General features: G+C 39.8%; 1 protein-coding gene and 1 long non-coding RNA gene across 3 annotated transcripts; both read right to left on the minus strand.

Annotated features, from left to right (window-relative positions):
* Positions 1 to 19,079: 19,079 nt before the first annotated feature.
* LOC308355872 lies at positions 19,080 to 32,760 on the minus strand. The gene is made up of 8 exons (XR_013968023.1): positions 32,520 to 32,760; positions 31,711 to 31,892; positions 30,741 to 30,862; positions 28,698 to 28,769; positions 26,567 to 26,655; positions 24,721 to 24,885; positions 24,222 to 24,295; positions 19,080 to 19,268 (listed from the first exon to the last, which is right to left on the minus strand). It is a non-coding gene; the product is annotated as an uncharacterized lncRNA (long non-coding RNA).
* A 21,649-nt stretch (positions 32,761 to 54,409) lies between these two features.
* Positions 54,410 to 219,454, minus strand: PLA2G4A (phospholipase A2 group IVA). 2 transcript variants are annotated; one of them, XM_080824658.1, is made up of 19 exons: positions 219,347 to 219,454; positions 219,175 to 219,255; positions 183,822 to 183,923; positions 168,377 to 168,458; positions 144,893 to 145,041; positions 144,122 to 144,235; positions 131,576 to 131,613; positions 126,830 to 126,971; positions 112,849 to 112,985; positions 104,694 to 104,916; positions 103,831 to 103,945; positions 97,425 to 97,562; positions 97,246 to 97,338; positions 92,922 to 92,993; positions 85,595 to 85,837; positions 77,169 to 77,353; positions 65,497 to 65,692; positions 63,833 to 63,990; positions 54,410 to 55,011 (listed from the first exon to the last, which is right to left on the minus strand). In XM_080824658.1, exons 3-19 carry the CDS (start codon positions 183,852 to 183,854, stop codon positions 54,880 to 54,882), a joined length of 2,250 nt encoding a protein of 749 aa, XP_080680784.1. In that variant the 5' UTR covers positions 183,855 to 183,923; positions 219,175 to 219,255; positions 219,347 to 219,454; the 3' UTR covers positions 54,410 to 54,879. The 2 variants fall into 2 exon arrangements, with proteins under 2 accessions (XP_080680784.1, XP_080680785.1); XM_080824659.1 differs by lacking the exons at positions 219,175 to 219,255; positions 219,347 to 219,454 and adding an exon at positions 209,237 to 209,331.
* Between the last annotated feature and the right edge of the window lie 68,904 nt (positions 219,455 to 288,358).

Raw genomic sequence — 288,358 nt, forward strand, 5'->3', positions numbered from 1 at the left:
CCTTACAAGGTGTCCATGTTCTTCTAAAGTCTGGATAAGGTGTCCATGGATCTGTTCGTTTTCTAGTAAGTACTGATTAAACAGTGTAAATTGGGAATGCAGTAAATAACCAATTTTGGCCTATTTATATTTAAAGATAAAATTGCCCATTCTGTATATTCAACAGCTCCTTAAATACTAAATCATGATAAAATACTAAATCACAAAATAAATCAGAAATTAAATTGAACTTATTTCAATAGTCTGCTAAATGTCCAATGCTTAACTCAATTCAGTAAGATATGATATGGTTGTCTTGCTATATATGCTGGATTATAATATCAACAGAAAATGAGTAGTTCAGGCCAATCTTTATCCTCTAAGTCAGTGTCTATTGACGATGTTGTTCAGGGTCCTCATTGATTCTTGGGAAGATTGAAGTGGAGGTTTCTACTTTTTCAGCTTTCCTAAGTATTTGGTTTCTCCCTTGCTTGAAGACTTTGCAGGGATTAGATGGTGCGGATAGAAAGAGTGGAGTGGAGAGGTTGGGTTTAGGTGATGCTGACAGTGTTGGTGATGCTGATGAGTCTTCAGTTGTAAGAAGGTGACCAGGATGATGGCCCATGGAGGGAGCAGAGGATGTCACAGACAGTGACATTGTATTGGACCAGAGAGTAGCAGTCTAACTTGGAACAGTGGCACAGCTCCTAATGCCAGAGATATCCCTGTGAAAGGGGGATCCATAGCTGCAATGAGTATTTTATCTAATAGTGAGCAGTTGGTGAAACAATATGGCCAGAGGCAGCATGCTGCCCTAACCATTTAATAATTTTTAGAGGATTAAAGATACATACTGGATTCATGCCAGTAAAATAAAGATTGTATCCTGTAAATTTTTAATTCTTCCTTTTCTTGCCAGTCAAGGAAATCTACAGTCATAGTGGTCATTACTGGCAATCTTTCCCCAAGCAAGATCACCTTACATCATGCTTAGCTAAACATTTGGTATCTGGTGTTGATACAGTAAAAGATGATGTTCTCTGTGCCTGAAATTTTTATAGAGACATCGTGTTATTTTCTGTGACTTGAGGTAATAAGGCTTTTCCTTCAGACACCCACTAGGTTTTATTAGCAGCAGGTGCTATAATTTCCCCAAGATTTTTAATATATATGTACATACATCATATTTATTAATACTTTTAATTTAGATTCTGGGTTGTTGTTAGTGCTGATGCTTATCTCTGTGTCATCTGCAGTTTGAATTCAATAGGAGTTTCCCCACCCTTTCTATATTTATGGTAGAGATCTTATGGCCTCCCAGACAGCTTTATTCCAAGCTTTGATATCTAGATTATTAGTAAGCAACCTAAGCTTTTGTTGAGCAAGCCATTACACTTTTCAGTGAATCCAGGGGCAGTTGGGTTATAGGTTAAGTGGAAATTCCATATTATTCCTTGTTTCTTAGTACATTCTTGTATTTGATTTCCTGTGAAGTGTATGCCCTGAACTGATTTTTATGATGGTTGGGGTATCCTAGCCAGCATCCAGGTTTCTAATTTTCTGGTAGTGGACTTTTTTTTTTTTTTTTATAATTCTCTTTGCTGCAAGGATAGGTTACTCTTATTTCTGACCATGTCCCTACAATGGTGTACGCATCTAGTTTATTCTTGGATATATGCAAGTGTCCTACATAATCAATTTGTATAATTTGGGAGGGTCTTTGACTTTATCTGGACTATTCATTCATGACCTACAAACTTTGAACTTTTTGCAATTCCCACATTTAATTTGAATTTGGAGGGTTTTGGTAGTTTATGTGTGGTTTTTTTTTTTTTTTCTCTAACCATGTTCTGCAGCCATGTTTGCAGCATGACCTGCTTGGTGATGTGCCCATGCAATGATCCTATCAACTGGCATGTCTGTGGGTTGAAGTTGTATGTTGCATTGCCTTTCTTGTATATATGTGGTTACATTTTGTGTTGATTTCCTCCTTAGCAATGAATCATTCTCCATTTAAATTTTAGGAATCTTTGCGTCCTTAGTTTTCCGTGTCTACCTAGTTACTTCAGCATTGTCCTTTTGGTGTGCAGAGACATGTGTGATGAATATGGCAATGTCAGCCAGTGCTGTATTCTGCCACATGTCCTTCCCCTCTATCTTCTTATTTCCCATTTTCTAGTCATTTCCCCAACATGTTCCTGACCAAAGAACTGTTCCATTAGCTACTGTCCATTAGTCTGAGAAAAGATAATACCTCATTCTGATTTTCATTACCAGATTTTCATTAACCTTCAATTACTTATTTTATGACTATTTGGTCAGCAGATTGTGCTGATTTTTCTGAGCCTGATTCTACCAGGGTTAGATCATCATTAGTTATCAAGGCCACGAACTGCCAGATCATTCAGATGGTGTCATGGAGGTGATCTATTTATAAACCATGTGTTGTTGAGTTCCACAGGCCAGGGTGCTCCTGATTGCCCAACTGCTTGAACTTGGATGGGCTCACCCCTTCAAAATTCTGGCACCATCATTGGCTTTGCTGAGATAACCTCAGTTCATGCTGAGGGCTGACCCTCCATCCATATGTCCTGCTCAGAAGTATACTGTTCTCACATGAAGGGTTTATGGTCAGGAATAGTTACTCTGTTTGTCAGGGGTCTGCTTTACCCATTCCAGAATAGGTTGTTGAAATTTAAGTTAACTGGTGTATTTTCTGTGAGTGGCTCTGTATTTTGTAGGGCCTCACAGAGGGCCTAAGTGAGTATTTCGATTGGTTGGTATATGTTCTCAGATTTCTTAGTCCAAAATGCAGTTGGGTAACACTTTGGGTCCTGCGGTGGTTTAGTCCACAGTGACTATGTTGTAACCTCTTGTGAGTACAGGCACTCTATATTTGGAGTCTTCGTTAACTGATGCCAATATATTAAGAAGTCCTGACAGCGTTTTTCAAATAGGCTGCCTCTTGAATCTGTTCATCTAATTTCCCTACTCTTCCTAGTTATTTCTTAATTGTGTCTCTTTTCTTCTTAGGTTTTTAAAAGACTTTATTGTTGCAAACACTTTGATATCAGTGGAGCTAGACAAGGGGGAACACTGAGCTGAAATTTTTTTTCAGTTTTCTTTGTGAACACATTTTTTAAAAATTGAACTTTATTTTTTCAGTGTTCCAAGATTCATTGTTTATGTGCCACACCCAGTGCTCCATGCAATACATGCCCTCCTTAATACCCAGCACCAGGCTCTCCCAAACCCCCATCTCCCTCCCCTCCAAAACCCTCAGTTTGTTTCTCAGAGTCCACAGTCTCTCATGGTTTATCTCCCCCTCTGATTTCCCCCAACTCACTTCTCCTCTCCTTCTCCCAGTGTCCTGTGTGTTATTCCTTATGCTCCACAAGTAAGTGAAACCATATGATTATTGACTCTCTCTGCTTGACTTATTTCACTCAGCATAATCTCCTCCAGGCCCGTCCATGTTGATATAAAAGTTGGGTATTCATCCTTTCTGATGGAGGCATAATACTCCATTGTATATACAGACCATATCTTCTTTATGCATTACTCTGTTGAAGGGCATCTTGGCTCTTTCCAGTTTGGTGACTATGGCCATTGCTGCTATGAACATTGGGGTGCATATGGGTTGCCTCTTTGTTTTGTTGATTGTTTCCTTTGCTGTGCAGAAGCTTCTGACTTTGATGAAGTCCCAAAAGTTTATTTTCACTTTTGTTTCCTTTGCCTTTGGAGACATGTCTTGAAGTTGCTGTGGCCTATGTCAAAGAGGTTACTGCCTATGTTCTCCTCTAAGATTTTGATAGACTCCTGCCTCATGTTGAGATCTTTTATCCATTTTGAGTTTAACTTTGTGTATGGTGTAAGAGAATGGTCGAGTTTCATTCATCTATACATAGCTGTCCAGTTTTCCCAGCACCATTAATTGAAGAGACTGTCTTTTTTCCACTGGATATTTTTTCCTGCTTTGTCAAAGATTAGTTGACCATAGAGTTGCAGGCCCATATCTGGGCTCTCTACTCTGTTCCACTGTTCTATATGTCTGCTTTTGTGCCAGTAGCATGCTGTCTTAGTGATCACAGCTTTGTAGTAAAGCTTGAAATCAGGCAATGTGATGCCCCCAGTTCTGTTTTTCTTTTTCAACATTTCCTTAGCAATTCGGGGTCTCTTCTGGTTCCATACAAATTTTAGGATTGTTTGTTTCAGCACTTTGAAAACTGCTGGTGGAATTTTGATCAGGATGGCATTGAAAGTATAGATTGCTCTAGGCAGTATAGACATTTTAACAATGTTTATTCTTCTGATCCATGAGCATGGAATCTTTTCCATCTTTTTGTGTCTTCTTCAATTTCTTTCATGAGTGTTCTGTAGTTTTTCAAGTACAGATTCTTTACCTCTTTGGTTGGGTTTATTCCCAGATATCTTATGGTTCTTGGTGGTATAGTAAATGGAATTGATTCTCTAATTTCCCTTTCTATATTTTCATTGTTCGTGTATAAGAAAGCAACTGATTTCTGTCCATTGATTTTGTATCCTGCCTTGTTGCTGAATTGCTGTATGAGTTCTAGTAGTTTGGGGGTGGAGTCTTTTGAGTTTTCCGCATAAAGTATCAATGTCATCTGCGAAGAGAGAGAGTTTGACGTCTTCTTTGCCAATTTGAATACATTTTATTTCTTTTTGTTGTCTGACGGGTGTTGCTAGGACTTCTAGTACTATGTTGAACAAGTGGTGACTGGGCATCCTTGTCGTGTTCCTGATCTCAGAGGGAAGGCTGTTAGCTTTTCCCCATTGAGAATGATACTCGCTGTGGGTTTTTCATAAATAGATTTTATGAAGTTGAGGAGTGTTCTCTCTATCCATATACTTTGAAAGCATTTTAATCAGAAATGGATGCTGTATCTTGTCAAATGTTTCTTCTGCATCAATTGAGAGGACCATGTGGTTCTTCTCTCTTCTCTTATGGGTTTGTTCTATCACATTGATTTGTGAATGTTGAACCACCCTTGCATCCCAGGGATAAATCCCACCTGGTCATGGTGGATAATATTTTTAATATACTGTTGGATCCTATTAGCTAGGATCTTGTTGAGAATCTTGGCATCCATATTCATCTGTGATGTTGGCCTGAAATTCTCCTTTTTGATGGGGTCTTTGCCTGGTTTGGGGATTAGGGTAATGCTGGCTTCATAGAAAGAGTCTGAAAGTTTTCCTTCTGTTTCTATCTTTTGAAACAGCGTCAAGAGACTAGGTATTATTTCTTCTTTGAATGTTTGGTAGAATTTTCCAGGGAATCCATCAGGTCCAGGGCTCTTGTTTTTTGGGAGATTTTTGATCACTGCTTCAATCTTGTTACTAGATATCAGTCTATTCAGGTTGTCAATTTCTTCCTGATTCAATTTTGGAAGTTTATAGTTTTCCAGGAATGCATCCATTTCATCTAGGTTGCTTAACTTATTGGCATATAACTATTGATAATAATTTCTGTTGATTGTTTCTATTTCCTTGGTGTTAGTTGTGACCTCTCCCCTTTCATTCATAATTGTATTAATTTGGGCCTTCTCTCTTTTCTTTTGGATTAGTTTGGCCAGTGGTTTATCGATCTTATTGTTTCACAGAACCAGCTTCTGGTTTCGTTGATGTGTTCTACTCTATCTCTAGTTTCTATCTCATTGATCTCTCCTCTAATCTTGATTCTTTCCCTTCTTGTGCATGGGGTTGGCTTAATTTGTTGTTAATTTTCCAGGTCTTTAAGGTGTAAAGGTGTAAAGGTGTAAAGAGAGCTAGTGTATTCTGAATTTTTCAATTTTTTGAGTGAGGCTTGGATGGCTATGTATTTACCCCTTAGAACTGTCTTTGCCATATTCCATAGGTTTTGGACCAATGTGTTTTCATTCTCATTGGTTTCCATGAATTGTTTAAGTTCTTCTTTGATTTCCTGGTGGATCCGAACATTCTTAAGCAGGGTGGTCTTTAGCTTCCAAGTGTTTGAATTCCTTCCAAACTTCTTCTTGTGGTTGAGTTCCAGTTTCAAATCATTGTGGTCTGAGAATATGCAGGGAATAATCTCAATCTTTTGGTATTGGTTGAGCCCTGATTTGTGACCCAGTATGTGGTCTGTTCTGAAGAAGGTTCCATGTGTGCTTGAGAAGAATGAGTATTCTGTTGTTTTAGGGTGGAATGTTCTGTATATGTCTGTGAGGTCCATCCGGTTCAATGTGTCATTCAAAGCTCTTGATTCTTTATTGATATTCTGCTTGGATGATCTATTACTGAGAGTGGCATATTAAGATCCCCTACTATTAATATATTCATATCAATATGACTCTATTTTGATTAACAGTTCGTTTACGTAGTTGGCTGCTCCCATACTGGGGGCATAAATATTTACAGTTATTAGAACTTCTTGGTGGATAGACACTTTAAGAATGATGTAGTGTCCTTCTTTATCTCTGACTACAGTCTCTAGTTTAAAATCTAATTTATCTGATTTGAGAATTGCTACCCCAGCTTTCTTTTGAGACCTGTTGTCATGAAAGATGCTTCTCCATCCCTTCACTTTCAGTCTGGATGTATCCTTAGGTTCAAAATGGGTCTCTTGTAGACAACATATGGATGGGTCCTGTCGTTTTAGCCAATCTGCAACCCTGTGTCATCTTATGGGCGCATTTAGGCCATTCACATTAAGAGTGATTATTGAAAGATACGTTTTTATTGACATCATGTTGCCTGTGAAGTCCTTGTTTCTATAGATTGTCTCTTTAAATTTCTGTTGTATGTCACTCTTGGGTTCTTTCTTCTTTTATAGAACACCCCCCCCCACCGCCTTTAATATTTCTTGTAGTGCCAGCTTGGTGGTCACATACTCTTTTAAACCTTGCCAGTCTTGGAAGTTCTTTATTTCTCCACCTATTTTGAATGTCAACCTTGCTGGATAAAGTATTCTTGGCTTCATGTTCTTCTCATTTAGTGCCCTGAATATGTCTTGCCAGCCCTTTCTGGCTTGCCAGGTTTCTGTGGACAGATCTAATGTTATTCTGATGGACCTTCCTCTGTATGTAAGGAATATCTTCCCCTTAGGTGCCCTCAGAAGCTCTTGTCTAAAATTATGAATTTTGAGTTTCACAATTACGTGTCTTGAGATCTTTCTAGATTCGTTGATCTTGGTGGGTGTTCTTTCTGCCTCCAGGACACGAATACTTGTTCCGTTCCTCAGATTGGGAAAATTTTCATCCAGAATTTGTTCAACTTTATCTTCTAGTCTTCTTTTTCCACCCCCTCAGGGATCCTGATAATTCTGATGTTGGAATGTTTCATGGCTTCATTTATTTACCTAATTCTTTTTTCATGGCTTCTAAGCTATTTGTTCCATGCCTCCTCCTGATCCTTTTTTTTCTGTCAGTTTGTCCTCTAGATTACTAATTCTATCTTCTGCCTTGGTTACTCTAGCTGTTAGAGTATTTAGATTAGGTTGGATCTCATTGATAGCATTTTTAACTTCTGCCAGGTCAGCTCTCACTTCTGCTTTTAGAGATTCTATATTGTCACTAATAGTTTCCTCCAACCTAGTCATTGCCTGGATAATTGTTACCCTGAATTCCCTTTCCAACATACTGTTTATGTCCATATCCAATAGTTTTGATGCAGAGGGCAGTCTCTGAATTTTTCCCTCTGTTGGGTGTTCCTCCTCCTAGTCATTTTGGTGAGAGGTGGTTGAGGGGATGTGTAGCTGAATATATCAACTGTCATCTAGGTAAGGTGCACCCTGTAATGTTTTGGAGCAATCAGAAGTCACCACCAAAAAGAAAGAAAAAAAGAGAGAGAAAGAGAAAAAAAAAGAAAACCCAGCCAGAATAAGCCCCCAAAGTAAGATTTATAAGGTATATAAACAAATACGGACAAACAAAAAGACCGACAAAAGTAAATGACAAGGAAAAAAAAAACAAAAACCAAAAACAAACCAGCCAAAATGAACCCCAGGGACAAGATTTATATAATGCCAGAACAAAAACAAATACACAAAAACACTGACAGAACAAAAAGATGGGAGGGTGGTTATAAGTCCTAGATGTGGGCAAAGTAGGTTATGTTGGTTCTTCCTGGGTGTATCTTGATACCTTTGTTAAAGGACTTAACTTTCCAGAGATAAAGGGACATTAAAACTGGTTTATATATATGGGTAGTGTTAAGTAGGGAAAAAGGATTACTTTGAAGCTTATAGCTATATGTATATTTAAAAATAGAAAAGAAAAAGAAAAACACAAATATATGTTTGAAAAAAGTTCAAGTTAAAAGGTTTTAATGGAATATGTTGTATTAAACCTCTAGTTGTAATGGTAAGTAGGTTAAAATAATTAAAAGAACAAGAATCGTGAGATCGAATTAAAAAAAAGTTTTATCTGTGAAATATACAGATTTTAGGGCAATACCAGGAGTTTAATATATTGTTTTCCCCTGATGTTGGGGTTTTACAGTTTTATGGGGACCCTGTGGTAGTTGTCCTCTTGTTCTTTTGGCTTGGCTTCTGGGGGAGGGTCCTGCTGTGTTGTTTTTCAGTCATTCTTCCTTGGGTTGAGTTGTCCTGCCCCCTATCAAGGGGCTGGGCTCTGTGGAAACCCGTTTTACAGGCTTTTGCTCTCTGGAGCTTTTTATTCTTTGGCGGCTTTTTGTGGCTTTTCTGGGGTTTAGTGGAAAGCAAACTGCACCCAGACCTCCATCTCAGAGAGAAGCCTCAGTCTGCTCCCCTCTGGGTGGTCCATAACACACAGACCCCCCCCCCCTGTGCAAACTCTGCTGCACAGCACAACCTCCCACAGGTGGTGAGTGCCCCCAGCCACCTTCTCAGTGGTCACCTGAGACACCTGCTAGTTTCTGCACTCCCGTGCCACTAAAATGGCAAGCAATATTGGTCCAGGGAGCCCGCTTCTGGTGGCTGCCTTTGCCGGGACTGCTGTCTGGGGTCCAGGCCCAGGCAGGGTGAGCTCAGACCCCATAGTCATGCAGGTCACAGAAGGCTGCTGCTGCTGCCACCAAGGGATCCCGACCAGAGATCACACTGGGTTCTCTCAGGCACTGGCTGGGAGCGTCCAGACCCTCAGCTGGTGGCAGAAGGCTGTGGACCTAAAGAGCACTGGGTGGCACCCACAGCAAGTTCTCTCAGGTTCGGGGGAGGGGGAAGTATGCTCACAGCCCGTGGTCATGCAGGGTGCTCAGAGCACAGGAGGTTGTGGACCTAGAGAGTGCCGGGTGCCCACACCAGACTCTCTCACGTGCGGGTAGGAGAGTGCCTAGGCCAACCATGGTGCAAGCAACGGAAAGTCAGGGGCTCAGGGACCACGGAGGCTCTGCTGTGATCTCTTTGGCATAGGTGGCCACTGGTGGTGGCTGTCCTGGGTCCGTGGGCTTAGGCCTGTGCCCATGACCACCTGATTCCACTAGTTACCCCTTAAGCTCTTCTGCTCTTTTTGAGTGCTTTTAACCAGACTCCAAGTTAATGCTGGTCCCCAACCTCAGGGCACTTCTGTATCAGGGTATTCATTTCCAGTGGGTCACTTCTGGCGGCTCCCTCCCCCTTCTGCTTATCCTCCAATATCAGTCCAAGAGTACCCACTCCACTTTACCTGTCCACTGATGTCTTCTGCCCCGGTAGAGATCCAGAAGTATATAAGATCTCAGGTTGATTTCATGGGTGCTCAGAGTGTTCTGGTAGATATTTAGCTCACTTTAGGGGACTGGTTGAAACAGGGTCTCCTACTTCTTCACTATCTTGCCCCTCCCCCCTTAATGGTGTCTTAATAGGATCCCCATATGTGGTATGTGCTCTTCCCAATATCTAAACAGTGCTATCAGTTTCTGAGTTGCTGCTTTTATGGGTTGCAATGTGGCTTGTTTATGATTAGATCTGGTATTTTTCTCCTTTCAGAGGACCAACTTAAGCCTAGAAATTTTTCTGTAGTGTAGGGTTCTTGGTCATTATTTAGGTCAGTTGTCCATCCTCTGAGCGTAAGGAACTTATTTAACTCTATTGAAACCTTAGTCTACTCTTCCAAATTATCACCACAAATATGTCATCAATATACAAAATGCTAATTTGGGTATATGTGGTGTTTTTCATGTAAGTCCTAGATGTCTTGTGTTAGATGGTTGTGGGCTATTACTGAGCTGGTGAGATATCCTTGTGGTAACCCAGAAACTAATATTTTCTGCCTTCCTATGTGAATATAGTCATGAGTTGGCTCTCCTCATCAATCGGAACAGCAAAGACTATGTCAGATAAATCTATCACCAGGTAATCAGTTCTGGGTCCAGTGGTGATATTGTTTGTTAGCGCCTGTGTTCAGGAGTGCTCCCTCGATTTGGGGAGAGTGTTAGTTTAGATTCCTATAATGTTCTGTAAATCTGTATGACCTATCTGGCTTTTAATAGGCCAGACTGGGTTGGTATATGGTGAAATAGTAGGGGTTGGTGCTACCTAAACAAAGATCTCTGTAAAATAGTATTAATTTCTCCAAATGCTATAAGGTGTTGATTCAATTTAGCCTCAATGGTGACAGCTCCAAGTTGTACAATCTCTGCTCCTTGAAGACCATGTTTTGGCTGTCTTTGGACCATAAATCTAATAGCCATTGGGTTTCTGTGTCCATTTAAATTTGTTGGAATTCTAATTTTTATCATTTCTTGTCTGGTATAAGCTTGTTCTTCAGTGAATCTGATTGGTTCTATATTCTCATTTGTTATGGTTTTCTATGTTTTTTGTCTGTCTTTTGGCCCTAGTTTCTGGTTATAGTTACCAGGGTCAAAAGCATGAAAATAATCTTCATCCTGGCATGTGGATTGGTGCCCTTGGAAGCAATGGGTTTTGGGTTTCTTCCTACTCTGGAGATGACCTTTTGTGCAGGTACTTCTCCTTTCTGCCTGTCAGCATCCATGTTACTTCACACTCCTAATAAGGGTATTGAGATGTTTTCCTTAGTTGCTCTTTTTTTTTTTTTTAAGATTTTTTATATATTCATTTGACAGACAGATCACAAAGGACGCGGAGTGTCAGGCAGAGAGAGAGAGGAAAGCAGGCTCCTTGCTGAGCAGAGAGCCCGATGCGGAGCTCGATCCCAGGACCCCGAGATCATGACCTGCACCGAAGGGAGAGGCTTAACACACTGAGGCACCCAGGAGCCCCTGCTCTTTTTAATAGAATATAATTCACTGAGTTGTGTGATCAGGCCAACATCTGGAGATTCTTTAATTTTAAGTTCTGTCTTGACAAAGTCTTCAGTAGGTCTCCAGTGATCCTCAGAAATGAATATATAATCAATTCTACCCCTAAATCACCTCATAGGTAATTTTGGTAAGGTCATTGAATGAGTCCTATGAATTACTCTCCTGTTGTTCACCCCTGTGTTTTAAATGTTTTATTGTAGAACTTTTGCAAATAGTGCATGTGTGGGGCATACAGGTCACAGTAGCCAGGCACTTATTACAGGGAACATTCCAGTAGAAGCCTGGTGATGGGAGCACTACAAGTCATCTGCCTAATTCCAAGCCCTCATCTACACAAATGTGCATATTCACACCAAAGAAGCACTGGAGAAAACTGGACTGACTGACCAAGGTAATGGCAGGCAGACCAGCTGGTGCAGCCTCTAATAAGGGACGTCTGGGAGCTTCCATTGCTGAACTCCAGAATTCATCAGAAAGCCAGCCAAATGTAGACTGATGTCCCTAATTTAAAGATGATGCCTCAGAAATATTGTCAGAGATTGACTTCCACTTCCCAAGAGGTGATACAGATGGATGGGGACCAGCTGAAGTTCCACAGACCTTGGGGCCTCTGGCTTCCCAGGGCTGCTGACAGGTGCACATGATGCATGCATGGCCTGTGTAGGACACAATAGCTAGGGATCTGGAAGAGGACAAATGTCACGAGGGTCCAAGTTTCAACAGCAGGATCTTGGGGACCTGTGACATCTGCGAAATCTAAGCCTTAATCTACATAAATATGTATATTTTTCCTAAAGGCAAATCTGGAGGAATCTGAACTGCCTGCCTTGCTAAGCAGGCTGGTCAGGGCAACTTTCATTAAGAGATACCTGAGAGCACTGATTACTGGTTTAGAAGAAATTTTTTCCCCTACCTTTCAATATTCTGCTAAATGATCTAAGAATTAAATTGACATGAGACAGAGTAACAGGAGAAAAAAACCCTGAAGCTTTATTATGTGTATATAGATGCCTGAGGATGAAATTGAGACTCAAAGAATGACCAGGTTATGCAACTTTTTTATCCAAAAAACATAAAATATGTGAGTAATTGACAGGAAAAATAAAACTTATGTTCTGGAGCTTAATTAGTAAAGAATTCTAAATAACATTTGGGCTGGTGTGGTAAGTTAGTAAAAGTAACAAAGTTTAATAATACAGCCTTTTGACTCTGAATTCCTTAGTTCTGATGATTAGGATATCTCTGCCTGGTACAGGGAGGGTACCTCTCACGTGGGAGATTTATTTCGTGCTGTCTGGAGATAAAGGAGTGTCAGAGTGTCCATACAGTAGCCTCTCTTAGTAACTTTAATTCAAATTAATCAGTATGCCAAAGGGGCACATTTTGGGGGGTAGCCTGCCTTTAATGCCTATGGTTCCCTCTTTTCAAAATTCCCTAGAAGTTTTGCATACTAAAATTGGTTCTTGTTGAACCAGTCCCTTAGTCCTGACAAGAGGTCAGTTCAGTTAAACTCAATTCAGGAGGCAATGTCCAGGTGTTTCCCCAAAGTTAGGCCTATGGTTCAAGTAATCAATAATAAGTAATCTTATTAAATAAGAGACATTTCAATGGAAATAAAATAAAACAATGGTTAATGATTGGAGCACATTATAAACCAGATCCCAAGTTCTGAGGCTAGCCAGTTGAGGAGATTTCCAGATGTCAGGATCAAAGTATTTTTTTAAAATTATCTTTATTAACATATAAAGTACTATTTGCCCCAGGGGTACAGGTCTGTGAATCATCAGACTTACACATTTCACAGCACTCACCATAGTACATACCCTCCCCAATGTCCATAACCCAACCACCTATCCCTACTCCCCACCCCCTAGCAACCCTCAGGTTGTTTTGTGAAATTAAGAGTCTCATGGTTTGTCTCCCTCAGTATCAAAGTATTTTTATACGGAATGAAGGCAGGCAATGGCGTATCTCTTTCAAATATGACATTCCAGTCAAAGCCTTGGTTATATAACCAATATTACCAATTGTGTCCTGTCACAAAGAGAATAGATTCTAATTGAACATGCAAATAAATGTATTATCCTGAAATAAATAAAAATTTATATTATCTGGAGTTTGAGTTTAGAGGGATCAGGTAGGGAGAAAGATAAATGTTTCCATCCTGCTTACAAAGGTATGATTTACCAGATTAGTGTAAGTCATAATTAGCTTAAGAGGAAAGATTTACTTCTATTCAAGAAGCAAAAGATTAAAGATCCAGCAATATTTCAAGGAAAAGTCATAAAGTATAATCATCCTCCTCAGTTTGTGCAGTCCTGTGTAGTTGATTTTGATGTTAGCAGTTGTATGAAGCCATCAGTTTCTTCTTTAGAGGTCTATAACTCCTTACACAGTCCAGTAGCATGATCTTAAGGGTGCTACCTATTACCTGTATTATATAGTACTTGTCAGAATCTTTCCCCTGAATCTCCTTGAGAAAGAGGTTATTCAATTTGTTGACATATAATTTTTTATAGTAGTCTCTTACAATCCTTCGTATCTCTCTGGTGTTGGCTATTACTACTCTTTCATTCTAGATTTAATTTTTTTTTCCCACTTGATGAGTCTGGCTAAAGGTTTATCAATTTCGTCTTTTCAAAGAACCAGCTGTTGCTTTCATTCATCTTCTTAAAATTGTTTTTATAGTCCTATTGCATTTATTTTTACTCTAACCTTTATATTGCCTTCCTCCCACCAACCTTGGATTTGCTTGTTCTTTGACTAGTTCCTTTAGGTAAAGGTTACATTGTTTATTTGGGATTTTTCTAATTTCTTGAGGTAGGACTATATCATTATAAACTGCTCTTAAAATTGCTTTTGCCATGCCCCAAAGTTTTTGGACTGTTTTCATTTTCATTTGTCTCCATGTGTTCTTTTAATTTCCCCTTTGATTTTTCAGTGACCCATTGTTTAGTAGTACATTGTTTAGCTTTCACATGCTTTTTTTGTGTGTGATTGATTTCTAGTTTTATATATTGTGGTTGGAAAAGATGTATGATATGACTTCAGTCTTCTTAAATTTATTGAGAGTTTTTTGGTGGCCTAATATGTGATCTATCCTGAAGAATGTTCCATGTGCATTTGAGAAGAATGTGTATTCTGTTGTTTTGGATGAAATGTTCTATATGTCTCTTAAATCAATCTGGTCTAATGTGTCATTCAAAAACACTGTTTCCTTGTTGATTTTTTTCTTCTTTTTCTTAAATTAACATATAATGTATTATTTGTTTCAGGGGTACAGGTCTGTGATTCATCAGCCTTACACAATTCACAGCACTCACTATAGCACATACCCTCCCCAGTGTCCATCACCACAGCACTCCAACCCACTCATTCCCCTCCCCTCCAGCAACCCTCAGTTTGTTTCCTATGATTAGGAGTCTCTTATGGTTTGTCTGCCTCTCTGGTTTCATCTTGTTTCATTTCCCCCTCCCTTTCCCTATGATCCTCTGTCTTGTTTCTCAAATTCCTCATATTAGTGAGATCATATGATAAGTGTCTTTCTCTGATTGACTTATTTCACTTAGAAAATACCCTCTAGGTCCATCCATGTTGTTCCAAATAGCAAGATTTTTCTTTTTTTTGATGGGTTCATAATATTCCATTGTATATATATTACCAGATCTTCTTTATCCATTCATCTTTTGATGGACATTAGGCTCTTTCCATGGTTTGGCTATTATGGATATTGCTGCTATAAGCATTTGGGTGCACGTGTCCCTTTGGATCACTACATTTGTATCTTTAGGGTAAATACCCAGTAGTGTGATTGTTGGGTCATAGGGTAGCTCTATTTTCAACATTTGAGGAACCTTCATACTGTTTTCCACAGTGGCTGCACCAGCTTGCAATCCCACTAACAGTGTAGGAGGGTTCCCCTTTCTCCGCATCCTTGCCAACACCTGTTGTTTCCTGACTGGTTCATTTTAGCCATTCTGACTGGTGTGAGGTGGTATCTCATTGTGGTTTTGATTTGGATTTCCCTGATGCTGAGTAACGTGGAGCACTTTTTCATGTGTCTGTTGGCCATCTGGATGTCTTCTTTGGAGAAATGTCTGTTGATGTCTTCTGCCCATTTCTTGATTGGATTATTTGTTCTTTGGGTGTTGAGTTTGATAAGCTCTTTATAGATTTTGGATACTAGCCCTTTATCTGATATGTCGTTTGCAAATATCTTCTCCCATTCTGTCAGTTGTCTTTTGGTTTTGTTAACTGTTTTCTTTGCTGTGCAAAAGCTTTTGATCTTGATGAAGTCCCAGTAGTTCATTTTTGCCTTTGCTTCCCTTGCCTTTGGCGATGTTTCTAGGAAGAAGTTGCTGTGGCTGAGGTTGAAGAGGTTGCTGCCTGTGTCTTCCCTGAGTGTTTTGATTCCTATCTCACATTGAGGTCTTTCATCTATTTTGAGTCTATTTTTGTGCTATGTAAGGAAATGGTCCAGTTTCATTCTTCTACATGTGACTGTCCAATCTTCCCAACACCATTTGTTGAAAAGATTCTCTTTTCTCCACTGGGCATTCTTTCCATTCATTCATTCTTTCCTGAGAGCTCAGGGGCCCTCTCTTCAGTGAGCCCTCAGAGAAGAGCAGTCCGTTACTCCTGTCTCCCTGGTCTCTGTCCACACTCCAAGCTCACCCAGCCTGTGACTGAGCATTTCTATCTCTGGCACATAGCTCTGTTTAGAGAGATTTTTGCAGCATGCTCCTGTGCCACTCATCCCAGTGGAGGAAGCAGGGGCGGGGGTGGGGGGAAGTCTCCCCGGATCGGCCACTTGTGGGGTCCCTGCTCAAAGAGCAATGGTCCAACTGTGCTGGGGATCACAGTTTATGGCAACCCTGAGCTAAGAGCCCATTCCTTGATTCCATCTTTGCAGCTGGCTTCCCTGCTCTGGTACCTGGGAGCTCTGCCACACTCAGGCACCCCCAGTCTTTTGGTGACCCTGAGGGTCCTAAGACCACACTGACCCAGCAAGGATTCCACCCACCCCGCCCCCAGCTTAGCCACTGGAGCAATGTCCCTTCATGGAGGAGACTTCTAAAAGTTCTGACTTTGTGCTTTGCTGCCCTCACTTGTCAGTAGCCAGCTGATGAAAGCTCCCTCCTCCCATGGTCCATCTTCCTGTAAATCACCTCAGATTCACTTCTTTGCACACCCAACCTTCCAGAAAGTGGTCGCTTTTCTGTTCATAGAATTGCTGCTATTCTTTTCTTCAATCTCCTGTTGAGTTTGTAGGTGTTTAGAATGCTTTGAAAACTATCTAGCTGAATTCCTGGGACCAGATGAAATTTAGGTTTCCTACTCCTCTGCCGTCTTGCTCCTCCCTCCTTATTGATTTCTGCCTGGACAGTCTATCCATTGATGTAAGTGGGCTGTTAAAGTCCCCTAGTGTTATTGTATGACTACCAATTTCTCCCTTTAGGTCTGTTAGTATTTACTATATGTATTTAGTATTCCAATGTTGGGTGCCTATTTATAATTATTATACTTTCTTGTTGGATAGATCCTTTATCATTATGTAATGTTTTCTTTGTCTCTTCTTATAGCCTTTGTTTTAAAGTCTATTTTGTCTGGTATAAGTATCGCTACCCTGGATTTTTCCCCCTTGCTTTCATTTGCAAGAAATATTTTTCCATCCTTTTACTTTCAGTTTGCACATGTCTTAGGTCTGAAGTGAGTCTCTTGTAGACACGAGATGGGTGGGTCATGTGTTTTTATCTTTCTACCATCGTATGAGTTTTGAGTTGACTATTTAGACTATTTACATTTAAAGTCATTATTGATAGTATGTACCTATTGTCATTGTATTGTTTCCTGGTTGTTTTTTGTAGATCTTTATTCCTTTCTCTTATTGCTCTTTCCTTGTGATTGATTTGTTTCTGTAGTGTTATGTTTGGCTTTCTCAATATTTTTTGTGTATCAATTACAGGTTTGGGGTTTGTGGTTACTGTGAGGTTTATATATAACATCCTAAGTTTATAGTAACCTCTATTAAACTGATGGTCACTTAAGTGTGAACACATTCTAAAAACTTTTTTTACTCTTCCTCCATGTTTTATGTATATGTTGTCATATTTTACATCTTTTTACTCAGATTTTTCTTCTAATTACAGTCTTGTCTTTTCTACCTTAAGAACTCCTTTAATTTTTGCTTGCCTGGGAAACTGTTTATCCATTTCTGAGTGATAACACTGCTAAGTATTCTTGGTTGTAGATTTTCTTTTTTCTGTTCTTTGACTATATCAAGCCACTCCATTGTGGCCTGCAAAGTTTCCCCTGAAAACAATCAGGTGATATCTTTATGAGGTTTCCCTTGTACATAACCTTTTGCTTCTCACTGCTTGTAAAATTCTCTTTAACCTTGGGTTTGTTTGTTTTTTTTTTAACTAGGCAAAGAACTCTATTAACTTTGTTTCAAACTTTATTCCCTGCAAAGAATGACTTGTGTATAAGTAAAAACTGAAAAGAGCTGTAGTGTCCAAGAAGTTTGGACTTTAAAAATATTAGAGATCTAGACTGTATCAGATCCATGAACAAACATTTAAAAAGCAGTCATAATATAAAATAGCAGCTCCCAGTAACTTCAGGTTTTGCCTTCTTCAGAAGTTGACTCAGTTCAGTTTGCTTTATTCTTGGAAACTTCATCAAAAATCTCTGTAAGGTCTGGACTTTCATCATCATCATCCTTCCTGGTAGTAAGTGATACTTTTCCATCCACAGATTGTGTGGGCAGAGCTTCAGCCAGTCTTCTTCAAGGAGTTAGACTGTCTGCACCAAGTTGGTTTCAGATACTGGTTAGCATTTCTGTCAGCTGCTTTGTCTTAGCATGGCCTCTAAGTGTTTGCTGCCGGGATGCCTGAACTTCAGGGTTGTTAAAGTGGATCGCTGTCCTTGGGTTGTGAACATATTCACATTTCAGTACCAGAAATATTGTTTGCTCCAACTTCTTTAAGGAGAACTGAAATTTTTTATCATCTGCTGTAGCCAGTCTATGAACTACCTTCTTTCAGTGAGCAGTTTTTTTCCCCCTCCCATCAATGTGCATGTGTGCTTGCAATTTAGCAAGTTTCCACTGTTTCTTCAAGTTTCCCCAAGTTTCTTCCATCTTGAGGTGGAAATGGGGTCCCTCGGGGGACTAGGCAGGATTGGTGCTCAGGAGGTCTCAGGTAGACCAGCTGAGATTAGGTGCACACATGAGGATGCAAGATAGCCTAACTGTTGACATTTTAATTACTATGTGTCTTGGCGTGGGCCCTTTTGGGTTTATCTTGTTTGGATCTCTATTCTTCCTCAACCTGGATGTGTTTCCTTCTTCAAATTGGGGAAGTTTTCAGCTATTATTTCTCCAAATACATTTTCTGCCTGTTTTTTTCCCCTCTCCTTCTGGGGCTATTATAATGCAAATATTTGTTCACTTGATGCTGTCCAAGAGATTCTTTATCTATCCTCATTTTAAAAATTCTATTTTTTTAAAAAAGATTTTATTTATTTATTTGACAGACAGAGATCACAAGTAGGCAGAGAGGCAGGGAGAGCAGGGGTGGGGAGGGAGCAGGCCCCCTGCTGATCAGAAAGTCTGCCATGGGGCTCTATCCCAGGACTCTGAGATCATGACCTGAGCTGAAGGCAGAGGCTTAACACACTGAGCCACGCAGGTGCCCTAAAAAATTCTATTTTCTTTTCACTGTTCAGCTTAGGAGTTTTCATTACCCTGTCTTCAGATCACTAATCCATTCTTCTGCATCTGCTAAAGTGTTGTTGATTCCCGTTAGAATATTTTTATTTCAGTTACTGTATTCTTCAACTCTGATTAATTCCTTTATATTTTCCATCTTTTTGTTGAAGCTCTTACTCAGTACTTCCATTCGTTTCTCCAGTCCAGTGGACATCTTTTGATCATTACTTTAATGCCTTATAGGCATGTTGCTTTTCCCCATTTCATTTAGTTTTATTTCTGAGGTTTTGTCTTGTTCTTTCATTTGGAGCACATTCCTCTGTCTCTTCATTTTGCTTCACTTTCTGTTTTGCTTCTGTGAATTAGATGGAACAGGTACTTCTCTTAAACTTGAGAAAGTGGTCTTATGTATGGTCAACTTCTATGTAGACTGTGTGTGCCTGGTGACTTTGGCTGGAACTATGGCTGGTGGGTCCCAGGGAACACCATTCTGAACCTGCCTTGGTGGGATGGCCACAGCTGAAGTGGGCATGGGCTTGGTGGTCCTGGGGTTCTCTGTGCAGAGGGTGCCCTGATGGGGCAGGTGGAGCAGAGGCGAGCATAAGCTGGGAGGTCCCAGAGTGCTGGGCACTAGGGGAGCCCTATAAGCCAACTGGAGCCAAAGTGGTATGGTCTTGGAGTGCTCTGGAATGCTTTGCATCTGTGCCACCTTGGTGTGATGGGTGGAGCTGTAGTAAACACTACCGGGGGTGTTTGGTTGTGTGTGACACTGGGGCCCCTTAGTGAGATGACTGGGGCTGGTGTGGGCTCAGGGCTGAAGGCTCAGTGAGGTGGTAGGCCAGCCAGGGCACCTGGACCCTGTACTCCCGTCCTTGTTGTCAAGATGGAGGGGGAACATACACTAGGGCTGGGCAGCCCCTCTGACCCAGGGAGAGTTCAGCAGCTCTCCAACCATTTAGTAGGGTTCTAGAACTAGTTCCTTTGTATTCTAGTTGCTCTTCTAAATGGAGCCTTTTTTTCTATGTTCCAGGGTACCTTGGGCTGATGTGGCAGGCCAGGTATGCCTCCCAGACCCTTGCTCTCCTCTATGCTGTCAAGGTAGAAGAGGAACATAAAGTGTGGTACTTGCCAGCCCCTCTGGCCCAGACTTCTAGCAGCTCTCTTTCCATTTGGCTGAGTTCTAAGACTAGATCTTCTATATTCTAGTTGTTCTTTTAAATCACAGCTTTTTGCCAGTACTCCCGGGGATCCAGGGCTGGTATGTGGTTAGGGCCCAGCGCTCACTGAAGTAGCAGGCCAGCTATGGCCCTGGACCCTTGCATTATCAAGGTAGATGTGGGAATGTATATCATGGTGCTTGACAGCCTGTCATCCCAGAGAGTTCCAGCAGATCCCTCACCGTTTGGCAGGGTTCCGGGGCTTGTTCCTTTATATTGTAGTTGATCTTTTAAACTAAGCCTCCCGCCATCCTGTGCCCCAGGGCAAAGAGATCTGCTCCTAGTCCCTTGGTATTATTCTTCCCTGCTGCAATTACTAGCATCAAGGTGGGACTGCCTTTCATGTGGTGTCTGCCATTCTTTCAATCTAGCTGTTGAGTCAGCCCTCAGTTCTTCTTCAGGAAGAACTAATCTATAAATAGGTGTAGATTTGGTGTGTCTATGGAGGAGGTGAGTTCAGGGTCATCTTACAACAGCATTCTTAAACCAGAGCCTGTCCCAGCTTGCTTTTGATATTAAATTCATTTAGATATTAAATTCATTTAAATAAATTCATTTTAATCTTAACTAGCTTGGCTACATGTTAAAATTAAGATTCCCTTTTCACAATTTTTTTGTAAGTTTCCTGTTTTATGTTCAGATTTGTCCCAAGTTTTTCCTTTTTTAAATAACTAGCCTCGTGTTAGGACAAGATTAGTTTTTTTCTCCAACCAAAAATACATTCCCATTCCTCATACCTTCTTCTACCAAAAGCACACATACTACTTTTCTTATATATGGAGATGTTTCCCTTATTATTTTTTAGGTTTAACCACATAAATTAATTAAATGTCTAACCCTTAGAAATTTAACTTCTGGCAAAATCCAGATAGCAAGCAATTGTGAATCTCTTATGCCAGCATTCTTTATACATTCATACAAATTTATGAATATATTTATGAAATATATTTTATGAATATATTTCTAGAAACATGTGCTTCTTAATACAACCTTTCAATAAAGCATAAAAAGTATTTCATAACAGATCCAAATGAATCTTTAGCGCCTTTGTGATAAGGAAGCCAAAACTAGGTAAACCTATATTCAGTAATTAATATTTTCTTATTTAGAAATGATCTAGATATCCAATGAATTAATTCATCACTTAAAAAAACCTTATAGTTTCAGGTTACCAAGAACATTGGGAAACTATTGAAACTTAAGTTTTTAACTTATTTACACCTAATTCAATTTACTTGTTCTTAAGAATTATATTTAGATCATCCACAAAAACTTCATGAGCTATCAGACAAAATCAGCCATTCTCCTAAGCAATTGTTTTTATAATATGAATTTAAATTTTAGTAACTAAGCAGAGAAGTTTTCATTCTAAATCTGATAACTATAAGACAGGTTTACTTTAACTCAAAAACCTTAAATTACTTTTAATACCATATGTTTTCCCAGATCATGAACTTGAAATTTATTTGGATTAAGTTTGTATTTTAGTTTTGAGAGTTGTGAATACTAAATTTATATAAATGCTTGATTTTCTTTAAGCCAATTAAATAGAACTTTTACAGATTTTGGCAACAAAAACATATCTCTAAGTGACATACACACACATACATCTAGCCAAACATCTCATAGCTTCGGTTTTAAAACAATATAAAACTCACTAGTTTATGAATAGTCATTGGAATAAGTTAAGTTTACTCAGATGATTCAAGTCTTTTACTATTTTTGGAGAGGACTTTTAAGATTTGTGTTTGTCCCTGGAAGTAATCTTAAGGAAACTGTGGTCTAGAGTTTGGGCAAGACACTAACTGTATCTTGTATTTTTAACAAGGCCGCTTCCCGCACTCCCCCCGCCTTTCAGGTGGTTCTGGGCTGTGTTCACACCTCAAAGATGCAATGAAATTTCTACAAGGGAGAGGGAAGGAATCTGTGTTTTCTCAAGTACAGATCAATTTCATTTCAATATCCTGATCTTTTATAATATCTATAAGCATTTTGAGAGGAATGGGTCACATTTGGGGATTGGTAAAGATAGGTGGGTTTTGACCTTTTTTTCTAGATCTGCATTTCCAGTTTTGTAGGGATTTGCAAGGCAGAAAAAATGGATTACAACCTCTCAAGGGACTAATCTGCCTTTCTAACTTCTTTATATAAAGGAGATATAAGATTTATGCCTTTGTAAAGTCTATTTAAAGCATTTTAAGTACACATTTCAGCCTTGGCTTCTATCAGCCTCCAGATATTGGCCTTTGGCTGATCATTTGTAAGAGGGCTTAGGAGGAATTTGGTCAACTCTTTCTCTGTTAGGGGCGTGTTGTGAATGGTCACAAACCTTCTGATTTTTCTCTAAATCTGGTAAGATCTTCTGAAAGTGCAGGTAAAAGATCTGCTTTCCAGGGGACATGAATTTCTTTTTAGTGGGGCGTCTAGAATATATCTGCAAAGGACATTGCATAGGAATGCCTGAAGCTGGCAGAGCCTGATTACAGAGCCCTGAGAAGTAGGAGGAATTTTGAGGACCACCTTCTGTAAAATTCACTTTCTGGCTTTCAGCATTTACTTGAGTAACCTGTATACCTTGGCGTAAAGATTAGACCAGAGTGCTCTCTGTAGATCTTGTAGGAAAAGGCAGTTGGAGGCCAGATTTTGAAAAGGGGAATTTATATTGACTGTAGATATTAAGACAAAAAAACAGACATTAGACTTATTAAAGGAGTCCTTAAGGCCAGCCATTCCACAAAGATTCTTTTTTTCTTTAAAGCATCCATCATCTGGCCATTGATGACTAGGATCTTATTAATCTTAATAGTGATTCAAACCCATAAACACTTTTTTAATGGAAAGACTGAGGCAACTTTCCAGTCTTAGTTGACCCACATTATTAAACATTTTATTCCCCAAAATAGTATAAGAAAGCAAAGGCCTTCACTGCACAAGCAGTAAAAATGATGTAGTCAAGATAGTGTCTCTGGTCTCCTGTGAAAATATGAGACCTCTCCAGTCACAGACCTGCTAGTCTATGACACTGAACAGGCACTACTGGAAGGGTACATTCCAGCACTAACAGAAAAGTCAACAAAAGTTGAGATGAAAGATGTGCTTTATGGGGAAACTCTGCTGAGAGCTGGAATGACCAGAAAAAGAATGCTTCTTGTAATTGCGTGTCTTCAAACCTCAACCTATTTGGCCACCAAGGTACACTCAGATAAGTGCATTCTCTGACTGGTGGAAACCAGAGAGGATTCCCACTAGTCACAAAGCCAAGTTCTCAACACTATAACACAAGACAAAAGGAAAATCTTCACAGATTTTTTTTTTTTTTCCATAGAGGACCCACAGCAAAGTTGGTCTAGATACTAATGTGATGAGAACTATGAATTCACCAGCCTGTAAGGCTGGCTGGAACAGCAGACTTATAAGGGCCTGTACCTGCATTATTTCTGTATGGTAATTCCTTTTTATGAAACAAACAAAAAAAAAAGTTATTCCATCTTTGGGAGGAGATGCATTATTCAAACCAAGAGTAGTCCATCAAATTTACAAAAGTGGCTAAGCCCAAGGAACTAGTTGCACAAATATTTTCTTCTGCTGATCTAAATTTAGAAAGAGAAAAAGCACTCCCCCACAATTCTTGCTCCATTCGATGCTGTAGGCAGAGAGCCAGGAGACTGATGGGGTAGATTCTTACCTTCTGCTAGCTGTTTGTCAGATGAGCTGGGATGTCAGCTACTGCAGCCTCAAAGTAAATAGTGTCCAGCTTGGAAAATTATCCTGCCCTATGCCAACTGTTGGGGAGCAAAACTTTTTTCTCTATCTTCTAGGGGGCTGGAGAGTTCCATTGACATGAGAAGATTCACAGGAGAAAAAAAAATCAAATTATGTGTGCATAGAGCCCCAATATTAAAATTAAGACCCAAAGAAATGACTAAGGCATGTGGTTTTTTAAAAGTGCTTTAGACACTAATATAAGTCTGTGAGGATTGGACAGGACAAACGAAACTTATGTTCAAGAGCTTCAATTAGTAAAGATTTGGGCTGGGGTAATAAATTAGTAAAACGGTTTGTTTATGCAGGCTTTTTTAGCCCTAAATTACCTGTTTTTGAGGATTAGGATGTCTCTCTTCCTCCTGGTTCAGGGAGGGTATCTTTCACACAGGAGATTTATTCACTGTTTTCAAGAAACAAAGGAAGTTCACTGGGCATTCTTTAGGTAACTTTAATTCAAAATAATATGCCACTGTGGAAACGTTTTGGGTGGCCTCCTCTGAGTCTTACACTGATAAACCTTGGGACTCCAGCAGGTAGCCAGACCAAATGGAGACTATTGCCAGTTTAATGCTGCTGTCTCTGAAAAATTTTCAGGGGGAGGGCTCCCTCTGTTCTGAAGGACATGTAGATAGTCTGGGATGACCAGTACTACACATCCCTGAAGGCCCTAGGCTGCCCAAGGCTTGCACTGCACATATATGGGCCACAGAGGTTAGGGTAGCCAGGGACCTGTTTAAAGGCAAGCATCTATCGGGAGAGGCTGGGTCACAGGAATGGGCTGTAGGACGGTAGCAGGCATCTGCCTAATCGCAAGCTCTAACCTACCTGAATGTGTGTTTTCCTCTTGAAGGTGGAGCCGGAGGGAACTGAACTGCCTTGGCAAGGTGTGGACTGGCTGACTGTTGGGGTATCCTCCAATAAGAGACACCCCTAGGAGTTTTCATTACTGAGTTTGTTCTGGAAGGTCAGTCTCCTTTCTTTCAATGGTGCCTTTAGGGGGAATATGAACATTTGTGTAGGTTAGGGCTTAGAATTAGGCAGATGTCATGGATCCCCAAGAGCCCACTCTTGAGATCTGAACTCTCCCAACAATACCCAGTTTCAGGTTCCTGGCTACTCTGACCTGCATGGCTGGTGCTTGCTGGTATGCAGACCATTCGCCCACGAAGGGTAGCTAGGGCCCTCCCGACCTGTGGAACCGAGGCCAGTTCCCAACCACTTACATAGCCTGGAGGGAAAAGGGTAAAAAAGGGCAAAGGGAACCCACACTCTTAAACTGGTAACAGTTTTATACTATATTAACCCAATATGGCCTGTTAAATAGACAGATCATAGCAATTTACAATAGAGGATATGCATCTAAACACACACTCTCCCCAAATTGAGGCAGCACTCTCAGATATAGGTGCTCCCCTAAATGATATCACCCTTGGATCTGGAACTGATTACCTGGTGATAGATTTATCTGACATGTTCTTTACTATTGTAATTGAGGAAGAGAGCCAACCCATGACTGCATTCACATGGGAAGGCACACAATACAGGTTTACTAGTGCACCACAAAGATACCTTAACAGCTCAGTGATAGCCCAGAACCACCTAACACAAGACATTCAGGCCTTCGATGAAAACACAACACACATCAACCAGCATTTTCCATGTGAATGACATCCTTATATGAAAGAACAGAAAGGGTCAAAAATAGTTAACTGAATTCCATCCTCCTGAGAATGGTCATTAATCTAAGTAATGTCCAAGGACCCCATAGTTCAGTAAAATTTATAGGCATGATTGGTCTTCCAAAGGCAGAGAAATATCAGACCCAGTCATTAGGAGCATAGATGGCTTACCAGCCAACTGAAAGGCTCCCTGGGTGATCTATGAGGCCCTACAAAATACAGAGCCATAAACAGAAAATAAACCAATTAAACGTCAACACCTTATTCTGGAATGGGTAAAATGCTCCCGGCAGAGGGAAGCTATTCCTTAACATGGAAATGGTCTATTTCTCGGTGGAACAAATGGATGGAGGATAAACCTACTGCATGGATTGAGGTAGTCTCAGAGAAGCCAGCAGTGGTGCCAGAATTTTCAAAGGGTGAGCCCATCCAAGCTCAAACAGTTGGGAAATCAGAAGCACCCTGGTTTATGGCTTAACAACACAGGTCTATAAATAGATCACCTCCATGACACCGTCTGAATTATGTTGGCAGTCGTGGCCTTGAGGACTCATGGTCTAATCCTGACAAAAATCAAGCTCAGAGAATCAGCACAATAGGCTAAACAGAGTCCTAACAAAGGACTGAATAATCTGTTAATGAAAATCAGAATGTGGTCTATTTTTTCTCAGACAAATGAGCAGTAGCTCATAGAACAGCTTTGGTCAGGAACATGTTGAGGAAATGACTGGAAAATGAGAAGAACATATGGGGGAAGGACATATGGCAGAATATATGGCACAGGCTGACATCTCCATATTCATCACACATCTCTGCACATCAAAAGGACAATGCTGAAGTACACTAATTTAGTAACCAGGTAGACAAATTCACTAAGGAAAACTAAAGAGGCAAAGATTCCTAAAATTTAAACGGGGAGTGATTCATTGCTAAGGAGGAAACTAGCGCAAAATAGAACCACACCTATACAAGAGGGGCAACGCAACATATACCTTGAACCCACAGACATGCCAGTTGGTAGGATCATTGCATGGGCACATCACCAAGCAGGTCCTGCTGTACACATGGCTGCAGAACTCGGCTAGAGAAAAGAAACATGTATGTATACACCTACCAAACATCTCCAATTTCGGATTAAGAAATGTAAGAAATGCCAAATGTTTAAAGCTTATAGGTCATGAATGAATATACTCCAATAAAGAGTATATTAAAATAATAAAAATAAAATAATTGAAAAAATAATAAATTAAAAAATAGGACTCTTCCAAATTATGCAAGTTGATTAGATAAAACCCTTACCTACCTCAGAGAATAAACTATGTGCCTACACAACTGTAGGCTCAGGGTCAGGAATAGGACTACCCAGTCCTTGTAGGAAAAATGATCAAAAACCCACCGTCAGAGCATTAGGCACCTAGATTGCTGGCTATGGTATACTAACCATTATAAAATTAGATCAGGGTACCCAGTTCATACGAAAGCTAACATAAAAAATATGCTAAGGAAAAAGGGATAATGTGGAACTTCTATTTACCCTACAACCCAACTGCTTCTGGGTTCATGGAAAGGTGTAATGCTTGCTCAAGAAAAAGCTTAGGTTGCTTCCTAACAATAATCTAGATATCAAAGCTTGGACTACATCAAAATATCTAAATCCTAGATATGGAAAGGCTGGAAAAACTCCTATTGGATTCACATTTCAGGCACTCACAGAAGTAATCATTAGCACTAACAGCAGTCCAGAGTAGATGTTAAAAGGAAAGGCATTAACTTAAAAAATAATGATACATACAGTTTGGGGAAATTATAGCACCTGTCACTAATAAAACTTACTGGGTAACTGAAGGAAAAAGCATATTACATCCAGTTAAAATAGATGCATTTATAAAAGTATCAGGCATGAACTCCGACTTCCGTTGTATCAACACTAGATGCCTAATATTTAGTCTAGCTTGATTTAGAGCTAATATGCTTAGGGAAATATTGTCAATAATGTCCACAATAACTAAAGATATCTTAGAACAACAAGAAAGAAATATTTATAGGACACTATCTTTATTTCGCAGGCATGAATCTGCTATGCATATTTGACCCTGCCAAGATTAGTAAACTGGTCAGTCCAGTACGGTGCCTGCTGGCTCTTCTGGCTTGCCTGTTGCTCACTGTTGGACACCATACTCTCTGCAGCTATGGGTACTCGTGACAGCTTCAGCAACAGCAGCTGTGCCATCATTCCAAAGTGCAATGCCACCTTCTGATCCAGGTATAATTCCACTGTCTGTGACATCCTCTACTTTCTCTATCCCGGTCACCTTCTTGCACCTGAGGACTCAACAGCATCGTCAACATCACCAGTGTGTCCTAGCCCAACTCTCGCCACACTCTTCACTATCTGCACCATCTATTCCCTGGGAAACCTTCAACCAGTGGAGAAACCAAACACGGAGGGAAGCTGAAGAGGTAGAAACCTCCACTTCAATCTCTGCAAGACGTAATGCGGATCCCGAACAACATGCCCAACAGACACTGACTTGGGAGGTGATGACTGGTCTGTACTACTAAATGGCTCTTGGCAGTAGAGCCCAGCATACATATCAAGACATCTAGGTACTGGCTTTTTCCCTGTTATTTTATTGAATTGGACATGTGACTAATTCCTGATTTACTTTATAATCGAACACTTTGTTAAAAAAAAGCTGAATACACAGAAAACACAGAATGGGCAATTATATCTTTAAATAGGCAAAATATGGTTCTTTACTATACTTCTGACTTACACTATTGAATCCATAATGATCTATTAGGAAATGAATAGATCCATGGACTCTATGCCCAGACCTTAAAAGAACAGGGACACCTTGCAAGAGGTAAAGAGGACTCAGAATACATCAGACTTCTAGCTCATACCACAGATTCCTACCCTAAGAATATGGGAACCTTTTTTAGTAAAACTTTTCCTGGTTATATTGGAACCTGCAATAGTAGCCAATACCTTGACATTTAGTATACCTGACCTTCAATTCAGATATAGATCTCCAAACTGTGCTTAGTTTTATCCACCTTCATCGGTGCCCAATTTATAACTTAAACCAAACTTATACCAAAAGGAAGGAAAAAACTTACCATTCACGTTACACTGGTAGGAGTTCCATTGGAGGAACAATGGCAGCCACTTTTTTGGAATTCCAAATTGACCTAATAAATTAAAAAAATTGAAACCAAACAACTTCAGTTTAACACACATGCAGTAACAGCTTTGTCATCATTAGTTATATTGATAGATATACTAGGCAATGTAAATGAATTTCACACTGAAGGAAACAGAGCAGTAGAAATCTGACATAAAGCACTTGGATAAAACACTAAAAATAATGAAATAGTAAGAAAGGATTTTAAAGATGCTTCCCTAAAATAGCAGGTTGTTAATGTTGCAGTTAAGATTTGGTTGATGTGGGGAATACTCTTAGAACAGCTATAATCTGAGGGCAACACTGGTCATCTGAGATAACACACAACTAGAAGTCAAGTAGATACCACACATCCTAATGGCTGTGATTCCTCCGGCAGCTGTAACATGAATATTGGCACTTAAAGGAGGAAATAGGACATGGGTTACCAAACTTTTGAGGTTCTGTAATATCAAAAGGGAGAGTCGAGGCCACAGAAAGTCCCCTTATGATAGAAGGAAAGCCTTGATGATGAGTTCTTGAGGATGAATTGTTGAACAGAACCAAAATACCTTTATTCCCACTAGACTGTGGATGTGGCCATACCTATGGTACAGGTACCCATGACTATAGCCCTGATGCCTCCTCAACCAGGAGGAAGCTGGATTAGAATATTTGCTCTCAGCCTAAGCTACTGGAATCAAGGGAAAATCAAGGAACACAACACGATGGAACGTGTAAAACAAGGTAGTGAATCTGACCATAGACGATACAACAAGTGGGTTGTGGTCAATGGAAGATAAAGGAACTCTGAAAATAACCAGAGAAATATTTCACATTGAACCTCCTAAAATCTCATAAATGCAAATTCTATATTAGAAAACGTAAGGCACACTTGAAAGATGAGACTAATAAAGTCAAAGTAACTTGTCAGGAATTGAAAAGAGAACAGAAACACACATTCCCTAAAATAAGATTGCTTTGAATTCTCATGTTACGGCAACTGGCATGCACTTGATAGGGTTTTATGCAAGCTTGCACCCCCTGAAGCTTTAAAAAAGTGATCTTGAAACATGTTTGTCAAGAAGATTAAACAGAATGTTTAACAGAATGTTTGTGATTAAGATCGTAAGTGATGTAGAATCACAAGGTGGAAGATTTTTGTGAACTAAGATCTGCACTGGGCATTAAGCCCTTAGTGGGGAAGATCTGAAAATCGCAGGGTGGATATTATGTATTGGTTTAAAGGATTTCAAATCCACTTGTTTGTGGCAAAGACAAAAAGTTGGTTAAAGTTGTTCGGACACAAGAATGAAGTAAGCTGTGTTGGTTGTCCTCTCATCTGTTCTCACCCCTAAGAACTCTGTAGCTCAGCGCAGAAGGGGCCCTGCTGGGGGCTTGTTAATTAAAAAAAAAAAAAAAAAAACCAGAAACAAAAACCTACAAAGCAGCAACTGTGCAAGGGGCCATCAGGCTGTAAATAAGAGTTTCTGAGGATGAGGAGAGCGTGCTCCGTCCGCGCAAGGCTCCATTTCTCCCATCTGAAATAGCTCTCTGAAGGCCAGGGGCTAATTAGCTCCTGCCTGGTAAAGGCAACTCCTTGACCTACAGTGGCAAGAGCTACGCAGTCACCTCTTGACGACGGTCATCGTGTCTGTCTACACCGGCACTGTCACTCCTTAGCAACGTGCTCTAGCAACGGGAGACTCGCACTCTTGCATTGACCGTAGGACCTGGAATTAGGTTGCCAGTTACTGCCACCAGCCTGCTCCTGTGTCCTGGTCTTGCCTGTTATTGTCCTGTTCCAGGTCTCTGGCTACGCTGACCTCCGATGCTAGAACCCTACCACCTGCTCTTGGCCCGCTGGGGCCGTCCAGGCCTGTGAATCTAGGGTCCCTCTCTAAGCGCCTGCATTGCCTCAATGGTGGAGGAAGCCTGCTCTCCCAAAATCGCTCTGAGGGGACCACTGCAATGAGTGATAGTCTCCACGGGTACTTACTGTTCGGGAGGAGCCTGGGCTTCTGCAGGACTCAAGACTCCTCGGTGTCCCTTTGAGGGGATGCTTGGGCCAGCCTGCCCAATCCGGCCATGGGAAAGCAGCTCGGATTCCTGTGGCTCTACCTTCAGGGGAAATACAGGCATTTGTATAGGTTAAGGCTTGGAAGGAGGCAGATGCCAGGTACCCCCAGTACCCCCACCGGCCCCCACCCAGCCTGTGTCCTTGCCTGCCATTGCCGTGTTCCAGGTCCCTGGCTACCCTGACCTCTCGTGGTGGTCACGAGCAGTCAGAATCCTGCCAACTGCCCTTGGCCAGCGGGGGCCCTCCAGGCCTGTGGATCTTGGGTCCATCTCCAGCCTTGCAGGACGCTGGCCTGTTCCAGGTCCCGGACTGTCCTGACCTGCACCTCCCACGCAGGTGCTGTTTGCACCTTGTCAGCCAGCCGTCGGCAGAGAGCGTTGACCGGCCTAGGCACTCAGTCCACGCCCATCCTGAAAATTCTTAGGATGGAGAGCGCTTTCTCCCTGAATATCTTGTTTAGGCAGCAGCTCTTTCACTGTTGACAAACTGTCCCCATTTGTAGTGGCTGCCTGATGAGGTCGAGAACTTCACTAGCAGTCAAGGTTCCCACGTGTTTGTTCCCGAAGGGTGCCCTGGCCATGCCGCCTTGCCCCACCCTGGCAAGACAGTCCAGTTACTCCTAGTTTGCCGTTGGGGGAGTAACGCCCGTTTTGTGTGGAGGAAGACTTCAGACGAGGCAGGTGCCACGTTACCTCAACAGAGCACTTCTGGGACTCCGCCTCCGATGTTGCTCTGTTCCAGTTTGCTGCCAACCCTGTTCCGCACGGCCTGCGCCTGGGCAGTACCTACCACCCAGAAGCCAGCCTTGTGCAGACCTGGTGCTCCAAGCCCGTGGAGCTCCAACCAGACACAAACCACCTGCAAAGCCTCCAGCACGGAGGGACCTCACCTTCCAAAAATCAATCTGAGCGGACAGCTCCAAACGGACAATGGTGGCTCCGTATGCAGACTTGCTATCTGGTGGGTCCAGGACTTCTCCAGGAAACAGGACTCAGGCATTTCCTAATGGAGGACACTCTGTCTTGTTTGCTTTTCCTTAGAAAAGCAGTTGTAAACTTACACCACTTCTTCCTTCGGGGGGAACAGTCCACAAAGGGTGAGAAGGCCTTGCCATTAGGCTGATGTTTTATACACAGAAGAGCCCACTCCTGTGCCCCTCCCTCTCCTGATATTTGCTGTTCTAGGTCCCTAACTACTGCACTTGCATGGCTCATATATACATCACACATATCACACATATGTCACACATATCACCCATTCAGCTGCTCTGGGGCAGCTGGGGCCCTCTAACCTATGGAGATAGGGCCCACCCCCACACCTGCACTGCCTCAAGGACAGAGGGAGCCCAATCCCCAAAATGGCTCTGAGTCATTGGCTGAAGGAGCAACAGTTCAGCCCCATCTAGAATGACTACCTGATGGGGTCCCAAGTTTCTGCTGCAACTGAGGCCCTCACAGGTCTCTTGATGGGGGATACCCCAGCCAGCCTGCCTGGCCAAGCCCTCACAAGGCCGTCCAGAATCCTCCAGCATTATCTTCAGAGGGAATATGTACATTTGTGTAGGTTAGGACTTGGAATTAAGCAGATGCCATGAACTCCCCAAGAGCCTATTCCCATGACCAAGCATCTCCCAATACTTGCTCTGTTTCAGGTCTCTACCTAGCCTGACCTATATGGCTATGCATACTCAGTACCCACCTAGTTTGCAGCCATGGGCAGCCGTCACCCTCCAGGCTGGTAGACAAACACCTGCATAGATGTCAGGCTCAAAGCATCTTCAGAGAGAGAGCAGGCAATGACACTCGGCCAGATTTTTCTTGTTTATAGTTTGACTGTCTCTGGTGATCTTCTGGAGTGGCCCATAGACCAGAAGGCATGAAGGCTGTCTATATACGAGCTGTTGTGGTGACTTTCTTGAAGTTTACATGAAGTCATTCATATCCAGTTTGCAGAACTTCAAGAAAAAAGGAAGTTTTAGGTTTTTAGTGATTCCAAGTCAAAAGGATGGGAGAAAATTAGAAATGTTATTTTGGAGACCTGTAACCAGACTATGGAGGAAACTAGAATTTGGAACCTAGTCCAGTTTACAGGTAGGAAACAAAACCTCAGGGACAAAAGAACCATAATGTAATACCCACAAAGCTGTGTTACTGAGACATAATTTTTCTCTCCGAAGTCACCCTATTTTCAGAGATAGACAGATAAAGACTCATTTGTAAAATAAGTTTAGATTTAGCAAACTTGATCTGATTATTTATAAAAAATGCAGCAGGAACAGCAACTTATCATACATGCTTTTTTAAATCTTTGCTGGAACTTTTCATAAGGAAAGTTCAGATTACACTTTTAACAGCCTTTCGAGACTAAGATACCAAATACCCGGCATCAGTCTTTACCTGAAATAACTATAGATTTGGGTTACTTCCTCTCTTCATGGTCCCCAAGATTTCCTGACAAGCAAAATATCTTATACCTGCCAGGAAATGGCCTTCTTTACTTACCTTGTAAGGCTTCTGGGATCCCTGCAAACAAGATATTAGGCTGTTTTTCCAGGGGCTTTATTTAACTCCATAAAGGCAGTCTTAGCATTCTGGTCCTATCTGGGTCCATCCATGTTTCTCTTAAATATGACATTCCAGTCAAAGTTTTGGTAATATAACCAGTGTTTCCAACTGTGTCCTGCTGTAAGGAGAACAGATTCTTATTGAATGTATGCAAATAAATATATGGCCGTGGAAATTTAAGAATACTTGCTTAGTGCTTCTGAATTCTGGAGCAATCAGGTAGGGAGAAAAAGAGGTTTCAATTCTGCTTACAAATGGGTAATTTACCAAACTACTGTAAATTAGTTAGCTGAAAAAAAGTTTTCTTAAATCTGGAAAAATAAAACATTTAAAAAAATCAATAATGTTTCAAACAAAAAAGTCTTAAGAATTAGAATCATCCTCTTCCGTTTATTTCATCCTAAGTAATTCTTGTTTTGTTTGATCCTGTTCTTTCTGTTAATTCTGGAAATTTTTACCCACTTCAGTTTTGTGACCTTCAAGTTATGACAAACCTGTATTCTTGAGTCTTTTTCATGAATCTTTTTGAAGATGAGGCATTGCTGTAGGAATACTTTTGTAAAAGCATCCAAGTAACATCTAACTGTCTATAAATGTTGAAAGACTTAGTAACGGCCATGGTTAAAGATCTGACTCAAGTTCATTACAGTGCATTTCACAAGGAAATTCGGTTACTTCTATTACACAAACAGAAGATAATTTGGTAATTAGAATTACGGGAAGTAATACACCAGGACTCATCCGTGGAATTTAAGAAACAAAACAGAGGATCATAGGGAAAGGGAGGAAAAAAATAAAATAAGACAAAATTAGAGAGGGAGACAAGCCGTAAGAGACTCTTAACCATAGGAAACAAACTGAGGGTTGCTGGAGGGGAAGTGGGTGGGGGATGGGGTAACTGGGTGATGGACATTAGGGCACTTGATGTAGTGAGCACTGGGTGTTAGGACACTGATGAATCACTAAACTTACTTCTGAAACTAATAATTTACTATATGTTAATGCATTGAATTTAAATAAAAATATATATGAAAGAAAAAATAAAAATCAAAAAATATATACATATATATGTACACACATATGTATGTATATATACATGCATGCGCACGGGCACGTGCGTGCGCGCGCGCACACACACACACACATATATATATAGAAAAAAAATAATGCACCACGATATACCAGATTCTTAGGAGTTTTATACACTTTTCAGAATTCATATTTCGACAACATATATTTACACAAAACAATCAAAGAAGGTTTAGCATCACTTATTTGACAATGCTCCCCATGTAATTTAACATATACAACAAACCTAATTAGTTTTATATCTTTCTTTTACGCGGAGAACAAATTCTTTCAGTTGTTACAGGGACCCTTAAGAAAGCCTCAAATTTAGTTTATTGTCAAAAAACTTCATTTTGGAATTTGATTTAGGGAAGTTTGTCAAAAAATATCAAAAGGTTCAGACACTTGATTAAATCATTCCACAGATTACGAAACATTACTTATTTCACCAAAGTGACAACAAAAGATTTCAAAGGCAAGTGCAGAAGTTTACACAGTTGTGAGCAAAACTCAGGTCTTGTAATATTATGAGGGCTCAGTTTTCTTAAGTAATCAAAGACCTGATAGTAAGGATATCATGAAACACAAGAGATGATTTTGATAAAACATAAAATTTCTGTTTCCTGGGCAGATAATTTAAAAAGGTAAACAAACAAAAGAAACCTTTTGCAATCCTTTATCAAGAGCAGACCGATAATTTAACAAGATTATTCTTTTAACAAAGAGTAAACCCAGTTTTTATTTTGCACCAGTGTGCTTTTGATATTAAAACTCATTTACTGGGGCACCTGGGTGGCTTAGTAGGTTAAGCACTGAACTCTTTTTTTTTTTTTAAAGATTTTTTTAATTTATTTATTCGACAGACAGAGATCACAAGTAGGCAGAGAGGCAGGCAGAGAGAGAGGAGAAGGCAGGCTCTCCACGGAGCGGAGAGCCCGATGCGGGCCCGATCCCAGGACCCTGGGATCATGACCTGAGCCGAAGGCAGAGGCTTTAACCCACTGAGCCACCCAGGCGCCCCAGCACTGAACTCTTGATTAAAGTTTAGATCATGATCTCAGGTCGTGGGATTGAGGTTCCATACTCAGTGCAGAGTCTGCTTATCCTTCTCCCACTGCCCCTCTTTTGCTCCCTCTCTAATAAATAAATCTTTAAATGAAAATAAAAATAAAACTCATTTACTTAGATTTATTCCAATCTTTGCCAGTCCTGACCACCCATAAAATTCCTTTGCTAAGATTCCTTTTCTATAACTCTTTTACAACTTTCTTTTTTAAACCTAGATTGTCTCGGGGCGCCTGGGTGGCTCAGTGGGTTAAGCCTCTGCCTTCGGCTCGGGTCGTGATCCCAGGGTCCTGGGATCGAGCCCCGCATCGGGCTCTCTGCTCAGCGGGGAGCCTGCTTCCCCCTCTTTCTCTGCCTGCCTCTCTGCCTACTTGTGATCTCTCTCTCTGTGTCAAATAAATAAATAAAATCTTTTTTTTTTTTTTTTAATATTTTTATTTATTTGACAGACAGAGATCACAAGTAGGCAGAGAGGCAGGCAGAGAGAGAGGAGGAAGCAGGTTCCCCGCTGAGCAGAGAGCCCGATGCGGGGCTCGATCCCAGGACCCTGGGATCATGACCTGAGCCAAAGGCAGAGGCTTTAACCCACTGAGCCACCCAGGCGCCCCTAAATAAATAAAATCTTAAAAAAAAAAAAAACCTAGATTGTCTCATATTTTCCCTCTTTTCTAACCTCTTTGTTTTCCCCTCAATAAAAATGTTTTTCTGTTCCCCATACCTTCTTTTACTGAAAATATATATATATCCTACTTTCCTTGCATATGGAAGTGTTTTCCTTATTTCTAGTAGATTTAACAACATATATTAACTGGAATTCTTGGGTGCCTGGGTGGCTCAGTTGCTTAAGCATCCGCTTTGGCTCAGGTCATGATCCCAGGGTCCTGGGAGGGAGCTCTGCATCGGGCTCCCTGCTCAGCGGGGGATTCTGCTTCTCCATCTGCCCCTCCTCCCCTCTCATGCACACACATGCTTATGTGCTCGCTCGCTCTCCCTCCCTCTCTCGCAAAAATAAATAAAATCTTTAAAAACATAATTGGGATTCTTAACTGGTAGAAACTTTGATTTTCAGTGAAATCTAAGTGGTAAGCAGTTGTGAACTGTTATGCCAGCATTTTTTTTTGATTGGCAAATTTATGAATACATGTTATAATTTCTAGAATTGTTTGCCTTTATAGTACAATCTTTTAATAAAACATGTTTCAACAGACCCACATTTTAGCTTTAGTTTCTCTGTAGTAGGAAAACCAAAAGTAGATAAATCTATATTCAATAATTAATGTTTCATTATTTTATTCAAAAAGTATCTATATATTCAATGAATTTAACTTAAGTCATCACTTAGCAAAACTTTAAAGTTTTAGGTTATTAAAAATGATTTTGCACCTATTCTTAGGTACACATACCATAAAATATAGTTGTTGCTAAAATGATTATCTACAAACTCTTATTCCACTTACATCTATCTAAAACATTTGCTCCCATGTCCACAATAGCCAAACTATGGGAAGAGCCCAGATGTCCATCTACAGATGAATGGATAAAGAAGATGTGGTATATATACACAATGGAATACTATGCAGCCATCAAAAGACATGAAATCTTGCCATTTGTGACAACAGGGATGGAACTAGAGGGTATTATGCTTAGCGAAATAAGTCAATCAGAGAAAGACAATTGTCATATGATCTCCTTGATATGAGGAAGTTGAGAGGCAACGTGGGGGGTTTGCGGGGTAGGAAAAGAATAAATGAAACAAGATGGGATCAGGAGGGAGACAAACCATAAGAGACTCTTAATGTTACAAAACAAACTGAGGAGGGCTGGGGGGAGAGGGGTTGGGAGAGGGTGGTGGGGTTATGGACATTGGGGAGGGTATGTGCTATGGTGAGTGCTGTGAAGTGTGTAAACCTGGCGATTCACAGACCTGTAGCCCTGGGGCTAGTAATACATTATATGTTAAAAAAATTAAAAATAAAATATTTCTATTAAAAAAAGATGTGGTGTATAAGTGTGTGTGTATGTATATGTATGTATACATAATATATATATTTATGTATATGTAACATATGTAATACATATATATTTATATATATACTGGAATATTACTCAGCCATCAAAAATGAAATCTTGCCATTGGTAAGGACGTGGAAGAACTAGATGGTATTATCCCAAGTGAAATAAGTCAATCAGAGAAAGACAATTATCATATGATTTCACTCATATGTGGAATTTTAGGAAAAATACAGAGGATCATAGGGGAAGGGAGAGAAAAAATAAGAGAAGGAGACAAACCGTAAGAAGGAAACAAACTGTTGCTGGAGGGGAGTGGTTGGGGGGTGGGGTAATGGGGTGATGGACATTAAGGAAGGTATGGGATGTAATAAGCACTGGGCGTTCTGTAAGACTGATGAGTCGCTGAACTCCACCTCTGAAACTAATAATATGCTGCATGTTAATTAACTGAATTTAAATAAATTAACAATAAGTTTTTCAATAGTGGTATAAATAAGTAAATAAATAAAACATTTGCTCCCATCAGTTATGTTTAGATCATCCGTGAAAACTTCGGAACAAGATAACAGATTAAACAAATCAGTTATCATTCTGTTGCTTTTGCTGACAACTTCTGTAACAGGGATAACATGAAGTTATTTGATTAGTAAACCCGGGTAGGATAAAAGTATTATATTTAACGCTGATAACTCTAAAGATGTGTTTATTTCAATTAAACAAATAACCTTAAATTAGCCTTAATACCAATTATTTTCCAGATCATATAAATCTGAAATTCATTTGGATTAAGTTTCTATTTTATTTTGGAGAATTTCTATGAATACCAGATTTATGCACGCACTTAATTTTCTTTAAGCCAATTAAATAGAGCTCTTTTACAAACAAATTCTGGCAAGACTATCTGGAGGCAGAAAAATACCTTATCTCTAATACACAGACATGCAAATACATAGAGACAAACACAGACATCTTATAGCTTCCTGTTTTAAAACAATATAAGACTCACTAGTTTATAAATAACAGAATAAATTAAGTTTACTTGCTCAGATGGCTTAAGTCTTTTACTATCTACGGAGAAGACTTTGAAGATTTGTATCTGTCCCTAGAAATAATCTTAAGGAGGCTATGCTACAGTTTGGGCACACTCAGAGGCCTTTTAGCAGTTTGTTTTTTAAAAAGGTCTCTCTCTTTTTTTTTTTCCCCTTCGGTCTCAGTTTGACTGTGGGCTGTGTTAATAGTTCAAAGACATGCTAAGATTTATAAAATTAAGGGAAAGAGAAAGAATTCAAGTTTACTCTGTAAATCATGTAGGAGAAGGGAAGTTAAAATCAGCAAATGGTGCCAGACTGGGAGAAGGGGATTTTACACTGGAGGTGGACATTAATTTTTGTCTTATATCTAATTTCTGTTCTTTCATGTTGTCACGGGAGTCCCTAAGTGTAGCATTTCTATTAGTAAAGGAATTGTTATGGGGAAAGAATGCAGGCAGAGGCCCTATCAGCCTGCGGTTCAAGCCAGCCTCACAGGCTCGTGTCTGCGACATGATTCTTGCCAAGCCGGCATCCATTTAGACAAACTTTGCTATGGGTCTCCTATGTAAAAACCGGATGAAATGTTACTTTCCTCATTTAGTAGCCTTTCTATTAACAAGACAATTGAGTCCACTCTCTGAAGAATTTCCTTTTTGTTTCAAATTTGGCCAATTTAAAGGACCCATCATTTAGCCATTGGCAAATGCAACCTGATTAAGGAAAAGGCCTTCATCACGCAGGTGGTAAGGTGGGGAGAACAGTATTTCTAGTTGCCCATGAAAATATGAGATGCTTCTAGTCACAGACCTGCTAATCTGTGACACCAGGCAGGCACTCCTGCAATGAGACTTTTCTAGCACTAACAAGCAATGAAGGTTAAGATGACTAAGGTCCCCGAGGCACTGGGACCTCTCATAACAAACCCCCTCTGGGAGCTGGCAGGTCTGGGCAGAGAGAGGCAGCTAGTAAGGGCACAGGTTGCAACCCCAGTCTATCTGCCCAAGTTGCACGCAGGTAAGTTTACCCTGCAGGTTGTGAAGGCCAAAAAATATTCTTCCTGGTAATAAAGCCAAACTCTTAGGACACAGAACAAAATTAAAGGAAAACCTCATCCAGATTTTACATAGAGGACCCCTGGCAAAGTTTGTTTAAACAGACGCTAGTCTGAGGAGAACCTTGAACCCGTCAGTCTGTGAGGCTGGTTGGAACAGCAGGCGAATGAGGTCTATGTCTGCGTTCTTTCCCCACGGTAATTCCTTTTTATGACAAATGACACAAAAGACAAACACTGACCACCTCTGGGAAGAAATGAATCATTCAAAGGAAGAGTACTTTACCAAATTTACGAAAGTTGCCAAGCCCAAGGAACTAGTTCCACGGATATTTTTCTCCTGATGATCTAAATTTGGAGAGAGAAAAAGGACTCTTCCCACGCTTGCTCCATTAGCTTCTACAGGCAGGGAGCTGGCAGGGGTAGGAGTGGGGGTGTTGGCTGACATAATAAGGATTCCTACCTTCTGCTGGCTTTTGTCAGATGTCCCAGGGTCTCTCAGCTGCAGCAGTGTCCAGCCAGGGAAGTTTTCCTTGCCAACTACAGCAAATTTTGGAGAGAAAAAATATTTCCCTACATTTCAAGGTTCTTCCAGCTGGTCTAAGAATTAAATTGATATGAGACAGGTTAACAGAAGAAAAAACAAAGTTCAATTAACTGGGGCCAGAGGCCCACTATTAAAACTGAAAGCCAAAGAAATGACAAAAATAAGCAGCCTCTGTACTTTTTAGACAAAGAAATCAGAAATCCGTGAAGAATTGACTGTAGAGACGAAGTAGAATTGACAATAGAAAGGCAGTAAGAAAACTAATGTTTGGGAGCTTTAATCAGTATGGAATTCTACACAGAATTTGGGCTGGTTTAGTAAATTAGTAAAACTTACAAGGTTTTTGGGGGTGCCTGGGTGGCTCAGTCAGTTAAGCATCCAACTCTTGATTTTATCTCAGGTCATGATCTCAGGGTTGTGAGATCAAACCTTGCATCAGGCAGGCATTCAGTGAAGAGTCTGCTTGAGATTCTCCCTCAGCCCCTCCCCCCACTCACTCTTTCTCAAATAAATCTTTAAAAAAAGTAACAAGGTCTATATATATATATTATACACCTATAATACGTATGTATGTTTATACACACACACACACACATAAGCTTCTTCGGCTTTGAATTACTTGTCTGCTGAGGAATGCCATCAAAAAGAATGACTGCTGGGATGCCTGGGTATCTCAGTTAAGTGTCTGTCTTCAACTCAAGTTGTGATCCCAGGGTTCTGGGATCAAGTCCCACATCAGGCTCCCAGCTCAGCAGGGAGCCTGCTTCTCCCTCTGTTTGCCACTCCCCCTGAACAAGCTTGCACTCTCTCGCTCTATCTCCTTGACAAATAAATAAATAAAATCTTAAAAAAAAAAAAAAAACAAACCTAAAAAAAAAAAGAAAAAAGACAGGACCACTGATTGACCTATGAGCTGAACTGGGCTCTTGGAGGCCTCTTATCCTTAGAATGTCCGGTTCCACTTGCCTTTCCCATTCCCAGAGGCTGCTCTAAGAACAGAGCCCTGAGATAGTGATGTGTTGAGTACACCGGCACTGTATATGTGACTTAACTCAATTAAGGCCTCTTTATAAGCTTTTAAGATTTGGTGGGCAAGTGTCAGGATCCTTTCCTCTTGCAGCTACCCAAGATAAGCCTTATATGTAAGAGTTCTTTGCTTATTAAAACTGCCACCTACCTACCGGGAGTGGGCTGCCTCTTTCTTTGGTCTCTCTCTATCCTCTGTATGGGAGCTGGTTTCAAAATTATACCTGGAAAGTTCTCAGGAAGGCTACAAGCCAACACTCTCTCTGATGATAAAGATGTCTCTTTACTTCCAGGCTACAAGGAGGGTACCATTGGCAGGGGTGATTTATTTCCTGCTTTCAGGAGGCAAAGAGAAATCTGGGCGTCCTTCTCGCACTGGCTGTTCCTTAAGTCCTTAATTCAAAATAATAAGTACGCCAAAGTGGCATAATTTGGGGCATCCTACTCCTGGTCCCTACATGCAGGTTTGCATAGGTTAGGGGTTGGAAAAAAGCTGATGCCCTGGTCCCCCAAGAAATGACTCAGGAGACCTAGATTCTCCAGACATGACCCAGTTCAGGTCCCTGATTTCCCAGACCTGCTAGAGGTCACACGTGGGCAGTGTGCACCCCATCACCCACCCATGATTGCCTCCATACTCGGGTGCTATGGAGCTCAGAGGAATCCCCAAAAAAACGCATAGGCTCCAGTGCCGACAGAGAGCCCAATCCCCTTCCTCCCCAAACCACTGTGAAGTAACACTTTAGACGTGCAACAATCCGTTCCCGTGTGGACGGGCTTCTCGCCGGGGTCCTGAGTTTACCAGTAATCAAGGCTCCCCAATGTCTATTAGCAACGAATATGCGGACCAGCTCCCTGGATCCATCCCTGGCAACACAGTCCAGCCTCCTCTAGCTCTGCCTTCAGGGGGGAGATGCACATTTATAGAGACTAACATTTGGAATTAGGCAGATGACAGGTACTCCCAAGAGTCCCTTCCTGTGACCCATCCTTGCCCAACATTGTCCTGTTACAGGTGCCCGGCTTTCCGGACCTGTGAGGCTCGCGCATGTGCACTGAAAACCTGCACGCTGTCCTTTAGAAGATGGGCCCTGCTACCCTTAAAGGGTCTGACCACCAGCCCCAACCACCTGCATAAACTCCAGCAGGGAGAAAGCCCGAATCCTAAACTCCTCTGAGGCAGCAGCTGCAAATGGGCAGCACTCCCCATGTGGACTTGCTGATTATTGGGTTTGGGGATTCTCCAGGAAGCAGGACTCCCAGGTGTCTCCTCACGGAGGATACCCCTTTCCTGCCCACTTGGCCTCTCCCTGGCAAGGCAAGTGAAAAGCCTCCAGCTCTCTCTTTAGGGGGAATATTCCACAATGTGTAGTTTGGCCTTGCCACTTGGCTGGCACTGTGTACCCCCGAGAGTCCACTCCTAAGAACAAGCCTCTGGTGACACGTGCCCTGTTTTGGGCCCCGGCTGGCCTGACCTGGGCAGTCTGCATAAGCCATACGTATTCTGTCAGTTGCCCTTGACAGCCAGAGCCCTACAGGCCTGCGCAGCTGGGGCCAAAACAGTACCACCTTGCCTTAAGGGTAGAGAGTACCCACCGTCCCCTCCCCCCAAATTGCTGAGGCATCAGCTGAAGTTGGTGACAGTCTCTCTTGTCTGCTGGGGTCCCAGACTTCAGCAGTGATCAAGGCTCCCTGTGAAATTCTGGCCAGGCCCCAAACACCTGCACAGTCTCAGGTGTGGAGGGATCACACCTTCTGAATATAGGTCTGAACCAATAGCTGCGAGTGGGTGACTGTCTGTGTTTATGTGATCTCCTGGGATTCTCTAGGAACCAGAACTCCCCAGTGTCTCCAAGTGAAGGATACCCTGTCCTACAAAACCGGCCCCTCCCAGGAAGGCAACTAAAAAACATCCAGCTCTGCCCTTGGTGGGACATTTTCCACAGTGAGCGGGAGGTACTGTCCACTGGGCTGACGTCTTGTATCCCCACAGTCCCCTCCTATGACCCAGCCTTGCCTGGTGTTGCCCTATTCCATGTCCCTGACTACCCTGACTTGTGCGACCCACGCACCAGGAGTCCACTCACCCCTGGACTTCCCGGGCCCTCCAGGTTCGTCGAGCTCAGGTCATTCCCAAATGCCCTGCTAGCCTCCAGGGTAGAGAGAACCCACCCTTCAAAAATCGGACTATGGCCCCACCTTAAACCGACAACTGTTCAGTCTCCTTTGTGGCTGCCTGATGGGCTTTCCCCATTTTCCAACAATCAAGGCTCATAGGTATGTCTATGGGACAGTCTCCTAACTATTCCAAGTCGCCCAGCCCTGGCAAGGCGGTCTGGATTCCTCCAGATCTGCCTTTGGGGGAGCATGTGCATTTGTGTAGAGGCTTAGGGCTTGAAATCAGGCAGATGCTTTTGTATCCCAAATGGGTTGCTCTCAGGACACAGGGTCTCCAGACACTTGCCCGGTTCCAGGTCCCTGTGTGTCTTGCAAGTGTAGAGTATGCAGCCTGTTGGCCCTCGGAAGGAGGCCCGGGTCCTCGGGGCTTACGGAGTTCTTGCCTGTTTCCAACCATCTGTAGCGCCTCTTGAGTTGGCGGAATTCCACTCCTGAAAATCTTTCCGAGGTGGCGCTTGAATGTCTCCCAGGCGTCTCTTACTGGAGGTTACCCAGACCATCCTGACCTGCCCCACCCTGGTAAGGCAGTCCAGATTCTTCCAGCTCTATCTTCAGGGGGAATAGGTTTCTTTGTGTACGTGAAAGCTTGGAATTCAGCGAAATAGCCTTCTCCCGTGAACCAGTCTTGTCGGACATTGACCTGTTGTAGGACCCGGGATTCCCTGCTCTGCTCCATCCACGCACCTGCAGTCCCCACCTCTTAACAGGTCTCGGGCAGGAAGGGCCAACCAAGGCCTGTGAAGCTCTGGCAGGACCCCAACCCACTGAATGGCCTCAGGGTTTAGAGAGTCCACACCCTGGAAATATCCTGGAGCCTTGATTTCAAACTGGAATTTTTGGTCTCCGGTTGGATAGTCCAATGGTATCCTGGGCTCCTCCAGCAATAAAGGCTTCCAGATGTCTCCTATTGGAGGGTGTCCCGTGTAGGACCCTCAGGGGGAGTATGAGCTTTCTCGAGGGTGAGGGTTAGGCAGATGCCTTGCGCCCCCAACAGCTCACTGTTGTGACCAGGCTTCTCCTCTTTCCCTGTTACAGGTCCCCAGCTTCGCTGACATGTGTGGCACACGTGTGCCCAAGAGGCACCCATCAGTCGGCCTCAGGCAGCCAGAGCCCTCCAGGCCTGAGGAGCTTGGGCCTGTCCCCAGTCACCTGCATAGCTTTCTGGGCATGTGGAGCCCCCTCCAAAAATGTTTGAGGAGGCAGCTTTAAACAGGCAATAGCACAAATTTAAAACTGGCTGCCTGATGGGGCCGCCTTGGTTTCTACAGATGAGAAGGCCCTCAGGTGTGTCTTATTTCGGGTCCCCTGGCCAGTCTGCTGGGCTGCTTCCTTCAGGGGTTAAGACAAACATTTGTGTAGGAGAAGGCAGATGCCAGGGACCCCAACTGGCTTGCTTCTGTGACCCAGCCTCTACCAGCAGCTGCCCTCTCCCAGCCCCGGGCTCCCCTGACTCGCGCAGTGGGCACATGCCCAGGTTGTACCCCTTCCGCCCTCCAAGGGCAGCCAGGGCCCTCTGGGTCCGTGGGCTTGGTGTCAGTCCCAGTCACCCACATAGCCTCCATCACAACAGAGGCCCCGGCCTCCACCCCAAATCTTTGTGTGGTGGCTGCTTTAAACTGGCAGCAATCCAGTCCCTATTTGGACCAGCTGCACAAGGAGCGGGGAAGGGGGGGTGTGTCCCAGACTTACCAGCAATCTAGGTTCCCAGATGTCTCAGTGTGGGATATCCCAGCAGCCTTGTGGTCTTGTCTTGGCCAGGCAGGCCGTACACCTCCAGCGTCACCTTCAGGGGGAAGAGACGCATTTGTGCGGAATAGGGCTAGAGCTAGGCAGATGCCTTATACCCCCTTGTCAGCCTGCTCCTAGCACCAGGCTTCTCCAGACACCTCACCTGCAAAGGACCCCTAGCTCACCTGACCCGTGCAGCACACGCACGCGTAAGTAGGCACCGGCCGCCAGCCTTGGGCGGGGCCTGTGGAGTTAACTATCCTGGCACCAAACACCTGCATAGGCTTTTGGGTTTATGGAGCCCACCCCTGAAAATCTTGCTGAAGAAGTAGCTTTAAAAGGGTGATAGTCCAAATGTGGGCTGGCTTAACGATGGGGTCTCTCGCTTCTACAGAGTTCCAGGCTCCTACGAAGGTCTTATGGGGGGGGCGGTGGGGGAGGCGGATTCCCCAGACAGTCTGCTGGGCCAGTCGATAGCAGGGCAGTGTGATTTCCTCTGGCTCTGCCTTCAGAGGCGATATGTGCATTTTTGTAGGATGAGGCTTGGAATGAGGTAGATGCCAACGTACCCTAAACAGCTTGCTCCTGCGAGCAGGCGTCTCCCTACCGGGGTCTTCCAGAGATCCCGGCCACCCTCACCCGCGCGGCCTGCACATGCGCATTCCTCACTTTGTCTGCCAGCTTTGGCCTGCAGGGGGCACTCCAGGCTCGCGTAGCTGGGACGGACACCCAACCTCAAAGTAATCGAGGAGGAGGGAACTCACACCGGAGAACTATTTTGAGGCTCCATTTGAAGCAAGATTGTCGGTCCCTACCCAGACTGACTGCCTGATGGGGTTCTGGGCTTACCAGTAATCAAGTGTCCCACGTGTTTCTCAGTGAAGGATACCTTGTCAGCCCATCAGACCCCGTCCAGGCCAGGCAGTGCAGACTCCTGCAGATCTATCTTGGGAAGAACACACGCGTTTGTATAGGTTGGGGCTTGGAACTGGGCAGACACCTTGTATTCACAACCGCCCGCTCTCTTTAGACACTTGCCCTATTTTAGGTTCCTGGCGACACTGACCTGCGTGGCTGGAGATGCAAAGCACAGACCTCATCAGCCAGCCAAGGGAGCTGGGTAGTCCCGAACCATCTCCGTAGCCTCCCGGGCGAAGGGAGCGCACCCTAGAATTCTTGCTGTGGGGGCAGCTTTACATGGAGGGTAATCAGTGCACACACGGACTGGCTGCCTGATGGGTCCCCAACTTCTCCAGCGATTGAAGCTCCAAGGTTCGTCTCATTGGAGCATACCCCAGCCAGCGGGCCTGGCGGGTTCCTCCATCTCTGCTTCCGGGGAGATAAGCGTACTGGTGTGGGTTGGGGCTGGGAAGGAGGCAGAGGCCGGGCGCTTCAGCAGCCCGCTCCCGTGCCCCAGCTTCTCACTGTGGCTGCTGTTGCAGCCTTCCCGACTTGCCTGACAGGGTCCTACCATGGCATCCAGAGAGCCTTTATGAGAGGCTGTCCCGCCCAGTCTGCCTGACCACCCGTCGCCAAGCCATCTGGCGTTCTTGAGCCCTGGCGTCAAGGAACATGGGCATGTGTGTAGATTAGGGCTTGGAATTGGGCATACGGTCCCGCTCCTGTGACCAAGCCCTTGCTCTGGCCTCCTTGACCCAGTCCCTGGCGACCCTGGGCTGCTTCGCCTATGCATGGGCAGCATGGATCCCTCTCCCAGGCCTGGGATGTCCTGTGCCAGGTCTCAACTCCCTGCAGAGTCTGAAAGGTGGAGGGATTTCTCCCTCCGCCCCCCAAGTAGCTCTATGAGGATGCAGCTGCATACAGGGGCAGAGAGTCCCCATATGGAGTTGCTGCCTGAGGGGGTCCCAGGATTCGCTGCCAACCAGCACTCCCAGGTGTCTCTTATTAGAGCTTTTAGGCCATCCTTCCCAGCTCCCCCCTGGCAAGGCAGAGTCAACTGGAGCTCTGCCTTCAGGGGGAATAGCCCCTAATTAGCAGGTTGGGACTTGCAGTGAGGTATAGGTCTTATCCCCTAAGAGCTGCTCCTCTGAATGGCTCTCTGCAGACCTAGGCCCCGTTCCAGATCTCTGGCTACGCCTAAGGGCAGTCCATACCTCTTTAGGCGCCTCGGGCAGCATGGCCCCTCCCGGCCCGAGTACCCAGGCCCGGACTCAACCACCTACAGTGCACCTAGAGTTGAGGGACTCACAGCGGGAAGATTACTCTGAGGCAGCGTCTCAGACTGGGTGACAGGAGGCCCCATTTGGACTTGCTGCATTATGGGTACCAGGTTTCCTCCAGGAACCAGGGCTCCCAGGTGTCTCTCACTGCCCTTTCCCCCTTGTTCCACCAAATGAGGCTTAAATGCCAATATGTGCGTGTTCAGAATGATAAGGTCTTTTGTGTAGACACTGAGAGATGCCAGTTCTCCCCACCACCACCACACACACCCCGCAAGAGCCATGATCCTGACAAAGTCTGCTAGGCTTCCTCATTCATACCCTCCACATACTTCGAGTATACCAGGGAAACACATGGAAGCTAGAATCTCCTATTTTTCTGCCCAAGTCATGTCACTAACTTAAAACACTCTTTCAAACTTTACTTAGAAAGAATTATTACCAATCGTGTGCCAGGTCCGTTTCTGGGAGCATAGGGAGTATACTGCAGTCAAAGCTATAATTATGGTATAATGCAAACGATGATGAATGAACTCCTCCGACTCAAGAAGTGAGGAAGGTACATAACAGAGCAGGTGAGCTTTCTAGGACTCCCAAGGAGGAGTTGTTTTTTAGTCAATAGGACAGGCATGAGGAAGGCCTTGCTGATGGAGTGACCAGTAGATAGAAAGGCAGGGAGTTGTGAACTAGAATAATGCGGACTGGGGGGCTGAATGTAGATTGCAGGAATGATAGGAGTGTGATGGGAGAGGAGAGGGGGAAGTAAGGCTAAATATGTAGGTAGAAACCAGACAGCCCCAAGCTCTAGGTGTCTTTTTAGTGTTTTGACTACATTCTGGGTTGCATGGGGAAGCACTGAACAATTTTCAATGGGAGAAGGACAATCACATTTGCATTTGCATTTTTAAAGGAGGCTCTGAAATTAGTAGGAGGGCTGGATTAGGGGATGATGAAACTGGCTTGTGAGACTTGTGAGGATGTGGAGACTCTGGCCTCCTGTGCTCTAGCCATCTGAGAGCATTCTAATGTAGACTTTCCCTTTTATTTTTCTAGGGGTGTTTTTATTTACTATAAGTATATGATTATTATTATTAACCTTATTCTACTAGGATTTCCTGGACCGATTAATGTTATCACTGTTTTCCTTGATGCTTTACAGTGTTCAGCGTTGCACTTTGCCTAGGCATAACATACATGCTCATACCTAAACCACAAATTAAGCGAGTGCTTAGCTGATGAAAATCAGAAACTCGGCCCAAGATGGGTTTGCTGTTTCTTTGGTGGAAACATAGAACATAATACTGTTCTAGGGGCACGGTGGTGGGAGCAGAGGGGGCGGTGCCTAACAGCAAAGGGGAGAGGCTTCACTGAAAACAAGATTGCCACTGGGTCTAGGAGAAAAATCCAGAAGAAAAAAGTTACCCAAAGGAATCGTTAATGAGAAAAATGCAATTCATGATCAGAGCGTGAGAAAGCACCTCTGAAGGTCAGGTAGAACAGGGTAAAACCTGGCTAAAAGTTGGGAAACCAGGCTAAAAGTTGGTGTGGCTGTGGGTGTGAAGAGCCTCGTAAGCCACGCTACTTTTAGCTTCTTTTTCAATAGTATTTTAAATATCGAGTTGTTACATTTACCATCTGCATTCTATCTTCACTCAGCATAATGGGGAGGAATAGAGGAAATGAGCTCAGGCTAAAACATTAAAGAAAGGGATTGTTATTAAAGTTGCTATATTAGGAGGTATAGACAATAACGTACATAATGCATTTCAGCACATGGTAGTGGTTAGAACTCCGCCTAAAATCTCTCTCTCCAGCCAGTTACCTGGTGTAAAATTTTAGCATCTAGATTTCTTTTCACAGATGAATAAGCATCCTAATTAAAAGGCAAACAAGCTACAGAATTATATACAGAATTATATACTCTGCATTGGAAAGCACTACCAAGACTGCCCCCCACGACATACCTAGCAAGTAAAACTCTTGAATTCACATGCTGTGAATAGGTAACTGGTGAGAAGGAATTTATTCACATCAGTAATTTTATTCCATTTTTTGGAAAGATATAATTGACAGAAACTCTTTCTTCTTTGCAGCTGCACAGCATTAAATTTCTCTCCCACAAGAAACCCCGTGGTGGTTTTCAACTCCTACACCACTTCTTATCAGCTGGGTATGACTGATCCAGGGTCGTACCCAGCAGGAATCTCAAAATTCCTCCAGATTCATCAGGAAGAAGGATGGGTTCAATGGCTATGCCTGTTAGGTATTCTGGAAGGGAGAGGGGGCAACGTACTGGATTTTGTATTTTTGTTCCAAACGGAGATTACTGGAAGCCAATAGCTTTAAACAGCTCTGCCACCTGTGTGTTAAGTGGTTCCTAAATAAACACCTATAACATGGAAAAATCTGAATACATGTCTTATCAGTGGGTTCAGGACATGGTTTCTAACCACCCCCTCCCTCTGAAGTCATCCTTGGATATTCTAGATATTGTCTACCCTAAAACTTTGATGTTGTATTTCTCCTATTTCTCCTTTTCTACTGTGCTATTGGTTTATTGGATTTCAGCACAGGGTTCTCCATTTCCATTAAATTTCATCTGATTAAAGTTGTTGCAATGTATAAAAAAGTTTACTTGTCAAAATAATCTAAGGATTTAGGGTTTCATAAACTTAATACAAGTCAGGGGATTGATGTCAAAACAAACCCTAAAGTGGTATTAAAATCTAATGAGGGAGAAGCGCCTGGGTGGTGTAATTGGTTAAGCCACTGACTGTTGGTTTCAGCTCAGGTCATGATCTCAGGGCCCTGGGATCAAGCCCTGCACTGAGCTCTGTGCTTAGCATGGAGTCCGCTTGGGATTCTCTCTCCCCTCTCCCTCTGCCCCCGTACCTTGCACACTCGCTCTCTCTCCCTCCCTCTCTCAAATAAAATCTTTTTTTTAAGAAAGATTTTATTTGAGAGAGAGAGCACACGAGAGAGTCAGAGTGCAAGCAGGGAAATGGCAGAGGGAGAAGCAGGCTCCCCGCTGAGCAGGCTCGATCCCAGGACCCCAAGATCATAACCCGAGCTGATGGCAGACCTTAACTGACTCAGCCACCTAGGTGCCCCATAAATAAATAAATCTTTAAAAAAAATGTATTGAGGGATACAGAATCCACAAAGAGGTATTAAACTTATTCCAGTAGAGAAATCACTTGTCTCCTAAGTCCTATTTGAAATTCAACTTATCTTTTAAGAATTCATCTACATGCCAATTCTTGAAATTTTCCTCAATTACCCCATTATCCCACTTCAACCGAATCATCCTCACCGCAATTTGTATATACATAATTTTTGGCATTTTACAGGTGTTATTTTCTTTCTTACTAGTTTGTAAACTTGTAAAAGCAATCCAGTCTTATGCATTTTGGTATCTACCTTAGGTCAGGTTCTCTAGAGAGAGACTGAGAGGAAGGTTCTTGTGTAAGTGATGTGTTGCAGGAGTACTCTTAGATGAACAACAGAGAAGCTAAACCAAAAAAGGGGGGTTAACTATAGTCTTACCTCAGCCTGATCCTGAGAACTTCGGGCAGGAAAACAGTCAGAGAATCAGCCCATCCTGAGGCGAGGCAGCCTTTTGTAGCCCTACATCAGTTAGTCAACTGGTTGCAGCCTTTCTCCAGGCGGAAGTCCTAACAGAGCAAGCGCATCCCCTCAGCCGAAGGCAAATCTGAGAAGGCTGCAAGCTATGGGCTTGTAGAAGCCAATACTCATAGCCACTGGGGGATGGGTGCCCCAAACAGGCAAAGGGGATCTGGGCCACCACCAACAGTGACCACAGTGGTCAGTTTCTCTGCAGAATCAAGCATGGCATCTTACACATACCGGGACACAATAAATGTTTATCGATGTGCACTGTTTATAAAGTGTTCAACCAAAAGAACGACTTTTCTATTCAACAAAATTTTCTTATTGGTAACTGCTTATTTAGCTCTTCTGTTTTCCCAGCCGATGATGGCACTGACTGGATTTGTCATTTGGTATTAATGTAATGGGAGGAATAAAAAAAATTATTAGGACATCATAAAACTCTATTCCTTAAAATATTCAGTGGAAACAATTTTGTAGAATTCTTAAGCCTATGATTTACTTCTTTGGCTTTTATTCAATACAGAGAAGTAGAATTTGCTTTCATCAGCTGTAAGAAGAGTTAAAAGAAGAAAATGTGGATATGAAAAGGGAGCCACTCATGTAGACCTCTTTGTTTTGTTTTTGTTTTTGTTTTTAAAGAATTTATTTATTTATTTGCGAGAAGGTGAGTGAGAGAAAGAGCAGGAACTGGGGTGGGGAGAAGGGCAGAGGGAGAGGAAGAAGCAGACTCTGCTGAGCAGGGAGCTGGATGTGGGATGGATCCCAGGACCCTGGATCATGAACTGAGCCGAAGGCAGATGCTTAACTGAGCCACCCAGGCGCCCCAACATGTAAACTTCTTTAATTATTTGCGAATCTTCTGAGATCCTATTGCCAAAGCTTTAGGTAATTTTAACTCTTTGAAACAGTGTCAAGATTATAGAAAAGTTGCAGGTAGAATTTGAAAATTTTTTTTTCGAACCATTTCAAAGTATGTTGCCAACATAATGTCTTTTTACCCTGAATATTTTAATGTGTAGTTACTAAAAAAATAATGATAATCTGCTAATAACCTCAATATAACAATTAAAACCAGGATATGAACACTGAAACATCACTATGATCAACAAGGCCAGCACTATCTTGATACCAAACCAGAAAAGAACACTACTAACACTACTCGAAAAGAAAACTGCAGGCCAATATCCTGAAGAATATAAATGCAAAAATGCTCAATAAAATACTAGCAAGCTGCACTTAGCATCACATGCAAAGGATCGTTCACCATGATCAAGTGGAATTTATCCATGGAAAGCAAGGATGTTTGAATATATGCACATCAATCAATGTGATATGTCACATTAACAGAAGGAAAGAAAAGAATCATATGATCGTCTGGATAGATGCAGAAAGCATTTAACAAACTGAATGCCCATTCATGATAAAAACTCCTAACAAATTAGGCATAGAAGGAACATTTATCAACATAATAAAGGCTATCTATGACAAACCCACAGCTAACATACTCAATGGTAAAAGGTTGAAAGCTTTTCCTCTAAGATCAGGAACAAGACAAATGGGTCTACTCTTACCACTGTTATTCAACATACTACTAGAAGTTTTAGCTAGAGCAATCAGGCAAGGAAAAGAAATAAAAGGTATCAGAACTGGAAAGGAAAAAGTAAAACTGTCTCTCTTTGCAGATGACATGATTTTATAAACAGAAAATCCTCGAGACTCAACCAAAAAAAAAAAAAAAAAGAAAAGAAAAGAAAAGAAAAAGGCTCTAATCAATGAATTCCACTGCTGTATACAAAATAAAGTTTCAGAATACAAAATTGACATACAAAAATCAGTAGTATTTCTATACATTAACAACAAATTTTCTTAAAAAAAAAAGAAATTGATCCCATTTACAGTAGTATCAAAAACAATAAAATACTTAGAAATAAAACTGAGGTGAAAAACCTCTACTCTGAAAACTACAAGATATTGATGAAAAAAATCAAAAATAGAAATAAATAGAAAGGTATTCTGTCAATACTACCAAAATCTACCATCAGTAGATTCAACGCAATCCCTATCAAGACTCCAGAAGTAGAAAACACACTCCTAAAATTTATTTGGAACCACAAAAGACTCCAAATAGCCAAAGAAATCCAAAGAACAAAGCAGGAGACATCACGCTTCCTGATTTCAAGCTATCCTATAAAGCTATAGTCATCAATACAGTACAGTACTGGTATAAAAACTGACAAATAGACCAATGGAACAGAATTGAGAGCCCAGAAATAAACCCAAACATAGACCATCAACTAAAATTTCACAAGGCCACGAATACTCAAAGGAGAAAGGACAGTCTCTTCCATAAATGGTGCTAAGATGATTGGATATTCATTCTTCTTTCTTTGAATTACCTTTCTTTAAACTCTCTATTCATTTGTCTTTTTTCCTCTCACCTTTTATTCATATTTACACCTATGAGGAAAGACAACAAACACCACTAAAGAAGGGAACCCTTGAAAGCTCATTCTTTCCTTGGTTGATTTATGCATTCAACAAATTAGTGCCCACCACAGGCCATCAGACGTGCTGCAGGATCTGGGGATGTAGCAGTGGACAAAGTGACAAAAAGACCTGCCCTCAAGGACCTTACATTTGAGTGGAGGTGACCAACAATAAACAGGATGAGTAAGTTTCCTTACTGTATTAGTTTCTCCTTATGTTTACACCAACCCTGAACCTTCGCTGTTCAGTGGTGATTGAAACCACAGTCATACAGTACAGACTGTCCCTAAGACACGTCTTGTAGATACAGCCCTTGCTACTCTTCTGGATTTTTCTCTGACGTCAACTGCTCTCTGGTGGACAAACAGTCCAACATATTCTCAAAGTAAAATGTTAAACTAGAAGAGGTTACATTTTTTTCCCCTCTACTTGCTGAATAGAGATATAGTATTTGTTCAAGAAATGATACGTGCGTGGCTCAGTTGTTAAGTGTCTGCCTTTGGCTCAGGTCGTGATCCCAGGGTCCTGGAACTGAGCCCCACATCAGATTCCCTGCTCCAAGGGAAGCCTGCATCTCCCTCCTTTTCCCTGCTTTGTTCCCTTTCTCACTGTCTCTCTGTCAAAAAATAAGCAAAATCTTTTTTAAAAAAATGATACATGCTTTCTCCTTTGAGAAAAATAACCATGATTTAAAATGACAAGTTTCACATTACCATTTAGGATTAACAATTTTTTTAAAAAGATTTTATTTATTTATTTGACAGAGAGAGAGAGAGAGAGGGAACACAAGCAGGGGGAATAGGAGTGGGAGAAGCAGGCTCCCCGCCGAGCAGGGAGCCCAATGCGGGACTCGATCCCAGGACCCTGAGATCATGACCTGAGCGGAAGGCAGACGCTTAATGCCTGAGCCACCCAGGTGCCCTAGGATTAACAATTTTTGTGTTTGAAAGCCATGAGTCTGAGAATCTTTTGTAGCTACAATGCAATACTCCATTCAAAATAAACAAACTCAATTATCTCATGCTAATTGCATATGGATGTATTTATTTCATATATGTATATATGTGTATATAAATAAAAAATAGTGTTGTCTCATGGTATGAATAAATCCAGTCAGTGAATAACATTTTTACACAATGCAAAGTCGTACTTATTGAGACTTAACTGTTAAATATTCTAAAAAGAATTTTTTTTTTTAAAAAAGAGGACACATAGTTGGTGAGGAATATCTAAAATTACAGTATATGTCCCTACATTTGCATCAGGAAATCTATACCGACAGAAAATGTAGCTGAGTATATTTTTACATAATCACATCATCTCTCAACCTAACAAATTTATAACAGTATTATTCTCATGCAGTTAAATAACTGCAACTTTGAGTACCAGCCAGTCTCTTGTGATCTGTACTATGCTTTTAAATCCAGTTGTAATGGAATTTCAAACCACCTCAGCATCAGAAATTGCTGCACTTCTCACTGCACAAACTATGCTACAGGTTTGCTTAGAAACTCTTTGTTGAAAAATCGTCTTGCTTCCACATTACTAAGGGAAACAGAGCAGCGAGACGGATTCTGTCTTCTGTATTCAATGCTTTCAATTATGGCATTCTTTATCACCTGCAAATAGAGGGAACAGATGTATAATTAGTATTGCTCTAAACTCATGTAAACATTTGTTTGGTCAAAACAAAATCTAATTGATCTTTTTATTATAGTTTCTTTTTGAAATAGAGAAATCTCTTGAGTCATGCATGTGTATATGTAAATCCAACATCCCTCCATATACTCTTGTTAAGCTCCAATCCAGATGGTCTTCCTCCTCCAGCCAGAGAAAGAGCTATTCTGGGAATGTTCTGGATTTTGTGCTGATAAAATTGGAAATAAATTGTGTGTAACCTGGTAAATTTATATTTATTCTGGTTTTGAATGGGGGAGGTGATAAGAGGGAAGAAATAAGTTACTACTAAATGTAGAATTTATGTTCTTTACAGTTAGTGGACAAGCAGAAATGAGGGACCACAGGGGAGTAGAAGACTTTCTTTAAGCCTAATGAGAAAAGAAGGTGTTGCTGACGAATTGCCTTGCTTTCTCAGCTAAACAAACAGTTATAAAACATGGATGTTCTCTATCTAGAAAATACCACACTTTGTGATTTTATTGATGATGACTTTCTTATTCAGACTAATTTTCATATATGCTCAAATTAATGGTGACTACAACCTCTAAGAATTGCTATTCCAATTATATCCTCTTCTGGTGTGACGTCAACCTAGTTAAGCACTTCTGGAAAGAAGGCAAGATTTGGAAATTGGTTGAAGTGGTTGTTGCAAAACAATGGAAAGAGGGTGCCTGGGTGGCTCAGTGGGTTAAGCCTCTGCCTTCGGCTTAGTTCATGATCTCGGGGTCCTGGGATCAAGCCCCGCATCGGGCTCTCTGCTCCACAGGGAGCCTGCTTCTCCGTCTCTCTCTCTGCCTGCCTCTCTGCCTACTTGTGATCTCTCTCTGTCAAATAAATAAATAAAATCTTAAAAAAAAAATAACAACAATGGAACGAGCTTTGAAGAGAGGCCTGTATATTAATCTTGGCTCTGTTGCTGATTTGGAACGCTTTCAAAATCACAAAGTCTCCATTCCCTAGGACACGACTATAGGATTTCATCTTAATCAATGAGCTAGAAGTTTGAGAGCACAGAAGAAAATCACAGGGACTATTTTACAATTCCCTTTATTCTCTACCCTAGGGATTGTTAAATGACATTAAGGTACTATCCACATGTGTTTCAGCCCTCTGCCATACTTGGCAAGCCTGAGCAGCTTAGGACCCAAGGCCCCCTCACATCCAGATCTACAGTGGCTCACTTGGCCCTGGAGATGGGTAGAGTGGTTTTCCCTGTCCACATCTAGTGTCACCAGGCAAGCCAGGTTCAATGCCAGGAGGAGAGAGATTCATGACCTGGGTGGTGCTAATATGCAACTAATATTCTCTGACTTTATGTTGGACCCGATGGGCAGGCCCATCTATTTCCCTAATGGTAACTTTAAACAACAAACAGTTATATTCTGGAAAGAGGGATTTATAACAGAAATGTGACACCTCTTTGCTTTATGATTTTTAAATTATATATAGAGAATAAATATAATAAAACATAGTATCATATATGTATGTATTTATAACTGTCTTATGGGCTCAAATGTTAGGGAGTCTTTTAAGTAAGGCAGGTATATGGTGAGCCCCTTTTTCCCATGAGTAAGGGAAACATAATGAATTCTATGGTGACATAAGAGGCTTCAGACCTATGAAGGAGACCTTGACCAAGAACCTCCAGGCATAATCAGTTCTTGGCTATGTGAGATCAAGGGGAATTAGCTGAAATCCTTGAACTTGTTTTGTCTTCTTTAAAGTGGGAATAATAATACTAGTCTTGTTTTTTGTGGGGATTGGAGACCCTTTATATGAAGTACTTTGTACAACACCCAGCACCTAGGAAACGTTCCATAACTAGCATCTATTTATTGTTCTTATTTTCAAACTGACCATATGTATGGAAATGCAGGAGCTTTACTATGGATATGAGGCTATAAAGTTTACTAGAAATAAACACACAACATATATCCAATTATGGACTTACTATACGGTAAAAGTCAGGAAATCAATCCTGCTATCAAATGTGTTCTACTACAATTTTTTTAAAAGATTTTTTTTAGTTGTTTTAAAAATTATTTTGATTAACATATAATGAAATATTTGCCCCAGGTGTACAGGTTTTTTTTTTTTTTTTTAAAGATTTTATTTACTTATTTGAGAGAGAAAGCGAGTGACCTAGTGAGCAGGGCTTGATCCCAGGACCCTGGGATCATGACCTGAGTTGAAGGCAGATGCTTAACCTACTGAGCCACGGAAGTGCCCTCCAACCCCACTGCATCTTCTTTTAATAATCTCCCTGCTTTCTAGATACTATGTCGGCAAGTTTTCAGTTAGTTTCTCCTTCACCATACCAACCCAAGACACAGGAACCCTCATTGCAGAGAAATACCCAAGTCAAATAAAAATCAACTCTTCACTTTCTAAATATCTAAAAAGCTTTAAAATATATAAACACACATACACGGGGAAATTATATTAATAACAACTGCTACCAATTTCTTTATAATGAATTAATAAGCACAAAAAAACTCAGCAATACCAATACCATGAACTAGTAGATTTCTCGTAGGTGGACCTTGGCAGGTGTTTCTAGTAAACACGCCATTATTATGAAGGAAATGAAACATTTGTATTTATTAACTGAAAAAAAAAAAAAAAAACCCGCAAATCGTATGCAATTAGAATGTGCAAGTTGAACCACTAGGTGGCACATTAACACTGTGAAAACTTTGCCCCGATTTTTCCAATTGCTGCAGAACATAGCCATTGGTTGTGATTTATTAATTCTATAATATGAACAGAAGAGGCTACCCCGAGTCCCACATCAGTGCTAAACCCAAACCTCCCAGCATGATACATGGTACAGTTCCATGTATCCAAAGAAGAAATATTCCATCTTTGAATCTTCCTATTTTTAAATAATATTAGGTGTAATCTTCAATAGTGTTTATATCCAATTTCCTCTTTCATTCCCCCCTGAAATTCATTGAGATTCTAAATCCTTCCCTTCTGTGGTACCCTACAACAGCCCTCCTCTCTCACATCTCTCCAACCCTCTTGCCCCTCCGCCCCCCACCCCCACGTCATCCTTCACGGGTGCCCTTCCATAGCCTCCTAACTGTTGGTCCAGGCTCTTTCAATCTACCGCGAGAAAGGCAGAGAAGAAGAAAAGGAAACATGCAAAATGTGATCGTCTCCCAAAAGGGAACAAATTTAGAGACATGAGATGGATTAGAAGCAGCCAACTGGCAAATACTGAGTTCCCACAACAGAAAATTAAAAATGACCCCAACGAGGAAGTTATCACATATTTTGAAAGAGAAATAAAAATTACAGATACAAAAGAATACAAGAAGATATTCCAGTCTAAATTGCTACAAATCTGCCAGCTAATGTCTGCCTTTCCCATAAAAACATAAGTGTCGGGGCGCCTGGGTGGCTCAGTGGGTGAGGCCTCTGCCTTCAGCTCAGGTCATGATCTCAGGGTCCTGGGACTGAGTCCCGCACTGGGCTCTCTGCTCAGCAGGGAGCTTACTTCTTCCTCTCTGCCTGCCTCTCTGCCTGCCTGTGATCTCTGTCTGTCAAATGAATAAATTTTAAAAATCTTCAAAAAAAAAAAAAAAACCAAAACCCCAAACCAAAAAAACTTAAGTGTCATGAAAGCAGCCTTATTAGTCTTGTCAGTTTTGATCGCAGCACTCTCAGTAGATCGTGGCATGTGTAGGAAGCATCTGGGAACTAGTCTGGCTGGAAAGGAGACTGTGTTTGGAAAATAGGAGGAAATAAGACTGCCTGAGAAACAGATGGTTCAAAAGTGGGAAAGAGTGAGGGAAAAACCAGCAACCCCATCTTGGCTCCCCACATGACTGTGTGATGACCTCCATTACCCTTGACTCAGTTTCTTCACCTATAAATAAAGACACATACCTCAGAGGCTAGTTTTGAGTGTTAAACAGTTGAGGAGAAAATATCTAGCTTATGTTAAACACTCAAAACTTTTTTTTGTTTTCTTTTTCTCATGAGTGTATCCTTAGTTACTAAAACAGTGCCTGACACAGGAGATACTCAATACATACGTGTCTAATTAATGAATAAGTAAGATGGAAAGAGATTATAGGCAGCATTAACGATAGATGAATTTGGGCCTCACATATTAGGCCATGATATAGAATAAGCTTCTAGATTACTTTTAAAAGATAAAAACTTTAACTCGTACCTAAATGCTATTATGAGATGAAATATCAATAAATTAAGAATTAAGTACCAGTACTTCTGGATATATACTTTTCCTCATTTATTTATTAATTAATTTATTTTTTGAGAGGAAAAGAGAGTGCAAGCAGGGGTGGGGGAAGGGCTGAGGGAGAGGAAGAGAGAGAACATAAGCAGGCTCCATGCCCAGCGTGGGGCTCACCTGGAGCTCACCGTGGGGCTCCAGCTCACGACCCTGAGATCACGACCTGATCCAAAATCAAGAGCTGGATCCTTAACTGACTGAGACACCCAGGCACCCCACTTTTCCTTATTTTAGTTAGCATCTAGTATTTAACACTTCATAGAAAATATTTGAGAAGGAATTTTAAAAGCTCATTATTATGTACCATTGGCATATATTGAATAAACTGACACATAACCTGTTCTTAGAATATGCCTACTGATTTAATAAATTGAATGAGTGGGACTGCCTCACAGGACATTTTCCTGTGAGCGCTGCATCAACAAGGTCCTGGGAAAGGAGCTCTCAGAGCCACATTCTCTCCAGAGCAAGCTGGTGGTTTATGAGGAGAGCATGTAGCAACTCTCCGTGCCCAGGCATACACGGCGTAGAGTCTACGTGGTCAGAAATCCTGCCTCCAACTCACAGACCTGCATCCTGGCTACCCCTTCTCCCTATCACCTCGAACTCTTCAACATTTTCAGCCAATAAGTCAATGGCATTTTAAAAATCATTCACGAGAATTTTATTGCATATTTCTTTTAGGGGCCAGGCATTGTGATGAGTGTTTCTGGAGGAAACAAGAGGTAAATAAGGCCAGTTATTATTATTATTATTATTATCATTATTTTTAAAGATTTTATTTATTTATTTGACAGACAGAGATCACAACTAGGCAGAGAGGCAGGCAGAGAGAGAGGGGGAAGCAGGTTCCCTGCAGAGCAGAGAGCCCGATGGGGGGCTTGATCCCAGGACCCTGAGATCATGACCTGAGCCGAAGGCAGAGGCTTTAACCCACTAAGCCACCCAGGCGCCCCGGCCAGTTATTATTTTTAAAGGGTTTCAAATTTATAAGTCAAAGCAGAAGACAATATGAACACTGATAATAATTGTTACCATTATCATAGTAGCTGCTTCAATTTGCTGAGTATGTCTTACATGCCAAGCCCTTAAATTATATTATTTTACTTAATCCTCACCCTGGTCTTGTAAGATATGCGATCACCGTTTCCCCTTACAAAAGAGGAAAGGAAAATTTGGAAAAGTTAGCCAAAGTGTCCACGGTCACTCAGCCAAGAGGGAGGAAGCAAGGATTTGAACACCCAATTTGGTCTGACTCCAAAGCCTCTGCATTTCCCGCATACCACATGTCTATTGGTGTAAGTCACTCTATGTTTCTATGTTAAGTTTTTTAAAACACTCATACACAAACCAGCATCACTCCCCCACCACCACCGCCATTAAATACTGCCATTGTAAAGGGCTGAGGCAATGGTCAGTGAGAAGGAATTTGGGAGGACTGAGTAAGTGCGGAAACCTGATGCTGACGAGAAACCCAGGCTGCTCTCAGGACGGGAGCAGAAACAGAGTGAAAGTTCTCTAAAGATGAATGAGGATTTTGGGTCAGCCAAGCAGGCCAGCTAGGATCTCTGGGGACAATAAAGCAACAGAAGCACACAGCTGTGGGAGACAGGGTGGCCTTTTCAGAATAAAACATTGAGCCAGAATGTTAATTGAAGATGAAAATTTGCCTTAAGCCACAAACGTGAAAACCGTCTTCTCTGGAGTTGGCGGTGGGGATCTGCATTAGAAGAATTTATAAGGAAGATGTGGTCCATATACACTATGGAGTATTATGCCTCCATCAGAAAGGACGAATACCCAACTTTTGTAGCAACATGGACAGGACTGGAAGAGATTATGCTGAGTGAAATAAGTCAAACAGAGAAAGTCAAGTATCATATGATTTCACTTATTGGTGGAGCATAACAAATAATATAGAGGACAGGGGTAGATGGAGAGGAGAAGGGAGTTGAGGGAAATTGGAAGGGGAGGTGAACCATGAGAGACTATGGACTCTGAAAAACAACCTGAGGGTTTTGAAGGGGCAGGGGGTGGGAGGTTGGGGGAACCAGGTGGTGGGTATTGGGGAGGGCACGGATTGCATGGAACACTGGGTGTGGTGAAAAAACAATGAATACGGTTACGCTGAAAATAAATAAAAAATTTAATTAAAAAAAAAAAAAAGAAGAATTTATATTCCCCGGGTTCGCAGTCTACAAGCCGTGGCAAGTGATTACATTAGCTGCCTTGCTGAGGTGTGAATTAGTAAGCTACTCTATTGAAATGGTGTGGGAATGAGTGATTTAGCTAATGACTGAGCCTAATGAGCTCTTCAGCATTTTACCCTGGCAGTTTTGTTGGTCTTTTATCACTTATCAAGAAGCTTTTGATTCTGATAAATTATGTTTTCTTGGTTAAAAGTGAGGGTTTGGGGAGGGTCATCAAAAAAGAGACAAAATGTCAGTGAACACTGCAATTCCTACCTGGGTATGAAATGTACACTCATGCAGACACACACACACACATATGAATCACTTGAACACAAGTCTCAATGGTCATGTAATCTAAGAGCAAGCTTACATTCATTCATGCCACCTCCAGCCCCCAAAATTTACTGCCTCGACTGCTATTACCTGTACAGACTTGTCTATATTATTAATTCTGGGCATTTGCAAAGGTCTTGGGGTGTATCCATCCTGGTATAGGGAATAGACACACATAGGTAAGTTTCCCATTTATCGAGCGGCTTCTGACTGTTCATACATCACCCGATGATTCATTCTTGCTGTCATGACAGGTGCTGTTACACCTGTCTCAGAGATGAGGCAACTGAGGCCCAGAAAGTCTAAATAGCTTATTCCAAGTCATGCAGGTGGTCCACCTGAGATCTAAATGAGATATAAAGCCCATGACCTGACCTTGCTTCTACACGCTATGCCAGAGAATTTCTTGGATGCAATCAAATCTTGCTTTATTAATTAATGTTTGATGAGTGAGTTATTTTGGAATTCAGTCTGTTTTTGCTTGAGCTTTTACTTTTTCCTCTATGTGTCAAACAAACTACTTTGAAGAATATATAAATAGAATTATATCATTCTTTATAGCAAACAGCTTAGCGGGCTTTATATAAACCAGAACTGAAAAAACGAGAAAAATGTAGTTGTTTAAGTTACAGATACAGATATCTATCCACTCACACTCATCTATAATATACACAGATATGTACATATACAGATATATATATACATATAATATATGTATCCTTTTATTTTTCCAAGTCCAAGAGGATATTTATATATCCCTACAGTCTATTTTTTTTTCCATTTGAGGACAACTGATCAAGTTTAGTACATTTCATCCCAAGGAATACATTGTTTTGAGTCTGTTAGTTTCATACTAGAAATAGGATTTTTCTGATATTACCCCTTATTTCTCTTTTGACAACATGGGCTTTTATAAAACACAAATCTCTATCTTGAGAATGTCTGTTCACTCCCTATAAATCATAGATTAAAATACTGATTTTCTCTTAATATTCTTTAAAATTTCAGCATAGCATATGGATTCCAGATGACCACTGATTGAAGATAAAAGAAAAAAGAAAAAATATATTTAGAAAACTAATCCCATATACACAGACCCCTCATCCATATATTACGCTTTCTTTGGCCCCATTTGTAAAGTATCAAAAAGACTGGCAAATCAGATACAACATGTTTCCCTTTCCAATTAATTTCTTTTTCTTTTACTCTTTTTTTTTTTTTAATGTGCAAAATTCAGCTAGGCTCATGAACTTGGGCTTTCACAATGGATAATAATTTGTCAGACACTGAGATTTGGAACTACAAGCCAACATGATTCCTGTTACACACACAACAGTGTTCTTAAATGGTGAGTTAGAGATTACAGAATTTCACACAGTCATGGAATCTTAGTAGCAGATATAGTGGGGTTAGGGATGACCTAAGTGAAGAGATGACTTGTTTCTGAAGTTCCTAATGCAAAGTGTACTTGTTATCTCATGGGCTAAAAATGGGAAGGCTGCTACTTTTGGCAACATTCCCAAGACCTACAAAAATAAAGGCATTTAAAAGCATGAGTATATCTATGAAAACTTGTGATATTTTAGCAGATTAACTACACTTCTGGTTACACTCATTTTCCTACTCTTATATTTCCTTTTTATCACCTTTCTTCCTACTCATAACTTATTTTTATCATATGATGAATACATCAGATACCTTGGGAAAGAAGCTGAGTATTAACCAATCCTTCAATCAAATAATCATACAAAATATGGGCTCTGCCAATTTAGGGAGATTACTTTTTCTTATTTGTGACTTTTACAGTGTTCTTCTGGAGAGTAATAAAATAATGTACAAAAATAAAATGGTATGATTTGGGTGGTATCGATCATAAATCTTATTTTTATTTTTAATGAATTAAAAAGGTATTGCTATGTTCATGTGGTATGGAAGTATGTGACATTGTCAGTGATCACAGGAAATACTTACATCAATGTTGTTCAGGGTATTGAAGTGCATGAGATCATGCAGCCTTTTGAATGCTTGATTTGGATATTGAAAGTTGAAGGTCGAAAATGGTGATTCAGGGTCATCAAAAATATCAAAATCCGCTATCTCTTTCTCTTCTTTAGTTTCTCTTGGAACACCTAAATATGAAAAGAGTCTCAAATGGTGTGATTTTGAAAACAGCAAAATATCTCTAAAACCCAAGGAAGAAAACATACAAATAGCTGTAAACATAACATAGAGAGCCCCCACTGGGGTCATGGGATCTGTAGTAAAGACCATTATGCTCCCAGCCGTATTGTCTGGGTTGGGATATCCAGGTGTTCTACCTGGGAAACTTCCAATGGCCCGCATCTGCATCTTTCTACCCCATCCTGCAACGGGGGGGCCTGTTTTGCTAGCAGCAGGATATAAATTCTGATAAATAACACTGCCCCCCAGGCAGCAGTCAACCAAAGACTCTAGGAAGTTAGGATATAAATACCCCGGTTCCCTTGCCTTTTGTGGTATGAATAGGAAGGATGATTCTAGAACATAGTTTCTATTCCATTTCCTAGGCTTTTTCAACAGGATCAAATGCACCTCATGGTAGTTGGCTTACTAACACATCTTTTGTTGTCTACCTTCCTTTATCACTTCCCTACATCCTTAGTAACATTCCCGAGGTCCACTCAAATAAACAGTCTGCACTTGAATTCTTTTCCTAGAATCTGCTTCTGGGGGAATCCAAACCAAAACATTATCTAACTGTGCTCATGCCACAGGAATCCCCTATGCAGTCTCTCCTTGAGAATTAATAGAAAATTAGATAGAAAATTGATAGAAAATTCTCTAGGTTTCAAGTACTCTACTGTTCAGTAACTAAAAATGCCCACCAATTCTTCCTTCTCTTGTTTTGAAGTATGACTTGTAATAACCTCCCTTCTCTGTCTTCCATCACCACCTGGAAGATCCCTTTCTTCTCCATCGTCCCATGTCAAATCTGCCATAACTATCTTTCATATCTTTCCTGTCATAACTGCACTTTCTGGTCCAAGGATAATATGATTTTTAGGCCTTGAGTATCCTGCCCATCAATCTCTAGATCTCCTTTTGTAAATCAGTATTTTCCAGGATATAGAAGAATCTATAGACTCTGGATGTAATAAAGCAGGACAACCATGCCTTGAACATGATTCTCTTTTTCTGTGAAACATAACGAAACAATCTGAAATGACTATCTATGCTGTATTGTTGGATTATATTAATCTTGTGGTCACTTAAAGTTCCCAGAGTTTTTGCATGATTTGTTCTGAAATAAGGGCTCCCTTGCAAGGGTAATTTTCAAAATATTTAATAATCCCTATGTCAAGGGTGCCAATTAATCAGAAGTAACATCAGCCCAGGTTTTGAGTAAAGTCCTAGAGATTTTTATTGAGCCAGTTGTTGACGAATCAGTTTCTGAATTATGAAGAACGCCGGGAATCTTGGAGTGAGAAAGAGGGAAAGTACCTGAGGTCTCAGGATAGTAGCTATTTATCAAGGTAAGGGAAACATTCAGAATTGTAGTAGGTAGTACAGCAAGTGCCACTATAAACCCACTTAATATCAGTCTTGCTCCTTTACCAGATCTCTACTTTACAGAATATAATTTATTCCCCACGTACCTGGAGCCTTGTACTTTCTGAAGTTGATGTTGGCCAGAACAAAGTGGATGATAGTTGGGCAATCTTTCTCCATATCAGGATTCTTGGGTTTAAAGACATAGCATTCCTTCAGACCTTCTCGATCAAACACTTGAGGATCAATCTTTGGAAAGGGGAGCTTGTTCATTCTGGCCCACTTTTCTGCAAGCAGAAGTTCCTATGGAGGAGAGGTAAAGAAGCATTTGGGAATTTTCAGTTTTCATTTATTCATTGGGTCTGGCCATCATTCCATATTCATTAGGTATTAACTGTGTGCCAGCAATGAGCTCCTTGCTAAAATGAATAATGACCCTGTTCTCAAGAAGCTCATTAATCTGAAAAAAAAAGTCACAAAAGCACTCTATAAACAAACTCATTATTATGTTAGTTCTTGGCATAGAGCTCACTCCATAGAAGGCATGTGAAAATTTACTGATGAATTGAACTGAATGTAATTATAGTGATGTAATTGTTACAGAAAAAAAAAATTAGGGCTCTGGTTATTTTATAAGCCATGTGAACATTTTTTAACCCTTCCGAGTCAAAGAATGATGAAACAAAATAAGGAACACCCTGGTACTGAATTTTCACCTGTACCTTCTCAACACAACCAATTGAAAGTAGTAAATTTTATGTATACAAATATATTTGAATTACTTTGAATCAGCTTTTTTTCTTTTTCTGGTTCTGTTTATGAAAAGAATTTAACTTCTAGACTCAGAATGTTCTATGTGTAGTGACCAAGAATGGGCCAGACAGGGAAACCAAAGAGTTTAGTTAATGGGCGTGGCAGATGGTGTGATGGTTTCCACCTAGTAGCTTCCTTCTGGTAGGAGAATTATATATCCCCATGAAAGGACACCTAGACAGAATGACAGCAGTTCATCCATAGCTGCTGACATGAAACATGACCAAGAAATACACACATTTGTTGTTGGCCACTGAGATTTTAGGTTTCTACATCAAGGCTGACAAATGTAGTGGGTAAGCATACATACGTACTATTAGATTTAAACAAGAAAGCATAAATCAATATGGAGAGATGCCATAAATACAGCTCATTTATATTTATATACAGCTTAAGGGGTAGTAGGAAAAATAAGAAGCAGACTCTCAGTGGTAAAAGAGCAGACTCGGGGGGAGGTGCTGATTGCCTGAGTTCAAATGTAAGCTGTGGGACCAGAGGCATGTTTCCTGATGCCTCCACACTCAATAGCCTCAACTATAAAATGAGTATGATAATAATAATGTGTATCTCATGATTGCCATTAGAATAAAATAATGTCCGTACAGTATTTAGAATGGTGCTGGACACCTATCATTTCTATACAGAAGTTTGACAAATAAATGTCAATGAAGAGAGGAAAAGAGGTGGAAGGGGAAAAGTAAGGAAAGAAAAGGAAAAAGAAAGAGAGACAGGTACAGAGAAATTCCCATAGCGATGAGGTTTTAGGGAAATGATCATTACGATCTTAAGTTATTTTAACTACTCTTTGTCATCACATCTATCTATTCAGTGATAACCGTTAGCTGCAAATCAAAGCTCCAATGCTAAGAGGTGGGGACATCACCATGAGTGAAACTCTTGTCATTATGGAATTTATAAGCCTGGTGAGTGAGAAACAATCATCAATTAACTCCTTTGCTTAAAACTGTAGTAAATGCTATGAAAAAAGTATTCACCATGAGATTTGCAGTATATGTGGACTCTTTCCTCCGAGTGTACATTAATTCATTCTACAATTATTACTGAACACCTGCTATATTCTAGGCATAACTTGGCTGTCTTTGAATCCTGGACGATCATAAACCAATGGGAAAGATAAATAATAGATTTCATCGTCCAGTATGATAGAGGCAGAGGATGCGAGGGATGGCTTCATGCCTGGGCTGTGGAGTCTGAAAGGCCCACCTCAAACACAGACATTTTGATTTACTAGCTGGGTGGTCTGAGACACACTGTGTAGCCACCACAAGTCAACAGGGAAAAAATTATTTTGTAGTGTGTATGTAGTGATATTCCCCTAACGGCACCATGGGAATCATAAGAACCAACCAATCAACCAAACAGGGACCAGGCTGTTCACTATCCCTGAAATAGTATGCTCCCAACCCCATTTCACCTATAATCCACCTGTTTCTTATTTCTCAGCAACTCGTTTTCTATCACTGCATGGGAAGTTAATACCACTATCTTCCTCAGGATTGCTATGGGGATTAAATGAGATAATGTATTTTTTAAAACTCAGTAATTTATATTTAACAATATTATTTATATTTTAAATACTTATATTTAAACAGCACCTTAAATTTATAGAAAAATATACATTGAACTTTCACTGTTCTTGATGCTTCTGGAATGTTGTGAATTTTACGTTGATCAACTCTCAGTGCCATTTACAATAAAAATCTGGGAGGACAAAGGATTTAATGTATATTAAAGCAGTTGTTGCATAAGCTAGTAGGAAAAATATATTTTACTAAATATATTTTATTATATAGTACTGTATTTATATATAGTCTAGTTTGAAATTTGAGGAATTTTAAGGAGCTTTTATCACTAGCTCCTTTTTTACTTCCTGTTCAGTTGAATTATTCAGCTTATTTCTTGTCTGGTACTTTCACAATTTTTCAATCAAGATTATTCAACACCAAAATAAAACCAAAAGTTCGTACTGTGGATCAATTGCGTGAGAATGAGACAAAAAAAGAGCTTTCTAGTGTTTACAAACATGACTCAGGATGACTAACCATGTGTGGATGTGTGGGGAAAGAGGAAAAGGGAACTTCGTGAGGTAAAAGACCAAGCTATTTTTAGGTAGATATCTCATGCAGGAATCAGGAAGCCATCGAAACTTTCCCTTTCCTGATATGATCCTTCTGTGGAAAACGTTAAAAACTGATGACTGTAGAGACGGTGATTACGGGATGGAAAAACTACCTCCTTCCTAATGTCTCATTTCTGTTTGTAAAGACTGAGAAACAATGACCCAGACTATGACTAGAGCAGATGAGTTTGAAAGGGGTATTTTGGAAGAATGCCATGAGCAAGAACACGGCTGCTTTGTAAGTTATGGCGATATGCCTATCGTAAGCGTCCATTTTGGTTGCTGGACACCTCAGATACTTCAGACTTCCATAAACTAATTCATGGTAAATTTATACAGTACTAAAATGATTTTCTGTGGAGATAAAAATTTGATAGTACCCTTCAAAGTGATTAATTTATAAGATGTATTCATTTTTGAGTACTAAGACACTGTGAAGGATAAGAAAAGCAGTCTAAATGACACAGAAATATATTCAAACTATTGCGTGAGTGGCATATATATGCCATTTTATTTATTTTTATATATGGATAAATATATATTATATGTATTTTTAAATATATAAATATTTATATTATATATATTTATATATAATAAATTAGATTTTTTCAGGAGGAAATGAGCTTTTTCTCTGCACACACCTAGGGTATGTGCTTTCTATGATGTTTCTCAATATTTACAGTCTATTTTTGGATTGGGGAAGAGGTATAAGGATAAATATGCATGTGAATATGTAAATAAATTGAATCTTAAAAAAATGAAGCAAGTAATAGAAGATACAATGGACAGAAACTACAATTAAGAATTCAGTATTTTGTGGGTATGGTCATTATCACTGCCAATAAAAAGCATGCTGGTATTAGGATCTAAGAACTTTATAATGCAACAGGAGTGAAAATAATTTGGCATATTTAATAATAATAATGGGATTTACATAGCACCTTATAGTTCCTGTTACTTCTTAGTAACTAAGATGTTACTATACCTTCACCAAAGTATGTAGAGAATGTAATCTTGGGTATATCTACTCATCACAAGGCATCTTACCCTTAATGTCCAATAAGGTATAGTGGTTTCAGTGGGGGCCCTCCAAAAGAGAAGTCCATGTTCTTACCCCCCTACCCAGCGCCAGGACATATGAATGTGACCTTATTTGGAAGAGGGGTTTTTGCAAATGTAATTAAGCTGAGGGTCTGAGGATGAGATCATCATGGGTAATCTGAGTGGGCCATAAACCCAATGACAAATATCCTCATAAGAAGACACACACAGGGGCGCCAGGGTGGCTCAGTGGGTTAAGCCTCTGCCTTCAGCTCAGGTCATGATCTCAGGTCCTGGGATCGAGCCCTGAATCGGGCTCTCTGCTCAGTGGGGAGCCTCCTTCCTCCTCTCTCTCTACCTGCCTCTCTGCCTACTTTTGATCTGTCAAATAAATAAATAAAATCTTAAAAAAAAAAAAGAAGAAGAAGACACACAGAGAGGAGAGCCTTTCGGAGCTGTGTCCAGGCTGACACTGGAGTTATGCAGCCATAAGCCAAGGAAAGCCTGGATCTGCCAGACTCTGGAAAAGGCAAGGACAAATTCTCCTGCAGAGCCTTTGCAGGGAGGGTGACCCAGAGGAAACCTTGATTTCAATTTCTGGCCTCCAGAACTGTGAAAGAATACATTCTGCTGTTTTAAGCACCCGTTTGTGGTAATTTGTGAAGGCAGCCCCCAGAAACTAATATTTGAGGTAAATCTGTAAATGCTACATTGAGCAAACAAGCAGTTCCCTTTATCAGCCATGGTGGATCCATGCCCGGAAAGCTAACACGGACCTTTCCGCCATGATGGGGCAGCGACCCAAAACACAAGTCAGAAGTAAATCGTATTGCAGACGCTCTAACACAAGGATCAGGCCATAATGTTCACAAATCAATCAGGTTCGTGTGGGAAAATACAATTCTTTTTCTGTTCTCTCTCTGTGTGTGTGTGTGTGTGTGTGAGAGAGAGAGAGAGAGAGAGAGAGTTTGGTGGAATTTTGGCCTTAAGTGAAAAACAGGAAGATGAAGTCAATTTAGGTACATTACTTCCATCATTTGTGATGACTAGCTCATCTCCAATTTTTCCTTCCTTCCCTCCTCCTCTTTGCCTTCCCTCATTGTCTCCTTCTCTTCTTTTCTCCTTCCTTCTTTCATTTTTTAAGAAAATGAACCCATTGTTCTGCTCATTAAACATTTAATAGAGCACTGAAAAACTGAGTTAGATTTATGTTCAATACATGGCAACCTAATATAAAATAACATTACTTATAGCATAACTCTAATCTAGTACTCTCCATAAAGTTTAGTAAAGCCAAAAAAAAAAAAAAAAGAAACTCTAATGGTAAACTGTGAAAAGTACTATACTCCTTGCTGGTTCCTCACTAGAGCCGAAGCTTTCTTAAAAAAAAAAAAATTTTTTTTTTTTCTAAAATCAGTCTGTTTCTTTTGCAGACTTGAATAGGAAGACCCTGCTTATTTTCATGACCAACATTAAAGATAAATGCTGTTAGAATTCTCCTTGGATGGACCCTAATGGTGAAATAAATTTGCGTGGCATATATCTAAGCTATCAAAGGGTTAACAAAAAGAAACTTAACAAAATGAAACATAGAGCTGCTCTTCTTAAATCGATTACTAAGAATATTGTTTAGAATCATGAGGCTCTTTATATCCAGATGTGCTCACAAATCTAAAAAAACCCCCAAAACAAACAAAACAAAAGCCTCCCTCCAGTATTACTGATAGTGACGTCATCAGTTTCCAAGGCCAGTTACAACAGAGATATTAAAAACTGTGATTGCTGCTATCAAAAGCCGTGATATCTATCATTCATATTTCCCTGACAAAATATGAGACTTAATATTCTTATGAAATGCTTTTATCAGTAATTGTGAAATAAAGTGTATGGTTTTAATTTTTGGTCCAACATTTTTGCTCTGCTCTTTTTAATACAAATGGCATTCGTATTTCTCAAAAACAGAAAATTATTCACTATTTAATCAACTTAATAAAATCCCGTTATTATACTGGAGCTTCCCCCCTCCTCTCAAAAACCTTCCTGTAGATTCCTCATCAACTTTTAAATGTTTTATCTAAAATAAGTATCCTAAAAACAATAAAAAATAAAATAAATGTCCTATTTCAGCATTAATAATGGAGTGTCTTTATCTATTTAAAAATTATATTTGGGGGGCACTGGGCAGCTCAGTCGGTTAAGTGCCCGACTCTTGATTTCAGCTCAGGTGATAATCTCAGGGTTGTGAGATTGAGCCCCGCGTCAGGTCTGTGCTGGGCGTGGAACCTGCTTAAAAATCTCTCTCTCTCTTTCCCTTTCCCTCTGCCCCTCACCCCTTCCTCTCTCTAAAAAAAATTATATTTGGGTAATCTTTCAGATCCATAAAGAAATACATATTTTATAATGACAGTCATAACACTCATTAGTTAAAAAAATCATTTTCAACATTCCAAGTGAGCCTGAAAAATTCATTTTGTTCACTTGGGACCTTCTGAGGTTCATTTTTGGGGGGGAAAAGTGATATATAATATATTGCAATTTCCTTTATATCAAGTCTCTGAAAATACAATTCACTATGCCAGAGTAATGGGTTTTATGTGATACTAAACCAGTAATAAAAGGAAATATATACATATGGGGGAGAAGCGTGAGATGAAAGGAACTGACTAAATAATTCTAAAGCACATCTATGCGACTGCACAGCTGGAAATGTCTACAGAATTTGTAACTCTCTATATATGGAGTGACTCCAGACTCTAAGATGGTAAAAACATAGTAAAGTTATAGTTATTAAAATACAGTGTGGTATTGAGAAAAGAATTGTCAGATCGTCAGATGAACCAATGGAATACAACAGATTAAACACAAAACAGATCTAGGCATTCTACACTAATAACATAGTAATGCGATAAAGGAAGCATCACAAATAATGTTTAAAAATGTCTTTTTAAATGTTTACTTTTTAATGTTTAAAAAGTATTATTACACACCTAATGTATTGAAAAACATTGAATTAGAATATTTTAAAATATCATAAAAAGAAAAGTATCAATCTGCATGGGACTGATCTTGTTAAATAGGAATTTCAAGAGTAAAACCAGTGAAAGAAGTTGACTACATAAATACTAAAAATGTTAAAATCATCAGAAATAAAAATCGCAATACAAATGACTCATTAGATCATATTTGCAAAAATAAGACAAACTTTAATATCCTTAAGATATAAAATAATACTTCTTCATGAATAGCAGCAATACAAATAATCCAATTAAAAATAGTTTAAAAACATGAATATACAATAACCATGACAAACTATTTACTATCACAAGCAAAGGGAAAAAATTGAAGCAAAATGTTTTTCTCTTTCTGTTATATTGTGAATATTTTAACTTTAAAAAAATATATTTTATTTATTTACTTGAGAGAGAGAGAGAACGCACAAGTCAGGGGTTGAGGGCAGAAGGAGAGGGAGAAGCAGGCTCCCTGCTTTGACATGGGGCTCGATCACAGGACCCTGGAATCATGATCTGAGCCAAAGGCAGATAGATGCTTAACTGACTGAGCCACCCATGTGCCCCAACCTAAGCAATTAATAAAAAGTGTGCAACTGCACAGTCATAGGGTAGCTATTTTTAATTTCTTAAGGAATCTCCACACTGTTTACCAAAGTGGCTGCACCAACTTGCATTCCCACCAACAGTGGGTTCCCCTTTCTCCACATCTTCTCCAACATATGTTGCTTACTGTCTTGTTAATTTTGTCCATTCTATCTGGTGTAAGGTGGTATCTCAATGTGGTTTTGACTTCAATCTCCCTGATGGCTAATGATGATGAACATTTTTTCATGTGTCTGTTAGCCATTTGTATGTCTTCTTTGGAGAAATGTTTGTATCAAAATGGACAGGACTGGAAGAGATTATGCTGAGTGAAATAAGTCAAGCAGAGAGAGTCAATTAACATATGGTTTCACTTACTTGTGGAGCATAAGGAATAACATGGAGGACATTAGGAGAAGGAAAGGAAAAGTGAATTGGGGGAAATCAGAGGGGGAGACGAAGCACAAGAGACCGTGGACTCTGAGAAACAAACTGAGGGTTTTGGAGGGGCGGGAGGTAGGGGGAGAAACAAACTGAGGGTTTTGGAGGGGCGGGAGGTAGGGGGAATGGGTGAGTCTGGTGGTGGGTATTAAGGAGGGTACGTATTGCCTGGAGCACTGTGTGTGGTGCATAAACAATGAATCTTGGAACACCGAAAAAATCAAATAAAATTTTTAAAAAGTGTGATTAAAATTCACGTGCATGGATAATCACTAGAGAGAAAGTGACAAGATAGCAATAATCTGAAAGTTGAAAACAGAACATTGTTAAAAAATTCTTCCATATTCACATATAGAGATACCACACTATGTTTATAATTATGTTTAAAAAATATTTAATGGGGCGCCTGGGTGGCTCAGTTGTTGGGCATCTGCCTTTGGCCTGGGTCATGATCCTGGGGTCCTGGGATCAAGCCCCGCGTGGGGCTCCCTCCTCAGTGGGAAGCCTGCCTCTCCTTCTGTCCCTCCCCCAGCTTGTGTTCCCTCTCTCGCTGTCTGTCTCTCTGTCAAATAAATAAATAAATAAAATCTTTAAAAAAATATTTAACAACATAGGAAAATGCTCACAATATAATTTTAAGAAGAAAGAAGCAGAATGCAAAGGAATATGATCCTGATACACACACACACACACACACACACACACAGAAGAAAGACTAAAGGAAAATGATAAAATAGCAGCTATTGTTTATGAATAACAGAAATGATACATATTCCAAATTTCCAAACTTTTTACAGTAATTATATATTCTTTTTAATTAGAAATAATCAATCAAAGTCCATTTTAAAACTACAACAAAGTACAATGCTTCTTTTAGAGGTACAAAGTGATATCCTCAAACCTTTCCAGTATTAACTCATGAGGTAGTAGAGCTGTGATTCATGTATAGAATGATGGCTTTGACATTTTACACTCCCATTGGTGAAATGAATAATACAGTGTCTTCCACCTCCAGAACTAGCTTCTAAGCTATCATCTTAGAGTCATCCATTGGAACTCACCTCCCCAATGCTGCTCATGGGTCATCAAATCCAGCTCATGGCTTTCTTAGTTGCCTGTGCTATACAGTACTTCATTATTCTATATCTGGATTATAATAAATCCCTCTTTTAAAAATTTTTTTAAAATTTTTCTTAAAATTCAGGACTTGAATTCATGACCCAGAAATCAGAATCTGAACTGAGATGAAGAGTCGGATGCTGAACTGACTGAGTCACCCAGGTGCCCCGTGGTAAATCCCTCTTAATTTTAATCTTTTGCTCTCCATTCTCCAATTCGTCCCACTTTCCACTGTGGGATTAATCACCCTATAATTCTAATTTCATGAAGTTGTTTGTCAGCTGCAAACTCTTCACTGATTTTCTATTTCCCATCATCCAGCCCTAAAGCCCTCCTAATGGGAGCTTAATATTTATCACTTCTGATCAGATCACTCCATCTCCCCAGATGGTGTCACTACCATCCCTGTGCCATTTTTGTCCTGTTCTATTTATTTCCCTGCTCACCTACTCCCAGACACACCGATCTATTGTTATGGATCTCCCATAACACACATGCTTATATAAAACCAAGTAACTATTTAACAGTAAGTTGCTCATTTTCCTTCCAAATGACTCTTGTGTATAAGTCTTTCCCCCAAGAAAGCTAAAATGTTCTGGCAATCAAGAACCATGGTTTATCATTAAATGTTGCACAGAGCACACAGCACGGAAAAAAAATACATGTACAATGTGTTCAAAGGAGGCAGTTTGTAAAGGGGAAAGATCATTAGATTGTCCTTGTGGAGCCTTGAAGTCTGGTCCAGCTTGCTCACTTCTTAACTAGCACTTTCCTAGGTAGGTCCTGGGCTATGTCCTGTTCACCCATTATCTTATTTAATTTGTTCATATGATGAAATTTCTCATCTCACCAACCCTTGTTTTCTTGTCAGAATACCAGTAACTGCCTAAAAAAATATCAAATGTGAAAGTATTTTTTAAAAATGAGACTGTATATATTAAAGAGCTGTTATGATAGCTACTATTAGTCTTGAGAGCAGTTTCATCATACTATAATGGGAAGGAAAGCAGATGTCAGAGGACCTGGGTTATCACTGACTTCCTGGTTGACCTGGGTTATCACTGACTTCCTGGTTGACCTGGTTATCACTGACTCTTTCTGGCTGACCTGGGTTATCACTGACTCTTCCTGGTTGGGAGATAGTAACTCCATCACTCTCACAGCATTTCATTCATTCACTCACAAAAAAATGACGCATTCACACTTTGGCCAGCACTTATAATACAATTAGAACCAAATGATTAAAACAAAACATACATTCAAAATAGTGTTCCAGTTGCCAAGGAGTTCACTATATATATAATATGTATATATTATGTATATGTATATGTATGTATATTATGTATATATAATATATATATAATATGTAACAGATACACCATGAAAATTGCCATATTTAGAAGAATCTACTAAGTCCTTCGTACTGAAACTCTATCTGCAAAGGTCAAGAAAGATAATGTCTGAGAGGTGTCTAAAGAAAGTTTGAGGTTTCCAGGTGGAGGGAACAGTAACATTCATGAGCTTGAGAGAGGCCACAGTGCTGCTAAGGAACTTATGTTGCCTGTTCAGAATTTTTTCTCATTTCTTCAGAGGCAGACTTTTATTCTCCCCAGGATCCTGGCTCCATTGCCTCCACCCTCTCACTCTCAAAAGATAACAATGAATTCTAGTTTCTACAGGAGTTAGAAGTCATCAGATGAGTACTTTCTTAACTTCCCCTCTCCATGCCTAACAGTGACTTTCCATCACAACCATCATCTTCCTCTTCCCCTCTTGCCCCAATATCATCGTTTCTATATTACTCTCCGCCTGTATTTTTGTATCTCCTTTGCACTCCTCACCCATGCACCCTTCCAGGGGCTATGACCCTACGATACATGCCATCTTTCCATTTTCCAACATCTTCATTAAGACCTCCCAGCCATTAGCATTTAATCACATTCAAGTCTCTTCCATTAACAACCCACCTCTCCATATACACAGTTTTCCTGTTCCCCACCTCTTGCACATACAGCGCATGGCCTTCTTCCCTGAATAGTTTACAGGATTATCTCCATTTTCTTTTCTTCCATTCCTCCTTCAAGTCACTGCAGTACCATTTCCACCCTCCCAATGTCATTGAAACTGCCTTTGTCCAGTTCACCAAAGACTTCCTTGTTAAATACCTTCAACTGATCCTCACAACACTGAACACTTCCTTGATTTTCATTATTTTCCCCTGATAATTGCTGTCAAATCTTCAAAATAGTATTTTATGTCATCTTCTCCAAGTACAACTCCCCATGCATGGTTTTAATTATCTTTTACGTGCTAACATCCAAATCTCAGCCCAATTTCCTTGAACTTCAGATACGTTGCAAAATTCTTATTCTGCTTAAGACTGTGAACTTTAATGTGGGCCATGGGAAATCATTTACAAGTTTTCTCTTTTTCTTTTTTTCTCCTTTTCTTTTTACAAGTTTCTTTAAGAAGGGAAGTAATTGAATCACATCTGTGTTTTTAAAAAATGATTCACAGTTATGTAGAAAAATAGCCTCAAGGGATAAGAAATTGGAGGAAAGAGGACCAAAGTATCTACAAGGCATTCAAAAGAACATGCTAGATAATGGAATGCTATATAAATTCTCTTTACCTTGAATGGAGGACTAGAGTCACTTGGTCGTGCAGAAAAGTCGAAGGAGATAATAAGATCAACTCCCCTCTGAGGTCTCAGGATCAAGGGGTATGGCAGGTTAAACGTGAGGCCACTGTCCACAACATGAATCTTTTTACTTTTGACATCCAGAGGCTCATATATTTGCTCAAATTCGTCAGGATCTTTAAAAAGGAAAGAAACAAAAGAATGAATTAAGTGACCATTTAACATCATTTAGAACATAAAAATATTTTTAATGTCAATTTGTGAACACAATTTCATATAGTTAGGCCCTCAGGGGAGTTAGACAGAACTGGGCATGCGTCCTTCCTGCTTCAGCAACTGTAAATGAATTATTGTCTTTAACTCAGAGTTTCCACTTTCAGGATAAAGATCAAATAAGGGTGCTGTGAGGATGAAGTGGGACAATGCATGGAAAGTACTTACTCAGGCCCTGGCATTAACTTGAAGCTGTGATCATGATTCCTTTAACACTATTACTTCACTTTACCTAGATCTTCACTGGCTTAAAAACATTCCCTCAGACATGATCTTGTTTTAAGTCATAACACACATGTGAGGTAGATGCTATCTACAAACAAAGGATGAAATAAATTCATCTCTATGGTGACAGAACAGGGGAGTGGCGAAGTCTGAATGGATCCCTTACTGCATCTCCCAAGGTGACAGGAGTCCAAGGAAATAATCCAGTCAATACATTCAGCAGACATGTATTTTCGGCTATGATTTGGGCTCTATTCTAGATGCCGAACAAGATGCAAACTCCACTCTGACAGAGCACATGACTAATAAATCAGTGAACAAATAGCTAGTTCAGACAGTATTAAACACATTGCAGAAAATGACAGAGGGTCATATACAAGGAGTAACTTCAGTTGGATAATCAGTAGAGACCTCTTTGAGAAGAAGACCTTGAGCTGAGACCATAATATTAGTAATACAGAACTGGCCAACCAAAGATATAGGGGGATATTTTTTTCCAAGAAGGGGAAAGAGCCAGAGCAAAGGCCCTGAGGCAGAATCAGACTTGGTATGTCTGAGGAACAGCAAGAAGCCCAGTGTGGCTACAGTATTGGAGGAGAGTAGAATAAGGTGACAATGGGATCTGGAAGAAAGCAGGGTCTAGAAGTCATTTGTTTTAATTGAAAATGGCAGCATGCTTCTCTTCACGTTTATGTGTGGTGCTCCTCATTCACTTCCCAGGAAAAAGAGATGTGACCAGAATTGAACTGATAGAGCTGAATGAAATGATATGCAACCCTCACACATGTTCCGTTAAGAAGAAGGCTGGAAAGTTCAAGAAGAGAGTGAAGATGTTCATACTAGACATGTGTTATGATCTCATGTCATTTCCATTTGGTAAGCCTTTTCACAGAGGCACTAGTAAAAATTAGAGGGTAAGACTGAACTGTGTTTATAAAATTCCCTATACAAGGTAGTTAACACCTGTTTTCCAGGAAAATGGTCAGCACATGGTGGGAACCCACTGTGTGTTAGTTTCCTCCATAAATTTCTAAATAAGAAATTTAGAAATCTTGTTTAGATTTTTAAATCTAAATAGCTCAGAGTTTAGTGTTACAGTTCTTAGGTTCAAGTTTCTGTGATGGATAGAAATTTAGACTCTTGGCTGGTAGCAAGAGTCTGGCTATAATTCTCTCACAGTGAATTTTATTACGTTTAAGAGCAAGGGATCCCAAAGAAAGGCAAATCTTTAAATTCTTCCTGTCCCATTAAACCCACAATCATTCTCATCATTAAAATATGAAACACACCAATGGAATAATTAGGCTTGATGTTTATTCAGTGTGAACCGAAACGGTTCTAAATTCAATCTAGGCTTAGTTACTTAAGAAAATGTTATTATCCTTTAAGTTTTACAGTTAACAGGGAAACATGTGTTTTTTTCCTCTTCTGTTTATTAAAATTTCTCACCCCTAGAATACTGAATAACAAGTGAATGTTATAAACATATACCAGTGTGTTTAAGAATGAAGAGGAAAAAAGTTTACAGCTGAGGTGATTTGTACTACCCAGAACTGGTAAATGAGAAAAGGTGTGAATGAATGGTCTTAAAAAAACAAATATGCTAAAAAAAAAAAAAAAAGTATGGGCGAGTGGTTTAGACAAGAATAAGGTCATACATTTGAATGTATGGCTGAATGGAAAAGTAGGCCAAGTTAAAAAAAATAAAAGTCTTGCCATATCTGAGGTGAATGTGTAGGCCAACAAGGAGAGAAAAGAGAAATTATTTGGTAAATAATTATCTCCAGGTTAATTCTCCTTTCTTATTAAGTGTGTGTGGATTGTAATGAGAAAGTACTTTGCTACCAGCCAAATTTCTATAATTTCTATCCAACACATAAACTTGAACCTAGGAACTATAACACTGAAAAAATATATATAGTCTCAAACATGATTTTAGTATTTACTCCTCTGAAATGTTTATTGTTTAAAAATTACATATGTAGGGACGCCTGGGTGGCTCAGTGGGTTAAAGCCTCTGCCTTCGGCTTGGGTCATGATTCCAGGGTCCTGGGATCGAGCCCTGCATCAGGCTCTCTGCTCAGTGTGGAGACTGCTTCCTTCTCTCTCTCTGCCTACCTCTCTGCCTACTTGTGATCTCCGTCTGTCAAATAAATAAATAAAATCTTTTAAAAAAATTACATATGTAAAAATATTTTAAAAATACAAGATTACATATGTAAACTTTTTAAAGGTAAACAATTGTGGGTCTTTGTCTTTTATGAGTTTTTAAATATTTGACTAAGAAGCTGGATATTGATTACTTGGGTACTTTTATTTCTCCTAAAAGCAGCTTTATTTATTTTGAGTGTCTCTCGTGTATTAGAAATTTCATAGATGAGATTTAGTATCCTTCTAAGACTCTTACAAAAGAGGTATGATTAGTGTCATTTGAAGGATAAGGAAGCTAAGACCCAAGAGGTCCAGTTTTGCACAGTGAGAGTCAGGATTCCAAGCCAGGCCCAGGTCTAAACTGTCTGCACTGTGTGTCACACGGTTATTTCAGCAACCGCTGGGGCCATAGAACTGAAAAGGTTTAAAATGGCTAACTTAAGAAGCAGCGATTACAGTGTAGGGAAGCTAACTACACATGCAGCTGTCCATCATTAAAACCACATTAACACGGGTCTTTAATCACAAGTAAACACAAATGTATTAAAAACACATTAGTGGCAATATTTTTTTTTTTACAATGCAGTGATTTTCCCTAATATAATGAAGTATAATGACAGTTCACAAATATTTTTCTTTGGCATCCTAGAGTGAGTGCTTTTTTTGAATTTTAGCTAAAAGATTTGCCAAAATAGACCATTTCTCTCATATTCTGTTTGCTATGCTCCTTCTTGTCATGAAACTGATCGTCTCCTTTTCTCCTCTTTTATATCCAAGATGACATCTAAGAGACAAATCATGACATCGCCAATTCCCAGCTCTGGTGCGTAGCTAAACACCATGGTTCCACCCTTCTAAAATAACTGACAGGAAGGAGTGTTTCTTCACTGTGTTGCAAACAACAGTTTTGCAAGATATTAACAGATGTTCTGTACACAAAATAAGAATGTCATGAATAGGTTTCAGAAGTAGACGATCAACAGCTTAAAGTAACGCCCAGTGATATTGTGTGTTTCCTCGTCTCACTATGCCTGGGCTAACTCCTCTTTCTAATGTAGATGCTACTTAAAAAAAAAAAATGCTGCTTCAATCTTCACAAGAAGTCTGTAAGATAGGTACCACCGTTATTTCTATTTTGTAAGTAAACTTGGAGTAAATAGCGAGGACTGTTGCAACCTCTCTGTCCTACGGTTCCAGGTTCCATCGGGACCAGGGGTGTTGGTTTTTAGTTTGGCTCTCCTTTTCTATCATTGTTAACTGAGGTTTATGCCAAGTAACTGCTCAAGACTGTCCTGCTAATAAATGTCCCAGCCAGGATTCTAAAGTATGCCAGGCTGCTTTTCAAGTACTATCTTGAGGCACCGTGAGCAGGGCTGCTTAAATTCATTAGTGTATCCCACTGCATTGTGAAGAAGGGGATGGAGTTAGTTCTTCCAAATTTATTTGAACTTGACCCTGACTTATTGTATGACATCTACTAGAATGTCCGAGACAGTCTGATGAATCCCACTATGGGAATATCCTCCCACAGTTTAAAGCATACATGGTTTCTAAACCTGTAAATGAATTAATCAGGTTCTTTGTTAGGTATGGAACATGCTGTGTTTTATAATTATGTACCATTTCCTTAAAAGCAGTTCAGCTATGGATATTTGCAATGGTCATTTTTAAAAAAAATTTATTTATTTATTTGAAAAAGAGAGAGAGAGAGAACAAGCAGAGGGAGCAGGAGAGGGAGAACAGATTCCCTGCTCAGCAAGGAGCCCGATGCGGGGCTCAACCTGGGACCCTGGGATCACGACAGCCAGAGGCAGAGGCTTAACTGACTGAGCAACCCAGATGCCCCTACAATGGTCATTTTATAAATACCTCACACAGATTCAATTTACAATGTACAAAAACGTTTGGATGCTTGCGTATTGAACTCTGGCCTAAATTAACACATGCCTCAATTTTTTATTCCAGATGGTATGTGTCACAGTGAGTAACATAAACACAAGAGTAAACAGGAAAGAAGCCACATAAATAATGGACAGCTTCTCCGAAATTAAGTTTCTAAAGGTATACAACAATTCTGAAGTAAACAAATAAGAGGAATTCCCTTATCTTATTATTTCTCTTATTTTCAAAAGATTGTCTACAAGGTGAAGTAATAGACACAAAAATGGCACCATTTTTTTTCTCATCTTAGGTTGAGAGATTGTTTTAATTCTAAGATACTCAAATTTTAATCTGTACAAACAAAATCATCATAGGGTAAACTAAAATGTAAGATTTTCCTAATATAATATCTGGATAAGATAAAAATCTCTATTTCTTTATTGTGTGGTGGGAGTACAAAAATGAGCGAAATAACCTTAACGTTCTAATTAAATTATGGTATTTTTAACTGTATAATAAGTAGAGTTTTTTAAAAATGATTATTTATTTATTTGAGAAAGAGAGAGAGAGAGAGTATGAGTGGGGGGAAGGGCAGGAGGAGAGGCAGAGAAGCAGACTCCCCGCTGATCACAGAACCTGATGCAGGGCTCGACCCCACAGCCTTGAGATCATGACCTGGCTCAACTGACTGAGTCATCCAGGTGCCCCTGTATAATAAACAGAAGTTTTAATGAAGACTTTATGAACCAAGATGATTACATATTATTATAAATTTTTTAACTTTAAGCTCCACACACAGGGTTAGTCTAAAACTTAGAAATGATCAGGAGATAGACAGGGTATACCTTCATGAGGACCTGCCTGAGAGAGCACTAATCAATTTAGTAAATCCAGTCTAAGTTACAGTCATTTCAAACAATGTTAGTCTGTAAATTATAAATCTGAATGAATTCATGATTGACCTGACTAGACTCTTGATTAGCATCTATATGCCATACACATTTTTTTTTCCAACTGAATATATACAGAGTGAGTGAAATAGAATTTTTAGGAGATACAACATTAAGAAATAACATTTTATTTTATTTTATTTTTTCTTTTTTTTTTTTAAGAATTTTTTTTTTTTTATTTGACACAGAGAGAGAGGTCACAAGTAGGCAGAGAGAGAGGGGGAAGCAGGCTCCCCGCCGAGCAGAGAGCCCGATGTGGGGCTCGATCCCAGGACCCTGGGATCATGACCTGAGCCGAAGGCAGAGGCTTTAACCCACTGAGCCACCCAGGTGCCCCACATTTTATTTTATTTTTAATTGAAAACAATTTTAAGTTAACACATTCCAAAATAGGTCAACAAAAGAATAAACATTCTTTCAATGTAATATCGTATTTTGAGATGATAAAATTTTCTACTTCCTCCTTTTACTTATGAGAAGTGTTCATAAGCCTTCTTTCAAAGGGTACCCAATAAAGAAAGGAGTCAGACCAGGTGACATGGAACTATATTCTCCAAGCATCATGGAGGGGAGAAGTGAGGAACATGTCCTCACTGATCCACAGTTCCATCAGAATCGGGGTTGCTGGGTGTCAGTTTTACTCTACATTTCCATTATTCTTAACTAAAATATATAAATCCTTCCATGAATCAAAACTTCAAGGAAAGGTCAGAAATTGATTTCATTTTTTATGAGGGCTAGAATTACGTGTGTACTGTGGATGACTGGATCCTTCATACCAAACGCATGGCAAGTCCTCTGTAAATACTCTGTGAATGTACGAACAGATGAAAGAAGGAAGATGAAAATGAAGTACACTTTGAAAATAGGTGCAAATAATGAAAAGACATTTCTTTAGGTTGCCAAATTTATCTACTACAAATACAAGATGCTATTAAATTGGAATTTCAGACACATAACAAATAATGGTTTAGTACAGGTAGGTCCCAAATGTTGCAAGGGCCACAGTTACACTACATACACACACATATATATGGTTTGGAATTCAAATTTAAGTAGGCCTGTTGTATTTGATCTAGCAAGCCGAACACCTCTCAGTCTGCATAAAATATTGCAAAACCACCAGGGAGTTGTTAAAATGCGGAGTGCAGGATGCAAGGGGTACAAACCACAGGAGCTATTCTGGGTAATTCTATCAAAGTCCTAACATAAAACAGATGTAATATAGTACACAGAAAGGAAACTTCCATTTGACATCAGCAAAACAATGACTAACAAAAATGGGGCTGGGGGGAAGGGAGCCTAGCAGAAAGGAAAAGCTTCTGAGCAACACTGAGGTCTGTGACCCCATTCTAGCTCAGCGGAGAACTGTAGGCAATGAGAATGACTTTCTTTGATCTCTCTTTTCTTTAGAGTAAAATGACTATAAAGATTCCTGCTAGTTCTAAATGACCTCTGAGATGATTGTTTTAATGGCCGTCATCATTCATCCATAAAGCCTAAGTTTCTAAGGAAGACACAATTAATGGGTATCATAATGGCAATAAGCATAATCCCGAGCCATAAGACAAATGAGGTCACTGATGAATGGGCAAGGGTTTTTTTTTTTTTTTTTTAAATTGTGGATGAATTTTAAAATAGATATTGAGTCTATCACGAATAGACTTCTATCATCGTTAATATGAAAGGGTGTAGATTGCAGGTATATAATCATACCATAGCTTACATCCTAGACTTTGATGCCATAAACGTCATGCAAAGTATAGTGAGTTTCTATTTCTCTTGTTTAAACAACACGGGAAACCTTTGCTTTTTGCAATGTCCCTTAAGCTCAAGCAATAAATGGAAATAGCACTACCAGAAACACCACCAAACCTGAAGCCATGTCCTAATTTTCACAAATATTTTATAGGCATGATGCTTAACCAAAGAGCAGAAGAAAGGGTTTTGGAAAAATCCCACTTAACGTTTCCAAAGCATCCTGTTGATGCCCTTCAGCAGAAATGACTGAGAAACAACATCCAGGCAGTTAACAGAAAAATGTTCGTATGACGAAGGAGGAACATTTTACATGACAGGATCGTTATAAGAAAGATTATCATGTATTGATTAGTCACAAAGGCAAATGAAACTTCTAATCTGAAACATGCATGGAACTGAAGAATGAAGGGAATATTCCTTGGAATCTGACAAAGTCACAAACACGACAGTGAGGTTCTTACCAGCTGGCCTTAAGAAAGTTACCTAACATTTCTGAGAACCAGAGGGACAGGCCCAGGAGCTTCATGGACAGAGACCGGTGAAGTAAACTCCACTCGGAACCTTGGGTAGCAGGCACTCCCCCGCTGGGGCACACAGCTGGGCTAAGGACCACGTGAACCAGAATCCCATACGTGCCAGTTTTGCTGAGACCTGCCCTTTGCCAAGGAAAAACACCCACAGGAGATTCAAAAGAGGAAATGAGACAGAGGCTACATTTCTGCCATTTCCACTGCCAAGCATGGTTGTGGGGGCGTTTGTGGGGGTGATTCTGAAGTGTTTTTGGAATCATTCCTGGAAGCTCAGCCTGGAGCTTGCTCTTCCAAGCCTTGGAACAACTTTGTAAACACCTAATTCTCTACTTTAAACCCCTCTCAGTTAAACAAGGGAGACGGCTTCCTGTTTTCTGAGTGAACCTTGTCCAATACAGAGAGGATCTAAGGTCCCTCCTCAGTGTGTCAGTGAAAATTTCGATGCTGACATAACTATGCCATTTCCTGTCCAACGAATGTTTTTCTTCCAAAATAGAACAGTACTTTGGAGTAATTTCGAATTAAACAGATGTTGCTGTAAGTGAATATGAATGGAGAGATACTGACAATAATCCAAAGGCTTCTCCCTAGAAAGGAATAAAGATCTCCTCAATTAGCTTCCATGGATTATGTTTTGTGTGCTTACCTGCTACAGCTGTATCCAATTCATCTTCATCCAAGGATTCCTGTGTCATGAAGTCTTTCAGAGGGGACATTGGATACGATGTATTGAGATTCAAGCCCAACATGAAGTTGTGCACTTTCCCAGCACGTCCTTCTCTGGTGTTGAATAAAGTTGAATCACTCACCAAAGCCATTATCATACGATGGACCCAACTTGCTTGATTATCATTGTGATATTCCCTTTTAGCATCTTCATTTTCAGTGCCTAAGGAAAAAGAACTGGAACATTATACAGATTCCCAAGTCCATTTAAAAATAAAAACCAAAAAACATAAAACAAAAAAACTTCAAATAAATACCCAGTAGTATAATTGTGGGTCGTAGGGTAGTTCTATTTTTTAACTTTTTGAGGAAACTCCGTGAGTGGCTGCACCAGCTTGCATTCCCACCAACAGTGTAGGAGAGTCCCCTTTCTCCACATCCTCGCCAACACCTGTCGTTTCCTGACTGGTTAATTTTAGCCATTCTGACCAGCGTGATGTATCTCATCGTGTTTTGATTTGTATTTCCCTGATGCCAAGTGATGTTGAGCATTTTTTTCATGTGTCTGTTAGCCATTCGAAGGGCACAGGCACCCCAATGTTTAGAGCAGCAACGTCCACAATAGCCAAACTATGGAAAAAGACCAGATGTCCATCGACAGATGAATGGATATGTATAGAATGGAATGTTACTCAGCCATCAGAAAGAATGAAATCTTGCCATTTGTAATGGCATGGTTGAAACTAGAGCACATTATGCTAAGTGAAATAAGTCAGAGAAAGACAAATATCATATGATTTCACTCACATGTGGAATTTTAGAAACAAAAAGATGAACATAGGGGAAGGGAAGGAAAAATAAGATAAAAACAGAGAGGGAGACAAACCATAAGAGACTCTTAACTCTAGCAAACAAACTGAGGGTTGCTGGAGCGGTGGTGGGTTGGGGGATGGGGTAACTGGATGATGGACATTAAGAACGGCACGTGATGTAATGAGCACTGAGTGTGATGTGCAACGGATGAATCATGAAATTCTATCCCTGAAATTAATAATATACTATATGTTAACTAAATTGAATTTAAATAAACATTAAAATAAATCTTTGGCAACTGAATGCTAAGATTAATAGTGAAGCTCTATGGCTTTGGATTCAACAAACATTTATTTGTCTAAATTAGTACAGCAAATATTTCAGTTAATCATTTTTGTTCCTAAGATGTTCTTAATTTACTCTTTACCTATAGTCAGTCTATAGGTTGTGTTCTTGACATGTTACTTGGTCTATTCTTACATTTCCAGGCAAACTTCTACTTTTCCCTTTCTGTCTTTCTCTAGGCCTTTTCTTCCTTTTCTCTGGCTACACACACACACACACACACACACACACACACACACACGGAAATTCCACCTAGCTAATCCTCTCCTCTCCATTACTCAGTTTCCTCCCCTATCCTGTTTAGTAAACATCCAGAAATCACGCAAACGGAGACAGACAACTGAAGGATTCAACACACGTATCTGCTGCTCAGTAAACACTCTGTGAACAGTCATTTCATCCTTGCTTATGAAGTCAGGAATTTAAAACCATGTAATTTAAACATATGCTTTCAACATGTCTTAAAATTCAGCAATCTTCCAGAAGAGGCAGTTTTAAATGACTTTTCCCTTAAAACCTGTGCCCGTATCCCCACTGCTGGGAAGCCGCCCTGTGTCGCCGTTTAGAACACTGGTTTCAGAGTCAGACTGTCTGGATTTCAATTCTCTCTCCTCCGCCTACTAGTTTCGGTAACTCTTCTCCGCCTTCGTTTCCTCATCAGGACACCTCGCAGTACTGGTGTGAAGGTGAACTGAGATAGTCCATTCATGTACCTCTCTTAGGAAAACGCCTGGCCTGTCACTGATTCGTTAGAAACGCGGGCTAGTAGTAGAGATAGTGGTGGCAGTGGCCTCATTTGCTTCTGCAGTACTCATTCATAATCCAAGTCGAGGAATGCTGTATGGTGGAGGATAATTTCACCTGCCAGCATCCCTCTTTCAGATTTCTGGGAACTCCGTATAAATAGACACGCATATATAAAACTGCATTTGTGGGGCACCTGGGTGGCTCAGTGGGTTAAAGCCTCTGCCTTCGGCTCAGGTCATGATCCCGGAGTCCTGGGATCGAGGCCCACATCGGGTTCTCTGCTCAGCAGGGAGCCTGCTTCTTCCTCTCTCTCTGCCTGCCTCTCTGCCTACTTGTGATCTCTATCTGTCAAGAAAATAAATAAAATCTTTAAAAAAAACCAAAAAAACTGCATTTGTGTGTATTTGAGAAAAAAGAAAGTCTATGTTCAAATTTCATAATTTCTAATACGTGTTAACTAGACATACATAAAATCATAAGAAATACTGATTTTTTTAATCTTAAAAAAAATCTTAAGATTGGCTTAACTGAGCTGAGTAAATGAACAGATCTTTCAGTAGCTGATTCAGAGGACTACATACTCACAAAAAAATACATATGTATTTTTCTACTCCCACACTTCTCTAAAGCCAAATATGACAAAGAAAATCTTTCACAAGAACAAAGTGGGCTTTAAAGTGAATGATTTAGGGATGCCTGGGTGGCTCAGTCGGTTAAGCGACTGACTCTTGGTTCCAGCTCAGGTTGCCATCTCAGGGTCATGACATTGAGACCTGCATCAGGTTCCGTGCTTAACTCAGAGTCTGCTTGGGACTCTTTCTCCCTCTCCCTCTGAGCACACACACGCACACACACCCTCTCTCTCTCAGATAAATACATCTTTTTAAAAAAATATAGTGAGGGGCTCCTGGGTGGCTCAGTGGGTTAAGCCTCTGCCTTCGGCTCAGGTCATGGTCTCAGGGTCCTGGGATCAAGCCCCACGTCGGGCTCTCTGCTCAGCAGGGAGTCTGCTTCCCCCACACCCCGCCTGCCTCTCTGCCCACTTGTGATATCTGTATGTCAAATAAATAAAAAATATTTTTAAAAAATATAGTGAGTGATTTATATTTTCTGGTTACATAGGATGCAAAGAAGATACCAATTATTTTCCAAATATTTGGAGCTTCCTCCTACTCCTCCCCCTTCCTCTCCTCTTCTTCTTTTTTCCTTCTTCTTCCTCCTCCTCCTTTTCCTTCTTCTTCACCATCATAAGTATCATCATCATCATTGTTATTATTATTAAATAAGCCTCACTTCTGTACCAGAAGAAGATCTACTTTCCTTATGAGATATTTGGAAATGGCACAATGGTTTGTGGGACAAACCCAGCAGTCAACAGATAAATGATAACTCACTGCTTTTTAGTTATAGTACCAAGTTAACTATTCTTTGCATAGCCTTTTACTTAAAGCTCTTTGTATGCATTTGAAATTTGATAATAATAACAATCCTGTGAAAGCAGTTAAAATATGCCAGTATAGATTTGAAGAAACCAAAGTTTAAAATTCCTAAAGACCTTGCTCAAAATCATATGATGAAAAATGAAGAAGTCTCAAGAGAAGGAGGAGACAAGCCACGGACTGAGAGAAAATATTTGCAAAAGACACATCTGATAAAGGACTGTTATCCAAAATACACAAAGAACCCTCAGAATTCAACAATAAGAAAACAAACATCCCGATTAAAAAGTGGGCAAAGAACTTAACAGACATCCCACCAAAGAGGACACATAAATGGCAAGTAAGCATATGAAAAGATGCTCTGTGTCATATGTCACCAGGGTAATACAAATTCGAACATCAACGAGATAACACTACACAACTATTAGAAACAACAAAATCCTAAATACTGACATCATGGAATGCTGGTGAGGATGTGAAGCAACAGGAACATTCACGCATGCCCGTGGGAATGCCACACAGGACAGCCACTTTGTCCAGCATTCATGTTCCTTGGTTTTTACCCAAAGGAGATGAAAACACATCCACACAAAAATCTGAACATGGATGTATATTTATAGCAGCTTTATAATTGCTGAAACTTCGAAGCAAATAAGATGTTCTTCAATAGGTGAATGGATAAATAAGCTGGTACATTCAGACCATGGACTGTTATTTGGTGCTTTTAAAAAAAGGAGTTTTAAGCCATGAAAAGACATGGAGGAAACTTGAATGCATATTCCGAAGTGAAAAAGAAGATGATCTGAAGAGGCTATATACTGTATGATTCCAACAATCTGAGTTCTGGAAAAGGCAAAACTGTGGAGAGAGTAAAAAGATCAACTGTTGCCTGACATTAGGGTGGGGAGGTAGAGGAATAAATAAACAGAACAGAGGGAGGCTTTGGGCAGTGAAACTGCTCTGTATGAAGCTATAATACTAGACACGTGTTATTCTACATTTGTGAAAACCTACAGAATATATGATACCAAGAGTAAACCCTGAAGTTTGAACTTTGGGTGACAAGGATCTGTCAATGTAGTTTCATAGACTGTAATAAATGTACCACTCTGATGTAGGATGCTGACAGTGGGGGAGGCTCTGTGTATATGGGTATAAGAAATATATGGGAACTCTGTTCTTTTTGCTCAGTTTTGTTGTGAATTTACAACTACTCTAAAAAAGTTGAAAATACAGCTACCCTACAACCCAGCAATTGCACTACTGGGTATTTACCCCAAAGATAACAAATGTAGTGATCCAAAGGGGCATGTGCACCCCAATGTTTATAGCAGCAATACCCACAATAGCCAAACTATGTTAAGAACCTAGATGTCCGGGGCACCTGGGTGGCTCAGTGGGTTAAAGCCTCTGCCTTCGGCTCAGGTCATGATCTCAGGGTCCTGGGATCGAGCCCCGCATTGGGCTCTCTGCTCCGCGGGGAGCCTGCTTCCTCCTCTCTCTCTGCCTCTCTGCCTAGTTGTGATTTCTCTCTGTCAAATAAATAAAATATTTAAAAAAAAAAAAAAAGAACCTAGATGTCCATCAACAGATGAATGGATAAAGAAGATGTGGTGAGTACAAACACACACACAGTAGAATATTATGCAGCCATCAAAAAACCCCAAATCTTGCCATTTGCAACAACGTAGATGGAACTAGAGGGTATTATGCTAAGAGAAATAAGTCACTCAGAGAAAGACAACTGTCATATGATCTCATTGATATGAGGAATTTGAGAAACAAGACAGAGGATCATAGGGGAAGGGAGGGAAAAATGAAATAAGACGAAACCAGAGAGGGAGACAAACCATAAGAGACTCTTAATCACAGGAAACAAACTGAGGGTAGCTGCAGTGGAGGTGGGTGGGAGGGAGGGGTGGCTGGCTGATGGACATTGGGGAGATTATGTGCTATGGTGAGTGCTGTGAATTGTGTAAGACTGATGATTCACAGACCTGTACCCCTGAAACAAAGAATACATTATATGTTAATTTAAAAAAGGAAAAAAACGAGTATTAAGAACTAATAAGAAATCCCTAAGAACATCCTGAATCTCATTCTCCAATCTAGGCTGGTACTAAAACCAAAGTAGGCATGTTCAAAGGGCCTTTGAATTTCTCAGCCTTATGATAAGCAGGGATGATCAAATGTACTGATGATCTACAGCAATTTTCTTAATAATTAACAAGCCATTATTACACCCACCTGACAGTCCCTCTATCAATACACATTAATTCTAGAAATGTTAGGCATATACCATTTATCTCCTTTGTACCGCTAGCACCCTTCATTAAAAGGAAATTCAAAATTAAAAAAAAAATAAAAGACCTAGACAACTAAAAAAAGTTAAAGTTTAAAAATATGAAGGAGCCAGAATGAGGACAGAGTTCTCTCCAGGGCAGGGTTCCTTCAAGATTCCTGCCTAATATATGGAATTAGGCCAATCATGGGCTTCGTGAAGCAGCAGGCAGCAGGCAAACAGAGACCAAAGGGGAGACTGGGAGCAGGGGTCAAACCTTGTGCCTGGTTGAAAGTTTTGTCTGCCCAGGGAACGGTTAATTTTTAAGATTTTTTTTTTTTTTTTTACAAGAAACTACAGGCTGGCCAAGCTGTGGGCTTGTGTAGCTGTTTCCCAGAGAAGGTGCCTTTCCTCTAGTTTATACAAACTCATTTTAATTTTAATGTTTGGTTCAGCAAGGATGAAACAGGCTCTTCCAAAATCTACACTGTGGTGGGGGGAATTCATGAATTTGGAGCAAGAAAACATTAAACATCGTCTAAAATCTAGATGCTTACATTCACAGGGTCATAGGATGTTTACCCAGTTGTTTTAAAACATAAAATTACTCCATTTTACCACATAACATTTGTTGTTTTTTTTTTTATATTTTATTTATTTATTTTTTTTAAATTTTTTTATTTTAATAAACATATAATGTATTTTTATCCCCAGGGGTACAGGTCTGTGAATCGTCTGGTTTACACATTTCACAGCACTCATCATAGCCCATACCCTCCCCAATGTCCATATCCCCACCACCCTCTCCCGTCCCCCCTCCCCCCCGCAACCCTCAGTCTGTTTTTTGAGATTGAGTCTTTTATGGTTTGTCTCCCTCCCAATCCCATCTTTTCATTTTTTCTTTTCCTACCTCCCCCCAAACCCCCCCACCTTGCATCTCCACTTCCTCATATCAAAGAGATCATATGATAGTTATATTTCTCCGATTGACTTATTTCGCTAAGCATGATACCCTCTAGTTCCATCCACGTCGTCGCAATACCACATAACATTTGTAACAAATATTCCTAATCCTCACCTTATCCCTGACCCGACTTCATCGCTGGTCCTGTGATCCACACCAAGCTGAAAACTGCCTTGTCAAAATGTGAAGGAACTCACTTACACTTACAAATAATGTCTATGATAAAAATTTCTTAATCTTTATTAAAAAAAATTTCTTGATAATTCCATCCCGCTTCATCATCACTGACCTCTTCCTAAGAGATAGATTGCTGACAATGGAATAAAGCTCAGGAATGGACTGAGAATAATTTTTCAGATGACACTGTATCAATAATAAAATTTTTACAGGTGAAATTTTAATTTTTAAAGCCCTGGGAGAATGTTCCCATATCACAATTTTCATGCCAAGAAGCCTAGTGTTCTCATCGGACTTAGATTTCGGTATTTCTACCATCCCAGTTTATTATCCATTTGTTTCATGGATAATGTTTTGAGATATTAAAAAAAAAGCATATGGGATATTTATGTTGGCATATTTTATTATACACACAGCATCAATTCTCTCTCTGAACCAAAAACGACAATTCTCTATCAGTCAGGGGCTGAACAGGGGACAGACTCAGACACAACATGGAGTTCCTTTCCTGATGGACTTCTGCCAGAGAAGATTCTCTTACCTTTGGGTTCTTGTGATTCATCGTCGCTATCTGAGCTGTCATTACTCACAATATGCTCTGCTGTAATATTTTCTGTGGGGAAAAAACCAAAACAGTTGAAGGATCTCAGGTGTCAAGACTCACAAATTTACTGCACAGAAGTCATCTCAGGAAAACCACCAAAGTGAACTCTACCAAGTTGACTTGTGTAAATTTAGATCAATTTAGTACCTAAATTTATTAGTTTTTTCTCATTGGACAAGAAAACCTCCCAGGACAGGAAAAATTAGTTTAAAACTACTCATTCGTGATTTAAAGGAAAGAACATTTATCTGTTTGTCTTAATGCTGACAGAAAGAAGAATTTGGTTATAGGAAGCTCTTTGTTGTACCAAAAGGTGTATTTTTCTGCAATTAAATATGTTTAAGTGGTGTTTATGATGGGAAATGCAGGGTAAAAGCAAAATACACAGAGGGACCACAGAACAATTCCTTCAAAATGAATGAAAGCTACTAATATAAGGTATCTTTTGATTTTCAATAATGCTGAACATTGTTCATTGAAATGTGCCTTTGGGGGACGCCTGGGTGGCTCAGTTGGTTGAGCAGCTGCCTTCGGCTCAGGTCATGATCCCAGCGTCCTGGGATCGAGTCCCACATCGGGCTCCTTGCTCGGCGGGGAGCCTGCTTCTCCCTCTGCCTCTGCCTACCACTCTGTCTGCCTGTGCTCGCTCGCTCTCTCTCTCTCTAACAAATAAATAAATTAAAAAAAAAAATTATAAAAAAAAATAAAAATAAAAATAAAAATAAAAAAAAGAAATGTGCCTTTGGGTGTCAAGAATTTATGCTTCCTCAAAACATATTAAGAGGGCAGTTATAGGGGTGCCTGGGTGGCTCAGTGAGTTAAGCCTCTGCCTTCGGCTTAGGCCCTGATCTCAGGGTCCTGGGATTGAGTCCCGCATCATAAGCCCTGTTCAGCAGGGAGCCTGCTTCCCTCTCTCTCTGCACTTTCCTCTCTGCCTACTTGTGATCTCTGTCTGTCAAATAAACAAAATAAAAAAAAAAAAAAAGAGGGCAGTTATAAAAACTAAAATAGAAACCATAAATCCTTAACACATAGAGACAGGAGTAAAATCCAGATAATAACTAGTTGTTGTTTTTTTTTCAAGTAAAAATTACCTAAACTATGGAGTACACAGACTATTCTTATCATCAGCATTTATAGAAAAATCAAACTTTCTTTGGACATTTACATGAAACCACTTTCTGTATAGTGACTTTTTTCTTCTATCAGTCAGTAGAATTTTTTATTTTAAAAAATATGACTCTAAATGTATAATTTTCACTGACAGAATCATTTTAAGGCTTTAAACTCAGAGAAATGAACTCTAAATTTATAATTTTCAGTGACAGAATCATTTGGGGACTTTAAAAACTTGGAGAAATCTGTGTGTAACATTTAGTTTCCCCATATTACTCTGCATATGTTTACTATACCTACATAAATGTCATATACATGAATGACAAGGTATATAATGGAAGGGTTTTAAAAGCTTGAGGTAATAGGCTAACTTCAATTTTTAGATTTAACTTTACTGGCATGATTACACATATGGAATTCAATAAAAGGTAATGTCATTTCATTTTGTGACTATTACACAAAGTAGTTTTGTTGTATAGAAGAGGGGTGGTGTTAAGAAATGATCCGCTCTAGGTATCCTATACATTAGGCGTGTCTCTGGTCCTCTATGTAATTGAGCAGAACAAAATTTTCTTCCCGTATGCATTTTTTCCTCTGGTCTTATTTGATACTCTCATTTAAGAAAATGGTTCACCAAAAAAAAAAAAAAAAAAAAGATTTCACTTCTCTTTTGTAAAGATATTTTTAAGAGATGAATATCTCAATATCTATCTATTTTCCATTGCTATAGTAGAACATATAGCTCCATCTGTCCAAAAGCACAGAATGCCCACATTCCAAATTCCTTGAGAATGTAAAGAATTTCATTTAGAGCTGTCAGATTATGGTCCAATTTATCATGACGTCTTTCTTCAGAAGGGAGGAAGCAAAAACAGAAACCACCTGTGAACACCCCTTTAAGAGGTAGACTTTGGGCAACTGGTGGATGAAAGCGTCACCAGGAGTCTTTGGATTCCCCTCAAGTCACTTCTCTGGTCTCATTTCTGGAAACCCTTACCTAATCTGAGGTAACACGCATCCTGCTGGCCGGTGGATCTCAAGTACACAATATTCCCCCTCAGTCTGACACACAGGGCAAGGAAACGGGCTGCCAAACCACTGGCCCCAAAGGAAACATCTCCCAACAAAGAATATTCTGAAGACTATTTAGTATAAACACTCTCCTTTTCCTTGGCCTCCAGCCATTGTCTCACCCACCTCAGATCTGTTATTTCAGTCCTATTCTCTTCCTGCCATAGGGGGAAAAAAAATAACAAGCCCAAGGTTTATCTGGATTATTCAACCTAGAGGGAGCACAGAGAAGCGAGTCTCATGTGGTCCATCTGTCCTTTCTCTCTTTGCTTCTGAAATCTTCACACGATTTTGAGAAGTGTTAGTTATTTCCATAAAATGAGAGTCATAAACAGGCTATTTATCCATGTGGGGTATAATGGTCATTAAAAAAAGTCAAGTCAGGGACGCCTGGGTGGCTCATTTGGTTAAGCGTCTAACTTCCGCTCAGGTCATGATCCCAGGGTCCTAGGATCAAGTCCTATATCCGGCTCCTCACTGTGCGGGGAGCCTGCTTCTCTCTCTGCCTGATGCTCTCCCTGCTTGTGCTCACTCGCTCTTTCTCTCTCTCTCACAAATAAATAAATAAAATCTTAAAAAAAAAAAAAAAGTCAAATCAGAGCATTTTAGCAATAGACTCTTGGCCTCTTAGAATGGGGCTCTGTCGTTAAGGCTGGAGCAGGCTCAAAGTTCCAGCTACCTTGGCCTCTTGCTAACTGAGTGCTGCTCAGAGGACAGGAGCAAGTTCAAGTGCACAGTGCTTTCCTTATTGCTTTTATTTTTATTTTAAAATCATTGGTTCTAGTGCAATCGTAAGATCACTTCTCACTTCTCCATTACTTACGAAGAACGACCCCAAAATACAAGTGATACCACTGAAGAAAATATTAAGGATGGTGGAAAATTTCTGTGGACTTACTATCAACATCGAACAGCTAAAATCAATTTTGCAGGAGGAATGATAACACTCCTTAGAAGCCAATTTGTAGTGTATTAATCAATGTTACAATTGTGGGGTTTTTGTTTTGTTTCGGTTTGGTTTGTTTTTTGTTTTGTTTTGTTTTGTTTTGTGTTTTTTTGCATATAAAGCTTAATTAAATCCACTGTCACTGCCTGGAAAAACTAAGGGCAGCTTGTCAAAAAAAAAAAAAATCCCACATTAAGTGTTTTAGATGCAAGTATTTTTCAAATGAATAGATTGTTGAAAAAGTCCTTCATGTTATTCTGTGAACTCTGTCCTCACATACTTGATACTTCATGGACAGAGAAGAGGTAGGAGGTAGTGTGCTGATAATACACAGGACCCTCTACCACAACCCTCCGCTGGGCTGGCCCCATAATTCAGATTTAGCACTCACTGCTCCTTCCCGTAGCAACAGCCATAAGGAAACAGCTGGCAAGGTACTTGGGAGACACTGAATGTATGTTTCATTCTGTTTGCTTTGAGTCAAATTTACTCATCAATGAAAAGCGATGTTCCTGTCATTAATCTTTTAATGAACGGAAAACCACTGGTCCTCAGTTGGGTCTGTCTACTTTTTCAAGTTTTGTAAATATTATTTTTTAATTTATGATGGGCCAATGAGTTAAATTTAAAGAAAATCATTAGTGTTAATTTACTGGATGTAATTTGAAATATTTTTTCCTCCTTTTTGGTATGACTTGGCTATAGGAAGCTAACAGAATTCTAGTGACTTAGTATTTAAGAGGTAAATGAGTTACAAGCATGAACTTAAGCATCATACTGTGTTCAACTGCTGATGAATCTAATCTTTTAAAAGAGACCCCTATTTGATAAAAGTATTCTCTAACGCAAGTAATACATTTAGATACATAATGACAAAGAGGAATGAAGATGCTCCAGTTAAAAATTATTCTTAGGAATCAACAGTTCTTACAAATTTTAAAACCTCAGTGTCAGAATAATACTTAATAAGTAATATACAGACGATTCTTAGGAAATACTTGATTTAAACAAGTTACTGGTAACTTTAGAACAATGACAATCTTAATGGTGATTTAATTTTCTATACATGCATGTTAAAATTTATCAATTTAGCACAATATGGTCAACAGAAACATGTTTTAATAATACCTAATTCTTCCTCCATTGTGGAACCTTTATTTTGTGAGCCAGAAACTCCCAAGACTCTGTTGAACAATATAGAAAAGGCACTGCCCCAGACACCTAAAATAAAGCAAAAATGGAGAATAACTTAAAATGCACCAAGATTTAAAACAGTCAAGCAAACAAATAGTATTTTGATCACTTACCCATTAGGAAATGCAAGGGGTTTTCTTCATATTTCTTCACAACTGTTCCCATAAAAAATTTGCTTCCAAATAAGTCAGGAGCCATAAAAGTACCGTATTTAGCCATACCAATCTCATACGGGCTAAATTCAACCCAATCTGAAAGCATTTAAAAAAAGTATAATCCATTAATAGGAAAATACTACAGAAATGTGGACAGTTGAAGATCACTTCTAACAATGCCTTAATTATTTTCAATTATTTAAAATATTTTAAAAATTAACCAAATGCCTATTATGTATAATGCTCAAACTGAATATCTTTTGCATTTAAAAGCTCAGACATCTTTTTGGAGCCCACTTTATGAAGTCCATCTTAACTGTAAAGAATGTAAAACAGAAAACTGTTAGCTCAGATGTAAAATCTACAAAGTAGATAGAAGAAACTATGATAATGCAAGCAGACTATGAAAAGGAAGAAAGTATTTTCTAACATTTGCCTTTTCTTCTTCTTTCTTTAATTTTGCTTATTAATCATTCTTCTGACTCAAGATTATAATGCAAAGTTTTTATGCTGAATGTCTTAAGAAACACATTAATACGGTCAAGAAAGCATACTTTCTAATAAAAGCTATGGAGCCCTGGGTTCAAATCCATTTTGCTGCTTACCAATTATGCAAGCCTTGGTAGATCACTTGTGTTCTTTGTGTTTAGTTCCCTATAGAATATGAGTAATATCAGAGGATTGTAAAATTGTTGTGAAAATCTGATGGGTATAGAAATGTAAAGAACTTAGACAAGGGCATAGCACATTTGAATCACTCTATAAATGGTAGCCACTATTAGATTTCATGCATATCCTTGACTATCACTGTGTTTAATTATGCATCGAAAACGGATTCCTTGTTTCTGATTCCTACTTCCCACGCTTGCTACTCTCAGCACCCCCTTCCTGTTAAACAGTACTACTTTTCAGATATTCATACCACTATTCATACTTTATCCTTGACAGCTCTTTTCCATTTATATCTTATATATAAAACCTCAAGTTCCGTAGGCTCTCTTACCAGATATGGTTACAAACAGGCTGCTTATCCATTTGCCCACCATGGACCACCATCCATTTGTACCCTACTGGTAGAAGCTGCCATACTCTCTCCCTGGATCTCCACAATAGTCTTCTAGAACAGCTCTTCTCTATGCTCCTGCTATCTTTTTGATACTTGTGGCAAGAATGAATTTTTAAAAATAGAAATCACAGCACACTAATGCCAGCTGAAAACTTTCCAATGGCTCCCCATTATACTGAACATAAAAATGTAGTCAACAAGTCTTCGGGACAGTCTTGCCACTGCTCCCTGACCTCATGTCCTAACCAGCCTCTCATTATGTTGGTCTTGCTCCTTCCACTCTAGCCACACAAATCTTCTTAATTTTCCTCAAAGAGAAAGCTCAATGACACCTCAGTGCCTTTATGCTTCCTATTACCTTATGCAACTACAAGGCTTGCTCCTTCTCAACCTTTAGTTCAAGGTCCAATTTCGTTGGCCACCCTCTGTAAAGTCCCACAACCATCTACCCTTGCCTAACCCAAAACCCTCTGCTCTCCTTTATTCCCCCCTTCTAAAATCATTACATGCCTATCCAAACAATCCAAAATCCAAGTAACTCAAAAATCCACAAATTTTTCTGCTATTCATTTGGTGGTAAAATCTGACCTGAATTCATTCAGCAGAGAAAAAGTCTGGAAATGATATGAGGCTGAATTTTTATTTATCTCACTAAATATGAATACTGACACATCCTATTAGAGAAATTACTCTATTTGATTATGAGATCTCAGGGCAGTATTATTTAATAAACGATGTATTTTTTTTAACTTTAAAGTCTAAAATATTCTGAACCCCAAAACATTTATCCCCAAAGTTTTAGAAAAGGGATTGTGGATGTGTATTTATTTTTTACTCAGTGGCAGATTGTAACATTCTACCTTTCTTCAAGGAAGTTATGAAATCACACTTGAGATGAGAACACATTATAATTCATTTGAAATCAAAGCCAAATGGCACATATACCTTTCACCAGAAAGTGGTGTGCTTTATAAAGATTTACATGGAGTTAGTGAGACATGACTAGCAATGACTCAGAGGTTGCTAGGAAAATTCTGTTCTCTCTACAAGCAATTTCCCATCTCCAAATTTCATCCCCTTATCTTGGGTATTGAAACACAATGATTTCTCGAGTAACGTCTTCTTTAATAATGCTGTGTATGCGCAGACAGTAATTACAGACATTCTCAAGGTAAGCTTGCTTTCAAGGTAAGGTAAGTCCTTACTGAAGGACTCACTAGAGTAGTATGTAACTATTATTCTTTTTGCTGTTGACTCACACATTTCAAACTTGAACCTCTCTCTCGTACCTCCATGTACTCCTTTCCAACTTCCTGCTGAGCATTTACACTTAGACACACCGTCATCACATCTCACTGTGCTTACCTGGAAAGGAACTCATCATCCTTCCTCCCAGTCTAGCTTACCTGTTTCCGTAAACCACACTATCATAGCCCTCAAAAGCAAGTTTTTTAAACTGAAACCCCTCATTTACTCACGAACAATCAAACCCATTCATTACCACCTCTCACGGGTAACCTCTGGGCTTTTCACAACCATCTTCATCTCGTCTTTTCGGGATCTCCCTGGTTCCAGGACATTATTACAAGAGCACAGTGGTCGCGCTGCGTCCTGTTTCTTTCCTTGCTAATCTACCCACATGAATCACCAAAATACTTTTTTTTTCCCCAAACACACTAAACAATTTAATTGCCCTGCCCCCAAACACCAAATATTTCCCATTATCATAACTGAACAAAAAGATTTCTGTCTGGAATTCAAATCTTTCTGTAACTTGGCACTAACAGTGTTCCCAAATGTACCACCCACCTTCACCAACTCATACTAAGGCTAGTTTCTTTTTACTGCTCTCCAAAACCTACTTTCGCTCCCCTTCTGAGCATTTTCTCATGCTATTTTGCATAAATAGGACAATTCATCTCCCTTGATAGACCTTTCCATGTTCAACTGAAAACTGAGTTCCTTCACCCACATGAAGTCTTTCTTATGACTATTAAATCTCTATGATATCTTACTCTTAGGTCAGTTCTACACACTTTAAGAGATCATAATGTTCTATGTGTATGGCTCATTCATTTTCCATGTTTTATTTTTGTCTTGTTAATGGGACTGTAACTTTCCTGAGGAATAATAAATACTATGTATTTGCTCTCAGAGTATCTGTCAAAGAATTTAACATGGTGTTGAGCTTATAAATTGTGCTCAATAAACGCAATTTACTGACCAATGGAAATGTAAAAATGAAAGCACTGTAGTGAAGTGAAGGAGTCAAAAAATATTTAACAGTTTAAACAACTAATGTTTATTTGTTTAAGATCTTCAAAAGAGGAAAATGTTTAAAACTATTCTACAGGGAAGAAAAACATTCTCTGAGATTGTGGAAATAAAGTTGATAAAAACTTCTGTAAGCTAAGATAATCTGGTTCTTTGACTTTTAAAAATATTATTCAGATAATATTTCAACTTTTTTCCCCCAAATATCCATTTTTAATGTAAGCAAACTTTAAAGTAATATAGACATCTCTCTTCCCCCACCCCCCAATAACCCAAGCTACTTGAAGCTTTGTAACATAACACCTTTGAATCTCTTATCTAGGTACAAGATCTACATAACTCATGCTTGATGGCTTTGTCCAACTCTGTTGGAAGAAACAGCTTGGAACTTCCTTATCATAAAAGTTTAAAGATTTTATTTATTTGACAGAGGGAGAGGCAGGGAGAGAGGGCACACAAGCAGGGGGAGTGAAAAAGGGAGAAGCAGGGCTTGATCCCAGGACCCTGGGATCATGACCTGAACCGAAGGCAGACTTGTAACGACTGAGCCACCCAGGTGCCCCCTTATTGTAAAAGTTTAGCAATGAAGGTTAGTTATGTATCTCTCATCTCTGTAATGATATCACAGTGAGGCAGATGGCCCAAATCAGATACTTTAAGCTCAAAAGGTACGTAAAACAACCTTTCCCACTCTAGCTGAATCCAAAACAGTCCTTTGTTCTTTCATGATCGTGGTTAGATTTCCCAATGAGAATGGCTACTGCCTCAAAGTTCAGAATCAAAAAAAGGTGACTATGAAAATGACATGACAATCATAACACTAGTAATGACACTATATTTTATGTCTCTTCATGATGTTCCATCTTCTGCCTACCTCAGGTGACTGTCCTAATAGCTCTGTAAGATAAACCTGATGTTTATTAATATCCCTTTTTTTTTAATAAGGAGGAAAATAAGAATCAGAAAGATTAAATGACCCACCTAAGGTATTTCAGCTTAGAAATAAGGCAGGGCTTACAAATTAGTCTAGTGCTTATTTGGCCACATCATAATGCTTTTGGGGTAAAATGGCTTATTTGGCTATGCACAGACTTGACTAGCATTCTAGTAGGATTTATCGACCTATTTGCAAACATTCCAAGACCTCACAAAACAATAGCGATAGGAAAGCAAAAACCCAACCAAACCAATTTCATCACGGCACTTAAACTTTTCTTCTATGAATGAATTTCAATTCTCCCTACGAACTTCATTACAATCAAGATCTTGCTCCTTATTATTGCTGGGCATGCCACAGTTACCCCAGACTCCTAATGCATGCTCGACCCCCCCATGCAATAATTAAATTTACCTTTTATCTATAAAATCTGTTTATAGCTAAGATCCAGACCTCTGATTTCTTGTACAGCTTTCATAGAGTACTAAATTTTTAAGATTTACTTAAACTTAAGTTGGGCCTGCCACCGTTTATGTACTCTGCATACTTTATATCATTTTTTTTTAATAGAAACATGTTGACAGGCTCATCCTTATTTAAGAGATGTAGAAGCCAACTAAAAGATATCATGTGTCTTGGTCAAGGAACAATGCAGAGTAACTTCTTTCTTGGGCCTTCGCTTCTTTAATAATTATTGTAAATCTTTCAGATTATAAGGCCTCATAGAATGGGGGCAATATACTGTGGTGGGGGAGGGGAGTTCATGCTTAGCACCTGGCTTACTACGTTCTACACAGTCAGTAACCAGAGAAGCCAGTATTTTCATAAAACAAAGGATTTTCGAGAATAAATCTCAGCTCTGCTACTTACTTTCTGTGTGGCAATGTGCAAATCATTTAATCTTTCTGAGGTTTTGTTCTTTTTTGTCTATGAAACAGAGCTAAAAATACCTCACTTCCTGAGCTGTAGCAAAAGTTAAGTAAGCTAATCAATACGTTAAGTGATTTCTGAACCATCAGCATGATGGTTTTTAGTCAATATAACCGGTAAACAGTTGAATGGATGCATTCCAGCTGCACTGCTTTTTATAAATAATTTTCAAGGGGAGCTTGGGTGGCTCAGTTGCTAAGTGCCTGCCTTCAGCTCAAGTCATGACTCCAGAGTCCTGGGATCGAGCTCCACATCAGGCTCCCTGCTCAGCAGGAAGCCTGGTTCTCCCTCTCCCCTGGCTTGTGTTCCTTCTCTTGCTGTCTCTCTCTCTGTCAAATAAATAAATAAAATCTTAAAAAAAAATTTTCTTTTCCAAAATTCTTCTTGCCTAAGAGTGGTCAGTTGAAAAAAGTAAGGCTTTGTAAAATTGGAAAAGGATTCTGGATGTAAATCTGTTATTTACATGCCATGCACAATTTTTCTTTTCTTTTAAGCTTATGGTGTGACTGATTTCCCTGAGGTCCTTTTCCTAAAAATATGAACCCTACCAGCTATAGTGAGAAGTGCTTCCACACTGCAGATTAGGACTGCCAAAGGCCCCCAGAAGCATGAGATCACAGGCTTTGAGAGCGCCCAACAAGCAGCAGAGCCACAGAAGAAACAAATATTTACATTTGAGATTTAACAAAACGAGGCATTTTGTTCACCAGCTGCCCCAAGCACAGACTAGTACCTTTTAAGTACCGTATTATAAAAATTACAATAGGGTTCTGAATGATAAACATACATCATATTACCCTATTTAATGAAAACAGCAGCAGTAAGCAAAATAATATGCATGGCCTAGAAGCACTAGGCACACTATTTTGTTAAAAGCCCCTGAGAAATGAGGAAATTGATATTGCAGTCATGACTTTTTATAGTTTCTATTTCACTAATTTAAATGAAGAAGTATAGGTTACTAACTTCATGGAATATTCCCCACAACGAGAAAATCATCTAGCTTAATATTTTCTTGTATCTTCCAATGTTTTCATGTTAGAGAAAATATATGAAAACAGACAACTAAAATTGCTTATAACCTTCCTCTAATGAAAATCATAAGAAACCATGGTTCAAAGGTTCGAGGAAATGTTTTGAAAGAGGAAATTACATACCTGCAAACATTAGCTCTGAAACATCGGGTTTGACATGGAGACAGGTGAAGAGAGGTAAAGGGCATTGACCAGAATTGACTTTTTCCTTCAAGCTACTCAAGGTAGTGTTCATTCTCTGTCCACAGAAGAAATAAAGACATGATTTTAAATACAGAAGCAAACACAGATAGAAAGCTATTTAAAGTAGGACTTCCAATTGAGACACTTAAAATGCTCATAATAAAAATAAGTCTTATGTTTTCTAGAAATCTCTGGGTTCTAATAAATAACAAAAGTAAGCTCTAGGGAGGTAATTATCTTCATTCTAAAAAAACCCACAACTTTAAAGGCTACATCTATGTTTGAGCTGAAGAACTTGGCAGCTACGAAACCATGAAAAAATAATTTGGACCCCGGATTCCCTGGAACTGACTCTATCTCCCCCGCTTTATTTTCCCATAGAAAGTCACACTGTAGTCATGTGCCAAATGGGCTTTTTCCATGTGAGTCACTCCCTCTTCTGACTCTCTTATAGGCAACCTCCATTTGCCTCTACCATTACAATATTACTTGCATTCATCTTAAAGACTGCCATTGATTGGGTGGCCAGTTAAGGGTTAAAATGTGTATTTTTTTTTTTCCCAAAGAAAAAGAATACAAAAGTAGTTCACTATACATCAAAACCGTTACACAGAATGAGTAAGCACTAGCTGGAAACGTACAAGTGTTATGTCTGGCGCGGGGGTATGTGCTTAAGACACATTGTTGACTGGGTCAGTTGAGTCAAGTGACGTTTACAAAATACATAATTTTCTTTTATTAAAACATTATGACATACAAGGTATACTTATATTAAAAGGGCCATAGATTGAGTCATGGCTTACATTGTGAATTAGTGTTTCTCCTATTAACATCCCAAAGATATCGGTAAATGTGACAGGCTGTCCAGAGCTTTTCTTCTTCCACAGAGACTCAACGTATCTTTTAACTTTCTGTGGTGTGAGAAGTAAAAGGGGATTGTGGCTAACGTTTTTCATCAGTTCTTCATTAATCTCCTCTGGCCCTTTCTGTGGAAAATCAGGGTGAGAATAGAGGGTTGACATGTACCTGTAAAGAAACAAAAGATGATTAGCGAAGAGAAAGGGCATTGCATGGTAGTCTCCAAAGAAGGCAGGTACTCTTTGTCATAAAAATTAAAAAAAAAAAAAGAATGTTAGAAATAGTTGATTAACTTAATTATCTGACTAAAAATATCAATCCATTTAAGGCAAAGAATGTATCGGTCAGAAAGGAGCTGGTCTACAATGGAAGCCAAGTAAAAGAGAGGTCTCAGGGGAAACAGTGGATTTCCCATGCCCAATCCAGAGAGGAGGACGCCCTGCCAGGCTTACACCGTGCACTGTTTAGCCTCTAGAAATGGGTAAACCCTATTAGACTATCAGAGACCAATGAAAACAACACGTTTGAGTCAAGTAAACAAGCTGACTTGTCTGGATGTAATAGTAGTCACGTAATCTGATAGTCTGACTTTCCATAATGATTATCTACAGGTAGGAAATGTGCTGCTGTCTAACAAACCTATTCTGAATGCCTAATTTTCCAGACAAATGTGGGGTTTATTTGTTTGTTTCGTCCACTGGAAACTGGGCAGAATCCTAAGTCTTGAGAATTACAGGTCTCAGAATTTCTGTGCATCCAAATGGGATGGTGAACTCCTGGAGAGAAAGAAGTCTTTGAGGTAAATGCTTTCTTGTGGAGATTTTTGGCCAACAGCCATTTGACCACTTCTAATGAAACTGGAAATCAGTAGACACTACCCTGGTGTTTGATATTTAGACAATAAACACTCAGTGACCACCCTCCTTCCCGTGCACCAATATCTCTAGTATTGTAGTTCTCCATACTGAATATGAAGTGTGACTTTGTGTATCTGTCTCCCTTACTAAATTATGACCTCCCCCAGGGAAAACTTTGTTTATTCAACTTCTCTAGTCTCAATGACTAGCAAATGTCTGGCATGTGGAAAGCATGGTTTTTTGAACTACTGAACAGAGAATACAAAATAATGAAAGAAAGAAATAACCACCACGTCATCTAACCAAAGAGTATATAAAATAGCACATAGTTTAATCTCCTGTTTCCTTGACATTCAAATCAAAGTATCTATTACAATGATTTATCTTTCCTTTAGAGAGAGGAAAAAACTAACCCTTAATGGGCCCCTGCCATGCCCTAGGCCTGTGCTGGCTAACTGGGCATAAGCCGTTGCCTTGAAGACCCACAACAACTTCCAATTCTTCTAAGAGAGGATTGATGCATTTAAATCAACGTTCACAATTCCCCAGTTAATAAAAGAACTAGAATTTAAAATGCGTCCTCTCCCCCAATAGGTTTTATTGTTTTTTCTTAATCTCTTAAATAAGATTTCAGTTCTTAGAAACCAAACTACTTCCATTTTACATTAAATTAGAATTTTCTTATTGGATTCAGAGTTCTTTGGAGACAAATTGAGAATAATTTTAAGTCAACAAATGGAGACTGATGAGAGACCTAACATGGAACACATACTCTGAAAAACATGTTTTTTAAATAAAATTTCTTAAAAGATCTTTATCCTAATATTTCCCAAAACCTTGTGAGAAAGATAAATCAAAAAGATTTACTCTGAACTCGAGCCTGGAATAATCACCAAATATCTAGAAAAATACAATTTAGACTGTTTGAGAGATAAAGGGTCTATCCATTCCTGTAGTTATTCCAAGGTCTATCACATGATTCATTCAGATCAATGAAGACCTGACTTTCTGGACCTTATCATTCTTTTCAATAATTGCACACATTGATGGTATGTATTGGTTTACACTTAAGAACATAAAAAAATAGGAAAATAAAACATCTTTTGCTCTGAGTAGTTGGTTCTGGAACTATTCATGATATACTTCATTCTCTAACACTAAGAAGAAGTTATTTACTGTTCTCATTAACAAGAATAATTTCTACCTCCATGGGCCATTGGCTTTCCCCCAACTTATTAAAAATTATATTATGTCACGGTACATAGTTTGGATTTTGCCTTGGATTTTAGAAAGCTTAAACCCAACCCTGTGTTTCATGCTTCTCAGAGTTATAGGTTATATAGCATGAATTTTTAATTGAATCTCTAGTTACATATTTACTTACATTTTTTCACTTCTATCTTTACTGAATGCAATCCAGTTCTACTTTATAATAACATGTATTAAATCCTTTCCTTAATGAAGCTGGGTAAACATAGGGAGAAGAACCAAACACTTAATGTCAGTTAAAATCAATTTAGCTGCAGAATGATTTTTTTTTAAAAAGGTAGGTAAAAAGGGTGCAACTACTCTGGAAAACAGTGTGGAGGTTCCTCAAAAAGAGCTACCCTATGACCCAGCAATTGCACTACTGGGTATATATCCTAAAGATACAAACGTGGTGCTCTGAAGGGGCACGTGCACCCGAATGTTTATAGTAGCAATGTCCATAATAGCCAAACTGTGGAAAGAGCCTAGATGTCCATCAACAGATGAATGGATAAAGAAGAGGTGGTATATATACACAATGGAATACTATGCAGCCATCAAAAGACATGAAATCTTGCCATTTGCGACGACGTGGATGGAACTAGAGGGTATTATGCTGACTGAAATAAGTCAATCGGAGAAAGACAACTATCATATGATCTCTTTGATATGAGGAAGTGGAGATGCAATGCGGGAGGGTTGGGGGGAGGTAGGAAAAGAAAAAATGAAAAGATGGGATTGGGAGGGAGACAAACCATAAAAGACTCAATCTCAAAAAACAGACTGAGGGTTGCTGGGGGGAGGGGGGACGGGAGAGGGTGGTGGGGAAATGGACATTGGGGAGGCTATGTGCTATGATGAGTGCTGTGAAATGTGTAAACCTGGCGATTCACAGACCTGTACCCCTGGGGATAAAAATACATTATATGTTTATTAAAATAAAATTTTAAAAAAAGAAAAAAAAGGTAGGTAAAAAGGAAATAATAGGATCATTCTGCTATTGGAAGTTGTCATTTCCAAATGTTCAGCAGAATAATTACTCCAATCTCATGACATTATTTAAGATGTCCCTTCTCATCTATATTTAGCTGGTCTTTAAATGAACCAATTTAAGATTCTAGTAAGTACCTCTGCCCCCATGAATTGCCTCCAGCAAGATCCGAAGGCCCTTGTCTTCTCTTCCTTTCTTCCCAATGTTAGCCATTGGCTTTAGATCAAGTAATTCTTCCCTCTGGGGCTGGGGGACTCCTCAAAAGCTAGGACTTGTATCACAGCTTCAGCGGTTGATTTTTTTAAGTGGTCAGAATGTATATGGATACCAGCCCAATCCTCTCTTTTTTTCCACGTAGAATGGTTGTAGTCCAGTTCTGCCCTCTAAAGTTTGAAGTAAAGTCATTCACTTGGGGGAATCTCTCTCTCCCCTTTTCCCTCTCTCATTCTTTTCCTATCATGAAGCAATTGGCTTGAGGAGATACAAGCCCCAGTCAGAGACCTAGAATACCTCAAACACTGGCACCAGGTTAATGTTCTCCACTTGTTCAGCATTTATGACACCATATTCCTTAGAATTCGCGAGCGTGAGTTGGACAGACCTTTCATGGTGTCATTGTGGTGACATCTGAGACCTGAGTTTTTGCTTTGGTGAAGCTAAAGATGGAGCGATAGAGGCAATGGCCAATTTTCTTTAAATAGCTTTCTATGTTTCCTTGGTGACACCAAGGCAAGATTCAGCTATTACTAGCTTCTGTGGACATGCTACCATCTAAAGCACATATAGACATCACTCCAATCCTCCAATTCTGAAGTCCATAGTTCAGCCTTAATTTTCATCTCTTTACTAATACATGACTCCTAATTATACCAATCAAATTTATACAACTAAGTGTCTTAGACACAGCAGGGCCTCTATAAATAGTTAAGTAATGAACGAAATGATCCTCAAATTATTTCTCTGTAAATCTGAAAATATCTGCCTCTAATTTTTCGACACATTTATATGATGGGGACACATCATTCTCTCATATGAATGCATTCTAGGCTAAGTGTGAAATGTTAATAGCTAAATCATGTCAAAAGTCCACAAGGAAGAGTTCCTGGGTGGCTCAGGCAGTTGAACAACTGTCCCACCCTTGAGTTTGCCTCAGCTCATGATCTCAGGGTTGTGAGACTGAGCCCTTGTAGGCTCTACGCTCAGTGCAGTCTGCTTGTCCCTCTCCCTTTTCCCTTCCCCTCCCCCCACCTGCCCAAACATGTGCTCACTCACATGTGCGTACGCTCTTGCTCTCAAATAAATAAATAAAATCTAAAAAAAAAAAAAATCCCACAAGGAATTCTCAGTACAATCCCTTCTTCCAAATCACACAGCCAATGTTTTAAAATACCAGTACCAGACCTCTAAGGACTTGCCGAATCAGCATCCTCAGGGGTAAACATATAGAACTTCCATGCCTAATAAGTGTCAAAAGCCAAGCCTCAAAAGCATTTTTTGGGACTTGACATTTGTAAATAACCTAAACCTCTAAAGAAATCTCTAGATTCATTTCCCCCTCAAAATGGTTACTTTTGCAAATCTTCAGTCATTAAATATGTGATAAGTTGGAGAGCCCCACTAAAGAACAAGACAAGCACAGTTCCACCCCCCCCACCCCCCGTGCCAAACAACGTATTTTCTCTAACTTCCATCTTGATCTTTCAGTCTATCACCTCTTATGAGGCAACGTCTCCTAAAATTGTTTCATTTTTCAGTGCGGCAGGAATTCTTCAGACTGTCCAACTGAAAGTTCTCATTCTTGAATTCCATTTCAGTCAGTTTAATGAATTGAGCCCCATGGTTACAGATGGAGAGCTGCTCTCAATTTTCTTTAGATGGTAATGCCATACAAACATGGTAGTCAAGACCCTTTAACCCCTCAGGATTCTACAAATGAAGCTGTACTGGGGAAGAGAGTTGTGCTGACTGGTTGGCTAATACAAGCAATGAATAATAAGTATCATACAAAAATAATTTCAGAAATAATTGCCCTAAAGTTAGTAACAGTTACAAGGGAAGGCTTTGTCCTACATAAAATTCTCTTTTGTGATCACAGAAACTTTTTGGGAGGTCCAGGGCTTCTCCAAATATTTCCGTATTACCTCATTTGTGCCAAGTAATGGTCATGTGTCAACAGAACATAAAAACTTACACAACACAAGAGTGTAATTTGTTTATCCAAGTCTTTCTGAATTCCTTCCTTTGAACTTTTTTACCTTCTCACCTATACTCTTCAAGAGAAAATTAATATGAATCATCAGACCACCTTTTCTTCTGTCTCAGGAAGTATCTCTCCTCTCCACGATGAACAGCTTTCACTTGTGCTTTTTTTTAATCTTGTCCTGTCCTGTCTCGGTCTGAATCTTTTTCTATCCATGAAGCATCTATTTCTTTATCTTTCATCTATCCGTCTACACTGTTTCCTTTACCTCAGACTTCTACACAAATTTCTAAATTCTGGAAACAAAACCAAACCAAGATACTTTCCTGAGTCCTATATTCCCTTTCTTGAAAGATTAGACATTTCCTAGTAGGTTTACCCACCCCACTCCCACCCCCGCTCTTTCTTTCATCTTCTCTTCACTTCTTATTTGCAATTTCATGATCAAAAGTGCTCTTTATTTACTTCAGTGATTCTTGTTAAAACCAGTAAGGATTTCCAAGCCCAGTTCTAAGCTAAGCTATTCACAGATGTTTCATTCTATTAAAAGACCCACTACTTCTTGAAGTACTCTCCACCCCTGACCTCTGGGTCATCTTTTACTTGATTCTCTTCTCCGACAGCTACTTTGTATTGTCTTTCCTTTTTTGGTCCATTAGCTTTCGGGATGTTCTAGAGTCCCGTGAACTAAATTATTGATGGTAATAACTGAGGTAGTAGAAGCGGATGAAATTGCCAAGGGAAGTGGTGTGTAGATACAACAGAACAAAAGAGAGGTCTTGGAGGAAAGCTCACCTTAAGGAGTAAAGCAGTGAAAATTGTAAAGACATTATGGAGGACAGAGCAGTCAGAAAGGATGAAATAAAACCCAAAAGGCAGAAGAGAAGGGAATTGAAAGAGGGATAGTTACTGTGTGAAATGTCTCAGCCCCGAAATTTATCCTCCTGGACTCCACCAAAGAGTCAAGGAGGAAAAAAACTTCAAAAGACACCATTATATTTGGAAATTAGGTGGTTGCCGGGTGAAAATCTATGGTTAAGGCTTTTAGGAATGAGTGGCCTTGAAGGAAATGGAATAAATAAGGGAAGGCTAATCTTGGAGAAATTAGGCAATGAAGGATAGAGCAGAAGTTTATGTACGTATAAATGTGTGGCCTGTGATATTTAAATGATTAGCCTGTAACATCTAAAATTCTCTTAATTACACTTTGCAGGACTTGTTTTTAGAACCTTGACAGGAGAATCTAAGATGCTGCCCCAAATCCATAACTAAAGCAATGACTGCAGCCTAATAAACACACACTATTACACCCTCAAGTCAGCACCCCAAATCATACCTGTTCTGTCTTTATTAGGTGAGTTTAAGGAAATAAGCTTCTTGCAACGTATTAGTCGGTGATGGACCACAGGAATCTAACAAATAATGAGTTCAGAGAAGAAAAACCACTCAAAGAATAATAACAAAATGCTCGAGTAGGCAAATTAATCTAAGGGTCCAAGTTTTTCTGTCATATTACTCATTAAACAGGCAGGTGCCTGCTCTTTCCTTCAAGGGAAAGAATAGTAATGGGCTACACCCTTCTTTCAAAAGAGATAAATCATTTTGAGGGTACAAAGAAAGAAGGTGGCAATCATCATTCTAAGTTTTTGTTTCTTAGTTAAAGAATCTGATATTTAAGATTTAAGATATTTAAGTTTCTTAAATATTTAAGAACTATACTTTCTTTATATGTGAATTTCTATGTAGAACATACAGCTGTCCAAGAAAAGGTTACGGTTTAGTTCCAAGAATCCTAGACTAGGGGATCAAAAGCCTGACTTTATGTGCTGGTTCTGCTAGTGATCTTGGACAAATCCCTTGGCTTCCGAGTCAAATTTTCTTTGGCTGAAAATGAAAAAACTCGGAACCATCTCATAGGATGAGAAGGTATAGAAATCTTCAAATGCTTGACATATATAATATAGCATCATGACAGATGAACTTTACTATGGCTGAATGATTAAAAAGACTTGTAAGTCAAAGTCAGGCATTTTGTAATAAGGTGACACTCACAGTTGAGACATTTGAGGAAGAACTAATATTTTCTTTTCTTTTCTTTTTTTTCTAATATTTGATTTTCAATGTGCTTCTGTGGGTCAGGCAAACTAAAAAGTACAAGGTAGATTCTTTGAACATGTTTCATAAATGTTTGTGAAAAGACAAAGCTATGGTGTAGAAATGTTTTATGTACAGATGTTTTATGTCTCTCTCCAAATTTAGCTGAGCTTAAGTGCATATAAAGGATTAATTTGATAATCAGATGCGAATCAGTGAAACATTCCATTTCTACATTCAAAAGTTGTTTTTCCTCTTCTATATACTAAGGTATCATGCATCTCTTTCTATTTGCCCTAGAGAAGAAAATGAATACCTAGTGAATCATGTAGACTTAGACACGATTGCTGAAAGATTACAAATCAGCAAATTATAGGAAGATTAAATTAATTATGGGTGGAGCATGTTATTTCACCTCTGTGATATTTATATAGAATTTCAATTGATCCATTTTTTTAATTTTATGTTTAACTACATTTTAAGTTACAAATCAGCTTAAAAGGAGTAAATTTATGATAAGGGTCATCATTACGTATGAATTTGCCTTGAAATACATTTTTAAGAAACATTTTTAAGCATCAAACTGGAACACTTCAATAATTTGAAATTAAGGTTCAGTTTTCTAAATCCTCCTTTCTTTTCTAAGGTTTGAGGTAGATAAACCCTAAACATTTAGCATGATATAACTAAGATTTAAAATGCATACTAACCATGTGGAGCCAGAAAGACCAGCAATGTAGGTAGCACAATCTAAAATTCCTGCTTCATACAGCGCCTTGATCACACCTGAGAAACCGACCATGGCTCGAAAGCCTCCACCTGAGCCCAATATGGCCACCACAGGCACCTGGAGTGATGAAACACAGAGATCATTTGTAAAGTCATAAAATACATTCCCTTTTAGTTTCAATTTTCATGTTATGTGCTCCACATTTGGTAATAAAGAATTGTAGTTCACTCATACCTTGATAATATATCTATTTTCTTTAAAAGAAAATGTTTCATATAAGAAAATTAAGAATTAATGTCTATTAGAAAGCAGATGTGACTAAAATACCAACTAACTCTATTTAGAAATAACAACCATAACTCTGTATTAGCTTAACCCTTTGCAGTTTTTGGCTTGCTTTTCAGTGCACTTTTTTGGGGGGGGGATTCTCTCAAAAATCCTGTGAAGTGAGCAAAAATGTCTTTGCTCATTTTGTAGATGGAAGTTCTAAAATGCTGATATTACCTATGTAAAATCTATTTGCTGATAATCTGGAGTTAAGTAAGCACTATGCCCTCTTGGTCCAGAATTCTTAACTGCTCCTTTATGTTGACTCACTTAAAAATATACACTATTAAAAATGACAAGAGCTACAGAATCTATTTATTCTTTAATCTATTAAATAAATCTGACTGAGTGGTCTCTATCTTTCAAGCATCACAAGTAGATCCAGGGAATATAGTTTAAGTGAGGCAGAAATGTAATAGTAATTATGACGATATGGGCGCCTGGGTAGCTCAGTTGGTTAAGTATCTGCCTTCAGCTCAGGTAATAATCCCAGAGTCCCAGGATCAAGTCCTAGGTCCAGCTCCATGCTCAGTGTGGAGTCTGCTTCTCCCTCTCCCCCTCCTCCCCGACCCCTGCTCATGCTCTCTCTTCCTCTCTCTCACTTTCTCTCTCCCAAATAAGTAAGTAAAATCTTCAAAAAAATAATTATTATGACAATAATAAAAATAGGGATAGATGACATTTGTTGAGCTCTTAGAGAGAGAGAGAGCACGCGCGCACATGCACAAGGTGGGGGAGGGGCAGAGGGAGAGGGAGAAGCAGACTCCCTGCTGAGCAGGGAGTCCACCATGGGGCTCGATCCCAGAACCCTGAGATCATGACCTGAGCCGAAGGCAGATGGTTAACCAACTGAGCCACCCAGGCGCCCAAGAAATTGTTCCATTTAATCTTCACAAAATCCCTATGAAGTGTTTATTTTAATGGGTGAGGGACCAAGAAACCTTGAAGACTTGCTCAGGGTCACGCAATCAGTAAACAGCAGTCAGGAATTAAACCCCAAGCTCTTATATCCAGGCTCATGCTAATACGTCTTCCTAAAATAAAGGGCTACAGGCTAGGCGTCCATGAGGTCCAGAAGATGTGGTCAATTCCAATCAGAGAAACTGAAGTGGTGGAGAAAGCTTCATAAATTAAAAAGAAACCTGAGCTTAATTTTAAAGATGCACAGTTATTCAACAGGGAGGGACGAGGGCAGGGAAGGAGGCTGTTTTGGAAATGGAAGCAACATGAGTCAACAAAGAGTTTTTGCAGGAGAGAAGAAAAGGCTGTCTGCAACATGACTAAAATACAAGTGTGTGTTTGCCGAGGGAGAGATTGTCATTTTCTCTGTGGTCCTGAACCATTATTGCTCAAGAGAGCTGGTGGTTACTCTATACCCTAGGGCATAGTTCTCAAAGTGCACACAGCTGTCTGGGTGTCTACAAGGTCAAAACTATTTTCACGAAAACAGTAAGATGTTATTTGTCTTTGTTCATTCTCATTACTTCATGAGTCTATGAAGGAGTTTTCTAGAAATTATAGGATGTGTGATACAGCAAGAGATTGAATTCAAAAGCAGATAACAAGAATCCAGCTGCTGTCTGTTAAGTCAAACAACAGAGATACTTATAAAGATGTAAAGAAATGCTGCCCTTCTCACCCTTTTTATGTTCCTGAAAATACGGTTATATTCATAAAATGTCATTTTATATTAATATGACAAGGACTTACAGAAAATAAGTATGTATTTTATTTTATTTTATTTTTTAAAGATTTTATTTATTTATTTGACAGACAGATCACAAGTAGGCAGAGAGGCAGGCAGAGAGAGAAGGGAGGAAGCAGGCTCCCTGCTGAGCAGAGAGCCCGATGTGGGGCTCGATCCCAGGACGCTGGGATCATGACCCGAGCCGAAGGCAGCGGCTTTAACCCACTGAGCCACCCAGGCGCCCCAATAAGTATGTATTTTAATAAGTTTTCTCAGCTTTCATTTTTCATATGGTAGATATTCATAGATATAACCTATATAAATAAAACCTCTTAGAAGTTTTTTTTTTTTTTTTAAGGATTTTATTTATTTGAGAGAGAGAGAGAATGAGAGCGACAGAGAGAGCATGAGAAGGGGAGTAGGAGAGGGAGAAGCAGACTCCCCGCTGAGCAGAGAGCCCGATGTGGGACTCCATCCCAGGACTCCAGGATCATGACCTGAGCCGAAGGCAGTCGCTTAACCAACTGAGCCACCCAGGTGTCCCCAGAAGTTTTTTTTTTTTTTTTAAAGATTTTATTTATTTATTTGACAGAGAGAGAGATCACAAGTAGGCAGAGAGGCAGGCAGAGAGAGAGGAAGGGAAGCAGACTCTCTGCTGAGCAGAGAGCCCAATGCAGGGCTCTATCCCAGGACCCTGAGATCATGACCTGAGCCGAAGGCAGAGGCTTAACCCACTGAGCCACCTAGGTGTCCCTCTCTTAAAAGTTCCTTATATTTTTTAAGTATAATGGATTTATGAGACCAAAAAGTTTAATAACCACTGCTCCAGAATTATCAGGCATGTGGTGAGTACAATCCAACATCTTCCAGGAAAATTCTGAGCCTGTTGAGGATGGGGGGAGGGTGGGGGTGGAGACAGTCAAGGGAACAGGGAGTGGATAGATGGAAATACTTACTGGATGGACAGAGGCTGATGTGAAAGGAAAGTCAGATTGCTGGGAAGAAGAGTGTCTTTTGTTTGATGCTGTTTCCCAATAATAATTATTAGCAAAAGAAAGTTCGAGATTGAAGACTGAGCAAAGATGGAGCAAAGATATTAGATCACGAAGCTGTTCAAAGCTTTATAAGAAACAAAGTGAAGAAAGAAATCCACAGGGGTGGAAAAGCAGAAGCTGGAGTGAGTAGGGATGTTCTGACTGGAGTACAGACTGGAGTGAAATCAAAATTGTCGTACTATTAACAGGTTTTATTTTCAATATTTGTGACCAAGTCTCATTTGCAGAATAAACATACAAATCACAGATCACAGAGTGCATAGGCAGAGATAAGCTCAAGTACTTTTGCCAGGTCTTTTTTTTTTTTTTTTTTAAAGTGAGTTCCATGCCCAATGTGGGGCTTGAACTCAAGACCCTGAGATCAAGAGTCAGACCCTCAACCAACTGAGCCACTCGGGGGCCACTGTTAACAGTTCTATCTTATCTCCAATAGTCATGGTTTTCATTTCTTTGGAGGCATGAATGGGAGACAACTCCTCCTTTGTTCTACCTCTAGAGCAAAGCTTAGGAGGAGAGAAACAGAATCAAGACACATTTACAAGAAGAATCTGGTGACGGATCCACTGTAGGCATAAAAGGGGAAGCAGGGTGGTCAGACTGGTAGGGTTTCTAGTTTTGCTCTCATTAGATGATACTGTCATGACCCAGAAGAACCCCAGGGCATGGGATCAGCTGAAGAAGAAACAGTGCACTCGGTCTCAGAAATGCAGAATACACGCCATGAACACGCTCTGTCCCAAGTACTTGCATCCGGATCCCTGGGTGTTCACTGACCAATGTGACAAATACATCTATCCATGGAATTATTATTCTAGAACCAGAAAGACCAAAAAAACTATAGAACTTTTACATCTAGAAAAGGAAGTCTGTAGAAGTTAGGTCTAGGACTAATTTCCTAATCCAGGGTTCTTCTCTAATATCGAGTGGCCCCGTCCTAATTAGATGCAGGTTGCAGACCTCATCCACGAAAACACGCTCCAGCATTCGCTACAATGGAGCAAGTTACATGGCTTTGAACCTGTGCATGGTTAGATGTACAGAATGCTTTCCATCATACATGTTTAAATTGCAAATAACATAAAATACCTACGTTCTTCAAAACCTGTCTGGAGGGGAAAGAAAGCTAGGATAGGAAACAGAAGTGGATTATAAAGCAGGTGAACAGAGCACAATACAGTAATAGCTGTCAGAGCAGCTGTTAAGCAAGCCAGACAGGAAGTTAGAAGGAGGAAGCGTTTGAATTAGGCCTTGAAGGAAGACTTGAATTTACGGACAATGTAGTAGTAACAGTGAACATTTCCTGTTGTGAAGCACTGAGCCTCAGATCAAGCCAAGACACTCATAAGCTGCAAAGGACATGTGACAATGCAACAGCACTCTAGGGAGTCAGGAAAAAATAGGATTAAGAAGAGCTTCATGCGGAAAAAAAGTATTTGGGTTGATATTATAGAAGGAGGAAGACTGTTTATATTCAAAAATCACGTAGGGGCATTTGAGCCTGTTGATTTGGTTACTTGTAATGCTGCATTGTTGAAAATAACGTTAAATCCAATACAAATCAGATAGTTTAGAGTAAGAAAATTGTTAGTAACACATCTCACTGTTCAACACGCAACACAGAACTGCACTGTTGTTCAGTCAGATTTAATGAGAAAAGTTGGAAGACTGAACATAAGACTTTCTCTAATCCTGAAAAAACAGCTCCCCAGATGTCCTCCTTCATAAGCCACTAGCCCAACACATACTTAACGAATATCTATGTTGTTAGGAATTTTCTGGAGATAGCCACTTACGAAACTGGAATTTGTTACTTATATAACCCATTGTTTTCATTACTGCTTTACAGTAAATTCTTAGAATTTTCAGGTAAGATTTTCAAGTCAGATATCTGAGCTGCTAGCAGGTGAAAGAAATATCAGATACTTGTACATAAAAATGGAATAATCAAATATTTGAATGACTGTGTAGATTATAATTCTCATCTGTATTTACTACACACGAATTAATCTGTTTAATGTATACCATTTAATTTTCACAACTAATTTTCACAGTGACATTTTAAAGATAAAATAATCGAAACATAAGGAAGTTAATTTTTCTGTATCACAAAGCTAGAAAGTAATGTTCTGTGGACTCAAAGCTGGATCTGTTAGCCTCCAAAGCTTTTAATTCCCTCTGCTCCATGATCTCTGAAAGCTTTCCCTATAACTAACTTTGTGACCCAGGGCAAAGAAAAATCCTCCTTGGACTCTGTTTCCTTACATGCAGAAGCACTGGGTAGCATTAGCAACCTTGAGGCCTTTAGCTACTTAGTAACACTCCAGATTCTATAACTCATACAGAATATGAGTTATAAAACGATGTAAGTATACACTTTTTTATTAAAGATTCGACTTATCAAGAAAATAATGTATGTCCGGCACAAGCATGGGCACTTTCATTCAATTTATTTCATCTAATTTTCCCAGCACTCTAAAGGAGATCATTTCCATTTTTCAGACGATGACGTATTTAATCCACATGAATACCTTGTCCACATACAGACGCAGCTAATTGTACATAGAACCACGACGTGAACTAAGGTGTCACCGACACCGTAATTCACTCTTTCCTTTTACTCACTGTTGAGAAAGAAAGAGTAATCTTTGCTCAAAGAAACCATTTGATATTTAACTAATTTATATTTAAGATTCATCTGTTACTTTGGATGATATCAGCCCAATTTTACGTAATAAATGAAAGCTAAATTTGGATGTTTTAATAACCTTGGTCATTCTGAAATAACTTTCAAAGAAGTAACTGAGGAGTTATAAGAAGCAGCTGTTAGTGCTGGCTCAAAATCTAAAAGAACCGAAGAAATGTGCTGTTGACAGGTTTTAGCCTATATTTAGACCTAAGAGCATTAGTATTTGTGCATAAATGATATCAATGAATATCTCTCATACTTCTCTCATATAACAGGAAATGAATTTTCATTTACCAAAAATCCTGTGGTTTTGATTAAATTAATTGATACATGGGCTTATGGATGTTATTAATTCCCTCCCTTGCAAAAGAAAATTCTCAAGTGCTTAAGGATTTTTTTTTTTTTTTTACATTTTCATAGATTTTTAAGATCTGAAAATTATATAAAGACTTTTGCCTCCTTGGCTCCTGTACTAGTCAGGGCTCTCCAGAGACACAGGATCAACAAGATGTATCTAGCTACGAACCTGTCTAGAAAGAGATTTATTTTATAGAATTGGCTCGCGAATTTAGGATGAATGCCAAGTCCAAATCTGCAGTATGGGCCAGCAGCCTCCCAAACCAGGAGAGTCAATAATGTGGTTCTAGTCTGAAGGCCAGCAGTTGGAGACCCAGGAGAGCCAATGGTGCAGATGAAGAGAGATGGAGTCTGTTGGAGAACCCCCTCTTGCTCAGGAAGGCTGATCTTCTTGTTCTAGTCAGGCCTTCAAGTGATTAAACAGGGCCCACCCACGTTATGGATTGTAATTTACTGATCTGAATGTTAATCTCACCTAAAATCACCCCATTTCATGTTTCAAAGAGGCAAGAGAAAAGTGTGCAGTATCTCAGTGCTGAAACTATCAAGTCTTAAAAACAATACTCGAAATTATGAAAAATACAAAGAGAAAGGTTTCTTCTTGGGAAATTATTCATTTAACAAATACTTTTCACCCAAGTGGGAAAAGGTGCTTTTAATATATAGCTCTAGTGATATGATATGAAAGTTCACTTTATTACTAAGTATTTAGTAAGATACTGACTTAAAATACTTTACTTACAGTACTTTTTTAAAGCACCTAGCCAGTTGATTAAATACATTTTTTTAATTTCTAAGAGAGTTTATCATTTTCTTGACTGGTTGGAGGGAGGACTAAAAAGTCAAAAAAGTTAAGTATTAGAATTTCCTACACCAGTTCCTCACTAGTATCATAATAGATGGTTATAGTCATTTGAATTGTTATGTGTTTGGGTTTGGGTTTTGTTAGCAGTATCACTTACAAATTATTCCTTTTTCTCTTTTTGTGGATAAAATCAGGCAAATAAAGAATGAAAATGCCATAAACTCCACATTATTGAAATTGATTTGTGCCCTTTAATTTGCCCCAAATCATCTCTATTTTTGCCAGTTTGCAGAAAAATATGGCTCAAATGTAAAATCAGAACACTTTCTTCCTCTGTTTTTATTGAAAGTCAATTTTCCAAAGTGCCAAGCAACTGCCAGCCCCCAGCTCCCCAAAGCACGAGTCAAAACACCTCAAGAGACATTCAGTGAGGTGGCCAAGACCTAGTTTTGCAACCCTCAACTGATTATTCCTCACCAATTTATAAAAGGGGTCAGAGAAATTATATGGAAAATGAGAGAGCCAACCCTGTAAGTATAAAGGAGAACCAAATAAGGAGCACAGATTCTTTTTTTTTTAGAAGATTAAATAAGCACATCACAGTGATTATCTCAATATTAAAACTGTTTAGGCTTTAGACTGCTTGTTTGTGCATCCCAGGTTTTTACTCATAATTATTATCCTTATTTATGATTATTATTTTTTTGGATTAGAAGATAGAAGCAAAGATGACAATTACGGAGTATGACCGGCCCGTGCATCTCCACAGTATCGGCAATGGTAGGAGCAGTCATGGCTGCCTGGGCTGGGCAAATGGTAATCCCCACAGTGGGGTTTGCCTCCCCACCATCCTGTGCCCAGCACCGGCCCTCTCAAGGTGCTGTCTGGTCCATTTCTGGTCAGGTACATAAACAACACCTTTGTACACAAAGGGAAGGAACTCACTGACTTGGTTTGCTTCATGAAATGTATAAAAAAGTAGTATATATTATCTCATTTCAATCTATTCACAATTTTTTCCAGCACAGCCATAATTTCACATGCAAAACTTAAAAAGTGACTTTACATGAAATTAAAATGCATTATTGTTAGTAGCGTTTTGTTTTCATCTGGTCCCCCGCCCTTTCGACCCAGTAAGATCCCTCACCTAATGCCCATTTGCTTTATAAAACAAATTTAAACCTGCAGCAAATCCAGCGCCTGTCCCCATCTGCCGCCTCCCTCCCTGCTTGGACACGTGTGTTCCTGCATGCCTCCCCCTGAGCCTGTTTCCCAGGAGCTCGGCAGTCTGCAGCAGTCACGTGCCTTACAGTGGACAGCCCTACTGTGTGGAGTCTGGGCCTCCTGGACGTCTACTTTGTAGACCAACGCCAACTCTCTTACTCCTTGGCTCTTCACATCCTACTACTACCTCAGATGAGAAAACCTCGAAGTCCACCTCGTGAGTCCTAAAACTTGACCCTTGGAAGCCCACACCTGCTCAGCACACCTCCCTGTCCCCCGCTATTGGGAATTCTACACTGTCTGCCCTGCAATATTTGCAATCTTAGAGGGGAATAAGTATTGATAGTAATGGACACCTGGGTGGGTCAGTTGGTTAAGTGTCTGCCTTTGGGTCCCATCATGATCCCAGGGTCCTGGGATCGAGCCCCGCATCAGGCTCCCTGCTCAGTGTTGGGGGAGGGGAGGGTGCTTCTCCCTCTCCTTCTGCCCCTCCCCCTGCTCCTCCTCTCTCTCTCTGTCAAATAAATAAAATCTTAAAAAGAAATAATTGATAGTATAAAGTTCTGTCATCCCAACAAACAAGAAGGAGAATATTCTGGAAGACGGAAACAACATACACAAGGAATACACATTCTCATGGACCACTCAAGCCTGACTTCTGTCACCTCCCTCAGGAACTGTTTTGCTTTGCCTCCTCCTCTGTCACCAGACGGGCTCTCTTCTCTAGTCTTTCACTTAATTTATATAACAAACAAATACAGATTAGCACTCATAAAGTATATTATTTAAGGTCCACTTTATACCTCACCCAAAGGCATCTATCTGTTTAAACTGAAGTTATTTCATATATTCTACCTTGAAACACGTTTCTCTTATATTCTCTGATGAAAGTTTTAAGTAGAATTCCCTTCCCTTGCTTCTCCCTCCACTTCCAGATTTTAGTCCCCCAACCAGCCTGACTTTGTTACGGTCAGTTACTAGGGAACAAAAACTATAGATAAGCATTTCCCTTAGCCTAAGACTGTAATCTGGAAACTTCATCTGACCAAAAGCTATTTTCAGACAAGAAAATTTATAAGAATGTCCTCTGAACAATCCAACTATGCCAAAAATCCCCATGTACACAGTCTTACAGATCCTACTCAGAAAAGATTCCAGGCCTCTATTCATAGAGAAATTACACTAATCAGAGACACTGTTCTAACAACAAGCTTGCTTATCAGATTTGAATTCCACAACAATTAAAGCTGAAAAAGAAAGGAGTGGTTTGAAGACATTACTTCAAGGAAACACATAAAGTATGGAGAAAAGGCAGTTGGTTGCAAATGAAACAGATACGAGAACACGCAGATCAGTTCAATCTGGACAAGGAGTAACACAGTTGAGAAAGACTTCTCTTCAAATGATTCAAATCGATAAATTAAAAAAATATATATTCTCAATGATAAAAAAAGTTTTAATGATTTATTTATTTATTTATTTATTTGTTTGAGAGAGAGAGAGAGAGCATGAGAGGAGAGAGGTCAGCGGGAGAAGCAGACTCCCTAACAGGGAGCCTGATGTGGGACTTGATCCCAGGACTCCAGGATCATGACCTGAATCAAAGGCAGTCGCTTAACCAACTGAGCCACCCAGGCGCCCAGATAAAAAAAGTTTTAAAAAGATTTTATTTATTTATTTGAGAGAAGGAGTGAGAGAGAAAGCACGAGCAGGTGGCGGGGAGAGGCAGAGGCAAAGGGAGAAGCAGGCTCCCTGCTGAGCAAGGGGCCTGATGTGGGACTTGGTCCCTGGACCCTGGAATCATGACCTGAGCCAAAAGCAGATCCTTAACCGACTAAACCACCCAGGTGTCCCGAGAAAACATTTTTTAAAAGTCTTAGTACTTCAAAGAATAAATTCTTGGGTTATGAGGCACCTTAACTATTTGACTAATTCATTGTATCAGACAGAAAAGCTAAGATTTTATTAAATTGGACAATGATTGCCCTTGGGCGTTATGCAGCAGAACAGAAACACTCAAGTAGTATAGTCACTATTTCATTGAGCAACTACTATGTACCCTTACAGATTGTGCTGGAAGCTTAAAAGCTAGTACTTATCCTTTTACCTAACAAGAGACACAGTCTCCATTTTACAAGTAAAGCATAGAAGGGAATGAATGTGTCCAGGTTTATACTGCCCAAATTTATTCAACATCTTAATTTGACACTGAAGTCCCAAGTTGGATGTTGTCTGTTTGTTGAACACTGGGAACAGGACAAGCAGAGTCTCTGCACCGAGAGTTAAGTAGGACTGTTTTCTTCGTCAAACCGCCATGACAGCCTGTCCCTCATCCCGTAAGGACGATTAGTCAGAACTGACTAGAAAGTGAAGTCTCATCAGAGAGCAAGGGAATTGGGAGCTTAAGAGATCCCTGACCGAGGAGTAACATAAAAACAGGAAACTATAACATGTATTGTGGGAATGAGTGGTTCTGAATATATCTAAAGTAATTATTTTGGACAAGAGAAAAAACTCTAGACCAATGAAAACAACTACAAGTTTGAATTCTAAGAACGACTTCCAAAAATACGAATTTAATATTTTTTGAAGAATATTCCAAACAGAAACATAATTACTTCATTCTCTACCCATTGCAGAAAAGCCAATTTGTATGAATATTAGGCCAAGTTTCATTTTCCCAGAAAGATTCCTTTTTTCCACAGAACAAGGAGTGCACCAGGGGGGTTGCAGCAGCAACTTTCCCTTCGCAAAAGGAAAACCTAAGGACAAAGGCCAACAGGGCAGCTGGATCAATGTGTCCCACGTACATTTCTCACAGAACAGTTCCAACTGGGATCTTTTCATCCAAACCTCCTCCACCTGTGTCTCCTCCCTAACAACCCGACACTGTTCCTCAGCTCTGAGTCCCTGATCCCTCTCCCTAGCTAATGCATCCCCTGGGTGCAGTGCCAAGCCACTGCCCGAATCTGTCCCCTGACCCACACGACACAAGATTTACTGAGCGTCCACACATGTGCTAGGAGCCAGGCCAGGTGCTGGGAATGTGAACGTAAATAACACAGACACTGTCCTGGTCTTCATAAAGCTTATATTCCACGGGAGAAAACAGACACTAAATGAGTATCTGTACAAGTATGTTTTAAGTCTGAGTGTCGTCAATGCTAAGATAATGCGCATATTTGTGCCACAGAGAATATAACCGAGACCTAAGGGACATGGGGGGGGTGGAGTGGTGAGGGGGACAGTCTCAGAAGAAGCTACATATCTACTGCTTAAAGAACAGAAGAGAGGGTGCTAGCTATCTGAAAAGCAGGTCGGGTGGGGAGAGGGCAGGTACAGAGGAAGCACGCTATAGGGAGAAGGAACCGTGTCTAGAAAGGCACCAGCTGGGGAAGGGTTCTAAGGAGACACGGAGCTAAGAGGCAGCACCCAGCGAAAGAGTGTGGTGTGAACTGGAAAAAACGGGAGTTGGAGAGACGCTGGGAGGCCAATCCTGAGAATGGTGGAAGGATTTTTGGCTCTGGTTTGGGAGCGAACAGAAGGTGGGGAGAGGGAGGACAGGCAGAGGTGGAACTACAGAAAACAGAGGTGTTGTGTTCCCTTTCAGTTCCCTTTAGATGGGAGGGATGCCAGTTAAGAAATCAAGCAGGTGCATAAACGTTCGGCTCTGAAGCTCAGAAGGGAGGTTTTAAGTCCATGATCTACATGGGGAGTTCTTCGGACACAGGTGCTGGGTGACCTCATGGAAGAGAGAGAAAATTCTTAAAAAAAAAAAAAAAGATTTTATTGATTTATGTAACAGAGAGAGAGAGAGAGAGCACAAGCAGGGGGAGCAGCAGAGGCAGAGGGAGAAGCAGACTCCCCGATGAGCAAGGAGCCTGCTGCAGGATTCCATCCCAGGACCCTGGGATCATGAGCTGAGTCAAAAGCAGAAGTTTAACCGACGGAGCCACCCAGGTGTCCCAGGAGAGAAAATTCTTAAGAAAAACGCAGAGTGAGGAGACAGAGGGTCAAAGGCAAAGAACACTTCTATTTAAAGAATGTACAGGGGAGGATCTGCTACAGAGCCCCAAAGAGGCAGGATGAAAACAAACAGGAGGCAGTCGGTGAACGGCAGAGAATGTTTTGCAAGGTGGGGAGTCATGGTCATTTGTTCCAACAGGGTCCGGGGAGACAGGGCAGGATCTTTTGCACTTATTAGTACGGGGGACTGGTGAAGCAGCTGCAGTAGAATCCCAAGGTCAGAAGCCTGAGAAAGTGAAGAAAGAGAACGAGAAGGTGTCGGAAACGTGGAGAAGTCCAGGAACACAAGGAGAGAAGTGGAGAGACAGGAGGAGGGACGGTCCATTCCAGGCAGATTTTGTGGTTGTCCCTCTTCTCCCCTTCCTATTGGAGTTGATATTTCTACAGCAAAAATTCATAAAGAGGTAGAGGCAGACAATTCGGGAGTAGGGGAGTGGTCTTCGGAGCACTGGACAATTGAGACAGTTGCTATACTGGGGCTCCTGGCCGGGGCTGGCAGTCTGTATCTGCTGTCGATCTTCATCTGGAAGAGAAAGAGCTTTTTCCTCCACGGAATTCGAGAGGGAAGCAGCAAGGGATAGCGTAACTTAGGGAACATGACAATCCTCGGGCAAGAAAGGAAGGCTTTGTCATCTGATGCCTGTTGACCTCTCTTTGATTAGGAGGCGGGTGGGTGTCTCAGCTGTGAGGGCAACAGAGGGTAGATCAGCAGCTGGGAGTGAAAGAAATAATTGTTGCAAATGAGTGGAAAGCAGTGAGGTGGCGAGGGTGGGAGGGGTGGGCGGGGACAGATTGCAAAAGAGCATCTGGCAAATGAAACTGATGGCCAGTAATTAACAGAGGTATCCATTTCTTGCTTTTTTTCTTTTTCTAACAAACCCATTCCTTCCTCCAGGCCTGACTAACAGTCTTCAATTCCAGGAGGACCTGCCATTATAGGGGAGGGAAAGGTTTTCCCCGACCCTCTTAAGGTCTCTGGCTGGGTCTGAAAATTAAACGGACAAGAGAAATTAACAGGAAAAAAGCATACAGATTTATTTAAGGTAAATTTTATGTGACACAGGAACCTTCCTAAGGAAATAAATACCAAAGAAATAGTTACAGGGACGCCTGGCTGGCTCAGTCACTTAAGCATCTGTGTCCGGCTCAGGTCATGATCCCAGGCTCCTGGGATCGAGTCCTGCATCAGTGGTGAGTCTGCTTCTCCCTCTGCCTGTTCCTCTCCCTGCTCATGCTCTCTCTCTCTCTCTCAAATAAATAAAATGATTAAAAAAAGAAAAAGTCCATTCAATGATCCCATGGGGGAGGGGGTTCGAGGGAAGGGCAAAAGGGGTGAAGGGGGTGGGAGGTATAGGTTTCCAGCTATGGAATGAATAAATCACGGAAATGAAAGGTACAGCAGGAGGAGTATCAAATGGTCAGGGGTCTGTAACCGTATTGTATGGTAACATGTAACAGCTACACTTGGTGAACTAACGTAACCTTGTATGTCAACTATACTTCAATTATAAAACAATAAAAATAAAATAAATTTCAATGATCCTTTTCCATCTGAACCTAAACTTTTCTTACTAATAAACATCTTGTTTGTGCATAAGTATGCCTATGCATCATCTTTTTAAACTATATCTGATCAATATTACTAAATATGGGCAGCACTTCCTCAAAGAATTTGTATTTATGAAACACCTTATCTTAAAAAGCTGAAGATATCTCAATATTTCCGTATTTGGGTACAGTTTGGGAGACAGTGACTATTAAATTGCAGTAACATTTGAAACATTTCCAACTCACATCGCGTGTAGAATATAAACCTTCACTATTCTCTGGACCCAGGAGTTTCTTCATGTTTTCCTTTATGTTTTCTTTTCTCTGTTGTCTGAAAGTTTTCTCCTGATCACACAGAGCCATACTGAATCGGAGGTCTGGGGATGAACTGTATATGAAACAGAAAGTCATGAGCCAATGTCCCCAGCAGTCTTGTTATAAATCACCCAGTTCCCAGCACACAGTTCCCAGCACCTTCGCTGATGTATGCTCATTGCTCCCCTCAAGCCATTTCCTAGAAGGGGACATGAAACACAGGTATAAAGTGATGGCTGGCTTAAAGCTGCAGGTTCCAAGGCATGTTTCCAGAAAATAAGAGTAGGAGATGTTTTTTAAAAAACAAAACCAAAACCAAGCAAACAGCCCCTGATAAATTCATCTTATCATAGCCAAGACTTTAGGAAGTGCTTCAGAGAATAAACCTGTTCAGATCTGTTTGGCACAGCATTTCCAATGTTGACGTGATGAGGAAAGCCTCCCCATGGCCCTCCCTCTCCCGCTTTTCCATGATGTAACACTAACATTCCCAAGAGTCTGTGTTCTGAGGAGCACACCTGTAGAAATACCATCTTTAATAAAATGCCTTGTCTAAGAGATGTCCCCCTGTGACCACAAAAGGAACTTCTAATGGTAGGACTTTAGACAACCACAAATAAGCCAAGAGCTGGAGGATTTGGGGACCCTTATGTTGTACACCCTTGCTTTCTAATAATGGCAGCAGCAACTTCTCAGATACCTGTACTATGTCAGAAACCACACTAGATATGTAGGTATGTATCACTGTTGAAATAATGGGAGTAAATCTTACACATTATTATCCACTATATTATTTTTATAACTCCATATCACAGATCAAAAACACTGAAGCTCTGAAAGGTTAGGATCACAGAGCAAATACGTGATGTATTTTCCACAATGCAATGATGCCTCACAAATGAGGTCCAATACCGAATTCTAAAACCAGCTACAGAAATTAAAAAAAAAAAAAGAACAAAAAAACTTAGAAATCTATGTCGTGATGTGAAGAAATCCAAATGTACAAAGCAAGAAGTTTCCTAATCAAATATTATCTCTTTACTATTCATAAAAGTGAGTCCTTCCCTTTAGAATGAATTAAGTATCATTTCTGTTAATTCAGTGTATTTCTTTTTTTTTTTTTTAAGATTTTATTTATTTATTTATCTGAGAGAGAGAAAGCACAAACAGGGGGAGAGGCAGAGGAAGAAGTAGGCTCCTCGCTGAGTAGGAAGCCTGACATGGGGCTCGATCCTGGAAGCCTGGGATCATGACTTGAGCTGAAGGCAGATGCTTAACCCATTGAGCCCCCCAGGCACCCCTAATTCAGTATATTTCTTCCAATGTATTTCTTCCAGTGTATTTCTTTCTTCTTTTGGTGTATAGACCAAAAGAAGACACTCAGTAGCCTTTGGGCTATGTACTCTAATGATATTTGATCACTGCAAATATTTTAATTACTACTTCCCAAAGGACAAATATGGATAACTCAAAAAAGAGCATATATGATTAAAAATAAAGAACAGAAGAATAGTTTTAACAGCAAATTTTAAAAATATTGATATTATTAATAATTTTTAAGAAACATTTGAAGTATCTATTTTCCAGTACCTGGGAAAGGCAAAGTAACACTGTTATCATATATTCATTTTGGGAATAAAAATTTGCAAAACACTTTTGAAAGTTGTTCAGTGATGAGCACCAAAAATGATTAAAATGTGTATTCCCTTTGAGCAATTTATTTTTGGACATCTATTTTAAGAAAAGTAACTGTAGGGACTCCTGGGTGGCTCAGTGGGTTGGGCCTCTGCCTTCGGCTCAGGCCCTGATCTCAGGATCCTGGGATCGAACCCTGCATTGGGCTCTCTGCTCGGCAGGGAGCCTGCTTCCCCCCCCGTCCCCACCGCCTGCCTCTCTGCCTACTTGTGATCTCTGTCAAGTAAATAAATAAAATCTTAAAAAAAAAAAAAAAGAAAAGTAACTGTAAATTTTGAAAAGATCATTTAACCACATTATCCAATATAAAAATGGTCAGTATAGTATATTAAAACATGGATTACACAGTTATTAAATTTGACTATTATGAGGCTTAGGCAACAAGGAGGAAAGAGATCAGAGTGAATGAGTGTTTTTTTAAGTTAAGCCTTAGGATAAACTCTCTGTTATTTTTTATTATAATATATTAGGTTGGGTACCTTTTAACCATTTTAATAAAAATCTCACCTACACAGTTGTCTCTGTGAACTCATCTCAATTGTATTTCCTTTTCTGCTCCTAAGAGTAACCAGTACCTTAGACTTGTTCTTTAGTATTCCAAGGTATTAATTTATAATTTTACAGAATATATTTATATGTCTAAATTATAGAGTCATTTTACAGTTTTTTAGGTTTTTTTTAATAAATGGTATCAACTGTATGTATTCTGTAATTTCTTCTCCATGAAACATTTTGTTTTTGAGATTCACATAAATAGATACATAAATAGAAATAATTCAAACATTTTTACTATTATGGAGTATTTCCATGATTAGAATATAATTTATTTATCTATGAACATTGGGGTTACTTCTAATTTCTCTGAACATTACAAACAGTTTTACTATGAACATGTGGTGCACATGTGGAAAACTTTTCTATATCATATTTATATAAAACAATATACGCTTTTTCTAAAGGACATCTCATTAAATCATCACAATATGCTTATTATGCACTTCCTTATTTTATAAATGAATAAAAATGTGATTAAAAATCTTTCAGCTGTTCACATAATTAGCAAGAGGCAGATTTAAAACTAGGACTTCTCATTCTGGAACTCACGTTCCTTACACAATGCTGATCACTATCTTACATTAAGCACAAGGAGTTTAATTTTTTTTAATTTTTTAAAAAAGATTTGATTTATTTATTTAACAGAGAGAGAAAGATCACAAGTAGGCAGAGAGGCAGGCAGAGAGAGGAAGCAGGCTCCCTGCTGAGCAGAGAGCCCAATGCAGGGCAAGATCCCAGGACCCTGAGATCATGACCTGAGCTGAAGGCAGAGTCTCAACCCATTGAGTCACCCAGGCACCCAAGAGTATGATTTTTTTTTTAAATCTATGAACAGAGCAACAAATATAGATGTTTAGAAGATACTAGTATAAACTGTAAAAGAAAATTCAAAATATTGAGTAATTTTATAAATATAGTAAGAGAAGTTTGGTTCATTATTTTCTCTTTCATGTATTATCTTTTTTTTTTTTTCAAAGATTTTATTTTTTTGACAGAGAGAGAGTGAGAGAACACAAGTAGGGGGAGTAGCAGAGAGAGGGAAAAGCAGGCTCCCAGCCAAGCAGGGAGCTCGATGCAGGGCTCAATCCTAGGACCCTGGGATCAAGACCTGAGCCAAAGGCAGATGCTTAACTGACTGAGCCACCCAGGAGCCCCTCATGTATTATCTTTAACTCTAATTTTCTTTCTTGATTTTACTTTATATCTAATGGAAGACATTCCATGGAAAGTTGACTTTTTCTTTAAAGAACATTTCCATTTCAGAGACAAAACAAATGAACATATAAAAATAAAGTTTGATTAAAGGTCATTATAAATGTATAATAAGTTGCTTCTGGACAATGCATCTTATTTAGCTGAGTTTTTTCCTACATTTTTTTATAATTATGGTTTGTTACAGTGAATTTCTTTTACATGCTATAGGCCTAATTACAGCACTGAAGACCATTGCCCATTAAGACAAATAGCATGACTTTCTTGTCAAATAATAAGAATTTTTCTAATCTCATGCTATAAAATATACTACTTTGAAGCAAGAATCAACACAATGCAGAGTAACACAACTCAATTACTTGGACTGCCCTTTGATACTTCCTGACGTATCTTCAGGGACAGTGGTAATTTATGTAGTAATTTACTAAGCTCAATCAACATGTTACAGGAACCAAAATAAGAGAAAGAAATACCTAACCCAATGTCAATGTATCCAGCCTCATTCATTTGGCAAATCACGCAGCAGGAGAATATTACACTGATACATGTGGTGTACTAGTTACTTCGGTAAAACCCACTTTCACAGGGAAGTTCAAGGAGACACAGAGAGTTTGAGGGAGGTGGGATGTAGTGAACTCCACGTTAGATCTGGCTAATTCTCCAGGTAGGCCTGATTCCTCTAAGATGCACCATTTGGAAATAAATAAACAATTTCCCAACATGTTTTTGGAGACAACTTTGAAAGAGCAGCATGCTTCATGGAACTTTACTACTTGCAGTCCTGCTGATCTCCATGTACAAAAACAGTCTCAATTTTCATTTTTTCTTTTTTATAGTTTCCTGTTTCTGTTTACTTTCATGTTTTTGAATATCTATCTGAATCAACAATGAAAAAGAGACTTAAATAACCGTATTTGTTCATTTTTGTGGGAAATGAACCTCAGGGAGAACTCTCCAAAAGCTCTTATTATTGACCTTATAAACCCTAAGGTCTATTATTTAAAGACCAAACTACAGGAAAATTAGGCAAAGATATTACATTTATTATTATTTTTTAATGCAGTAGCTAACAGGGAAGAGCTAAAGAAAAGTCTAATTCATTTTTTATACAAGTATCAGAATTATTTTATATTTTAAAAGTTTACCCCTTAAAAATTAAAATAAGTCAGTGGATCACTCACAATATTTTCCACCCAGTGAAATAAATGTACTTACCAAACTTCAAGAGACATTTCCAGAAACATTTCAGTGACCTAGAACAGATGTATTAATCAGATGAGGCCATAAAATGGATGTGTGTTACATATAATGCAAACAAGGTCAAAACAATTTTTGAGTGCCAGATAATTTTTAACCCAAAAGAATCCTAAAAATAAAAGTAATATAGCATCCTGAAGACCCTAAATTATGGGGTGTATTTTATATATATATATATATATACATATATATATATATATATATATATATATAATTTTGCTATTCTTCATGATAAAGCCTATTTAATTAGTCATTTTAGTGAATGCAAGAATTGCCTCTACACAGTTGTTTTCTCCTTCTGCTAAAATGAAGTAGTTGAGTTCTATAAACACTAAGCATGAAACCTAAAAATTGCCTCTGAAGGTGTGCCTATTACTCAGGAACTATCCCTGGGCCAAGAAAGCCTGCGTGAAAATGTACACAGGTGCGTTTGTGACAAGTGTGGGCTGGAATAAACTGGAGACAGAGCACCTATCCAAGATGGCAGCAGGACCAGGGGCCAGCCAGCTATGGTCAGCTCAGGAAACATCTACAGATGTTTCTGTAGATGTTTGAGTTGGTGGGGCTCAGGTTTTCATTTTTTCAACACTGTGAGCCAACCAAATTTATCGGAGGACTCTGTCCTGCCAATGGGCCAGTTGTGCCTTAATGGAAAAGGAGTGATTAATATCTACAGAGAAGAAGAGGTATTAAAAGGTGTCTTTCCAAAGACTACACATCTGTTGCATGGAAAGACCTTCTCTATACTACCCCCTGCCACTACTTATGAATAATGTAATTTTAGACTGTTATGAGAACCAAATGAGAAAATGTTTTGCCGGTTGCTGCATAACTGTAAAATGGTGCTATTTTTTTTTTTATTATACCAGTTACCCTAGAATATAGTTGGAGTGAACCTGCCCAATACCTTCGGATAGAACAGAACTCGGATATGCCTCTTAAAAGGTGAAGAGGATGTTTTTGGAAGCGACACAAAATACTATAGATTATTGGCTTTTTTTTTTTTTTCTCTTTGGTTTCAGAGGATGGAAAAAAACAAGCTAGAAGGAGCTTTCCAAAAGGTTAAAATAAGTTCATGGCTAACTCTCAGGACTGCATTTTATGAGTAAGAAAAAGGTACTGAACTCATCTGTACAAGAATTTGCCTCTCCCACTAGACTGTGAGCTTTATCTTATATAGATCTCTATTACTAGCTCATTGCACAGTGTTTGGTATTCAACACATAATCAATACATACCTGTTGAATTACTGTGCATGTGTGTGCGAGGGATCGCACAAGGTGGTCTTTCCTTATCAAGAAACATTTCATTGCTTCTAACAATGGTCTAACATACACAGCAGTTCTCTGAAATCTTATGACCTTTATTCATCAAGGCAGCATATCACATTACTTTGAAGTTAACATGGAAGTAACATGGAACTACACATGCCCAGAAACTGAATCAGAGTTCAGTTTATAAGTAAAAAAAGGCTTCTAAATTAATGTAACTGCTGTCTGTTCTACCAACGGTAGCCCTGCTCAGATCACATCCCAGCACATCGTGTCGGTACCCTATTTCTAAATTTCAACTGGAGTCTTTCCCAAAGAGAGCTTAGAAAACATTATAGTGAATGAAGCTGCTTTGGATATTTAGTGAGAAAAACAAGATGTGGGTAAAACATGGTCTGGTTTTTTATCCCCCCAAAAACAGATGAAAGCTGGTATTAAAATGAGACCAGATTTACTGTTTTCATCGCCAGAGGGCAAAAACATGACAGGAGAATGGAAACTCAAAGAACAACATTACGACTCTTTGTGAAGTTTTCTAACACATGAAAAGATTCGAAGCTGGAATGGGCTTCCTAGTCCAATGTGCCTCATGATGACAGACTTGAGAAAAAAGACGGCTCCCCAACAGGCAGGTCCCTAAGCAATTCAGATGTTAAGATAATCAATGCCTGGTTGTACCTAATGCCTACTTGTCCCAACAACTCAATAAATAAAAGGAAAATCAACTGCACTATGTTCATAGTCATATTTGTCTTTGTCACAGAATGCCCCTTCTATAACCACCCACAACGCTTCTTGGCTAAGACATTCCTAATCCTAGACTGACAGGTAAGACTTCCTAAATGAAGGCAGGAGGAGAGAAGGGAAGACCCGGGATTTTCCCGCCATGCAGAGTAATGTCACATGGATGGGATCCTCATTTCCACATGTTGCCCAGGTGGATCACCCATGATCTGGAGGAAACTTTAAACTCTCCCACCTGATGTGCTATGCTCAGACATGCTATGAAAACTGACATTTACAATCTCGCCACACCTTTTAACCTGAAACATGTCATTCAGATGCGATAGCCACAAAAACATGTACTTCCCGTGAGGCATGAAACGAGTCTTGTAAATTCCTTCCCACCCACCACATCACGGTCTTCCACACTGCTTGCCGTCTCAAAGCAATCTGAAGGCAAGGTGACCGAGTCTCCCTGGCTCTCCCCAACCCCATGACGCCTAGCTAGAAACCAGACAAATGAGAAGAGCTCCACCTCTCCTAGGAATCATAAATGTAAGAAGCAGACTGTACTCAGTGTACGTTCTTGTGGAAAACAACAACCTCGTCTTTGAATTCCACAGAGGAAAGCAATTTTAGATGCTTACAATGGGAGATGTTCACCTGGGGGGTAGGGAGATGGGGAGAAGGTAAGGACCTAGAGGAGAGAGGCTATATCAAGAAGCCATTTTAGATTTTAAAATAATTTACTTTTTAAAAGATTTTATTTATTTATTTGAGAGAGAGAGAACACACTGGGGAGAAGGAGAAGCAGACTCTGGTGAGCAGAGCACCCAATGCTGGACTGGATTCCAGGACCCCGAGATCATGTCCTGAGCCCAAGGCAGAGGCTTAACCCACTGAGCCACCCAAACATCCCTTAAAAATAAGTATTTAAAGTACCTAACCCACTAATTCAGTTGCAAACTTTCCAGGGTCATTTTGAAATGATAAAGCTAAAGCAACAAGCATAGTGCTTGCCTGGCATTAAGAGATTGTTTAAAATTATTATTATGGGACACCTGGGTGGCTCAGTGGGTTAAAGCCTCTGCCTTCAGCTCAGGTCGTGATCCCAGGGTCCTGGGATCGAGCCCCACATCGGGCTCTCTTCTCAGCAGGGAGCCTGCTTCCCCAGCCCCGACCCCGCCTGCCTCTCTGCCTACTTGTGATCTCTGTCTGTCAAATAAATAAAATAAAATCTTTAAAAAAATTATTATTATGAAAAGACACACACAAATGATTTGAAGCTTGAGAATCTATCCTATCAGTAAAGAGCTCTTCAAATACGCTATGCCTTTGCTTATTAATATACTCCAGCATTTACAACCTTCACTTTCAAAAGAACATTACTTTGAATTCTGATCCCTCCTGAGTCTATGTACTCTTCCCCATCCACCCTCAGAAAAATAAAACAGCAACTGATCCCCAGGCAGATTTAATAATCATTTACATCTTTTGAGAGAATAACAGCATATTTTCTGTTTTATCTGTATATACCTGACCTATACAAGATAAAATAAAATTATGTTTTAAAAAAAGGTGCCACTTTTACTAAAAATCATGTTTCCATATGCTGTAACCCTATCCAGTAAAGAAGGAAGCAGATGTGGATCTAACAAGAGGCAATTCAAGGGCAGAGCAGAAATTAATAATTCCACCAATACAAGCCAGATCACGTCTAGGTAAATTTTGCAAGTTTAAAATTGAATGAGATACTGCTAAAGTCATTTTTTAAAATATATATGATGTTTATTTTTTTAATTGAGATGTCAGTAACATTTAACATTATATTAGTTTCAGGTATATAACACAATAACTTAACATTTTTATATGTTGCAAAATGATTACCACAGTATACCGTCTAGTTAACATATACAACTTCTTAATAAAATAATATTTGCATTTACTACCAGGAATCATCTTAATCCATTCACCTAAGAATTCAGGATAATTGTGCCCCCCCAATATCACAAATGGTCTTAAAAGATTTGAACGATTAAAAAATAACACCATTTCTCCTACAGTCATGTTCTCCTCTATCATGCAGGGTCCCTCCCTCCATTTGAGGATCATCCCTCTTTCCTTGATTTAAGCTCCCTTTCCCTTATATCGACACTGGAAATTCTAAACCAGATTTCCTAGAGCAATATTACCAAACCAAAATGCTACCCCTTTTTCTCCAAATGGGGATGTCTCAGACTCTAGTTTCTCCTTTTAAACTTAATTTACTTTCATTATTTCTGTCTGAGTACTTCCTAGATTTTCTGTATTTCTCGTAAGTGCATTCATTTATCCTTTCATCCAAAAGTGACTCAAGCATCTAATGTGTATCAGGATAGGGATGCAATAATAATCAAGCTGAATGTATTCTACTCCTTGGTGGAACTTCAGGCTGGTAGAGGACCCAGGGAGACAAGAACATTCTACAATGCCTATAATTTAAAAGTTGTAAATTATGAAAGTGTCAAAAAAGACTCAGTTAGGTTTCCACTGCTAGCATCCTCAAATAAAAACGTGTTCTCTCCTAAAGCCAGGAGTTGTCTGACCTGTGTTTGAACTCTGACCTGTATCCATCTGATCGCATTCCCCTCCTGGCCAAAGAACCCCCAGACTTCTCATAAAAGAATATAGTCCTCTTGCTTCCCCTCCAAAAGCTGCGTTGTCTCATTCACTGAGCTAAACTGTAATCTTAGCCTTCACACACGAATACGTAGTTTTCCAAAGAAATCAGCCTGACACTAACTTCACATTCTGAACTCAGCATCAAAACTACCATCATTTTAAAGCTTTGCCACTCTCTCTTCTACAGAACGACCTCATTCATCTTCCAGTTTGTAATCATGAATAAGCAACAATCAAAGAAAGCAATCAGTCAGAAGCAGATGCCACTGAAGCCACGAGACCTGGCTATTTTTAAACAATACCACTAACATCTAAATAAAGATGGCAAATAAAAACACCACACCGCATCAACCTGAGAGGCTGTCTTCCTCAAAGTACTGGCCTAAACAAACTAATTTCAGCTAGAGAATAAAGAAGTGTAATCTTTCTCTACTATCCCCCAGAACCTCAGCATTTTAAAGATTCTCTTGAAAGGGCTACTTTGTTTACAGCAAACACAGCAAACTCTGAAGATATTATATCTTTCCACTTTAAAATGGGATTCTGTAACCCACTGTCACACTTGGTACATTCAGTAATGGGTGACTGGAGCATTTTTGAACTGTGTTAAATGATCACTAAAGAAATCACTAAATTATATACATATATGTGTGTGTGTGTGTGTGTGTGTGTACATATTCATTTTGTTAAGTTCAAACAAATAAGTAAGCACATGACAGCTAGTTAAATCTGGCCAGTTACAATGAGAATATCTAGTATTTATTTAGCACATACTGGGCCAGGCACTGTCCAAAATTTTCCATGTATTAATTAATTTAGCCATAACCACAACCTTAAGAGGTAGGTACTATGTATAACCCTGTTTCACAGATGATGATGCACGAAAAAGAGAAAAAAAACTAAAAAAACCCCACAAAACTTGTTTAACATCATATGGGCCATTAAGTATTAGGATCATGATTCCAACCCAGGCAGTGGCTGACTGACTCTGAGCTTGGGGTCCAAAACATCAGGTCCTGCCAATTTCTTTGAAATGACAACTGTGATGCTCTCTCACTTTGTGACTCCAATAAACACAACCTAACCCTAAAGGCCAGGGAGAAAACAAAACAAAACAAAACAAAACAAAACAAATGTGGACCCAGCCCTAAGACTGGCTTTTTCCTAAAAACAACAAAAAAATAATAAACAACAAAAAAAGTTCAAAAATCGAGTGATAAATCAATCTTGGGAAGAGCCAGATGGACCCAGTGTAAATTCCCACTCTGCAGTTCCAGCTGGTCTCCCAGCCCCGAGCAATCATTCCATTCAGCTCCTGCAGACCCCAGAAAGCTGCTGTCGCACTCCTACGCGTCCCTGGCCACCGTAGTCTGCTAACAGCGGATTCGACCTTTTTGTCTCCACTAGGAAACGTACCCTGTCTCTTTACCTCCTAACCTGCTGCTTCCTAATACATCAGAGGAAGAAGCCAAATCCTGTTTCTTGAAATTCCCCATTACCGGGTCAAAAACCTTCCACGATTCACTGCTGTCAGTAAGAAAACGTCCAAATTCTAACATCTCAAATTTGAGCTCTGCCTTCGTTTGACCCCTGTGTACCCCTTCTTCCTTTATGCACGAATGCTCTGCTCCCATCGCACTGGTCTAGACACTGTTTCCGGAACATGCTTGTCCTTTCGAGTCCCATGACTATGAGCAAAGGCCCAGACTATTCTCTCCACCAGAAGGGCCTCCCACCCCATTCATGATCCAACCACATCCTTCCTTTAAGGACAAGCCTAAACTATCGGTATCCACTGTAACTCACTGAAACCCCATCCCCCTTCCTCTCCCCGTCCTCATCTCCTACCACAATCCCTACTACTCTTCCTCAGTGTGTTCCGGCATATTCTCTTCAGTGCTGTTACTCAACAGGCTAGGCAAACTTCCATAGACTTTTCTACTCGGAGCAACTTCTGCCGCACCCCCCACCCCCCAATAACATCAGAGATGCTCTTAGCCATGTTTTTGGAACTGCACTTGCAACTCCCTTTATGTACATAAACTCTTCTTTCCTCCTTCCCTGGTTTATTTAGCACTTAACTGCTATCACTACCTAATGTAAGTAACTTTTGTTTATTTATCTTGCTTCTTGTCTCCTTTACTGAGTATAATAGAAGTTCCGCGAGGGGAGGGATTCTTAATGTTTTGCTCACTGCCGAATGGGTAGTATCTAAAGACTGTCTGACATACAGTAGGTGTTTAATAGTTGTTTGTGAAATGAATGAATAATTCCTTCTTATAACTCTCATTGTGTATATTATCTACACTATCTATTTGGCACTTAAAATTATACGATGTAAATACTAAACTCTAGTTAATGATATGCTAAATGTTTAGGGGTGAAGGATAGTGTTATCTGCAATTTCTTTGTTTATTTATTTAGAAAGTGCATGAGTGGGGGGAGGGGCAGAGGGAGACAGAGAGAGAGAAGCTCAAGCAGACTCCCTGCTGAGGCAGAGCCCAACACAGGGCTGGATCCCCTGACCTCAGCACCACAGCCTGAGCAGAAACCAAGAGTCAGACGCCCACCGGACTGAGCCACTCAGGCAGCCTCTCCAATTTGTTCTTAAATGCATCAAAAAAGTAAGATGGTTTGGAGCATGGGGTGGCACAGTTGGTTAAGCAGCCAAATCTTGGTTTTAGCTCAGGTTGTGATCTCAGGGTTGTGAGATTGAGCCCCATGAAGGGCTCTGTGCTCAGTGAGGAGTCTGCTTAAGACTCCCTCTCCTTCTCCCTCTGTCCCTTCCCGCCCCACCCGCTCTCTCCCCCTCTCTCTAAAATAAATAAATGGTATTTAAAAAGTAAGATGGTTTGGGGCACCTGGGTGGCTCAGTGGGTTAAAGCCTCTGCCTTCGGCTCAGGTCATGATCCCAGGGTCCTGGGATCGAGCCCAGCATCGGGCTCTCTGCTCCGTGGAGTGCCTGCTTTCTCTTCTCTCTCTGCCTGCCTCTCTGCCTACTTGGGATCTCTGTCTGTCAAATAGATAAATAAAATCTTAAAAAAAAAAAGTGAGATGGTTTGATGGATGGGTAGAAGAACAGATATGTGGCAAAGTAAACACAATAAAACATTAATTGTAGAATCTACGTGTCAGTTATAGAAATCTTTTAACTTTTTTCCATGCTTAAAAATTTTTATAATAAAATTTGGAGAAAAATATAACACTTTAGAAAGCCCTTCCCTGACTATATAAACTTCAGTTGCCCACCAACTATTCCTTATCATATCCCTCTGCTCTATTTTCTTCACAGTATTTCTCTCTAGAGGATATTGTCCTGACTGTCCTTTGCTTTCTGTTTCTATATACCTCCCGCATTAGAATGCAAGCTCTCTGGGAACCGGAACATCATCTGTCACGTCCTCTACTGTTTGCCCATCACCTAGAATACTGCTTAGAATACAACAAGTGTTTAATAACTCCTAAGTAAGTAAATCAATGAACAGATGCCCCAGGACACTGCTTATTGTATCACTTACCAGTTTACACATGAATGTTTACTCCTTTCCAAACAGATTACTAGTTCCTTGAAGATGAACTTGTTGTAGCTTTCTTAACATTTAGCAAAGGATTAGCTACAAAATTTTAGCTGCTCAAATTCTCATATTAAAAAATGTCTACTGGGTGGCTGGGTGGCTCAGTTGGTTAAGTGTCTGCCTTTGGCTCAGGTCGTGATCCCAGGGTTCTGGGATGGAGCTCTGCATTGGGCTCCTTGTTCAGAGGGGAGTCTGCTTCTCCCTCTCGCACTACTCCTTACTGCTGCTCGTGCTCTCTCTTGCTCTCTCTCTCTCTCTCTCTCAAATAAGTAAAATCTTTAAAAAAATAATCTACCGATAGGTCAGTATTTTAAAATCATATAATAAATTTTTTTTGGCATCCCTGGGTGGACACAAGATGAAAAATTTTTATTATTGCTTTATTATTGTTTTGTTTCCATATCTGTAAAATGTAAAGAATTAAAAATTCTTGAATGAAAATGGTCATATAGAAAAAGGTATTCTTTCTTGATCATAGAACTTTATAAATGAGAAAGGATCTTACAAATAAATTCATCAAAAATTCTATTTTAGAGATGAAGAAAATAAGGCAGAAAGAAAGAGTGACAAATCAAACACTGTAGAGGGAGACTAGTGACCAAGACAAAATGAGAGAATGGATCTCCCAGTTCCCTGAGTGGATAGTACAAGCCCGTGGGAATCTGGCAGTCTCCATCTGGAGACTCCCGTTCTTTCTCTAGCTGGCTGCTGACCACAGAAATCACTCTCTGTTGACTCAGTATTGACTTCTGGATGACAAAATTTTGAAGAAGTTTTTGTTAATAACGTCTTGGCAGGAAACCTGTGTTCTCTCTTCTCGCCAAATCCAAGAGCTTTTTTTTTTTTTTTTTTTTTTTAACTGTTTCAGACTGCCATAATCAAATTCAAGAATTGTTTAAAAACTCCTTTTTCTCACATTATTCCCTCACAGTCCGTTCTGTCTCACCTCTGTGAATACTGTGGAAAGAAGCCCAGGCTCCTCTGAAAGATGGGATGCAGAGGTGAGGCGGGGCTAGAGAGCATGCAAAGGGCACGCCCCGTGATCTGGGTAACGCTGCGGAGGGGTGGGGAGGGGCTCTCCCCCCAGCCATATGCATTCACTTTTCTCCCCTTCACCATCGCAGGTCACCAACGTAAACAACTGTACTTCAGATACAAACTTCAAAGGACTCTTAAGAAAAGAGTGATGAAGAAAAGCTGTTTGGTCAACTGTTTTCTCAGGCTCACTAAAGAAACTAATTATGTAAGCTACTTTAAATGCAGGAATGTAGAAAGTCTTTTTTAGAGCCCGGAGGTTACACAGCTAACCCATAGGAAATGACAGGAGAAGAGGAAATGCATGTTTCCCTCCAATATCTTCTCCCATGATCAGACTGAAGAGGGAGGAAAACATACTTTGGAGAGGCCAATCCATGCTTACAAAGCTCTCAACAAACATTTATTGAGAACCAGTCCTAGCAACTCGCTTTAGGAAGGTTGGGGGATGTTAGCCTGTGGCCACCTCTAAACCTTACCCCACCACACATCGACATGCGCCTGCAAAGCCTCGTAACTTGCCAGGCCCCGACTTGCTTTCAAGACTCCATGCCTTTGCATTTACATAGTACTTAATATGTTCTAAGCACTCTATGTATGGATGGATACGTCTATGTCCATACAGAAGTGATATATATTTCTATAACCAAGCATTGTTATATACTTAATATGTAATAAATTCTATACTTAATAAATACATAAACTAAGCAACACATTGTATCTTATGTAAAAAAACTACATAAAAGTATAGTTATGTATGGATACATCCATGTGCATGCAATAATTTTTTAAGATTTACTTATTTATTTTAGAGAGAGAGAGAGAGCGGGGAGGGGCAGAGGGAGAGCGAGAGAGAAACCTTAGCAGACTCTGTGCAGAGACTGACTGTGCATACAGTATTGATATGTATTTCTATAACCAAGCATTATTATATATTTCTTTTTTTATGATTTTATTTATTTGAGAGAGAGAAAGAGAGAGAGAGCCTGAGCAGAGACCGAGGCACAGGGAGAAGCAGACTCCCCACTAAGCAGGGAGCCCAGTGCGGGGCTCAATCCCAGGACCCCGGGATCATGACCTGAGCTGAAGGCAGACGCTTACCCAACTGAGCCACCCATGTGCCCCCCCTATATATTTCATGTGTAATAAATTTTATACTTAATAAATATATAAACTAAGTAATATATAATCTATATCTTATGTAATATGCTATAAAAAGTACAATTAAATAATTACATCTAAATGTATTTAAAATACATGTATATGTAATATAATTACACTATATGTTATTATACGGGTATATTATATATAAGTAAAATTAAGTCATTTAATCATAAATGAATTATCATAAACTCTCTTACGAGATACTAGCTCCATTCTACAGATGAGTAAATCAAGACATGGAAGAGCTAAGTCATTTCACCAGGATGAAACAGATAGTAAGGGACAGAGCGGGCATTTAAACACCAACCTAGCTTCCAATGCCAAGGCATTAACCACTATGTTCCCTGTTCAACCTATTCAAAATCATCTACTCGTACGCTGCGGTCACTGGCTTCCTCTGACAACAGTCTATCTTTATTCCGTCTTCCAACCACACATTCCTGATTGACGGCTTCTCTCACCGTACGGTGGTTTCATTCCTCACATGTTTCTATCTCCTTTGCCGACTTCCTGTCCCAACCCCCACCTCACCTCCACCCCCACAGAGAGGTAACTGAGGGAAGAGGCTCCTGTGTCTTATTCTTTATTTTCCTTGTACAAAGCACAGTGGCTGGTACACAGCAGACTTCAAGAAACATTTGCTAGAGGAATGAACACCAGAACTCTAAAAAAAAAAAAAAGGCAACAGAACTGTGGACAGTGTATCTCTTGGTACTGGAGTAAGACATGTGGAAAACACTTCCTGGAGCAGCTGAAGGAGTCAGCAGGGTGTGTAGGACTGGAGTGTCCCCAAGACAGCTGGGCTGCCCCGCTCGCATGAACTGGTCAGGTAGCCCTTTGGGCTTAAGTTGGTTTCTAAACAGGTATACATTCATCTGGTAAATATAAACTATGTATTACCTCTGTGACTGGGCATGCATAACCAGTATTCCCGACCTATAGGATTTTGGTTTAGGGTGAGAGGGAGGAGATAAGAAATTGAACAATTTAAATGACTCAGTCCCAATGAATACCCTAATAATTATCTTAGGGCTTCAGAGAAGGAGGAGGTCACTCGGGATAGTAACAGAGAGGAGGTGAGAGTTAAGGAACAGGCAGGTTTGCGTGAAGACAGCAATTTGAAGTCATTCCAAGGATGAGCAAAAACAGGGAGCCTCTTCCAACAAGAAATTAATATATTGACTAGCTTTCTGGATCCTGGTCTGTCGGTGGTTTATATTTGTCACTGTAAACTTCTAAAGTAGTTTCTTATAAAATTCAAAATCCAATGTTTGCTCTGTATTAATAATTTTACTAGGGCTTTGTGATTCCTAAATTATTGAAATTGCAGAAATGCAGCAAACCTAGAAATGGAAAAAAAAAAAAACCCAAACAAAAAAACCTATTCCTTCTGACTATTCCTGCTGACTTTTCATTGCTGTAGCCCTAATTATTTGAGGATTACCTGAGACAGAAATATCCCCCCACAGAGGCTTAATTTACTGCTAAACATGTAATTCTGGAATAGTTTGGATGTTCCAACAGTTTTCTTTAAAAAAAAAATTTTTTTTTTCATTTATTTGAGAGAGAACATGAATGAGGGGGAAAGGTAGAGGGAATGGGAGACAGGGAATCCCAAGCAGACTCTCCGCTGAGCAAGGAGCCTGAGATCATGACAGGAGCCCCAAAATCAAGTTGGACACTTAACTGACTGAGCCATTCGGGTGCCACCCAAAAGTTTTCTTTTTGAGTTCTCTCTCCCTCTCTCTGCCATTCCTCTCAGATTTTACATCTTCCTTTATCCTCTCAAAAGTTTTCGTAGACCTCCCGGGGTGGGGGGAGAGGGAAGTCCAAAGCCATTGCCTCACTTAGAGCAACAACAGAGATTAATGTCTCTGTATTATTTAGTGGAATACTTCAATCAAAGCTTATAAATATCAGAACAATAAAAAGATTTGGACAGGAAGTAAAAGGGAACATGAAATTTTCTCTTTAAAAAGCACACATTCAAACAAACAAATAAATAAAAAAGATTCCAGAATAAATAGAGTTTTATCTGACATAAGGTTGAAAAATAATCCTGTTGCATCACTTACTTGGTTGAAAATAAAAGGAACCTCTTTCTTCTCTCCCACTTTCATAGAGGAAATGGGGAACGTTGCTGTCCCTAAAGTTTCATCCATGACATAATTGGCATCCATTAGTGTGACCTGTAGAGATTAAAAGGTAGAGTACAGGAATACAATTTCTCTTCGATCTGTGGAAATTATATCTAAAATTTCTACCACACTTAAAAAAATGAGAGTTCTCAAATGATATTTAATAGCCAATCGAGGCCCTCAAAATTCAACTGGCTATAATACTTTGTCTTTTCTTTCTGACACTAAAACAATCATAAACTTTTTTCATTTTCCTAATTGACTTATTCATTTTCATGTTTGCCATTTTGGAGTATGAGAAATAAATTAATGTAGAAAATCCACACAACCATTTGGGAAAGGGCTATTTTAACTTATTTTCAGTTAGAAACTCTAGATTAACAAAGCTAACTTATTTTAAAGTTGGAATCCACTGATGATATCGTTATTCTGTTGTACTTGGACCCTCCTCTATATAACAGAAAATATGTTTTCGCCAAGGCATATGAGGAGGATAAAAGATTCTTCCCAGCCCTACCTAACTCTTGTGCTTCCCACTGGACACTCACATCACTTCACGTAGACCATCCACAGCCCAGTGTTCCGGGCTGCACAGCTGGACCCCACCTACACCTGCCCGAGGGAAGAGAGGGCACGAAAGGGACAAGCTCAAGCACCAGCTTCAACATGAACGATGACCATCGAATGGTCTGCAAATGATTCACTGACCTCCAAAACATTTTCCTGGTTAGGATCCAAAATAAACTCGAAGGTCTCATTCCACACAGGGTTTATGTCATTATTGAAGTGTCTTGTTCTCTTCCTGCTGTCAGGGGTGGAGGAGATGAAAAGTTCCACATACGGATCTGGAGTGTCAACTGTAGACAGTAAACACAAGTGAGAGGGATGCAAAAATGTGATTCATAATGCCTAATTTGTTTTTATTAGTATGTGTTGTCAGATTATTTTTAGTGAATCTGTAGGAACATATTTAAAATATCTGAGATGACATACTCTATAAGGGAAGAACACTACAGGTTAGCTACTTCTTATGTGTTATGTCCCTGCCCATCATAATAGTCCTGGGAGAAGGAATCGTTTATGAGGTGATTTACTCAGAATTCCTCTATTCACCTAAAGGATATGTTCAGTCAACACCTCAGGGGAACTGCTAAATGATGAGAACAGTCTCACCCAGCTAACTACAGTATAACCTTCACCCTGGACAATGATGGTGACAAGACCATGGGTTCAGGATCACGGTGCTTGTCTACATTAGAAAAATTATCCTAATTACTTTATTTGCCAAACAAAATAATGAAAGTCAGTGTGAGATAAATAGTTACAGGGTTGCCTTGTATAGCTGTACAGGTTGTACACTGAACAACTCTTAGCGGGCTGGCATTTATATTAGTGATCAACAGATATTTCTGTATTTATTATAGAAGTATTCAGTCAGATAGAAGTGGGTGTCTCAAGGAAGTGACAGCTTTTCTCTTGTACATAAAGGCCTGCTGGAGTCAGGGTCTGGTGTGGGTGCCATTTTAAACAGAAAGAAACAATGGCAAATAAAGGAGCTATTTAAATTTCTTCCCATTATATATTCAGATAGCAACAAGGCAACTGACACGAAGCAGTAGAAACACTCATCACTCCCTCCTTAGTGGTTCCACTGAATCCTCCACCATCTTACAACATTGCACACACTATATTTTATGGATGTAATTATACATGTATCTGTCTTTTCCTACAAGACTCAACAACTTGAGGGCAGTGATCAAGTCTTACTCATTTTTATCTCTTCAGAACCTAACAACTATCACAATACTCAAAAATTTCCTAACTTAAGGACCTGACTTTTCTCTTTAACACATCCTTTCCCATGTAATCATTGTAATTCAGAACTCTAAAAACCAACAGTTGAGTAATGACTGCTAGGATCTCTGTTAAGCACTTTACACACATTAGTTTGGTTCAGATCTCCCAAAGGTAGTACAAATAAGTGCTCTGTTTTAGTGTTGAGGCCACAGGAACTGAGAGACGCTAAGCAATCTGTCTAGTATCATCCAGCTAGTAAGTCTCAGAGGAAGATCCAGCTGCCACAATTATTCTCTTAATGACATCATGCTCCTAAGTGCTAAAGACGAGATCATAAGGTAGGCATTGGTGTCAAAAGAGGAGCTGAAGTTAGTTATGGAAAAGGGGGGGAAATGACAGAGGGAGGAAAGTATGAGGGAGAAGGGAAAGAGAGGGAGAGAGGAAGGAATATAAGTGGTGAGAGCGGGGAGGGGAAGAGAGAGGGAGAGAAAGTGAGAGAGAAGGTGGTGCAGAGGTCCACACAGAAAGATATAAAAATTGGAAACAAAGGCAAAGCAAAAATAATAGTTCTCAAATTAGTGCTCTTCAAAGAAAAAATTTTTTAAAAAATATATTTTGTTTTTCAACCATAGTTATGGTCATCAAACAATTTAACCAATGCCCTTCACTTAATTTTTAAGCACTGTTCATAGTTCTATGCGGCGATCACATTTTTTAAGTCTGGCTTTTTATTGTAAAGTGGAATGATCTACAAACGAGGTATATGCATTTGGAATTGTCCTTTATTTAATTTTCTCACCTGGACTTAATGCACCATTGGTCAAGGGCAGCTGAGCCTCAAAAGAGTACAATATAAATGCCTAGGGTTCTGGTTAAAAGTGCAGACCCCTTATCATGCTTACCGAAATAAGTCAATCGGAGAAATATAACTATCATATGATCTCTTTGATATGAGGAAGTGGAGATGCAAGGTGGGGGGGGTTGGGGGGAGGTAGGAAAAGAAAAAATGAAAAGATGGGATTGGGAGGGAGACAAACCATAAAAGACTCAATCTCAAGAAACAGACTGAGGGTTGCGGGGGGGAAGGGGGATGGGAGAGGGTGGTGGGGAAATGGACATTGGGGAGGGTATGTGCTATGATGAGTGCTGTGAAATGTGTAAACCAGACGATTCACAGACCTGTACCCCTGGGGATAAAAATACATTATATGTTTATTAAAATAAAAAAATTAAAAAAAAAAAAGTGCAGACCCTTGACCCTCATCCCCTAAGACCTATGATCGGTAGAGCTGCAGAGGGCCTAGGAATCTGCATTTTTAAACAAATATTCTAGCTGGCACTGATGTAGATCACCTCCTGTTCATACTTTTGATATCCTGTTTTAAGAGAAAAGGAAATAGGCAGTTTGGGAAATTTACTTATTTATTATTTATTTTCACAGAGGTATAACTGGCATGTAATTTTACACAAATGGAAGGCATCCGACGTGCTGGTCTGAGACACTTACATATTGCAATTTCTAACCCAATGCTTCCCTCTCTCAAGAGGATCACGGAAGACAAACTAGAAAACAAGAAGACTGAACAGGAAGGAAGGTGGGGGAAATGGGCCCAAGCAGAGAGGGGCATACGACAAGGTGACCCTTCCCACCTCCTCAACCAACGAGGAGACGTTCCTTTGCCTCAACCATGTTTCTGCCATGGTGCCAGAGCTCAAGATTGCAAATCAGAAATAAAACGACATATTTAGAACAGCAGGTGGTGAAAGATCATCAAGAAAAGTATCTTTCCTCTTTTGAGTAGAAGTCAGCACATTCAAGGAAAAGATTCAGTTGGGACTTCATGTTAAACGTATAAAACTATAGCTCTTCTTCATCCCACAGGGCAGGTTCTTTCTCATGGGGCTAATGCTCTTTTCTATCTGTTTCCCCGAAACACGAGAAAACCCAAAACCAAGCCAAAAAAAAAAAAAAATATCTGGAAAACCAAAAGTGTCTGGGAAGAGGAGGCATGCAAACGGTAAACATCACTCATTCATTCAACAAGCCTTCGAGGGCCTGCTTTCTGCCAGGAACCTCCTGTCAAGCAGCCCAACATGAAACTGCAGATTTGGACGATGGGAGTGAGTCAAACGCTAACAGCCTAATTTTAGAGGCAAGAGCAAATGCGAGGCAAGCAGATACACTACGCCAGTGACTAGTAACTCAGTCACCGGGTTATTACCCACAAATAAAGTCAAATCGTAGGCGGAGAAATTGCCTTTGAGGCTTGGTCTTCATTTGAATCTGAGGAGAGGAGGGGGAGGTTTTCTCGGGCCAAACGAGAAGGAGAGAGCAGAGAGTTACGCTCCTTGGGAGAAAACATGTTGGAAAAGAACGTGGCAAAATGAGGAAGCATAAGTCGGTCAGGGAGGGAAGTGGCGTCCAAGCGTTGTGGACGCTCCGTGCAGATCCTATACTTTGGCAAATTCTAAGTCCGACCAAATGATAAAGAAAAAAGCATAAAGATGCCAACACTACGCTTGGTATCAAAACATCCACAGACAGACCTTTTTTGGGGGGAGTGGGGAAGAAAAGGGATAGAAGTATTTTAAGTGAACAAACAGAGAACGCCCTCAAGAGTGAGGGGGGTCCCCACGGGGTTGGCCCTGAAGGCCTTCAGGGCTGGTCTTTCATAGAATGTTAACCAGGGACCTTAAATCCTTCTACCATCTCTGCTGGTATCACCATCGAGCAAGGACTAGTCGTAACACCTTCAGTGCCTTACTTCCTTTTTAGGGTCTGGTGCTTCTTGGCTGATCACAGGTGATTCTCATAAAAAGACACCCACCCCACATGCCTAGGGCAGGGTGGTCTGGTTTGTCCCCTTATCTCTGGTTTCCCCACACCTCCACATTTTTGGGATTTCTGTGAGACTGATCACCTAGCCACCTCTCTCTCTCTCCCTGCTCAGCTGTCTGTCCCTTACTCGTTCCTCTCCCTGGAACAGCAATCCTAACTGCCCTTAGGGAACAGGACGATGACGGCTCTGGCTGCTTCCTGCTGAAAAGGGGTAGTGGGCTGTATGGCAGGTAGAATCTATCCAGGGGTGAGTCCAGGGGCCCGCGGGATGGCTCCCGGGGGGTCCTGATGGGGAGCAAACGGTACATACATCAGCACATGCAAAAGGATGAACATAAAACATGTAGGAGGCCCCAAATCATGATCCCGTCCCTTAATTAAGATCCCCAATTACCAATTTTGTCAAACACATCAGTGGGTATCTTGATCAGACAGACCTTTTTATTTTTATATTTTAATTATTTTTTTATTAACATACAATGTATTATTAGCCCCAGGGGTACAGGTCTGTGAATCACCAGGTTTACAAAAAAGACAGACCTTTTTTATTTTTTAAAAGATTTTATTTATTTATTTGATAGATCACAAGTAGGCAGAGAGGCAGGCAGAGAAAGAAGGGGGGAAGCAGGCTCCCCACTGAGCAAAGAGCCCGATGCGGGGCTCGATCCCAGGACCCTGGGATCATGACCTGAGCCGAAGGCAGAGGCTCAACCCACTGAGCCACCCAGGTGCCCCCCAAGACAGACCTTTTTTAAAAGCAAATTAGAATCTAGGTCAATTGTCACTCTGGATTCCGCTTTTCACTTTTAAATACATTCAATATTCCGCAACTCTCGTCAAGAGGGGTAGTTTCCTGAGTTTCTCCCCTTGCTTCATTAGCAAGAGACCTCAGCGTGAAGTTGTCAAAGGGTGCTGGGCAGTCGAAAACCACAGCCAGCTGCCAACTCTGATACCGCCATCGGCATCACAGCTGATCTTTGCAAGTTGGGAGACACAAGCCCAGCAGTGGCAGACGCTGCAGGGTGAAAAGGGGTTTTAGGACCCGAGTTTAACATCGGATTACGATCATCACAGAGCTCACTTTCTTCATAGCATCTATAATCTTCATTAGCTTCGGAAAGAGAACGCTTCAGGGAAGCTTTGGAAAGGGAAAGCCGTCCATTTTGACAACAAAGCTGAGCCCAGTGCTTTAGAGATATCCATTCAGGGGAGAAGAAAAAGGCAGATGCAGGAAAAGAAATGTTCGGGGTTTTGTTTTGTTTTTTTTTTTCTCCTGTACACTTAATTCATTTTTGTGAATGAAGGCCTCTAGGGTAACTGGGTGTTGAGTCACCGATTCGGCTTCACCTTGATTTGTTCCAGCCAAACAGGTGGTAAACCAAAGAAGTAAGGTGTGGGCAAAGAGGTTCTCACCTCTCATCCTTTTATTTAAATCCTGACAAACAAAAATGTTGCAAGTGTGGGATACAGATCTTCGTTTGCTCCTATGAGATGACATGAAACTACATGTACCAGAAATAGCTTCAGAAATCCTGGGTTGTAAAACCTCTCCTAAAGCAGTTATGACAGTAGTTTAAGGAGTGCCTACCTAAATTAATAACAGGTCCATCTGTCATTTCAGCTTCGTCTGAGCAAAATATTATGTGATTCATGACAGGGGCTGATGGCGGCTTCTACACTCTCTTAAGCTCTATTTTAAATGTCCTCCGTTTGCTTTCTCATATCCACTTTGCTCAGCAACTTAAACCCTCTGCTTTAAATAACAATGACCTACAATGTGTTATAATTCTTGTAATAAACAGAAAAAAAAATCCCCCAAGGGGTAGTTCTCCCGAATTCACAGTCAGAATATCACTTTCCAAATAGCTCTTACCGCTGACGGTGACCTTAAAGTGGGTTTCTCAACATGCATTCCTCTAAAGCATCTTCACAGAATCACCTGGAGTGTCGAAAATGCAAACACTTGACATCTTCAGTAACTTAACCAGGTGATTCTTACATACACAAGTTTGAAAAACATGGTTTAAAGTATATATTATTAGGGGCGCCTGGGTGGCTCAGTCATTAGGCGTCTGCCTTAGGCTCAGGTCATGATCCCAGGGTCTTGGGATCGAGCCCTGCATCTGGGCTCTCTGCTCAGTGGGAAGTCTGCTTCTCTTTTTCCACTCCCCCTGCTTGTGTTCTCTGTGTGTCAAATAAATAAATAAATCATCTTAAAAAAATAAAGTATAACACTTTGGCACTGAGAAGTCAGCAGGCTTACTGACCTTCTGTCTTGGAGTTATTCTGCCCATAGGCCATATTAAGCACAATCCAGAAACTCACTTCCGTTTCTTTCCAGCCATTAAAGACATTTCCAAGTGGTCACATGAAAACAAATCCAAGAATAAGGTACGTGGGGTGTGTTAGTTGGCAATCTATGGAAGGTGACGGGCTGATACTCCAGCATTCTGCTTCCGTCACCACCAAAATAGGAATACCACAGTCAAGACGAAAAATTAAGTAACAGTTTGTTGAAATAAATGAATCTGAATTGTCTTCAAATGTCGTCCTTCCTTTGAAATATTTATGACTTCATGACAATGCTAATTATGTGGAGAATTTAAATCTTTTTGACTTAAAGGTTTAAAAACTTAAAGGGTTTGTGATGGCTAACCTTTTCACTTTTCCTGTACCACACAGGCCGAGTGGGTTGGCCAGGAAAGGGATTGTTAGCCTCATAATAAATGTATGAATATCAATAGCAGTTTAGTTCTTTTTTTTAACGTACAGTTTTTGTTGAAGGATAATATACAGGCTTAAGAGTTAGCAGATCATAACTGCGGTCTGTTGAGTTTTCAGGTCAAGATATGTAACATTACCAGCATTCCAGAAGCCTCTCTCAACTCCCTCCAGAAGGGTGACTACTACTACCCTGCCTTCTATCACCAGAGAGTATTTTTACCTGCTTTTTATCATTATATAAATAGAATCAATAGCACAATATGTACCACCATTACGTTCGTGAGCTCCATCCACGCTGACGTGTGTAAAACAACGTGTTCATTATTATTGATGTAAACTGTTCCATTGTATAAATGAATATTCCATAAAATATTTATCCATTTCACTGTTAACAGACATTTGGATTGTTTCCAGTTTGGGATATTACCAATGGTGCTGCCATGAACATCCTTGGACATGGCTTTGGTTACATACAAATTTGTATACACATGTATGTATCTGCTGCAAGATTCCTATGAGTTGGATTACTTAGAAATGAAATTATTATGCCATGGTACATACCCCCTGGTGTCAACAGTCACAGGACAGCACATCATTCCCATACTTAATACTCTCAGTCTTGTAATTTTAACCATCTGGTGGATCTATAACGGTATCTCTGTGGATTTATTTCATAGATCTTTGATGACTACGAGATTGAGTACTTATTCACATGTTTGGTTTTTTTTTAAGATTTTATTTATTTATTTGACAGACAGAGATCACAAGTAGGCAGAGAGTCAGGCAGAGAGAGGGGGAAGCAGGCTCCCCGCTGAGCAGAGAGCCTGATGCGGGGCTCGATCCCAGGACCCTGAGATCATGACCTGAGCTGAAGGCAGAGGCTTAACCCACTGAGCCACCCAGGTGCCCCTTGATCTTATCTTTTGGAACACCTGGCAATTCTTAGCAGAATGCCAGACCTTTTTATGAAAATCTGTGAGGCAGCTAGATCTACCTCCACAGAGCACCCAGTTTACCTTCTGGCAGGCAGTGAGAATAGGACGCATCTCCTCAATTTAAACCCAAATCTCAAACTTGAGATTGACTCAAATTCTTGCAAGTTTCAGCCTACCTCTTGTTCATTCCCACTGTCTAGTAGGCTTACATTTGGCCGTTCTGATCTCCAGTATTTTTCCCTCTTAGCACCGTGAGGCTGCCAATACCTCTGCTTTATTTTAGGGGGATTTTATGTTTGCTTCTCAGCCTGTTGCCCTGCACAGATTAAGACTTTGGCTAGTGGACATGGTGAAGGCGCTCTCCTTCAGCTTCTCTAGGCTTCCCTTCTCTCAGAGATCTTGCCCCTCAAATTTTAACTGGCTTAGTTCTGAAACGTAGTTTTTGTGTCCCCAAGTCCTTCGAGATTGCCAAAGCTCTGCTGGATTCTTTGCCTCTTCACTGCCTAGCTACTTCCCACATCCCTGTGTCACCATTACCCCCCAAACCCACCTAGATCTAGTAGTGGATTGAGGGGGGAATCGGCTTGCAGAATCCTGGGCCTCCTTCAGTGACTTCTTTTCTCTGGGACATTGGTCCTTCAAATTCCAGTTGACAGTGGCTTTTCAACCCTTCAGACATTTTTAAAATTAATTTAATCTGTGGCTTCTAAGTTGCACTTAGGGGAAATGAATGCTCTGCTCCTAGTTACTTCAGCCCATTTCAATGACCACTGAGTCATCCACCTGACCCAACATATACTAATCCCTTATTCCTTTTATCTTCACTCCTCACATGACTGTCCAGAAATTTACTGCACTTCTCAAGTACCCTACCCACTCCTCCTCATCCAAGGACACAACTCAGACTCATCCTTCCCTGGGAAAGCAAAAGGAGAGGATTAGATGTACTCATTCAATTTCCCTTCCACATACCTCACAACCATAAATCAATATTTATAATTAGAAAATGTATTTATTCATACTTAATGATCTATTTAAAATAACTCATACTAAGACCTTCAGGTCATAGAAGAAATAGGCTCTATACCCTCTTCTTTCAATTTCATACTATCCTCTACCTCTTCTATTTCTCATTCATCCCTAGCCCCAAATTGAATCTGTAATTATTTGCTTTTCCCTGGCCACATCTTCTCAACCTATAAACACATACAGATCAATAACAAAATACACAAAGTTTCATTAATTTTGCTAATTCCTCAAGATCCTTCCTATCTTCAGCAAAAAGTCTAGAAAAATAAATGTAGTCTATACTGGGGCAGTTGGGTGGTGCAGTCAGGTAAGCATCCAGCTCTTGGTTTCGGCTCAGGTCATGATCTCAAGATCTGCAATCGAGCCCTGCATCAGGCTCCGCGCTCAGCAGAAAGAGTCTGCTTGAAATTCTCTCTCCTCCTCTCCCTCTCCCGCTATGCTCTCATTCTCTCTCTGTCAAATAGATAAATCTTTTTTTAAAATGTAGTCAAGGGGTGCCTGGGTGGCTCAGTGGGTTAAAGCCTCTGCCTTCGGCTCAGGTCATGATCTCAGGGTCCTGGGATGGAGCCCAGCATCGGGCTCTCTGCTCAGTGGGGAGCCTGCTTCCCTGCCCCCCCCCCGCCTGCCTCTCTGCCCACTTGTGATCTCTCTCTCTCTGTCAAATAAATAAATAGAATCTTTAAAAGAAAATGTAGTCTATACTGTTTCTAATCCCATCATCTTGTAAAATTCTGACGCATTGTGCTCTACCTTGTTCTATTACATAATCAGTTATTCTCCCTAATGTAACTTTTTTCTCGACTTTATTGAGATATGAGATGTACAACATGATTATTTGATACACATACTGCCAAGTGATTATCACAGGAGGGCTGGTTAGCAACTCTATCATCTCCCACAAATACTATTTCTTTTTGTGATGAAAACCTTGGAGATCTACTTCTTAGCAACTTCCAAATTGCTAATATTCTAAATACTGTATTATTCCAAATACTGCTAATATTGTCATTAGCAATTGTTAACTATGTTAACTATGTATTGTTAACTATGTTATTGTTAAGTACTGTTCACAGTATTTTTTTGTTAACATACTGTTAACTATGTTAACAATACGTTAACAGTATTGTTAACTATGATCACCATGTTGTAATTAGATTCCCAGAACTTATCCATCTTATATCCTTTGAGGGACATCTCTCTATACCCGCCTCCCACTATCTGAGTTCCCGGCAACCATCATGCGCCTGTCGTAGCTTCAATATAGAAATCAATGAGCTTGGGACGCCTGGGTGGCTCAGTTGGTTGGGTGGCTGCCTTCGGCTCAGGTCATGATCCCAGCATCCTGGGATCGAGTCCCACATCGGGCTCCTTGCTCGGCGGGGAGCCTGCTTCTCCCTCTGCCTCTGCCTGCCACTCTGTCTGCCTGTGCTTGCTCTCTCGCGTGCTCGCTCTCTCTCTCTCTCTCTCTGACAAATAAATAAAATAAAATCTTAAAAAAAAAAAGAAATCAATAAGCTTTTTCTCAATGCAATAGCCTTTGCGCAAATAAAAGATATTACTATTTGTGATTTCCTACCTAGTTCTACAAATGTCCCCTTAGTATATCTTTCTCTACCATTTTCCCCCTCAATCCACACTAACTTGTGGCTTTCGTGTCACATCGCTTTAGAAATCCCTCAAAAGAGTCCTTCAAGATGAAATGAACCCCTTAAAAAAATGAATGCTCATGTAGTCAAAACCGACTTATAAAGGAATGACCCCGTTATTTACAGTCTTAAAAAACACACTCAAAATGTACCCCTCGGATCACGTGACACACACGAATCCTGCAGTTTGATTAATCTCAGATCCTTTAAAACTGATAGTCTTCAAGGTTTAAACTGCAGTCATAATGCATTCATTCACTCCCTCAAGGCTGCAAGAAGGAGGTGGTATAAATACGACAAACATGAGATTCTTGATCACATGTCCATATAGATTTTGTTGCTGAGTAATACATTCTTAAAGGCTTCCATCTTTTTTTAACCCTTCTGAATCAATTCTGGAAGTCCTTTAGCCCTCTCTTGGCTCTAGTTTATGCATAAATAGGACACTCTCCCTAATCTACAGCTCTGAGCCCCTCTGTTTTCTGAGATTTTGAATCTGTTCTTGAATGCCTTGAAAATACCTCCTACTCAACATGTATGAAACAAATTTATTTCCTTTCCATCTTTCTTCCCTTACCTTCAAGAAAAAAGAAAAACAAAGCAAAATAAAACAAAACTCTAAAAGTAAAAACTTGTTATTTTTCCTGACTTTCCTATTTTACTTCCTGGAGCCCCTCGCTCCCAGCCATCAGAGCGGGAAACAGGAGACTCATTCTCTTTTCCTCACAGCTCCTGTATCCAATCTGTCGCACTGATTCCACCTCTCACGTGGCTGTCACCTCTGCTTCCTCAAGCCCACTCAAAACATCACCGCCCAGTTCCGCTAAGCAATACCTCTCACCTGGACCCGTCACATAATCTCCAGTTGCTTATCTTCCCCACATTCAAACCACTCTTTGTAATGCCTCCACCATAAAGCCACAGTCCTCTTCGTGAAACACACTTTTGTCCTTCACAGACTAGGACTGGGAGGGCAGGCCTAAGCATGGTGAGAAAGGGCTTACAGAAGGGCGCCTGAGTGGTTCAGTGGGTTGAGCCTCTGCCTTCAGCTCGGGTCATAGTCTCAGGTCCTGGGATCGAGCCCCGCATCGGGCTCTCTGCTCGGCAGGGAGCTGGCTTCCCCCTCTCTCTCTGCCTACTTGTGATCTCTGTCAAATAAATAAATAAATAAATAAATAAAATAAATAAAATCTTAAAAAAAAAGAAAAGAAAAGAAAGGGCTTACAGAGCCGCCCTCACTGGACCCCAGGTTCTCCTTCCAGTCAGTGACTCTTCCACCACACACAGCAGCATCACCCTCAGGAGGTAACACTTAAGCCATGAGGCATCTCTGGAATCCACACATTTCGAACATTCCATACAGTCACACTGATGGCGGAAGCATTGGTTCTGAGTAAGAAAACATGGATTCTCTTCTACTTGTGCATATCCTTATGCTTTTTTCTTTTCTCTTCTTTTTTAAAGATTTTATTTATTTGAGAGAGAGAGAGTAAGAGAGAGAGAGAATCAGTGGGAGAAGCAGACTCCCTGCCAAGCAGGGAGCATGATGCGGGACTTGATCCTGGCACTCCAGGATCATGACCTGAGGCGAAGGCATTCGCTTAAACCAACTGAGCCACCCAGGTGCCCTCCTCATGCTTTCTTCTGACATTTTAGCTGATAACTAAACATTATTAAGTTGTGTCCTTGTCCTAAGAATTTTCAAGGGTCCAAATATTAGACCCATAAAAGGACGAGTGGAATGAGATGTTCTCTTTTTCCCTTATCCAGTTCACACATCCCTAGTCAACTAGTTGTTCTGTGTTCTTAGCAGGTTAAGATTGTCCACTACAGATCATGTCCCCTAAAGGCCACATCTATATACATCTCTGCAAAATAAAAATAATTCCACATCAAGCTTCAACTTGCTGATTTAGGAATTATTATTCCCATCACGTAGGGGAGGAAGCTGAGACTTGGAGGCCTTTAGTAACTTGAGCAAGGTCATTTGGAGACCGGATTTTAGCCTAGTCTTTCTGAAGCCAAATTCCTTGTTCTTCCAAATACACCAACACTAATAACTCTTACCTATTTTGCCTCTATTAACCTGTAAGCTCCGTGATGGCAGGAACCACACCCTTCCCATTCACTACTAGAGTCTAGCATAAACTCTGAGACATTACAGGAACATATAAATATTGTTGAAGTAATGGGCAATGGACTAGCTTTGAGCTATACTGCAGAAAAGGTGATCTTTACTTTAGGTACACCAACCTTCCCTCTAACTTCTCTCTACTCGTGGCTAGTATGTCTCAACCTTCCTGAAGCTCTGTGCCACCCCATTCATTTGTATTTTAATGTAAGTCAATGCCGGTCATTTCTTCCAAATGAATTTGCATTTAACCTTTATTTCCAAGCTCTAAATGCAAATATAATAATAAACCTTTGAATCCCAGCTTGCCTCCCTTAATAACTCCAAGGAACAGGGTAGAGTGTCAAGAGACTTGTTTGTAGGCAGGAGTCCCTGCTTCCTCCAAAAAAGGCTCAGAGTTGGAATTGTCATGAGGACAGATGCTGAAGGAGAGTCCCTGTAAATTACTAGAAATGCAGAAGCTAGAAAAGTCAGCGAATTCAAAGTGGTTTCGTAAAACAGAACTTCAGCCATGATTCTGGATACATTGGGGAGAGAACAGCAAAGCCCTTACAACGAAAGCAGCATCGTCGAGCAACTCAAGTCATCATAGAATACCTTTCCCTCATCTGAAATTACAAAGCACTTTGCCACAGTAACTGCACTGTAGCCAGTAAGGTTTTTTTTGCTTTTTTTTTTTTTGTCTTTTGTTTTTGTAGCCAATGAAGTTTATCCAAGGCACAGTTATTGCTAATTGAAATTACAAAGCAGTTTTATTAACACTATTTTGAGTCCTTTGATCAGGCAGAGTCTCCAATTTGAACTCTCCCTATTTTCTCATCTTTCTTTTTCTCACAGCCTCAGATCTATAAAAGTGCTTTCTCAGGTCAATGTTTCCTGTTGTAAAGGGACACAAAACCATCAGAATGTAGCATCAGCCAAACAGACTCAAGGAAGCAAGCCCAGTGGCATCTACACGCAAATGACTTGGTACTGCTGGGAACTAATAGCGGACTCAGTACATTGATGGAGTGGGCTACCATCTGGCATATGGTACAACAGACAGCAGCAACAACAAAATTACTGGAAAGAATGCTGATATTCACGAGAAAACAGAGAAAGATCAATTCAAAACAACCCAAGGCCAGCAAACGTCAACCTAGAACAGAACTGAAATTTCGCTTGCTACCTGCCCTGCCTTTTAGCTTCAATCTCTGTGATACCTTCTTGGAAGGAAACAAAAATACCTGCGTTATCAGTGTCTACGTCTGGATGTTTTTATAAGTTTAGAATCTAGAAATGTTTCTTGGCATCTGTTTATGTTGGAGAGGAAGGACCTGTTCTCTAAAAATTCTTATGTAGTATTAGAAAACATATTAATTTATTTATATTGTTAATGTTAGCTATACGGATTTAGCCGTAGATATGCATTCTACCCTACAAAAGAATGATTCTTTTAATGATTCTTTTAATGATTCTTTAATAAAAATGATTTTTTATTAACAAAGGAATTCTCAACCTTGACACTACTGACATTTTGGGTCAGATAATTCTTCTTCTTCTTTTTTAAAATTTTTTTAAAAGATTTTATTTATTTATTTGACAGAGAGAGAGACCACAAATAGGCAGAGAGGCAGGCAGAGAGAGCGGGGTGGTGGGGGGAGAAGCAGGCTCCCTGCTGAGCAGAGAGCCTGATGCGGGACTCGATCCCAGGACCCTGAGATCATGACCCGAGCCGAACGCAGAGGCTTAACCCACTGAGCCACCCAGGCGCCCCATGGGTCAGATAATTCTTTTCTCTGCAGTGCTTCCTGACTTCTACACGCTAGGTGCCAATAGGATCCCCCAACTGTGACAGTTAAAAATGTCTCTAGATTTATAGCCCAATGTACCCTGTGCAGCAAAACCAACCCCCACCCCTGTTTAGAACCACTATACTCAAACAAGGCATTATCCTTGGTACTTGATGTTTATTCTCTAGCATAAACCATTAAAAAATGACCAGATTCCCTGATAATGTATAGTATACATACTCTGTCCCATGTTTAAAACCTTTTATGATTTTTTTCTAAGTCAGAATGTCAAAACTATTTAATAATAACATAATAAAATTCTACTTAGTTTTAAAACCTATCTCAATCTCCATTCACGCTGTGAAGTCCTCGGGGAAGCTTACTGCCAACACTTTTCAAAATCAGTAACATCACATAGCCTAAACACACAATTCCTGAGTGCATACCTTCTTGGGTTGGTTTCCCAGAGTTATTCATACCTATTTCATCTTTTCATCTAGACCACAAATAGCTCAAAGGCAAAGCCGCTGTACAAGTAAGCATCAAAGTGAGATAGGTTTAAGTTGTAGCCATAAAACCTACAGCCGTGTGATTTCAGATTATTTACTTAATGTTTTTTTTTAAATGTTTGTACCCATAAAATTAAAATAAAAGCAGCACATATCTTCTCGTGTTACTAAACTGAATAAATGAAGTATAATGTTAAGTTCTAAGAACTCTCCTTAGCATTTTATTTATTTATTTAACATGTATTGTGTGCACTCTTCATCAAACACCTTTCTAAACACTTTAGAATCGTTTTTAATCCTCATTAAAAAACCTACGAGGAAGGCATAACTATGACCCCCATTTAACCCCTAAGGAAACGGAGGCCTAGAAAAGCTAAGTAACTTACCCCAAGTCATGGGGTTAATAAATAGAAGGGAGATTGGAATCCAGGCAAGCCCGTGGCTGAGTCCTTGCTCCAATCTGTAAGCCATGCTTCCTCTTGAGTATGGGACAGGCCTTCAATCGTTACCTACCGCACGTATTACGTTTATTTCTCTTATATTTCTCAAGGCGCTGAGTGAGCAGGAGGTATCAACAACAGAAGCTCAGCATGTATTGATGAGGACTTTAATAACGGACATTAATAATGCGTTACATATTTCTTTAACATTTCTTATGCAAAGTTAAAAGTTCAAAGCTGTTATTTCATTTCGCACCTGCAGATTTCGATAAACCTTGTACATCAACTTAAAATAATTCTGTCTAGAATTTTATCTAAAATATTCCATTAAAAAATATATTGATGCATTGGGAGGAGTAAGAATGGAAGAATACTTCTAAGGAGTCAGTAACATTTACAAAATCCCCAGACTATCCCTTGGCTAAGTTTCATTAGTCATTTCCTTCCCTAGTCATTTCAATCTCTACATTATATACTTTATATATTTTTCAAAAGATTTTATTTATTTATTTGACAGAGACAGAGATCACAATCAGGCAGAGAGATAGGCAGAGAGAGGGGGGGAAGCAGGCTACCTGCTGAGCAGAGAGCTCAATGCGGGACTTGATCCCAGTATCCTGAGATCATGACCTGAGTTGAAGGCAGAGGCTTTAACCCACTGAGCCACCCAGGCGCCCCATATAAACTTTATATTTTTAAGAAGAACTTTAAAATATGGAAATATACTAAAAGAACATATATGATAAGTGTTTTCACATAAATGTTTAAACTTTTAGAGAAGCAGAGGTATTCTCTTTGACATAAAAAGTTTAAGAGCATACTTTTTTGAGGAAATTTAAGAAACATTTAACTATTTTTAAATTTAGTTCCATGAGATTTTTTTTTTTTTATTTGACAGATGGAGATCACAAGTAGGCAGAGAAGCAGGCAGAGAGAGAGGGGGAAGCAGGCTCCCTGCTGAGCAGAGAGCCCGATGCGGGGCTCGATCCCAAGATTCCCGGGATCATGACCCGAGCCGAAGGCAGAGGCTTTAACCCACTGAGCCACCCAGGCGCCCCTAGTTCCATGAGATATTAATCACACCTTTTCAATACAGAAGTGGTATATGATTTTCGGCATAGAGAATTTACTTAACACACAAAAAGATGGTTGCATATCACTCAGTTTTTTTCAAGTTTTTAGAATGAAGATATGCCTTCACTGGGTAGAACATTAACATGTTAACTATACATGTGAAAAATAGAAAAAGTATTTTAAGGGGCGCTTGGGTGGCTCAGTGGGTTAAAGCCTCTGCTTTCGGCTCAGGTCATGATCTCAGGGGTCCTGGGATGGAGCCCCGCATCGGGCTCTCTGTTCAGCGGGGAGCCTGCCTCCCACCTCCCTCGCTGCCTCTCTGCCTACTTGTGATCTCTCTCTCTCTGTCAAATGAATCAATTTTTTAAAAAATCTTTAAAAAAAAGTATTTTAAGACAAAGAAACTCAAGTATGAGACATACATGGTTTAAAAAAAGCTAAATAAATAGGCTCCATCAGTGATAGGTCTTTGAAAAAAGGGAGGAAACATGTGGATTGTGTCTCTATTAGTGCTGGTAACATACTCTTCATTTTGATGGGAACCTGATTTTATTATCTCTCAAAAGCACTGCTATCAAATACACAACTGGAATATAGCTGTTAATCTTACTGACTAAGTGTGTTGAAAATCTACCCAAGGACCGACTGATATCATCAAATTATCACAGGACAGTATTTACTGGACTCATCAGGCCTGGACACACAAATATATACATATAAGACACACACAGACACACACAAAATCTTATGACATTTAAATAAAGATAAAAAGGACTAACTGTACTCATAAAACATTTGGCCATTTACTAAACTACGTGACATTCGAAATGAAAGGACAGTAGTGCCCTCCTAACACAATCTATTTCTCAACTTTACAGAAAATACAAGATAAGGGATCTGAGACAGGCATGTTCTGGAACATTTTATTCATCTTGAAATTATCTCCCATAAAAGTCCCACTGGGAAACAGTTTCATTATACATAGAATTTTTAAAACCTTGGGTGGATTCTCAAAAACATTCCAAAAATATTAGTAAACCAAAACTCGTGTTCATCATTAACTTAAGGGCTAATGCTAGGGAAATGTCTGATTTCAGAAAAATATACTTAAGGGTAGCAGCTGGCTACAGGCCAACAGCAGTGCCATTTATAAAAAATATATATTTGAAATAATAATTAATCTAAGAAAAGATTGATTGTATGAATCCAAAGGTGTTATAAAGTTTCAGTACATTGAAACCCAGGAAGATTCTAGATAGCTATGGATAGAAATAACAGCAGCCTGGGTGGCTCAGTTGGGTAAGCCTCTGCCTTTGGCTCAGGCCATGATCCCAGGGTCCTGGGATCAAGTCCCACATCAGGCTCCTTGCTCAGCAGGGGTCTGCTTCTCCTTCTGTGGGCTGCTCACCCTGCTTGTGTGCTCTCTCTCTCTCTCCAACAAACAAATAAATAAAATCTTTTTTAAAAGATGGAATATATATATATTTTTTATTATTTTTTAAGAGGGGCTAGTGGAGGAAGAAGCAGAGGGAGAGAGAGAACCAACAAGGGCTTGATCTCACCAACATGAAGTCAAAACCTGCACCCAAAACTCAGATGCTCAACCGACGAAGCTACCCAGATGCCCCAGAAATTTTTAAAATTCTCTCTTTAGGAGGCCCTGAGAAAGCAATATCCAAGATGAAAGGTATAATCACACACATTTGTGTATCCTATTCATTAATCCAAACTCCTCTGAGATCTAACTACTAGGCCAGACTCAAGGCTAAGCACCAATTTTCTAAAAAAGTGCGTAAGACACAGGTTTTACAAATGCTTCATTAAGATGCCCAGGTGACAAGTATTAAACAGAAGTCCAGACCGCTGTCAGAGGAGTACAGGAGTGAACTGTGCCCAAGGGTATCAGAAAAGACAACGCGAGTGCCAGTCCACCATTTCTTTCTTCCAAGCTGAAAAAAGAAGGATCCAGCAATTTGCTCAACACAGTCACCACTGAAATTTCTTGTCTCCCAAGATGAAAAAGTGAAAATTATCCCAGGCCACAGACTATCCACAAAGAATATTCTTTAGCCCAAAGATTATATTTAAGAAATAAATGTCTTCTGATTTTGGTATCTGAAATAATTTTAACCATAGTAGGTAATACTCAGGGTGGACCATGGTTCAGGCATGTGAGTACCTCACATTAGTCAACTCCTTGAATTCTCCTAACATCTCTATGGTGAAAAAAGAAGACAGAGAACTAGGGAGTAGTGTTTTGCCTCTGGAGACCACGTTCTTTCATGAATACACTCTGCCTCCTCCCTAGAGATGTGATCACTGTGACACCCAAGAATGTCTACCAGAGAGTGATAACACATTTGCAAAGTCATTTCTACATTGCTCTTGCTGCTGATGAAGATTCTCAAAAAATTAAATAGACAATGTTTCCGTACATACGCATCCAACACCCTGCATCTCAGGTGAACGTTTACAATTCAGAAGGTTGAGTTCTAAGCTCCTTTCGCAGGGGATTAGTAACACTATGTGTTGAGAGTCATGTCCCTTGAAGAGGCTAAATCCTCTTGGTGTTCCTAGAGGTGAGGGGATCGAGGCTACTGCTTGGGAGAGAAGACTGGAGGAACGAGGAAGACCTTTCCTAGACCTACTCAATCAGAATATGCACTTTGACCAAGAACCCTTGGAGACTCATATGGACATTAATGTTTGAAAAGCACTACTTGGGGAGATGAGGTTAGCCTTGGACCTGCAAACAGCATAGCTACTTAAAAATTAGGAACTTGGTTTAGATCTTGCTATGAGTTTACCTGCAATAAAACATCACTTACCCACAGACAGAGACATTATGAAAAATAAAAGCTTGAGGTTCTTAAGAAAAAAGAGTACCTTAAGTTATTAAGCAATACAATCTTATAAAAATTGGCCTCAGTACAAAGAGTTCATAATTCTCTCAAATGCATGTATTTTTTCTCAAAGTTTGAATGTTGGAATTAAGCTTTGTGTTCTCCTGAATACTTAAGGAAAGAAGATCCATCTGCTGTCCTACAACTGTCCTTGAAGGTCCTAACATTGATGATAATTCTGTAAAGACAAAGAGTTCAGTGTCCATTAAGACCAGCCAAGAATCCTTAACATATGTACTTAATTCGGATATTAAAAATATCTAACACTGGTGGGGCACCTGGGTGGCTCAGTCGGTTGAGCATCTGACTCCTGATTTTGGGTCAGGTCATGATCTCAGGGTCGTGAGATCGAGCCCTGCTTCAGGTTCTGTGCTCAGGATGGATTCTGCGTCAGAGGATTCTCTCTCCTCCTCCCTCTGCCCACCACCCCCATGCTGTCTCAATCTCTCTCTCTCAAATAAATAAATAAATCTTTAAAAAACAGATAAACAAAAACGCTATGGTATCCATTTTCTGATTTCATCTTAGGGAATGAAACATGACTCTAATTCTAGTTCTGAATTCTGAGACTAGCCTCCATTATTATACATGATCTGTGTTTTCGCCAAGACTTTTTAAAAGGAGCAGAAACTCGGTGAGGTAGCTAAAACATTTTTTTTGCCAGCTATTTCATTCTGTTTTAAACTCGGGTTTGTGGCCAGGGTTATGTGTTTCTTGTTTCACATACATGCAAAGGAAACTATTGCCAACTGAAATTTTATGGTCACTATAGTCATTCTGCAAATACGTAACTTCCGCTAGAAGAGGAAAGGAACAATAAAGAATACGAAGTTTAATATACATTCATCTGCACCTGCGCCTGGTGCAATGTTAACATGCCCCTGGCTACATGTCAGATCTAACTACAACTTCCTCTACCTTTAAAAGGGAGGGTTATGTTAATACTGCCAAATTAACGCAAAGTACTTGTTTTAGAAATACGACTATGGTGAGTCAGGCGCAAAAATGAACTTCAAACTACCTCTTCATAGGACAGGAACATAAGAAGGCGAGGAAGGGCCGTCCCTGGGATACTGGTATGAATGAGATAGTTGAGCACACACTGAAATTAGCAACCAGGACCGGGAAGGGGTTGTCCTGTTCTTGGCCGGCCCGGGGCCCTCAGGTAAAAACAAAGACATGAGTCAAGTGTTACAATTCAAATGTCAGCTCTGACCCCTCAAAAGACAGTTCATGGGGTACTGCTAATTTTATTATGATGTTTTAGCAATTAAATACAGTACTTTAAAAAATTTTTTATTTATTTATTTATTTATTTGACAGATAGAGATCACAAGTAGGTGGTGAGGCAGGCAGAGAAAGAGGAGGAGGCAGGCTCCCCACAGAGCAGAGAGCCCGATGCGGGGCTCGATCCCAGGACCCTGGGATCACGACCTGAGCCGAAGGCAGAGGCTTGAACCCACTGAGCCCCCCAAATACCCCTTTAGTACAGTATTTTTAAGTGGAGATAATTAGAACAGGATGATTTATCAAGGGACAAAATAAAAAATTGATATAATCTTAATATCATCTCAAAAAAGGAAAAAGGTGGATATAAGTATTTTACTGGCAATCAACCACTTGATATGTGTGGCACCCTTGAGAAGGCCCCCACATACACAGACAAAACTAAAAAAATGCAATAGTAATCGGTCATTCTTTACCAACATGTAAGACTTTATGGAAACGTGCCTTTCTAAATAAATGCAGACACATTGTATCAACAACAGAAAAGAGTGGGGGTTTCTGTTTTGTGGTCTTCACAGACCTTAGGACGGTTCCTATAGCTTAATCCTTGTCCATACTAAAGGCGCTTCTCTATACAAAGTTCCGAAATTCAGTTTACTTGGTGATTTGTATAAGTGACAGCTAATGCCAATACCTTGTCTCACTGTAATATCCCACAACTTCTCAAAAATAAAGTGCTTGGCCCTGTGTATCATATCATCCTTTTACTTTTTCATGCTACCCTTCTCCAGGAATTCTTTTCTCTGAGACTTTCTTTCTTCTTATCTCCTCCTGACTTTCTATAAACTCACGAAGGTAACATAAAGGGCTGGCAACAATTCCCTCCCCCACTCCAAAAAAAAATTATGTAATAACTCAAGTGAAATAAAATCAAATGTATCTGTTTTGTGTTTCATGAGATGAATTAACATCTCATGTTAATTTGTAAATATTATTATCAATGTCACTCATCTACGTTTAAAATGACACTTCCTGTACCATTGTCTCCTCTGCCTTAATTCTAAAAACCATAGGCCAAGCGCCTGTACCGATGGGGGGGAGCAGCTAGGAAATCAGATCCACACCAGTTGAAGGCAATGCACAGAGCAGAGAGTTTTAACTGCTGTTGGGCTCATCTTAAAACACAGCAAACCCATTGTCTCTGCTCGACAGAGTCCTGCACTATGGGAATCCTCCACTGTGTACGTTGCTGCTTTGTATAAGAACCTAACTATATATTTTTTCAAAGTCAAATTAGGTCAGTAACTTGCATATGCGGCAAGCTCCTGACATAGGCTTCAGTGAATTAAGAACAGCTTTTCTAACTGTTGACCTTGAGTTATAAAGCCTATGCCTTTTCCCCCGTCATGAGGGATATACCAGTTTTTAAATATGGCTTCTGATGTGACTTCTCTTTCTTCCGGTGAACTCTCATTAAAATAATGAAAATGCAGGGGGCACCTGGGTGGCTCAGTGGGTTAAAGACTCTGCCTTCGGCTCAGGTCATGATCTCAGGGTCCTGGGATCGAGCCCCGCATGGGGTTCTCTGCTCAGCAGGGAGCCTGCTTCCTCCTCTCTCTCTGCCTCCCTCTCTGCCTCCTTGTGATCTCTCTCTCTCTCTGTCAAATAAATAAAATCTTTTAAAATAAAATAAAGTAATGAAATGCAAAGAATTATAATAAAAAATCAAAATAAGAATCACCTCAGAAGAACACTGACAAAAGAGTGATTGGGTTGGACTGAAGTAGGAGATAAAATTTAGAATATAAACCACTGGTCCAGATTAAAGTTGAAGAAACTGTTCTTGTTCCCTCATCTCTCATGAAAACCTCTCGCATCCAAAGATTCTATGTCCTGTTTCCCATTTTACTTCTTTTACCCACTCCCCAGACATTCTTTCTCATTCATCGAAGGCTTGAGCACAGATCTTCCATTTTTTTCTTAGTATTTAACTCTCCTTCATTAGCCCATTTTCAGCATGATTTTAACAAGTTCATCTTTATTCTTATATTCACCATTATTTTTATTCCTACAGTATTATTTGTATTCTTAAAAAGCATATTCCGCATTTGCCCCCAACCTATTGAACATAAAATGGCCAGAATAAACTTTTTTTTTTTTAAATGAAGATCCAATCATGTGATTTATGAGTCAAATGTCATCAAATTTTTCTCCATCGCATTTCTGATGAAATTGCAATCTTGGACTTTGTCCTATTAGTGCTCGTCCCCCTTCCCCTTTGCTCTCTGTTCTCTGACCACACAGGACCCGTTCTAGGTCCTCACAAGCTCTCTGCTCTTCTCTCACTTTTGAACATACTGTTTGCTCCGCCTGGGACTTCTCACTCTCACGCCAAGACTCTCTTCCTCTGAGCGCCTGGAGCGCAGACGTCCCGGTCTCCCAGACCCATTAACTGCAACCTCCCTTCTGTCTCCAAACCTCTTCTGAGGGGTTAACTGCCCATTCCCACATTTTAACAATAATTTAAAGCTTTGCCACATTCATCATCATAATCCTTATCTTTCCTTGGATCCCCTTCCCCTTGGTAACCCCCCCAGCCATTTGAGTGGGGAGATTAACCAGGAAAACTGCTTTGCAACGCCGGGAGAAGGATACTGCTAGCAGGCTCATTCAACATGATCCTCCTCAGGCTGTGTGGCTCAGGTCGCTTCCAGCTGTGCTACCAACAGTTTCTATGGCTATTTCCACACATAATAAACACACTCAAAGGCGTAAGAACTAGAGAAACTGCATTTTTTTTAATCCTGTAGGCACCCTACTTCAGGGGCAGCTTGCGTGAAGTCTTGAGACAGCACTCTTTCCAAAATAAAGAGCATTTAATTCCAAAAATCGGTTTGTCCGGAGACAAATTTGTCTGACTCCAAGTACTCTCAATTAATGTAAAGTAAAATGTAAAAAGGTTACCAAAAAAATGTAAAACACAATTCCCACAGAGACCAGAGCACCAGAGAACTTAGCAAAATGTTATCATTTAAAGATCTAGACAAAGATAACCACATTTGAAAGAGGGACAGTCCCCCAACCCCTGCTTATCAGAGAAGTAGTGCAACTAAAGAGAGAACCACAATTATTCATTTTCAACAGAAAAGCAAATAAGGACACTTACGCATGTCACCGAAGGCCCCCTTGGTCACTTTGGTGGCACGTAACACCACCACTGTGAATTTGTGGGAATACTGGTGCTCCACCTGGAAATAAAGAGTAGTAAATTAAAAACAAGCTTCCAACACAGAATCCAAGCAAACTGTTCTCACTGCTTCCTCGAGACTAGTTAAAAAGATTCAGGTTGAAGGGAAGTAAGATTCATACCAGAAACATCCTTTGATCCCAGGGCTGTTACTTATTCGAGTCTCTCCTCTCTCCCACCACAGAATTATTGAGAAGTTTAGACCATGCTTCACTACAATTTGACTACTGGAAGTTTTCCCGTCAGGTTTACCAAGCTTGAGGGAAAATGTAAATGAGGACGACAGGCCTTCTAGGAAGACAATCAGGCTTTGTACGGAATGACAAGGAAGCCTGGGCTTAGAGAGGCAAAGTCTGAGCAAGATGTTTGCATTGTTTGTTTTTATTGTTACTGTTCAGTGAAAGTTTTTTTTTTTTTTTTTTGGCAAGACATTTCCACAGCAGTATTCAAAATCCTTTAGACCTAAGGCCATAACCAGAGAACTACTGATATTAATTTTAATGCATTTGTTATAAACCATATGCAGCAACATTAAAAGTTTTCCTGGAAGACTTTAGTAAATACTTCACCTCACTAGAAAGTAGCCAACAACTCTATCAACTGAAGCCGAATAAGGAAGCAGGAACTCACAAAGTTCTCTGAGCAACTGAAAATTGCGAAGTCCTTATCTAAAGCTGAACCCTGTCTAATCTTAGAAGAGGCCCACATTTATTAGCCACTCCTATCTTTCCTAACTGTAGCAGACTTGTTTCACCGATTAAGAAGTCCATAATTGATTTAAAAAAGCTAAGATACTGGCAATACTGATAAAGGAGTAATGACAGTCAAAAATCAAGGAGGCTGGAAAAAAAATTCTAAAAACATAGATTCATAAGCACCAGCAGTAGTGAGATAGACGATCAACAGTTAGCACTCCACAGTTTCTGAAGGTATCACTCTATCAGTAGAATAATTTATGTTCGGATTTATAACACAGCATCAGGAAGTGGTGAAGATACTAATGACGAGCATACTTTGTTTAAAAAGGCAGAGAAGCCTGTGAAATGTTTCAAGATAACTCTTATTCGAGTTTATTATTGAAGAGAAATACCTTCTATGTCTAGAGGTGTTCTGAGTAGCTAAGGTTTTACTCCATATAAGTAATACTATCAATTATAAATGAAACGAATGCTTACAAAGAAGCGTGTTGCTTGGAAATGGCCAAGCTAGGTTCTCGTCTCACTGAGTCTAAGAATGAATCTCATGGACCAAGGAGAGTGAGTAAAGTGATGGATGTGTGTTAAGTGAAGATACAGAAAAAGCTCTCAAGAGCGAGAAGGGTCTCCACAGGGTTGCCACTGAGGGCCCTTAGGGTTGGTCTTTTATAGAAAGCTAACCAGGGACCTTAAATCCATTTAACACCTCTAATGGTATCACCACTGAGCAAGGACTAGTCATAATACCTTCAATGGCCTACTTTCCACCTAGGGTCTCGTTATTCTTTGCTGGTCACAGGTCATTATCATAAAAAAGACACCCACCCTACATGCTAGGGCAGGGTGGTCTGGTTTGTTCCCTTATCTCTGGTTTCCCCACACCTCCATATTTTTGGGATTTCTGTAAGCTTGATCACATAGCACCCCCCATCTATCTCTCCCTACCTAGACCTACCTGTCCTATACTCAGCTTTATACAACCAAAAATCACACACATGTTGTCCCCACCAAAAAAAAAAAAAAAAATCCATTATCATAGTTGGAGACTTCAACACCCCTCTATCAGAAATAAACAGATCTGGGATGCCTAGGTGGTTCAGTTAGTTAAGTGTCTGCCTCCGGCTCAGATCATGATCCCAGAGTCCTGGGATGGAGTCCCACATCAGGCTCCTTGCTCAGTGGGGAACCCGCTTCTCCCTCTGCCTGCCACTCCCTCCTGCTTGTGCTCTCTCTCTTTCTCTGATAAATAAAGTCTTAGAAATAAATAAATAGATAGATAAATAAATAAATAAATCTATTTATTTATAGTAAATAGATTTACTTATCTATAGTAAGAATACAGCTGAACTCAACGGCACCATTAGTCAACTAGATAAAATTGACATCTATGGACTACTTTGTCCAAGGGCAGAATGCACATACTTCTTAAGATCACATAGAACAATCATACAACGTGTCCTCTCAGACCACAACAGAATTAAACTGGAAACCAAACAGGATGATGGCTGGAAAATCACAAGTACTTGGAGATTAAATAACACACTTTTAAATAACACATATGTCAATGAAGGAGGCTCAGGAGAAATTTTTAAATATCTAGAACTAAATGAAAATGAAACTACAGCTTAGCAAAATCAGGGGGAATGCAGTGAAAGTAATGCTTACAAGGAAATTAAATAATACGTATATTGACATACATATTATTTCATACATACATATATTTCATGTATTATTTCATGATATGCATATATGAAAAGAAGAAAGATCTAAAATCAATCATCTAAGAGTCTACTAGAAAAAGAGAAGCAAGTTAAATCCAAAGTAAGCAGAAGAAAAATGGTAAAAAGTAGAGCAGGAATGAGTAAAGCTGAAAATGGAAAATCAATAGAGAAAATAGATGACACTGGGGCGCCTGGGTGGCTCAGTGGGTTAAAGCTTCTGCCTTCGGCTCAGGTCGTGATCCCGGGGTCCTGGGATCGAGCCCCGTGTCGGGATCTCTGCTCAGCGGGGAGCCTGCTTCCTCCTCTCTCTCTCTCTGCCTGCCTCTCTCCCTACTTGCGATCTCTGTCTGTCAAATAAATAAATAAATAAAATCTTAAAAAAAAAAAAAAGAAAATAGATGACACTAAAAATTGTTTCTTTGAAAAGGGGCAACAAAATCAATAAGCCTCTAGCTAGGCTAAACAAGAAAAAAAGATAGCACAAGTTACAAATATCATAAATAAACGAGGGACGTTCCCTCTAGATTCTGCTCACATCAAAAGAATAATAAAGGAATACTATGAACAACTCTAAGCCCCCAATTTAATGATCTAGATGAAATGGACCAATTCCTTGAAAGACATAATCTGCCAAAACTGACACAAGTAGAAACAGACAATCTGAATAAAGAAACTGAATCAATACTTAACCTTCCAAAACAGAAAGCACCAGGCCTGGATGGATTCATTGATAAATTCTACCAAACACTTAAGGAAGAAATTATACCAATACTGTCCAATCTCTTCCAGAAGAGAGAAGCAGAAGAAATAGTACCTAGCTCATTTTATGAAGCCAGCATTACCCTGATAGCAAAAATCAGAGAGAGACCTTATAAGGAAAAAAATAAAAATAAAGAACACTATGGACCAATATCTATCATAAGCATAGATGAAGAAATTTTCAACAAATTATAGCAAATAGAATCCAATAATATATAAAAGGAATTAAAATTACAGCCAAGAGGATTTACCCTAGGTATGCCAGGCTTATTTAACCTCTCAGAATCTCACTCCATCTCAGGGAGTTCAATCCCCACTTTGGGTGTAGAGAGTACCTAAAATAAAATCTTAAGAAAAAATAGCTCAACATTATTAAAAAAAAATAACACATACAGAGAGATGATAATGTTATAAGGATTCATTGAGTATGAACCATATGTTACACATTCTTCTAGATGCGAATTCTCATTTAATTTTTGCAACAACCTATAAAATAGGTATGATTTATATGTGACTAAAGTGAGATTCTGAGAGGTTAAATAACTTCCCAGTATCTCATAGACAGTAAAAGTTAAATCTGAATTAGAATCTATTCTTGCTGCCCCCAATGTCTTCACTCTCTGTACATTCCTTTACTTACACAGAGAATAATACCAAATACCAATACGTTAATAGTGAAAAAGGCTGTTTCCATTTATTAAAGTGGTATAGTTATAATCTAGTCTATTGTATCGCTTATTGATCTGAAGTTCCTCTGTTAACTGAGTTATTTCCTGTATCATTCAGTTCTGGTTTTTTTTTTTTTTTTTAAGATTTTATTTATTTGCCAGAGAGAGAGAGAGTACACACAAGCAGGCAGAGAGGCAGGCAGAGGCAGCGAGAGAAGCAGGCTCCCTGCCGAGCAAGGAGCCTGATGCGGGACTCGATCCCAGGACCCTGGGATCATGACCTGAGCTGAAGGCAGTGGCTTAACCAACTGAGCCACCCAGGCGTCCCATTCAGCTCTGTTTTAATCTGCTTTTATTTCCCTTAGCCTCAACTCTTTCTTAATTATAATGAATGAAATACCTGCATACTCTTCACAGGAAATAAGGGGCAAATAAACCACTTTCTTGGTTTTTATAAGTTAACTTTGGAACCATCACCAATCTTCAGATTACCTGTAAATTATTTTCAGGACATGCCCATTCCTTTCTTAGCGCTATAAAGATTATAGCACCTATAAAGTAAGTATAAATTCTTGGAGAAAAATGTTTAGTGTCAATCAATAACTATCCAAATATCCTCTGATAATTCTTCTGTTTCGTGGGGCCAGTATCACATGTAAACTTCAAACTGGTATGGACTAGGCTAACTTCCAACTTGGATGGGAGACTTTTGGTTACGTCTCCGGGTGGTACCAGAGAAAATGACATTACTGAATCCACAACCAGTGTTCTCTGGAGGAAACTAATGACTCAGCACAATCCCTGTTGGTAGCTGGCAAAAAGAGATGCCATATTTCAATTGAGATGTCAAATATAAGCTCGATATACTGACTCAGCCACAGGTTTAAGCTTTGCCTACAGGTATTGGATTACCTTACTTGGAGTGTCTTTTTTCATCCCTAATCTTTTCCTCAGTGAAAATCACAAGCCTTCCCCCCCACCCCCCGCAATTACAATTTCCCAGTCATTAGGAAAATAGTTACTGTATTAAATTCATTCTGAAAAATTACATTACCATCTGAAACTAAAATGATTGGGCATTGGAAAAAAGACTAGTCAGCTTGTACAGAATCTATCTGAACTGCTGAAAGTTCTGCTGCTACAGGGAAGAACCAAAAAAAAAAAAAAAAAGATCATAAAACAAATCTGATGTGAGAGGAGGTAGATTCTACATGCAAATATCTTTCTTTCTCTATTTAACAGCCATTGCCTAATTTTAATTCAAACTATAACCATAGGCTGTTAGTGTGATAAAGACTGAGAATCTCACTACTGAACCCAGAGATTGTGATCATCACAATCAGCAACAGGCAATTTCAAACAGATCTCAGAAAATGTTTTAAAAGAATTTCTGCACTGATGTCATCTAGGGTTTAGGATAGTTTTTTAGATAAGATACCTGTTTTTAGTTTCACTTCCTGGTGTGGAGTTTCATTCTAATACTTTGCGAGGCACAGGCACTGTTTTATTATTCTCTCACATTTTTTATGAGCAGCCAGCTTATCTATTTATAATCTATAATGCTACCTAAACTTGGTTTAAGAATTCCCAGTCATAAATGTAGTGATCCAAAGGGGCACGTGCACCCCAATGTTTATAGCAGCAATGTCCACAATAGCCAAACTATGGAAAGAGCCTAGCTGTCCATTGACAGATGAATGGATAAAGAAGATGTGGTACATATCTACAATGGAATATTATGCAGCCATCAAAAACCCCTGAAATCTTGCCATTTGCAATAACATGGAGGGAACTAGAAGGTATTATGCTAAGCAAAATAAGGCAATCAGAAAAGGACAATTATCATATGATCTCACTGATATGAGAAATTTGAGAAACAAGACAGAGGATCATAGGGGAAGGGAAGGAAAAATGAAACAAGATGAAACCAGACAGGGAGACAAACCATAAGAGACTCTTAATCTCAGGAAACAAACTGAGGGTTGCTAGAGGGGAGTGGGTAGGAGGGATGGGGTGGCTGGGTGATGGACATTGGGGAGGGTATGCGCTATGGTAAGTGCTCTGTATTGTGTAAGACTGATAATTCATAGACCTGTACCCCGAAACAAATAATACACTATCTGTTAATAAAAAAAAAAAAGAATTCTCAGCATAAATTATCCTAATGTCCCAAACACCTAATTTGTTAACAGAATTTGTTAGCTCTAGCAGAGCTAGATTTTTCTTCATTAAAAGAAAATCATAATCAGAAACCTGACTTGAGTTTCTTCTCTCTCATGAACAAGAAGCTTTGCCCACTTACACAACAAATATATATCTAATACAGTAATAAAATATATCATAATAAATATGTACATATCTTTAAAATTAAATATAGAGTTCATTTTCAGTGAAGTTAAAAGATTTTAAGTCCTATTTTAATTAGGATTACTGAGATTGCAGAAAAACAGTACAAAAAGAAATTTGATAGTGCCAGCCTGAGTCTAAAATACTCATTTAATGACATACTCACCATAAATTTATAGTAACTATAACTTCATCAAGATACCTAAAATTCAAGTCACCCAAATTTTTAGTATTTAAATTTTAACTGAGATGTAGATGGTAATTGAGTAGCCATAGTACCACACACACAAAAATTTTTTTTGAACATCAGTTTTTTCCCTACTTCAATACCCTTGAAGAAATCTATACTCTGCTTGGAGTAATTATGGCTCAGTTAAGGACCATGACGTAGAGAGGTACTTCATTCTCCTGGAAGGCCTCATCAGAACATATGAAGCACCAGGCAGGCTTGAACATTTTCCCCACACATTCTTAAAGATGCTTTTGGTGGCAGAAATATTTATTTAGGGACATCTGGGTGGCTCAGTCATTAAGCATCTGCCTTCGGCTCAGGTCATGATCCCTGGTTCCTGTGATAGAGTCCCACATCGGGCTCCCTCCTCAGGGGGAACCCCGCTTCTCCCTCTCCCTTTGCTCCTCCCCCTGTTCATGTTTCCTCTCTGGCTGTCTCTCTCTGTCAAATAAGTAAATAAAATCTTTTTTTTTATTTATTATTTTTTTAATTTAGGGTGGTTGGGTGGCTCAGTTGGTTAAGCGACTGCCTTTGGCTCAGATCATGATCCAGGATAGTTCCAGGATTGAGTCCCGCATCGGGCTCCCAGGTACATAGGGAGTCTGCTTCTTCCTCTGACTTTCTCCTTTCTCATGTTCTCTCTCTCTTTCTCTCTCTCGATCTCTCAAATTTTTTGAAAAATTTATTTAGGTTAGAATTACTGACCTATGTCATGTTTGTCATGTTTGTTCAAATCTAAGATATCTTTGCAATGCTGATTTTCAGATGTGCATTTTTTTTATAAATATATATTTATATATTTTATTTAACTTATTTATTTGACAGACAGAGATCACAAGTAGGCAGAGAGGCAGGCAGGGGGTCAGGGGAAGCAGGTTCCCTGGAGCCCGATGCAGGGCTCGATCCCAGGATGTTGGGATCATGACCTGAGCCGAAGGCAGAGGCTTTAACCCACTGAGCCACCCAGGCGCCCCCTCAGCTGTGTATGTTAAGTCTAGTAGATCCAACAGACTTGAAAATAGAGACATATTTACAGATGTCCTTTGGGGTAATTTACCCTTATTTTAAGGGACTTCTTCAAACCCTTCTCTTGGTCTTAATTTATCTTTGCTATTAAGAAGTAAGTGAAAGCTTCGTAACTAAAAGACATGGACATAAGTCAGAAGGATATTTATAACAGATTGCCTGATATTTTAACTCAGTTTTTCTACCTTGGTTTCCACATCTGTAAAATGGTAATTATATCACCAATGACATGGGATTTGTCGAGGGTCCCCTGAAACCAACCCAGACTCCAACATTAGAATTTCACACAGATCAATATTGAATGTCAAGTAAGCCTGGGGGATAATTTTACCATCTGTGGAAATCTTTCAAGATGAGACTTTTAAAAATCTATCTTCTGGGGATTATCTAGAGGCACTACTGATCTAGAGTAAACACAATGGGGGAACTCCATCTGTAGTAATGGTAGGTTAAACAATTGTAAGACACTTCCCACATATACTTCTCACAGAAAATAACTAAAAACTGAATAAGGTTTTACAAAATAAGTAAAGATTTTTGAAAGATTAACTGTGACTGACCCCAAGGTACTCAAATTAAACACTACTCCTGGGTGTATATGTGAGGGTCTTTCCAAATGAGATTATCATTTGAATCAGGGACTCAGGAAAGTAGGTTGCCTTCCCCAGTGTGGGCTGGCATCACCCAATCTGTTGAGGGCCTGAATAGAACAAAAGGAAGAATTTGCCTCTTTTCTTCCAGTCCTACTGCTTGAGCTGAAACCCCTCATGGCATCTTCTCCTGACCTTGGATTGCTATTTATACCATTAGCTCCCTGGGTTCCTAAGCCACCAGAAGTGGACTGAATCATATCCTCGTCTTTCCTGGCTCTCCATCCTGCAGATGGCAGAATGAGTGACTTCACAGCCTCCGTAACCACACGAGACAATTCTTCAAAGTAAGTCTCTCTGTGTCTAGATCTAACTGCTATGATCTGAGTGTCTGTGTCTCCCCCCACTCCACCACCAAATTCATATGTTGGAATCCTAACCCCTCAAAGATTATGAAATGAGACCTTTGGGAAGTGTAAGGAACCCCCACGAATGGATTCGTGCCTTTATAGAAGAGAATCTAGACAGAGTCCTTGCCTCTTCTACCTCGTGAGGACAGAATGGCTACAAACCAGGGAACAGGGCCCTCGCCATACGCAACCATGCTGGTGCCTTGATCCTGGACTTCCCAACCTCCAGAACTCTGAGCAATAAATTTCTGGTTATTTATAAGCTAAATTAAGACTCTATCTATCTATGTACCTACCTCTCTATTGCCTATTAATTCTGTTTCTCTGGAGAACACAGACTAACAGAGTAACCAAGAACTAACAGGATAGAAAGGCCTTAACTACCAGGAAAGAGATCGAAAATCAAAGAGTTCACCAAAAACTAGAGTGGTAAGCAGCGTTTGTGCCGGTTGAGAGAGGAGGAGGCTGAGAATGAGCAGCCTTGAGAGTGTGAGCCCTCTAAGGGTTAGTACTCTCATAAACCATCCCTGTTTTAAGTTAAAAATTCCACAGACTGAACCCTAAGGAATGACTGGTATCTGGGAAAGATTAGAAGATCACTAACCACCCTCTTTTTCACTTTTCTAGAATAACAGCAACAACAAATGCGTTGTTTGCCATAAAACTCCTTGTTAGTTTTGCACAGCGCTCGGCGTTGCCAGGTGGCGTTTTGCCACCTTGATATGTTTTACTTCTTTTCTTTTCTTTTTTTTTATTTCTAGTAGCAGCGTCTCACCTACTGATGTCCCTTGGCTGGAAGTACCTTTCCTGACTGTGTCTAGAGAATACTTTTATACACACAGCAATTTATTATTTATAAAAGCCTTGGGAAGCAGACACAGCAGGTACCATTCATACCTTGTTTTTCCACACGAAGCAGCTAAAACTCAGTTTCAGTGCTCAGGAGCACGTAAGTGAAGACGGGAACTACCCCTAGAATACTAGCTCTTTGATTCCTTACCCCGTGTTGCCCCGTGCCCCCCACCCCCTGCCACCACGTTACCATAATAATCTAGAATAATAGCTTTCTACTTTCCTGGCAAAATTTCCAGTCACTCCACAATGACGGTTTTCAAAGATCCCTGTGTTTTAGCAGACAGTCACGCTGGCTTACCCATGCGGTTGACTGAGCCTAATGTGAAGACACCCTTGGGTTCTGTGGATGTGAGACAGGGGCCCTCCCCTGCTAACAGGCAGTGGGAAGAGGTGTGGATTCTTTTTTACTCCAGGGAAGTGACTCATTTTCAGAGTAAAGAGATGGAAATTTTTATAAATAATTTATTCTTGACCTATCCTTGTAAAATGGGTCCAAAAGAATTTCAGTACATTCTGGAGACACAAACATCCCTCAGGTTAGGAAGTACCTCACAAGGACTCTAATCATGGACGCCGAAGTCTGCCATATGCATATTGCTCCATTTTCTACCAGGTCTTACAAGCCAGCCCTGTGGAAAGCAAGAGAACTTGCTGGCTGTGAACGGCTGTATCAGCCCACGGGATTCCCCAACATGTCACTGCATCACTGGTGTGGGGAAAACAAGGCCAATTTTCTGTGCCTCGGGGCAGCCAAAACGGTGTTGGCCCATCTGGCACCACTCACTACGAGTTAGCTGACTTAGCTTTCCCCTTCTTTCCTTTTTACTAAAATTGTGCTGGGTCGAGTATGCTCACTTATATATTTTGAAAAGTATCTTTCTGTGAAAACTATAACAGGGAATTTTGTCACTAAAATAATTTACATAAAGTCTCTGTGGCGCAGTCTGTTCGCGCGTTCGGCTGTTAAAATAATTTACATAGACATACCCGTGCAGTCTTCTCCACACATACACAGAAAGAACAAGAAGAACAAAACTATAAAGCTCGCAGGAATCCTCATTTAAAAGTGCTATAAATCGGAATACGAATAAATGTCCCACTCAGATGCTGGGAACGGTGATGAAAACCGTGATACAGGTACGGGGTTTGCGGGCTTCATCATATTAAGATGCCACATAGGCAATCACTATGTCCTTAATATTTAGCCGTCGTTAAAATTTGTGAGGCAAGGTGACAGGAGTGAGTTTCAAAATATCCAGAGTGTAGTCTGATTTTTAAATATACTCTGCCATGTTAAGAGAAGACACTGAAAGGCCAGCTCACAAGGTCATCTGACAGGAGACAGGTGGGGACGATACAGCGGTCAGTAAGAAAGCCTGCTCAGATTTAGGTAGGAGAGGGAAGGGCATTTGAAATAATCATGTTCTTTGAAATGTATTACACTCCAACCAATGAACTTCTTTCATTTCCTTATAGGAACTTTCTCATCTCCAGAGTACCTCCTATTTGCTTTTCTTGAATCCAGAAAAGTAATTTTCTCCTTCCTCCCTTCCCTTGTGCTAAACCTTCAGGTCCAGGCTTACAAGTCACTCCCTGTAGGAATGTCAGGATTCCTATCATTCATTATTCATGTTGTATGTTCCCAAAGTAATCCTCATTGTCTCTTATCAGAGCCCTTTCTGAACATTATGGTTAGTGTGTAAATAAATGGTTTTTCTGCTAGGCATAAGCTCAGCTCAGGGACTTAGTCTGAATCACTTTTGCATCCCCAATGCCTATTGAAAACTCACAGGGAGTGGTACACAATGGGCATTCAATAAATAATAAGTGCTCATTAAAAAAATAAATAATTGAAATAGTTTTAGAGGTAATGAGTTGAAAGTCCAAATGCTAATATTCAGAATTATTATTGGTTTCTTTGTCTTAAGCCCAGGGTTATAGACCTTAACTTTATCTTCCTTCTCGCTTTCCAGTTCCCAGGGCCAAATTTCATGTTAAAGTTTAAGAATGAACACTTTGATTCAATTCTCTGAGAGTTATAGGAATTACTGGTGGGATGAAAAAGAATTAATCTGGGGCGCCTGGGTGGCTCAGTGGGTTAAGCTCTCTGCCTTCGGCTCAGGTCATGATCCCGGGGTCCTGGGATCAAGCTCCACATCGGGCTCTCTGCTCTGCAGAGAGCCTGTTTCCTCTTCTCTCTCTGCCTGCCTTTCTGCCTACTTGTGGTCTCTGTCTGTCAAATAAATAAGTGAAATCTTTAAAAAAAAAGAAAAAGAAAAAGAATTAATCTGCACATAATATATAGAAACTCTGTTAATATGAAAAACAATTATTTCATTGTTTAAACTGTTCTACAATTTCATTGTAGAAAACCATAATTGTGGAAAGTAGGATAGTGTTTCTGAAAACAAAGACATCTCATTTTAAACCCTGATTTTTTTTAAGGTTTTTAAAAGTTATTTATTTGAGAGAGAGAGAAAGAGCACAAGCATTAGCAGGGGCAAGGGCAAAAGGAGAAGCAGACTATGCGGGGCTCGATCCCAGCACCCTGGGATCATGACCTGAAGGCAGACACTTAACCAACTGAGCCACCCAAGACCCCCTGATTATATGCTTTTCCCAAAACTATACTTTAAATATATGGAAAAATACAAATTGAACATAAAAGGATGCATACATTAAAGAAACTGGAAGAGGTCAAATTAATAAAAAAAGTAAATTTTAGAACAAAGAGATAAAAAAGGACTTACAATGATAAAACATCAGAGAAATATATACATCCAGAAGTTATATGCACTAATAACATATCTTCAAAATTCAGAAAGCAAAAGTTGCAAATGGAAACATATTGTTGTATATGGAACATTCGCCTAAACAGATAATAAGCAAGACTGTAATTATGTATAAACATCTTACAAACAACAAAAAATCATGCAAGAGTATGTTCTTTGAACACAGTGGAATCAGATTAGAAATCAAGTTCAAAGACAACAGTTTGAAAATTAATATACACATGTCTCAGTACCCCATGAATCAAAGCTCAATTCAGGGACTGAGTTAGAAAAAGTTGGAACATATTTTTCATTGAGCAATTATGAAAATGTGACATTCCCAAATCTATGTGCTATACCTAAAGCAGATGGTGTATAATTAATAAAGCTCGAAAGATAAACATTTAAAAATTTAAAAAGAAGTAAATTTGGTATTATGCACAGATACCAGGAATGTGTAAGTCAAAAATCCAAGAGAGCCTACAAACTATCAAAATTAATAAAGAAATTCAGTAAGTTTACTAGATCAACAAAAATCAGTTGTATCTTGATATAAATGCAAAAACTAATTGGAAAGTCAAATTTGTAAATAATGACACTAAAACATCAACTATCAAAAAATACATCTAAAAAAAGATATTTAGTAATCCTTCTTTCCCCACAGGGGATACATTCCAAGCAACCTCCCGGACCCGCCACCATGGGTTCCTGAAACCATGGATAGGACAAACTCCCCATATACTGTTTTTTCCTGTACATACATACCTATGATGAAGTTTAATTTATAGGTTTGACAGAGTAAGTGATTAACAACAATAACTAATAATAAAAGAGAACAACTAAAATAATATGCTGTGATAAAAGTTATGTGATTGTGGTCTCTCTCTCAAAATATCTTGTATTATACTCACTTTCCTCCTTGTGATGATATGAGATGATAAAATGCCTAGGTGATGAGATGAAGGAAAAGTGACGTAGCATCAGGTTACTACTGACCTTCTGATAGTATGTCAGAAGGAGGATCATCTGCTTCTGTATAAAGTCTGACCACAGATCACCGAAACCACAGGTAAGGGGGGAATACTATAACACATTTCTTACGGAAATCTACAACACACTCCTGAGAGAATTAAAGATAATCTAAATAACATTAGTTTTGGATTAGATTCATGGGTTATTAATGGGTGAAAAGATTCAATATCATAATCATAGCATCTCTCCCTTCATTGGTCTATAAAATCATTAAGGGTCAATAAAAATTCCAGCAGTTTTGTGTCTATGTGTGTGTGCAAAGTGACAAACAGATTGTAAAACTTATATGGAAATGCAGAGGGACTGAAAATAGCCAAAACAATTTTGAAGAAGAAAAATCTGGAGGATTCTACACTACCATAAATAAGATATATTTCAAAGCTACAGAAATTAAGATGGGACTCCTAGGTGACTCAGTTGGTTAAGTGTCTGCCTTTGGCTCAGGTCATGATCCCAGGGTCCTGGGGTCGAGTCCTACATCGGGCTCCCTGCTCAGCAGAGAGCCTGCTTCATCCTTCTGCCTGCCCCTCCCCCTGCTTGGGCTCTCACTCTCTCTCCCCCTGACAAATAAATAAATAAAATCATTAAAAAAGAGAGAGAGAAATTAAGATAGATATTTCTACAACTGGCATTATATAACAAAGTCTAACGGGCCCAAAGAACAGCACAGAGATCAAGCCACACACAGATGGCGCTTGGTTTACAGTAGAGGGGCCTCTGCCATTCAGTGAGGAGATGGCGGTTCCCAGGGCACAAGAGTTTGTAGTATACTCAGATAATACTACAGGGCAATGTAAAAGTGTGGAATTCTGCCGCTGTACAACCACATGAATGAATCGCACAGACGTAACGTGGAATGCAGATATCCATAGGAAGGTCAAAAGCAGGCAACACTTATCTACGGTCATAGAAGTCAAATGTTGGTTACCTTTGTGGAGTTTATGGACTGGAAAGGACATGAGCAACTCTTCTGTGTTACTTTTAATGCTGTGTATTTTTATTTGGATGACGGTTTCATGAGAGGAATACATAGGTTAATATCCATCAAGCTAAACAATTAAGATTTATGCACTTTATATACGGTATACCTCGATTAAAAAAACAAACACACAAGAATCCAACAGGAAGAGCAGCTTGCAAAGAAAACTGAGAAGGAACCAACTGCAAGAAAGTAAGAAATGGAACAAGAGAAATCTGAAATCGAACCACAAAAAAATCAAGGAGAGTTTTTTTGTTTAAGATTTTATTTATTTATTTGAGAGAGAGAGAGCACGTGAGTGGGGGTGGGGGGGGAGAGGGAGAAGTAGGCACCCTGCTGATCAAGGAGCTCGTTGTGGGACTTGATCCCAGGACTCTGGGATCATGGCCTGAGCCAAAAGCAGATGCTTAACCCACTGAGCCACCCGGGTGCCCCATTATAAGAAGAGTTTTAAGAAAAGAATGACCAGTGGGGGTGGTCACAGGCAGGGTAGGGTTTTAGGGGAGGGGGGTATTGAAGAGTCCACTGAATTCAGTGCCAAAAGAGGCCCTTGATGGGGCTTTTTGTGAAGTGGGAAAGCTGAGTCTAGTTTTTAATGATTCGAGCTGTGAACAGAGGGGAAGAAGGCACTAGAAAACACTTGTAATACATTAATCCTTGCTATCCAGGCAGGAAAAGACAGAGGATGGTAGCTAGAGAAGGATGTAAGGTAAGAGAACAAGTACTTCACTCAAAGTAACAATAAAGCTCTGGATTATTCCTTAATGTCCAGAAAAACTATTTCTAGTCCATATAAACCTAACCGGATCTCAAGTGTTGAATTTAGCAAAGAAATCCCTGGGGCATTTTTTGGATCAGAAGAGAAGGTGTATGCTTCCAACTGAGTTTGGAAGAATACATACTAAAATTTGAAATTACTCTTTACTAAACTAACCACCTATAGAAGAATTGGTTTAAGCACACAGAAGGGAAAGTTACAGAATGCTTTACCCTGCCAGTGCATACCCAAATAATAGCCTTCAATTCAAGAATTCTTTTGTCTTCTCTCCACCAATGTCTGTGAAGGGTAGAACTTACCCAGACTGATAACTGCTAAGTGGTAATACATTTCTTACTGTTCTATGAAAGTTCTGTACTGTTACACATGTTTTGGTACTTTTTTTTTTCCCTTCCAAGTACCTCTATTGTGGATTTGTCCTTTAGAGTTGTCAGCAAAGCTCATGCACAGATGTATATCGGCCTCCCTCCCAGCAAGGATATATAAACAGTAAATGACTTACTATGATGTGCTGATACGGATCTATAAATGACATTTTGGTTTCAATTACAGGAAATCTCTTCACACTTCAAAGGTCTTCTCGGCACTCTAGCTTCTTTAAAACCTACAAAATAAACAATCACTATTGTTAAGCTTCCTCTTGGATGCAGTTCCAAGATTTAAATCATGATGAACATGAAACTTAGGAAGTCAGAGTCCACCCAAGGGGACCAGAAAGACTAAATTTCCAGTTGTTTATAAGACCTAGTGTACACGTATAACTTAGGGAAGGGGTAAACATATTTTGATAATACTGTTTAATTTCCACATTTATTTGTTCAAATTTATTCTGTCGGTAATCATTAGGAAACCCCAGAATTTTTTTTTTTTTTGCATTTGCCAAGTATCTTATGAGAAGGTCACTGAACTTACGAAAAATTAAGATTATGCTGTACTGTTTATAATTAAACAGCCATACGCCATTGTTCATTTTCTCGACTGGGCTAGTGTTACACAAATTTGTGATAAGAAAGGAACATTTTTACCTTAGCTATTTGTTAAAAACTTTAAAGATACATTCATGTTAAATTTCAACTTCAGTGCGGATATTAAAAAAAAAAGTTTATTCATTCTAAAATACCAGCTTAATTTAGAAGCAGTTAAATAAAAATAAATGGAAAAATATGAAAAAATACTTTCTATATTTTGCTTTCCTCTGTAATGACTCCATGTTATTTAAAATCAAATAAAAAAATCAAATCCTCCATCATAGATTTTTTTCCCTTGAGACTATAAAACAACATATACTTCTAGGTCAGTATTCTATGTGTCACATCTAATTTGGAACTTCTCAAATACCTTTATTACTTATAAAAAATAATTTTTATTTGATTTTTTTTACACAAATGGTATCTCATGAAGTATCCTTGAATTACTAAACTCATTTCCTTCATCATTTTTTAAGCAAAAAGAACAGTATGTATGTATGTATGTATGTATGTATGTATGTATTTTTAAAGACTTTATTTTTTTAGAGGAGTTTTAAGTTCATAGCAAAATTGAGAAGTACAGAGATTTCCCCCACACACTCTCTGCCCCACACATGCATTCTGCCTCTCCCCTAACCCCCATCCCCTACCACAATAGGACATTTGTTAGAACTGATAAACCTACATCAACACATCATCATCACCCAGAGACTATAGTTTACCTTAGGGTTCACTCTTCATTTTCTATGTTCTATGGGTTTTGACAAATGTATAATGACCTGTACCCTTTATCCCCTTTATCAGGGTATAGTAAGACTACTTTCACACCTTAAAAATTCTCTTTGTTTTGCCTATTCATCCCTCCCTGTCTCCCAGCCACTGGCAACCACCTATCTTTCTACTATCTCCATAGTTTTTGCCTTTTCCAGAATGTTACATCATTGGAAATCATATAGTATGTACCATTTTCAGACTGGCTTCTTTCACTCAGTAAGCTGCATTTAGAAAGTTTTTTTCCATGTCTTTTTATGGCTTGAAAACTCATTTCTTTTTAGACCTACATAATTTTACATGGTCTGGATGCACCACAGTTCTTTGATCCGTTCACCTACTGAAGAACGTCCAGGATGCTCCTAGATTTTAGCAACCGTGAGTGAAGCTGCTATAAACATCTATGTACAACTTTTTGTGTGGACTTACAATTTCATTTCCTTCGGGTAAAGATCAAGGGGCACAGACGCTGGATCACACAGTAAAAATAGGTGTAGTTTGATAAGAAACCACCAAACTATCTTCCAAAGTATCTCTACCATTTTGCGTTCCCACTATCAAGATTTAATACTTCCGTGGCTCACACATTCACCCACACTGGATATTGTCAGTGTTCTAGGTTTGGGCCATTCTAATAGGACTACAGTATTACCTCATTGTTTTCATTTGCATTTCTCTGATGATGACATATGATGCGAGCCTCTCTTCATGTTTGTTTGTCACCTGTATATCCTCTTTGGTGAAGTATCTATTAAGGTCTTTTGTCCATTTTTAAAAATCAGGGTTTTGTTTTTTTTTAATTCTTAAGCTTTAGGAGTTCTTTGTATATTTGGGATAACGGTTCTTTTTTGGATGTGTCTTTTGCAAATATTTTCTACCAGCCTAGCTTCATTATTTTGTAATGTGAAAAATATGAACCAATATTGTAAGAAAGATAAAAATCACTCACAGTCCCCTATTTAAAAATTATGTAAAATGAAATTCTCCCTTCTTCTTTGTTCTGGTTCATCAAGTCATTATTTTTACTGGAGGAAAAAAACTTTTAAATAAAACATTTGTTTATTGTAGTCACTTGGTAAGCTCCTAAAGTTGATTTCTATCTTCTCATAGTACATTTTCATCAAGATGAAACAATCTACATTTCCTCTATATCATTAGCCCTTAGAAATGAAGCAATTTCTTTAAAAAAATTTTTTTTAAATTTCCTTATTTGAGAGAGAGTGAGAGAGAAAGAGAGAGAGCATGAGCAGGGCAGAGGGAGAGGGAGAAGCAGGCTCCTCGCAGAGCAGGGAGCCCCAGGAGGAACTCGATCCCAAGACCCTGGGATCATGACTTGAGCGAAGGCAGACACTTAAACAACTGAGCCACCCAGGCGCCCCAGTGAAGCAATTTCTTAAGAGAAATTCTTCTTTCAAGTACATGACAGGCCACGTGAAGCCCCTGGGCCCAAGAGCACAAGAGTTTATGTTGCTGCAGCAGTGGTAATCCCTGAGAAGCATATGTTCCCTTTCTAGAAACTGAAAAGTCCATATAGTTGTACAGCAACGCGAGGGTACTTCTATCGGGGATTCAATGCCTGAGGGAAAATCAGATTATTTTCTTTACTGAAGTAGCATAATTTGGTAAAAACAACAACAACAACAAAAAACCCCCCAAAAAACACTGGATGAAGGATCAGAAAGACCTTGATTTAAACTCCAGTTTCACATTTTAAGACTCCGTGTATTCCACCATAAGTGGGAACAGTACTACCTTCAGTGTTGTAGTGAGGACTGATGAGCTGATTATAGTGAAAGGTGCCTGCCCCATAGGAAAGACGAGCCATATATAAATGCGTGCCAGCTTCCATCTCTAAAAACATTATTTTAAGTTTCTTTTTAATCCCAATTAGTTAACATGTAGTGCCATGTTAGTTTCAGGTTTACAATACAGTGATTCAACAATTCCATACATTGCCTCGTCCTCCTCAGGACAAGCGCCCTCCTTAAACCCCATCACCTATTTAACCCTCCCCCCCTCCCCCTACCGCACCTCCCCTCTGGTGACCATCAGTTTGTTCTCTACAGTTAAGAGTCTGTTTCTTGGTGTGCGTGTCTCTCTTTCTCCCCTTTACTCATTTGTTTTGTTTCTTAAATTCCACATGTGACTGAAATCATACAGTATTTTTCTTTCCCCAACAGCCTTATTTTGCTTAGCATCATACCCCCTAATTCCATCCGCATTGTTGCAAATGGCAAGAGTTCATTCTTTTTTTATGGCTGAATATTATTTCATTGTGTATACGTATGTTGTACATATGCATACATATATACTATATATATACTACATATATACTATATATACACATATATATGTATATGCTATATCTACACACACACACACACACACACACACACACCTTATCTATTCTTCAATCGGTGGACACTTGGGGGTTTCCATAGCTTGGCTATTGTAAATAATGTTGCAATAAACATAGGGGCGCATATATCCTTCTGAATTGGTGTTTTCGTATCTTTTGGGTAAATACCTTGCAGTGCCATTGCTGGATCATAGGGTAGCTCTATTTTTAACTTTTTGAGGAAACCCCATACTGTCTTCCACAGTGGCTGCACAGCGTGCATTCCCACGAACAGTGCAAGAGCGTTGCTTCTTCTGCACATTTTTGCTGACACCTGTTGTTTCTTGTGGTGTTGATCTCAGCCATTTTGGCAGGTGTGAAGTGATATCTCACTGTAGTTTTGATTTGCATTTCCCTGATGGCAAGTGATGAAGAACATCTTTTCATGAGTCTCTTGGTCATCCGGATGTCTTCTTTGGAGAAATGCCTGATAATGTCTCCTGTGCATTTTTAATTTGGATTATTTGCTTTTTGGGTGTTGATTTTTAGAAGTTCTTTTTTCGTTTGTTTGTTTTTGTTAGAGAGAGAAAGAGGGAGAGGGAGCAGCAGCAGGAGCAGGGGAGGGGGAGGGAGCAAAGGGACAGGGAGAGAATCTTTTTTTTTTTAAATTTTATTTATTTATTTGACAGAGAGATCACAGTAGACAGAGAGGCAGGCAGAGAGAGAGAGGGAAGCAGACTCCCTGCTGAGCAGAGAGCCCAATGCGGGACTCGATCCCAGGACCCTGAGATCATGACCTGAGCCGAAGGCAGCGGCTTAACCCACTGAGCCACCCAGGCATCCCAGGGAGAGAATCTTAAGCAGGCTCCATGCCCAGAGCAGAGCCCAAAGTGGGGCTCCATCTCATAACACTGAGATTATGACTTTAGCCAAAATCAGAGTCAGATGCTTCCCTGATTGAGCCACCCAGGCACCGTGAGAAGTTCTTTTTATATTTTGGATACTATCTGAGCTTTATAGGGTATATCATTTGCAAATATCTTCTCCCATTCTGTGGGTTGCCTTTTAGTTTTTGGGTTGTTTGCTTAGCTGTGCAGAAGCTTTTTATTTTGATGTAGTCCCAACAGTTTATTTTTGCTTTTGTTTCCCTTGCCTCTGGAGACATATCCAGAAAGAAGCTGTTATAGCTGAGATCAAAGAGGTTACTGTTTGTGTTCTTCTCTCTAGGAATTTTATGGATTATGGTTTTTATGGTTTTAGGTCTCAGATTAATCCATTTTTAATCCATTTTGAATTTATTTTTGTGTATGGTGTAAGAAAGCGGTCCAGTTTCATTCTTTTGTATGTTGCTGTCCAGTTTTCCCAACACCATTTGTTCAAGAGACTATCCTTTTCCCATGGGATATTCTCTCCTGTTTTGTCAAGGATTAATTGCCATACAGTTATGGGTTTTCTATTCTGTTCTATTGGTCTGTGTGTCTGTTCTTCTGCCAGTACCAGACTGTTTTGGTCGCTACAGCTTTGTACTATAACTTGAAGTTTAGAATTGTGATGCCTTCAGCTCTTTTCTTTTTCAAAGTTGCTTTAACTATTCGGGGTCTTTGTAGTTCCACATACATTTTAGAATTGTTTGTTCTAGTTCTGGGAAAATTGCTATTGGTATTTTAATAAGGATTCCATCAAATGTGTAGATTGCTTTGGGTGGTATACACATTTTAACAATATTTGTTGTAATCAATGAGCGCTGAATGCCTTTATATTTCTTTGCATTGTTTTCAATTTCTTTCATCAGTGTTTTACAGTTTTTAGAGTACAGGTCTTTCAACTCGTTGCATAGGTTTATTCCTAGCTATCTTATGGGTTTTGGTGCAATTGTAAATGGGACTGATTTCTTGATTTCTCTTTCTGCTGCTTCATTATTGGTGTATAAAAATGCAAGAGATTTCTACACATTGATTTTGTATCCTGCAACTTTACTGAATTCATTTATCAGTTCTAACAGTTTTTTGGTGAGTCTTTGGGCTTTCTATATAAAGTATCATGCCATCTGCAAATAGTGAAGTTTGACTTCTTCCTTGCTAATCTGGATGCATTTCTTTTTATAGTCTGATTGATGTGGCTAGGACTTCCAGTGCTATGGTGAACAGAAGTGGTGAGAGCGGACATCCCATGTTGTTCCTGACCTTAGGGGAAAAGCTCTTAAAAAAAAAAAAAAAGCTCAGTTTTTCCCCATTAAAGATGATCCCAGCTGTGCGTTTTTAATATATGCTGAACTATGCTCCCTCTATTACTTTGTTGAGGGTTTTTATCATGAATAGATGTTGTACTTTGTCAAGTACATTTCTTTGTCTATTGAAATGATCATATGGTTCTTATCCTTTCCCTTATCGATATGATCAATCACTGACTGATTTGAGAATATTGAACCACGTTGCAACCCAGGAATGAATCCCACTTGATGTGTTAAATGATTTTTTTAATGTATTGTTGGATTCGGTTTGTTAGTATTTTGTTGAGGAGTTTTGCATTTATGCTCATCAGGGTTATTGCCATGGATTTAAAAAGTGGTAGCTATCGGTTTGGGTATCAGGATAGTATTAGCCTTGTAGAAGAAATTTGGAAGTTTTCATTCCTCTTCTATTTTCTGGAATAGTTTGAGGACAGCAGGTATTAATTCTTCTTTAAGTTTGGTAAAACCTCACACCAGTCAGAATGGCTAAAATTAACAAGTCAGGAAATGACAGATGCTGGTAAGGATGCAGAGAAAGGAGAACCCTCCTACACTTTTGGTGGGAATGCAAGCTGGTGCAACCTCTCTGGAAAACAGCATGGAGGTTCCTCAAAAAGTTGAAAATAGAGCTCCCCTACGAGCCAGCAATCGCACTACTGGGTGTTTACCCTAAAGATACAAACACAGTGATCCAAAGGGGCACGTGCACCCAAATGTTTATAGCAGCAATGTCCACAATAGCCAAACTATGGAAAGAACCCGTATGTCCATCAACAGATGAATGGATAAAGAAGATGTGATACACACACACACACACACACACCCACACACACACAATGGAATACTATGCAGCCATCAAAAGAAATGAAATCTTGCCATTTGCAACGACATGGACAGAACTAGAGGGTATTATGCTTAGTGAAATAAGTCAATCAGAGAAAGACAATTATCATATGATCTCCCTGATATGAAGAAGTGGAGATACAACGTGGGGGGTTTGGGGGGGTAGGAAAAGAATACATGGAACAAGATGGGATCGGGAGGGACACAAACCACAAGAGACTCTTAATCTCACAAAACAAACTGAGGGTTGCTGGGGGAGGGGGGTAGGGAGAGGGTGGTGGGATTATGGACACTGGGGACGGTATGTGCTATGGTGAGAGCTGTGAAGTGTGTAAACCTGGCGATTCACAGACCTCTACCCCTGGGGCTAATAATACATTATATGTTAATTTAAAAAAATAAAAATTTGGTAAAATTTGCCTGTGAAACCATCTGATTCTGGACTTTTGTCCGTTGGGAATTTTTTGATTACTGATTAAGTTTCCTTGCTTGTTATCAGTCTTTTCAAACTTTCTATTTCTTCCTGTTTCATGAAGTTTTGGTAATTTATACATTTCTAGGAATTTACCATTTCTTCTAGGTTGTCCAATTTTTGGCATAGTTTTTCATAATATTCTCTTACAATTGTTTATATTTCTGTGGCATTGGCTATTTCTCTTCTCTTGTGATTTTATTTATTTGACTCCTTTTTCTTTCTTCCTTGATAAGTCTGGCTAGAGGTTTATCAATTTTATTGATTTTTTCAGAGAACCGGCTCCTGGTTTCCTTGATCTGTTCTATTGTTTTTTTAGTTTCTGTATCATTTATTTCTGCTCTAATCTTTATTATGTCCTTCCTTTTGTTGGTTTTAGGTTTTGTTCATTGTTCTTTCTCTAGCTCCTTTAGGTGCAAGGTTAGGTTGTTGGAGATTTTTCTTGCTTCCTGAAGCAGGCCTTACAACCACATTTGCTGCCTCCCAAAGGTTTTGTACCATTGTGTTTTCGTTTTCATTCTCATTTGTTTCCACGTACTTTTTAAATTTCCTCTTTTTTGTTTTTTTAAATGTTTCTCTGGAATATAATGTGAAACTTAAAGTTTTTTTTTTAATTCTTCTCATTTCCTAGACATCGAAGGGGCTAACAGTGGTTGTGCACTCTGCTTACATCAGGGTAACTTGGGGGAGCTTCATTTAGGAACTTTATTTTATTTTATTTTATTTTAAAGATCTTATTTATTTATTTCACAAACAGAGATCACAAGTAGGCAGAGAAGCAGGCAGAGAGAGAGAAGGGGGAAGCAGGCTCCCCGCTGAGCAAAGAGCCCAATGCAGGGCTTGATCCCAGGACGCTGGGATCATGACCTGAGCCGAAGGCAGAGGCTTTAACCCACTGAGCGACCCAGGTGCCCCTTAAATTTCCTCTTTTATTTCCAGGTCGACCCATTCGTTGTTTGGTAGCATGTTATTTAACCTCCATTTCTCTGTGGTCTTTTCAGATTTTTTTCTTGTGGCTGTTTTTTAGTTTTATCGTGTTGTGGTCAGAGAAGATATATGTAGGACTCTGAGCTTATCGAATTTGTTGAGGCAGATTTGGGGGGCTAATATGTGATCTATTCTGGAGAATATTCCGTGTGAACCTGAAAATGTGTATTCTGCTGTTTTTGGACAGAATGTTCTGAAAATATCTGTGAAATACATCTGGTCCAGTGTGTCATTCAAAGCCACTGTTTCCTTATTGATTTTCCGTTTAGATGAGCTGTCTATTGAGGTAAGTAGGTTATTAAAGTCCCCTATTACTACCGTATTACTACTGATTTCCCTTAGGTTTGTTATTAACTGTTTTATGTGTTTGAGTACGTCTATACTGGGTGCATAAATATTTACAGTTATTTTATCTTCTTGTTGGATTGCCCCCTTTGTTATTATATAGTGTCTTTCTTTGTCTCTTACTACAGTCTTTGTTTTAAAGTCTATTTTGTCCAAAACAAATATTGCTACTCTGGGTTTCTTTTGACATCCACATGCATGTTAGAGGTTTCTCCATCTCCTTACTTGTTTTTTTTTTTAAGATTTTATTTATTTATTGAACAGAGAGAGAGATCACAAGTAGGCAGAGAGGCAGGCAGAGAGACAGGGGGAAGCAGACTCCCCACTGAGCAGAGAGCCCAAAGAGGGGCTCAATCCCAGGACCCTGAGATCATGACCTGAGCCGAAGGCAGAGGCTTAACCCACTGAGCCACCCAGGCGCCCTGCCATCCCCTCACTTTCAATCTGCAGGTGTCTTTAGGTCTAAAATGAGTCTCTTATAGGTAGCACATAGATAAGCCTTGTTTTTTAATCCATTCTATCAACTTATGTCTTTAAATTGGAGTGTTTAGTCAATTTACATTCAGAGTAATTATTGACAGGTATGTATTTATTGCCATTTTATTATTGGTTTTGCAGCTGTTTCTGAAGACATTCTCTGATTCTTTCTCTCTTTGATTTTTGCTGATTTTCTTTACTGATGTATCAGATTTCTTTCTCTTTATTCTTTGCGTGTTTATTAGTGGTTTTGATACATGGTTACCATTAGGTTTGTATATAACCTCTTTTGCATATAGCAGTCTATATTAAGTTGATGGTCATTTAAGTTTGAACTCATTCTTTTTCCCTCCCATCCCTACATTTTAGGAATATATTATATTTCATATCCTTTTTTTGTGAATTCATTGACTTTTTACAGAAATACTCATTTGTACTGCTTTTGTGTTGCAAGTTCCCTTTATAAGATCAAGATTACATAGACTGACCACTAATAACTATACCTTTACTTCAAAAGATGTACTGTTTGCTTGTAATTAGTTGGAAAATCAGAACATGTTGATGGAATCATTGTTCAACAAACAACTACCTACCATATACCTATAAAACACTCTGTCCTGGGAAGCAAGTAGTGAGACAGACTATTTGTGCAACCTGAAACCGTAGTTCTCTAGACTTTTTATATTACATTACCCATCGTGGAACCCTGGAAGGTCATCAGGACCATGGTAATTATTCTCACCAAAATCTGCATGTTGAAAGCAGTACTAATGACAGTGACATGGCAAAGAGTATCTTCTCTAAAGAAAGTTGTGTAGCCTTTCAATTCACAAACAGTAGCTTTACCCAAGAGATCATCTGCCTAGTCTATGCTATGCCTTCAGTAAGCATGAGGTAATGCAGGGGTGGCAGTAACTACAGCCTGGCCTGATACTTCATGCTCACATGTTGCAAAAGCTACACCACTCTCTATAATTAATGTCTAGAGTTGGAAAGGACTCTTGAAATGCACTCCTCTAAAAAAATATTTCCAGTGGTTTCCGACTCCTTTATTCTAAAGTTAGAAACCTTTCTATCTATCCCATACCTATTATGTGGCTTTCATACCTATTTATGGCAAACCAAAGTAGGAAAACCATTTGATATCACAATACACAAATGTATATACACACATATATCAATAAAATATGGAAACAAATTTGATTTGACAGTTGTACAAAGAACTATATATCCTAAGTTTTATTCTTTATATTCTAAGTTTTATTTATTAAGATCATGTGTTTAAATCTGATAGCAGCTCACCAAATTGATTTCACGACCCATTAATGGAAGTTTGAAATTAGTGGTCTAATGACTTCAAGATGATTTCTATCAACATCCTCTGTCTTATCCCCCCACCCTCCCCTTTTCTTTCTATCCTATGGCCACACTGTTTTCTTTCCTTTCTTCAATGGTGTCATACTCTTGTCCACTCAGGGCTGTAACTTACTACTTCTCTCTATCCATTTATTCAACAAATATTTAAGACATAACTTCTGTGTCAAGCTCTATTCCAGTGTCTGGAGAAGCAAAAGTGAAATGAACTCCCTCTTTCCCTTATTTTTTTTTTTTTTTTAACAGAAAGCAGAACTGATACTTCGGAAGAGGAGAGACTTGTACTCAAAATATTTAGAGGAAATGTGTTGCTGGCGCCCAAAGTCTGGAGTCAGCAACTCTATTTCCTTTTCTCATTTCCAACAACTCCATTCATGATCACTGGGCTTACCACCTAACTCCTAACTATTCACCACCACTGTTACTACTGTATCCAGCAGCAAGATCTGGATAGAGGCACCCCCAACATTAAAGCCAAAAGCAAGAAATAGGTTTATGACAGCTAACTGTCCATGTCTATTAGGTTAGAAATTAAAAGGTAAATAGATAGTAAACGAACATAACTCATGGCAGTTAATCTTAAAGCAACAGGATTTTGCACTTTAAAACTATTCAGGGCTATGTCTCCTCCAATCTTGGTGAAACCTCGGTCAGTTTCAGAATATTTCTGTTAAAAACTTATATACAGGGGCACCAGGGGGGGCTCAGTGAGTTAAGCCTCTGCCTTTGGCTCAGGTCATGATCTCAGGATCCTGGGACTGAGCCCCGCATTGGGCTCTCTGCTCACCAGGGAGCCTGCTTCCCCTTCTCTGCCTGCCTACTCTCTCTCTCTCAGTCAAATAAATAAATAAATAAAATATTTAAAATATACATATCAGTTTTATATATAATTATATATATATCAGTTTATATATCATATATATGTGATATATATTGACATATCAATATATATCAGCTTTATATATAATTATAATATATATCATATACATGATATATATATAATTTCTAAATATATGTATTTAGAAATTAAAATGCTAGGCCCATGTATTCATCCAAAACTATATTTGATTTAGAGTTGAAGTTTTTCTCCTCCTTAAACTAGAGCTTTTGGGAAAGGTAAGGCCACTGGCTTCTCTCCACTCCTGTCTACAGTCTAACCCTTCTAACTCGTGAACACAGGTTTTTAACCCCTCATGGCTGGAGAAGGCTGTCAAAGATACAGGAGCAAAAACCTCACTACTTCACTCTACTCTCATAAGCAGGCTCTGTGATCTCTGGGCCTGGCATATATTAAAGCCGATTCCTTGTCTCCTGAATACATGCTTTTGTGAATTCTTCTGAGATACTCTACTTTCAAGATCTCTTCCTTGTATTTGCTGGCATGTGGCAATTGCATCTCTATTGTAGCTGGGGGCTCGTGCTTTCTTCGAAGCCCCCACACATCCTGTGGTCTATGCCCACAGGTCTTCTTCTGAGGTTTGCTCACTCTACCAGGCAAAACCCCTGTGTAGGATTTAAGATCCTTTCCCACGGTTCTCTTCAGTCCACAGAGAATACTCATAACTGCTTCCTTTCTTCAACAGACTGAGAACACAACCGCTTCCCAAATGAAACTCCCTATCCTGCTGCTTGTGACTCTTGATGTTTCTTAAGTCTGACTAGACACCAGCCTACAGAGGAGACACACGTTAAAGTCTCTGAAGAACTTTCTGAGTAGTCTCTTTAAAGGCCCCTCTCTTGATTGGGGGTTAGGAGGTATATTCCTTCCAGATCTCCTCAGCAAAGGAAGGATTCTAAAGGATTCTATTCCAAGCAGTCCTCTCCACAACAAACGAACAAACAAACACCACAGAACTCTCTCAAAGTCCTCCTCACATCTCTACCATTCTAAGCTTTAATACCTGTGAAGTAGGTAGTAAGTTAGTATGTTATTTTAAAGTTACATACTGTTCATGTCCATCTGCTTTTTTTCAAAATGTAAAAGGATAGGCTGCGTCACAACCTATTTTAGTATTTGATATCCTAGGTCTTATACCTTAGAGTCTTGACCAAAGCCTCCACTTAAAAGTTTCACCTTAAAGTTTAATACGTAGGTGAGCCAACTTCCAAAATGGCAGAATGAGGAACTTGGGAAATCCTCTTTCTAAAAAGCAGATAGAACTGGTCAGAGTTAGAAACAACTCTGGAAACTAACTGGAGGACACAGAACTCATTAAAAGCATTTATTTTTAAAAAACCTATGAGGGACGCCTGGGTGGCTCAGTTGGTTAAGCGGCTGCCTTCGGCTCAGGTCATGATCCCAGAGACCTGGGATCGAGTCCCACATCGGGCTCCTTGCTCGGCAGGGAGCCTGCTTTCGCCCTCTGCCTCTGCCTGCCACTCTGTCTGCCTGTGCTCACTCTCTCTCTCTCTCTAATAAATAAATAAAATCTTAAAAAAAAAAAAAACCTATGAAATCTCTCATCAATGGTATTGTAATAGCATTATATTGGTGACAGCTGGTAGCTACACTTGTGGTGAGCACCGTGTAACACTCAGACTTGCTGAATCACTGTATCATACACTTGAAACTAATGTAATATTGTATATCAACCATACTTCCATTTACAAAAAAAAAAAAAAAAAGTCTCAGTAAAAGCAATGAGAATCTGTGACATTTTAGCAAGAAGCTGATCCTACCATCCTACAGTTCCCCAGCATAGAAGTTCTAGCTGGGAAGATAGGGCAGTCCTAAGATTCATAGCTCTGTTGCCTTCCTCTTTGGGGGAGAGAGGTGGTAACTGTATTTCGAACAAAGCATGGAAAGTTCCATGACCAGAGATGTTGTCAAAACCCACAGAGATATAGTAGCAAACAACATGGGAAGTTAAATGCTAGCATCAGGCCATACTGGCTGGGCAAGCAACCAAACTGCAGATCATTCAGAAATTTCAGAACAAGATTTGGAGGAGGAGATAAAACAAAGAGCATCTTGAAAAGGCCCACTTACTCCTGGTCTGGGAGGGCGTGTGTATGTGCAAGGCTGCACCTCCTATGAAGAAAGCTGAGAGGGTTCAGCGAAATACTCCCCAAAAGTGAGGACTTGCAAATGCAGAAAGAAAAAACCAGGGAGAACTCATAATTTCCCTGCATTCTGAAAGCATTCTCCAGGCCACATGATGATTAAACAGGAAAAGGTAGACTTACTTGGTCAAGATGTGTAAGTAAACCTTCGGCTATCACTGGCTGACAGCAAACCACGCTGGCCCAGGGGCAGCGCTTAGGAAACCAGGCTTAAAAATAAAAATCAAAAGTGAAAACTGAGCTGACACATCAGACTTCAGAGTCTGAACACTGGAGGGGAAGGCTCAATGGAACGAGCTGAGGAAGTCACTGAAACAAACCAGCAGCACAAACCTCCCGGAGGAAGGGTGAGATTCCGTACGAGCTACAGTATCTAACCCAGAAGTTTCAGTTTTCAACAACAGAAACAAACCAGCCCAGGAAAATGCAAGCCAGACACAGGAAAGAAAAGCAACCAATAATAACCATCTCAGAGGGATTCCAGATTATGAACCTAACAGATATGTCACAGCATGTGTTACATACATGTTCACAGAATTAAAGGAAACCAGAAAGAATGAAAGGAAAGTAAGACATTGTAACATAGCAATAAAGAGGTACAGACATTAGAAAAAATAACCAAGTGGAAATTCTGACGTTCAAACATAACTGCGGAGCGCCTGGGAGGCTCGGTCATTAAACATCTGCCTTCGGCTCAGAACATGATGCCAGTATCCTGGGATCGAGCCTCGCATAGGGCTTTCTGCTTGGCAGGAGACCTGCTTCTCCCTCTTCTAATCTCCCTTCTTGTGTTCCCTCTCTCGCTGTCTCTCTGTCAAATAAATAAATAGGGGCGCCTGGGTGGCTCAGTGGGTTAAGGCCTTTGCCTTCGGCTCGGGTCATGGTCCCCGGGTCCCGGGGCCCTGGGATCCTGGGATGGAGCCCCGCATCAGGCTCTCTGCTCAGCAGGGAGCCTGCTTCCTCCTCTCTCTCTCTGCCTGCGTGTCTGCCTACTTGTGATCTCTGTCAAATAAATAGATCTTTAAAAAAAAATAAAATTTAAAAAATAAATAAATAAATAAATAAAATCTCTAAAACAAATAACTGAAATGAAAATTCACTAGAGAGGATAAACAGCACATTTAATCTTTCAGAAAAATCAGTGGACTTAAAGATGCATGAAGAGTGATGACTTAATCTGAAGAACAGAAAGAAAAATAAAAAAGAAGAAAAATGAACAAAGAACAAAGGGGCGCCTGGGTGGCTCAGTGGGTTAAAGCCTCTGCTTTCGGCTCAGGTCATGGTCTCAGGGTCCTGGGATCCAGCCCTGCATTGGATTCTCTGCTCAGCGGGAAGCCTGCTTCCCCACCCCTCTCTGCCTGTCTCTCTGCCTACTTGTGATCTCTGTCTGTCAAATAAATAAATAAAATCTAAAAGAAAAGAAAAGAAAAGAAAATGACCAAAGCCTTAAAGCCTGGGGGCAACATCAAGTGTACTAATCTGCATGTAAATGGAAACTCAGTGGAGAAGAGAGGGGGGCGGAAAGGAAAGAAAAAATATTTGAAGAAATAATAGCTGAAAATTCCCCCAATCTGAATAAAACCATATCAAAAAGCACAACCAATTTCAAGTTGGATAAATACAAAGGAATTCAAACCGATACACATCACAGTTAATCTGTTGAGATTTCAAGACAAAATCTTAGAAGTCACAAGAGAAAAAAGGTTCATCGTGTGTAAGGTGACCACGATAAGATGAAAATCTGAACTCTCATTAGAACAGAGGCTTGAAGGCAGTGTGAGGTCATATTCGAAATGCTGAAAGCACAAAACTATTAAACAAGAATACTATATCCAACAAAATAAAGAGAAATAAAGACATTCCCACATCAGTAAAGCCCGAAAGAATTTTTTGCTGGGAGAGAAGCATTCACGGGAATAGTGAGGAAAACTTTGGCTGGAAAGAAGTGACACCAGACAGTAAGTCAAAAATCATACAAAGAAACTGAGAGCCTACAAATCATACAAATAATTTTACAAGATGGTGAAATACAGCTTTCTATTTTTTCTCCTACTGATTTTGAAGTCAACTGCATTAAAGTAGTAATTATAGAATTGTACTCTTGGGCTTATCCGAAGATGTCATATATAGAGATGCTTGGGTGGCTCCATTCATTGAGTGTCAGTTCAGGTCATGATCTCGGGGTCCTGCGATTAAATGCCACATCAGGCTCCTTGCTCAGCGGGGAGCCTGCCTCTTCCTCTGCCTGCCACTAACCCACTTGTGCCCTCTCTGTCTTTCTCTGACAAATAAATAAAATCTTTTTTAAAAATTAAAAAAAAAGATGTCATATATATGCAAATAATAGTCCAAAAGAAGAGGGAGGATATGCCGCTATAATAAAGATATAATACCAGATGATAATTGATATAAAATATTCAACATAGTTTGTCTCTTTTTATTCTCAAGCTGCTTTAAAAGACACTGAATATATAAAGCAATCAGTCATAATACTGTATTATTGGATTTATAACATTTACAGACTTAATAGGTATGATGATAATTGCACAAAGGAGGACTGGAACTATGGCAGACCAAAGTTTCTATATTTTACCTGAATTAAGTTTTTATTACATAAAGTAGATTATAATAAATTAAGGAACATCTAGAAATAATTCCTAGAGAGAAAGCACAAAAATCACTCAAAAATACAGTTAATACATTAACAAAGGAACTGAAACAGTTCACTGGAAACTATCTCTTTAACAGGAGGAAATATAGGAACAACAAAGAAATGAGACATAAAGAAAACTGAAAGCAAAATGGTGGATGGAAATGCAACCATGACTATAACAGCATTAGATGCAAATGGATTTAACACTCCAATCAAAAGGCAGAGATTGCCATCCTGGATAAAACCGAATACTTACAAAAGAACAATGGAATTCAAATATGATTTGTAGTTTAGTTAATAACCTTATGCGGATGTCAGTTTCCTGAGTTTGATAGTGTACTCTGGTTATGGAAAATGTTAGACTGGGGAAATCTAGCTAAACGGTATATGGGAACTCTGTGATATTTTTGCAATTTCTTATCTTAAACGATTTCAAAATCAAAATGTCATTTAAAAATCCAATACATGGGGACGGGTCTAATTTATATGTGCAATTTTCATTCCAAGTCACAAAACAGTCATATGGGAAAACTGACTAAAGTTTACTTCCTTCAGGGTAAAATTACTGGTCATTATTGTTAAGACAGTGACAGCATTTTCAATTCCAGTTACAAACAGGCATCCTCTCATCCTTTTTTCCCCCATAGTAGTAGTAGCAGTAGATATTTTAGGTTTTTGTGAAATTAAGGCATTCTGTCCAGCTAGCCACATTAAACACTGGGAAAATGTTTTTTTCCCCACGACTGGCTCAGTACTGGAAATCTTACTGCAACTAGGTTGCACAACCATTATCACGAATGCTCATAAAACAGTAGTTTCGGGGGTTTTGTGTTTTGTTTTTTATAATTAAGCTGAATGACCAGTCTTGGTGAGTGTACAGTCTTTTAAGTCTGAAGTGAGAGACAGAAAGCTCGTGTTTTCTTTAATTTCTTTCTTTCTTTCTTCTTTTTTTTTTTTTTCTTTTGCCTGCCCTGTCATTAAAAACTTTCTGGAACACTAATGAGAGGGAAATTTGGATATGCTTTTTAACATACTTGCCTGTGCAATGCAACTTTTGGCTTTCCATGAATGCTTAATAGTATGAGGTCTGTCCAAAACCCTTTTAGTCATGTTGTCAGGGCAAGACGGGCTTCTCTGGGGAAAGTAAGCAAGAAGCAGAAACACAGACTGGAGTGCTTTGTCAATTCTCTTTCCTGCATAGAGCGATAGGACAAGAGGAAGTGAAGGCAATAGTACCAGGTGTGTGGCATCTGTTGGAAAGGAGGATAGAAAAGCAAAGGATCCTCTTCTCTTCCCCGTCATTTCATTGTGTAACAGAACACAGGAGGTAATAAGGGGCCCAGCACAAAAGTGGGAGCAGGCTTCCCTGCCAGAGCCAGACCGATCTAAGTTCAAGCTTGTCTCCTCCATTCTCTGACTGTAGGATCCTGATCCTCAGTTTCCTTAGGGGTAAAATGGGGGAAATGTCCCCCACACCTCACAGAGGCAGTCGGATGATGAAATGGAAAACCGTATGTCAGTCATTCAGCACAGTACCCAGTGGGTCATAACTGCACAAAATTATCATTTTGTTATTACTGTTGTTGCTTATGAAACCACTGCTTTTCCCCCAAATTGCTTCAATTTCCTGAGATTTATTTGGCTCTTTGGAAATTTCTTAGAAATTCAAGTAGGCAAATTTGTTAAGTATGTCTTTTGTACTTATTCATACTCAATAATGAGTTTTATTTTTCAATTGTATTTTTTTTTAAATTTTTAAAGACTTTATTTATTTCACAGGGAGAGAGAGAGAGCACAAGCAGAAGAAAAGCAGGCAGAGGGAGAGGGAGAATCAGACTCCCTACTGAGCAGGGAGCCTGACGTGGGGCCAAATCCCAGGACTCTGGGATCATGACCCAAACTGAAGGCAGCCACTTATACAACTGAGCCACCCAGGTGCCCCTCAAAAAATGAGTTTAATAGAGATTAAGAAATACTCCTGGGCATCTGGGTGGCTCAGTGGGTTAAAGCCTCTGCCTTCGGCTCAGGTCATGATCTCAGGGTCCTGGGATCGAGCCCCGCATCGGGCTCTCTGCTCAGCAGGGAGCCTGCTTCCCTCTCTCTCTCTGCCTGCCTCTCTGCCTACTTGTGATCTCTCTCTCTCTGTCAAATAAATAAATAAAATTAAAAAAAAAAAGAAATACTCCTGTTTCTGATCTGCCGAAATTTTAAAAATAAAAAAACACTGGGCCACTTACTTGTCTGCTTCCAAACTCAAAGTGGGAGATAGAAAGAGGTTCCAAAGGCAAAAAGAGCAGTGCACTACTGTGCCCACCGTTTTCATCCTTGTGTAGATATACAGTCACAATGGCATGACTAAAGTTTTAAATTTTTGCATTATTTTGTTGGAGCTTTTTAAAAACTTGGGCCAAGCAAGAGTTTGTTCCATTAACAGGCACAAAGAAATAAACAGCAGGAATTAAGATAGGTCAATGAGCTATTTTGTATTAGAAATGTCTCTCAAGGGCGCCTGGGTGGCTCAGTGGGTTAAGCCTCTGCCTTCCGCTCAGGTCATTATCTCAGGGTCCTGGGATTGAGCCCCGCATCGGGCTCTCTGCTCCGCAGGGAGCCTGCTTCCTCCTCTCTCTCTCTGCCTGACTTTCTGCATACTTGTGATCTCTATCTGTCAAATAAATAAATAAAATCTTAAAAAAAAAAAAAAAGATATGTCTCTCAAGCCCTATTCTCATTTCAGTATGGAAAACCTATTAAGAGAACTTCCCTATTCCCAAGGAAATCTAAAAGCACGCCACCAGAGACAAAGATGCAGAATAATGAGTTACATCTGTTTCCCAAGTCAGGAACCCAATGGTATGGAACTTGCCTTCTACATCCCGCAGAGAGACACCCAGTCTCTGTGGCTAATGTCCATGCTCTTCTTATTGAATTGACTTTTTCTGCTGTTTTTGTTCCTAGGTCTCTGACACTGCTTTTTTCTCTCTCAAATTTCTATTATTGGAAGTTCATTATGTACATACACAAGTATCTAGGGAGAATATCAGCTAGACTTTCAGAGAAAGAAAAGAGTCGGTGGTTTCAAAGAGGAAAAAAGGCTTGAGAGAAAAGGTACTGACTAAGCTGATACTTGAACTCATGATCAAGCTTCGGTGTACAGAAGGGGGAAACAGAAACAGTTCCTCTAGGAAAACTATACCAACAGTGAGCCGCACCCGCCTTGGAAATGCTCTGTCCACCTCAGGCTTCCCAGGTGTTTCTCCCTGCCCTCACCTTCTCTATGGGATAGTCCTGGCCTGTCTTCCAGGTTCTGCCGTAAACTTACTCTCTGAAGCAAACCATCTCTTTATCTACCAGGTTAGGACGCCTCTATTTCTTCTGGATCTTCTTAACCCTCACTGTGTGCAACATGGTAAGTTCCAGCGCCTTCTCCCTGTATTCCTGTCTAACCCAGATGATCACCCAGTTACCATGAACTGAAATGATGAATGAACAAACTTGGGAATTTGTATGGTGTATGGGGGGGTGGGGGGAGGAAACCACAGATGAGGTCTTGTGTTGAGAAATAATTAAGGGGAAGCAAAGGCTATTTATAGATCCTAGAATGACAAACTGGAAGATGTCTTAGCAACTGCTAATTTGCTTACTTAATTTTTAAAAGTTCACACTCAGTAAACACTTCCTAGGGGCCGTGCTAAGTGATTTATATACACTACCTCCTTTCATCTTCGTAACGAGAGAGGGATCATTATCACCACTTTAGAAATTAAAAAAAAAAAAAAAGTAATCTTTAGAAAGTTTAAGTGATTTGCCTAATTGACAACTTAAATAGAGGCAGACAGTCTCCCTTACAATGCTCTACAAGAGAACACGGGTGTCCAGGGAAGACTAAGAAACTTTCCCAGGTCATCTGGAGTCACAGGGGCTGAGCTGGCCCTAAAACCCTGACACTCTGCCTCCTATCGAATTCTTTCTTTCTATGCCATTCTGCCACTCCATAAAAGACCCTGAAGGACAGGTAGAGCTTTGGAGACATTATACAATAGCAACAACCTATGACAGAATCTTAGCAGGGAGACGGCATGATGGAAGGGATGTTCTGTATTAGTTTGCAAGGGCTATGGTAATGAGATGCCACACAGTAGGTGGCCTAGACAAACAGGAACTTATTTTCTCACAGTTCTAGAAGCTGGAAGTCTAAGATGGATGTGTTGACAGGTTTGGTTTTTTCTGAGGCCTCTCTCATTGGCTTACAGATGGCCACCTTCTCCCTGTGACCTCACACAGTCTTTCCTCCGGGCCCATAGGTCGCTGGTGTCTCCACGTGTGTCCAAATTTCTTCTTATAAAGAACCCAGTCAGACTGGATTAAGAGCCATCCCAAGGGCATCATTTTAGCTTTCCTGCCTCTTTAATGGCCCTATCTCTGAATGCAGACATATTCTGAGATAGGGAGGTTAGAGCTTCAACATCTCAATGGAGGGGGAGCACAATTCCATCTAAAACACCAATAATATTGTGGTGTGTGGGTGGCTCACTTGGTTAAGCATCTGCCTTTGGCTCAGGTCGTGATCCCAGGGTCCTAAGATCAAGTCCCACATGGGGCTCCTTGCTCAGCAGGGAGCCTGCTTCTCCCTCTGCCTGCTGCTCCCCTGGCTTGTGCTCTTCCTGACAAATAAATAAATAAAATCTTAAAAAAAAAAAAAGCACACCAATAACATAAACACAGCAGTTAAATAAAGCAGCCTACAACTGTTCATAGAAAAATGTGGTGCTTGAAGAGGAAGGGACACAACCAGCCAGAGAATTCGGATGGGATAGGAAATACACCTAAATCGAGTTGTGGAAGTGATAAAGAGGAAAGACCACAGCATCTTTTAGATGGGCCAGCCTCCCTCATCTGGTTATTTTATTTTATTTTATTTTATTTTTAGATTTTTATTTATTTATTTGACAGACAGAGATCACAAGTAGGCAGAGAGACAGGCAGAGAGAGGAGGAAGCAGGCTCCCTGCCAAGCAGAGAGCCCGACTCGGGGCTCGATCCCAGGACCCTGAGACCATGACCCGAGCCGAAGGCAGAGGCCTTAACCCACTGAGCCACCCAGGCGCCCCCCCTCATCTGGTTATTTTAAAAAAGCGTGCATGCGCATGCAGACACACACACTCTATAAACGAAACACAATACCTAACAGTTTGTTCTACCTCTTCACAATTGGGAGGTACTAATCCAGGTGAACCTATTTTAAGGGCTAGGAAACTGGCTGGCCCAGTTTCACACGCTGCATTACAAACAAAGCAAGAATGTCTCCTCATGCCTGAGCCAGTTTTCGATTTTTTCTTTCCTTGACTATCTGGTTTGCTCTTATTTTCCATCATTTTACCTCGCGGTGGCCAAAACCAAGCCACCATTCTCACCATATTTTAAGTTCACAAAATTGGAAGGAATATTCACAACCACCCACAGGCAGAACTCCCTTGTACAAATATATAAGCTGAGACCCAAAGATGTAAACAAACCTAGTATAGCGGCCAAGAGCGGACTGCCCAAAAATGTTGGCATGTTGGCAAAATTGGCATGTTGATTATTTTAAATAAAAGTTATGTAAGGAAGAGCCAATGCAAAAAGAACACTCTGACCCCCACATCCCACCCTCCCATCCCCACCTTTGTCTCCAGAAAGTGGGAAATAAATCTCTCAGGTGAAAGGTATGCTCCCTGTACCAGAAGGTAGGAGACATCCTTATCGCCAAAGATGGGGAATTCAAAGCTGAAAAAGGCTGTATGAACAATCCTTGTTACTTTTATCAATTTAGTACCAAATTAGTTTAGGATTCCTGACTAACTGAAGCACCTCAACAGAAGCTTCCTTGTCCTGTCAGCTCCTCACAGACTTACTGTCTGTCTAAAAAGTATAAAAACTCCCTGTCTTGGTCATTTCTTTAGGTTTCGCTTCTAGGCACACACAGTTAAACTTTGGGATTTTTTTCTCCTGTGAATCTGCCTCATGTCAATTTAATTCTTAGACCAGCTGGAAGAAGTTTGAAGGGTAGAAAGAAATTTTTCCTCTCCTATACTAGTCAAGTTCACCCAGTAGGAGAAAGAGCTAAACACAGCCCTTCACTGTCAACCAGGTCCTCCTTCTCTAACCCTACCACACTTCTTCCTCTCCCCTGCCCTTCACACTCAGGCTAAAAAGGAAATACAGTCAAAATTAAAAGGACACATATATATATAAATTTTAGCTTGACCAAAATCTGAAGTTACTATTTGGTGATGCAGAATAGACTCCAGATATAAATTAGAGAGAAATGAAAAACTGAATTTATATTTGGTCAAATAAAACTTTAAAAGAGTCATTTTCATCTTCTATACTTTTATAGGTTTGAATTATAGTTATAAGATGATTACATGCAAATTCTAGATGCACTGTTTTAAAAATTCCTCTTCCCACACAGGCATTTATGAAGTAATAACACACTGACAAGTGTTAAGTACATTATGTTCATTTTCTGAAAATGTAGAATAATGTTCTATCTTTTCCTTAAGAGAAATGGGTAACAATTTTGCACTTGGTGTTACTGCTTTTTATTTTATTTTATTTTATTTTTTAAAGATTTTATTTACTTATTTGAGAGAGGAGAGTCAGAGAGAGCATGAGCAGGGGGGAGGGGTAGAGGGAAAGGGAGAAGCAGCCTCCCCACTGAGCAGGGAGCCCCATGCAAGCTCCTGGGATCATGACCTGAGCCAAAGGCAGACACTTAACAGACTGAGCCACCCAGGCACCCTTACCACTTTTTAAATATATCTAACAGTGTGACACAAAATGCTAGGGGAAAAAAAAAAAAAAGATAATGTTTTGAGAAGCATATTTACTTCTACAGCTTTCTTTCTCCAGACCAGACAGCTTACAAAAATGCTCCCCTAGGGAGTATCTGTGTTTTGTTGAGGGGTCCACTCCCTCCTTAATTGCTGCCTTTTTTTTTCCATGACATACTCAAGATTGCCACAGGAGGGAAAGCCGTATCTTTTCGTCTAAAGGAAGCCGTCCGGGGGAAACCCCCAGGAATGCCGTCATACTGACTTAAATACTTCATGAGAACTATTTTATTACTAAATGAAATTATCAACATTTTGGTTTGCTTTACTTTTCAGCTAACACGGTAAGCATTTCAGGAAGCTAGTGAGGTTGACCTTGCAGTGAAAATAGGGATGTTGACTATGATTTTAGAGTGGAGAGAGATGGCAAATAAATACAGCACGACTGTGGAGGACAGAGGCACTGTATACCCGCCCGTCCCAGGCACTACCTGGAAGTTAAAATCAGTAACCTGGAGATGAGGATTTCGCATGCCTTAAATTGTGTTACTTGCAACAGGAGTTCAAATTCACTGTTTTTTTCTCAGGTTGTAAGAAACTTTAGAAAGGTGCTTCCAGAAACTGTGAACGGCAACTCACTTTGGAAATGAACAGGAAACCCTGTCTTTTGTAGGATTAAGAGCTGTGTAAATGTGCATTTGAAAAGAATATCCTCAAGGAAGTTCTTAATCTTTTCTATGCCCTGGGAAAGCCGAGGGACCCCTTGATACCATATGACATTATGAACTTCGTGAAATAAAAACATTGGATTGTGAAGAAAACCAATCATATTGAAATACACGGAGTCCACGCAGTCTAGAAGACCCTTATATGGACTGTATTTATACATGCTTTAGAGCCTGTAGGGACGCTTTTCTCCTTCTACCTCTGTGGAGTGCACCTAGTTAGTTTTTAAAGTTCAACGTAAAATTTTTGAGGACAAAGAATTAACAGCACCATAAAGGGTAAAATGATTCAAACCTAAGTTCTTTTTTGTACTGTCTACCTCTGCTAGCACCATAATGAACGTGTTAATTCCAACATGAATTTTTAGATGTTACATGTAATAATCACAGGTTGGACTAAATTAGAAACACTGTCTTTGGCTTCAAAATATGAAATTTACATTTTCTCAATCTTTGATCAACAAGCGGGAGAAGAGTACCGAGGACATTAATAAAATCTACAAGAATGCCTCTGTTGCTCTTCTGCTGGGGACATAAAATATCCCAGCGGGCGGCACCTGGGTGGCTCAGTGGGTTAAAGCCTCTGCCTGTGGCTCAGGTCATGATCCCAGGGTCTTGGCATCGAGCCCTGCATTGGGCTCTCTGCTCAGTGGGGAGCCTGCTTCCCTCTCTCTCTCTGCCTGCCTCTCTGCCTACTTGTGATCTCTCTCTGTCAAATAAATAAATAAAATCTCTGAAAAAAAAGATGTCCCAGTGGGTTTGTAAAAATACAACGTTAACAAAAACAGCGCTAGACTGTCCCCTTCAGTTTGCAGATGTCCCTTCATTTTGGACAGCAAGACGTGAGATAACTCTAAGCCACAGCCTCACAGATATGGGTAGAACCAGGAATAAAGTACAGAATGACTTTCCAATTCCTGGCATGTCTCACTAAGGTAGGAGAAAAGGAGGACAGAGCAGAACTCTGAGTGCCCAGCAGTGCATCTTGGAAAGGCTGGATGGAGCCAGGAGCAAACATTCGACCACTAGGAGCTTCCCCTCCTCACCGTACTGCTCAGCTTGACCCACACAGACTTCCTTGCTTTCTTTCATTAGTGCCTGCAGCCTTAATGGTAAGAGAATTTACAAGGAGCCTCAGTGGCTCAGTCATTTAAGCATCTGCCTTCGTCTCAAGATGGGTTGTGATCCCGGGAGTCCCACACTGGGGCTCCCCGCTCAGCTTCTCCCACTGCTCCCGCTCCCACTGCTTCTCCCACTCCCTGGGCCCCTCTTCTCCCTTACTTGTGCTCTCTCCCATGCTCTCTCCCTCTCAAATAAATAAATTTGTTTTTTTTTAAAGAGGATTTATGAAAAATAGTGAATAAAAAACACAAGATTTACTTTTACTTTTTGAGGAAATGTAAGAGTCAATATTTCAATATTATTTTCATTCCTGAAAAAAAAAAACATTTTGATTATAGGAACCAGCTGTTCTCCAAAGCTCTAAGGATTGAAAAAGAAAAAGAAATGACTTTTAGTTGCAAAATGAAAGGTTTATGTCAGGCTGAAGGAAGAACATCCCGATACCAAGGCTGGGAAAGAAAAACCTTTCTGGTGGTCAATTACTAGTATATGTTTGCACCATCTTTATACTACAGAGCTGTAATGGTTCAAATTCTATCAAGCATTATCTTGAGGGAGGACTGACGGCTTCCAGGAGCCTGGAGAAGTAATAAGCAAATGCCGAGGAAAGCAGGGGGGAGGGGTGACATACGACGACACAGGACTTAGCTAGGGACCCCACAAATGCAGGCGCACTGTTAATCCAAATTTAAAATGACGACAACAATTCTAGCAACCAGGACAAGAAGAAAAACAAACCCAGCGTGATGGTGAAGTCTCCTGGGGCAGGTTCCAGCAACCGGTACAGTAAGAATTCAACAGGAGTAAAAGAAGGAAGACTCAATCCCTTCCCTACTGCACGTGGGCACTCAGGCCGACTTGTAACCACTCCCTGTTCATTAATAATTACCTTAGATAAAAGGATCTGCATTCTATAAGCTCCTGAATTTCTATGCATTTTTGTTTTAGGTGCTTTGCTTCTGTTTTGTGTTTTTGGGTAATGGGTATTGGTTGTTCCTCTTGAGCATTTCCAGATTTGCTTGCTCGTTGGCTCGCTTGCGTTCAAAACCCCCACCCTGGAACAACTCAGCCATTGTGCTTCTCTGAGTTTGCTCCTAGTGTTTAGCTGGAGAACAACCACATAACCTGGCAGACGGGTTTTATTTTTGCTTCACGTTCTCAACACTCAGAGAGGCCCTGGACGGGACACAGCATCTTTCTCAGTTTCTCTGTGAACTTACGTTCCTGTTCTAGAAAATGGCTTTCTTCTTGTGCTCATCTCTCACCATCGCCCTCCTCCTCTCTGAGTGGGTGACCTCATCTCCCTTCACTAAGAAAACAGCCCCAGAGGGAAGTTTCTTATCTTCCCACCACCAAGTCAGCAAACTCCCTGTACTTTTGGGTTCCCCTCCTGTCACACCAGAGGCAGAATTGCTCCACCTGTTACAGACCTGACCCCACCTGTGGCTCTCAGGACACAAAATTCCCCTCTCTGCTGCAAGTACATGATAGTCATGCCTTTCTCTTCTGCACAGAACTTTCTCCTAGATGACCTGCCTGGCGAGCCTGTCACAGTCCCTCTGCTCCATGTTCCGCTCCCTCCCTGCCTCCACGTTTCTGCCAAGTTCACGGACAGATCTGTCTAGAGGGTCTGCTGCTCACACTGTATGCATGTCTCCGGATCCTCGCCTCCCAGCCACCTGCCACCTCCCTTCCACTTCCTTCACACCCTGTCCCCTGCCCTCCACTGAAACTGCTCTTAATCAAGATCACTGATGACCTCCAAGTTTTCAAATGAAGTCACTCCTCTCTCTCCTATTTGCCTGGAACCACTTTCCCTCTCCCGCACCCATGGCATCATCCTAATCCCTGGTTTTAAACCATCCAGCTCCCTTGGTTGCTTTTTCACAGGCTCAGGTACAAATGCTCTGTGTGGCGCCCCCAGTTTGAGCCACACCCTGCTCACACCACTCACTTCCCACGCACGGCTTCTCATCCCTCCCAGCTCCACTCATGTTTCAACTCAGCCAACCCTTTCCGTCCTTCCGCTCCCCACGTTATTCCCAACTTTTTTAAAGGATTTTATTTATTTATTTGACAGAGAGAGAGAGAGATCACAAGTGGGCAGAGAGGCAGGCGGCGGGCAAGGGGGGGAGCAGGCTCCCTGCTGAGCAGAGCCTGATGTGGGGCTCGATCCCAGGACCCTGAGATCATGACCTGAGCGGAAGGCAGAGGCTCAACCCACTGAGCCACCCAGGCGCCCTGGTTATTCCCAATTGTTGAAACCAGTTTGCTTCCTTTATTATCTGTTTATTGTTTGCTTCATTATTGCTTCTCTCCTCCACGGGGGAATGAACCATCACTGCTTTATTCACCCAAGTATGCCCCAAAGGTTGCACAGTGCCTAGCCAGTCGTCCGTATGAATGAAAACTTCCTGAACTGGTGATGGAATAAACATGCACCTAGTCCAGTGGTCAACAATTCCTGGTTGATATTAGCATCTGGATTTTTTTTTTAACCCAACAGGTAAAATTCTTAAGTGAAAGAGAACGGATTTTCTAAACAGTTTCCTATAAAATCTGTTCTTTTTCTATGTATTAAAAGGATACCTTATTTCCCTACTATTTTGCTAGGCACGCTATATCCTATATTAATAAAAAACTGGAAATTATTTTTTCCTCATGGAAAACTGTAATTTATGGGTGTTCTTTTCACTCTAACAATAGTTCACAAGGTATTACTCAACCAAACCAATCTGTCAATCTAAAACATAGTAAACAGCAAGAATTTTTGCAAACACTGAATGAATCTCACAAAATGGATTTTTTATTGCTTTTCACTGACAGCAGAGGCATGGTTAGTGATGAGGATAAGAAGGAAAAAAAATCCCATGTAACAACTGTGAACTTTTATGTACTTTAAATATAAATTCTTGGTGGTCACCACCTCAAAAAAAAAAAAAAAATGAAGTACCAAGTAGGGGCACTGGGTGGCTCAGCCAATTAAGCTTCCAACTTTGTCTCTTGATTTTGGTTTAGATCATGAACTCAGAGTCAGGGGATTGAGCCCTGCACCTGGCTCTGCACAGAATGGGCTTGGGATCGCTCTCTGCCCCTCCCCCTACTCTCACACACACTCACTCTCTAAATAAAAAAATAAAAATCTTTAAAAAAAAAAGTACCAAGTAGTAGATTATAAGTAATCATCTTAAGAGAGTGCAATTAGTCTACGGATGGCCATACCACCCTGAACACACCCGATCTCGTCTATCTTGGAAGCTAAGCAGGTTCAAGCCCGGTTAGATGGGAGAATGGATGGAAGAAAGTGCAATTAAATTTTAACTAACCCAGAAACCTCTTTAAATTAGAATTTTTGCTACGTGGAATCTTCCTAAAATGTTATGAGGATCTTCTTCTAAGGATCAAGGACCTAACAATACTTTGAAGCCATTACCTGAACATGAATTCCCGTTATATATTGAAAGTAGTGATTTAGAAGACTGTGTCATGAACTACGGAAATACTCTAGTGTTATCTCTTTAAGATCTAAGTGACCTCAATCAATCTTAATTTCATCTGCCTTTTCTTCATGACAGTTGAATGGAAAGGAATTCAATGACTGTTTGAGGTTTGTGGTATATATACCAAGGGACTGACAGATATTAAGAAATGTTCATTACAGATGCAGGTGTCTATACAGCAGGTCCTCATAACTCTATGTACCTTTTGGCACTTTTCCCCAAATTGCTTTTACTATAAATTCTTAAAGAATTGCTTTAAATTACTTTTCCCAATACTTGAACCAAATACATGTAAAAAGTCTACAAAATGGGTTATTCTCTTGTTTCAATAAATTAAAAATGCGAAACCCAAGAAAACTAAAGATACTATGAATCTGTCTGCTTCCAGCCTATCCCAGGCAGACATAACCTCTTCTATAATGACCCACCCAGAAGTCAGCAAGAATACCTCCTTCCATAAGGGGTCTCACATCCCAGCTTACTGTCTCAGTGCTACACTCAACCAGCTCACCTTGTTCAAGCTATGGCCATTCAAGTGTGGAGCCAACGGGAAGCGTGTCAGTTCACTGACTGAAATGCAGCTCTTTGCTGACCCGTGTTTCCAGGGGCCCACCTGCACCCCGCAGTCCAACCTGCCCCGCTCTGTGTTAGTTACTATGAAGTTAAGCATATGCACAATAAGCCATTTTGTAACTAAAGTTGGCTTTCAACCCTGAACAGTATCTGGTTTACCATTAGCTCCTGGATTGTTTGGAAAGGTAAAATAATAATGATTTATTTTTTCTATAAATGATAAAACCCGCGGTGAGAGTAACCACTTTGAGACAAACACTTCAGGCCAACTTCCAGGATTAGTAAGACTGGGAAAGAGCAATCGGTTCTGTGGGTCACACTTAGAATATTCCAAGAGAACGTTCCACTGCCAAATCAAAGTAAAAAACCTTTGGTAAAATTAGTATTTACATAACTCATAATGTTGTCTATTTTATATTTTTGGCTAAAACTTCATATTCTTTATTTTCTTGAAGTGACATACATCCGTATAAAATGCCACATAATTCCAAGACAAGCAATTCTAAGTCACACTACTTTTCCAACTGTTTTTTAAATGGCTGTGCAACTTCCTCTATTATGTTAATCAGTAGCCCAGTTATAAGAGCAGAACAATGGAGTTAATATGGGATTGGGTTGTGTATTTTCTGGTCCTTCCCCTATGATTTTTCTGATGTCAATAAAAATTAGAATACGCCGACAGCTTTAATAGCATGCACCAAAATTGAAAATAAAACTTAATCAATTAGGGGCGCCTGGGTGGCTCAGTGGGTTAAGCCTCTGCTTTTGGCTCAGGTCATGATCCCAGGGTCCTGGGATCGAGCCCCACATCGGGCTCTCTGCTCAGCGGGGAGTCTGCTTCCTCCTCTCTCTCTGCCTGCCTCTCTGCCTACTTGTGATCTCTCTCTGTCAAATAAATAAAATCTTAAAAAAAAACCTCAATCAATTAATCACTTGAAGCATACAAAATGCATGAAAACAGAAATGGTATCTCTCTTTTCACATCTGTAGAATGTAAATACCTGCTCCGCTAACATACATGGTTATCGTGGGAATGAAGTTCTTAAGCAACCTCTTTATAACCCACAAAACACTATGAAAATGAAAGGTACTTGGGGGGCAGCACCTGGGTGGCTCAGTTGGTTAGGCATCTGTCTTTGGCTCAGGTCATGATCCCAGAGTGCTGGGATCGAGCCCCCAGTCGGGCTCCATCCTCAATGGGGAGCCTGCTTTTCCCTCTGTCCCTACCCCTGCTCCTGCTCTCTCTCTCTCTCTAATAAATAAATACATAAATAAAATCCTAAAAAAAGAAGAAAGAAAGAAAGACAGAAGGATAGAAGGAAAGAAAGAAGGAAAGAAAGGTAGTTTTGGTTGGCCTGCTGATATGTTTTCCGACTGAGTAATCAAAAAACAAATTGTAAGGTAAATAGTAAAATCAAAACCTAAGCAAGATAAGTACCGTGTATACGTGAGTTTTATGTATTGTTAAGATCATGAAATTACCCATATGATGGCTATTTGCTTTCTAATTCAAAACCTCCTGTTACCTAAAATGCCTACATTTCCCTGTACACTCCAGACGTCAAGAAAATGGGGAAGAAGATTAAGGTCTTCACTCCTGCAGATGCCGAGAAGAGAGTAAACAAGAAAACTAGGAGCAGCCTCTCCTCTCTATCCCAGTGGCTGTCAAGGATAAGGATCACATACCAGCTTGCGGAGTTTCTCTCAAGTCATTTAAATTCATTAAATAAGTAATTAGACTGGTAGTGCAGCCTTCCAAATCTGCTTAGGGTGAGCCCTGAATTATTTCGGCTTATTTTATATTTGTACAAAGGGGAGATAAACAGTATTTTCAAAGAACATTGTAAGGGTGAACCAAGAGTCAGAGAAGATCAAAACACAGACTCAGGGAGCAAGCGTAGTCACAGGTTGGCGCACCTCTTTTTTTCTCAGGCAGGGGAAGGTATCAAACGATCAGAACAGGACTTGCTCTATTTTCTGTCTTCTTTGGAAAGGATTCCAGAACCAACCAACCTTTGGGTTCCCTCAACTGTCACTGCCCTCATCATCCAGGAGTAGGAGATGAAGAGATGCTGATCATTAAATTCATTTTCTCTGAGTCGGTTCTTGACAAGAGTAGGCAGTATCTTTCTTACGAAAGCTTTATAAGGAATCACGTAACCCTTAGTCCTATCTTCGTCTTCTCTACATGTCATGAGTCTGGATGTCTCCGGAGCTGTGGGAACTTCTACAAGGGTTTTGGCCTCTTCTCTGAACCCTCTTCAATTTCTCGGATGTTGTAGACTATGACAGTCTATGAGGACAAAAATGACTTGCTTTAATTTATCTATGCATCTCACCCAGCTTCAAGGAACAGGTCTCCAGCAAAATTAGAACAATCTTCCAAAATTGAGAAAAGCAGTAGTAGAATTTCTACCTCCAGTTTAACACGTAGCCTTTGCTATTAGGACTGCAAACACTTCAAAATTATTGAGGACCTTAAAGGGACTTGGATTAGGTGAATTATTTCTATTGATATATACCCTATTAGAAATTAAAACTGAAAAATATTTAAAAATCACATCGAAAAAGGCAATTCATAAACATAGACACAACAGTGGCCATTACAAAATTGCCCAACCTTATTTCTGAACAAAGTGTAAATTTAAACAAGATACTGTCTTATACAACAACGGACTAAGTCTTTGGTTCTGTTGTTGTTTGTTCTGTTGGCGTGATTACACAGTGTTAGAGCAGGGAAATTCTCCTCTCCTATATGGCTTATAAACTGATACAATTTCTCTCAAGGGCAAAATGGCAAAAATAATTCCATGACATGCTGTTAAATATTTCTGAGAATCCTCCAAATACTCTATTATTATTATTACTCTTATTTTACAGTTGAGAAAAGAATGTTTTGAAAAACAACTGGCTTATGATCTCACATCGTGTAAGTAGTGGAGCTTTTTTTTTTTTATTTTTTTAAATTTTTTTGGCAGAGAGAGATCACAAGTAGGCAGAGAAGCAGGCAGACAGAGGGGGAAGCAGGCTCCCGGCTGAGCAGAGAGCCCGATGTGGGGCTCGATCCCAGGACCCTGGGATCATGACCTGAGCCGAAGGCAGCGGCTTAACCCACTGAGCCACCCAGGCGCTCCTGGAGCTTTTTTTTAAAACGTGGGCATACGCTTTTAAGAATCCATCCAGGGGCGCCTGGGTGGCTCAGTGGGTTAAAGCCTCTGCCTTCGGCTCAGGTCATGATCCCAGGGTCCTGGGATCGAGCCCCACATCGGGCTCTCTGCTCAGCAGGGAGCCTGCTTCCTCCTCTCTCTCTGCCTGCCTCTCTGCCTACTTATGATCTCTGTCTGTCCAATAAATAAATAAAATCTTAAAAAAAAAAAAAAAAGAATCCATCCAAAGGAAGAACAAAGATGAGTACATACATTTATATAAAGGGTCCTAGCTGAAAGATTACTTATAATAGAAAACTAATCCACCTAAACATCCAACAATTTATAATCAGCCAATGTAACATTTCCACAGGCTAAAAATTACATCACGGTGAGAACCACTCTTGCTCACGGATGGACTGCCATTACTTGTACAGCACCTGACACATAGTAGGGACTCAATAATATTTGTTTCAGAAATGAATGAATACAAAATTATACACGAGTATAAAAAATCACATTTTAACAGAAAATTTCATGACTGAGAGTAAGCGTGTTACAAAATGGCAAAGAGTGGTGCGTGAAACTAGTGAAACAAGGAGGCCGTTCGACAGGGTGACTCCAATGCCTCAATGGTCTACATAGGCAAACCAAAATCTAAACCAGTCTAAAAACTGAACCTACAAAATTGACATGTAAGGACAACGAATCACAAACAGCCAACTAGCCTTTCAACTATAGACAATGAACAATTTCGTTAGGTTGACTCCACTTTCTTTACAAAAATCTCCCCTTGGAGATCCTGCCAGGGAAGCACTTCTATCCACTTCTGCTTGGCACTGTCCCATTCCAATCGAGTTTTATTCAAATAAACTCTTAAAATTTTAATAGGCCTCAGTTTACCTTTTAACAACTACCACGGTTTTGTAAAATCCACATGTGAGTGCAAGTCTAGAAAATGCCTAGAAGTATAAACAGATGTATATACATGAATTCATATCTCTTTGACTCTGTACTGATGCATGACAGTTACTCAATAAATATTTGTTGATATGGATGATTGACACGAATGAATGATATTTTAAGAAGAGTTATCCCTTGAGGGGATTATACGTCATTTTTTCCTTTCTTCCTTTGCAATTTTCTATATCTAAGGAAATCTAAACAGTGAACAGGAATTATCTTTTTTTTTTAAGATTTTATTTATTTGACAAAGAGAGAGAGAGAACACACGTGAGCAGGCAGAGCAGCAGAGGCAGAGGGAGAAGCAGGTTCCCCGCTAAGCAGAGAGTCCGATGTGGGGCTCAATCCCTGGGATCATGACCTGAGCCGAAGGCAGGCACCTAACTGACTGCGCCACCCAGGCGCCCCAGGAATTATCTTTGTAATAAGCAAGAATATTATAAAACAATCCTTCTGGGCAATATTATTAGGAATTTTGGAATGAAGGCAGTAAACACAGACATCCCATAATCCAATAAAATACAACTTGTATCTTATTCTCCTATTTGTTTTACTTACTGCATTCAGCAATAAAAAATACCAGATGTTACAGAAAAAGGCAAGCTTAATATTGTGCAGTTAGTTATTAGAGGGGTTGAGTCAAGAATCTAGGTCACTTGGCTCTCAGGCAGATAGTTTTTTCCGTTACACCAAATTGGTTGGAGCTCTAGAACACTAATAAATAAATGACAGTATGGGCACTGCAATACTCACCGTGCAACAGTTCTTAAAAGCAACATGATCTGCTAATTATTTGATATTAGCAGAAAACTCCAAAGTTCTAAAAAATACTACATGTTCATGTGACATGAATTGTTTCAGAGGGTATGTGATCTTCCCACTGGTCTATCCAAATTTGCGCCCCTTAGGCAGCATACATGTATTATTCAGGGAAGGGGTCTATAGCTTTCATAAGATTTGTAAAAGGGTCTGCGAGTTTAAAAAAAAAAAAGTTGAGAATAACTAAAGCTATGACGTCTGCAAGCAAGAGGAGGGAAACAAACTGAAGGGACATAAAAGGCTTATGAGAGGAGAGGGAACCGCAGCTAACTCCGTCTTCCTCTTTTTTATTCCTGGAACATGTTCTAATATGCAAATCATTTAGTTTCATGATTTTGCTTTCTAAGTAGTAACACCAGGAAAGATACTGATGGGTTAAAAACACAGGCCAAATTATCTCTACGGAATGAACTTTATCAGGTCCTAGGAAATCTATTTAATAATTTTCCTTTTCCTAATTAAATGCAAATGCAAAATACTTGCAAAGTATGCATCTTTTTAACACTGTAAGTCACTACTGGGGTATTCTGCATTTATGTTAATTAGAAAAGGAAAATTATTTTAAAAGGTTTCTTTGTTTCTTGTCTCATAAAAAGTGCTGCCCTTTCAGGAAGTTTGTAAAGCTGCTTTGGACAAATGCAGAATGCACACTTCTCTGTGCATTTCACAATTGTTGCTTAATTTAAAATTTAACTCTTCCTCAGCTCAATGACAGAAGCAAATACTTTTTTTCTTACGCCAACATCAAACTGGATTGTCAAGGTTTAGGGACCTCTGGAGTAAAATTTAAAAATTCTTAACAGGGTTTGTTTCACTACTATTCCCTGAAAATATCTCTTGGGCTACAATTCCAAATTTCTGCAACAAACAGAAACGAAACACAATACAAACTCTCCTTGAACTCAAAGGTTATATATGCAAATATCGTAAATGAGAATTGATACCCATCCAAATAAGATGCTTCTAGTATACTCTTCAACTGCCTTAGCTGAATAAATGCTTACATCATCAACCATTGTGAAGAGCATTTCTTGTTCTAGCTTTTGAGATGAAAATCATTCTCTTTAACGCTACCTTGACTATAAGTTATAGGAGCTTCAGATATGTTAAGCCACTCTTATTTCAAATCCAAATGCCCTCTTAAACTTCTTCTTCTAAAACGAAATGACCAAAATAGCATTCACACTCAAAACTTAGCTTTATTATTGGCTCACATCTTTCTCAGCATCTAGTTGGGAGCTCTGTCCTCCCAGCACCTCGAATAACTGAGGGCAAGGCGAATCAGCACACCTGGCGGTGTACAAGTCTCTTTTCAACATTGTCTTTCTTTTCGCCCAGCACCGCAGCATATGAGACACCCAGGAATGTTTTGCATAAGTAATCATTAACCACTATTTTTCTTCTTCTTCTTCTTTTTTTTAATTAAACCGTCACGGAACCCACAGACTCCACAGCTAACAAGGCACAAGGGCTGCCAAACAGCACTCCGCTCAAGTCTGGGATGGGTCACCACGGGGTGGCATCACGTGGAGCTCTCACGGGAACCAGCTCAAGGCAACGCTCGCTTTCTTTCGGGGCTCTAAGTTAGGGACACACCTGATCGTCCCACTCCCCTGCACCGTCAGACCCCGGAAAGCAAGCTGGCATTTGTTAGAAAGAAATTAGATTCCCTGACCTGTGTCTCCGTTCCCAAAAGGCAGAGGAGGCGCAGACTTGGTAAAGCAGTGAATCCCAGGTGTGCCTCCGTCCTTTCTCCCTGCCAAGTAAGATACAAACTTAAAACAGCTCAGGAGGATGGGGGGTGGGGGAGGGAAGTGGAGTGGGGCAAGAGTAAATATATTGCTTACTGTTCCCAGAGTTACATGAGATTCTTCTGGCTCCTTTTTGCCTCTAGCTTTCAGTCGGGATCCTTTTTTCAGCTGGGACTACAGAGAAGTTCAAGTCTAATCCTTGGTAGGCGGGGCTCAAATGTGGGCTGGTTTCCTTTCGACTTTGCAGCTGTTTTTAAGGTGGAATGAAAGAGGAAGCAAGGGAAAGCCGTGTTCTGGAAGAAGCGGATATCTTAAATGTAAATGTTTACTTACCAGCCTGAAGTCACAAAACGTGCCTAAAATGATCTGTACATGAACTGGTATAAATCACAGGGATGCTCCTGGGGCTGTCCGTGTGTGGCAGCACGTCTTGTCCTTAAGCAGTCACTGCTTCCTCTTTCCTTCCCCCACAAGAACAAAATTGAAAAGATGAATAACCTAGAGCATTTTTGCCTTCTTTAAAAAAAGCAAAGTTTATAGCAAACCCAAAACAGAAAATCTGTACATTCTGAAGATGAATGGTATAAGAGCGCTTTAAAAAAACATCTAATCGCTTCAAATAGTTCCTCCCCAAACTCAGAACATCTGATAACCCAGTGTTTGTAAATTTAAGATTAAAGGCATACCAACGGCCTGTAATGCATATTCTGAGATAGAGAAGGAGAGATCAAATCACATCGAATTACAAGTTGGCAATCCAAATTCAAACACCCCATATCACTGTAATAAAGGTGTACAGTCTAAACGTATCCAAACGCCACAGGCAGGGATCAGTGTCTTTCAAGATTGATGTATTCGTTCAGGATAGCTTGTTTTCAAACATAGGATCTTAGAATTTTGTCTTTAATTAGATGCTGGGGGTATTCTCCTAGCTCTTTTATAACACTGTCAAAGAAAGTATTTTCTGCAGATTCTGTCATTAAGTCTGATGGGTTGTCTGCTTTCTGTTGCCCAAGAATCAACTCCTTTTATTTTTTTTTCCATAAATTCAACCTGACATATTATAAATCTCTCCTTCCTCAAAAAAAGAAAAGGCCTGTAGTGTCTCATGGGATCCAGATCTTTTGGTTTTCAAAGAAGACCCTGAATTTCTTGAAAGGTGGGGTGTGTTCAATAGGGAAGCAAAGAGCACACTGCTGTTTTTGGCCCCTTCCCCAGACACAACCAGTGAAAGATATGTTTTACAGGCATGTTCCTCCTAAGACTCTGGCAAGAAAGACTCTTTTCATGAGCTTCCTAGTGTTCGAGTCAGTTTGATAATGAAAAAATAATAGCTTTCAATATTCGGAGAGGGAGGATTTCTAATATGTCACATGTTAAAAACAGAAAAATGCTTTGATTAAAGGCTTTTAAAGAAATATTCAGTCTATGCTATGGCTAGGGTTAAAACACATGGGGAAATGTTTGCCTTTTTCCACTTACTAAATGAGACTGACTTATCTCCATACTTGTGGTGAATAGAAGCTTCTGCAAGTACGTCTCACCCTCTCTGTAACTGACTTAGACCACCTCCCATTGTCCCATTCTGTGGCCTCCATGCCCACCTCCAGTCTGGCTCCTGACCTATGATTTCACTATTGGCACAGACCCTTAAATGGATGGTGCAAGTTCAGGTTTACTATCTTTACTTTGTCCTATTTTCTCCAAAATGGTATCAAGTATTAGCTCCAGGGATCTGCTTCCACCTTTGGCAAGAGAGACACTGCATTCATAGCCTGCCCCAGACTATACGACCAATTAGATCTGAAGACCCCTCTTCCCTGGGCTTGTGATCAGTGAAGGTCGTTTTTACATGTGAAATCCCTCTGACAGTGGGCCGTATGGTAACAGCCCCTTCAAACCCAGTCCCCCCTTTTGCATTATTACTAGTCATTGAGTCTCATACCATTTGTTACTAATCAACATCTTAACATTTTAGACTGAAAACAAATAAGCCCTACTCATAATTAGCATTGGATAAGTAAGCAAATGGAGCAGTCCTAAAACTAGCGGAATTAATTAGCAAGGAAGTAGGGGCACCTGGTGGCTCAGTGGTTAAGTGTCTGCCCTCAGCTCAGGACAAGATCCCAGGGTCATGATCCCAGGGTCCTGGGATCGAGGCCTGCATTGGGCTCCCTGCTCAGCACGGAGTCTGCTTCTCCCTCTCCCACTCCCCCTACTTGTGTTCCCTCTCTCACTGTCTCTCTCAGTCAGATAAATAAATAAAATCTTTAAAAAAAGAAAAAAGTTAACAAGGAAGTACCTACTTGTCAAAATGCATGACTCAAAAAATGGAAAAGAAGAACTTGCTGTCAGGCGCCTGGGTGGCTCAGTCTGTTAAGGGTCTGCCCTCAGCTCGGGCTATGATCCCAGGGTTGTGGGATCGAGCCCCTTGTCAGGCTCCCTGTTCAGCAGAGAGCTTGCTTTTCCCTCCCCCTCTGCCCTCCCCCCACTTGTCATTCTCTCTCTCAAATAAATAAAATCTTAAAAAAAAAACCCTTGATGTTCTTATGATTGATTTTTCTTCCTTTATATGAAGTTGCTTTCCATTCTCTTTTGTCAACTTCTGCTTCACTTATCCTGTGCTCTAAATGCACGAAAGTGATTTGCCTCCTGTGAGCTTGGGCATGAGGAATGAGAAACTGTTTGTCGTAAACCACACATTCAATGAAAATGATTAGCTGGTATGTTAACTGGTACTCTCTTAGAACGCTAAGAGTCTAAATGTCCGCCGGTAACTGATTTGCTGATAATAAACACGCCCCTCTTGTGCACTGCTATGCTTGAGTATTCTGGTCCATATTGTGACTATATTTATAGTAAAATACTAAGTTGGTATCCTTACTATTTATCTGTATGTGAATAGCATTCATATGAGTTCTCTCTTTTTTAAAAGATTTTGTTGATTTATCATTTATTATAATATACTATATATGATATATAGTATATATCATATATTTATATAATTAATTATAATTATATTATAATTTATAATATATAATAAATATATATAATACATATATAATATATAAATATATAATATAATTTATATGATATATTATATTTTATATAATATATTTATAATAATATAATTTATTTATTTAGAGAGAGCATGCACACATGAGTGGGGAAGGAGCAGAGGGAGAGGGAGGGAATCTGAAGCAGACTCTGCACTGAGTGTGGAGCCCAAGGTGGGGCTGCATCCCACAGCCCCTGAGACCACAACCTGAGCCAAAATCAAGAGCTGGATGCTTAACTGACTGAGCCACCCAGGTGCCTCCCGTCATTTCTCTCTTGAAGTATTAATAAAAATAAAATTAGAAAGACACCCAAATCAAAGCAAATCAAAGTTATTTTTTGCCTGTGAATTTTTTGGCACCCCACTGTTTGACACGCACCTTTCTCTCGACACAGAAACTCATTCTCCTTGTGCACCTTTCCCTTAAATTCCACTGAAATAATCTTCATCCTGAAAGGCTTAACTCAATTACCACTTTGTCTGGAAAATTTTTCTACCCACCGCGTTTTCCAGCATAAATAATCTTTCCACTTGAGAAAGAACATTCATATGAGCACTAATCAATTTGTATTATACTTGGCTGTAAAAGAAAAAAATATTTTATGTTCTATGATGACAGGAAACAAGCCTTCTTCATTCTCGTCAGCCCTCTCCCCCACTCCTGACGTCCATATTAAACTAGGAGCTCAAAGGATGTTTGTTGTATTTGTTACCTATGATAGTGGGTTCAGAGATATATTAAACCTGACATCTAGATAACATTCTACTCACAGCTGCTGTTTTCATCATTATTAAAGAAGAGAGATGGGGCGCCTGGGTGGCTCAGTGGGTTAAAGCCTCTGCCTTCGGCTCAGGTCATGATCCCAGGGTCCTGGGATTGGACGAGCCCCACATCGGGCTCTCTGCTGAGCCTGCCTCCCTTCCTGTCTCTCTGCCTGCCTTTCTGCCTACTTGTGATCTCTGTCTGTCAAATAAATAAATAAATAAAATCTTAAAAAGAAAAAAAAACAAAAAAGAGACCGTTTAGTTTTTCTACTCTCCTTCTCCACACTGGTAAAATTCCTGGTAATATGAAGCTAATCAGAGATTAGGGGTGCAATGAACTCTAATTAAGATATATTTATAATGAGGAGCACCTGGGTGGCTCAGTCAGTTGAATACTGGATTCATGGTTTAGACTCAGGTCACAATTTCAGAGTCATGAGATTGAGCTGGGCATAGGGCTCCATGCTCTGTGGGGAATCTGCTTGAGATTCTCTCTCTCTCTGATCCTCTCCTCCACTCACACACACTCTCTCTCTTCAAATAAATAATTAATAAATAAATAAATAAATAAAGTATTTTTAAAAAGATATATTTATAATGCATTTAAAAATTAAATGTTATGATGAAAGCACAGATCTAGAAAGTATTTATGAACAATAAGAACTATATTTTAGGGGCATCTGGGTGGCTCAGTCATTAAGCATCTGCCTTTGGCTCAGGTCATGATCCCAGGGTCCTGGGATTGAGCCCCACTTCGGGCTCCCTGCTCAGCAGGGCGCCTGCTTCTCCCACTCCTACTCTCCCTGCTTGTGTTCCCTCTCTCTCTCTCTATCAAATAAATAAATAAAATCTTTAAAAAAAAAAGAAAAAGCATCCTAGACTTCATTCCCAGAAAACCTTTCCTACAAGTCAGATCATTTTGCTGCCAGACTCACACCACACAGTTTTCTCCACTGCCTATCGACTTATATTCCTATACCTTACAAATATTTCTTTTTCTTTTGCAGACAAAGTAGAAGTGAAAATCAAATCAGGATCCCTTCAGATCTTATCACAAATTGTAAATTTATATTGTATAAATGGAATGGGTCATACAGGCAACAATGAATATGACTTAATACACAATAGAAAATCTTGACTATAGATAAACCATGTTCGGGAACTTCTGACAAAGCTGTGTCGTATTAATTCATTTTACCTAATGGTGGAAATAATTTAGCAAGTTGTTTTCTGCTCTCCTAGATCCCTCTAAATTTGGTAAAGAAAGTGCATGTCTAGTTTTAGCGATTCTGTCAGAATGGGCACCAGCCCAATTACACATCTCAGAAACCGACTTGCCAGCACCTGACAGAATTTTTTAAATATTTGTATCTTAGAATTTCGCTGTGTCAATGCCCATGATAGAATCTAAGCCCATGTCCTTTCTTTGAAGGTAAATCCTGAGTAGGAAGAATTACTGCTAAGTGAACGTCCAGAGTTCTTCAAGTAACTGAGCTCTGATACATGTCAGTAGTGTTTTCATAACAGGACCAAGATAGTAACAACATTTCTGTATTTATGTCTATAAAACCAGTGACTAAACATCTTCGTAACATGTCATCTAGCCTTTAATCTCAGTTTGCCCCAGATCTGTTTTTGAGGGTAGAGTGAAATCTAGGAATAATTCACAACAACTCTAACAAAATTCCAAAAACTGCTACAGAACAAAACACTCATCATAATCAAATCCATTCCAAATTAGCAAAATGATCGAACTATTCTATTTATATAGATAGGACCATTAAAAAAACATTGCAGACACAAACAAAATTAATTTTTTAAAAAAACTTTATTTATTTGTTTATTCATTTGACACAGAGAGAGAGAGAGAGAGAGTGCACAAGCAGGGAGAGCAGCAAGTAGAGGGAGAAGCATCCCCAGCTGAGCAAGGAGCCTGACATGGGACTCAATCCCAGGACTCTAGGATCATGACCTGAGCTGAAGGCAGAGGTTTAGCCAACTGAGCCACCCAAGTGCCCCAAATATTTCTTAATTAATATCCTACTGAGATATTTTTACTGTCCTGAAAATAGCAGACCAGTCCAAAAACTGAATTAAAAAAAAAAAAAAGACTAGTATCCTAACCAACTGTATGTCCATTCTTATTTGTAATTTGCTGCCATGAATGAAAACACTACAATATCAAATAATATTTTATAACTAAAATAGGAATAAAGAAAAGGGCATAACTATTTTACTCTAAAGAGTAGTTCTAAAAAAACAATTTCCCTTTCATTTGGTTCTCTAGATATTTCTATTTTCCTTTACACTCATTCTGATATTTGTAATAAATTCATGGTTTAAGTTATATATATGGTCATTTGTTTTGGAATGTTCTACCAACCCTTACACAGCATTCTCTTTGGATATAATATATATTTCATAAATAGCATCCATTCATCCAGTAATAAGATTCATTCATTTTATCACTCACTTACAATGATTTTTAAATATCTGTACTGGAAAATCCTTTTAAAAATCCATAATTTAGGGGGCGCCTGGGTGGCTCAGTGGGTTAAGCCTGTGCCTTCAGCTCGGGTCATGGTCTCGGGATCCTGGGATTGAGTCCCGCAATGGGCTCTCTGCTCGGTGGGGAGCCCGCTTTCTCCTCTCTCTCTCTCTCTGCCTGTCTCTCTGCCTACTTGTGATCTCTCTCTGCTGAATAAATAAATAATGTGGAGGCCAAGAAAAACTAGGCTGTACCCACCTCAAGTCCAGCCTTGACATAAGTACAGCCATCTTGGCCCTGGCAGCCATCTTAGGTCTCCATGACCGGTAAATGACCCCTGGCTTCAGGAAGACTGACCAGAAGTTTTAAAAACAAAACACCAAAACCAATTAGAAATAGGATAGCTTAACGAGGTAATAAGTCATGTTAGGAGTAGGATAGCTTAATGAAGTAATAAGTCATGTCAGGGGTAGGATAGCCTGACGTCATAACAAACCATGTCAGAAGTAGGATAGCTTAACATTAATAAATCACAAGAATATAGGGATGCAGTTGTGGCCCAATCACCTACTGTCACCCCTGCTCTGCCTTTAAAAACTCTGACTGTAATCTGGTTCGGGGTCCAAGTCCCTACTCTGCTGTGTCGGGTATACCTGGGCCCAAGCTTAAGCTTGCTGAATAAACCCTCGTGTGATTACATCGGTGCTGGGCTCCTTGGTGGTCTCTCAGACGCGAAAACTCAGGCATAACAATAAAATCTTTTTTAAAAAAATCCATAATTTAGGGACGCCTGGGTGGCTTATTTGGTTGGGCCACTGTCTTCGGCCCAGGTCATGATCCCAGGGTTTCTGGGATTGAGTGCCACATTGGGCTCCTTGCTTGGTGGGGAGCCTGCTTCTCTCTCTGCCCCTGCCTGCTGGTGTGTGCTCTCTCTCTCTCTCTGACAAATTAATGAACAAATAAAATATTTTTTTTTAAATCTATAATTTATTAGGTGTAAGCACAGCTTACTATATATATATCTATATATATCGATATATATATCTATATATATATTTTTAATATATATTAAAAAAATCTATGATTTATACCTATATATATCGATATATATAGATATATCGATTATATAGATCTATATATATAGATCTATTATATCGATATATATAGGTATAAATCATAGATTTTTTTAAAAAATATTTTAAGTAAGTAAGCACAGCTTACTACATAATAAATTATAGATTTTTAAAAAAATCAAACTCATTGGTCAACCCACTTCATTCCTTGAAAGGAAGAAGCTTATTAGTTGCTTTTTTGGTAAGACTGACTCCTGGGAAGACCTGAAAACATTAACTTAACCAAGGGCTTATATAGCCATTCCCTTGCAGTCTTGCCTACTTACCATATGCCTAGCATATTGTTAGGGATTAGAGAGAAAAAAAACTGTATAGACAAGGTTCATATTTTCATGGAGCTTATATCCCAGTAGACAGGAGAGGCAAAGAACAAAACAAAAAGGATAATGGCTTAAAAAAAAAAAATTCAACATGTCCAGGAAAGGCCTCTCTGAGGATACATGTCAACTGAGATTTGAAAGATGAAAATAAGCCAAACAGCCATGAAACTTGGTGTAGAAGAAATGTACAAGCTCAGAAAACTGTATTGACGTATGAACTATGAAAGATACATATGACTGAAAACCATTAAAAATGTCTTGAGTAAGAGGTGCTAGAGGGAGGAAATAGAGACAAAGGAGCACTAAATTAAATCTGAAAATCCAAATTGGGCCATGAAATTAGGATTGGAATTTGATGGATAGTTATTAATTTAAGGAGAAACGGTAAAGGCCAGCATTCATGGTTGGTAGGAAGTACAAAGGCAATTCTAGATGAGAAGAGTTTATGGGGAGAGCAGTGGGAGGTAAACTTAGAAATGTACATTGGGGGGTCAGGCTCTAAAAATTCTTTAGTAATAGAGAAATTTAGACATTTCTGTGTAGTGAATAAGAAACTTCCCAGGCATCCAAGATGGTAGTGGTTAGTTGCCCTGTTTTGTTTTAATTTTGGTAGTTGATTCTTTGTCACAGATGGATGTTGGTTTTTTGGGGGGGTTTTTTTTTTTTTTTTTTTTTTTTTTTTGGATCTTAGCAGAGGAATGACACTGTTCAACTAGTATTCTGGAATACAGCAGGATAGACTGAAGAGCAGAGATGGTGATGCAAGGAGAGGGAAGCCAAAGTGATTACTGTGTCAAGAAGATGTGGTGTCCTACTGCCTGAGGAAGAGGAGACCCATCGGGATAGAAAGGGTGGAAGTGGAGGGTTGAAAAAATTTGACAGAAGTCGGCTGCATGAATAAACGAGACCACACCACACGGTAGTGAAGATCATCTGTATGAGATTGATGGTACAGAGACTCAACTCAAAATCAGAGACTTAATGTTTTATACGTAGTATGTATTGAGATTTAAGAGATTTAAGAGATTTAAGAGTTAATCTTCAAGTTGCTGCTTACCTCATGAATTTACATCTGAACAAGTCAGTTATTCTTAGTTGGAATCGGTTTTGCCACCTGAAAGTTGTGAGCAACAATTTAGGAAACAAGGAGATTTGGGATTACAAAACGTGTCTTTTGCTTTTAAGTCCTCAGAGAGGCAGACATGAGTGTTTAAGGAAGAAAGTCTTCCCAGCCTATGGGAGCTGCTGGTGACCTCTGGGATGAACTGGGGTCCTAACAGCATTGCCCCAGCCTACCTTATTATCATTCCAATGGAAGAATAGAATACCATGGACTCTCAGAGAGTGGGTGATTTACCCAAGATTGAACAAGGTCAGAGTTTAAAACAAACCTTTGACCTCAAAATGTGTATGTCTTTTTAAGCCATTTCCCATGGCCTACTCACAGATAAATTAATTGAGCCAAAGAAAAAGCTCCCAAGTAAATAGGAAATGAGAAACTTTGGAGTTTTTATATACACATGCTTTGTTTTCTTTCCTGCTAAATTATTGTTTTTTTAAAAAATTCACATTAGATGGGTAACAAGCTTATCGTTAAGCATTTTGAAAATGCACACGTCATCTTATTATATTTAGTTCTCCTGGCTGTGGGTATGTTTTCCTTCTCCACTTCAAATCAGGACTTTGTGTTCCGTTGACAAAGAATTTTTTAAGTTGTAGGACAACTGAAGCAGCCAGTACAAAGCCTGGAGATCACTAACCTCAACTCCTTACTTCCCCTTCATCTCCCCTCCCAATTATATTTGCAAAACCGAATTCTTTTTTTTTTTTTTTAAGATTTTAAGACTTTTTTTTTTTAAGATTTAATTTATTTAAGAGAGAGAGAGAATGGGGGGAGGAGCAAAGGGAAAGGGACAAGTAGACTCCATGCTAAGTGCGGAGCCCGATGCAGGGCTCAATCTCACAATCCTGAGATCACGGCCCAAGCCAAAATCAAGAGTCAGAGATTCAAAATTCAGAGTCAGAGAGTCAAAATTCAACTGACTGAGGGACCCAGGTGCCCCTGCAAAGCCCAAATTCTTATAGGGGATTATGAGAGGAAGCAAACATGGAGGCAAGGTAGAAAGGATCCAGGTGATTTGTTTTTAGAGTATTTTTTTTAAAGATTTTATTTATTTATTTGACAGACAGAGATCACAAGTAAGCAGAGAGGCAGGCAGAGAGAGAGAGGAGGAAGCAGGCTCCCTGCTAAGCAGAGAGCCCGATGTGGGGCTCGATCCCAGGACCCTGAGATCATGACCTGAGCTGAAGGCAGAGGTTTAACCCACTGAGCCACCCAGGCGCCCTGTTTTTAGAGTACTTTTACTCTAAAATTTTACTCTGTTTTTAGAGTGTTCTAGAGTATTGGTAACCCCCATCCCTCAGATGAAGAACAGGTGGCAAGACTTTCAGGGAAGATAATTTGTATAAGATTGATAATTCATACAATCTAGCAATTCTGTTACTGGGTATTTATCCAAAGAAAACTAAAACACTAACTTAAAAAGATATATATACCCCTATGTTTATTGCAGCATTATTTACAATAGATAAGATACGGAAACAACCCAAGGGTCCATCAATAGACAAAAGGATGAAGAAGATGGGATAAATCTATACAATGGAATATTAATCGGCCACAAAAAAGAATGGGATCTTGACATTTTTGACAACACAGAAGGATCTAGAGGGCATTATGCTAAGTGAGAGTAGTCAGAAAAAGACAAATACTGTATGATTTCATTTATATGCGAAATCTGAAAAACGAAGTAAGTAAATAAAAAACAATAAAACCTAGATACAGACCTATAAATATAGAGAACAAATTGGTATTGCCAGAGGGGAGAGTGGTGGGGAAATGGGCAAAATGGGTGAAAAGGAATGGGAGGTATGGAATGACTAAGTCATAGGATAAAAGGTACAGCACTGGCAGTGTTGTCAATGGTCCTGTAATAGTGTTGTATAGTGACAGATGGTAGCTACAGTCACGGTGAGCACAGCATAACATACAGAGTTTCATATCACTATGTTGTACACCTGAAACTAATGCAACATTGTGTGACAACTATACTTCAATTTCTTAAAAAGTTGCTACATGCGTGAAAAAAAGATTGATCATTCAGAAAATCCACTTAAAATTAAGGAATTTTGGATGCCTGGGTGGTTCAGTTGGTTAAGCATTTGCCTTCAGGGTGGGATCAAGTCCCACATCAGGCTCCCTGCTCAGCAAGGAGTCCGCTTCTCCCTCTGTCCCTCCCCCTCTCTTGCTTGCTCTCTCCCTCTTGCAAAAATAAATAAATTAAAAAAAAAATCTTTAAGACTGGTTTTCTTTTTCAGGTATTAATTCTTGAAATAAATGGTAATTTGAAAGTTAAATCTTAATAAATATTCTTAAATACTTAATATGTATCTCCATGTATTACTTATGTATTACTATATAGTAATATGTATTACATACTATTCAGAAGGCACAAAAGTCCCTAATTTTATTTCATTTTTTGGAAGATTTTATTTAGATTTTCTATGTCAACTAGAGTCATCATGTTGTACATTCCATCCCCAGTATTTATTTATCTTATAGCAGGAATTTTGTACCTTTTGACCCCTTTCATCTAATTCCTCCCACCCTCCATCCTCTACCTGTAATAAGCACAAATTTGATCTCTTTTTCTATGAGTTTGGGAGGTTGGGGTTTTTTTGATTTTACATATAAGTGAGGACATACATTATTTGTCTTTCTCTGACTTATTTCACTTAGCATACTGCTCCCGAGTTCCATCCACGTTGTCACAAATGGCGGCATCTCCTTTTTTATAACTGAACCATATTCATTCACAACATACCATATTGTATATATATGACTCACAACTCATCTATCCATTTATCTGTTGGTAAACAACTTAGGCTGTTCCTATGTCTTGACTGTTGTGAATTATGTTGCTACACACATGGAAATGCAGATATCTGGTTGACGTGGTATTTCTGTTTCCTTCAGATAAATACCCAGAATTAGAATTTACTGGATCATATGATAGTTCTATTTTTAATTCTTTTCAGGAACTTCCATACTGTTTTCCATAGTGGCGGCACCACTTTATAATCCCACTAACTGCACACAAGAGCTCTCTTTCCTCCACATTCTCGTTAACGTGTTATTGCTTATCTTTCTGAAGACAGCCATTCTAACAGATGTGAGGTGACATCTCATTGTGGTTTTGACTTACATTTCTCTAATGATTAGTAATGTTCATCCCTTTTCATCTACCTATTCGTCATTTTCATGCCTTCTTTGTCTATTCAGGTCCTTGGTCCACTTTTTAATTAGGGTTTTTTTCTTTTTTTTTTTTTTTTGCTATTGAGTTATATGAAGTCTTCATATATTTTGGATATTAAGCCCTTAGCAGATATGTGATTTACAAATAATTTCTCATTCTGTAAGTGGTCTTTTCATTTTGTTAATTGTTTCTTTTGTTGTACAGCTTTTAATTGCATGTTTTCCCATTTGTCTATTTTGGAAAAACTCTTCTTGGTATGCTAGTAGGTGTGCTAGTGTTACTCCTCTCCAGGTTAAGACTATATTCACAAACTCTCTCACATCTGCTTTATATGGAGATCGAAATTATATTTTCTTCTTACTAAAACTGTATTCTGCCCTAAGACCTATTATACTTCAGAATAAAATGAAAAGAAGTCATTACTCGTCAGGGTTTCTCATGACCCTGTCACTTCACCCTCCTAATTGTAAAACTAAAAACATAATGTCTATGATATGAAACATTTTCAGAGATGTTCACTGTACCTTTATTTTCTAAATATTTTCTCTTTTTCGAAGATTTTATTTATTTGTGCGGCACCTGGGTGGCTCAGTCAGTTAAGTGCCTGCCTTTGACTCAGGTCATGACCCCAGGGTCCTGGGATTGAGCCCCACACCAGGCTTCCTTCTCAGCAGGAAGCCTGCTTCTCCCTCTCCCACTCCCCATTTGTGTCCCACCCCCCCCCCAAATAAGTAAATAAATAAAATCTTTTTTAAAAAAGAAAAATCTTTTTTAAAAAAGATTTTATTTATTTGAGAGAGAGAGAGCACAAGTTGGGAGAGGAGGAGAGAGAGAGAGAGAAGCAATCTCCCCGCTGAGCAGAGAGCTGGATGTGGTGCTCCCTCCCAGGATCCTGGGATCATGACCCGAGCCAAAGGCAGTCGGTTAAGCAACTGAGCCACCCAGGCATCCCTTTCTAAATGTTTTCAATTTGAATTAATATATATGTAGTGAATTTATTTCGTGTATATCTTCCTTTAAAAATTGCCTCAAATCAGGGAAGTCTTAAAAAGGTTTTTAGTTTCTATTCCTATTCTGAGGTTACTTTGCAGCATCCTTATATGAAAGTAGGATGACTCATCAGAATTGGGTTGTTTCTTCCAGGGGTATATTTACAAAGCTAGTAGCCATCAAGCAGAAGGAATATTCTGAGAAACATTTGTCCACCTTCAATGAATAAGCAAATAATCATGCTTTGTCAGTAAGAGAGCTTAAGCCTCCTTCTGGTCCATCCTAAAAGGCACAGTTGTGGAATTAAAGTGTATTCCAACTCTTAAATGACCTTGGATGTAATTAGTTCAAGGGTAAATACAGTACCAGTTTTTGTCCTGTCTCTGTGATAGGTAGAGCTAAGGTTTACAAAATTCAGTCTCTGGAACTGAATTGTGGATGTGATAAAATGTTACAGCTTCGTGGACAAACTAGAAAAATAAGGAAAATTACATGCACAAAAATGTTTCTGTCCTTACGGGGGAATTAGAAAGCTTACATTTACTGTGAAATTATATTCTTCTTAAATTATGATGTTAACATGTCATTCCAAATTTTTACTTAAGTTGGGGTTTTGTTTTTGTTTTTGTTTTAAGGAGAGAGTGGAGTGATTTCCTGATCCCTGATATTCAAGTTTAGGAACCATGATTTTCCAGAAGGATTAGAGAACCTTGTTCTTGAAGTCCTTCCAGCTGTACAAATGTTTGTCATCTCATAGCAAGGGTTGTCATCAAGGAAGAAAACTTCAGCAGGCTGCCTGATGATGTGATAAACCCTGATCCTAAACCTCTCCTTGCTCCTTCTTCAGTTAATGCAGTCAGTCTCCCAAATAGCATGTCCTTACCGCCTCGATTCAGGGCAAGTAGACATTATTTTCTGTGAGGCTACAGGTACACACATATACATCTCCCACTCTCACTCTTTCCCTTTCAACAGCAGTTAACATGATCAATCTTTTGCCACTTCCCTTCCGTGGCTTCCTTCTTCCTTTGAGATGCTACCCATTCTCTTTGAATTGGCCTCAAAATATCTTGATTAAGTCTCCTTTGTTCCCGAAAGAAGTAATGGACTTCTTTCAATTCCAAGAATATCTCAGCTTCTAACTGTCTAATTATCTTCACACTTATCCCATCCCATTTCTCTCCCAACATTTCTGCCTTGCCAAGTAATACCTACATAACCTTCAATTTTCCACTTAAAGATTACTTTTTCCTAAAAGATCTTACCAGGCCAACTATATCCCCCCTTCCTCTGTCCAAAGTCAAGTTCCTTTTCTTTCCGTTTCACTTGCAGTTCTCCATTTTAAAACTTCTAATCATTTATGCAATACCTACATTCCCTACAGCTTTGCACTCTATGCTGTAAGCTCTGGATGGGCAGGGACTATCTGTTTTGTGTTCTGCTATAGGACAACATCTAACATGATGCTTCCATATCTTTTTTTTTTTTTAAATTTTATTTATTTATTTGAGAGAGAGAGAGATGACAAGTAGGCAGAGAGGCAGGCAGAGAGAGAGGGGAAGCAGGGAAGCAGGCTCCCCCCTGAGCAGAGAGCCCGATGCAGGGCTCGTTCCCAGGACCCTGAGATCATGACCTGGGCCGAAGGCAGAGGCTTAACCCACTGAGCCACCCAGGTGCCCCGATGCTTCCATATCTTAATAATTGTTACTTGATAAATATTTTCAAATTAATAAATTCCCTCTGCTTTGCCTTCTAAGTTCTTTTGTTACTTTTTTTATTCTGGCTATTAGTTTCAACATCACATCCTAATTATTTCAAAAGACAGTTTACAAATCAATATTCCAATTTCCAAGGCCCCCACTGCTCTGGATTTAATATATGATAATAATGTGTTTTTCCTACAACGTTTCTCCTTTGTGCTACCGAATCATGCTTCTCAAATTCTGGTTGAACTTTTTCTTTTTTTTAAAGTAAGGTACAGTGAATTCTAGGGCATGATTAACACAAACTGGTATGCTGCTACTGCCCATATTGAGATTCTAGAATGAATGTTTAAGACTCTGCAACATACTTTAACTAGAAGACTGATGACAGCAGGGTTTCATAGCCATTTCTGGGGTGTGCTACAGTGAAATGATTGAAAGTAAGGTAAACAGAAGAAAAGCTTTATCAAATGGAAAAATCCATGATAGAAAACAGCCCCATCCCAAGCAATTAAAAAAGGAAAGAAAGAAAGCAGGTGGTTGTTCTAAGCAATGCTTACTAAATGCCAAGAAGCCGTCACAAACATTTCCAGGACTGGCAAACCAAAAAATGCACTTTGTGTGTACAAAACTTGGGACAGATTTCTAATTATATACTTGCTTTAAACTTATTTGTTCATCTAGATAATGATTACTTTCAGGGCTATCATTTTGAAATAAGAAGAGGGAAGGAAAGGGAGGGGCATATAAAGGAAAGAAACTGCTCCAATTGAAGTCATTGACCCTGAAAATCATCTAAGGAAACTCTTACTAGTTTCTAGATGAGGAACGGAGACATGAATGGCACACTGATTTGCATTCACCCACTCCACGATTTTTGTGGTGGACCATTAGGGTATCTAAAAAATGTAATGAATTCTAAGCAGCGTTTAGCATATGCCTTAAATTAGGTGCCATCCCAAACTCCTGGATGCCCTTAGGATCTAGGAATTTGAAACCCTAGTTACAGCTGAATGAACTCTCTCTCCTTGTTATCTCACATCCCATGAGACTTTTTCAGTTCTGCCTTCTTTTTTCCTACTCAATATATCCTAAATTATTTTTTTCCTTCTTTTCTAGTGCCAGGGATATACACAACTGTAATTCTTCACAGCTCCACAGCTGGTGGACTACGATTAACCCCTAACATGTCTCTCTGTAATTTGGCCTGTACAGAGTAGCCAGAGCAGTGAGAATAATTATCCCACAGGTCATGTCCATCACAGCATAATACATTTTATCCGATCACTCAGAAGCTTAAATGATTCTCCATCACCCTAGTATAAGTCAAAGAAGTTCACGGCAATCAGGAGCTGTGTGCTCCCTGGCAGGACATTTTCCTTCTGGCATACATATCTGAGTTCAACACCATCCATGCTGTGATTCTAGGCAAGCTGGAAAGAACCCAGCATCATTTCCCAGGCTTGCCCATCACTAGGTTTACCACCTTGTTGCTGATCTTTATGGATTCTGAACTGCAGTTTATTTGTCTCTAAAGGACAGATGATTTCACTCCCCACCACACTGACTTGTTTGGGAGAATTAACAGACACGGTTTAAGTAAAGAACCTGGCATATATCAGACATAGCCATGCACTTTACTCTTATTTTATATATTTGCCCTGCCTAATTTCACAAAGGATTTGAATAAGCTATCATCTACTCATTCTTTCATTCATTTATTCAATCAAAAAATGTATATTGAACACATCCTGGTGCCAGACACTATATTAGCAACTTGGGATATGAAGAAGAATAAGATACAATCGCTGACCCTGAAAAACCCTCACACAGTAGCAGAAATAAAAATATAAACATAAAGGACCATAACTTATGGCAACAGCAATAGTGTGTTCAGGGATCCCTGAGTAAGGACTCCTCAACCCTACCAAGACTTGGGAGTTGAGTCAAGGAGGATGGGACACCTGATTTCAACCAACAAGCAAAGATGAGTAAAAGTTATGAAGGCAAAAAGGAAATAAGGCTGTCACAGGTAGGTGGTAGATCACTAGAAAAATTATTGTGGTTATTTTTATTGTAAAGTCCTACACCAGAAAACACACTAATCCAAGCTAATTTCTGGTTCCTTACTTATGGCAAACTGTCCTGAATTCTTTGTTTCGTTTCTTTTTTAATTTTATTTTATTGATTTATTTAAGAGAGAGAGAGAGAGAACATGAGTGTGGGGAGGAGCAAATGGAGAGGGAGAAGCAGACGCCAGGCTGAGCACAGAGCCCCATGCTGGGCTCAATCCTAGGACCCTGAGAACATGACCTGAGCCAAAATCAAGAGTCAGACGCTTAACTGACTGAGCCACCCAGGCACCCAACTGTACTGAATTCTAACATTGCTCAGTTTATCCATGACTGAATCACATGTGTGCCCACGCCCAGCCCTTGGACCCCTCCTCTTTGATCTAGCTCCCGACTACTATATACCTCAGAATTGTGGTTTAAGTTCCTGAGATCCTTCCTCATAGGATCCTCATTGTCCCTTACCCAGCTTGCTTACTTAAGCCATTTGTTTCTTGTCTACTCCTTCTTGACCACATTGGCCTCCCAGGGTTTTGGATTTAGTCTGTCTGCTGGGAATTGCTCCATCAGACTCTGCTCATCCCAGCCACACATCCCTGGGTATGTACGTGTGACTCCTTCTTGACTTCAGGTCTTTGTTTAAATGTCACGTCTTCAAAGAACCCTCCCCTACCTCCAGCCCTTCCCCACCCCCAAATATAAAAGAACAATCAGTTTCTCATCCATATGATTCCCTTTAACTTCTGCATTGCAATTATTATCAGGCAATATTTTCATTTGTTTATTTGTTTATCTGTTTGTTTCTGACTTCTTCCTCTAGGATATAAGTTTCATGAGGCTTCAGGGCTTATCCAAGTGCTTAGAACATTTCTTGGAACATAGTAAGTTGTCAATAAACATTAGATTAATGAATGAGTAAATGAATGAATGAATAAACGAATGAATGAATGTCTCTGCTCTGCCCATTGATCAAATTCCTGCTCCCCAGGCTCTCAGAACCACTAGATTCCTCTGCTTTCAGCACATTCCTCATTCTAAACTCTTACGATCTTACAGATCCAAATGAAACCACATGTGTCCACATGTGTCCACATGAGTCTATAACTCAAGGTCACCCATTATCTCTCCCAGCCCAACCCTTAACTCATACTCTATTAATTAGCATTTTGAACCCTCTGCATTGTCCTCCTTCAACCAAACTTCCTAATGTTTGTCTTTGGGCCTTGGGACAAGTCATTACCTAGTTATCTATGGGGTAAGAATTTCTATCATTACCTTCAGGTTCTGGTTAAAAACTATTCTCAAAGGGGGTGCCCGGGTGGCTCAGTCAGTTAAGCATCCAACTCTTACTTTTAGCGTAAGTCATGATCTCAGGCTCCTCGGATCGAGCCCTATGTTGGGCTCTGCACTCAGCATGGAGTCTATTTGAGATTCTCTCCCTCTCTCTCTGCTCGCTCTGTTTCTCTCTCTGAAACAAAGAAATAAATCTTAAAAAAAAAAAAAACTGCTTTAAAAGTCTTCTCTAATCATCTTCAGATGAGGTCTCCCTGTAATTACGTACTGTTAGTTTATTCAAGCTGTACCATATTGCCATTTTTAGTGTTGATTTTAATTTTTTATATCACTGAGCATTCTATTTGTTTTTCCCTTGCTCCACTCCAAGTGTTTTAAACTAGTTATCATTTATCTCTTTTTTAAAAAATCTGTGCCTCCCATCACAGTTTCTTGATTTCTCCTCAGGAGATAAAAAGTAAGGAATTTCAAATAAAATTGTACCCTAATTATTACTGACATCACACAATTTTACTTGTTGTGGTGACTCTTCAGAGTGGTTCAATGTCACCAAATCCCAAATCTTCTCACTACGATTTTTTTTTTTTTTAATGTATAGCAACCTCTCTCCTCATCTAACAGGACAGTGGTGAGCTCCTTGAGGGCAGAAACCAGTTGCCTTCATCTATGAACCCCTAATAGCTAGCACATTGGTTGGCATATAATAGAAACTCAATAAAACTTCACTGACGACCAAAATTAAAAAATTGTGTTTCCAAAGGTTGTTGTGATGCATCATTCAGATCCTTCTCTCCACCAACAGCTCAGAACATGGTCCTGAAATGCTGGCTCTACTCCTTTGGCTTCTGTGAAATCATCATGATGTTTGCCCTTGCTGAATGAGTCGAGTGCAAATGGCCCGTGTTGTCTATGGGGGTATGTGCTTCAGTATCAATACGTAACCTTCTTTTACTTGTTAACTTCTTTTACTCTTAACTTTCTTTTACTTGTTACTATGGAAAGTCCATTCTTTCCTCAATGGGAAGAAAATTAAATTTATCATACTTAAGGTGCTTCTTCAATGTATCTGGTTTATGGTTTGAAAATTTAGGGCACCTGGGTGGCTCAGTTGGTTAGGCCCCATGGTCCAGGTGGTCCAGGGATGGAGCTCCGGGTTGGGCTCCCTGCTCTGTGGGGAGGCTGCTTCTCCCTCTGCCCAACCCCTGCCCTCACTTGTGCTCTCTCTTGCTCTCTCTCTCTCTCAATTAAATAAATAAAATCTTTAAAAAAAAGTTTATTTTCCTATATCGCATAAGAAGGCAGAAAGGGCCTGACTTAGAAAAAGCAAGTGACGGTTGTGACAAAGAGAAGTGGTGAAAAGTAGTGTGTTACTGAACAGGTGCCAAATTAACCAGGGTTTAGGAACAAAGGAAGCAAAGGAGGGACTTTCTTTGATCATGTAAGAGGCAGAAGGTGAGAACTAGGTAAGGCTCAAAGTCAGAGAGGGATTAGTAACATCTTTTATTTGAGGCTGAGCCTGCAAACTACTCACTAGGGTTCATTATGCTTCCCTTGATTTGGTTCCAGAGTCTGAAGCTGCACATTGGGGTCAAGTACGTCCAGATATAAAGGTTGGAGAGAAGCAGCGAGCAGAAAACAGGCAGGATGTTATCCCTTACGTCGCCCCCTAATTTCATCATACTCATTGATCCTTCTGTTTATGAGGCTGTTTGCTCATACATGCACACGTGTGGTGCTACAATCCTCTTCCTACCAGCTATTCCTAACCTGGAACATTCTCATTCACTCAGGACTTAACTTTACTTATAGTATGCGGAAACTCAAGTCAGCATGTAGTTATTAAAAGTTTAATAGCATTTCTTGTCATTCTGGAAGCACTGAAAGTTTATTAATTTTACATTGGTTTCCTTATAGCACCATAATTTATCATATAAGCTGCCAACCCTTCAGTTGAATGAACATCAGAAAATTAACTATATAGATGACTTAAGCTTTAATCTCTGTAATAAGTTATTTTGTGTAAGAGGTTGAGCCACCTTCCCAGAATTTGCCAATCTTATTTTCTGTTTTAATTTTTCATGTTGATTCATCCTTAAGTCTCTGCTCTTTTGGTTCATTCCTTCCCTACAGAATTTTAACCTCATTCTCCCTTGAGGAGCTATAAATTATTTACCTTGGAATCTTTTAAAAATTCTTGTGGTTCAAAATTTTTCAGTAGTAAGACTATCCTCGTCACTATGAGACAATCCCTCAATAAAAGCAGAATTAAGCTTCACATTGCTAATCTTCCCCTCCGTATTATTTTTCTTAGCAAAACAAAACTTTATTTGTGGGTTACCACAACCCTTCTAAATTCTCTTTCTGTAAACATTTATTCTTATATTCAGACCTTTTGTTAACAAGGGGGAATTAAAAAGTAAAGAATGACTCAACACTTCCCTTTCAAAACCTTATGTCCTAATTAAGGGCATGAAAATACATACACATGTAAGGGGTGCCTGGATGGCTCACTCAGTTAAGCCTCTGACTTGGTTTTGGCTCACATTGTGATCTTACGGTCATGAGATCGAGCCCCGAGTGGGGTTCTGTGCTCAACCCAGAGTCTGCTTGTCCCTCTCCTTTCTTCTCTGTCCCTCTCTCCACTCTTTCTTTCTCTCTCTCCCAAATAAATAAATAAAATCTTTTTAAGAATAAGGAAAATACATAGACACACACAAAAAGGCAACAATAGCAATAATAATAATCATAGTAGTAGTGGTAGTAACAGTAATTAGGAATAATCAACCTTATGGAGCTTTGTCATTTTCAACATTCTCTTATTTGATCCTATAATGACCCTGTAAGATAGATATTATTATCATCCTCATTTTATTCATGAGAAAACCAAGTACAAAAAGTTGATATGACTTGTCCAAATTTTCTTAACCATAACCAGAGTTTGAAATTGATCTTCTAACTCCGAAGATTATTGCTTCCACACTAGATGCACACCATCGATGATGAAATAATACAATTTTCTCTGCTTCAAGTCACCCATATCATATAGCATTAGGATTTGAGGCACAGAGGAAGCACTCTAATTGTATTATTAATATTTTTATTTCTAAACTCTATAAGAAAGGGAAGAATATTTCAAGGAAAAGTTGGGACTTGGACTCAATGGGACAACAATGGGACAATGGGATTGACAACAACGGGACCTGTAACTGGAAAAGGAAAGGGACATTCCTGTCTGTAGGGTTACAAAAGTAAAGCTCTGGTTTCAATAACAGGCAGGTCTTATGCAGGACATTGGGAAATCTTCCTCACCTGATGGGCTGTAGTGAAAGACATTCTGAATACAAAGTCTGGGGACAAATAGTAGTATTGCATGCCCCCCAATGCTGGGCTGAGGAACTATTTCATAGGCCATAGTGAGCCTCTGGAGGATTTTATGCTCAGAAGTGACAAGATCAAATAAATCCCTGCTTTAGTCAGATATGTAATGCACTTAGCAGCAGAGAGATCAGCTACGACACTGCTCTAACAATCCAGGTTTTGGTGACAATCATCTGGACTAGAGGAGGGCAATGGGGATGGAGAAGAAAGGAACAAATGTAAAACAAATCTGAAAAGAAGAGACAGTACAATTTGGCAGCTGATTAGAAACAAGGTAGAGGGGCGCCTGGGTGGCTCAGTTGATTAAGCAACTGCCTTCGGCTCAGGTCATGATCCTGGAGTCCCGGGATTGAGTCCCGCATCAGGCTCCCTGCTTGGCAGGGAGTCAGCTTCTCCCGCTGACTCTCCCCCTTTTCATGCTCTCTCTCTCTCAAATAAATAAATAAAATCTTTACAAAAAAAAAAAAAAAGAAAAGAAAAGAAATAAAGTAAAAAAAAAGAGTCAAAGACCTCATTGAACCTTCAAGTCTGGGTAAAGGCTCTAATAAGAACACAGAAAGACTGGTGAAGCCACTCAGGCTTGTAGAGTAAAGAAAGAAATCTAAGAAATGATAAACTAGCAGGAATGGGCATGTTCTCAAGCACATTAAAAAAAAAAAAAAAAGTTCAAACTTACTGAAATCAGGACGCCTGGGTGGCTCAGTCAGTCAAGCATTTGCCTTCAGCTCAGTCATGATCCCAGGGTCCTGGGTTCGAGTTCCACGTCAGCCTCCTTGCTCAACAGGGAGCCCGCTTCTCCCTCTACCTGCTGCTCTCCCTGCTTGTGCTCTTGCTCTCTCTCACTCTCACAAATAAAATCTTAAAACAACAACAACAACTTACTGAAATCCATTATCCCTCTGTCGATATCTCCAAATCAACAGATAATAAGAATATTATCTTGGGCATTTTGTAAGATTATAACTACCCTTGTATTGACAAGAAGAGTAAATAGCTGCTTGACAACTTTCCAGTTGAAATCAATTCATAAATAACTCCTCAAAAACATTTTATTCATTAATTATCATATACCCTTAGTCAAAACAAAGTGTTCCTTTCTCCTTATCGTAAAGCAATTTCTAGAATCATGTCTGATTACCATATTATCCCTTCATTCCAGTTTATTTTATGTATAGAATTATAGTCTTCATTCTGTCTTCTAGAGTCCTAGACTGAAAGGACTATATGGTGTGAAAGAGCTACCCAATAGGCATTTATTCTACATCAGTGGTTCTTAAACTTCTTGGTCTCAGGAACCCTTACCATTCTTAAAAATTACTGAAGACCCAAGAAAGTTTTTGATTATAAGGCTTATAGCTACTGATATCTACTGCATTTGAAATCAAAACAGAAAATGTTTGGAACAATTATCTATATAACCATTTTTAAATAACAATAATAAAGTCTCCTGGGTGGCACATTTGGTTAAGCACTGACTTTTGGTTTTGGCTCACGTGGTGATTTCAAGGTTGTGAGATTGAGCCTCATGTCAGGGGCAGAGTCTGCTTGGGATTTTTCTCTCCCTCTCCTTTTGTCCCTCTTACTCATGCACTCTCTCTCTCTCCTCAAAATAAATAGATAAAATCATTTTAAAAAATTAAATAACAATAATAAATTCATAATAAATCAGTGTAAATAGATTTATTTATTTATTTATTAAAGATTTTATTTATTTATTTATTTATTTATTAAAGATTTTATTTATTTATTTGATTATTTGATAGACAGATTACAAGTAGGCAGAGAGGCAGGCAGAGAGAGAGGGGGATGGAGGCTCCCCACTGAGCAGAAAGCCCGATGCATCCCTGTTGAGGATTTTTGCATCTATGTTCATCAGGGATATTGGCCTATAGTACTCTGTTTTTGTAGTGTCTTTAACTTTGTGTGGTATCAGAACAATGCTGGTCTTATAGAATGAATCAACAATAAAACAAAGCTGGAAGAAATCTATAATGTAACTATTAAATACTTAATATAAAATATTAAATAACACACTACTGCACAAACAATGGGCCAAATGAGAAATCAAATGGGAAATCAAAATATGCCTCACAACAAAAGAAAAACACAATATTTCATAAGGGATGTAGCAAAAGAAGATGTTAGAGTGAAAGTTATGCTATGTTTATAGTAAGAAAAAAGTTTAAATAAACAACTCAACATTACACTACAAGGAACTAGAAAAAGAAGAAACATAGCTAAAATTTAGTAGAGGAAGGAAATAACAAAGAAAAATAACAAATAAATAAAATAGAGCCCAGAATAAACAATAACCTAACATCGAAAGTAATGACCAGATTTTCCAAAAAAATAAACAAAATTGGCAGTGCTTTAACTACATTAACTGAGAAAAAAAGAGAGAAGACTCAAAGACCAAAATGAGAAACAGGAGAGAAAACAATACAATAACAATAGACAATACAATACAATACAATAGACAATACAATACAACAGACAACCACAGAAATATACAGTGTGATAACAGATATACTAACAGATCAGATAATGTAGAAAAAAAAACAGATAATTTCTAAAAATGCACAAGTTACCAAGATTGAATCAAGAATCTTGAATCCAAGAAATAAGGAACCTTCTTAGACCAATAACAAGAATGAAAGTTGAATTAAGAATCAAAACTCTTCCAGCACAGAAAAGCCCAAGACCCATATGATTTCATTGGTGAATTCTAGTAAACATTAAAAAAAAATAATAATGATGATGATGACTACCTTTATCAAAATCTTACAAATAATATAATAGAGTGAACACATTCAAAACCCCCATGAAGCCAGTACTACTACTGATACTGAAGCAGGACAAAAATAATATAAGAACAAAAAAGTCCAGCTCATTGGATATAAATATTGCCACTCTTTATTTTGACATCTGTTTGCATGATAAATGTTTCTCTACCCACTCAGTTTCTTTTCTTTTCAAGATTTTATTTGTTTACTTGAGAGAGAGAAAGAGGGCATGAGCTGGGCGGCGGGGGTTTGGGCAGAGGGTGAGGGAGAAGCAGGCTCCCCACTGAACAGGGAGCTCCGATGTGGGGCTCAATCCCAGGACCATGGGATCATGACTAGAGCTAAAGACAGAGGCTTAACCAACTGAGCCATCCAGGCACCCCTCCCACTTGACTATTTTTAATTTTGTTTATTGAGTTCTTCATCTCTGGTTATTATTTTTTTTCCTATCTCTTTACTGAAGGTCTTACTGGGATCTTCCACTCTTATCTCAAGTACAGTATCTTTATGACCATTACTTTGAATTCTCTATCAGGCATATTGGTTATATCTGTTTCATTTAGCTCTTTTGCTGTGATTTTTGTTGTGCTCTTTCATTTGGGACATATTCCTCTGTCTCCTCATTTTGTCTAACTCTCTGTTTCTCTGTATTAGGAAATTCAGCTATGTCTCTTGATCTTGAAAGTAATGGCCTAATGAAAAAGAGGTCCTGCAGTGCCTTGTGGCACAATGTCCCCTGTTTACTAGAACCTGGAACTTCAGTGGTGTCCCCTATCCGTATAGTATGCCCCCTACTGTTGTGGCTGAGCCATACATGCCTTTAGTCCAATCAGCTACAATGGCCCTTTTTGCCTGTTGTGGGGAGGGTTTGATCCCTGTGCTGATAAGCAGCCAGTGTGGGGTCACCTTGTCCTTGAAGTTGGGTCAGACCAGATGCCGGCCTTAAGCCTATCTGATGGAACTATGGTTACACGAACTGTAGGGCATTCACCCTGCAATGCCTCCTAAGAGGCTTTCATGAGTAGGGCTAGCAGTCAGACCAGATGTCTGTCTTCAGTCTGTCTTCTGGGTTGCAGTGACCCTGAACTACAGGGCTCTCTCTCTCTGTGCTGTCCTCTGTGAGCTTTTCCATGGTGGGTGGAGCTAGCAGTCAGATTAGATGTCTGCCCCCAACCCACTGCTGGGGCTGCAGTCTAACTGGTGAGTATGGTTATCTGCCCTTTCCACAGGGCAAGAGTAACTTTGGAGTGGTGCTATTCACTGTTGAAGAATGAGGCACACCAGGCACTGTTTTGGAGGGACACCCACTGAGTAGGCAGTTTGGATGGGGCATTTTTTTTTTAATTTTTATTTATTTATTTGATAGAGAAATCACTAGTAGGCAGAGAGGCAGGCAGGGGGGTGGGGGGTGGGGAGTAGGCTCCCTGCTGAGCAGAGAGCCTAATGTGGGACTTGATCCCAGGACCCTGAGATCATGACCTGAGCTGAAGGCAGAGGCTTAACCCACTGAGCTACCCAGGTGCCCCTGAATGGGGCACTTTTTAACTTGAGCTATGTATCACTTTTGACTCTCCAAAAACTTAACCTTTCATAGCCTACTGTTGACTGGAAGCCTTACTGATAATATAGTCAATTAACACCAGTTTTGTAAGTTATTTGGATTACATACTGTATTCTTACAAAAAAAGTAAGCTAGAGAAAAAAATGTTATTAAGAAAATCATAGGAAAGAGAATAAACACTTATAGTACTAGACTGTATTTACTGAAAAAAATCTACATATTAAGTGGACCTGCACAGTTGAAAACCTGTGTTGTACAAAGGTCAACTGTATGTGTTTCATTTCATTTCATTTCATTTCATTTTAAGAGTTTATTTATTTATTTGACAGACAGAGAGAGAGACAGTGAGAAAAGGAATACAAGCAGGAATAGTGGGAGACAGAGAAGCAGGCTTCCCGTGCGGGGCTTGATTCCAGGATTCTGGAATCATGACCTGAGCTGAAGGCAGACATTCAATGACTAAGCCACCCAGGCGCCCCAACTCTATGTATTTCAAATGATATGCAGTGGCAAACTATGAAAAGTTAACATTTTTATGGGACTGTAAATAGAATAAGATTTCCCCAATTCTTTTTTTTTTTTTAAGATTTTATCTATTTGCTTGAGAGAGAGAGAAAGCACAGAGGGAGAGGAGAAGCAAACTTCCCTCTGAGCAGAGAGCCTGAGGAGGGGCTCGATCCCAGGACCCCAAGATCATGACCTCAGGCAAAGGTAGACACTTAGCCACTGAGCCATCCCAGCACCCCAATATCCCCAATTCTTAACACTAATTCCTCCAATTGGCAAGGAATTAACCAAAAGTCTTAGAGGAAATTACGCCTACTTAGTGGCATAGCAATTTTAGGAGGATCTAGTTTCTCTATTCAAGAAGTTTTACAAGCTGAGAATCAAATTCCAATCCCAGCTTTGCTATTTTTTTTAAGTGTTGCTGCATAATATAAACCAATAACTTCGGGGGATTTTAGAGAACTAAAGGAAGAATTTTAAAGTGCACAAACTGACCTCAGGTCTGTGTCCATTAAAAGAAAACCTAGAGTTGGATCAAATTCTAAGCCAAGAGTTATTTAGAAGGGCTGTTGGGTTAGATGTTCCCTCTGTGGAAGTGGCTAGTAAGTGGGCCTTTGGTACCAAGTTATAGGCACCGCAATATAGAAAAAACTTTTAGACACTATGGAGACATCTGTGTGCACCAATCACACTAATCTAGATGGTCTAACCAATGAACCAAAACCCAACAAATGAAACACTAGTTTCTTTAGACTTAGCATTATATCATCTTATCTCTCTTGTTTACTAAACTTAGTTTTTGTATCTGTAAAATTGGCCTAATAATTTAGGATTATCCAGAGCTAGCAATATGGTATAATTCCAAGATAGTGTGTTCATGGCTAGAACTAGTTAATTTACAAGACAGTTTGGTGTCATAAAATCTAAAAGTAAAGGATGAGAGCGTTCAAGGGTCTCAAACCAATTTCTTTTTTTTTTTTTTTTTTCAAGATTTCAATTGAGAGAGAGATAGAGAGAGCATGAATGGAAAGGAGAGGGAGAAGCAGGCTCTCTGCTGAGCAAGGAGCCCGACGCTGGGCTCGATCCCAGGACCCTGAGATCATGACCTGAGCTGAAGGCAGAGGCTTAACCAATTGAGCCACCCAGGTGCCCCATCTCAAACCAGTTTCTAAGATTACCAATTTTCACTGTAATCTGGGATGAAGGAATATAATGTGTCATTAGTCATCATCATGACTGATGGGAAAAGACCTGGCAATGCATTGTCCTGTTGGTAAATGCTGAAAGGTAAGGACACAGCATTCTCTCACAGGTCAGCAGGGGGTGTCAGGCCACCAGACTTCTTGCTCTAATGGTAAACTCCTGCAGTTGCCGAAGAAATCTTTCAATGAACAAAGCATTCAAATGAAATTCACCCATGACGGCTGTAACTGTTAACTTCATTTCCTTCCGTTTTTTGAATATTTTGATTTTCAGAACTACTTTCCTAGACATCTGTAGAAAATGAATACATTGCCTCATAAATAAATTAGGTTCCTGGACCCCAATTCTGATGTGTTTGTGGAGGCTTCCCCACACCAACAAGCAATTCTTAGACACTAGCAGGGTGACCAAGAATTCAACTCCATTCTGACACTATCCACCTGGAGATAGAGTCAGATGCTACTCACAAAGAACCCAGTCCCACAAGATCACACCCCCCCCCCACACCAACTTGTTACCTGTGCTTCTGACCTATATAGGCTACAAATTGAAGGTTCCAACAACCCTTTTGGGGGGGTTGATTAATTTGCTAGAATTGCTTACAGAACTCAGGAAAATCCATTTACTCACTAGATTACTGATTTACTTCAACGGATGTTAAAGGATACAAGTCAACAATCAGATAAAGAGATAGATAAGTTGAGGTCTAGAACAAAGGGGCCTCTCCCCTCATGGAGCTTGGGGCCCATCCCAAGCCCCTCCATCCCATCCCTTTGGGTTCTTAATGGAGGCTTCCTTATGGTAGGCATGACTAATGAACTCACTGGCCATTGATTTCAACCTCCAGCCTCCCTCACCGCCCAAACATCAGAGGGTAGGACTAGAAGTTCCAAACCTCTATTTCCGGTTGGTTCTCTTGGCAACGAGCCTCCAAGCTTAGGTGCTTTGCAGAAGTCACCTTCATTAACATAAACACCGTTCTGGTGGAAAGGACTTGTTATGAATAACGAGACACTCATTTTACCTTTACGGCTCTGAAGCAATTGAGGACAAGAGACCAAACATTATGACAAAAGGCGCTTCCACGGCTCTCATTGCAATAAGAGTTTGGGGAGCTGTGAGCCATAAAATACTTACATATACGTATTTTATATGTTTATATTTATATCTTTTTAAAATATTTTATTTATTTATTTGAGAGAGAGAAAGAGAGCATGGGGGTGCATGGAGAGGCAGAGTGAGAGGGAGAAGCAGACTCCCTGCTGAGCAGGGAGCCCTATACAGGGCTCGATCCCAGGACCCTGGGATCACGATTTGAGCTGAAGGCAGACACTTAACCGAATGAGCCACCGAGGTGCCCCTATATATTTCTTATAAAGCACAATATTGTAATAAATAAATTAAAAATTCTTAGCTTATATTTTATAAACACGTCCTTATCACTGCCAGAAAAATCAACACATTTAAAAATATGATTGAATCTAGTTTCTCATGTTTTTCCAAAGATACAAATAAACAAAAAACAATCAGCTCAGGAAAAACTGTAGAATCCTCGTGTAATGAGGAGGACTGCAGAATTTCGAGAAAAGTGGTCATATTACTAACAAATAGGCAGCGTTTTCCTCGATGAAATTCAAATCGCACACTAAGAAATACAGTGATACTCTACAGCTGCATCTTGGCATGACATATGGAAAGCCGGGAAAGGCTCACAAAATCAGGGCCAGTGTACCGAGGCAGTCTGGTACGCGGAGACAACAGATGGGTGGCGAGATAAGATTGAGAAACTGAGGCTGTAGGAAATCTTTTCATTGTAAATGTAAGACAAAATTAAGAACAAATATAAAATGCTTAGCTGGGGGTCCCTGGGTGGCTTGGTCCGTTAATCTTCTGCCTTTGGCTCAGGTTGAGTCCTGCATCGGGCTCCCTGCTCCATGGGGAGTCTGCTTTTCCCTCTCCCTCTGCCTTCGGCTCCCCCTGCTTGTGCTGTCTCTCTCTCTCAAATAAATAAATAAAATCTTAAAAAAGAAAATGCTTAGCTGGAGGCAAATGAAAGATGAAACAATTAGCAATTGTAAAAATTATTTTTATTTATTATTTTTATTTTTTTTTAAAAGATTTTATTTATTTATTCGTCAGAGAGAGAAAGCTCAAGCAGGGAGAGCAGCAGGCAGAGGGAGAAGCAGGCTCCCGGCTGAGCAAAGAGCCCGATGCTGATGCCGGACTTCATCCCAGGACCCTGGCTGGGATCACGACCTGAGCTGAAGGCAGACACTTAACTGACTGAACCACCCAGGGGTTCCCTGCACTTTGTTTTTTTAAAACTTGGAAAAATTACAGTAGTCCCCACTTATTCATGAGGGATACTTTCCAAGACCCCCCCCCCAGTCGATGCCTGAAACTGTGGATAGTATTGAACCCTCTAGAGACTCTGTTTTTCTTTTACATCTATGCCTCTGATAAAATTTCTTTTATAAATTAGGCACTGTAAGAAATGAACTATTCATAAATAATAAAACAGCGCAATTATAACAGTATACTGTAATAAAAGTTATGTGAATGTGGTCTCTCTCAAATTATCATGTTGTACTGCACTCACCCTTCCTGGGATGATGGCGTGAGATGATAAAATGCCTAGGTGATGGGATGAGGTGAGGGGAATGACAGGTTTTGTGATGTGGCCTTAAGCTACTATTGACCTTCTGATTATCCATCTGAAGGAGAATCACCTGCTTCCAGACCATTGGCCCAGGTCATTGAAACCTGAACAGCGAAACCACTGATTAAGGGAGGACTACTGTTGTGGAGGTAAACAAACAAGCAAACCCTCTTTGAGGGAAAATAAGAGGGGGAAAGTCTACATTCTTCTCATTCTGTTTGTATACCCATGGAAACTAGGAGGCTGGGCTTAGCATCCTGCGTTGTCACACCTAGGATCTAGCTATGTGTCCTCACCTACTACCAACTCCCCAACGATTGCATCTCAACTGATGTTAGCAACTCGTGTGTTTTGGAGGTTGTCGAAAGTAAAGTAGTTACGTAATGTTTTCTGCACTAATAGATAAACATAGGTTCTGACCCAGGACGCCTGGGTGGCTTAGTTGGTTAAGCACCTATCTGCCTTTGGCTCAGGTCATGATCCCAGGATCCTGGGATCAGTCCTACATCTGGCTCCCCGCTCAGCGGGGAGTCTGCTTCTCCCTCTGCCTACAGCTCCCCCTGCTTGTGCTCTCTCTCTCTCTCTGACAAATAAATAAATAAAATATTTAAAAACAAATATACAAAAAGCATAGATCTGACCTATATGTGACCGTGCAATTAGTTCTCATCAGCTTGGTGATTTCACTCCTCAAGTGGATCAGGCAATCTGGATCTAGGGGACAGATGAGGACCGTTCATAAACTTTTGAATAAAGGTCAATGGTTCTAAAGGAAAGGAGTCTAAATGTGGAAAAAAGCGGAGGTTTCTGTTTGTTTAACCTAACTCTGCATCTAATTATTCGCCTATATGCCTAATGGCCTACATAAGTAATATATATTTTCTACCTGTTTAACACAGAGAACAAGACCTGAAAGACAAGCGATGTCTAAATATTAGGTGCTTGGTGACATTTCAATAATGAGTTGATTCACCCTGTGTTGTCAGAGAAGGCTCCAAGAGGAGGCTGTTGATGTCCACAGCGCTGGAACACAGTTACTCTAAAGCATTTATATCGCGCTAAAAAGTTCCCCTGTTCTGTGTGCTTGATGTGGATACTGGCTAAAAACAATATTTGGGGGGTTAAGGGAAGTAGGTAATCAAGAGGCAGTAGTATGAATAACCTTGTATGCCCTTCAGAAAATGCGTAATAACCGTGTCCTGCCTCGAAACAGCATAGTTCATTAGGTTTCTGAATACCCTATTCAATCATTTCGAAGCTTGTCCATGGTTAAAGAGTAACAACGTGATTATTTCCCTTTCCCCAAGGGAATTACCAAATTGCAATATCCTGTTATGGAGACCCAGGCCTCTGACACACACACTGAATATTAAAGCCTCGCTCACTCAGAATAATCACGGTGCGTGCAGTGGCATTGTTCTGAGTGGGGTCTCGGGTGTGCTTTCACAAGCACTTCAATTTACAGACTCTTTTGAAAAAAAACATGTGGCTTGTTAGTTTCTGGAACATTTTGTAATGCACCAAGATATCAGCGAGTTCTGCTACTTGGAGTTCATGCTATGGTTGAAGCCATATTGTTGCAGAAGAACCAGACAGAAACTGATCTTTTCTCCAGGAAATAATAGCAAAGAGCAAAACAAGCAAAATTGTCAAATTTGAACCTCAGATGTAGGTTGTAAGGATCTACAACCGCCCCTTCATCACTAACCCCTCTTCTTCAACTGCGTCCACTCTTCCTTCTGAGGCCCACTGGGACCGCATTTTTCACTCCCATCACTCAAACATAGCCCTGAAAATAAGTAAAGACAAGCACTCATTCACACCATCCTCTTAACTTGTAAGAGTAACCGGTTTAATACACAGACGACCCGCTCTTTGAAAGTAACTGTAGGCAAGAAAAAGCAGAATGCAAAAGACTAGGTTGAAAAAAGCCCGAGACTACACAGAAGTTTTGCCTGGGCCAACGCGGTCAGTTCTCTTCTCTATCCACCCCTGCTATCCTCTGCACCGAGAACTTCGGACTCCAGAAATCCCAAAGGTGCTCTCATTTCAGAACACTCCCATCCCTGATCTGTGTGTCCCTGAATAGTCATTCTTGCTGATTTACAGAATATTACAGTTTTCCAATTTGTTAGGAGCTGGACCGGGCCATAGCAATTATGAATAAACAGCCAATACAGGACACCTGCCTTTCACGGTAGGATCCTGCTTCTCGGAGAATGTTGCCCCAAACCAAGCCGTTCAAGTCAGGCACTCAGAATAGCAGCTGCTCCCTAAGGGTGAAGAGAGGCACTACAGAGAGATAGAAATGTTAACTTCGAAACCCTCTCAGGCAGGGCAGCTGGAGGCAACGTAAACAGAGGCTAAAACCCAACGGAAGAGATACTCCCCAGCGCTGGGATTTAGGAATGTCTAATCTCCACATTTCTCAACTGGGAGATATTCCTGAAGACCAGTAGAAAATTCCATCTAGGAGATGAATAGCAATGGCCTTGGCCATTTGCTCTCTCTCTCAAGTCTACTTTCATCTGGAAGAACAGGAGCCTTGCACATTGCCACTAGTTGTTACAATGTTTCTATTAGAGAAAAGCAGAAGTCGGCCTGCCCAAGTGCCAAATGAGGAGTTGTAACTGGTGACAACTGGTTGGAAAAGAAAGAACCTTTCCAGCAAAGAAAGCCACCTCGCAGGCAGAGAGCTAAAGAGTCAGTGGGGGTGATGTTTGATAATTATTCTTAATTTTATCTTGAGTAAATTATAAAGGAGACCATGGTAAAAAATATTTGTGCTTGCTATCTTTTTCTCAGTGTTCTTAAAATTCTGTTATGTTAAAAAAGCAAATTAAAAAAAAAAAGCAAATAAATTCCCTTGGTTTCAATACAGAGATGGGGGTCTCTCCTGATCTTTTGTCAAATATTGCGTTAAAAAGCAAGTTCAGAACACATCACAAATATTCTTTGGATCTGCGAGGCCAAGTAAAGAATCTAAAGAAAAGACATTATTAGTGTCTTTTGGCGTTTTGAAATCAAGATCATGAAGTTGCTTGATTTTAGGCACTTCTTGTGAGTGTCTCCATGTTTTGCCTATAATAACTTCTTCTCCATTCAAATTTTTTATTCTAATAAGTAGCACAGTAAAAGGAAGAAAACATATTGATTGACAGTGTGGCTCCAACCTCACTGTTGCAATAAATAATTTTAATGTTTTATAGTGCATTAATTTTTATATCGAAATATAACACTGGTTATTTTTTTATCCCAAATTTTGCTTTGGTTATCTCTGATGCAAGTATCTGATATATATTTATTACATATACATGTAATATTACCCCTTTATACACTATAATATTTAAATATCTGTGACTTTTGTAGAGTTTATGAAAATGACTTATTTTAAAATAATAAAGTTAATGCAATAATTTTCAAGGTCTGGCGTATTCAGGCAACTAATTCAAAAATCAAATATCTTTCCAAATCTCTAAAAGACCAAAGTTAACACAACCGTGATCTTAGGAGTTCATTCTTTGCTGACAGTTTCTAATTCTCCCCTGAAACAGTGTCTGCTTGCAGCCGGAGTTAAGGAGGAAAGGGGTTTGTGAGGTTGAGGAAAGTAGGACATAACATCTTGTTGCAAGTCTGCCACATTAAAGCTGTGCACCTAAGTATCCCCCACATCAAAATACCATCAGCCAAAAAAGTACAAGTTAAAAGTCGGTGAGTAATAACATCTTGTCTGGCAGGAGCAAGAAAAACATGAGATATTGTTTTAAAAATATATGATTTAGGGGCGCCAAGAGGGCTCAGCTGGTTACGCGTCTGCCTTCGGCTCAGGTCATGATCCCAGGACTCTGGGATCAGTCAGCATGGGGCTCCCCACTCAGCAGGGAGTCTGTTCTCCCTCTCTCTCAGCACCCCGCCCCCCACCGTTGGTGTGCTCTCTCTGTGTCAAATAAATAAATAAATAAATAAATAAAATCTTTTTAAAAAAATATGGTTTAACTGAACAGAGTGTGATAACATTTTTAGACAGATCAGTTTGGAGGCAATGTGTGAGTCCGCAAATGAGCAGCGTGGATGTCTGCAATCCTAAAACCGAGTGAAGGAAGGCTGCGGGCTATGAATGAGGATTAGGGCAACAGAACAATAGCATCTCATATGCACAATGCATTTCTACACTTTTCCTCCAGTCTAATTGTCCTCAAAACAGTAGCTTGGGAACGGTGGTAGCAATTGCATCGAAACAGCCTTTGTCATGCTTTGATACAAAGGTTGGCAGGTCTGTCTAGCATGATGATGTATGTTGCTATGCTCTACGTACCATGCGATATTACATAACACTGCGATTGCAAGAGTCCTATCATTAAAAATATATATATATATTCATCAATCACCTACTATTTATAAAATACATATAAATGTACGGGTTACGCTAAAGGATGATAAGCCCATTAGGTGATAATATCCTTACTTGCGTCATAACATGAGGACACATCAAATAAGAATGTTTGTGATCTTTTGGGAGATGCCTGGGTAGCTAAGTCGATTAAGTGTCTGCCTTTGGCTGGGTCATGATCCCAGAGTCCTGGGATCGAGCCCCACATTGGGCTCTCAGCTCAGCAGGGAGACTTCTTCTCCCTCTGTCTGTTGCTCCTCCTGCTTGTGCTCTTTCTCTCTGATAAATAAAATTTAAAAAAACAAAAAAACAAACCAAACCTACTCTCTTTAAAAAAAAGAGTAGGGGTGCCTGGGTGGCTACAGTGGGTTAAGCCTCTGCCTTCGGCTCAGGTCATGATCCCAGGGTCCTGGAATAGAGCCCCAAGTCAGGCTCTCTGCTCAGCGGGGAGCCTGCTTCCCTTCCTCTCTCTCTGCCCACTTGTGGTCTCTGTCTGTCCAATAAATAAATAACTAATCTTTAAAAATAAATAAATAAATAAATAAATAAATTTAAAAAAGGGTATTTGTGACTTTTAAAAATTTTTTAAATATTTATTTATTTATTTTAAAGATTTTATTTATTTATTGGACAGACAGAGATCACAAGTAGGCAGGGAAGCAGGCAGAGAGAGGAGGAAGCAAGCTCCCTGCTGAGCAGAGAGCCTGATGTGAGGCTCGATCCCAGGTCTCTGGGATCATGACCTGAGCCATGTGATTTTTTTTTAATAAAGGGAAAAGCTGGAATGCAACAAGAAAAAAATTATCTTTATTTTAATATCTTTCACATATGATATTTTCTGAATATGGAAAGGGAAAATGTGGGCAGACAACCAGACAAGAGTCTGTGAGTAGACAAATGACTTATATGGTGATTGTAAATCAGTTCAGGAAAGGAAGGCAGGAGGCAGAGAGAAGGAAAGGGAAAGAGAAGACACGTAAGTAAAAGAAAAATTGAACAATTCAGAAACAATCAAGATCACCTTAAAAGGGCAGTAACTTCATAATACTATAAATTACAGTGTTATTAATCTTATAACACTATGAATAAACAAAAATGTATTATTTACCCAATGCCTAAGGTAAACTTTGAGAGTTTAAAAGGAATTAGGCAACTCCCGAATTTTCCAGCTCAGTAATTACTGGTATCATTTGGCATTATTTTAGTTCTTTAAAAGTAATATAATTAATGACTCCAGATTACTATTTTTAATTCGTTCCACTTTCTATTCTGTTTCATCCTTCTTCTCTAACAATTGAATGTGCTTGTCATGTTACGGAAGCAGAGCTAAATCATAGTGCAGATGTACAAAATCTCACTAGCTTAAAGGACATTTCTACCATTATCAAATCAGTTACCGAAATAGAACAAAGGGTAAGAACTCGGGTTCTCTGACTGTGATTTCCCCTCATAATAAACAATCTGTCCAAAACGTCCTGTATTTTTAAATGGAAAACATGTTTCTCCCTGAATTATCTACAAGGTCATACTGAGAAATGTTTGTACAGAGTGTATCTACATTTGTTTTATCAATCAAGTTATCAGTGACACTGATCTGAAATCAGAGGTTCTGGTATACTGGAATCTCTAAGTGAAAAAATGATGAAAACACTTGAAAGGAGTGCTTTTTTTTTTTTTGGTTTTAAGATTTATTTATTTATTTGTTTATTTGACAGAGAGAGAGAGAGAGGGCAGACAAGGAGGCAGAGGGAGAAGCAGACTCCCTGCTGAGCAGGGAGCCTGATGCAGGACTTGATCCCAGGACCGTGGATTTAGGGACTGATCTGAAGGCAGACGCTTAACCAACTGAGCCACCCAGGTGCCCAGTGAGGAGTGCTGTGCATGAGAAAGGGGAAGTCCGGTTTGATATGAAACTTGTATCTGCTATAAAGCTTGTCTCTAGTCACCAAGAGCCTCTTTTTACTTTTCCGTTTTTACCTCATCCCTGGTGCCTTCTCTGATCGGGCTCCCTCACCAACCCAATAGACCCGTTTTCACCATCTCGTGCTCAGACGTGCCTATTAGGAAATTATCTGATTCTCAGAGTCTCACTAAGGTATATCTGAGGGATTATGTTTTATTTATTACCATTCCTAGAAGTATTTGCATCAAGAAATATAAGCTTTAATAGTAAGAAATGAAATACTAATGATGAAATTTCAGCATCGCTTGGGAAAAGGGTCCGGGAGCAGGGAGCAGTGGGGGCAGAGGGGCAGAGAGGATACTGAGTAAATGGGTTCACCTGATGCACTGCCCGGAGATGACAGCTACCACATGCCCACGTAGCCCCCAGTCCTTCTGCCACATTCGTCCTCATGATCGAACTCAACCGCACGGTGCTGTGCAAAGAGCTTTGGATTAAGACTGAGGACACCCGACATCTACCTCTAGCTCTGTCTCCGCTTATTTGTGTGATCCAGACCAGATCATTCATGTCTTCATTCCCATAGCACCTGTGAGTTCTTTTAATGGTGACAACAAAACAAAAATCCTGTCGAAATTGAGGTAGAGTATGCGTAATAAAGTAAAAGTCTCCTTACAACATAGCAAATTTCAAAGTTTCCCAGACCACCATGCTTATACCTCTTACTTGAATTAAAGTTTTGGCTCCTGAGACTAACTTTGTAAAACTTCCTACTGCCGAACACTGTCAGGAGTTCCATTAGTAAACCCAAATGTCATTATTTAAAATGAGTTACTCTTTCCTGTTCAAACTCCCACAGGAGCTCTGGGCTGATAAAGAATTGCTTGGAGGGGACTGTTCCTCTTCCCAAGGGATTTACAATCTAACAAAGATGAATAAGATAAGTAAATACTCACTGATGTTTGGGAAACTGGAAAACAAACAGCCCAGTGAGCGAGCAGACTTAGCACGCGCACACTGATAGTAATGTGACTATTAAGGTTTTTGAGATGCATGCCTTACTGGATTTTGTTTGCTTGTTTTACTTTGCTTGAAGAACTCGAATTTTTTACTCAGGGGTTTGTTATCTATTTGTGATGATGCAATTTCTTTAGTAAATAACAATAACCTTTGCTACTCTATAAAAAGTTTATAAGGAAAAAGTGTAGAAAAACACAGAAACATGGAAAAACATCTGACCCAAATATAAACTTGTGAATAAAGCTCTGAAATGCATCTTAGAAAGGCCTTATGATCAGAAAAGGAAAGGATTAGTAGGCTTGGCATAGAAGCTCAGGGAATTGTTTGCTGCAGTGTCGGAGAGGACGGAGCAGAGGGACAGGTCTGACCAGGCTTCGTGAAGGAGGTGGATACTAATTCAGGATATCATGTTATTCCTGCATTTTTATAGGAAAGTCCGGGAAACTCACTATATGTAAAGGACTATAGTTAATCTTGTATTTAATGTTGATAAGATACTCATCGTAATAAACAGATTTTTTTTTCTCTTTATGAGATGTAGTAGGCCAAAAGACTTTCCCCTCATTAACTTTTCAAATTACCTAAAATTCCAAGCTCTAGACATATGTGTCCCTCTCTTTGTCTGTCATCTCCACCTAGATGTTTTGACATGACCAACACTTAAAACCATAACCTTTGTCTCATACCTAGTCCTCTCCTGGTGTCACCTCTGTGAATAGCATATACATGTCATTGTCATCCTTGACATCTTATCCCTTTCTGAGGATAGAGGTCCCTCACTATATCCATTGGTTATCACCTTTAAAATACCTTTGAATCTAGGCACATCTCTCTCTCTCTCTTTCTCCCCATTGCACCACTCCTAATTCAAATAACAAGGTCTCTGGGGTGCCTGGGTGGCTCAGTCATTAAGCATCTGCCTTGGGCTCAGGTCATGATCCCGGGGTCCTGGGAACAAGCCCCTCATTGGGCTCCCTCTCAGCAGGGAGCCTGCTTTTCCCTTTCCCTCTGCCCCTCCCCCTGCTTGTGCTTGTGCTCTCTCTCTCTCTCCCTCTCTGTCAAATAAAGAAAGAAAATAAAATAAAAAATCAAATGACAAGGTCTCTCACAGTAACCTCTTGATCTGGTTTTCCTGTACAACCCTTGCTCTCTGTACTAAAATATAAGTCTCATCCTGTTCTCTTTCTTCTCAAACCCTTCCAACATAACACGTTGCTCCTAAGATAAAGAAGAGGCTCCTTAACGTGTCCGGTGGTGCTGACCGCTCAAATCCCAGATCACCTCAGCCCCAGCCTCTTCGCCTGCTGCTTTCTTCCTCACGCTTCCTGTAAGCTTCCTGGCTTCTTTCCAATTCCGAATGTACCTTCCCCCTCACAGCAGGGCCATTCCGCTTACTGTTCTGTCTGCCCGAAACACCTCTCACATGCACTTTCACTGAACGACTTTTGCTTTTCCTTCAAATTATCCCAATATGTCTTCCTCAGGAAATACTACTCTGACTTGACAAAATCCCTACATCTTTCATGGCACTTATCATCTCTCTCTCTCTCTCTTTTTTTTTCCCCAGAGCAGGACAGAAGGGGCAGAGGGAGAGAGAAAGAGAATCTCCTGCAGGCTCCGGCTCCATGCCCAGCGTAAAGCCTTGTCACAGGGCTTGATCTCATGACCCTGAGATCAGGACCTGAGCCAAAATCAAGAGGTGGACGCCTAACTGATGGAGCCACCCAGACACTCCCCACTTATCACTCTTCTTGATTTGTCTACTTAGATGATCACTGCCTACCTCCCACACGTTGACCTTCATGAGGCAAGGACCTGTCTGTTTTTACTGGCCCTTTTCTTCAGCATTCAGCCCAGCAATTAGCAAGTACTTGGTTCTCGATGTATTGTGGGATGAATGAATGAATGTGTGAATGACTGAACTGATGGATGGATGACTGAAAGACCCCTATCTTCGGATGTCCAATACCTAAAGTCATTAAACCACCTTATTGTAGAGTTTTATCATTTCTCAGGAAGAGAGATCCTGAGAGAATGGCATTTGATGCAATGGTATAGAGATTAGCAAGTGAGTAACACAGACCGTATTTACAGTTACGCTTGCTATTTGGAATTTGTTTCCCTTTTCTAAGAGGGCATCCTCTTTTGGGGGAGGGGGGCTGTTTTTCCTCCATGGTATGGTTTTGGGGGAGGGTATAAGTTTTAATTCAATAACAAAAAGTCAAAAGTCAAGTAACAATTTAAAAATAGGCAAAGGATTTGAATAGACGTGTCTCCAGAGAAGATACACAAATGGACAATCAGTTCATGTAAAGATGCTCAGAATCTTTAGTCCTTAGGGAATTGCATATCAAAATGACAATGACAGACCACTTCACACACAATAGGATGACTCTAATCAAAATGACAGACAATAACAGCAGTTGGCAAGGATGTGCAGAAATCCACACCTCTCCTACACTGCTGGTAGAAATCTTAAATAATGCAGGGACTTTGGAGAACAGCTTGGCAGTTCCTCAAAATGATAAACGCAGTTAGCCTTTTACTCAGTGATTTGACTCCTAGGTACCCACCCAAGAGAAATAAAAACGTATGTGAACATATGTTCACATAAAGACTGGCACACAGATATCCATAGTGCTATTATTCATTATAGTCAAAAACTGAAAGAACCCATCAACTGATAAATGGGTAAACAAAATGTAGTATAGTAATACAATGGAATATCATTTGATCATTAAAATGTAGTGCTGACACATGCTACAACATGGATAAATCTTAAAAATACTAAGTTATGTGAAAGAAGCCAACCCAAAAGACCACATATTGTTTGGTTCCATTTATAAGAAATGTCCAGAATAGGCAAATCCATAGAGACCAACATTAGCGGAGCCGTTCTAAAGGCTGGGGTGAGAGGGGGAAATGGAGACTAATTACTAATGGAATATGAGGTTTCTTTCAGGGGTGTTTAAAATGTTCTGAAATTAGATTGTAACAAGGGTTGCACATCTCTGGAAATGTATTAAAAACCACCCATGTGTACACATTAAAGGAGTGACTTTTATGGTACGTGAATTATATCCTGATGAACTGTTTACAAAAATAAATATAATGTATCAGTAATGCACAAATAATGCAACTATGCACAAAATATAAGGAGGGGGGCACGGACTGGGGGAAAGGAATGGAACAAAGAAGGTTTCATAGGCTCGATGATGGTAATCTGTGAATTACTTGTCTTTCACCCAACCTTCCCTGTCAACACACTGGGGGTCAGTTCCATCAGGCTTGGGCTGCCCAGATACATAAATATTAAAGAATAATAATTGCATTTAGTTTTGAATGGAAAATGTGTTCCAGAACACTCAAGCACATAAATCCCAAGAGATTAAGCTTCAGGCAAATCCAATCTACACGGCCGGATCGCTCACAGAGGTCATGATTGCAGTTTGGCTACACCTGAGTTTATTTAATGACGTATTTCTCTCTCTCTTCAAAGACTCCTAAGTACAAGAATTGCCAGGAGACAAGAACCCCCCAAACATTTCATTCGCACCGGATGTTGAATGAGTAGGCGTTAGAACTCACATCACTCCTCTGGTTGTTCCCTGTGTAACCAAAACAATTCGGGTCACCAAATATTTGCTCGCATACCCCAAACCTAAACACTATTAAGCAGCACACTGAGGACAGGAAGTGACGTCTGGAAATCATTGTCAGCAGTTTGTTACCATGTTCATAGGAAAAAGAATCTCTTTCATCAATGCATAGACCCAGAAATTATTAAAAGAAATTTGCAAATTCTTTATTTTCTCTTATACACTATATCTGTGTAAAATGAAAAAAAAATGTTCTAGACTGCACATCCAGAATTCCTATATACCATTAGCCTCAGGCATAGCTTTTGCGATACTACTGGTTACTGATTAGTACTATTTCGTCAAGCTCACCCCACGAGTGAACAATAGCTTGTGAAACACAATAGGATACAAAGCAGAATTTTTACTGTAACCTAGGAAACTAAAAGCTTGTCAGTCATTTCTCCCTGTATACCATGGAATCAAAGAGAAAGCGACAGGATGAATTGGAGCAAAACCTGCGCCACAAATTATGCATCAGTCTTACGACCTTAAGATTTCTGGGAGAAAAAAATGTCACATCAAAGAACACTGTGCCCAGAAAAGAATGGTAATCTACAGACCAGGAAGAAATGTATCTTAGCAGACTAAGTGACCAATCTCTGGATCCTATTGGGAAATCATATTTTGTAATATAATAGAAGTGTACTGAGTCAGAGTCAAGGTTAACCTGTAATGGTAGACCATTAGAATCCGAAAGAACATGCACAAAGAAGGAGGTCCCCACACTTCCACTGACTCACTAAGGTAGACCACATCTTGACCTCCAGCTGCATCTCAGTCATTCTTTACACAGATCTGCTGAATGAGACAAGAGGGAAACAAGATCCTAAAGTGTTTGGGGTGGAGCGGGGTGGGGAGGGGCAAGAGGAGGCCTTTATCACAGTCTGCCTCCCCGGTAGAGTGTCTATAGAAAATTAAGTATCTTGTATTGTGATTTTTAATTTCCAATCAGTATTTGCTTTGTGCCACTTAAAAGAATTTTACTGAAGTCTATTTTACTGCAGCGAAATAGATAGACCTTAAAGGTACAGTAGCATCAATTTTGACAAATGGATATATATTCCTATACCCTATTAAAATATAGTTCATTTTTATGGCCCCAGAAAATTCCCTTATGCTTCTTTGTAGTTAGTCTCTTCCCACTCAGCTTTAGCCCAGTTCCGACTTTCATCACCATCATAAATGAGGTTTTCTTGTTCTATGACCTCATATAAGCATGTATTTCTTTACGTCAGGATCCTCTTACTCTGTATAGTGCTATTGTATGCATCTGTAGTTTATTCCATTTTATAGCTGAATTTCATTCCACTGTCTATATATATTTTTTTATTTATTTGACAGAGAGAGAGAGATCACAAGTAGGCAGAGAGGCAGGCAGAGAGAGAGGGGAAGCAGGCTCCCTGCTGAGCAGAGAGCCCAATTCGGGGCTCGATCCCAGGACCCTGAGATCATGACATGAGCTGAAGGCAGAGGCTTAACCCACTGAGCCACCCAGGTGCCCCGACCACTGTATATTTTTTTATGTAGTCTTTCACCCAGACTATTTCCACGTTCAGTCTATTAAAAATAAAGTTGCCTGTGAATGTTCTTCTAAAAGTAATTTTTTTTTAAGATTTTATTCATTTATTAGACACACAGAGAGAGATCACAAGTAGGCAGAGAGGCAGGCAGAGAGAGAGGAGGAAGCAGGCTCCCCGCTGAACAGAGAGCCTGATGTGGGACTCGATCCCAGGACCCTGAGAACATGACCTGAGCCGAAGGCAGAGGCTTAACCCACTGAGCCACCCAGGCGCCCCTAAAAGTAATTTATATATATTTTTTCATTTCTCTTGAATAAAAACCTAAAAATGGACTTTCTGGGTCACAGGGTAGAAATACATTTAAATCTTTCAAATATTACAAGTTGTCCAAAATAGATGCAGATTTTACACACCCATCAACAATGTATGAGAGTTCTTTTTGCATTACAACTTCATCAATATTTGATTATGCTTTTATTTCAGCCTTTCTAGTGGCTGTGTAGTTATTTTGCACGGTAGTTTTAATTTGCATTCTTCTGATGATTAAGAACATTGAGGGGTGCCTGGGTGACTCAGTCACTTAAGCATCCAACTCTTGGTTTCCGCTCAAGTTGTGATCTCATGGTTGTGAGATCAAGCCCCAGGTGGGGCTTAGTTGGGCTTAGTGCAGTGTGCTTGAAATTCCCACCCCCCCCTTCTGCCCCTCCCACTCATGCATGCTCCCTATCAAATAAATGTATAAATCTTTAAAAAAAAAAATTGAGTAGTTTCATATGCCTGTTAGCCATGCATATATCTTTTTTGTGAATTATCTGCTCAAGTCTTTTATCTTTTCTTATACTGGGCTGGTTATCTTTTTATTATTGAAATGTAGGAATTGTTTCTGTATTCTGAATACCACTTGTAGTCTCAAATTTATGTGTTGCAAGGGTTTTTCTCCATCTATGGCTGTGTATTCATTTTCTTAGTAATATTTCTTGATGAACAGTTTTAAATTTTAACATTCAATTTATTGTTTAAGTTTACCTTTACTTCTGTGTCATTTCTTTCTTTCTTTTTTTTTTTTTTTAATTTGAGAGAGAGAGTGAGAGAACTAGTTGGGGGAGAGGCAGAAGGAGAAGCAGACTCTCTGCAGAGCAAGGGGCCCGATGTGGGACTCAATCCCAGGACTCCAGGATCACGACCTAAGCCGAAGGCAGCCGCAAAAAATTTTTGTAGTATCGCAGGACTTGATCCCAGGACTTCGGGATCATGACTTGAGCTGAAGGCAGACTCTTAACTGACTGAGCCACCCAGGCCTCCCTAGTTCTGTCATTTCTAACAAACATTTGCTCAGCACAAACTTGCAAATATAATCTCCTATATTTTCTTCTAGAAACTTTATAGTTTTGGCTTTTGCATTTCGGTGTATTATTCTTCTCAAATTAGCACTTGTGTATGACTTGACGTAGAGGTCAGGATCTGTTTATTTTTCCATATGGATGTCAACTGTTCTAGCACCATTCATTGGGGAAAAATTTTACTGAAAAAAATCATTTGCTAAAATTATGATCACAAAGAATCAATAGCCCAATTTTGGGACAATTGAACATTTAACAATGCTGAGTCTTATAATTCACAAATATGAAATGTCTCTCTGCATATTCAAGGTCTTAAGTTTGCTCATAATATTTACTATTTTTAAAGGTAGAGTTTTAACACAAATCTATTAAATTTATTCCTAAGTATTTTATGTTTTGGGTATTACTATAAATGCTTTTACTCTTATATTCAAATTTTGGGAAATAAAAAAGCAATTTATTTTTGCAAATTGGCTTTGATACTATAACATGACTAAATTTACTTATAAGTTCTAATAGATTTTATATTGATTACTTAGGAATGTCTACAAGTACAATTATGTCATCTGCAAAGAAAGGCAGCATTATTATTTACTTTTTTACCCTGTCTTTTTTTTTTTTTTAGATTTGTTTATATATTTGAGACAGAGAGAGAGAGAGAGAGAGATTGAGTGGGGGGAGGGGCAGAGAGAGAAGGAGAGAGAATCTTCAACAGACTCCCCCAAAGCATGGAGCCTGAGGAGGTGGGGCTTGATCTCAGGACTCTGAGACCACGACCTCAGCTGAAACCAAGAGTCAGATGCTTAACTGACTAAGCCACCCAGGTGCCCCTTTTATTCCGCTTTCCTGTTTTATTGTGCTAGGTAGGATCTCTACTACCATTCTGAACTGAAGCTGTAAAAGTGGTCATCCTATGAGAGAATGAGGAGATAAACCACAGACTGGGAGAAAATATTTGCAGAAGACATGTCTGATAAAGGACTTTTATCCAAAATATGCAAAGAACTCTTAAAACTCAGTAAGAAAATAAACAACCTGACTTAAAAATAGGCAAAAGACCCAAACAGGTATCTCACCAAATTAAGATACACAGATGGAAAGCAAACATATAAAAAGATGTTCAACGACAAATGTCATTAGAGAACCGCAAACTAGAACAATGTATCACTACATATGTATTAGGAGGTCAAAATATAAGACATTGTTAACTCCAATGTTTATGAGAATGTGGAATAAGAGGACCTCTCATTCAATGCTGGTGGAAATGCAAAACGGTATAACCACTTTGGAAGATGGTTTGGGAGGTTCTTAAAAAAAGAATATGATCCAGCAGTCACACTCTTTTGGTATTTACCAAAATAACTGAAAACTTAAGTCCACGTGAAGATCAGCACAAGAATGTTTATGGCAGCTTTACTCATTTTTCCCAAAACTTGGAAGCAACCAAAATATCCTTTGGTAGATGCATAAGTAAATAAACTATACTACTTCCAGGCAATCGGATATTATTCAATGCAAAAAAAAAAAAAAAAAAAAAAGCTATGAAACCATGAAAAGACATGGAAACACTGCAAGTGTATATTATTAAATGAAAGAGGCCAATCTGAAAAGGCTTTACGATTCCAACTACATGACATTCTGGAAAGAGCAAGACTATATGAACAGTAAAAGCACCAGTGGTCGCCAGAGTTGGGAGGAGGGAGGGATGAATTGGTAGAACACAAAGGATTTTAGGGTAATGAAACTCTTCTGGACAATGCTACAGTTGTGGCTACATGATACTTTTGTCATAATCCATGGAATGTACAATGCCAAGGCTGAATCCTAAGGTCGGTTTTGGACTTTGGGTGATGATGATACATCCATGGAGGTTCACGGATTGTAACAAATGTACCAACTTACCTTGCCAAGGAAGAAGCAGTGTACCCAAGAGCCAGGGATGTGTGGGAACTCTACTTTCTTCAATGCTGCTGTACCCCTGAAACTGTTCTCAAAAGTAAAGCTTTTAAAAAATGTGGCCATCCGTGCCTTTTCCCCATCTTTGAGGAAGAGCATTCAATATTTCACTAGTAAGAATGATATTAACTCTCAAATTTTTACAGATGCCTTTCATTAGACTGCGAATTTTTCCTTCCATTCTTATTCTGCAGAGTGTTTCTGATCATGATTTGGAGCTTAAATTTAATAACTGCATTTTTCTGGACCAACTGAATTATCATATAACTCTTCTCTTTTATATTTATTTATTAGTTTTTTTTTAAAGAGTTTATTTATTCATTTGACAGAGAGAGACACAGCAAGAGAGGGAACACAAGAAGGGAGAGTAGGAGAGGGACAAGCAGGCTTCTCGCAGAGCAGGGAGCTGGATGTGGGGCTCCATCCCAGGACCTTGGGACCATGACCTGAGACAAAGGTAGATGCCTTACGACTGAGCCACCCAGATGTCCCACTTCTCTTTAATATTTAAATCACATTGTTGAACTTTTGTGTTAAATCAATGTATTATGTTTTTTCTATGTCATTAGTTTGATTTGCTTATCTTGTTAGGGATTTTTGTATGCACATTTATAAGAAATGTTAATTCTTTTTTTTTTGTTTGTTTGTTTTGTAATGTCTCCAGCTCTTTTGGTATCAGGATTATACAAACTTCCCAAAATTAGCTGGGGAACATTACCTCTATTATACTATCTGAAAGAATTTTTGTAACATTAGTAATGATAATTTCTATTTTTTTCTTTTAGATTTTTTCCTTTCCTGTGTTACAAAAAGCCCCCTACTTCTTCTTCTTCTTTTTTTTAAGATTTTATTTATTTTATTTGATAGACAGCAATCAGAAGTAGGCAGAGGCAGGCAGAGAGAGAGGAAGGGAAGCAGGTTTCCTGCTGAGCAGACAGCCTGATGCCAGGCTCGATCCCAGCACCCTGGGATCAGGAATTGAGCCAAAGGCAGAGGCTTTAACCCACTGAGCCACCCAGGCGCCCCAAGCCCCCTACTTCTGCAACTAAGAACTCTAGCTCTGGGTGACGAGTCTTTGAGCTGTAAGAAGGAACAAAAACCTGTTTTACCACATATTTTTAAAAGGAGTCTGTTTCTGTTTTATTTGAGGGGTGTGTGTGTGTATTTCATATTTTGGTGAAATTCTACATACTTCTACAAATACAAAAGCAATCATACAAATGCACACACACACACACACACGCATGCACACACACACACACACACTAGATTATTTAAGAGTCTCGCTTTTGAAATTTACCTCTGCTGATGTAATAAAAGACTTGAAAACTCTTAATTACGTTATTCAGTATCGGTAGAAAATATAGATGTTAGAAAACATTATTGAGATGCATGGAAATTTAAACTAAACATACTAGGAGAAACCGTGAAATTCTGGGGAGCACATTTGGAAAAGAAGGAAATATTTTTCTTTGGAGAACTGAAACGATGAAAATGTCTCTGTCCTAGTTGCTGGCAGTGCTTGCTTGCTTCATCTGTTTTAAGGCTATAATTTTACTTGCATTCAAATAAAGAATTGTTAAGTTTTTCTGGTGAATTAAGCCAGGAAATTCACTGTAATCATTATAAAATGAAGTTCTCTAAAGTGCCTGGGTGGCTCAGTTGGTGAACCTGGAGTCCCGGGATGGAGTCCCACATTCGGCTCCCTGCCTATTGGGGAGTCTGCTTCTCCCTCTGACCCTCCCACTTCTCATTCTCTCTCTCTCATTCTCTCTCTCAAATAAATAAATAAAATCTTCAAAAAAAATGAAGTTCTTTAATCTCTAGTCATGTTTTTGCTTAAAACTTTACTATTGTGATGTTAATATAGCTATATGTGCTTTATTTTGTCTGTTGTTTGCATAATACTCAACTGGTTAGAAAAGATTGGTAAGGAATATTCCTCAGAGGGGCACCTGGGTGGCTCAGTCTGTTAGGCAGCTGCCTTCGGCTCAGGTCATGATCTCAGGGTCATCTGATGGAGTTCCGCATTGGGCTCTCTGCCCAGGGGGAAATCTGCTTCTCCCTCTCCCTCTGCCGCTCTCCTGCTGGTATGCTCTTTCTTTCTCTCAAATAAATAAATAAAAATCTTAAAAAAAAAAAAAGAAAGAAATACTCAGAGTTATTGAGTTAATTAAAAATAAGTTCTAAATGTTGACAAAATGCCTCTTGACAGGGAACAAAGTTCACACTACATTAATGAACAAACAGAATATCAAATATAATAAATGGCATATTCTTGGTGTGTGTGTGTGTGTGTGTGTGTGTGCGCGCACGCACGCACTTATAGCAAGCATACCTATTAGTGTGAAGATATATACCCGGCTGTTTTTGGTAGTTCCTCCTAGGTAATGGAATGTTGGTGACTTTTGTTCCTTTTTGCTTCTTTGCAGTTTCTAATTTTCCAAAATGAGAGTCTATTTCTGTTTTTTAAGCTTTTTAAAAAATATTAAGGAAAAGGGAACAGCATCAAATGCATAAAGATAAACCAAGTTATCTTTGGACTGGGGAGAATCACTGACTTGGGCTGTAGTAAAGTCTCCAGTATCTTTAACAAGAATAGTTTCAGTAGAGGGTTTGAAGCTGAAATTGGAAATTAATGGACTTCAAGTGGGAAAAAACAAATAATTTGTTTTCATTGGCTGTGAAGGACATGAGGAGGATAATGTATAAAGGATGTGTGACTGAAAAGGCAGGGTCTAATTTTATTTTTTATTTTTATTTTTTATTTTTAGATTAAGAGAAAGATTAACATGTTTATGGGTGAAGGATAACACTGGAAGATGAAAGCAGAAAGGTCAGTTCTTTGAGCAAGACAGAGGAAGGCCTCGAGGGCACAGGCAGTGGGCGGGGCTTCTACAAAAGCAGAAACTGGGCAGGAAAAGGTAAAGGTTGCATTCTGGAAGTTCCTTTCAAAGCCAGAAATAGTAAGGCCGGCGCTTGGTGCTTGCAAGGGAGAGGCAGACAAGACTAGTTTCAACCTGCTCACGCTTTGCTTTTTTTCTGAGAACAGAAACAGGGTCTTCCAAAAGAAAGGCTCTAGTTAAGAAAATTAGAAAAAAACTACAGCAACAACTTAGTCTTTATCTTTTTTCTTATCTCAATAATAGCACCATTCCAGGGGCCTTTTGTAAATAGACTCGGGGTTACTAAGACTATAATCTTGAGTAAAAGATAAAGCAGAAATGCTTTCTTTCAGACCTGCCAGCCTAAAATGGCAATGGGCATTAATTATTAAATATTTTTAAAGTAATTCTCCTTAGATTTACACCCAAGAGTAACCATTTAAACTAATGTATGCATAATATTTAGCGGACTTTCTTTCCTTCTTTCTCTCTCTCTCTCTCTCTCCCCCTGTCTACTTGCAAGATGCTGTGACAAAGACATGGAACCTTTGTTGGGAAACAAAGGGAGGGAAGGAGCCAAAAGATATACTTAGTATTCCGTGCTGGGTGTAATATAGTAGCTCTCTGATGTTTATATTTGGTATGTGATGAAACTAAACCCAAAGTGATTAAGTTCTTTGGCCAAGCTCACGTGGTAGCAGCACTGGACTTTTACTCTAGAACACGTGCAGTTTATACTAATCCAGCCCGGCTACAAATCTGAATTTCCTGACTGCTGATCCTGGACCTCAGCCTCCCAGAATTGTGAAGCCAGCTCACGAATCCTTACAGATGATGGGGGAAGAAAAATGGCAAAGAGGGAGACGTTCTAGCTTCCAGGGAAGAAAGCGGGCCTCTAGTCCCCAGCAAACCACATACTTTTCCTAGGCTACTCTTTATCTGGATCTCAGTTTCTGTATCTGAAAAAATGGGAACTTTAATCAAAGGGCCCATAAGATTCCTTTCTACCTCTAAAATGTAGGACCTCACTGTATCTGCTTTCTATCTTGAAGGCCCAGCCTGCTTTCCAACACCTTATGTGGTTTCTAAGAGTCTTTGGGATAGAACTTTTCTCCATAGACACGGAAAGCAAGACAGGCCAAGAGGTAGTCCTTTAGGTCACAGCTCTGGCTGCAACCAGCCTTAAGTAATCAGTAAGAAATACCTCAGTACCAGCTTCTGGCTGCCTCTCCGAGTAAAGAATGACATTGGTTAGCCTGCACTCCCTTTTTCATGTAAAGGGAATGTCATTGCGTAGCCTCTATTATGTTTTTGATTATGTGTTTTGTGGCAATTCTCCTGTGAGACTGTAATGTAAATCACATAGTTTTGGGTTCATAAAGCAGTTATAAAATATATGTTAAAGTGTTGAGTTCTAAAACATCTTCAGAAGCTTTAAAGAACGCACCCATCATGGGCCTTAGATGAACTCACACATGAGATCATCAAAAGTGGAAATGACAACGGATCACCTCATTCACAGCTCTCCCAGGTCAGGTGAGGTCTTCACTGCACTCCCAGAGGAACCCCAGAAACTCTGCTTGTATCTATGCGCAGGGCCCGGCCACAGCAACGTCCATACAGAAGAAGAGATCACACAGAAGACCAAGGGCTGGGATCAGCCCAGTCAACAATGGGTCTAAAGAGAATTTTTGCCGTGGACATTGTGGGAGCAGAATCAGCTCCCAAGACAGAGACATTTTTATCGCTTTGGTTCTTCAGAGAGGAAATACTTCCTTCCTCTTTTCCCAATGTGTAGCCCAAAGTTCTTGGTTTCTCCTAGATATGTTTAGCTCAAATCTCCGTGTATTACAATAATAATTTTCCAACACTTATAGTTTCTCCTGATATTGAATAATAGAATGGTTTTCAAAGAAGAGAAACCTTGTAGATGGAAGCTTTTGGACTCCGTGTATCACTCAGATCAGGACGATGGCATTTGTGTCCCTGGTTCAGGCTTGCACTTGGCTTAGCGGCTGCTGGAAACCTCTATCTGTGCATTACAATAAGAAGTCTGTGCCATGCTTGGCTGCTGATTTTTACACGTTCACATAATAAACCCTGAGCAGAAAAGGACGGAAAATTGTCTAGCGTATTCTGACTTTTTAAATACAGCATGACTCACTCATTATCTTCCAAACGTGGCCAGCTCTAGTATGGAGAGCTGTAAGGGGGATGCGGCGTTCTGGGAATGGCTGAGGACTGTAGTTCTGCCTGCATCCTAGAGAGGCAGGCAGCAGATAGGAAGTCTACCTACATAGGCAGAAAATAATACTGAAATATATGGCAAAAGAAATATCAGAGGCAACTGAAAGGGAAGCATGAGAAGGACAGACTACAGCGTCATTTATGGGAGAAGAGACTATAATTTCAATATCTGGCAGAGCTGGATACCCACCGGATGACTCAATCTGGAAGCTCAGGGAGGGAGACAGATGCACTGTATTTATTTTTTCAGATTCAGACAAAAGGCACCCGTCTAGGGAGAACTGGGAAGAACAAAGACGCTTCTTGGCCACAGAGTGATTTCAATACTCAGGAAGCTGTCAGAATTGGGAAATCCAGTGGGGCCAGCTCCCAGAAAGTATGTCGAAGCCCACGAGGTTAGCACAGGCGGCAAGGGACCAGAGGAAGCTGGTGGAAAGGGTGACTTGCTGCTGAGCTGGAGACGGGTGGTCCAATTCATTAACACTCCCTGCCTGCACGGATGACACTGAGCATTTACAGGGTTTCAGCTCGGCGGAGAGAGGCCCAGAAAGCCGTAAACCGGACTGCGGTGGAGACACAAGGTTAGAGCAAGATGCAAGAAATTAAGTGGCACAAGAAATACCAGACTCCGGCCTCTAACACTCTTTAAAACAAAAATAAAAACGAAACAAAACTCACAAAACTTTCACCTGGTTTATAATTTTTTACTTTTGAAAGGGTCTATTTTATCTTTATAACTGAGAATGTCATACATTTGATGAAAGTTCCTCTGTGTATCTACTTTTTAAAAAGGCAACAGTATTGTAACAGATTTTAGCGTCCCTGATAGGAAATGACACCTCTTTTCAAATAGGGGGGAAAAAAATGAATGATGCATATACGTACTTTAATACTTTATAAGAAAGCACAGTAATATCCTTTAATTCATTTGTGAACATACAGACAGACATATCACGAGCTGAGACTAACAGGATGCTGCCTGCTCTTTCCCCGCTTTTTTCTACCGATTTAGGCCTCAAGTATTTTGAGTGCTTACTACGCGCCAGGCATTGTTTTTACGGCTTTGGGACAGCAGTGAGCAAAACAGACTGAGATCCTTGCTCTTGTGAAGCCTGGACATTTGAGTGGGGAAATGTACACAATAATCACAGACATAAATTTTTTTTAGTATTTTCTTAGTATTTCAATTTAGTATTTTTTTAGTATTTAAATTTTAGAAGGTGATTTGCTATGGGAAAAAAGTATAGAATGGAGAGGGATAAGAGAGATCTAGAGTGTGGTGTTGGGGAGTATGACCTAAAAAGCAATCTTCAAGGTAATCTCAAGTCAACTTAACTATAAAGATCTGAAGATTTAAGAGTTGAGGGAGTTAGCCAAACACACATAGAAGGGGCATGTCTGGTGTGTTCCAGGATCAGAACGGAGGCCGGTGTGGCTGGAGTGGAGAAGGAGAGAAGCAGGCAGGGGATAAGGGAGGGAAAAGAAGTAAGAAGAATAAGAGAAGAGATTTTCTTTCAAAAGTAATTTGCAGGGCAACCCTGCCGGCATCCCTCTCACTCTTGAGAGCTTTTTCTGTATCTTGATTTAATAAACTTCCATCACTTTACTCAAAACAACAAACGAAAGAAATTTACAGGAGCACCTGTGTGCCTCTTGCCTTCCCCTCAGGTTGCTCTTTCTCAAATAGATAAAATCTTTATTTATTTATTTTTAGGGATTTTATTTCTGTATTTGACATAAAGAGAGACAGCACGAGAGGGAACACAAGCCAGGGGACAGGGAGTGGGAGGAGCAGGCTTCCCGCTGAGCAGGGACCCCCCCCCCCCCGCCCCTGCCCCTATGTGGGGCTCAATCCCAGGACACCAGAGCTGAAGGCAGACGTTTAACTGACTGAGCCACCCAGGCACCCCTAAATAAAATCTTAAAAAAAAAAAAAAGAAAGTAATTTACACACTGAATATGTAATTTATATCCACCTAAATCTCCATAAGGATCACTATCCCCAAAGTAGCATTTATACATAAACAGACATGTTCTTTTTTTTTTTTTTAAAGATTTTATTTATTTATTTGACAGAGAGAGAGCTCACAAGTAGACAGAGAGGCAGGCAGAGAGAGAGGGGGAAGCAGGCTCCCTGTGGAGCAGAGAGCCTGATGCAGGGCTTGATCCCAGGACCCTGAGATCATGACCTGAGCCGAAGGCAGAGGCTTAACACACTGAGCCACCCAGGTGCCCAACAGACATGTTCTACAGTATTCCAGTACTCCAGATAAATGTAACATTGGATCAAATAAAATTTTGAAGTTTTTATTTTAGGTTGGAAATCTAGTGGGGAAGGGGAAGTGCATTTAACAGTCATAAATAGCTTAGTTCAATAATAGAGCTGAAAATCAATCAATCAATCAATCTATCTATCTATCTTTCAATCCCCCAAGGCAACAGAGACCTGTTCACCTACCTGGCACATTGGAGGAGATTGTAAAACAACAAAACCACCAGATCTGGAGCAGTTTGAATGAAACTGGGAAGCACGAACCTACGTGTATCCAATTCTGCAAAGACCAAAGTGTCAAGAAGAGGAAAATTGCTAGAAGCAAAGACTCGCCTCCTAGTAAGTGGGTGAGTAGATACACAGGCAACGCTAGTTTAATCAATAAGTGGTTTTCTTCTGCTACTTCTCTTTGCTTAGAGTAAGCTTAGTAACTTTAATTGGAATTTAATAAATTCCAGCAATAAAAATGATAAATTTATTTGGAAACATCGGGGTTTATTTAAATACATACATACCGACTTGCCAACTGCAAAGAAAACAACAAAATTAGTCAGGCCTAACGATGCAGAGTATTGTATGCTCGAAAAAATCTTAAGAGTCTTCCATAACAGGGAGCAATTTTTAATTAACCTCTCCTGGTGTTCTCTAAGCATTAGGTTATTTATTCTACAGAACAATTCAATGGTCCTAATTTTAGTTATTGATTTTTAAGTAGGCTCCACGCCCAGAATACAATACCCAATGCAGAGCTTGACCTCATGACCCTGAGATCAAGGGCAGACGCTCAACCTGCTGAGCCACCGAGGCACCTCTCTAAAGTCTGATTTTAAATAGACGAGGAAACAAAAGCACTGAGAAGTTGAGTAACCTGCCCAACGACGCACAGACAGTAAGAGGAGAGCTGGATTTTGAACCCTAGTTACGTGGGTCCAGAACTGGACTCTATAAAACCTTTCCAATGGCCTTGTGGGTTTACCACTTGGGGAACTTAATAAATAAAACAAATGAGCAAAGAAAGAGAGAGGAAGAGACAAACCAAGACACAGATATGTCACTCTAGGGAACAAACTGATGGTTACCAGAGGGGAACGGGGGGTGGGGGGTGGGGGGGGTGTGTGTGTGTGTGAAACAGGTGATGGGGATTAAGGAGTACACTGATGAGCAGCTGGGTGTTGTAGGGAAGGGCTGAATCACTATGTTTTACACCCGAAAGTAATATAACACTTATGTTCACTGTATTGGAATTAAAATGAAAATAAAAGAAGAAAATATTTATATGCCCAAGCTATCTATGAATGATATCATACTGGAGGGAAAGCAACTATATCCTATTGCAACATTAAGACAGGGAACACCATGTAGACTGGGGGGGGGGAAGACTTCTCTTGAAGAGAGGCCAACAAGATAAAGGTCAATTGTGTATACCTGACCATTGGCCGCCGTCCTGATACTCTTTCAACATCTTTTCCAGGCTCTTTGTGGATCAAGTTTCATTACTGCTTCTGGAGCATAGGATGATGGTTGTTTTCAGCCGTAGTCAGAATAACTTCTAGATGATTCCTATGCTTTTGTGTTGGCTACCATGGGGACTTCTACTGCACTCTGGGGGCATTCGATAGATGCAGGAGGGAACCCTCAGCTCATAGGCTCCTCTTACAAACAGAACAGAGAATGACCTCACAAATCACACATAGGTGCTCAGTTTTCTCAATTCCTTCCCCTCTGGCAAGTTCTCCTTATTTCTTTTTTATCAGCTCTCTTTGGGAACTTGAGATCAGTTGGAGAAAGAGATGATGGCTCCGCTGCACGGCCCACGGACCACCCTGCAGTCCTCGGTCTGTTCGAGGGAGCTGTCTGGTCAGCACCTGTTTATCCCACCATCCTTGGACGAGCCTGAACCTAGATGTGCCGGCTTGGTTTTACCATTTCAAGAGCAAAAGAGTGAAGGAGAAGGGCGTCTGCGTGGCCCAGTTGGTTAAGCGGCGGGCTTTGGCTCAGGTCACAATCCCAGGATGCTGGCATCCAGGTGAGTAGGGCTCCATGCTCCGCGGGGAGCCTGCTCCTCCCTCCGCCCCTCCTCCTGCTCGTGCTTGTTCTCTCCCTCGGTCTCTCAAATAAATTTTTAACAAAATTCTTTAAAGGAGCAGACGAGTAGAAATGTTGTCAGTAGTACCAAGTACTGCTGAGAGCACGTGGAGGGTTGAGATACTAATAAAAGGTTATCAGGGACATCACCGACATAGTTTCAGCAGAAAGGTAAGGGGAAGGCGGACTACAGTATGGAAGGGTGAAGAGAAGTTAAGGAGATATAAAAGGAAAGGAAATGTTGGCATTTAAATAAGGTTGACTGAGGAGAAAAAGGAAATGGGCTGGTGGCCAGAGAAGGGAGTAGAGTCAAGGGATATTGTTTTTGCTTGATGATTGGGTTCTATGAGCGTGTTAGCAGCTAAGGGGGAAAGTGTCAAAAAGGAGGCCGATACAGTGGAGTGGCGGAGGAGGGGTGGGTGGAAAAGCCTGCTAAAGGGAGAGGAACAGCAACAATAGGACTTGGGGAAAACCTCAAAATGTCATGGGGTCAATCCCTTCTTTTTTTAAGGATAACAAACAAGCGTAATACTAGGCTTCAAACCTGCTTTGTTAACTAGTCAGCTGGCTTTAATTTCTTACCTAATAAATTTTCTTTTTTTAAAAAATATTTTATTTACTTATTTGACAAAGAGAGACACAGTGGGAGAGGGAGAAGCAGGCTTCCCACAGAGCAGGGACAACTATGTGGGACTTGATCCCAGGACCCTGGAATCGTGACCCGAGCCGAGGGCAGACGTTTAACAACTGAGCCACCCAGGCGCCCCACCTAATAAATTTTCTTAAATTTCCCTTTGCATTATTTATGTAGTGAGTAGGTCAATTAATGATATAGTTTTAATTTATATTAGCAGAAAACCCCAAAACTCCAAATCACTTTTCTCATATCTATTACATTCTTATGTAAAAGTTTTGCTTAAAAAAATTTTTTTTTAATTAAAAAAAATGTGGTAATTCAAAGTCAGATAAAAGAGCTTAAAGGAAGAACAGGGATTAATTTATGTTTGCGTATATATAATCAGCCCCAAAGATGTTAAATGTGAAATAAACTGAGCTTATCCTTAACAAGCACTTTGGAAATAGAGGAACCATTGTTACTTCCGAGAAGAGAGATGTTAAAATGTCAAGTTAATTCTCAATTATTGACACAGCTGGAAATAGACTTGAGTCAAGAATCCAAAAGGGTAAATTAATCATGCATTTAATACACATTGTTTCTGGAGGGTTTAGTGGAATTTCACCTTATATGTGGAGATTCTGATGCTGGAGGGCATTTAAAGATTTCCCCCCCAAAATGAACCTGTATATAAATATCTATCATTTAATTAGATTTACTCTGGTGCTACTACCAAAAGCCACACATACCCAAAGCTACATCTTCATATTATTAAAGGGAAGCAATTATCTTGCTGGTTTATACTGGTACCTAAGGTAGGCATCTGCATTAGCTAAAAAGGAAGTTGGTTTACTATGTAAAAAGTGCTTGTTTAAGTTTGTCAGTGAAGAATCTATCTAATTAGGGGCATCTGGGTGGCTCAGTCTTCAAGAAGCTGCCTTCGGCTCAGGTCATGATCCCAGGGTCCTAGGATTGAGCCCTGCATCGGGCTCCCTGCTCTGCGGGAAGCCTGCTTCTCCCTTACCCACTCCCCTTGCTTGTGTTCCCTCTCTCGCTGTGTCCCTCTCTAATAAATAAATAAAATCTTTAAAAAATTTAATTATGTACAGAAAGTGACAACACTGGTCAGAATTTTGGGGCACTATTGAGAGTTAACGTTACGTTAACACTGGGTTCTTATAAGGTCTCTGAAGATATTTCTATGCTCCCACTAGATCCTAGGTGTGTATCTATTATTGTATTATCAATATATGCAGAATGTTCCCTGGGAGCATATTTTATATAAGCTACAAAAGGGGAGTTACAAGGTGCTATTTGGAACACAGAAGAAGAACATTGACCCGGACCTGAAGAGTAATTACAAGAAATCTTGTAGAGTAAGTGATCGATAAACTGGGATGTGAAGGATTAGTTTGCATTTTAAAGGACCTTTGGTAGAGGTTATGGTGACTGTAGAAATGGGCAGTTGAGATCATGGTACTGGTGTGGTAATTGGTCATAGAGAACATCTGGTACATTAGACAGAGGTTTCAAGCTAACATGCCCTGGTTACGTCGCCGTGATTTCAAAGAGTTACAAATATATTCGAATCTTGATTTCCCGACTCTTGGTGGGGGAGGGGGTTATGTGTAATCCCAGACCAACTGGCCCTAGGCACAGTGTTAAAAAGAAAACCCCAGGCCCAAAATGGCATTTGTAGGCCATTAATAAATGAGAATAAATAAATAAATAAATAAGAATAAATTAATGAATGAGAAGGAAGTCAGCCAAGCAGCAAGGGAGACTAGTTAACATAGTGTCGAAATCCAGAGTTATAGTTACTGGCCTGGGGAAAAAGCTAAGGCAACGGAGAAACTGTAGAACCTGGAAATTAAGTAAATGACCAGAGGAGGACAAAAGGTAAGGGTCAAGGATGACTTGCAGGCATTCAGTTTAATCAATTAGGTGGATGGTAATAGAAATAGAAATAGAAATAGCTGATGTTTATGAAACATTGTTTTAATAATTTTATCTATGTGCCTGCCACGTCTCAGGAATTGTCTCGACTCATTTCATTCTAACAACGTTCTTATGAGATAGATACTGTATAAAAAAAACTCACTTACAGATGACAAAGCTGGAGCCTAAGGACAAATTATTAGTGAGAGAGATTAGAACCTGGAATCAAGCCCAAAAAGACTGGCTCTAGCACTTATTTTCTTTACTACACTGGTGCTTTACTACTATTCAGGTGCATCATACCATCTCATACCATTCATTAAAATTGGGAGCACAGAAAATGGAGTTGGTTTTAGTATGAAGCTGATTGAATGCAACCTCGGACGAATTATGTCCCCATAATTTATCTGTTGAAGCTCCAACCTCCAACAGGACTGTTTCTGGAGATAGAGCTTTTGTGAAGATATTGAAAGTTAAATGAGATCAAAGGGGAGGACCCTATCTGATAGGATTCTGGCCTTATAGGAAGAGGAAGAGAAAGAAAAAACCTCTTTCTCCCTCCACCCGCCCACGTATGTGCAGAGGACACATACGTGACCAGAAGGTCAGCAAGTCAACAAGAGGGCCTCACCAGGACCCAACCCTGCCGGCACTCTGATCTCTAGCCTCCACTACTTCTAGCCTCCACAACCAGGAGAACATAAATTCTATAGTTTGAACCACTCAGTCTATAGTATTTTGTTATGTCTAGACAAATTCGCCTGCGATTACACCTAACCTCCCCAGGGGTAGGAGATCAAGATTTAAATATGTCCACAACTCACAACGCAGCACATTAGGGCACATTAGCGCGAAAGCTCTAATGTACCAGATGTTCTCCATGACAGATTACCACACCAGCGCCATGATCTCCACAGTCCCTTTCTACCACCACCATAACAACTACAAAATCATTTGCAAGAGCCTTGCAGACTAAAGCAGACATATACCTGTTGGAAGTCCAAGAGGAGTTGCAAGAATGAATCTGTTACTCAGAAGAGCTACTGGCTTGGAAATATACACTGGGGAGTCAACAGCCTATGGGTAGAAAGTTGAACCATGGAACTTAATGAGATTGACTGGCAAGAGTGTCTGTAACAAAGAGAAGAGGGCTGAGAATGAATCAAGCCCATAGAGACATCAACATTTAAGAAATAGACAAAAGAAACAAGCTAGCAAGAAAAATCTGAGTGAAAGGGGTTAGCAAGGAAAAGTAGAGAACGAACCAAAAGAAGGCAAAGGAGCGTGGTGTCACAGAAGCCAAGGAAATAAAGATTCTTGGAGAAAGGAACAGAAGAATGATGTTAAGTGTTACAGTAACAGACTAATAATGATCCATTGGATTTAACTCTAAGAAATCACTGTAATCATTAGTGGGAACAAGTCTTATTATAATAGACGTGTAAAGGCAGAAACCATACAGAAAAGTATGAGGAGTGAGGGGCTGTTGGGAAGTGGTGAACTGAGAGCAGATAACCTATTCAAAGAGAGGTCCTTCACGGGAAAGGAAGATGATGGTAGATGGAGGCCAACGTGTTGAGGGACGTTTTTTGCTGTTCTTAAGAGAAGAGAGATTAAGGAAGCTTGATGCTGCTGGGAAGGAGAAAGGAAGAAAGAAGGTGGATTTGAGAATATAGGAGGGAGACGGTCTCCCTAACAGGCAAAGTCCTTGAGAGAGTGGCTGAGATAGAAAGACGGAGAGCCCAGGCAGAGATTGGGAGGAGGGACACCGCTTCTTTAAAAGAGACAAGGTAAGAGAATAGTGAGTTTGGAAGCAGGTGAATCTTTAGATTGAGAGACCGACATGGAGAGGGCTTTTAGCTAATGACTATGTTTTCCCTAACGACTAAGTATTTTGCTTTTTTAAGAATGAGGGAGAAGTTTACTTTGTTGATGTAGTGTTGGAAACACTGGATTCTTCTACGTTTGGGTTTTTATGAGGCAGTGTTGGCAACAGATTGGAATCTAGATGATTGGTGAGAGGAGAGGTTAGAATGTGAACCATGGAATCATGGCTGGAGGGGAATGATGTGAGTTATTGAAAAAACTGATAGGTGCAGATAAAGGAAAAGTACCCTGGAATTACAGGTTGTCAGGACTTCATAGGACAGATGGTGAGAATGTAATCACATGGCCAGAAAGTAGGATGACTAAACGGAAGACTTTAAGATAGCAGTCCTGCAAGGTGACAAACTCCAGAGTATGGTCACTGGGGATGGGAATGAGATGTTTTTACAAACAAGATAAAAAAGTGAACAAGCTGGGCCCCTGGGTGGCAGTTAAGTGGCAGCCTTCACCTCAGATTACGATCCCAGGGTCTTGGAGTGGAGCTCCGTATCGGGCTCCCTGCTCAGCAGAGAGCCTGCTTCTCCCTCTGCCTCTGCTCCACTTGTTTTCTCTCTCTCTCTCTCTCCCCCCCAAACAAATAAATAAAATCTTAAAAAATAAAAGTGAACAAGCTTTCATATAGGTAAAGTTCTTTTAAGTAAGTAGTCGAAATGAAATCTGAAGTTTTCAGATCCGCCTCATTCCCTTTCCTTTCCTTTCCTTTCCTTTCCTTTCCTTTCCTTTCCTTTCCTTTCCTTTCCTTTCCTTTCCTTTTCTTTTTAAGGGAAAGTGGAGTTTACTGAAGCTGTAGAAAGAACAGATAGGGATACAGATGGAGTGCAGTGTGTCCGGGAGACTCAGGAAGGGAACAAGGAGCATGAGTCGCCAACCTCATTCTGTTGTAGTTCAAGCAGGAGAATCGACAGAGAAATCAGTGATTGCCTTCTCACACAGTAGGGGGCTGCCTCAAAAGGAAATTTCAAAACCAAGACACCTGTACCGATACCTCTCCAAAACCTCTGGTGATAGTTTCCATGTCCTTAGCACTTTGAACTCTTGCCTAACACAGTCCTTCCCTTAGCCGCAAGGTAACTTGGCACCCGGAGCCAAGGGTCCCTTGCAGAAGAAAACTCAATGAACTTTCTGCAACTGATTGTCCCCCACCTCAGTTGGGAGCATCAATGCCTTGGCATCTTTTCCTATTATTAAAACAAAATCTTACCCCCAACAGTGTTGCAATCTGTAGTTCCAAGAGAGCAATGCTTCCAGAGCTCCTTTTTATGAAGGTATGGAGTGTTCATTAACATTAATGGGGTGATTCTAATCAAATAGAAAAATTAGAATCAAAGGAAAGTCTATGGAGGAGAAACTGATTTCATGAAATTGTATGAAATCAGAGTTGTGAACATAGCCATAGGTGGCTCAGTAGTTAAGCGTCTGCCTTCAGCTCAGGTCAGGACCCCAGGATCCTGGGATTGAGCCCGGCATCGGGCTCCCTGCTCGGTGGGAAGCCTATCTGTCCCTTCTCCCACTCCTCCTGCTTGTGTTCCCTCTCTCTCTGTGTCTCTCTTTGTCAAATGAATAAATAATTTAAAAAAAACAAAAAGAAAGAAAGAAAGATGGAAAAGATAACTTTTACTTGTCTTTTCCATTTCCAAAACTACCATGCTACACTCACTTCTCCCTGTGCACCTGCTAGGACTTGGATCACTCCTGCCTTGGAATGTTCAATATCGCCTCTGTCATCTTTGAAGGATATTGTCCCTTGGACACCTGGGTGACTCAATGGGTTAAGTGTTCCACTCGCACTCTCTCTCTTTTTTAATAAAGATTGTATTTATTTATTTGATAGAGAGCACAAGCAGGGGGAGCGGCAGAGGGAGAGGGAGAAGCAGGCTCCCTACTCAGGGAGCCCAGTGTGGGGCTCAGTCCCAGGTCCCTGGGATCATGATCTGAGCAGAAGGCAGATGCTTAACCCACTGAGCCACTCAGACACCCCAAGTGTCTGACTCTTGATTTCAGCTCAGGTCATAATCTCAGGGTCATGGGATCGAGCCCTGTGTCAGCCTCCATGCTCGGCGGAGAGTCTGCTTAAGAGTCTCTCTCTCAAAAAAAAAAAAAAAAAGATTCTCTCTTCCCCTTTCTTACTCTCTTAAATAAATCTTAAAAGAAGGCCCGCCTGGGTGGCTCAGTGGGTTAAGCCTCTGCCTTCGGCTCAGGTCATAATCTCGGGGTCCTGGGATTAAGCCCCGCATCGGACTCTCTGCTCAGCAGGGAGCCTGCTTCCCCCTCCCCCTCTGCCTGCGTCTTTGCCTACTTGTGATCTCTCTCTGTCAAATAAATAAATATTAAAAAAAAAAACTTAAAAGAACTATATATATATGTATGTATATATATATATATATATATACACACACACACACACACACATACACATATATGTGTGTGTGTATATATATATCTCTCATCTCTAGAACTTCTACAAGGATCATCATTCCTCCCCATATCTGAAGTTTAGGTTTTGTGGGCTGCTCATCTCACGAGGAAGTCACCTAACTCATTCCCTGTTCTTATATGGTGACCATTCTTACAAACATTATTGAAGATCCACTTAAATCCTGTCTCCTTCATAAAGTCTTCTCTGGCCATCCCAAGCTGCAGAGAATCCTGTCTCCCTTTACATGAAATACATAGTTCAGCATGTATCCGTTTGAGGCCTACTAAGATGCAGGCCTTGTACTAGGTGCCAGTGAGATACCGTTCAGTAAGGTGACCTACGTAAGCATAAGGGCAAAATGCACAGTATGAACTAAATACTTAGTAAGTAAATTTTTTTTGCAGAAGTTTCATGGTGGAATCAAAGAAACTGAACGTTATTTATTAAACATCCCCTTCTGTAGATCAGGACTTTAATCTTCTGAATATTCCTTAAGGCTTTACATATGACAAAACTGGCCAGAAGGTAAGGTATGGGTAAGTAATGCCTATAAAAGTCAGGTGATAAAACAGAAATCAGGTAGCATCTGTTTGATACCAAAGCCAAGCTTTTACCCCTTTACTGAGGCTCCCTCCACAGAGTAAAAAATACAAGGCTGATTACTTTCACAAACATTTATTCAGTGCTTATTATAAGCCAGGCATTATATTAAGTACTTTATTTAGGTAATTATTTAATTTTTATACCACTGATACTGACATGGACATCATCATTTTCCCTGTTTTAAAGATAAAGAAAATGAGTGATGAAGAGATTACATAACTTGTCCAGTACCCTCCAGCATGTAAATGCCACACCCAGATTTATCTCATTTCCTCCTGACTATAGAACTCAAGATCTTACCCATTTTATTTTATTATTATTTTTAAAGATTTTATTTATTTATTTGACAGAGAGAGACACAGTGAGAGAGGGAACACAAGCAGGGTCAGTGGGAGAAGGAGAAGCAGGCTTCCCATGGAGCAGGAAGCCCGACACAGGGCTCGATCCCATGACCTGAGCTGAAGGCTGACGCTTAACGACTGAGCTACCCAGGTGCCCCCATTTTATTTTTATTTAATTTTTTCCCAAAGATTTTATTTATTTATTTGACAGAGAGAAAGAGAGAGTGAGAAAGAGAGGGAGATATCACAAGTAGACAGAGAGGCAGGTGGGGGGTGGGGGAGGGAAGCAGGCCCCCCGCTGAGCAGAGGCCCCATGCGGGCCTCAATCCCAGGACCCTGAGATCATGACCTGAGCGGAAGGCAGAGGATTAACCCACTGAGCCACCCAGGCGCCCCCCATTTTATTTTATTAACACCTAAAGGTGAGGAGACTAGGTTGCACTTCTAGCTCTGTCACTGTGACTTGATTAAACATGTGTCATTTTCTTCAGAGTCTCAATTTCTCAGTTTTTCAAATGAGAAAAATGATGTCTAGTCTGTTTTGTGGGGCAGTGTGGGGTTCAAATGAGAATAATTGATCAGGTGCTTTATTAATAGTAGATAACAAGGAGAAAGTTCTATTTGAGACCAGGATACCGGCTAGGGACCTTCTAGAAAGCTGTCTATTGCCAAATCTATTACTCAGGGCGTCACTTTTTTTTTTTCAGTTGAAATTTTTTTAAATTAATTTATTGATTTTAATAAGCATATAATGTATTTTTATCCCCAGGGGTACAGGTCTGTGAATCACCAGGTTTACACATTTCACAGCACTCATCATAGCACATACCCTCCCCAATGTCCATATCCCCACCACCCTCTCCCGTCCCCCCTCCCCCCCGCAACCCTCAGTCTGTTTTTTGAGATTGAGTCTTTTATGGTTTATCTCCCTCCCAATCCCATCTTTTCATTTTTTCTTTTCCTACCTCCCCCCAACTCCCCCCCCCCCCCGCATTGCATCTCCACTTCCTCATATCAAAGAGATCATATGATAGTTGTCTTTCTCCGATTGACTTATTTCGCTAAGCATAATACCCTCTAGTTCCATCCACGTCATCACAAATGGCAAGATTTCATGTCTTTTGATGGCTGCATAGTATTCCATTGTATATATATACCACATCTTCTTTATTCATTCATCTGTTGATGGACATCTAGGTTCTTTCCATAGTTTGGCTATTGTGGACATTGCTGCTATAAACATTCAGGTGCACGTGCCCCTTCGGAGCACCACGTTTGTATCTTTAGGATATATACCCAGTAGTGCAATTGCTGGGTCATAGGGTAGCTCTATTTTCAGTTTTTTGAGGAACCTCCACACTGTTTTCCAGAGTGGTTGCACCAGCTTGCATTCCCACCAACAGTGTAGGAGGGTTCCCCTCTCTCCGCATCCTCGCCAGCATCTGTCATTTCTTGACTTGTTCATTTTAGCCATTCTGACTGGTGTGAGGTGGTATCTCATTGTGGTTTTGATTTGTATTTCCCTGATGCCGAGTGATGTGGAGCATTTGTTCATGTGTCTGTTGGCCATCTGGATGTCTTCTTTGGAGAAATGTCTGTTCATGTCCTCTGCCCATTTCTTGATTGGATTATTTGTTCTTTGGGTGTTGAGTTTGATAAGCTCTTTATAGATTTTGGATACTAGCCCTTTATCTGATATGTCGTTTGCAAATATCTTCTCCCATTCTGTCAATTGTCTTTTGGTTTTGTTAACTGTTTCCTTTGCTGTGCAAAAGCTTTTGATCTTGATGAAATCCCAATAGTTCATTTTTGCCCTTGGTTCTGTTGCCTTTGGCGATGTTCCTAGGAAGAAGTTGCTGCGGTTGAGGTCAAAGAGGTTGCTGCCTGTGTTTTCCTCAAAGATTTTGATGGATTCCTTTCTCATATTGAGGTCCTTCATCCATTTTGAGTCTATTTTCATGTGTGGTGTAAGGAAATAGTCCAATTTCATTTTTCTGCATGTGGCTGTCCAATTTTCCCAGTACCATTTGTTGAAGAGGCTGTCTTTTTTCCATTGGATATTCCTTCCTGCTTTGTCGAAGATAAGTTGACCATAGAGTTGAGGGTCTATTTCTGGGCTTTCTATTCTGTTCCATTGATCTATATGTCTGTTTTTGTGCCAGTACTATACTGTCTTGATGATGACAGCTTTGTAATAGAGCTTGAAGTCCGGAATTGTGATGCCACTGACTTTGGCTTTCTTTTTCAATATTCCTTTCACTATTCGAGGTCTTTTCTGGTTCCATATAAATTTTAGGATTATTTGTTCTATTTCTTTAAAAAAAATGGGTGGGATTTTGATAGGGATTGCATTAAATGTGTAGATTGTTTTAGGTAGAATAGACATTTTCACAATATTTGTTCTTCCAATCCATGAGCATGGAATATTTTTCCATTTCTTTGTGTCTTCCTCAACTTCTTTCATGAGTACTTTATAGTTTTCTGAGCATAGATTCTTTGCCTCTTTGGTTAGATTTATTCCTAGGTATCTTATGGTTTTGGGTGCAATTGTAAATGGGACTGACTCTTCAATTTCTCTTTCTTCTGTCTTGTTGTTAGTGTAAAGAAATGCAACTGATTTCTGTGCATTGACTTTATATCCTGACACTTTACTGAATTCCTGTACAACTTCTAGCAGTTTTGGAGTGGAGCCTTTTGGGTTTTCCACATATAGTATCATATCATCTGCGAGGAGTGATAGTTTCACTTCTTCTTTGCCAATTTGGATGCCTTTAATTTCTTTTTGTTGTCTGATTGCTGAGGCTAGTACTTCTAGTACTTCTAGTACTTGAACAGCAGTGGTGATAATGGACATCCTTGCCGTGTTCCTGACCTTAGCGGAAAAGCTTTCAGTTTTTCTCCATTGAGAATGATATTTCTGGTGGGTTTTTCATAGATGGATTTGATAATATTGAGGTATGTACCCTCTATCCCGACACTTTGAAAAGTTTTAATCAGGAAGGGATGCTGCACTTTGTCAAATGCTTTTTCAGCATCTATTGAGAGTATCATATGGTTCTTATTCTTTCTTTTATTAATGTATTGTATCACATGGATGGATTTGTGGATGTTGAACCACCCTTGCAGCCCTGGAATAAATCCCACTTGGTCGTGGTGAATAATCCTTTTAATGTACCGTTGGATCCAATACTGTTGGCCAGTATTTTGGTGAGAATTTTCGCATCTGTGTTCATCAAGGATATTGGTCTGTAATTCTCTTTTTTGATGGGATCCTTGTCTGGTTTGGGGATCAAGGTGATGCTGGCTTCATAAAATGAGTTTGGAAGTTTTCCTTCCATTTCTATTTTTTGGAACAGTTTCAGGAGAATAGGAATTAATTCTTTAAATGTTTGATAGAATTCCCCTGGGAAGCCATCTGGTCCTGGACTTTTGTTTGTTTGGAGATTTTTGATGACTGTTTCGATCTCCTTACTGGTTATGGGTCTGTTCAGGTTTTCTATTTCTTCCTGGTTCAGTTGTGGTAGTTTATATGTCTCTAGAAATGTATCCATTCCTTCTAGATTGTCAAATTTGTTGGCGTAGAGTTGCTCGTAGTATGTTCTTATAATTGTTTGTATTTCTTTGGTGTTGGTTGTAATCTCTCCTCTTTCATTCATGATTTTATTTATTTGCGTCCTTTCTCTCTTCTTTTTGTTAAGTCTGGCCAGGGGTTTATCAATCTTATTAATTCTTTCAAAGAACCAGCTCCTAGTTTCGTTGATTTGTTCTATTGTTTTTTTAGTTTCTATTTCATTGATTTCTGCTCTGATCTTTATGATTTCTCTTCTCCTGCTGGGTTTAGGCTTTCTTTGTTGTTCTTTGTTATTCTCCTTTAGGTGCAGGGTTAGGTTGTGTATTTGAGACCTTTCTTGTTTCCTGAGAAAGGCTTGTACTGCTATATATTTTCCTCTCAGGACTGCCTTTGTTTTGTGTCCCACAGATTTTGAACTGTTGTGTTTTCATTATCATTTGTTTCCATGAATTTTTTCAATTCTTCTTTAATTTCCTGGTTGACCCATTCATTTTTTAGAAGGATGCTGTTTAGTCTCCATGTATTTGCGTTCTTTCCAAATTTCCTCTTGTGATTGATTTCTAGCTTCAGAGCATTGTGGTCTGTAAATATGCAGGGAATGATCCCAATCTTTTGATACCAGTTGAGACCTGATTTATGACCCAGGATGTGGTCTATTCTGGAGAATGATCCATGTGCACTAGAGAAGAATGTATATTCTGTTGCTTTGGGATGGAATGTTCTGAATGTATCTGTGATGTCCATCTGGTCCAGTGTGTCATTTAAGGCCTTTATTTCCTTGTTGATCTTTTGCTTAGATGATCTGTCCATTTCAGTGAGGGGAGTGTTAAAGTCCCCTGCTATTATTGTATTACCGTCAATGTATTTCTTTGATTTTGTTATTAATTGGTTTATATAGTTGGCTGCTCCCATGTTAGGGGCATAGATATTTAAGATTGTTAGATCTTCTTGTTGGACAGACCCTTTGAGTATGATATAGTGTCCTTCCTCATCTCTTATTATAGTCTTTGGCTTAAAATCTAATTGATCTGATATAAGGATTGCCACCCCAGCTTTCTTCTGATATCCATTAGCATGGTACCTTGTTTTCCACCCCCTCACTTTAAATCTGGAGGTGTCTTCGGGTCTAAAATGAGTTTCTTATAGGCAGCATATTGATGGGTTTTGTTTTTTTATCCATTCTAATACTCTGTGTCTTTTGATTGGGGCATTTAGCCCATTAACATTCAGGGTAACTATTGAGAGACATGAATTTAGTGCCATTGTCTTGTCTGTAAGGTGACTGTTACTGTATATTGTCTCTGTTTCTTTCTGATCTACTACTTTTAGAACCTCTCTTTGCTTAGAGGACCCCTTTCAATATTTCCTGTAGAGCTGGTTTGGTGTTTGCAAATTCTTTCAGCTTTTGTTTGTCCTGGAAGCTCTTTATCTCTCCTTCTACTTTCAGTATATGTGCTGCCGAAGCGAGCACATCTCTCCTTCTACTTTCAATGATAGCCTAGCCGGATATAGTATTCTTGGCTACATATTTTTCTCGTTTACTGCTCTGAATATATCATGCCAGTTCTTTCTGGCCTGCCAGGTCTCTGTGGATAGGTCCACTGCCAATCCAATGTTTTTACCGTTGTATGTTACAGACTTCTTTTCCTGGGCTGCTTTCAGGATTTTCTCTTTGTCGCTAAGAGTTGTAAATTTTACTATCAGGTGATGAGGTGTGGACTTATTTTTATTGATTTTGAGGGGCATTCTTAGCATCTCCTGATTTTGATGTTTGTTCCCTTTGCCATATTAGGGAAATTCTCTACAATAATTGTCTCCAATATACCTTCTGCTCCCCTCTCTCTTTCTTCTTCTTCTGTGATCCCAATTATTCTAATGTTGTGTCGTCTTATGGTGTCGCTTATCTCTCGAATTCTCTCCTCATGGTCCAGTATTTGTTTGTCTCTCTTTTGCTCAGCTTCTTTATCCTCTGTCATTTGGTCTTCTATGTCACTAATTCTTTCTTCTGCCTCATTTATCCTGGCAGTAAGAGTTTCCATTTTCGATTGCACCTCATTAATAGCCTTTTTTATTTCAACTTGGTGAGATTTTTGTTCTTTTATTTCTCCAGATAGGGCTTTTATCTCTCTGGAGAGGGTTTCCCTATTATTTTCCATACCTTTTCTGAGCCTGGCTAGAACCTTGAGAATTGTCATTCTGAACTCTAGATCTGTCATATTACCAATGTCTGTATTGATTAGGTCCCCAGCCT

This window comes from Martes martes (assembly GCF_963455335.1).
Source record: "Martes martes genome assembly, chromosome: 15".
NCBI classification, from domain to species: Eukaryota; Metazoa; Chordata; class Mammalia; order Carnivora; family Mustelidae; genus Martes; species Martes martes.

Bases quoted from the DNA above. Each gene is read 5' to 3' on its own strand.
- PLA2G4A (XM_080824658.1), bottom strand. From the start codon at position 183,854: ATGTCATTTATAGATCCGTATCAGCACATCATA. The intron at 103,946-104,693 runs GTAAGCCATGAC...TTCTGTGGACAG, and splicing joins GAGAAACACTAATTCACAAT to AGAATGAACACTACCTTGAG. The intron at 77,354-85,594 runs GTAAGCACACAA...TCCTTTTTAAAG, and splicing joins ATTGGATACAGCTGTAGCAG to ATCCTGACGAATTTGAGCAA.